This window comes from Melozone crissalis, unplaced genomic scaffold (assembly GCF_028551555.1).
Source record: "Melozone crissalis strain CALT ecotype California unplaced genomic scaffold, PUWL_Pcris_2 ptg000114l_1, whole genome shotgun sequence".
In the NCBI taxonomy this organism is placed as follows: domain Eukaryota; kingdom Metazoa; phylum Chordata; class Aves; order Passeriformes; family Passerellidae; genus Melozone; species Melozone crissalis.
In genome coordinates this window covers 5,213,537-5,501,279 of record NW_026535891.1, presented here as the reverse complement: position 1 = coordinate 5,501,279, position 287,743 = coordinate 5,213,537, and the positions used below count along the sequence as shown (strand labels likewise).

Sequence of the window (287,743 nt, the reverse complement as noted above, 5' to 3'; positions counted from 1 at the left end):
AACACTGGGGAAGGCTCTGTGCTTTCCTTCCTATAGGAAAGAATTGTCCTGCTTCCCCAAGCACTCATGGCCAAGATTGGGCTTCCACCTCCAAAATTCCCTATGTCCAAAGAATGCTCCCAGAAAAAATCTGCCCTTACGGACAAGTCTGGCTGGCCTTGACCTAGTGAGTCTCTCACCTGCCTTCCAAACACTGGGGCTCTGTGCTATGGAATAGAACTGTCCTTCTCGCCCAGGTGCCCATGGCCAAGATTGGGATTTCTACCTCCAACATTGTCTATTGTGAAAGACTGGAGTAGATTTTTGGCTGCAAACATTTCGTGTGAGGGGAGGAAGGGGCAGGTCCAGCCTTGCCCTGCCCTGGAAACCCAGCCCTGCCCTGCCCTGGAGCCCCAATCCCCCCAGAGCCTCTATCCCAGCCCAGCAGTGTCTGCCAGTCCCTGGCACAGCACAGGCAATGCTCCACAGCCACCTCTTCAGCCCCCAGCCCAGCTCCTGAAGGACCAAATGACCACAAGTCCCACCTGGGGGAAGGGGTCAGCAAGACCAAGGGGTATTGAAGGCTGATCACAAGGCAAGCACATATCGTGGCCCTACCTCCTATTAGAATTTCCATCTAAACACTGCTGGCATCCAGGAGTTCATAGCTCTGTGTGTGCTTCTCTAAATCTTTTATGTTTTTCTCTCTTTCTGTGTCTTCTTCTTCTGTTTCTGTGCTCCTGCAAATTTTGATTAACAATTAATTGAACAGGCTTAGAGTTTGTGAAGTTGAATGGGCCAAGTCAATGCCTTGAGAAGTGTTTTTTGTTGACTGAATATCTGTCATAGTCTGATGTGAGAAGAATTTTTAAAAGTAGTACAAAAGTTTTTGTGTAACTGACAACCTGTTAAACCACTAAGATACTGAACATACCTCTGTGAAACACAAATGTTAAAGACAAGAAAAAACCAGGAACCTCCTCTTTCTTTTCCAGTCAACAAAGAAGCAGTGGGCCCTGGCCCCGGCCCGCATCTCAACCAAACCAAACCAAACCAAACCAAACTAAACCAAACCTAACCAAACCAAGCAGCCCTGCCGTGGGCTCAGCCCCTTCTCCCCTCACCAGGCTGTCCCCTCCCCATTGACCCCATTCAAACCAAACTAAACCCCAACAACTATCAAACAGGAAAACAGAAGAGGCCACAAAACCCCAACCAGAACAAAGCTACCCACAGCTATTAAAATCTTACTGTCAAGTCCCTCCCCACCCCCCCAACGCAATTAAAACTAAAAACTCCTACAATCTTCAACCCCTACAAAATAACCCTACCACTAAAATCAAACACATGAAAACCAAAAAACCAACCATAAAACTAATCCTAACACAACTTCCACCACAAGTTACTGGCAGGTCAGGTGTTCATCCTTTCCATACTTCAATCCTCACTCAAGTAAGGAAAAAAACAATACAAACATTAAAAAAAAAGATAAAACCATCAAAGTCAGTAAAGAAGAAATTAAATCCCAAATAAAACAGAAAAAAAACCTTAAACCTAAAAGTAAAATCCACTTATAAACTATAAAGAAAAAAATCTTTTTCTTTATTACACATAAAACTATAAAAAAATGAAAATATTCAAAATAATATCAAACAAAAAACTCTATGTTTAAAAAAATGTTAAAATAAATGTAATTTCATAAAAAGTTAAAGCAGAAAAAAAATAGCAATCCAGTACCCCCAAGAGAAGATTTCTATTCCCAGAGATAAAAATAATTTTAAAAGTAAATAATAAAAACATTTACCTTTAAATAACTAATCTTTAAAACAAAACCCCATCGGTCTACATGGCCCATTAACAAGCTGTAAAAAAGCTTGAAGCAATAAAAAAAATAGATTCATAATAACAAATTTCCCCAGACAGCTGTTATGCATGAGATAATTAAGAACCACAAAAAACCTAATTTTACCCCTTATAAAAAAATCTTCATAAACTTAACAAGAAAAATTTCTCTCCCTAAGTAAACGAAAAAAAGACTATTCTAGAAATAGTAAACTAATTAGAAATTTTAAGTTTACTTTGTTTCCATTGTCAGTAAAAAGAAAAAGTTGTAAAGAAAAAAAAAATGTTCAGAAGAGTTTGTTTTAATTCTTAATACCTTTTTTCCTTAGACTGCATTTAATGAAATTTTCTTTATACACTTTTAAAAATTTTAAGCCTATTTTATGTTTCTCAGACACCTATTTCAGAATAAAACAAATACATAAATATTTAACTGACACTAAAACCCATCACAATCCCAGACTTAATCAATACATTAATTAAGAAATCTCGAATTTAAGAAAAATCCTAAATTGTCAAACAAAAACCAAGACAATGTCATAATAAACTTTTTGCCAAGTTTCTCTGCTTTTCTAAAGTACTCAGTGATAGCTGGTTTGTTGTTTTGAGCCCCTGAGAATCTCCTGTTGGTATTTCTCCAGTGTGTCAAACTCAGAGTACACAAACAATTCTAATTCTTTTTACATGTCTCATTGAGAGAGTTGTTTAGTGGATGGGAGTCAGAGTTTGTCTGTTTTGCTTGGCACAGCCCAGGCAGGGCTTTCCCAGCCACATTCCACACTCCATTTCCCAGCTGGAACCCCTGGTGCCTCTGAGTTGTGCTGCCCCAGCCCCAGGGACGCTCTCCTTGTCTGCCCATTCCCCCACGGTCTCTGGGCAGGGATGGCTTCAGTGTGGGCTGCTGACATCCTCAGCACCTTGGAGGCTGCTGCTGAATTTTCCTGCTCCAGAGGCTTGTTCAGCCTTCAGCTCTTGAGTGCAGGAATTCAGTGTCCCAGGGCTCATCAACATTCAGAACACCTTAAGAAGCCAAGCCTCTGGAAATAATTTGATTTTAATTTTCAAATCTTTTGTGGTTAATTAGATGAATTCCAGTAGTGTATTCAAGTTGAATAGATTCTATTTAAAGAGATAGTGAGAAAAGATTTCTTAGGTCCAATTTAGGTTTCTTTCCCTGTTAATTTATTGATACATGCAATCTCCAGCTGACACTGAATCCAAGTACCTCCTTGTGCAGTCTGAATAGATATGAAAATCAAGACCCTTCATGACTGACAATCAATCAGACTCTGTCCCTACCCTCACCCCACCATTTTCCCCATCCAAGCCCTGGCACTCAGAGCAGCGTTGTGCAAATCTGAGCTCCCTCCAGCCCAGGCTGCACCTGCAGCTTTAAGCTCCTTGGCTCCAACTCCCACCTGCTTTCCTTGGAGAAGGAGCTGCCTGAGACACAGAGGGATGTTCATTTCTTGTCAGCCAACAAAGCCAAGGGAAGGCACAGCTCCATCAAATGCAAAAGTCATTCCTCTGCTGGATATTGAATCCACTTTCCACAGCAGACAGCCTCAGAGCAATAGAAAACATCTTCTGTGCCTAGCAAAGATCCCAAGGTCTCCCTAAACCCTCCCTGCCCTGATTCTGCCCAGATTTGCTCTTTGCACACATGAGTCACAGGCTGAAGTGAGGAGCTCCCTCCATGCCCAGGGAGAGGAAAAGAGAGAAAGGGGATGAAGAGTTCGCCTGTGCAAGGCCCAGGCCCAAGTGCATCCCCTGCAGCGGGAACTACAACTCATCAGGTTTATGTCCTTTAGGCTCAGGTCCTGGTGACACTCAGAGGCACAGAAAGGTTTCTTGCCAACAAACACAAGTTGAATATTTGAACAGTTTAATAACCATCACAGCTCTTCCCTCAGCTCTCTGGCATGTCCCAGTGGCATCTGACAGATCCACCATCACCAAGGGATTTCTGTACAGGAACAGTTTTAGACAAAGATATTAGGTAATTCTGTGATAGATAAAAACACAATTAAGATTATATTTATCATATATTTATTTGAACTTCAGAAATATTGGGCAATTTCTTCCAGCTCAAAGCATGAAGCCAGTCAGTTTAGAGGCACTTGAATGACCAGACAGCATCTAGAAGAGGAAATCAGAGAGCAGTAGAAGTACATAGATCCACCTGCTGTAAAGGAAGAGATGTCCTTAGACATGGCCAGTTCAACAGAAGAGCTGAAAACACCTGAAGGAAAAGAGAGACGAAGTAATAAACAGAATATTGGTGACAACAGTAGAAGGCAAGATCAGTATTTCTTCTCCTGCCATCTGTACACCTCCAGGAAATTCCTGTTCCTGATGGGGAAACTGTGCCATTTCTTCACATTACTCAAATGACCCAGATAATAAAGATTTTTTTGTATATGATGAAAATAACAGGTATTAACACCGGTGCCCTTTCCAGGCAGACATCAGTTATGTGCCCATGAACAGGCAGTGCAATTAGTGCCCTGAGGTGCCCAGCTGGGATTGGATCTCTCCAAGAGCACCTGAGGGAGAGCAGAGCATCCTGCAAGAGGCAGGTCCCTGACAGCCCCACAGGGCTCCTGGCCCATCAACATCTGCTCTGCTCCAGTCTGAAACAGGGCCCAGCAAGGTGCCGGGATCACCAGAGAGCTGAGGTGTGTGCTGGAATTCCATCCCCTCCTATCCCACAGCAGCCCTGCATTTCCCTCCTGCAGCCTTGGTCTCCAGCAAAGCCATGGAGGCTTTTTGGGCTCTGGAATGTTGCTGCAGCCGCCAAGGGCAGCTGAGTTCTGCCTTTGGCACAGTCAGGTCTGGCCAGCGCAGGCCATTGCTGTGTGTGTGCCTGGCCTTGCTGTCAGCCCCGGCAGCAGCTGCGTGGCCCCTTTGTGGCCCTGTGCTGGCCCAGTCATGGGGGCCCAGCCCCTGTGCAGGCCCAGCCCAGGCCAGGAGCATTGCGGCTGGGAACAGCCCCTGTGCCGTGGGGCCCACAGCAGCCCTGGGGCTCTGTGCCCCATGGCCTCCCTGCTGGGCAGCTTCTGCCAGCTCCTGCAGAGCCCGTGGCACCTGTGGGGCTGCACAGACAGCCCTGCCCCGGGCTCTGCCACCCTCTGGGCCAGCAGAGAGGCAGCCAGGGCTGGCCATGGCCGGGAAAAGGCCCTGAGCCCCGCAGGAGGATGGAGCTGGGCCACAGACAAACTCAGCCCAGGCCAAAGCTGGGCTCAGCAGCCACAGCTGCCAAGGGCTGGGCACAGAGGCTGGCACTGACAAACGTCCTGAGCCCCCTCCCTGTTCTCCCCATGCCACCAAGGACACAGAGCAGCCTCCTCTCTGGGCCACTTGCCTGTTTGCAATGCCTTGCACAGGCGCTGGCCCTGTCCCACAAGGCCTGGCCTGAGTCCTGCCCCTGCACGCTCAGCCAGGCTGAGATGGACACTGATGGTTTCTGGGCCAGGCTCTTGGAGCCCAGCCCAGCTCCCTGCAAGCTCTGCCAGCTGCCCTGAGCTCTGGGCACCACCAAGGGCCTCTCCCCAGCCCAGACGGCTCTGGCCCCACAGCTCTGCTCAGGCCAGGCTGCTCTGGCCACTGCCCCATGGCCTCAGACCCTGGCAAGGGCACAGCAGCAGCTGCAGCTGCCATAGGACTCAGCCCCAGCCCTGGGGGAAGGATCTTGGCCAAGGCCAAAGGAGGCTCCCTGGCTGCCCTGCTCCCCTCTGCCTAAGATGCTGAGAGCTCTGCAGCCCCTGCTGCCATCCCATCTGCCCAGGGCAGCACAAGAGCTCCGGCCTTGGGGCCCTCAAGAGCTGCTCCTGCTCCAGGCCCAGGGCCCATGCCAAAGCTGGGGCAGCCGCAAATCTGTGCCCATTTCTGTTCATTGCTGCTCTGATGGGGATGGATCCTCAGCCACTTGGAGGTTGCTGATGAATTTTAATCCTCCAGAGGTCTCTTCTTTCTTGAGCTCTTCAGTTCATAAATTCAGAGAGAAAAGCTCATAAACATTTGTTCAAAGCACTCAAACAAGAAAAGGCTCTGGCAATTATGTAAATTTTCAATTCTTCTGTGGTTAATTGATTATTTCAGAAATGTATTCAAACTCAATGCACTGTACTGAAAACAGAGAAAACCAGAGAGAACTGTTTGATTCAGGTTTTTTTTCCTGTTTATAGTTTGATATCAACAATGTCCAATATATATTGACACCCAGCACCTTCTAATTCAGTCTCAATAGATATGAAAATCAAGTCTCTTTAAGGCTGACAATCAATAGTACTTTGTCCCCACCACCTCCTGACCATTTTCCTCATCCAACCCCCGGGACTCCTATGCATCAGGAACAAGGGAGTCGCTGTCCCTGGAAGTGTTTAAGCGAAGGCTGGATGTGGCACGCTGTGCCATGGTCTGGGTGACAAGGTGGTGTTGGGTCCCAGGTTGGATTTGATGCTCTCTAAGGTTTTTTCCAGCCTGATTGATTCTCTGATGCTTGTGACACTGCAGGACCCTGGGGATGCAAGGGGCCATTGTGACACTGCAGGCCCTGGTGGCAATAAGAGGACAAGGATGACACTGTGTACGACATGACAGCACAGAGCCAAAGGGCCATTGTGACACTGTGGGGCTGAAGGGAAGCAAGGAGTCCATGGTGACAGTCTGGGTCCTCCTGGAACCACAGAGGCCACTGTGATCCTGTGGGGCCTTGTGGAACCAAGGGGCTATTGTGCCACTGCAGAACCAAGAAGACCCTTGGGACAGCCTGGGGACAATGGAATCAAGGGGACATTGCTCCATTGCAAGGAGTTTGGGAACTGAGGGCACAATTGTGACACTGTGATACCCCAAGGAACCAAGGGTCCCTGGTGACACTGCAGGATCTTATGTCATCAGGGCTCTGTGACAATTGTGACAATTGTGAGACTGCAGCACCAAGGAATTCATTGTGGCACTCTGAGGCCTCATGGAAACAAGAGGACACTATGACTCTGCAGGGCCTTGTGGGACCATGCAGAGCATTGTGACAGAGCAGGACCTGGTGTCATGATGGGGCCACAGTGCCACTGCAGGGCCCCATGGAAGCAAGGGGCCAGTGCAGCTCCTCAGGCACTCATGGAATGAAAGAAACATGTTTGACACTGTGGTGGCCCTTGGGACCAAGAGGCCAATGTGACATTGTGGAACCAAGGAGAACATTGCTGCACTGCCAGACCTCATGGAACCAAGGATCCATTGGGACAATGCAGGGCCTTGGGGGACCGTGGTGCCATTGTGACCCTGCAGGGCCCAAGGATCCAAGGGACTTTGTGACACCAAGGGGTACCATGGAACCAAAGGGACATTGTGACACTGGGAGGCCTCATGGAATCATGGAGCCATTGGGAAACTCTGGGGCCTCATGGAACGGTGGTGACACCAATTTGGCTGGGAGTGTTGATCTGCTGGATGGTAGGAGGGCTCTGCACAGGGCCCTGGACAGGCTGCATCCAGGCACCAAATCCAAAAAGGTGCAGCTTAACAAGTCCAAGTGCCAGGTCCGGCACTTTGGCCGCAACAACCCCTACAGAGTTAGAGGCTGGAGACAGAGTGGCTGGAGAGCAGCCAGGCAGAAAGGGACCCGCAAGGACTGATGGAACGCAGGCTGGACATGAGGCAGCAGTGTGCCCAGGTGGCCAAGAAGGCCAATGGCTCCTGGCCTGGATCAGGAATGGTATGACCAGCAGGAGCAGGGCAGTGATTCTTCCCCTGTGCTTGGGGGCACAGCTTGGGCAGCACCTCAAGGGCTGTGTGCAGTTCTTGGCCCCCTGGGGTGCGTAAGAGGAACAAATTTGTAGCAGGAGGAGAGAAGAAAGTAAAGGTGAAGCAGAGGAAATGCTCAGGGCAGTTGGGCAGTTTGGGGGTGGCTGCCAGGCAGCCCTGGCTCTGAGCAACAGCGTCTGCACTGGGACAGGAAACTCCCAGCTGATGAGAACAAACTTTCTGGCTGAGTGCAGAGGCCAGGACAAAGCTGAGTGATTTCCCTGGAGTCCCCAAGCCCTTGCTGGCCCCAGGGGCTGATGGCATTTGTGCTCCCTCAGGTTCATGTCCCCACAACAACAGCATGGGGGTGCTCCCCCTGCTATGTGCAATGCAAACAGGGGCTGCTGAGCCAGTGCTGCCGTGTCTGTGCCTGCAAGGATGGGGCACCTGTGTGAGCTGGGGGAGAGGCCAGGGCTGCAGATGGGGGGATGTTGTTGGCAGCTCCATGAGGATGCTCTGGGACACTGCCCTGGGCTGTCCAGTGCACTGGGGATGGATCAGCCCCTGCTCTGCTGCTCATTCCCGTCTGCCCCAGGGCCCTTGCAGAGCCCCAGCCATGCTGTTTGCCCCCAGCCTGCCCACGGCCAGCCTGGGGCTGCTCACAGGGGTTTCTGTGCTGAGCATTGGCCTGGGTGTGTTCTTGAGAGAGCCTGGGTAAGGAGCCTGGAGCCCCCAGGCCCTGGGCTGAGGCATCAGCGCTGCCCCAGCAGTGCCCCTGGCCTGTCCCTGCTGCAGCCCAGGCACTGCCACCCCCAGGGCTGTGCCCGGCCCCGAGAGCACTCAGGACCTGCAGCAACACCAGGGCCACTAGGGCAGCGAGGCAGGGCCTTGGCAGCAGCACTGGCAACACCAAGTGCTGCTGCAGCTGGGCACAGCTGCTGTGCCAGCACCGATCTGCCCCAGCTCTGCACACAGACATTGCTGCTGCACCTCCAGAGAAGGCAACAAAAGGGCATCTCTGCAGAAAACTCTGCTCGCAGATCCTTTACTTCATTTAAAGGCACTGAGAGCACAGCCCCTCATTGACACAGTCTGTGGTCACAGGGAGGGTGCAAAGAAAAAAAAAAGAGAAATTGCAGAAACAATAACATTTATTTGTGGACAATACTTAAAAAGGAAAACAAAGAAAAACAATCCTCAAAATGATACCAAGAAGAACTATCAAAGATAAATTGTATTACAAATGGTTTGCAAAAATTGGTTAGCAGTTTAATGTTCCTGAAACCATCTAGTTATCAGACTCCACATTGCAGCTTTGAGCTCCTGGTTCCTCAGGCTGTAGATGAGGGGGTTCAGGGCTGGAGACACCACCGAGTACAGAACTGACAGTGCCAAATCCAGGGATGGCGACAAGATGGATGAGGACTTTATGTTGGCAAATATGCCAGTGCTGATGAACAGGGAGACCACGGCAAGGTGATGGAGGCAGGTGGAAAAGGCTTTGTGCCGTCCCTGCTCAGAGGGGATCCTCAGCACAGCCCTGAAGATCTGCACATAGGAAAAAACAATGAACACAAAACAGCCAAATCCTAAACAAGCACTAACAGCAATGAGCCCAACTTCCCTAAAGTAGGAATTGGAGCAGGAGAGCTTGAGGATCTGTGGGATTTCACAGAAGAACTGGCCCAGGGCATTGCCATGGCACAGGGGCAGGGAAAATATATTGGCTGTGTGCATGAGAGCATTGAGAAAGGCACTGGCCCAGGCAGCTGCTGCCATGTGGGCACAAGCTCTGCTACCCAAGAGGGTCCCGTAGTGCAGGGGTTTACAGATGGACACATAGCGTTCGTAACACATGATGGTCAGGAGAAAATACTCTGATCCAAGAAAGAAGAAAATCAGAAAGGCCTGTGCTGCACATGAAGAGTTTTTGGACCCAGTCTTTGTTTTTGACTTGAAGCTCCTTGAACCCTTCCTTCAGTACCTAAATGCTCTTGAGGATTGATTCTCTGTGGCCGGAGAGGTTCATGCAACACATGCCCTCAGAGTCTACACTGCCATGCCCATGTGCCCAGAGCAAAATGCTATCACTGTTCTGCACGGTGGCATGTCTGATGGTCTCTATGTCTGAGAGCAGGCCACTTAATGTGAGGGAGATAGCATTGGCTTGCTTACTTAACAGGTACCCAAGATGGTCTAATTGTCCTAAAGCTTTAGCTGCAGCCACGCAGGGTAGTCCAAATTGGGAATGCTACCATCCGATTCCTGGATTAAAGCTTGCAAAGCCATCTCTTTGATATCATCCAATACTTCTCTGGGGATACCTGCCGCTTGATCATCTGGTAGGCTGTGTTGTCCTTCTCCAGCTAGATGGTTGATTGTCAATTCTGCCCTTGCCTCATTATTAGCATAGTCTGCTATTAATTGATTTAGTAAACACTTCCATCCCCCTTCCCACAGGGTGTATCCTGTAGGTGACAACAACATGGTCATAATATATTTTAAATCATAGGAGTTTAAGACATGTGCTGTAAACATGGCCCTCATTAGACCATTAAAACAAGATAAGTCTTTCCTATGGTCTTTAGCTGCCCTACACAGCTCCTTGATTTCCCCATAAACCAATGGCTGATACCTAGGATTCTGCACCCTTCTTTGAAAACATACCAGGGAAACGAGGAGTTACAAGACTATTTGCCAGTCTCCTTCCTTAACTGCTTCTTTCAGGATCCTTTCTTAGGGATCTTCTGGGGTTCTGAGGGGCGAGGTGGCTCTGGGGAATCCAAACTGTCTTCCAGGGAGGAAGAATAACTTGGAGCAGAAACATTTGGATAAGAAATAGAGCGGTATTGGGACTTAGTATCTTGGACGATGTGGGTTATATTGTTGCCGGAGGGTGAGGTAAAGGGCACTGCCATTTTGTCAGGTGTTGGGGAGGAAGCGCCTTGATTTAGGATGGTGGACTTCCAGAGTGGTCTTCTGGAGGTGTGGCCCAGGGTGGAGGTGGAATGATTGGAAGTGGGGGCGTGACCCACAGTCATGGAGGTGCAGTCTGGAGGTTCATTCAGGGTGGAAGAGAAGGTTGTCGTAGCAGGAAGTGGTGGACCCAAGATGGAGAGACGACGGTCAGGCTAAGGGGTATTTGGAAAATTTTTAATGATCCACTTCACGATTGATTTCAATTTGTTCTTTGAAGATATTTGGTCATGATCAGTGAGAATTAACTTAAAGCATCCATATACACACTCTTCTACTTTGGACATCCAGCAGCCCATTTTTCTCTTTCTCCACCTTAGGTGGAACAGCCACTGGAACACCCCAATCAGTTATGGGATATGGATGCATATTGTAAAAACGCAGTTGCAAAATGGGCAATAATTGTTCTGCCTTTCCCCAAACCCACCTGCAATCCTAGGCAGGTGAAACTGTCGTTGTTCCCTGTGAATCCTGGCAAAGGTCCCTCGAAATAATGGTGAATCTGCTGGCGCGGCAGAACCCAAAATCCCAGGGAGCGCTGGCCTATCCATCAGCTACCCCCAGCTGATATGATTCCATGTCAGGGTCCCTGTTCAGGTGCCAAAAGTCACAATGAGGGTGGCTGTAGCAAACCTTTCTGGTTCCCCAACTTCAGGGCAAGCATGGTTAAAATGAAAAGGATCAGATGCTGGAGAAGATGAAACAGGAAAGCCTTAAAAATATGATTGCCTGGCAATACATTTTGAGAATATGGAAACTATAAGTGAGATTGAAATGAAAGCAAACTTTGAGATACCAAGCCTTAGTTACTGAACAACTGGGAAACAATGGTATGGCTGGCTGAAGGTAATTTCCTTTTGATGAAACAATACCCTCTGCTTGCAGACAGGTCCAAGGGTCAGAGCAGACCCTAGAAGCTTGGCAGAAGGGGCCCAAAGAGTAGTTTTCAGGGTTTAAAATATAACACAGTATGGTAATGTAATCATTCTTATAGGCTGTATATAAATGCTATAAGATTTGTATCTTGTACCAGATTGGTTAGTGAAAATTAGAATATACAGCACAGAAGAAGATTTATTGTATAGTAATGGGAACTCCCCTCCTCTTTCGGGCATCCATTTTGGGTGTCTCTTTCGATCTCCTCTTTTGGGCCTGCTGTGAGCTGTGGCTGGCAGCTCCAAACAAGGTCCCTGCACCCACACCCTTTGCAATAAACCACAAGTTCCAAGACCTGGCTTCAGAGATCTCTTGTCTCTGTCCGTCCCAACTGTCCTAGCCCCCGATGATCCTACAAGCAGGATCAATGGAGTTGCCAAAAAAAAAACTTTAATAGCAGGGTGAAAAACAATAAACATGGAGAAGTCGAGCACAGTACAAGGGGTGGGATTCAAAGACCTAAGATAAAGGTGAAGCAACAATATATACACTTGAGGGTAGAACACTCTAGAACAATAACCATATAGGGCACACAAGTAACCAGAAGGGGAGGAGAACTTTGACAACTTAGCATAACAACACTAAAGGCTTATGGGGGAACTCTCAAACTCACCCTAAGTTAAACAAATGATTCCCAGGGCTTGAAACTCGCGCCCAATACTTCTGGGGTAAAATCTGTCTGACTCTGAGTTACAGCTGGGCCAACTCCCACACCGCTGCTTTACTCTGGCCCCTTGGGACCATGTGGCCCAACAGAGCCAAAAAGATGTCCTTGGTTCCACGAGGCTCCACAGCATCACAATGGTCCCTTGGATCCATGGTGCTCTGCAGTGTCACAATGGCTCCTTCATTTCACAAGGCTCCCAAATGTCACAATGGTCTCCATGGGATGGAAACCATGGAGCCCTGTGTTTCAGGAGCTGATGAACTGCAATCACCAGAGGCCAAGGCAAGTCTGACCTGTCTGTCCTGGCAGGTTTGCTTGGAGCAACCCTTGGATATTTGAAAATTATGAATGTGGAGTCGTAATTTAAAACATTTGTGCCTGGAGAAGAATGATGGGGTTTTTTTTCATAAAAAGAAAATCACAGAGCCCTTTCCAGTGTTAGGAAAAATAGGTGAGTGCTGCCCCTCAGGAGTCAAAGACCAGCCAGACCTGTCTCTCCTGGCAGCTTTTGTCTGGCAGCAATCCTTGCATACACAGAAATTTGGAGGTGGAATCCAAATTTTGGCCATGGATACCTGGAAAAAAATGGACAGTTCTTTTCCATAAAAAGAAGAGCCCAGAGCCCCAATGTTTCAGGGGCAGATGGGAGTGGCCTTCCACATTCCAAGGTCAGCCAGACCTGTCAGGTGACCCCTGGGAGACCAAGGCAGCTACACCTATTTCATGTTGCCTTGGTTCCACAGGGCCCTGCAGTGTCACAATGGCTCCTTGCTTGTATGAGGCCTTGCAGTGCCGCAATGATTCTCTGCTTCCATGATGCCTGAGGCGTCATAATGGCCCCTTGGTTAGTCAAGTTCTTAAGGATCTTAATGGTCTCCATTGTTCCACAAGGCCCCACAGTGTCACAATGGTCTATTGGTTCCATGAAGCCTTGCTGTGTCCAATGGCCCCACCAAATGTTTCCACAAGTTCCCATAGTGTCACAATGGTCCATTCCTTCCATGAGACCCTGCAGTGTCACAATGATCTCCATGATTCCATGGGGCCTTGCAATGCCACAATCGTTCCCATGGATACACAGTTCCTCACAGGATCACAATGGCCTTTTGGCTCCACAAGGCCCTGAAATGCAGCAATGGCCTCTTGGGTCCACAAAGCCCTGCTGCTTCACACTGGCCCCTTGGGACCATGCAGCCACGGAGAGACACAAAGATGTCCTTGGTTCCATGAGGTCCCAAGTGTCACAGTGGCCCCTGGATCCATGGTACCCTGCAGTGTCACAATGTTCTCCTTGGTTCCACAAGTTCCTACAGTGTACCAGGTTCCACAAGGGCCTGCAGTGTCACCATGGCCCATTCGTTCCACAATGCTCCCCAATGTCACAATGGTCTCCATAGGAAGGAAACAAGTGAGCCCCAGTGGTGCAGGGGTGTAGGTGGCATTTGAGTCATAGTAAAATATATCAATTTTATAGGTGGCCTTGCCCTGATAAGTCCCGGATATTCTGATTGGGCTACCTCCGAGGTGCCCATGGCGCTCCACTTCAGCACGGCGGCTCTGTGGGACCAGAGCTGTACGTCAGTACCGTGCCCCGTGCAGCTGCAGCAGGCTCAGGAAACAGAGGGGCCCGAGGGTGCCGGTGCTCTCTGCCTGTCTGGCAGAGTCCGCTGGACAGGCTGTACAGGGCGAGGGGCCATATGTGCCAGTGGGCACGAAGCTCTAGAGGCAGTTGTGCCCTGTACCTGTCACACGTTGGGGCACAGCGCAGGAGGCTCATCACCACGTGGGCCGGGTGTTCCTCAGTCAGGCTGACAATGGCCATTTGCAGCCTGGCATCCACAGACTCACAGGACATGAGTCTCTGCAGCATGGCAGTCACCATGGCTTGCTCCTGGAGGAAGTGGCATGGGGAAGACTTGGAGTGCTGTCCAAGGGAGCAACTTGCCCAGCTTCCCCCAAGAAGTGCTTGCCTTCCCAGCCCACTGTGATGGGGCTGAGGGGGGCCAGCGGACATGGCTTGAGGGGCTGCGTCATCCTGGGAGGCCTTCAGCCCTGGCCCCAGGCTGCTGCAGAGAATCAAAATCCTTCTGGAAAAACTCCAGTGTAGGTCTAGGACTCACAGTGAGCGTGGGCATGGCCTCAGTCTCTGGGATGCCCTGTGGGATGGTGTTGGTGGTGGCCATGCCCTCTGTCAGGGCCATGTCAGCCTCCTCCCAGTCCTCATCCGTTTCCCAGTCAGAGCTGGCGGCCAGGTCAGAGGACCCTGTGCTGGCAGCAGCCTCAGCCCACAGCTCGCTGGGCCTGGATTCGGGCTCAGCCATGCCTTTGGGTGCAGGGCTGCTGGTCTTTTTGCGCTGAAGGTGCAGGAACCTCCGCAGTGTCTGCAGCAGAAGGACGAGCGGGAAGAGAGGGAAGTTCCATGGTCTGCTCCAAGCGCGGGGCCCGGCCAAGCAGTGCCAGCAGACCTGGCCTAGGTGGGGATGGCCGCAGGTACCTGCACTGCTCGATGGAAGTGGCCACGGGTGGGATCCTGCTCTTGAGTCCGATCCTTGGCCGCATCTGGCAAAGAGCGAGCGCAGCCAGAGCTGAGGGGCTGTGGGAGAGGCCAGAGAACACAGCCCAGCCCTGTGCTCTCCAGGCAGTGACAGCCCCCCAGGAGCCCAGGGGATGGAGCACGGCCAGCGGGGGGGCAGCCCCAGCCCCTGTCCCATCCCGTCCATGGGCGTGTCCACAGGGATGGGATGGGATGGGATGGGATGGGATAGGATGGGATGGGGCCAGGACAGCTGCAGGCACCGGCCCTGTGGCCCACCTCCACCACTCAGTGTCCTGCAGTGGTTGCAACTGCTGCGGCTCTGCAGGTTGCTGTGCTGGGGCAACTGTAGGGCCTTTGCTTTTCTTGCCCCGAAGCCCCTTGAACAGGCTGAGCACTCTGCCTGCCATCCCGCTGTCTGACCTCAAGGGCACCTTCGAGACAAATGCCTCGGCAAAGGCCCGAGTCAGCGAGTGCTGCAGTCCTGCCTTGCAGGCACCTGCAACAGAGGAGCCTCAAAGGAAGGCTATAGGACAGCAAGTCCTGCACTCGAGGGCTCCTGCCACAATGACAGGGGACTCCTGATGAACGATGGAGGTTCCCACGGCCTGGCCATGAGGGCACCGGCCGCAGGGATGGAAGATGCCTCGGAAAAGCTCCGAGTCACCAAATCCTGAGGTCTGTCCATGAGGCCAGTCGCAGGAGGAATGCCTCGAAAAGCTCCAGGTCAGCAACCAATGAGCTGGCTGTGCGGGGACACCTCACAGCACCGCTCTGTCACCTCCTGTCCCATCGCGTGCACCAAGCACAGTAGCGTGGCCACGTCGACACCAGCCACTATGTCAGCGCATGTCACAAAGGGCTGCTCAGACACGCTGTCCCTTTCAGTTCCATGGGGAACCTGCTGCACCCTGTCACAAAGGGACACTGCTGCCACGTGCCCCGGGGCCAACCCCTCCCCACCCAAGGTGCCCCCGGTTGGAAGGAATCAATTGCCCCGAGTGTCTAACACAGCCCTGGACACACCAAGAGCCGCCAAGTGCTCGGGGAAGGACTCTCCACAGTGCCCGCCCGCACAGCCCAGCTCGCTGCCGGCCCTGGAGCAGAGCAGCTTCCAGCAAGCTAAGGGCAAATGCATCTTGCCAAGAGTTAAAACACCGCAGATAGGGAAGATGGCAAGAATGTGTGCATAAAGGCCTTTGAATTCACAGCTCTCTGAGAGGCATTTAGGGCTCTTGGCTGGAGAGAGATGATCCTCCTCTGTCCTGTGTTCAATGGGGAGGAACACACCCTGCTGCTGATACTTGGCTTGGGCTCTGCAGGCCCAGGCAGATGCCAAAGCTGCTCTTCACAGCCTTCTCCCTTGCCCTGCCCCTCTGCCAAGTGCAATGGGCCTCAAGGACTGAAAGGAGCACAGAGAGCCAAAGGGGGACACTTGCACCTACCTCACTGGTAGCTCCCTGGGAAGCACTTTCCTTGAGAAGCAGGCCCCTTTCCTCCAAAGGAATTTCCCCAAATGAGTAGCATTCCTGGGAAACACCAACACACTCTTAAGAAAAGCTGGCAAGGCTGAATGACTCCAGGTCCTTTCAGGAGAGGCACTCCAGCTCTAGCTCGTATTCCCCCAAGTGTGTTTCCAGGTGGAAGTTCAGATGTGCAGCCCCAGGCCCTCTACAAACACAAGCTGCCCGCTGCCTCTTCACCTGCCTCAACTCCTGCCTGCGCTCACAGCACCAAAACCAGGCTGTTCCCAGCCAGAGCCCAGAGCCCTGTCTTCACAGGATGCTCTTGCCAGCGCCTTCGAGGACTCTCTGCTGTGCACTCAGAGCTTTTCATTCCCACTCCAAACAGGCTTTGGAATGCAGAGCACAACCTGGCTGGCTCTGCCACCAGCACAGCCCAAACACAGGCAGAGGAAGAAGCAGCAGGGGCTGTTTTGCAGCCATGCCCGAGAGAAACTGGAGGGGTGCCCTCCCTCTGGTCTCACTTGGTTGGCTTTCTGGCTAGGTCTGAGGCTGGGGCTGCCATTCCTCACTTGTGGGGACCAGAAGCACAGCCGGGATCCCAGCATTGCCTTACAGCGCTCTGGGCACCGGCATGGTCACGCGTCCGAGTCTCAGGCACTGTGCTGCTGCTTCATTTGCTCTTAGGCACAGCCAAAGCTCTCTGTTAAACCCAAATGGTCTCTGGTTCTGCGCTCTTCCTCATCCTGTGCAGGGATGGAGCACTGCTGTGCTTTCAGGACACTGTTCTTGAAATCTTCCAGCATTTCAAGCTCCTTTGCCCTACATGGATGCTTGCCATGGAATCCCTCACAGCTGGGTTCAGAGCATCCATTCTCAGCTTGGCTCTTCCAATGTCCAGGGGCTCCAGAGTGCTCAGCAAGATCTGTAACTGCACAGTGTTATGGAACTGCACCTTTAGCACAGGGACCTTTCCAGCCTCATATGCCCTCGTTCCTCTGTGTCTGTGCACAAAACGTGGCGTGGAAGAGAACATCAGGAGGAACCTGAGTGTTCCAGGGCTGCGGATTTGCATCGCTCCAGCTCCACAGAGATGCAGATAAAGTGAAGAAGCCAAACTGTTTATTAATGGAAGGCAAAGCAAAGGGATAAGCTGGAAGGGAAGAAAGGGGATGGGCAGGTGTGGAAATGCTCTGCAGCCACAGGATGGAGTTTCTCTGGCTGGCACACCCTTGGTGGCCAAGGGCACACACGAAAGTGGCCGCCCCCTGATCTCTGCCGAGACCATCTAGGGTGGCGGCAATCGCTACGGCGTGGGTGACACAGCAGGAGCATGGCACGAGAAATCAGAGGTGAAGGAAACAAGGAAGGATCACTTGTCTGAATTTCCAAGGAGTCTTTGTCTGAGTTTCCCAGGAGGGTTTATTCCTGAAAGGGGTCAGGTGCAAGTCACAAAGAAAATGGGTCTGACTAGCATTTTTAAAGACGGGATGGTGCAAGGGGTGGATACAACTCTCACCCAATGAGGGGATCTTAGGGGAGGAACACATCACTTAGCAACTCCAATAAGGATCATTCAGGGGAGGGAAGAAGCCTCACAAATCAATGAACCATCGAGACATATCTAACTGACACAGAACATTCGAGAATACAAGGGGAGTGACTACAGAGACTGACAAGAGTAAGGGGTAGTACAACTGAGATTGACAAGGCTTATAAGGGAATGAGGGGAGGAGCAGGGAGACTGACACACTGATGGGCAGACAAGTGGTGGGAAAATTTTGTGGTAAACAATTTAGGACTTAACCATTAGGGGGAACAAAATGGGGTACATGGGAGAAACCATTGGGGTACATGGGAGAAACCATTATAACTGACTAACATAGGAAATCTAACTTTTATGTTAAAACACCTGTAAAACACCAACTACCACAGGTAGGGTCTGAGGGCTGGAGGGAGGGAGCTGTCAACAGGGAGAGAGAAGGCAGGAGCTATGGGAGCTTCCCACAGACTCAGCTGTGCCAATCATCAGCTGTGCCTGGAGATCCAGCTGGTCTCCTCTGGTCTCCAGATGGTCTCACCTTCCAAGGGATCTGGAGAGATCTCTGAAGCCAGGCTGTGGAACTTGCAGTTTATTGCAAAGGGTGTGGGTGCTGGGCCCTGCTCAGAGCTGCCAGATGCAGCTGGAGCAGGCCTGAGAGAAGTAAAGAGAGTGGTAAAGAGAGAAGGCAAGAGCGTGGTAAAGAGATGAGACACAGAGAGAGAGAGAGGATGAGAGAGTGAGGTTCTCATTACAATACAATAAGTCGTCTTCTGTGTTGAATATTCTAATTCTCACTAACCAATCTAGTACAAGATACAAATCCTATAGCATTTGCATACAGCCTATAAGAATCATTACATCACCATACTGTGTTACATTTTAAACCCTAAAAACTCCTCTTTGGACCCCTTCTGCCAAGCTAGTGGGTTCTGCTCTGACCCTTGGAGCTGTCTGCAAGCAGAGGGAATTGTTTTATCAAAAGGGGATTACCTTCAGTTGACCATACCATTGTTTTTCAATTGTTCAGTAACTGAGGTATCTCAAAGCTTGCTTTCATTTCAGTCTTGCTTATAGTTTCTATATCCTCAAAATCTTTTGAAAGACAATCATATTTAAAAGGCTTTCCTGTTTCATCTTCCCCACCAATCCAGTTTGTTTTAGGGCTTAATAATGTTATAAGTAATAAATGATAAAGCCAATCAATAATCAATAAAAAGTTGGTTTTTTTTTTTTTATTTCGCAACCAAGATTCGGTCTCTGATCACCACAATCAAAGGGACAGCTTCGAGCACCGGGATCGGCGCTGGGTGAACACTGATCTAAACTCTTATCGCTTTGGATCCCCTCTGCTCACAAATGTTGTCTCCTTCGTGTTGGTTTTATACAGCTTTTTCCACCTGGGGCAGAGTTTCTCCTATTCTTCTTGTCGCTTCACATATTTATGTAGTTTCCTCTTCTCGATGCTGGGCTGGACAGAACTGTTTCTGGGAAGTGATGAATGCTGATCATCGAGTTACAGGAATGGAGCATTGGGATTCACACCCTTGAAGACTCTGACTATCTTGATCATATATACTTACTGAGTATTCATCGCTTGGGTGTCTCTAGACTGTCCTGGGAAAGGGCCCATCTCTGCACAGAGCCATGTCTTTTGGTTTGCTAATTAGTTTTTTCTCTCCACTGCTGTCTGTGATTTCTCAATTTGTGAAACAATCTTGTCCCCGGCTGCAGCTTGTGGTTTTGAATCTTTAAGAATTTTTTTGTACAAGCATTTCATGTTATTTTACACAGGCACGAATTATTCCATAACATATATCAAAATAAGGTGAGGAATTCATGGATCTTTAACTTCCGTTAGAAGGCAGGCACATGGATTCAGAGCTATCACACACTACCTGTGTGTTTTTGGGCTTACTTTAATAATGGTACTTGCTGTGAGGAAATGACACTGGGGAACTTTTCACCCAACCCTTCAGCCAGCTCTTTGGGTCTGCCCCACCAGTTTTCAAAGGGTTCAGATCCACTCTAAATGCCAATGATATCATACAGTGGTTGGTGTTGCTGATAGGACTGTTCTATTTAGCATTCAGAGATAAGGGAAGATTAACCTGGATAAAACCACGCTGACACCAACCCCAGAGACAAGAGATGCTGCTGCCCCAGAGCCTGACCCTGCCCCACAGCCCACCTCAGAAATTAACCACCCAGACTGGGTGGGGGTTCTGGTGAAGGAGATGGGCCAGATGCTGAAGGACCACATTTCCCCAGATGGTGAGAAACCCTCCCCCTGCCTCAAAGAGGGAGAGTCTGATGGTGCAGCAGTGGAACCCACAGATGTTACAACCATCCAGGTTCCAGCTGAACTGCAAGGGCAGTCACAGCCAGCAGCAGTCACCCCTGTGGAAACAAGGAGGTCTAAGATGAAATCAGAGCACCCAGATAAAGATAAGAGTAGAGGGCCCTCACAACCCACAGGGGAGCGAATGGTTGAGATCATCACCGAGTCCCTGATGTAAAAAAATCTCTGTAATCTGTGCAAAGACATTGTATGATGGGGACGTGAATCTTGTACAACCTGGTTACTCTGGGTCTGGGACCTTATGGGTACAGGCGTGCAACTGGATGGTGGTGAGGCAAGGAATTTGGGGCCCTTGACCCAGGATTCAGGTGGGAATCAGATTTATGTAAGTGAGTCAGGGTCCCTTTCTCTCTGGGAGCAGCTTTTAATGAGTGTCAGAGAGAGGTTTGTCCACAGGGAGAGAATGCAGGAGCACCACCATAGAATGTGCTGGAAGACCCTGGAGGAAGGAATCCAAGAGCTGAGAGAAGTGGCAGTATTGGAGGTACTCTTTGGGAGGGATGGACAGCATAATAATGACCCCGACAAGGTCAGGTACACAGGGCAAATGTTGTGGAGTCTGGCAAATCTGGGGCCATCCCAATACACTCCCTTCATTGCAAAAATTAATGCTGATAACAAACGCGAGACAGCGGGTTCTGTCACCAACAAGCTTAGATATTGTGAGAGTATGATCCACGGACCCATGCAGGCTCATGTCTCTGCTGTGATCAAGGACCTCAAAGAGGAGATAAAGGAGATGAAGGAGGAGGTGAGGAAGATCCATGTGGCACCTGGGCGAGTCACAGGCCCCAAAGTCACAGCCCAACATCCCCCAGCCAGAGAGAGAGGGTACACCCCATGGGCTGACCTGTGGTTCTTCCTGCATGACCATGGGGAAGACATGGGAAGGTGGGCTGAGAAACCCACTTCTGTCCTGGCAGCACGGGTCCATTCAACTCAAGGAGGGAAACACTAACTGAGGGAGTTCCACCCAAATGAAAGTAGCCTCAGCCTCCCATGATTGAGCTTGTGGACACTACAGAAGGGAGGACGATCTGTCGGATTACCTTGAAGGAAACTCTACCATGTATGCCCAGGAAAGAAATAATAGCCAGGGCTAGAGGAGACCTGCCTCTAGTCAGGAAGAGGCATGGGACAGTGTGGATCTGATGGCCTGGCACATCAGAACCACAAAAATATGAAGCCTTAGTTGATACTGGTGCGCAGTGTACCCTGCAACCATCGGGACATGTGGGGGCAGAACCTGTTTCCATTGCTGGGGTGATGGGGGGATCGCAGCAATTGACCCTGTTGGGAGCCCAGGTGAGCCTGACTGGGAAGGAGTGGCAGAAACATCCTATTGTGACTGGCCCAGAGGCCCCATGGATTCTGGGCATAGACTTCCTCTGGAACAGCTTTACAAAGACCCATAGGGACTCAGGTGGGCTTTTGGAACAGCTGCTGTAGAGGCAGAGAACATTAGGCAGTTGAACACCTTGCCTGGACTATCAGAAAGCCCATCTGCAGTACGACTCCTGAGGGTGGAAGAGCAGGAAGTGCCAATTGTCACCTCGACTGTGCACCGCTGGCGATATTGAACAAATTGAGGTGCCATGATCCCCATCCACAAAATGATCCATGAGCTGGAGAGCCAAGGGATTGTCAGCAAAACCCACTCACCCTTCAACATCCCCATCTGGCCTGTGCACAAGTCTGACAGAGAATGGAGATTGACTGTGGACTATTGTGGCTTGAATGAAGTGACTCCACCGCGCTGCTGTGCCAGACATGCTGGAACTCCAGTACAAGCTGGAGTCCAAGGCAGCAAAGAGGTACGCCACTATAGACATTGCCAATGCATTTTTCTCCATTCCTCTGGAAGCAGAATGCAGGCTTTGGTTTGCTTTCACCTGGAGAGGCGTGCAGTACACCTGGAACCGACTGCCCCAGGGGTGGAAGCACAGCCCCACCATCTGCCATGGACTGATCCAGGCTGCACTGGAAAAGGGTGAAGCTCCAGAACATCTGCAGTACATCGAGGACATAATTGTGTGGGGGAACACGGCAATCAAAGTGTTTGAGAAAGGAGAGAGGATCATCAGGATTCTGCTGGAAACCCACCTCACCATCAAGAAGAGCAAAATGAAAGGACCTGCCCGAGAGATCCAGTTCCTGGGAGTGAAGTGGCAAGATGGATGGTGTCAGATTCCCACTGAGGTCATCAACAAGATCACCACGATGTCTCCATCAACCAGCAAAAAGAAAACACAAGCTTTCTTAGGTGCCATAGGCTTTTGGAGAATGCACATTCCCGAGTACAGCCAGATTGTGAACCCTCTATACCTGATCACCCGCAAGAAGAACAATTTCCACTGGGGCCATGAACAGCAAGAAGCCTTTGCCCAGATCAAGCAGGAGATCACTCATGCAGTAGCCCTAGGCCCAGTCAGGACAGGACCAGAGGTGAAGAACATGCTCTACTCTGCAGCCGGGAACTACGGCTTGTCCTGGAGCCTTTGGCAGAAGGTGCCTGGGGAGACTCGGGGTCGACCACTGGGATTCTGTAGCCAAAGCTACAGAGGCTCTGAAGCCAACTACACTCCCACAGAGAAGGAAATCTTGGCCACCTATGAAGTAGTTCAAGGGGCCTTAGAGTTGACTGGTACAGAAGCACAACTCCTCCCTGGCACCCTGAATACCAATGCTGGGGTGGATGTTTAAAGGAAAGGTTCCTACTACCAACCACGCCACTGACCCCACATGGAGCAAATGGATTGCCCTCATCACACAGCACACCTGTATTGGGAACCTGAATCACCCTGGGGTTTTAGAGATAATTACAAACTGGCCAGAAGGTGAGAACTTTGGTCTCACTGATGAAGAGAAACAAGTGACAAGGCTAAAGAAGCTCCACCATACAATTAGCTACCAGCAGAGGAAGTGCACCATGCTCTTTTCACTGACGGTTCCTGTCACATTGTAGGGATGAGCCAGGAGTGAAAAGCAGCCGTATGGAGCCCCACACAACATTTGCACAAGCTACTGAAGGAGAAGGTGGATCAAGTCAACTTACTGAACTCAAGGCCATTCAGCTGCCCCTGGACATTGCTAAAAGAGAGAAGTGGCCAAAGCTCTACCTTTATACTGATTTGTGGATGGTAGCCAATGCTCTGTCAGGTTGGCTGGAAAGGTGGAAAAAGGCCAACTGGCAGAGTAGAGGAAAACCAATCTGGGCTGCTGATGAGTGAAAAGACATTGCCTCTTGGGTAGAAAATCTAGCTGTGAATGTCCACCATGTAGATGCCCATGTCCCCAAGAGTAGAGCCAATGAGGAGCACCAAAACAATGAGCAGGTAGGTCAGGCTGTAAAGACAGAGGTGCCAAATACAGACCTAGACTGGGAACATTAGGGGGGAGTTGTTCCTAGCTCAATGGGCCCATCATGCCTCAGTCATCAAGGCAGAGATGCCACCTATAAGTGGGCACGAGACAAGGGGTGGTTTTAACCATGGACAGTATTTCTCAGGTTATCCATGACTGTGAGACGTGTGCTGCCATCAAGCAGGCCAAGTGAGTGAAGCCCCTGTGGTACGGTGGGCGATGGTCCAAGTACAAGTATGGGGAGGCCTGGCAGATTGACTCCATCACACTGCCCCAGACACGCCAAGGCAAGCGCTACGTGCTGACCATGGTGGAAGCCACCACTGGATGGCTGGAGACCCACCCTGTGCCTCACACCACTTCCTGTAACACCATCCTGGGCCTGGAAAAGCAAATCCTGTAGTGACATGGTGTGGGAGGATTGTCGTCCATTTGTCCCAGGTGTCCATGGGGTTGGGTTTCTTACCTAGGTATGGGCGGTCATTTGGTGACAGGGGGACTCCCACCAGGCATGTTGAGAGCAGATCATCTATGCTTCCCATGGCCATACAAAGATTGTCTGGCTTTAATGACTTCACCAAAGTGACCCAGATGTTTTGTTTTGGCTGAGGGACGATCCAGCTGGTGATCATTTGGATACAGATGAGGGCGCTGATAAAGACAATGGCAACGATGGCATTGCTGCAGGGTGCCCTGGAAGGTATCGCAGAAAGAATCATACTTCTTTCCCACTGGGTAGTTTTCACTTGTGGATGGTAAAAACACACATTAGTTGACTTATTTTAAGTCCTTCCTAAATATTCTTAAGTTCTCCCTATAGTTCTTACCAACTCCTCCCAATTATTCCCTTCTCTTTTTTGAGGGAAGTTTGAGGCAGGGAAAAAGGAGTAGTTTCAAGAGGGGAAAGAGGGAGGGAGTAGGGATAAAGGGTCACTGGTAGAGAGATGGTGGAAAAGGTAGGAGTATGTCTGCATTTCAGATTGACATAGACGTTATCAGTGGGATATATCTACGTGTGATGAGTGTCCTTGCCACAATGTTTGGATATGTGAATTTCTTTTATCTTCATCTCCAAGAGAAAGCTGCTTCTGTGGCATGGTGGGAAAGGGAGCTGACTTTGTGTTCATTCGAGGGGTCATCTTCAGATCTGTGGCCTACGTAGGGGCTGATAAATCTTCTGGGAATCCACCAGGATCCTGTATCTGTAGAAACACAAGCATATTATGTCCCCCACATAATGAGAGCTATGGCCCTTCAACACTTTTAGATTCATGATTCTGGTCAAGTACTGGAGGTCTTTCTTTGAGGTGTGTGTACACGTTGTTCTGAAAGTGCCTTAAGACAGGGGGGTTTGGTTCATTTTTGAGAGCAATTCTTGAAATATATATGATATTAGAATTCATGAAATTCGAATAATGTAAAGTACTTTGCACAGTCTCTCTTGTATAGAGAAAGCCGGGGGCTGCGTACAAATCACAAACGGGAAGGAACTGCTGTGGAATGTGCCTTGAGCTGTTTTATTTTTCAGCATCAGTCTCATTACATGGTTGTGACAATGGGAAGATGCCAGCAGCTCATATCCCGAGTGGCAGACCAAGAACTTAATGCTACAACTTACTTTATAAGTTTTTTGACCAATCACACAAAGCAAAAGCATATTGACAGCAGTTCTATCCAACCACTATAAGCACAAGTACCTTTGGTAAAAACAATGCTTGCTTATTTCTTATACAGTACCTGCTTGTAAGCCTTAAAACACAATGCACAGAGCTCCATTATTAAGCTTCAAACTTCCTAATATCTTGCTAGAAAAACTTTTCTGTATCTTAGGGGGTTATTCTAGACAAGCGTTAATACACCAACCATTCTTTTATTTGTCCTTGCTTTTCTATTTTTAAAATAATTTTTCTGCTGACCTATCTCATGGCTGCTGCTTAGCTCTAATCACAGTTCTGCTGTCTCTGAGGCCTGCCTTTTGCAGCTTTCCCAAAACCCTCTGATTTTGTGGATTCCCTCACTGAACACAAGTTCAGCTATTTTAAATCAAATTCTCACTGCTGTAGATAGTATTCGACATTGCACACTGCAAAATGGATCTGCTATAGATTTTTTGCTGTTAGCACATGGGCACAAGTGTGAGAGTTCTGAAGGAATGTGTTTTATGAACCTCTCTTTCATTCACAGTAAACTGAAACAACTACAAGACAACATGAAGAAATTGACTGTGAACGATTTGGGCTTGGATTAATGGTTTGAGGGATGGGGAATACTTGGATGATTGAAAGATATCTTAAAGGGAGCTTTGTTATTACTAGTAGTTATTATTGTATTGCTTTGTGCTATTCCATGCATTGTGAAATTGGTGATCCGCTTGGTAGAAAATACAGTGAAAAGGGTTTGGCTGGTGCAAGAAGAAGAAGGGGGAATTGTAGCAATGTATCTGAACAACTTAGGCCACACTGTGCACCAGCCATATTGCTTGTAGTTGTTCCTATCAGATCCCTCTAGAATTCATCAAGGTTACTAAGACATAAACTGTGCTACATGAAGAAAGAAAAGGCTGAGAAACAGAATACCAAGACCACAAGAACTCGATAACAGAGGGCTGAGAACGACCTGAACTGTAACCAGTCACATACTCTGAGAAGTGCATGCAGAAAACAAGTACAAGAGAGAGGCATCAATGAAGAGATGTGTGATCAGTGTATGCAGTAGAGTTAGAATGTATAAATAAGTATATTTATGCAGATGTATATATATAAAAATGTATAAATAAGTGCATAATGTAAGCAATAAATGGCTTCTCCTTGATCATACTGGTTAGTTGTATGGGAGTCCTGCTTCCCACAATGGGTGCCTGGGAAAGAGGGATGGTTCTTTTCCATAAAAGGAAAGCACTGAGCCAGGAGCAGGAGACAAGTGACCCTTGCAGGGCTGGGGCCTCATCGCCTCCTTTTCCCTGCTCAGCAGCCTGGCAGGGGCCGCCCCATGCTCCTGCCCTTGCCATTGCACATCCCCACATGCCAGTGCCCATCCCGGCAAGAGCCCTGAGCAAGGAGGGAGGGACAGGATCTGCCTGGCCAGGGGCTGGGGATCAGGCCTTGGCCCTTGGCATTCCTCAAACACATCCAGCTTTGCTCAGCACCAGAGACACCTTTGCCTTCTTTGTCCCCAGCTGTCATCACTGCCTCCAGTGTTCTGCTCTAACTGGAAACTGGGGACACTTTCCCAGTTGTGTCCCTCAGTGGAACCCATTAAAACTTCAAGAAAGTTTAGAATTTAAATTTAATTTTGAGTTCTTGAGAAGTTTTTTCAAGACACTCTCAGGGACTGAGTCTGATGCAAACAACACCAAATCCCCTAGAGGCTCATTAAGGTCCTTGTGCTGTGTCTGTGCTTCTGAGCTTTAAAGGAACAGCTCTTGCCAGAGCCAGCTCCTCTCCCAGCCCAGCAGGGCTGAGGGCTCTGCCTGCAGGCACTGAGGGGACAGGAGCCAGGCAGAGACAGGCTGAAGGCAATCAGGATTGGGAAGACATTGAGCTGAGACTTCACTTGGGGAAAGATCTTCACAGCCCTGTGCATGGTGAGTGTGTGGGTTCAGGGCAATGTCCCCTGTGCTCCTGGAGGGATCTCCTGAAGCCAGCACACCCCACAGCCTGGGGGATGTGTCAGGAGGACTCTCCCAGGTTCTCTGTGGCACAGGAGGAGCAGGAGGAGGATGTGCTGCAGAGCAGGGCTGCCCTGGGCACCGTCAGAGGGACAGGGCACGATGGCTCCTGCTGCCAGGGAAGGCTGCAGGGGGTGAAGCTGGGGCTGCAGCCAGGGCTGCCCAGGGCTGTCCTGCAGAGCAGCTCCTGCAGCCCTCAGGGCTCTTGGCCAGCCCAGGGCATGTGCCACCTGCCAGGGGCAGCTCTCAGCCTGCCTGGCAGCTGCCCATGGATGCTGCAGGGGAGAAGTTGGAGGTGGAAGGGCAGATTCCTCCTGCTGTGGAGATGGTGCTGCAAGGCCAGGGCTGCTCTCAGCTTTCTCCTAAAGGGGAGGGAAAGGGGCTGTCAGCTTTGGCTGTGTCACTGAGACTTCTGCACTGTCACCCTGGGCATCAGCAGATGGGCCTCAGATCTCCCTCAGAAAGTGCCTCCTCAGCCTCCACTCCCTACAGACAGCAGCAGCAGCATCTTGGTTTGCAACATCTCTATTCTGGCCTGCCCTTAAGGCCCTGCTGGCAGGGAGATGCCCCTGGGCAGTGCCCAGTGCTGGGAGGGGTCTCCAGGGCAGAGCTGAGCCCCCAAGGCTGGGCTGGGCTCTGGCAGCAGTGGCAGGGAAAAGGCTTGGATAGATTGAAACAGCTCCCAGTAGGCACAACTCTGGGCAGCAGAGAGCCAGGCCAACCCTTTGCATCCCTCCACGTTAAGGTGCACAGGGAGAGAGCTAAGGGTTTCAAGAAAATATTTTTAAAACAGGAGCATTCCAAAAGTCCACTTTGTTTTCAAGCACATTTAAAGCGTGATTACCCTCAACTAGCCAGAGGTGTAATGATCAAAGGCCCCTCTGTGGGGACCTGCATGTCTGACCACACTGGGGCGCAGGGAGCCCTGTTCTCCCTGTTTTGTCCCCAATGTTCACCCAGGGAGCATAGCTGAAGAGGAATCAGTAACTCAGCCGCAAAAACACCCATTCAAAAAACTCTAGCAAAGTCCCCCCTCAGGAAGGCAAGTAATTTTTAGGAGATTCCATGCAAAATCCATAGGACTGACTCAAGAAGTTGGACCCAGCTTGTCAATGTCTTCTTTCAATAGTCCATGATGCCCAGAGTGAAGAAATGTCCAACAGCATCTCCATCAGCTACTTCCTCCTGCTGGCATTGGCAGACATGCGGCAGCTGCAGCTCCTGCACTTCTGCCTCTTGCTGGGCATCTCCCTGGCTGCCCTCCTGGGCAACGGCCTCATCATCAGCACAGTATCCTGCAACCACCACCTGCACACGCCCATGTTCTTCTTCCTGCTCAACCTGGCCCTCAGCGACCTGGGCTCCATCTGCACCACAGTCCCCAAAGCCATGCACAATTCCCTCTGGGACACCAGGGAGATCTCCTACTCAGGATGTGCTGCTCAGGTTTTCTTCTTTCTTTTCTTTATCACAACAGAGTTTTCCCTTCTCACAGTCATGTGCTACGACCGCTACGTGTCCATCTGCAAACCCCTGCACTACGGGACCCTTCTGGGCAGCAGAGCTTGTGCCCACATGGCAGCAGCTGCCTGGGCCAGTGGCTTTCTCAGTGCTCTGCTGCACACAGCCAATACATTTTCCTTGCCCCTGTGCCATGGCAATGCCCTGGGCCAGTTCTTCTGTGAAATCCCACAGATCCTCAAGCTCTCCTGCTCCCCCTCCAAACTCAGAGAAATTTGGCTCATTGTGCTAAGTGCTCTTCTATATTTTGGTTGTTTTGTGTTCATGGTTTTCTCCTATGTGCAGATCTTCAGGGCTGTGCTGAGGGTCCCCTTTGAGCAAGGATGGCAGAAAGCCTTTTCCACCTGCCTCCCTCACCTGGCTGTAGTCTCCCTGTTTATCAGCACTGGCACATTTTCCTACCTGAAGCCTCTCTCCATCTACCCCCATCCCTGGATCTGTCCCTTTCAGTTCTGTACTCAGTGGTGCCTCCAGCCCTGAACCCCCTCATCTACAGCCTGAGGAACCAGGAGCTGAAGGATGCTTTGGGAAAACTGGTGCCTGCATCTTCAGAAGGAATAAATTCTTTTTTCTGCTACAGAGCCTTCAGTATATAACTCTTTACAATCTCAGCCTTTTTTCTCTTATTTGTCTATTTTTTACTATGGTAACTTTTCCTATTGTTGCAGTGTTTCCTACAAAATATTGTAGTATTACTCTTAGCATTTCTACATGAATATCTACCTTTCTTTTGAAACAGAAAGACTTGCAAGAGGCTTCTTCCCTTGGCATTTAAATAAAAACAAGTGCCTGCCCTGACTTGTCTGTCCAAGACATTTCCTCACCCCTTCTCTGTCCCTGCAGGGGCAGTGCCTGTGAGCAGAGGTGGAGGGAAGAGACTTCCAGCACAGCAGCACAGCCAGGGACAATGGCCTTGGCTCTTCCCACATCTGCTGTGCCCAACTCCAGCCTGTCCTTCTCAGCCCTGCTGTGGCTGTAAGGCTGGAGTGCTCTGGCAGCTTGGTCACTGTCCTGCTGCGTGTCCCTGCTGTGGCCACAGGCTGGGCCAGGCCGTGGGCACTGCTGGGACACAGCTGGGCTCCAGCACAGCAGCACCAGCAGCAAAGGGCATCTCCTGAGGGCAGGGCAGGGAGGCTTTGCTCCCCTCCAGAGCTGCTGTCAGCAATGTGCTCCAGGAATGGCCTGGCACAGCAGAGCCCAGTGCCTGGGGCTGGGGGGGAGTGTGCAGGGGGGGCTCACAGCAGTGTCCTGGCACAGCCAGAGCTCCTGGCACGGACCTGAGGCAGCAGCAGAGCAGGGCCTGGGCTGTGTCTTTGTTCTGGGGCAGCCTGGGAAGGTGGCCCAGGGCAATTGTCCCACACCAGCCCCTGCAACCACCAGTGCCAGCACTGGCCTCTCCCCACCTGCAGGAGGTTGTTTGTCCCTGCACGGAGGGACACCAAGTGACCAGACCAGCAGGCCATGTTTGCTCTGTCCTGAGGAGATCTCAGCAGTGCATCGTGTGTGTGTGGGGAGATGAACCCCAGTGAGCACAAACACCATCAGCAGCACCCGGGGGTGGCACAATTCCAGTGGCACAAACAGGGCCTTGAGGCCACTTCACTCTGAGAGTAACGTCCTCTGGGAAAACACCTGAATTCTTTGCTGGGTTGTGGTTAGGACTGCACAGAGAGAAATATCCCAGGCAGGGAGGCTCCCGGGAAAAAATGCTCAGGGCAGCCATGGACTGAACAGAGAGACATTGGATAGAGTGAGGGTCTGTGGGGAGGAATCAGAGCTGCCTCCCTTCTGAACCAGCCTGAGGACCTGACAGGGCTGTGCTGTGTTATGGGCACTGACCTGGAACTGAGGGAGGTGGAAAAGGCCTTTGATGTCAGGGCTGTTGAGAAGGCTGGGCAGCGTCACTGTGGGACCTCTCTCAAACCCCTTGGAAAGGCCAGAGCCATCTCAGAGGGTCTTGGGCACTTGGGAGGGGCAGACATGGAACCAGTCTGCAAACAGGGCAGGGAGGGGGACTGGGAGAGTCACAGCCTGGTCAGGCTCAGCAGGGAAGGGGATGTGGCAAATCCTCCTGCAGCCATTCCAGGCACTGGCAGGACAGGGCAGGGACTGCAGAACCCACGTGGGAGGGAAAAGGAGGGGATGTTGTGTGCCCAGACTTCAGCCAGGCCTGGGACAGGGTCTGCATTGGTCTCCTCAGAGCCAGACTGGAGAGAGCTGGGCTGAAGGAGTGGAACATGGACTGGGTGGGAGTTTGGCTGAACAATGAGGGTCAAATGTCATCCATGGTACAGAGTCCTCTTGGCAGCCACACCCTTGTGACACCCCTCAGTGACCAGTCCCTGGCCACCACTGTGGAACATTTCTATTGTCTCTAAAATGGCATGAAATGTACTTTCAATTCTTTTGTGGATGCTGCCAAATTGCAGGGAGTCTGTGACTGAACTCATCTAGTTAATGGTGACTGCAAATGTAATTGGGCAAGATGACTGAGTTGGGTAAATTTATCTTGCCATCAGGTGCCAAGAAAGCCACAAGAAAGGGCAGAAAAAACTCATGCATCAGAAGAAAGGCAATTCAATAAGGAAAAACCCATATCCAAAACCCCCAAAAACTAATCCAAAACCCTCCAAAAACTAAAACCCCCAAATCTAATCTAAAAACCCAAAGCAAGATCCACCCACAACAACACAAAAACCTTACAAACAAACGAACCACAAAAAGAAAAAGGCCACAAAGAAAAGAAAAGCAAATTCACAGGAAATCTCCTATCAGCAGAAAATGTTTAACCACCTTGTGGAAAGACAGGGTTCTGTAAGTGTAGGTGCTGTTTTGAAAGAAAAATGTCTGAAAAAAAAAATTAATCCCCTATTTCCCTTGTCCCCCTACTTCTCTCAGTTGATTGCTGATCATGGTGTGACATGGAATGGAACATCCCTTGGGTCAGTCCAGCCCAGCTGTCCCATCCCTTTTCCCCGTAGGTTGGGGGAGTTGCAGACACCTCATGCGGGGTGAGCACTGAGACAGGGACAGGAAAACAAAACAACATTTACTCTTGTCAAGGACAGTAGAGCAGAACAGCCCAGCCTTGGAGAAACTAATTGAGGATGTACCTGTGGCAAACAGAAGTCCCAAGAAATGCAAGCAGGATGCCAGCTCAGCTCTGCAAGGCTGACAAAACAGAAGTTATGCAGAACAATAATATTGCCCTTACTCAAAAGGAGGGGTCAAGGAACAGCCACCTAAAAAGGACACTGGATGTTGAAGACAAAACCCAAAGAACCATGAAAGAATTTGTGATAAGGGGTGCAACTATGTCAAATAAACTCAGAGGAAGTGGCGATAGCTAATGGATACATAATCAGTGTGTGTGATAAAAACTCTTTTCATTTGATCCTCAGTGCACTCCAATGGAGGAAGGATGGCCCAAGTGACCACCATGCTGTAATAAAGAATACCTGCTTTCAAATACTCCAAACTGTTCAAAAGTTTCTATCCAGTGGATTTCAGTATCAGTGGTGTCCTTGACTCCATTATGCCCCACAGTTTCACAATGGCTCCTTGGTTCCATGAGGCCCTGCTGTAGAACAATGGACCCTTGGTTCCACTGGGTTCCGTACTGTCAAAATGGCCTCCTTGGTTCTGCACTGCCACAATGCTCTCCTTGGTTCCACCAGGGCTTGGTGTGTCACAACAGCCCCTTGGTTCCATCAACTGCCATAGTGTCACCCTGGTCTCTTGGATCTGCAGTGTCACAATGGACAATTGGTCAGAAGCAGCCCCGCTGTGTCACCATGAATATTTAGTTCCATGGGGCCCCACAGTGTCACAATGGCCCCTTGGATCCATGAAGTCCCACATTGTCACCATGGTGTCCTTGGATCCACAGTGCCATAATGGACCATTGTTGCAGGTGGAATAACTGCTAATAAAGCCCAGGGTAGGGAAGCAAAAAGGGCCTTTGCATGGTACCCACAGATGTTTAATTCAGCCGTGCAGTGAGATGTTCAGGGTCACAAGGCAGGACTCCTGGGGGGAGTCCAGGTTTCTGTATCTCCAAAGGAAGGGGCTGATCAGTGGCATGGGGGCAGTACAAAGATGGGGCCAATGGAGGAATGGGGAGAGAGTGGCTGAGGGACACAGAACAAGGGGAAGGAGCCAATGGGGTCGAACAGCTTTTGAGAGAAGCTTCTTGTGTCTCCCTAACCCAGGGAATGCCTCTCAGGGTCTCCACAGCTGCAGAGAGAAAAAATGGTCCCTTGGTTCTTTTGGGCTCTTCAGGATCCCAGTGGCCCCTAGGCTGCATGAGGCCCAGCTGTGTCACACTGGCCCCTTGCTTCCATGAGGCCCCCACAGCATCACAATTGTGCCCTCTTAGTTCCATGAGGCCCCTCAATTTCGAAATGGACCTTTGGTTCCATGAGCCCCACATTGTTCCAGGAATCCTCAGTTCCATGGGGCACTGTAGTGTCACAATGGCCCCTTGGTTCCATGAGGCCCCTCTGTATAACAATGGACTGTTGTTTCCATTGGGTTCCAAAATGTCAAAATGGCCTCCTTGGTTCTGCACTGCCACAATGCTGTCCTTGGTTCCACCAGGCCTTGGTGTGTCACAACAGCCCTTTGGTTCCATCAGCTGCCACAGTTTCACCCTGGTCTCTTGGATCTGCAGTGTCACAATGGACAATTGGTCAGAAGCAGCCCCGCTGTGTCACCATGAATATTTGGTTCCACGGGCCCCCCACAGTGTCACAATGGCCCCTTGGTTCCACGAGGTTCCCCTGCATCACCATGGTCCCCTTGGATCCACAGTATCTCCATGGACCATTGGTTCCATGTGGCCCTGCTGTATCACAGTGGTTCCTTGGTTCTACTGTGTAACAATGGAATCTTGGTCCCTTGAGGTTCTGTACTGTCACAATGGTCTCCTTGGTTCTGGACTGCAAAAATGGACCCTTGGTTCCTTGAGGTTCTGTACTGTCACAATGGTCTCCTTGGTTCTGGACTGTAACAATGGACCCTTGGTTCCATGAGTTTCCATGACGTCACAATAGTCTCCTTGGTTCCACGAGGCCTTGCTGTGTCACTATGGACCCATGACTCCATGAGCCGGTGTCAGAATGGCCCCTTTGTCCCATAGAGCCCCACAGTCACTGTTGTCTCCCCTTGGTTCATTGAGGCCTTGTTGTGTCACAATGCTCCTTTGTTTCCATGAGGCCCCATGTGTCATAATGATCTCTCATGGTTCCATGAGGCCCAGCTGTATCACAATGGCTCCTTTGTCCCATGGAGCCCCACAGTATCACAATTATCCTCCCTTAATTCCATGAGGCCCCACAAAGTCACAATGGACCTTTGATTCCATGAGTCCCACATTGTTCCAAGAATCCTTAGGTCCATGGGGGCCTGTAGTGTCACAATGGTCCCTTGGTTCCATGGTGCCACACACTGTGACAATTGCCCTTTGGCCCAACAGGGCCTCATAGTGTCACAACGGACTCCTTGGTTCCATGGAGACACAAAGTGCCACAATGGCCCTTTGGTTTCTCAAGGCCTCAAAGTGTGAAAACGGCCTCCATGGTTCCATGAAGTCCTCCTGTGTAAAAATGGCCTTTGGTTCCATGATGCCTCATAGTGTCACAATGGTCTCATTGATTCTGCACTTTAAGAATCCCCCCTTGGTCCCTTGGAGCCCCACAGTGTCACTATTGTGCCCTTGGTTCCATGAGGCTTTGCTGTGTCACAATGCTCCTTTGGTTCCATGAGGTCCCCTGTGTCACAATGGTCCCTGGTTTCCATGAGGCCTGGCAGTGTCACAGGGGTCTCCTTGGTGGTGCAGTATCACAATGGCCCCTTGGTTCCATGGGGATTCACAATGTCAGAAGGGTCTCCTTGGTTCCATGAGGCCCTGGAGAGCCCCTTGATTCAACAAGGCCTCCAAATGTCATCATGGCCTCCAGGATTCCATGAGGCTCCGCAATGTCCCAATGGACTTTGGTTCCATGGGGTCCTGCACTGTTCCATGAATTCTTCTTTCCATGGGGCCCTGGAGTGTCACAATGGCCTCCTTGGTTCCATGGTGCCACACAGTGTGACAACTGCCCCTTGGCCTGCCAAGACTCCACAGTGTCACAATGGTTCCTTGCTTCCATGAGGCCTTGTAGTGTCAGAATGGTCTCCATGATCCCATAAGGCCTTTCAGTGTCACCACAGACCTTTGGTTTCATGCAGCCCCACAGTGTCACTATAGTCCTCTTGGCTTCACAAGCCTCTGAAGTGCCACAATGGCCCTTTGGTTCCACAAGGCCTCCGAGTGTAAAAATGGCCTCCATGGTTCCATGAGGTCCTGCTGTGTCAAAATAGACCTTTGGTTCCATGATGCTCCAGAGTGTCACAATGGTATCCTTGGCTCCACGGTGTCAGAATGGACCCTTCATCCCATGGACACCCACAGTGTTCACTGCAGTCCCCTTGATTCCACCAGGCCCTGCCATGCTCTACAGGCCCCTTGGTTCCAGTGGGTCCCAAAGTGTCAGAACAGTCTCCATTATTCCATAAGGCCCCACAATGTCCCTGTGCTCCCCTTGGTTCCACAGGGCCCTACAGTGGAACAATGGATTCTTGGTTCCATGAGGTTCCTCAGTCCCAATGGTCTCCTTGGATCCGCAGTGTCACAGTCGCGCCTTGCCTCCATGTGGCCACACTGTGTCACAATGGCTCATGGTTCCATGAGGCCACACAGTTTAACAAGGGACCCTTGGCTCCATGAGGCCTTGCTGTGTCATAATGGACTTCTGGTTCCATGAGCTCTCACACTGCCAGCAGCAGTCTCCTTGGTTCTGCAGTGTCACCATGGACCCTTTGTTCCATGAGGTTCCGCAGTAGAACACGCTCACCTTGGTTCCGTGAGGTTCTGCAGTTTAACAACGGACCCATGGTTCCACCAGGCCGTGCTGTGTCACAATGCTCCCTTGGTCCAAGAGGTTTCTCAGGGTCACAATGGTCTCCTTGCATCCGCAGTATCACAATGGACCATTGCTTCCATGTGGCCCCAAGGTGCCAAAATGGATTTTGGTTCCATGGGTTCTGCTGTGTCACAATGGACACTTTGTTCCATGAGTTTGCACAGTGTCACAGTTGACTCCTTGTTCTGTGAGGCCTCGCCATCACCAAATCTCCAAAATATCAGAATAAGACCCGTTAACACTAATTTGCTTTTTAAGAGGGGATCATTTATTCAGGCCTGAGGTCTCGTGAGGGATAACTTCTGACCTTATGTGGACATATTATTCTACCAGCATCAGTAAGTGTTTATTACATCTTACTCATTTCAATAAAACCCACTCCAAGTTCCCAGATTCAGTCCTTTGATTTTCTGTTGCTACATTTTTGAGACAGATGTCTTCTCTTCCAACCATCCTTGCTGGGAAAGCAGCCCCTGCATGCCTTGTTCCTGTGCTAAAAGTTCACAGGCACAGTAAAAATTGAATTAATCCTTTTGATATCAAGGCCAAGGCTTTGTGTGGCGAGGCAGAGGCAGGCAGGAGGCAGAGCTGTCAGCAAAGGAAGGGGCCAGCCAGGTGGGGCAGCCGGGGGATGCCAACAGCCTGCAGGGACAGAGGCGCAAGGCAGGGACACCGTGGGACAGCCTGGGCTGCACAGGGCACAGGGATGGGAAGCAGCTGCAAGACAGCCCTGCCAGAGCCAACTTGGGCAGCACTTTGGCCATGGATGCTGGGCCTGGGCCTGAGGCAGGAGCAGGAGACAAGTGACCCTTGCAGGGCTGGGGCCTCATCGCCTCCTTGTCCCTGCTCAGCAGCCTGGCAGGGGCCGCCCCATGCTCCTGTCCTTGGCATTGCACATCCCCACATGCCAGTGCCCATCCCAGGAAGGGCCCTGAGCAAGGAGGGAGGGACAGGATCTGCCTGGCCAGGGGCTGGGGCTCAGGCCTTGGCCCCTTCGCATTCCTGAAACACATCCAGGTGTGCTCAGCACCAGAGACACCTTTGCCTTCTTTGTCCCCAGCTGCCATCACTGCCTCCAGTGTTCTGCTCTAACTGGAACCTGAGGACACTTTGTCAGTCTTGTGCCTCACAGGGATCTATTTAAAGCACAAGAATCTTCAGTGTTTCAATCTCACTTTGAGTTCTTGAAAAAATTTTTGAGCCCTCTCTGAGGGACTGGGTCTGATGCAAAGAGCACCAAAGCCCCAGAGGGTCATTGAAGTCCCTGTGCTGTGTCTGTGCTGCTGAGCTGGGCTGAGCTCCTGGCCCAGAGGCAGCTCCTGGCAAGGGCAGTGCTGCAGAGAGACAGCTCTGGCCAGGAGCAGCTCCTGTGCACAGCCCAGCAGGGCTGGGGCACTGCCAGGGCCCCTCAGGGACACCAGCAGGGCACAGACAGAGCTCACTGGGGCTCAGCACTGGCAGGGGCTGTGGCATGTCCCAGAGGGGGCTGTGTCACAGCAGCACCTCTGTGGCTGTGTCATAGAGGCACAGAGCAGCTGTGATGTCAGCAAAGGGCTGTGTGACAGCACAGAGTAGGCTGTGAGATCATGGTATGACTGTGTGACATTAAAGAGTGGGCTTTGAGGTCAAAGTGTGTGCTGTGACATTACAGAGTGGCAGTATGACATCACAGAGAGGCTTTTGTGGCATCACTGAGAGGGTTGTGACATGACAAAGTTGGCTGTGACATCATAGAGTAGGGTGTGAGGCCATAGAGCAGATCCTACCATTATGGAGGGTGTCTCTGTGACATCAGAGAGTGGGTAGCTGTGTAAAATCATAGAACAGGCTGTGACATCACAGAACACACAGTGACATCACATTGTGATTTTTTTGACATCATCTTCTGTGTCATCACAGGATGCTGTGTGACATCACAGGGGCTGTGTGACATCACAGGGGCTGTGTGAGGTCACTGGGGAGGTCACTCATCCCCGGCCCCCCTCACAGCTCCCCCCAGAGCAGTCCAACCCTGCTCGTGCACAGCGGGGTCCCCTGTCCCCCCAGGTCCCCCTGCCCCCAGCCCCGCAGCCTCCCTCAGAGGATGTTCCACGAGATCAACCCCAGAGCCTGACACAGGGACGGGGGGCCGGGCCCTGGGGGTGGCACAGGGGGACAGGGACCCCCCTGCAGTGTCCCCGTGTCCCCCAGTGCTAGAGCCTGGGCCAGGGCTCCTTCACCCTGGTACGAACGAGGGCTTGAGAGCGCTGAAAAAATTCCCAGCAAGGGATCAGGAAAAACCAGATTTAATATTAAGGGACAGCAGCACAAAGTTCCTTGGCAAGAGTCACACTGCTCCTCACTAGGCACTTCAGGCACAGCAAGGAAACAAGGCAACAACAAAACCAAACAAAATCCAGGCAATCAAACCAGAAATGAACCAAGAACTGTCCCTGTGTGTGTGTGTAACACAAAGACAGTGAGGGCAAGGATAAAAGGAATATGGCCTAAAAGCTTAACAGAGTTCAAACTTAACAGGACTTAACATAACCTTGACTGATACTTTAAACTTGACAATTTAACAAAAGAACAGCACTTAACACTATTTAACCTAACTTATAACCTATGACTTAGCAATTTAAGAGGAATTACATTTAACAATATTTAACTTAGATAATAATTTAAACTTAACAACTTAGCAAAAGAACAACTCTTAGCAGCATTTAACTTCACTTAGACCTTGTGACTTAATCTTACCTACAAGCCTGACTGACTCAGCTATCCAAGGCACTCAAGCCCCTCAGAGAGCAGCATTTCTGCCACGTTTTCCCAGCACAGGCACTCCTGTGTGCACACAGACAGAAAGAGTCAGTGCAAGGCACCTCTGAGAATTTCCCCTGAGGGCAGGGAAATGCTCCCTGTGGATCCTTTGGCATCTCCCCAGCAGGTGAAGGGCTGAGCCTGGAGGAGTGGGGGGATCGGCCCAGGCTCTGTGGTTGTTCAGGATCCCCGAGTGCAGAAAATGGGAGAGTTCCCAGCTGGGAGAGGCCCCACTCAGAGGGAGTTGCTGGCCCAGGAGTGTCACTCTAGGACACGAAAGAACACAAGCTCACATCGTTGTTCTCATGGTGAAGAAAAAAGGGGAATTCTATTTTCTGACTCCAACATTTACAGTTTTCCAAAAGTGACAGTGGATTGGAGGGTCACAGTCCCACCTCTCCAATGACACTGGACAAACCAACAGTCCATCAACTGTCTCCTCCTCCATAAAGGAATGCAAAACAATGAGTTATTTACAGAAAGTGTGTGAGAAAGTTCACTACAAGAATGTCAACATCAGAAGGCTTAGAAAATCTTAGAAAACCAGGGCGACACCTCACCCTTTTCCGTTTAAAAAAGTAAAAAAAAGTAAATGAACAATATGAAAAAAGGGAACATGAACATTGTTCAGCATCCACTTGCAGATGTATCATCAGAGTGATCACTCTTATCATCTGCATCCGAGTCATCACTCAATGATTCACCTGCTTGATGTCTTTCAGGTTGTTCACGATTTCCATCTTGCCCGTCGGCCGGATTCTGTCGCAGGTCAGGGCAAACACACTTCGAAGGTACCCAGCATACCCCAGTGTGTGTGGATACACAAGCATACCCACGCCCTGAAGCGATAAGGTCATAGGGACCTTCCCACTGTTTGGTGACTAAATTCTGTACCCAAACCTTCGCTCGAGGCTGATGTGCCTCGTCCGCAGCCTGCAACAAGAAATGGTGATTCAAAATGACAGGGTTATTTGAGTTCTGTGGCACAGTGAGATGACTGATTGTGCACAAGGTTTTTGCCAACCGACTGTGCGGGGTTTCACCCTGCATTCCCCATTTTTGTTTTTGAAGAACCCACTCCAGAGTACCGTGAGCACATTCTACAATATCTTGACCAGTCGGAGAATGAGGGATACCAAACTTGTACGAGACACCCCACAACTGCAGGAACTGCCACACCTTTTGCAATGTGTAAGCAGGACCATTGTCGGTTTTCACAGCAGAAGGTATGCCCAGAACGGCAAAGGCCTGCCTCCAGTGGGCAAGGACATCATGGGCCTTCTCCCCAGTGTGAGCCGAAGCCCACATCGCAGAGGAGAACGTGTCCACCGTGACATGCACATACTTGAGCCGGCCAAACTCGGCAATCTGGGTGACATCGGTCTGCCAAAGTTCCAAGGTCCGAAGGCCTCTGGGGTTTACCCCTGCCGGCAAAGGCGGAGCAAGTGCGTGGCAGTCATCACATGACTCAACAATGTCACGAGCCTCAGTTGGCGTCAGCTGAAACTGCTTCTGCAGGGCATGTGCGTTTTGGTGGAAAAACCCATGCAATGCCTCGGCCTGTGCGAGTGTATCAGGCTGAGGCGCTACCCACGCTGGGTTAGCCAACTTGTCAGCCCTCGCGTTACCTTCCACTATAAAGCCCGGCAAATTGGTGTGACTCCTCACATGCAGAACATAAAATGGATGAACCCGGGCCTGAATGGCACACCACAAGGTCTTCAGCAAATGAAACAAGGCAGGATTACTGACCTCCTTCAAAACTGAATGACTCAACCTCTGTGTGGTATTGGCCACATAGGCGGAATCCATGACCAAGTTGAAAGGTTCCTGGGAAAATTTCCCAAATGCCATGACAGCAGTCCTCAGTTACAACCAATTGGACTGACCCATCCTCATGAGCTTCCAGAACCTGCCACTCAGATCCGTCCCTCCAAGTAACAATGGCCTTCCCTGTTTTCCCCGAACCGTCAGTGAAGACGGTGGGTCCTTGCACAGGTTCCTGGGTATTTTTGGGCTGCAAAGGGATTTGTGTGAATTTTGCCATATGCAGTAACCTATGACTGGGCAGATGATAAATGATGTGCCCTGAAAAATTTTCCAGAGCACTCTGCAGGGGCACACTGTTTGCAAAGCTCCAGTCAAAATCCCCTGTTGCACCGGGAGTATGATCTTTGTGGGATCCACACCCATCAATTGCAAACACTGTTGCCGGCATTTGATTATCATGCGAGCAATCAGCTCAAACAATGCACTTGCCGTCTTCAGCGACTGATGGGGCAGGAAAACCCATTCCAACACATGCAAGGAATCGGACCACTTGTCACTCCATTGGCCAATGATGCCCGTGGGATACAAGTCTGGAGTGGTGATGAACACAGTGACATCAACGGAAGGATCAATGCGATAAACTTGGCAAGCCGAAACAGCTCGCTGAACCACCTCCAATGCCTTAAGCGCCTCAGGGGTCAGTGTGTGAGGTGACTTTAGATCAGTCTCCTTTCAACAAATCATACAGAGGAGAAAGCTGTGTGACGGTTAGCCCCAAGTACAGATGTAACCAAGTGATGACACCTACCAATTTCTGAGCATCATTCAGTGTCTTCACAGAATGCACAAATTGCACCTCCTGGTGACGGATCGTCCCTTCCAGAATTTTGACCCCCAAGTACTTCCAAGGTGGTTGTTGTTGAACCTTTTCTGGAGCCACCTGCAGTCCATGAGCATGCAAAGCATCGAGCAACCGAGGCTGAATCCTCAGCAGCTCATCCTGGGTGGGCATACCTACCAGAATGTTGTCCATATAATGATATAGACATGCATCAGGAAACTGCTTGTGAACTCCAGACAAGGCAGGAGAATTCTGCATGCCTTGGGCAATGTCCTCCATTGATATCTCTGTGCGGGCTCAGCCTCGAAAATCACTGGCACTGAGAAGGCAAACTTCGGTTTGTCATCGGGATGTAAAGGAATCGTAAAGAAACAATCCTTCAGATCCACAATGAGGACCGACCAGTCTGGGGGAAGCACGGTAGGCGATGGCATGCCCGCCTGCAATGTCCCCATGCTTTCCATCACGGCATTAACCTTTCGGAGGTCTTGCAACAACCTCCACTTCCCAGATTTCTTTTTGATGCAGAAGACAGGAGTGTTCCAGAGACTGGTAGAAGGCTCCAGATGACCCTGTGTGGGAATCCACAAAATTAGAGGATTTTGGGAAAGCTTCAAGATGCAGGCCTCAGACATAGCAGAACTGTGAGCAGAGCTATGCAGCAGCCATGAGATAGGTCAGCAGAAAAATTATTTAAACTGTAGAAAAGCAAGGGCAAATAGAACAATGGTCTGTGTATTAACACTTATCTAGAATAGCTCTGTAAGCTACAGAAAGTTTATCTAGCAAGATATTAGGAAGATTAAAGCTTAATAATGGAGCTCTGTGCATTGTGTTTTAAGGCTTACAAGCAGGTATTGTATTCAAAATAAGAAAGCATTGTTTTAACCAATGGAACATGTGCTTATGGTGATTGGCTAGAACTGCTGTCAATGTGTTTTTGCTTTGTGTGATTGGTCAAGAAACTTATAAAGTAAGTTGTAACATTAAGTTCCTGGTCTGCTGCCTGGAATGTGAGCTGCTGGCATCTTCCCATTGTCATAACCATGTAATGAGACTGATGCTGAAAATTAAAGCAGCTCGAGGCACATTCTACAGCAGCCCTGTCTGGTTCGTGGTTTGTACAAAGCCCCCCTGCCGGCTTCACCCTGGTCCAACTGCTCCTGCACCAGATTCTGAAGGGCGACCAATTTATCTTGAGGGAGGGGCCACTGCTTCTCCCAGACAGATTTGTCCACCAGACACCAAATAGGAGGCATAAGACACTCTGCGCCCTTCATCGCAGTGGCCCCCATCAAAAATTCATCCCGATGCACAACCCCCAGACAGAAGAAGATCCCTCCCCCAGAGGTTGGGAGGAGTTGAAGTAACATGAGGCCTGACCCAGGCCGTCTGTCCCTCTGGGTTCGCAACCAGCACAGGCCGCAGGCTCAAGTAGTATTGTGCCGTCCCTCCCATGCCCACGACAGATCTCCCCACCGGATCCAGGGGCCACTCTGGGGGCCAGGCTGAAAGGGAGAGAACCATGATGTCAGCACCGCTGTCAAGAAGCCCGCGGAGGTGGATTTCTGATGGCATTGCACCAGGAACAGGCAGGGTACACAGCATCTCAGGATGGTCCTTGGTCAGGACAGCAGTCCAGCGAACTTGAGGCAGCCCAGTGGATCCAAAGCCACCAGCTACACGGAACCGGTCAGCTGTCCTGCTAACAGAGGACTTAAAAGGCACAAGTTGAGCAAGTCGCGTCCCTTTCGGGATTGTGACAGGAGGGGGTGGGTGTGGAGACCATGGCACAAATCTGCCCTGTGAAATCTGCATCAATGAGCCCTAGGGGCACAATGATGCCCTGAAGGATGGCACTAGATCTTCCCATCAGGAGAGCACTCATGCCCTCACCCAAGGGATCAAAGGAATCCAGGGGAACCTTGTGTATTTTACAAGATTCTAAGACAACTGTTGCTGTGGTGCAGACATCCACACCTGCTGATCCACGGGTGCTGGCTGCAAGCCAGCAAAGGAGACCTCCATCCGCTCCAGGGTCTGGAGAGTAGCTTGTATCTGGGTGCGTCCCTCTGCGTGCTCTGCTTCATTTTTCCCGAGCCCAGTAAAGCCCGGCCATTAACATGAAGAGTCCCCTTGCAGACATTGGACATGTGATTCAGCCTACCACAGCGACCTCTTAAGAACATGGGGAATTTGACCTTCTGTGCTTTCTTCCCCCGCTTCTTGACAGCCTGCGCAGTCCCCTGCTGTGGCTGCCTGCCCTGCGGTGCTGCCCAGACTGGCTGCACAGTGGCAGCCACGGCAGCCAACTTCTGACCCAGGGGGATGATGTCCGCACAGGCCTCCACCATCTGGGAGGCAGTAGGAACACCAGGCACAGCTGCTATGACTCTCCTGCAAGCATCATTGCAATTACACCTCGCAAGGTTTGCAATCACAATCCTCTTTGCCACAGGATAAGACACCTACCTCTCCACAGACACAGTCAGCCTTGCCACAAATGCCATGAAAGGCTCATCAAATTAACCCCCTGGACAATGGTCGCAAACGGCTGCCTCAGAGCAGCCATTTCCAGGGTCTGAACAATCGCTGCCATGCCCAGCGTGTGGCACTGGTCAAGCATAAGGGGATTGAATCCAGCCTGCCCCTTAACATTAGCATAAAGCCCCGTGCCCAACAGCACGTCAGTGACAACCCCATGCCTGGGGTCCTGTGGCACCAATGCCGCATTCTGCACCACCACTTGGGCCACCAAACGAGCCCATTTGGTCTCAAAAACACCAAATTGCACACGGTCAAAAAGAGAATGTGCCACACGATCGAGGTCATGAGGCATCAGCACGTCCATAGCAACCCTCTGGAGAGTCTGCATAACCTCAGCAGACCCCAAACCATGCTGAGCAACCGCATCATGGACTTCCCTCTCCAGCTTATACAAAAGCGGTTCATGAGTGTTGTGAGTAACAGCCCTGAGCATAGGGAAATCCTGGGAACCCCCTGGCAAAGCCACAGCGCCTGCTGTGTCCCGGTACATGGGCCTCACAGGGACAAGAGGGGATGACTGACTGGGAGCCAGGTCAACACCACTCGCCCCCGCGCCCCCTGCAGCACCAGCAGAGCCAGAGGAGCCTGCTCCGCGACCCAGCAGATGCCGCGAGGAGGGAGGCTCAGACATCTCATTAGTCTTAATTTTGGCTTCTCACCAGAAACGCACGGGGTCCCTCGGACACACAGTCACCTGGCACGAGGGAAGCGTCCACAAATTCGACGAGGAGACGCCATGGCCCCGGGCACCCACCGGCCTCCCACCGGCCGTGTCAGCATTCGCACTAAAGGTAAATACCTCAGCGCCCTGTCGCATCGCAGCCCCGGCAGGGGACGCCTTGGCGGGCACGGGTGCCGGCATGGCCTGCAAACCCTATGTGGGCTGGCACATGTGACCGTGGTCACAGGGGTTTTCAGGATGAGAGAGAGACAAGAATGTTGACTCCATGATCAGAAGGCTTGATTTATTATTTTATTATATATACACTACATTGTAACTATACTAAAAAGAAATAGAAAGGAAAAGGTTTCTCAGGAGGCTAAACTAAAAATAGAATTGAAAAGAATGAATAACAAAGATCTGTGTCTCTGCAGAGAGCAAGAGCAGCGCTGCTGTGAGTGGTGAGTAAATCCAAACATCCACAGGAGACCAATCACGGATCCACCTGTTGCATTGCGCAGCAGCAGATAACCATTGTTTACACTTTGTTGCTGAAAGATCTCAGCTTCAGCAGGAAAAATCCTAATGAAAGGATTTTAATGAAAAGATGTCTGCAACAGGACGAGACCGGCGCGGGGCCCTGTCCCTGACATGGAGGAGGGGAAGGGTGCCGAGAGAGGTGCAGCCCGTGGATCCGCATCACTGCAGAGCGGAACAAGGGAGCCTGGCACAGCCAAATCCACCCCAGGGGAACCATCACCATCCCCCAGTTAGATCTGTCCCCCAGCACACCGTCCCAGGGCGGGGGAGAGAGCTCCACATCGCACAGAAACTCAAACTCCCCCTCATCCATGTCTGAGACAGAAGGGGTCCACTGGGAACTCCAAGGGGTACAAGAGCCAGACCCCTGCCAAAGCTCCTCACACTTTTTCCACTGCACCAGCAGCGATCCCATGTCCACAGTGCAATCATCAAAGAGGGCCTCCATGCGGCAGACCCCCACGAGAGACCACTCCTCCTTGGAGAACAGCTTTTCAGAGTCCGAAAAGAGCCCTCGCTCTCGGACCCACAGAAACAATCGCTCAAAATCATACCAGGAAATAGAAACCTGTTTCCACTCCAGGACCCCCTCCAGAGGTCCAAAATGAGTGAATCCTTCTCAAAACCCACAGAGGTTGCCATCACCACAAGAACAGCAGGCAAAGCACCAAAGAGGGGGGACAATACCGGCAATCCGGACTCTGTCTCAGCCTAGGCTGCAGTACACTTTGGAAGTCACCAGATGTCACTCGAGGACAGGAAAGAACAGAAGCGCACACCGCTGTTCTCAAGGTGAAAGAAAAAAGGGAAGATTATAATCTTACTCCAACATTTATAGTTTTCCAAAAGTGACAGTGGATTGGAAGGTGACAGTGCCACCTCTCCAATGATACTGGTCAAAGCAACAGCCCTTCAACTCTCTCCTCCTCCATAAAGGAATGCAAAACAATGAGTTATTTACAGAAAGTGTGTGAGAAAGTTCACTACAAGAATGTCAACATCAGAAGGCTTAGAAAATCTTAAAAAATCAGGATGACACAAGTCTGGCTAGGCTTGGCCTCTGGTGACTGCCTCTCTGGTGACTGCCCCTGCACCACTGGGGCTCACTTGTTTCCTTCCTATGGAGACCATTGTGACACTGCGGAGCATTCTGGAACCAATGGGCCATGGTGACACTGCAGGCCCCTGTGGAACCTGTTACACTGTAGGCCCTTAAGGAACCAAGAGGAACATTGTGACCCTGCAGGGTATCGTGGATCCCAGAGCCACGGTGACACTGTGGGGCCTTGTGGAACCAAGGACATCATTGTAGGTCTTTTGGGCTGCATGGTCCCAAGGGGCCAGTGTGAAGCAGAAGGGCTTTGTGGAACCAAGAAGCCATTGCTGCATTTCAGGGCCTCGTGGAGCCAAAGGGCCATTGTGATCCTGCAGGGCACCATGGATCCATGGAGAGCATTGTGGCATTGCAAGGCCCCGTGGAATCATGGAGACCATTCTGACCCTGCAGGGCCTTATGGAAGGAAGGGGCCATTGTGACACTATGGGAACTTGTGGAACCAAGGGAATCATTGTTCTACTGCTGGACCCCAATGGAACCAAGGGGCCATTGGACACGGCGAGGCTTCATGGAAACCAAAGTCCATTATGGCACTGTGGTGCCTTGTGCTTGTGGAACCATGAAGACCATAAGGATCCTTAAGGACTTGTGTAACCAAGGAGCTATTATGACACCTCAGGGCATCATGGAAGCAAGAGAATCATTGCGGCACTGCAAGGCCTCATAGAAGCAAGGAGCCATTGTGACACTGCCCTGTGGAACCAAGGCAACATGAAATAGGTGTGGCAGCCTTGGTCTCCCAGGGTTCACCTGACAGGTCTGGCTGACCTTGGAATGTGGAAGGCCACTCCCATCTGCCCCTGAAACACTGAGGCTCTGCACTTTCTTGCTTATGGAAAAGAACTGTCCATCTTTTCCTGGCATCCATGGCCAAAATTAGTATTCCACCTCCAAATTTCTGTGTATCCAAGAATGTCTCCCAGACAAAAGCTGCCAGGACAGACAGGTCTGGCTGGTCTTTGACTCCTGAGGGGCAGCACTCACCTGTTTTCCAAACACTGGAAAGGGCTCTGTGATTTTCTTTTTATGAAAAAACCCCATCCTTCTTCTCCAGGCACAAATGTTTTAAATTAGGATTCCACATTCATAATTTCAAAAATCCAAGAGTTGCTTCAAGCAAACCTGCCAGGACAGACAGGTCAGACTTGCCTTGTCCTCTGGTGATTGCTGTTCATCAGCTCCTGAAACATGAGGGCTCCGTGGTTTCCTTCCTATGGTGACCAATGTGATGCTTGGGAGCCTTGTAAAATGAAGGAGCCATTGTGACACTGCAGAGCACCATGGATCCAAGGGACCAATGTGACACTGTGGAACCAAGGACATCTTTGTGGCTCTGTTAGGCCAAATGGTCCCAAGGGACCAGAGCAAAGCAGCGGTGTGGGAGTTAGCCCAGCTGTAACTCAGTCAGACAGATTTTACCACGGCAGTACTGGGCTCGAGTTTCAAGCCCTGGAAATCATTTGTTTAACTTAAGGTGAGTTAGAGAGTTCCTCCATAAGCCTTTAGTGTTGTTATGCTAAGTTGTCAAAGTTCTCCTCCCCTACTGGTTACTTGTTTCCCCTATATGGTTATTGTTCTAGAGTGTTCTACCCTCAAGTGTATATATTGTTGCTTCGCCTTTATCTTAGATCTTTGAATCCCACCCCTTGCATTGCACTTGACTTCTCCATGTTTATTGTTTTTCACCCTGTTACTAAAGTTCTATTTGGGCAAACTCATTGATCCTGCTTGTAGGATCATTGGGGGCTAGGACGGTTGGGACGGACGGGGACCAGAGATCTCTGAAGCCAGTCTCGGAACTTGTGGTTTATTGCAAAGGGTGTGGGTGCAGGGACCTTGTTTGGAGCTGCCAGCCACACCTCAGAGCAGGCCCAAAAGAGGAGATCGAAAGAGACACCCAAAATGGATGCCCAAAAGAGGAGGGGAGTTCCCATTACTATACAATAAATCTTCTTCTGTGCTGCATATTCTAATTTTCACTAAGCAATATAGTGCAAGATACAAATCTTATAGCATTTACATACAGCCTATATACATTACCATACTGTGTTACATTCTAAACCCTAAAAACTACTCTTTGGGCCCCTTCTGCCAAGCTTCTAGGGTCTGCTCTGACCCTTGGACCTGTCTGCAAGCAGAGGGTATTGTTTCATCAAAGGAAGATTACCTTCAGCCTGCCATACTATTGTTTGCCTATTGTCCAGTAACTAAGGCTTGGTGTCTCAAAGCTTGCTTTCATTTCAATCTCACTTATAGTTTCCATATTCTCAAAATCTTTTGCCAGGCAATCATATTTTTAAGGCTTTCCTGTTTCATCTTCCCCAGCATCTGCTTCTTTTTGTTTTCACCACCCTTGCCCTGAAGCTGGGGAACCAGAAAGGTTTGTCACAGCCACCCTCATTGCGACCTTTGCCGCCTGAATAGGGACCATGACATTTAGTCACGTCAGAGTAGTTAGCTGGTGGATAGACCAGTGCTCCCCGGGATTTTGGATTATGTCAGGCTGGCAGATTCATCGTTGTTTTGAGGGACCTCAGCCAGGATCCCCAGGGGCAATGACGGTTTCACCTGCGTAGGATTGCAGGTGGGTTTAGGGAAACACAGGACAATTATTGCCCATTTTGCCACTGCGTTTTTACAATATGCACCCACATGCCATTATTGATTTGGGATGTTCCAGTGGCTGTTCCACCTAAGGCAGAGAAAGAGAAAAATGGGCAGCCAGAACTCCAAAGTAGAAAGGTGCATATATGGATGCTCTAAGTTAATTCTCACTGATCATGACCAAATATCTTCAAAGAACAAATAAAAATCAATTGTGAAGTGGATCATTAAAAATTTTCCAGATGCCCCTGAGCCTGACTGTCCTCCCTCCATCTTGGCTCCTCCACTTCCTACTACCACAACCTTCTCTTCCACCCTGAATGAACCTCCAGACTCCACCCGCAGAACTGCAGGTCACACCCCCACTTTCAATCATTCCACCTTCAGCCTGGGCCATGCCTCCAGAATGCCAGCCCAGGGGCGTGCCATCCTAAATCAAGACCCTTCCTCTCCCACACCTGACAAAATGGCAGTGCCCTTTTCCTCAACCTCCAGCAACAATATAACCCCATGGTCACAGATACTAAGGCCAACTGTCACACTATTTCTAATCCAAATGTTTCTCCTCCAAGTTATTCTTCCTCCTTAGAAAACAGTTTAGATTCCCCAGAGCCACCTTGCCCCTCTACCCCAGAAGGTCCCTAGGAAAGGATTCGGAAGGAAGCAGTTAAGGAAGGAGACTGGCAAATAGTCTCGAAACTCCTCGTTGCCCTGGTATGTTATGAAAGAAGGAGGCAGAATCCCAGCTATCAGCCATTGGTTTGAGGGGAAATCAAGGATCTGTGTAGGGCAGCTAAAGACCATAGGAGGGACTTCCCTTGTTTTAATGGCCTAATGAGGCCCATGTTTACAGCACATGTCTTAACTCCCTATGATTTCAAATATATTATGACCATGTTGTTGTCACCTACAGAATACAGAATACTGTGAAAAGCGGGATGGAAGTGTTTACTAAATCGATTAATAGGGACTATGCTAATAATGAGGCAAGAGCGGAATCAGCCATCTAGCTGGAGAAGGACAACACAGCCTACCAGATGGCCAAGCAGCAGGTATCCCTAGAGAAGTATTGGATGATATCAAAGAGACGGCTTTGCAAGCTTTAATCCAGGTATTGGATGGTAGCATCCCCAATGTGGACTACCTTGGGTGGCTGCAGCTAAAGCTTTAGGACAATCAGACCATCTTGGGTGCTGAAATAAACAGGGCCAGGAAACTTCTTCTCCTTTTTAATGCCTTTATTAAAAGTGATCAGCTCAGGATTGGGCGGCTCGACGGGTCTGCAGCATCCGTCGTCTCTCCCAAGGCAACTCAGAGGAGGAGGATATGCACAGCTCTGTCCACAAGGGGCAGAGCTGGGGGAATCCAGTCCTCGTGGGAGCCTTTAGGGCGTGATGTCCCCGTCAGATGTTGCCCCTCCCACTCAGTCGGCCTGGTCTCACTGCCAGGGTCGACTCCCGTGGTCAGGGCGAGAGGCTCCGAAGGTGTTCCGCATCTCTGAAGGCTCAGCACTTGGCTCCTCACGTCCAGACATCATTCCAGTCTCTCAACTCTTAGGTGGCTCGTTGTTTTTGGGGTTTCTCCGTGAGTTTGGAGTCGGGGGTCCCACAAAGCATTCTGGTCTTGGGAGTCACTTTGCATAACCCCCCCCCCCACCCTCTCAGGTGTCTTCCCTATTCTGAGAAAGGTAAAACTTAGTCTCAGGCAAGGCTGTGCCAATACAAAAGGAGCGATTAGCCTCAACGACCCGTGATTACAATAACAAAACACAAAGAACTTTGGCAGCTACAGTGCTCTGGCTGCCTTTTTGTAACTATTTCTCACAAAAAAAATATTAACTGAATTTTTGTTCATAACAGGTGCCTGTTAAGTAAGCAAACCAATGCTACGTCCCTCACATTGAGTGGCCTGCTCTCAGACATAGAGACCATAAAACATGCCACCTTGCAGAACAGCGATAGAGTTTTTACTCTGGGCACAGGGGCATGGCTGTGTAGACTCTGAGGGCATGTGTTGCATGAACCTCTCTGGCCACAAGGAGTCAATCCACAAGAGCATTCAGGTACTTGAAGGATTCAAGAAGCTTTAAGTGGAAAAAAAAGACTGGTTCAATAAACTCTTCCAGCCCAAGGGACTAAAGGGTTGGATGATGTCTAGCTAAAGCAGGACTATTCATTCTCTTAGTGGTTTTTGTTGTATTGTTAATTTTCCCATGATTGTTTGAATGCTTTTAGAAAGTCTTACAAAATTCTTTCAGTTCCATCTTTGTTGTAAAACAGAAAGGGGAAAGATACGCAACACAGGCTCCTCATGGACTCCTTGAAGGACAGAATTGGAGGCCAGGATGGCACAAAAAACTCTCAGAGACTCAGTGTGGGAAGGAAAATCCTTAAAAGTACCTAAAAGTATTCTTAAATCTATAAAGTACCTTAAAAACCTTGAGTATCTCAAAGCATTACTGAGCCCTGCTAAGTTTCAGTACAAAGCTCTCAAGGGACTCATTAAAGCAGATAATTGGGACCATGATTGCACAAACCTCTCACAGAGTCTGTATCAAAAGGGAAACATCAAGTACTTTGAAAAAACTGAAGTACCCTGAAGCATAAATGAGCCCCACTGAGTGTTGTTACTGACAAGGCCTCTCCAGGGACTAATTACAGCAGTAATTGGAGGCCATGATTGCACAAACCTCTCAGAGACTCCAAGACAAAAGCCAAACCAAAAGTCCTTTGAAAAACCTGCACAGAGGCTCCCAGCACAGAGGCAGCTCCTGGCAAGGGCAGCGCTGCAGAGAGACAGCTCTGACCAGGAGCAGCTCCTGTGCACAGCCCAGCAGGGCTGGGGCACTGCCTGCAGCCACCCCGGGCACAGCACAGGGGCACACAGGGGTTAAACTCAGCCTGGGCTGGGAGCACAGAGCAGAGCTCACTCAGGGCTCACTAGAGCAGAAATCATTGCAGGTTTGAAACAGTCATTCCCTGGCTGTGGGAAGAGAAGTTGCAGTTCCTGCCAGGATCTCCTGGAGCTGGCACATCCCACAGCTTTGAGGACCTTTCAGGAGGACTCTCAGAGCAGCTCCAGGGCAGGGCTGTGGCCCTAGGGCAGGGCTGGCTTTCCCTGCTGCCCCAGCCCAGGCACAGCCCAAGGCAGCTCCTGTTGCCAGGCTCTGCTGCAGGGCTGAGCAGCCAGGGCTGCAGCCAGGGGTGCCCAGGGCTGTCCTGCAGAGCAGGGTCCTGCAGCCCAGGGCACTGTGCTGGGGCAGGGACTCTGCTGCCTGCCTGCGACAGCTCTCAGCCGGCCTGGGGAGCTGCTCCCAGCGCTGGGGAGAAGCTCTGGAGGGAAGGAGCCACCCTGAGCAGGGCAGGGTCTACAGCTGAGAGGGGCTGGGTGGGGCAGGGCTGTTCCCAGCTCCAGACCAGCCTGGGCACAGCTCCGGAGGACACTTCCCAAAGAAGGTAAGCCAGGGATTGCTGTAAAGGTCAGGAGCTTTCCTGAGAGTGTTTCAATTTCCTACTTGGAGAAAGATGGGAATGTTGGGGTGGTGACAAAAAGTTTTTTGTACTTTTTACATTTTTTATATGTTCATAGCCCTCTAAATTACTATTATATAGTTACAATACTATAATCCTATTAAACTCTTAACTGTATTAAACCACTATTATATTCTTATATAGCTTTAATCCTGAATTAACTCTAGTATGTTTCCTTACCTTTCTCTTAATAACCTGACTGTCTAAATACATTCCTAAAATGCTGTAGAGTCCTATTCTTTTATATAGTCCTGAAATACTATATAGTCTTCTAGGAACTGGACATATAGGAGCATTTTGGGTTTTGAGAATGAGCAGAATATGAGCAGTCATTATAAAAAGTGAAGGCAAAGAAGCCTTTGGACCTACTCCAATGGGTTGACCCAGGGGTGTGTAACTAGGGAAACTGAATCTCCTTTTGGATGCTCCTGTTAAATATCCTAATTATCAACCTTAATAAATTGTTGAAATCAGGGCCCGGGTGTGCCCTTTCCCACTGGGACACCTGGAAGCTTCCAATAAGTGTCTGGTTTTTACTTTACTCTACTGTTCTAACACTGTTGCAAGCGGTTTTTTTTCTCTTTGGATTATAGACAACAGGGGGATGAGAGAAACAGAACAGGAATTGTAATCCCAGAATCAGAGAATATGCTGAGTTGAAAGGGACACAGAGAATCATCAAAGGAATGTTTGAACATTTACACAGACTCCAGAACTGTGACTTAAGCTGGTCAGTATCTCTGCTGGGAGCCTCCCAAAGGGCCCTCAGCCACTCCTCAGCCCTGGACAGCAGCAGCATCACCTCTGCAGGGCCCAGCAGGGCTCTCCTGAGCTGCCCTTGCCCAGCTGCACACAGAGCCTGCCCCAGCCAGGGCCCTGCACACAGGCAGGTTTCTGTAGGGCCCCGGCCAGGGCACACAGGCTGGGATGGGCTCTGGGAGCGCTGGCAGGGACAAGGCTCCTCTCAGGAGGGAATGTGCAGGCCCAGGGAGATGCTCAGGGAAGGAGAGGGGGCTGAAGAGAGCAGTGCTGGGGCAGGATGGGGGCACGGTTGGTGTGTGGGAGGTGCCAGGAACAGCTGGGCACGGGAACAGTGTCCTGAGTACCTGGCTGTCTCTGCCCTGCCCTCTCAGGCACAGCACCACAACATCTTCTCTTGGTTCTGCCCTGCCCTGATATTGTCACTGTTATCTGCTGCTCTCAGGGAGGCTCTGGCATTTGCAGCAGCTGAGTCAGGCACTGCCCTTGGCATTTCTGCCAGGCAGGGCTGTCCATGGGAATGGGGTGTCCAAGCTTCCCTGGCACCTGTGGGGCTGTGGGCAAAGCAGTCCATGGGAAAGGGGAATGAGCTGAGCCCCCTCCCTGAGATCCCATCAAGGGGACAGCCAGGGATCTCCTTGCTGTGCCCTTCCAAGCTCTGAGTTGCCCCCCTGGGTGCAAATCTGCGCCAGAGCCTCTGGGAGCTCCCTGAATGTCCCACGGGGAAGGGCAGAGCTGCCACAGCTGAGGAAATGCTGTTGGGTTTGCCAAGGGAGCCGTGAGTATCCTTGGCACAAGGAGGTGCAGACACCTTTCCCAGAGACCTTTAGAGAAGGTGAGGCATTCAGGCATTCCTCTGCTCTGGGCAGGGTCTGGTTTGTCCCAGGGTGACCCAGGAGTGTGATTGTGCTCTGATTGCAGCCAAAGGTGCAAAGACAGGGCAGCTGGGAAAAAGCCCATCCAGCCTCTCACCTTCCCTGAGCCACAGGGAACCCTTTGCCTCTCTCATCTCGCAGTGGCAAACTCTGAGTGCAGCAGAAATGCTGGGGATTTCTGACCTCAGAGAGCCAGGAATTATCTGTGGGTAGGAAAAAAGTCCTTAAAACAGCTCCTGTAATCCATGTCCTAAAAACCTAGGAGTGCAGATGCTACCAAGCCTATCTCCATTCTGAGTGATTCCTCTGAAAAATCCTGACTATCCAGGCTTGTCCCTCCACCACATGGCCACAAACCCAGGGCAGTAGTGCAGGGATGGCTCCTTGAGGGCCCCCATGCACAGGCCTGGCTGCTCCTGGCACACTCAGCCAGCACAACTGGAGCTCAGGCAGGGACCTGGGTGAAGGATTTCCCAGAGCAGGAACAAGGGTGGGGGAGTCCCAGTGGGACAGACTACAGGGAATGGCCCAGGTTTGGCTCAAAGCAGCTTCTCCTGACTTGTCACTGTCCTTTCTCCATGAACAGGTCCCCATGTGCAGCCCCAGCAAATGTCCAACAGCAGCTCCATCAGCCACTTCCTCCTGCTGGCACTGGCAGACATGCGGCAGCTGCAGCTCCTGCACTTCTGCCTCTTGCTGGGCATCTCCCTGGCTGCCCTCCTGGGCAACGGCCTCATCATCAGCGCCATAGCCTGCGGCCACCACCTGCACACACCCATGTTCTTCTTCCTGCTCAACCTGGCCCTCAGCGACCTGGGCTCCATCTGCACCACTGTCCCCAAAGGCATGCACAATTCCCTCTGGGACACCAGGAACATCTCCTACACTGCATGTGCTGCACAGCTCTTTTTCTTTATGTTCTTCATGTCAGCAGAGTATTTCCTCCTGACCGTCATGTGCTACGACCGCTACGTGTCCATCTGCAAACCCCTGCACTACAGGACCCTCCTGGGCAGCAGAGCTTGTGCCCACATGGCAGCAGCTGCCTGGGCCAGTGCTGTTCTCAATGCTCTCATGCACACAGCCAATACATTTTCCCTGCCCCTGTGCCATGGCAATGCCCTGGGACAGCTTTTCTGTGAAATCCCTCAGATCATCAAGCTCTCCTGCTCACACTCTAATCTCAGGGAACTTGGTCTTCTTGCTGTTACTGTCTTTTTGATATTTGGCTGTTTTGTGTTCATTGTTTTCTCCTATGTGCAGATCTTCAGGGCTGTGCTGAGGATCCCCTCTGAGCAGGGACGGCACAAAGCCTTTTCCACCTGCCTCCCTCATCTGGCCATGGTCTCCCTCTTTGTCAGCACTGGCATTTTTGCCTACCTGAAGCCCCCCTCCCTGTCCTCCCCATCCCTGGATGTGGCAGTGACAGTTCTGTACTCGGTGGTGCCTCCAGCACTGAACACTCTCATCTACAGCCTGAGGAACCAGGAACTCAAGGCTGCAGTCTGGAGACTGATGACTAGACAATGTAAGAAACATTAAACTGCTGGACAGTTTCTGAAAATAATTTGTAATAAAAGCTGTCTTTGATACTTCTTGTTGGTTTCATTTTGGAGCTTCATTTTCGTTGTTTACCTTTTTTAATGTTGTCCGTAAATGAAAGCAATCAATTTTGCCATATATCATTTTGTTTCTCCACACGTCCACTGTGACCTGTAGACTGTGTCAGTGAGGAGCTGTGCTCTTGATACCTTTAAATGAAATAAAGGATTTATTTCATATGAAGCTATCAAGAACATAGCTCCTCACTGCCACAGTACAGCAAAGTTTTCCCTGGAGATCCCCCTTTTGTTGCCTTCCCTGCACAGTACAGCAATGTCTGTGTGCAGAGCTGGGGGCAGATCAGGGCTGGCACAGCAGCTGGGCCCAGCAGCAGCAGCACTTGGTGTTGCCAGGGCTGCTGCCGTGGCCCTACCCCGCTGCCCTGGTGGCCCTGGTGTTGCTGCAGGGCCTGAGTGCTCTCGGGGCCGGGCACAGTCCTGGGGGTGGCACTGCCAGGGCTGCAGCAGGGACAGGCCATGGGCACTGCTGGGGCAGCGCTGACGCCTCAGGCCAGGGCCTGGGGGCTCCAGGCTCCTTGCCCAGGCTCTCTCAAGAACACACCCAGGCCAATGCTCAGCACAGAAAAGCCCCATGAGCAGCCCCACACTGTTGCTTTGGGGACATGATCGAGAGGCACAAATGCCATCAGCCCCTAGGGCCAGCAAGGGCTGGGGGGACACCAGGGAAACTACTCAGCTTTGTCCTGGCCTCGGCAGTCAGCCAGAAAGTTTGTTCCCATCAGCTGGGACTTTTCTGTCCCACTGCAGATGCTGTTGCTCAGAGCCAGGGCTGCCTGGCAGCCACCCCCAAACTGCCCTGAGAATTTACTTTGCTCCACCTTTGCTTTCTTTACTCTGTCTGGCACAAATTTCTTCCTGTTGCCCACCCCTGTTCCCTGCCCTGCAAACATCCCATCCCTGTTGGCCCTTCCCTCTCTGGCCCCACTCCCCATTGCAGTTCCTGACATGGCACCATGGAAACATCCCTTGGGCAGCAGGATCATCCTACAAGTGCTACAGGAATTGTCTGCGGGCTCCTGCAGTGCCTCCTGCTGCTCCCTTGCCAGAGGCAACCCCAGGCCAGGGGGGCACATCTGGGCTGCTGTGTCTGGCTCTGGGGCTCCCTGTTCTGGGCAGTGAGGAGGAGCTGCAGAGGCTCTACAGGACTGACAGGATGGGCTTTGGGCCTGGCAGGAGAAGCTGAGGGACATGGGCTGCTGGAGCTTCTGAACAGGAGGCCCAGGGCTCATCCTGCAACTGCTCCAAGGGTGGTTTCAGAGAATCCCAGAATCAGCAAGGTGGGAAAATACCTTGGAGATCATCAAGTCCAACCTGTGCCTTGACACCGCCTTGTCTCCCCTGAGCCTCCTCTTCTCCAGGATAAACAACCCCAGCTCCCTCAGCCACTCCTCAAAGCTCTTGTGTTCCAGACCCCTCCCCAACCTTGTTGCCCTTCTCTGGAAATGCTCCTGCCCCTCCATGTCCTTCCTAAATTGGGGAGCCCAGAACTGGACACAGCATTTAAGGAGCTGCCCAACCAGTGCTGAGCACAGGGGAAGAATCACTGCCCTGGTCCTGCTGGCCACACTATTCCTGATCCAGGCCAGGAACCATTGGCCTTCTTGCCCACCTGGGCACACTGCTGCCTCATGTCCAGCCTGCTGTCCATCAGTCCCTGCAGGTCCCTTTCTGCCTGGCTGCTGTCCAGCCACTCTGTCTCCAGCCTGTAGCGCTGCAGCCGTTGTTGTGGCCAAAGTGCAGGACCCAGCACTTGGACTTGTTCAACCTCACGTTGTTGGATTTGGGCCCTGGATCCAGCCTGTCCAGGGCCCTGTGCAGAGCCCTCCTACTCTCCAGCACATCAACACTCCCAGACAACTTGGTGTCACCACAGTTCCATGAGGCCCCAGAGTTCCCCAATGGTCTCCATGATTCCATGAGGCCTCCCAGTGTCACAATGTTCCTTTAGGTTCCCTGGCATCCCTTGGTGTCACAATCTCACTGTGTCCCCCAAAGCCCTGCAGTGTCACAATGGATCCTTGGTTCCACAAGGTCTGGCAGTGCAGCAATGCTCTCCTTGGTTCCACAATGTCACAATGGCCTCTTGGTCCCAAGGGCCACCACGGTGTCAAACATGTTTACTTCAATCCAGGAGTCCCTGAGGAGCAGCACTGGCCCCTTGGTTGCATGGGGCCCTGCAGTGTCACAATGGCCCCATCATGACACCAGGTCCTGCTCTGTCACAATGCTCTGCATGGTCCCACAAGGCCCTGCAGGGTCAGAGTGGCCTCTTGGTTCCATGAGGCCTCAGAGTGCCACAATGAATTCCTTGGTGCTGCAGTGTCGCAATGGAGCCCTGGTGACACAAGATCCTGCAGTATCACCAGGGACGCTTTTGTTCCACGGGGCACCACGGTGTCACAATTGTTCCCTCAGTTCCCAGAGTCCTTGCAATGCTGCAATGTCCACTTGATTCCATTGTCCCGACGCTCTACCAAGGGTCTCCTTGGTTCCATAGTGGCACAATGGCCCCTTGGTTCCACAAGGCCCTGCAGTGTCACTGTGGCCTCTGTGGTTCCAGCAGGACCCAGACTGTCACAATGGACTCCTTGCTTCCACTCAGCCCCACAGTGTCACAATGGCCCCTTGGCTCTGTGCTGCCGTGTCACACACAGTGTCACCATTGTTCCCTTAGTGCCACCAGGCCCCTTGCTTAGTGTCACAATGGCCCCTTGCTTCCCCAGGGCCTTGCATTGTCAAAATCATCAGAGAATCAACCAGGCTGCAAAAGACCTTGGAGAGCATCAAGTCCAACCTGGAACCCAACATCACCTTGTCACCCAGACCATGGCACTGAGTGCCACATCCAGTCTTTCCTTACACACTTCCAGGGATGGTATCTTACCTGTTCCTGATCCATAGGGTTCCCAGGGTTTGGATGAGGGAAATGGTGGGCAAGTGGTGGGGACAAAGCGTTACTGATTGTCTGCTTCAAAGCTCTTGATTTTAATATTTATTCAGACTGCATTAGAAGGTGCTGTGGTCAATATCAATTGGACATTGCTGATATCAGTCCATAAACAGGAAAAGAAAACTTAACAGGAGAAACCAATTCTCTCTTCATTGTTTCCAATACAGTATATTCAGTTTGAATACACTTCAGAAATGTGTCTAATTAACCACGAAAGAATTGAAAATCTAGAGTATTCCCTGTAGCTTTTCTTGTTCAGGCGTTGTGAACGAATGTTTATGAGCCTTTTCCCGTGAATTCATGAACTGAAGAGCTCAAGAAAGAAGAGGCCTCTGCAGTAGGAAAATTCATCATCAAACGCCAAGAAGCTTAGGATCCATCCCCATCAGAGCAGCAATGGACAGAAATGGGCACAGCTTTGTGGCTGCCCCAGCTTTGGCATGGGCCCTGGGCCTGGAGCAGGAGATGCTCTTGAGGGCCCCAAGTCCGCGGCTCTTGTGCTGCCCTGGGCAGATGGGATGGCAGCAGGGGCTGCAGAGCTCTCAGCACCTCAGGCAGAGGGGAGCAGGGCAGCCAGGGAGCCTCATTTGGCCTTGGGCAAGCACCTTCCCCCATGGCTGGGGCTGAGTCCTTTGGCAGCTGCAGCTGCTGCTGTGCCCTTGCCAGGGGCTGAGGCTGTGGGGCCAGTGGCCAGAGCAGCCTGGCCTGCGCAGAGCTGTGGGGCCAGAGATGGCTGGGCTGGGCTGGGGAGAGGCCCTTGGTGCTGCCCAGAGCTCAGGGCAGCTGGCAGAGCTTGCAGGGAGCTGGGCTGGGCTCAGAGAGCCTGGCCCAGAAACCATCAGTGTCCATCTCAGCCTGGCTGAGTGTGCAGGGGCAGGACTCAGGCCAGGCCTTGTGGGGCAGGATCAGCGCCTGTGCAAGGCATTGCAAACAGGCAAGTGGCCCAGAGAGGAGGCTGCTCTGTGTCCTTTGTGGCATGGACAGAGCAGGGAGGGGGCCCAGGACATTTGTCAGCACCAGCCTCTGTGCCCAGCCCTTGGCAGCCCTGGCTGCTGAGCCCAGCTTTGGCCTGGGCTGAGTTTGGCTGTGGTCCAGCTCCATCCTCCTGCGGGGCTCAGGGCCTGTTCCTGGCCATGGCCAGCCCTGGCTGCCTCTCTGCTGGCCCAGAGGCAGGCAGAGCCCTGGGCAGGGCTGTCTGTGCAGCCCCACAGGTGCCACGGGCTCTGCAGGAGCTGGCAGAAGCTGCCCAGCCGGGAGGCCATGGGGCACAGAGCCCCAGAGCTGCTGTGGGCACCACAGCACAGGGGCTGTTCCCGGTCACAATGCTTCTGGCCTGGGCTGGGCCGGCACAGGGGCTGGGCCACCATGGCTGGGCCAGCACAGGGCCACAAAGGGGCCACGCAGCTGCTGCTGGGGCTGACAGCAAGGCCAGGCACACACAAGCAATTGCTGAGCATGGCCTGCGCTGGCCAGGCCTGACTGTGCCAAAGGCAGAGCTCACCTGCCCTTGGGGGCTGCAGCAACAGTCCAGAGCCCAAAGAGCCTCCATGGCTGTGCTGGAGACCAAGGCTGCAGGAGGGAAATGCAGGGCTGCTGCGCGATGGGGAGGGCATTGAATTCCAGCACACACCTCAGCTCTCTGATGATCCCAGCACCATGCTGAGCCCTGTTTCAGACGGGAGCAAGAGTGACATAAAACTACAACTAAGTTGTCTTTGTCTAAAATCCTTCCTGTATGGAAATCCCTTGTGGATGGTGGACATGTCATATGTTTCTGGAATGTCACATGGAGAAGAGGGAAGAGTTTTGGTTTTTATTAAATTTTATCATATTCACATTTTTACGTGTGCCATGAAGAGAAACTTCGTGTGCCTCTGAGTCCCACCAGTTCCTGACTCCCAAAGGACACAAACCTGATGAGTTGTGGTTCCCACTCCAGTGGTGGCACTTGCACCTCCTTCCATAGCCAGAGCGGAGCTCCCTTGTCCCAGAAAGAGCCTGGCAAAGGAGGGATGAAGGAAACAGGACAGGCTGTGGGGATCAGGGGCAGGGTAGAGCCCAGCAGAGGAATGACTTTTGCATTGGATGGAGCTGTGCCTCCCCTTGGCTTTGTTGGCTGACAAGAAATGAACATCCCTCTGTGTCTCGGGCAGCTCCTTCTCCAAGGAAAGCAAGTGGGAGTTGGAGCCAAGGAGCTGAAAGCTGCAGGTGCAGCCTGGGCTGGAGGGAGCTCAGATTTGCACAAGGCTGCTCTGAGTGCCAGGGCTTGGATAGGGGAAATGGTGGGGTGGGGTTGGGACAGTGTCTGATTGATTGTCAGCCATGAAGGGTCTTGATTTTCATATCTATTCAAACTGCATGAGGAGGTACCTGGATTCAGTGTCAATTGGAGATTGCATATATAATTGAATTAACAGGAAAAAGAAATCTAAACAGGACCTAAAAAATCTTTTCTCACTCTCTTTTTAAATGGAATTCATTCGGTTTAAATACACTTCTGAAATCTGTCATATTAACAACAGATTATTTGGAAACTGAAATGAAATTATTCCCAGAGGCTTAGCTTGTTAAGGTGTTCTGGATGTTAATGAGCCCTGGGACACTGAACTCCTGCACTGAAGAGCTGAAGGCTGAGCAGGCCTCTGGAGCAGTAAAATACAACAGCAGCCTTCAAGCTTTTAGAGTGTGTGGAGGACAACTTTTTGTCACAGCTGGTGAGTGAGCCCAGAAGGGGAAGGACTATGTTGGACCTGTTGTTTGAGAATAGAGATAGGCTGGGTGGAGATGGGGTGGTTGGAGGCTGCTTGGGGAACAGTGATCATGAAATTATAGAATTCTCAATATTTGATGAAATCGGGATTCACATCAATAAGACTTTCACACTGTGCTTCCTGAGGGCAGACTTTGGCGTGTTTAGGAGAGTTATTCAGAGAGTTCCTTGGAGAGTTCCTTTAATAGTCCTTAAAAAGAAAGGAGTCCAGGAAAGGTGGATGTGCTTCAAAACCGAGATCTTGAGGGCACAGGAACCAACTGTCCCTGTGTGTCAAAAGATGAGTCAACAAGGCAAACATCCAGCCTGGATGGGCAACGAGGTTTTGAAGAGACTTGGGAATAAAAAGAGGATGTATCATCTTTGGAAGGAGGGTGAGGTCTCAGAAAATATTTAAGGGGGTTGCTAGGGCACATAAGAAAAAAATTAGGGAGGCCAAAACTCAGTTCAAACTTAATTTGGCAACTTCTGTAAAGGATAATAAAAACTGTTTTTTTAAATATTAACAGCAAAAATAAGAGTAAGACCAAACTTTGTTCTCTATTGAATGAGGGAGGAAACTTAGTAACTGCAGATGAGGAGAAGGCAGCGGTGCTTAACACCTTCTTTGTCTCAGTCTTTAGTGGGAAGAAGGCTTGTCCTCAGGACAGCTGTCTTCCTGGGCTGATAGATGGGGTCAGGGAGCAGAATGGGCCCCCTGTTATCCAGGAGGAGGCAGTCAGAGAACTGCTGAGCTGCTTGGATGTTCATAAATCCATGGGTCCAGATGGAATCCACCCCAGGGTGATGAGGGAGCTGGAAAATGAGCTTGCCAAGCTGCTCTCCATCATTTACCAGCAGTCCTGGCTCACTGGGGAGGTTCCAGATGACTGGAAGCTGCCCAATGTGACACCCATTCACAACAGGGGTGGGAAGGAGGATCCTGGTAATTATAGGCCAGTCAGTCTAACCTCAGTACCCGGTAAGGCAATGGAAGAGTTTATACTGAGTGCTATCACACAGCACTTACAGGATGGCAGAGGGTATCAGAGCCAGCCAGCAGGGGTTTAGGAGGGGAAGGTTGTGTTTGACCAACCTGGCCTCCTTTTATGACCAGGTGACCCTCCTGGTGGATTCAGGGAAGGCTGTGGATGTGTCTGTTTGGACTCCAGCAAGGCCTTTGGCATTCTGTCCCACAGCACACTCCTGGAAAAGCTGCAGCCCAGGGCTGGGACAGGAGCACTCTGAGCTGGGCTCAGAACTGGCTGGATGGGCCCAGAGAGTGGTGGAGAGCAGTGCTGCATCCAGCTGGCAGCCAGGCACCAGGAGTGTCCCCAGGGCTCTGGTCTGGGGCCAGCTCTGTTCAATATTTTTATTGACAACATGGAAAAGGGCATTGAGGCTTTCATTTGTAAATCTGCAGATGAGACTAAGCTAGGAGCATGTGTCCATCTGCTGGAAGATAGGAGGGCTCTGCAGGGAGACCTGGAACAGTTGGATGGATGGGCAGAGTCCAATAAGATGAAGTTAATCAGTCTAAGTGTCCAGTCCTGCATTTTGGCCACAATAACCCCCTGCAGAGCTATAGGCTGGGGGTGGTGTGGCTGGACATTGCCCAGGCAGAAAGGGACCTGGGGGTACTGGTCAACAGCAGCTGAACATAAGCCAGCAGTGTGCCCAGGTGGGCAAGAAGGCCAAGGGCTCCTGGCCTGGATCAGGAATGGTGTGGCCAGCAGGAACAGGGAGGTCATTCTTCCCTTGCACTTGGAACTGGTGTACCTGGCATTCTTCCCCTGTGCTTTATCTTGAGTGCTGTGTACAGTTCTGGGCCCCCCAATTTGAGAGGGACACTGAGGGGCTAGAGCATGGCCAGAGAAGGGCAACAAAGCTGGTAAGGGGTCTGGAGCACAAGTCCTGTGACTAGTGGCTGAGGGAGTTGGGGTTTATTAGCCTGGAGAAAAGCAGACTCAGAGTTGACCTTCCTGAAAGGTGGTTGTAGCCAGGTGGCGGTTGGTCTCTTTCTCCAAGTAACAACTGACAGAACCAGAGGACAGAGTTTTAAGTTATGCCAAAGGAAATTTAGGTTGGATATTAGGATTAAGTTTTCAACACAAAGGGTGATAAAGTAGCCAGCCTGGCACAGGCTGAGGCGGGGGCAGCCAGCCTGACAAAAGCATCCATCCATGTGGATGGGGGGCGGCAGAGGGGGACGGGTTCCGAAGCCATGCCCCAGCTGGTCTGCTCTGCAGGCTCTTGAGGAAGGGCTGCCTTTATGGGCAGGAAAGGTGGTGATTTTCCCCACCCGTGGGCAGGTTTAATTCTCCCATGGAGTGGTCAGACCCTCCACAGGCCTGTGAAACGGTGACAGGCTTTGTGCTTTTTTCTTGTTCCCAGGTCTCATTTTGAATTGACTTCCATGCAATTGTTCTTTGTTTTTCCCAGGAGGATTACACCTAGGGCCCGGACCAGACAGGAAAGCGCCTGCAGCGTCCATGGAGCACATGCAGGGCCAGCGCTACCCCAGGGGCCACGGTCTGCAGCGACAGCCCCTTCCAGAAGGACGAGGACCTGGTGCGGGAACGGCTCCTCTCCTGGCAGCAGCTCTCCAGAGGTGGGCACTCGGCTCCACAGCTGGGCTGGCAGAAGGGCTCCAGGCAGGCGGCAGCGGGCACACGGGCATCCCGCTCCTGCAGTTGCTGAGGAGGTTGCTGTGCCCTGATTAAGCAGAGAAGGTGGAACGTGGCCTGCCCTGCTGCCCTTCTCTAAAAACAGAGAATGGGTCAGGAGGTTTGGGCTCTGAGCACAGCCAGCAGCCTGGCCCGGGCACAGCCATCGCGGGACAGGGGGACAGGAGCCTGCTGCGACTGACCGTGGCTCTCTGGTTTCTCTCCACTGGCTGCCAGCGCCTCATGCCATGGGAACGGCACCGCTTGGCCTGCCAGGCTGGGAGGGCTGGAGGGCAGCCAGTGTTCATTTGCTGTCAAAAATAAATTGGGATTTTTTTGTCATAGTCATCATTGGAGCATTTCTTTCATCCTTTTCCAAGCTTTTGGCCTCTTGTGATAAATTGATGTGATTAGTTCTAACAAAATTGCAATTATTTCAGCATTTTTGGAAAATAATTGGAAAGGTATATGTGATTAATGTTATGAAACAAATGAGTTTCTTTGTAGATGATACCTGTGGGAAACAGGATACAGGAGATTGGAATGGCCTTGATGAACAAAATTTAGGAAGCCTCCCAAGTCAGAATTGGCATCAAGACAAAGTTAAGACAACTCCCAGGACAGGATCGGCCATGACATGAATAACACTGGGACAATTCCAGACAGAGAGTCTAAAATTGTGTTCTTATCTATAAAATAATAAGGCTTAATTGGAGCATAGTGCTCACTTACATAACACAGGACTTGGGGCACAGGCACAACCTGCCAGGTCATTCAGAGGACAGTGAGGAAGACTTTTGTCCTTCCTCCAAGAAGAGAAGCAAAGAGCCAGAAGCCCCCTTAGCCCCAGCGGGAGCATGCGCTGTGTGTGTGTGGTGATGCAGATTTCAGGAATCGGAAATAGGAGATTTACAGGAAAATATTGATGAATATGTATTGTCACACAGTATATAAGCTGTGTTTGGATCCTTTTGCCTTTTGCACGTGAGGCAGGGTGGGAAGCCCTCCCCATACCCCGATTGATCGGTTTTGCTTATGCTTTATCTGAACCACTGCCAAATTTCTTTTTGTAACTACTGGATTATATTTGATGGCATTATTTTATCTCAGTAAAACTGCTACTAAATTTTAAGTTTGTGGTTTATTAAATTAGACATATGGGACTTCATATATAACATCAGGAATATCACTTAATCATTTACAAAACCAAAATGAATATTATTCAGCTAAATTAACAAGGAATAGAAAAGCATTCCAGACTTTATCACAAAGGATAAAGTAACAGAAATTATGATACTTGATGAAATGAATACATTTTTGCTTAGTTAATAGCTCAGTCTCCTCTGGCTTTTGATCTCCTCCCCAGAAGGGGTGCAGTTCTTTGATCTCCCCTGCACAAGGGGCACAGTCCTTAGGGTTTGGTCTCGGCTTTGGCATGGGGTGCTGTGTTTTGGATGATGATGACTGCCGAAAACACCCCTCAAATCCCCCCCAAAACCCCCAAATCTCCTCAACTTCCCCCCCCCAAACCTCCCCCCAACCCCCTCAGGATGAATTTTTGGGTTAATTTCAGGTAATTTTGGGTCCATTCTGGGTGAAATTTGGGTGGTTTTGGTACCTCCTGGACAACAAATTTGACGTAGGATTCAAACCCAGCCAAAATCTCCCCAGATTCCCTCAAAACCCCCCTAAAATTCCCCCAGAGCTCCTCAGGATGGGTTCTGGGGTAATTTTGGGTGGATTTAGGGTTAATTTTGGGTCCCTTTGTGAAGTGGCGAGGGCCTCGGGTGCAGGGCTTGGAGCGGGGGTGAGCAGCAGGGCAGGAAGGGGGGGAGGGAGGTGTGAAACCCCCCCAAGGATCCCCTGATGGGGACACCCCTAAAAGTTCTGTGCCGGGACTGAGAAACGAACGGGACTTTTGGTTTTTTTGGTCTTTAGGTTGTTGTTTATTTTTTCTCTTATCAACAGTTCAGCACGCCGGCTGCACACCAGACTTAGTGTACAAAGAGAAGGCACCAAAAGTCACAGGACACAAGGTTCAAGGTATTTTAAAATGATTTTGTCCAATTAAATCTTAGAATGCATTTTATTTCTACCTTTATACCAGTAACTAATTCTTTGTTTGCTACTCAGCATCTGCATTGCAGCTCTTTCCAACCAATCACTCTGTGCTCCCAACACAGCAGAAAATGGAGTAGATGAAGGACAAGGAGATCAGACAATGCCCAGAATCCTCCATCCTGTCTTCTGTCCACCCTCATACTAAAATCCCAAAGCTCTCGGTTTTTCACCCTGTGATAAACTACACTACTATCTATTTCACACACTCGTAGATTCCAGTTCATCCCAAAGCCTCGGAAGCTTTCTCCATGGACAAAGGTCAAAAGCAGTGTTCTCCTGGGGATCAGGACTTCTCAGGACAGGCAGGGAGACACACATATTAACTTTTAGTGATTGGAGAATAGTGACACTAATATGGTGATTACAGGAGTTATGATAGGCTATAGGTAAAACTAAAGGTATAGATCAGTTCTTCTGTGTGAAGATGCTCAGCAAAGAAGAATATATAATGCACTGTAACCAAAGCTAAAGGGTCTGCAGGCCTGCCTGCAGCTGGAGCTGAAAGCTGTAGGCACAGGCTCTGCCACCCACGACCCTGGACTGCTGTAACATCTTGGACACAATAAACTGCATTTTGGAGAGCTGCCTGGAGTCCCACATCTCTCATTCAGGCTCTTACGGGAGAGGGACACGGGGTGATGGAGAGACAGCAGCAACTCCGTGCAGTGCTGGCAGTTGGCACTCCTTGCTGCACTCTTGGGAACAAAAGGGTAAGGAAAGATATGGGCAATGTTATGGATACATATTATAATATTGGCTTTTTGCAAATATTAAAATGGATTTTATATGTGTGGTGTTAAAGTAACTTTGTTGTAAAGATACAGTTTTTATTTCTGTTGTTAATTAAGCTCAGTGGAATAGCTGCTTGTGTTAAACTGCCTGCTTGGATGGGATAACATCCAATGCACACAAGATGAGGGCACCTGTACAGATCTGCCAACTATCAGCACTCCCCATCTGAAGGCAGAGTGGACCAAGGCCCAAAAACTGGAGGTGATAAAGAGAAGGAGCCAAAGCCACAGCCAAGAAACACACATGCTCTGAAAAGGCAGACCCAAGAGGGGCCATGTAAAATCGTTCCTGGAAAATGTAAAGTAGGTTATGGATATGCATGAGAGTCTATGAATATGCAACAGGCTGATGTAAGGGAAAGGTATTTCAGGGGGATCCCCGAAGGTAACAGGGTGCTCCTGGCTGAGTGCCAAGATGCACCTGGCCATAATAACCTTTGCTCCATGGTCCTAGTCTCCCATTGTCCATTATTAAACTTTGTACATTTTAACAGGAGAGTGAACATGGTTTTCACTGTGAAAAACGCCAATCACTTGTTTTTACAATTTTAAAAATTTAATAATAATAAAATGGTTACAAAAATAGAATCACAATTAGAGTAATAACAATTTGGACAAATTGAATTAGGACAATACGAGACAATAAAAACAAAGACTTACAGACGTCCAGGTACCTTTTTCTGGGCATCACGAGCCCAAAAAAAGGACACCCGTTAACAAAGGATTAACCGTTAAAAACAATAGCCCATTGCATATTCATACACTTCATACATGATGCATAAATTCTATTCAAACACAGGATTCTGTATGGTCAGTGTCAACTTCTTCCCTCTAATCCTAATAGTGCCTTCGAGGCGGGAAGAAGTTCGTTTCTTCTGATAAGAAGGCAATAAATTCTTTTTCTCTGAGAGATCTAGGTGTCCTGTGGCTGCTATCTCGCTGCAAGTCCTTTCTTTTAAACAAAGCATCTTACATAGCATAGTTTCTATTTTAACAATTTTTATAACCTAAAACTATATTTAACACAGTACTTAAGAAAATTAATACAGCATTGCTTTCTAACAAAACACGTATAATATTCATTTTAATATTTGCGAAAAGCCAATCATAAAATACATGCATTTTTCACACAGGGCATGACCCAATGAGACAGCCGGGGTGGGAGGGAGTTTGATATTGACATCCCGCCCCAGATGAGGGACTCCATTTTGTGAGCTATCTGAAGGGCATACAGTGAGGAGAGTTACTGGAGAATGGGTTAGGGTAGAATCCAGACCTGTGTGATCAGTACAGACGTGGGCAGGGGGTAGAGAAGGAGGGGAGATGGCAGACAGCAGGTAGCTCGTCTGTGCTTTAGAAAAGTTTTTGTCTCTCATCCTAATCTTGGTGTCAGTGGGTTCAGGAATGCTGGGGGCAGAGCACAAAATCTGGGTTGAGTATTAGAACTTTGAACCCTTGAGAAAACTCTAGAAGTCATGTGAAAAATTTGGTACAATTTTGTGACTCTTACCACTCACTTAGTTTGCAAAAGAAAGAGTCTTCCCCTAACTGAGTCCCAAAATGCTCCATGACGAACTGAATCAACAGAAATGTCTGGGAACTCCTTAAACAGCCAATCAACTAAAGGCCTCCAAGTTCCCTTAGTAAAAGTCTTCCCCTCTGAAAGGAGAACCTCCCTAACTGGAACATATATGCCCCTCTCAGCTTTGGATAATTTGTTACCCATAGCTGCTCCTGATGTAAAGGGTCGCCCACCCACAGGACTAAAATATCACCCAAGGATCCTGCACCGCAGGCAGTTGTCCCCCAACTCACTGCTCTGGCGGCTCTGGATGCAGGTGTTTCAAAATGTCCCATGGGCTTCACCAGCTGAGCAGGCCCTCCTGCCCTTTGAGGGTGCCGACGCTGCCTTCAGCAAGCCCTGATAAAACTCAGGTCCCACTCCAGGACGGAGGCTGACCCAAGGCGTTTTCTGTCCGGTGACAGTGGAATAGTCAGATCGTCACAGGAGTCGCTCTCAGGGAATTCTCAAAGAAGGTCCCTGTTTGGGCGCCACTTGTTGTGGTGTGTCCACAGCCAGCCTCTGTGAGAGACCTGCACTCCCAGAGGTGGGAGCAGGCTCATTTAAACTGCTGATGAATGAGGCAAGAGAGGGGTTTGTGTAGAACTCCAAACACTGTGGATTGTGCTGAAGAGGGTCCAGGGCCAGACACAAAATGGGGCAGGGAACACAGGGTTTATATGGGGGATAAAAGGATCTTACATGCAGCAACCCAGGACCAACAGGGGAAAAGAGAGGTGAGAACATCCTAGGTGGCATACATATAAGTGTGATAAATAGGTATGATTCATGCTGAGAAAAATTGAAACAGTAATCAATATTGATACAGTAATTAATATTTGAGAATAATAAAATAGTTAAAAAGTTTTAATACCAAAGAAGAGAGTGAGAGGAGGGGCTCCACCCCTCCTTCCTAGCAGATGGCAGATGTTCTCAAGGACTACAGGAAAGAAGCTGAAGATATAGTTGCTAAAAATGACCAAGAACCCTCTTTGGTCCCAGAAAATGCTAATTATAAGGGATTTATTGCTTTGATATGTAGATGCAGTGATACGTTAGTCTTGGCTTACATTGTACTGGCTTGGTGCGCATGTGTAACCCAAAGGTGAATTAAAGGACAACGAAGAAGACTACAGAGCCTTCATCAGTGACGACCCCCAAAGACTTGTGCGACCACCAAACCGAGTGGTGGCACATGCGTGATAAGGGTGGTAATGAGGGCGGAGACAGAAAAGTGACGAACTGAAAATAGGAGGAGATGGCATTGAGACATGGCATATAAGGGGTGATTTTTACTCGGCAAGCTTGTACGTGAAGTGGCAAGGGTCATTGAACTCTGCCCTCCGTACCCCGTGGTTGTTTTTGCTTATACGCTATTATTTGAACCAAATTATCTCTTATTTATACATTTTCTAAAGTATTCAATTAAAATTGCTGCTACCTTAAATATTGTTTGGGTTTTTTTGGATGGGATAATTGGGCAAACATAACAATTTTGGTGCCGATACCCGGGACTCTTTTAACTCCGGGGAGGTGGATAGCTTCTGGGAAGGAGCTCCCCACCAGACTTTTAAGTGGTCCCAAGGCTAGACCACTCTCCCTTGGGAAAAAGAGAGTCTTTTTACAATAACGCATAAGCAAATTAGTTTTTAAGAGCGCGCAAGAGAGGCTCCCATCAGAGTGCCAGCTTGTAGGAGAGAGAGTACCCATAGAAAACTGCTTTGTGCACAAAGACCCTCGTGAGAAAAGGAGGCTGTGAGTATCACGAGGTGTTGGGTCGGGGGGCAGCTGTATGCATGTGTGAGTGTGTGTGGAGTGTCTGAGACGGGGGCTGGGCAGTCCCGGACCCCCAAATCATGTGGGACCTCCCAGTACCGCGTTTTTGCGTTCTCCACGAGGAGATCGGCCAGAAAAGGAGGGAAGTGAAAGAAAAGTGAATGAGTGGGGACCCCGGGTGGGTTTGACCCAGGGGAAGGAGGGGATCCCTGGTCCAGGCACCTGTGGGAAGGTCCTTGGGCAGGAGGGATTGACTCAGTAGGGACACTGAGAAAGAGAGTGAATGAATAGGTTCAATTTCCTTGGAGGGGTTGGTAGCAGGCAATTTAGTATGTGATTAGATGGTGAGAGGACGGGGCTAATAGATTAAGAGGGAGAGAGAGGAGTGGAACAAGTAGATTGCAGAGGGAGACATAGGAGTGGAACAAGTAGATTGAAAAGGCAGTGTGACAGAGTAGTAGGTGAGGAAGTTGAGCCACGAGGTGAGTGTGGGAAACTAAGACTCTCCTGGTACCGGGGATTTCTTAGTTTGTTGCCGCCAGAAATGGGTCAGGGAAAAAGTAAGTTCCTTGACCCAGGGACTGCGGATTGTAGGAAAAATTCGCAGTGGTTTGAGGTATCTGGGAACCATGAGGGGGGTTCTCAGGGGGGGAGCATTCCTCAGGACAGCCCACTGGGGATGATAATACGGTTTTGGGATGAATGGGAATCCCGAAGGGAAGAAAATCAAGAAATTCAGAGGGCAGTGCCTAAAGGACATAATATAGGAAAAATTTTGAGTGAGCATCAGAAAAAATATGAGTCGCCGGCAGAATGGTTAAAAAGATTAAAAAGAGACTTGCAATTATATTCAAGTATAGAAATTATTACTCCAGTAGGGCAGGTTCTGTTAAAAATTCAGTTTGTGACCGGATCTTGCAGTGACATTCGGAAAAAGCTGGAAAAATTAGAGGATTGGCAGGACAGGGGACTGCAAGAGTTACTGAGAGAAGCACAAAGGGTCTTTGTAAAGAGAAATGAGAAAAAGCAGAAGGCAGATGCCAGAATTTTGGTGGCAGCAGTTCAAGAAATGCAGGCAGCTTTGAATACAGAAAAATCTGCAGGGAAAAACAAGCAGCGGATGTCAGGATCTATTTTTAGGAACACAAGACCTGTGCATTTTTCCCGCCACAAGAAAAGACACTTAAAAAATTCTTGCCCTACTTTGAAGGGTGCGGGACCCACCTGTTTTTATTGTCATGAAAAGGGCCACCTGCAAAAAAATTGCAGAAAAAAACAGCAAGATGAGAAAACTTCTCAGGAGAATCAGAGAGGGCAAGAGTTTTGTTTAACGAAGAGGACCGAATTACACCCAGAAGAGGCCTTGATAATAAAGCTAAGAGTAGGTCCTCAGAGCGAAGAAGTCGTATTTTTAGTCAATACAGGAGTTTCTCGGTCGACAGTGACAAAATTACCCCAGGGAAGTGAGATAAGTAGTGAGCAAGTTTCAGTAATCGGAATTACAGGAGAGGCTTTCCTTGTTCCTGTAATAAAAGGAGTGCAAACTGAAACAGATGACAAATTTGGAGTAAATGATTTATTGTTGATACCAGAGGCCAAGAATAATATCTTAGGCAGAGATCTAATAATAGCCTTAAATTTACAGATAAAACCCTGTGAAGGAAAACTTAAAATTTATTCTTTAACTGAAGAAGATAATCTAGAAATTAATGACACGGGTTGGCATTCAGGTGAAGTGGGAAAAAGTTTAGGGTGAAGGAGTCTGGTCCTCTTAGTCCCTCCTGGTCAGCACAAGCCTGTGAATTTTATATATTATTCCGTACATTATTAATACTAAAAAGGCAAGAAGGGACTATTTATACAGACTCCAAATATGCTTTTAGTGTAGTACATACTTTTAGAAAAATTTGGAAGGAAAGGGGACTTATAAACACTCAAAGGAAAGGGTTAATACACGGGGAATTGATAATTTAGATACTTGAAGCTTTAAAAGGCTCAAAGAAAATAGCAGTAGTTCATGTAAAGGAACACCAGAGAGGGAGGGATATTAGAGTCGGAGAAATAATTTGGCTGATGAAGAAGCAAAAAGAGCGACCTTAAAAAAAGGGAGATACTAAAATCATGACCTTATAAAAAAAAAATAATAGAAATTCAGCAGGAGACACTTTCCCTTCTGCTAGCAGAATTGGCAGCTATAAGGAAACTAAGAGCAACATTTAAGGAGGGAAAGTGAGTTTTTCCTGATGGCAGGATTATGATGCCGAAACCAGTGGCACATTAGATTTTAGATAACTTGTATAGACAGACACACTGGGAAACAAGGGCCTTTTGTGATCACTTTTTAAAATTTTATGGGTGTATAAGGATATTTGTAATTGGAAAGCAAATTACCCAGGGGTGTCTTACCTGTTAAAAAGTAAATAAAAAGGTGTTAAGAAGCCCTCCCTTTGGAGGATGCAAAACAGCCTACAGGCTGCTTGAAAAGATCCAGGTTGATTTTATAGAATTGCTTGAAGTGGGTTGGTGGAAATATTTGTTAGTTATAATAGATCAATTAACTCAGTGGGTTAAAGCATTTCCAGCAGCTTGGGCTACAGTTCAAACAGTAGCTAAAATATTGTTGGAACATGAAATTCCAAGAATGTGATAATCTGGTGGGATTTAAGTTGATTTATATTAACCCTGATTTATTAAGAGGGAACTAAGCATCCTGGAGTGGCTGCGGACCACAATTCCCTTGAGCTCGGAGGCGGAAGAACGCCGGTGGAAAAAGAATAAAAGACTTTCTGAATTGGTGGGAACAGGCTAAAAAGATCGAAGATCTCCTCCAGGGTCACCCACCAGCAACATTATTAGAACTAATTACAAAACTGCAATTCCAGAAACTGAGATTGATAACACCTGTTGTTAAAAGAGCTCAGAAACAAGTAAAATGTTGGGAGTGTGGTAAACATGGTTTAGGGTGTCATCCATGGTTATGTATTGTTTGCGCACTTTGCTTTAACTCATGGTGGAGAGTAACTAAGAGGGAAAAAAAAGAAAGACAATTGATTTGCTTGCTTTGCTATGGTTATGTATTTAGTCAGCTAATTTTAGAACACATTGCTAGTGATTTTTTTGGATACCTTTGAGATTGGGAGACAGGACCCTTCCAGCAGCAATTGGATTAATAGGGAACTTAGATCAATTGGTTCTTGCTATGTTGGCTATAGCACAAATAAGAGAAGGAGCAACTCGTAATGTTATAGACCAGTGTCTCAAAATTGGTAGTTGTTGTGGCGAAGAAGTCTATAGACCACATAATAGGCACATTGCAGGGGCATATTGGTGCTGTGAGTTTGCCTGTTGGAGGTGGCGACTTAATGAACTCCCCGCCCTTGAAGCAGAAAATAAATTAGAAAAATCCTATTGTGGTTGGCACATCCCTGAAATTTTGGAAAATACAGGTTTATGGTATTCCGGCTTCATCTTTTTCCCTGTTCTTTTCATTTAAATTATTTTTCATTTTAATTATTTCTTTTTAACCAGCTAGAACTGGGAAATGACATTTAATGGGAGACAAGCAAACTCTGTGGGGCTATGGGTACCAAGGAAACTAAAAGCACCGGTGACTAGATCCCAGGATATTACCTTTGCTACCGAGAAGACTGGCATCTTGGCCCTTGGTTGCAACCCAAGGGGCCTTGAGAAAGGTAGAAAGGTAGATTTCCTAAGGATTATTTTCACTGTGATCATTCTGGTACCCTTGGCTGTTGGCCAAAGCCAGAGAGCCACACTGGACAGAGTTTCGGCAATGAAAAAGCAATCAGAGCAAAAACCAAGTCCCAGCAATTTCAACATTTGTGATTATTACAATCACCCTGTGTGTATTAAGGACAAGATGGAATCTGTGTTAGTAACACACCCATATGTTAGTTCTGCCTGCTACAATTGCAGCAGTGTTATAGATGCTTGTATTAAGGAAGGAAAGATGTATTGGATAGAGAAAAATTTGGGATATAATGGGCAAGTTCCTTGTCCCCATGGTGATCAAATTTGTCCTCAATATGAAAGACTCATTTATTTTAAAAGAAATGATAATGGAAAAGATCCAAGTATAGGCATGGGAAACTGGGCACTGAGAGAAAAATGGAACGAAAAAATAAAAGAAGAAAAAGAAACAAAGGAAAATGGAGGAAAGAACAGGAGAAAAAAGTCAATAAAATTGGCTGAATTGTATAAACAGCTAAAACAGTATTACAAAGATTGGGATTTGCCAGCCTGGAATAAGAATCTGTTTGTGGGACTGATGCAAGAGATTGCTACGGAATTGGAATTATCCAAAAGGTGGATTTGTGGAGGTCTAAAAATGGCTGAAAAATGGCCATGGAAAGGTGAGAGCTTAGCTCCAGAGCAATTTTTAAAGTGGAACCACACGCAAATTCCTGGAACATTGAAGAGACCTGAAGGATGGATATTAAGCCATCAAGTAATTGGAATTATTTGTATAACTCGAGAAGGTAAGAAATTTAATAAAATAGTAGGGCAAACTCCTTGTAAATCCACACTGGTGGTTAATATGGATAATCGTTTAAAAATTTGGTGACCTGAAAACCCCACTGGATATTGGGGACCAATAAAAGAAATAAATTGTGAATGGGATGAACAGATTAATTTATGCTGGTAGAAAAGTCCTGGAGCTAACCCCTACCAATCCATCGACAGCCTGAGGTCTTATTGGGAACAACTGGAGAAAACTGGTAAGAAATGGAAAGCCTCAGATGGGATATATTGGATTTGTGGGCAACAAGCATACAGTGTGTTACCTCAAAAATGGGGAGGAACGTGTACTTTGGGGGGAATACAACCCTCCTTCTTTGTTTTACTAAGGTCTAGGAGCAATGTGCTAGGAACTCCACTGTATGAAACCCCCCAGTGGAATAAAAGAGATTTTAATTTAAATTTTCCAACAGCAGGAGGGAATCAAAAATGGGAGGAGGACGAATGGCTTGCAAAACAAATTATAGCACATTATGACCCAGCAATATGGGCTTAGGATGGGTCATGGGGATATAGGACCCCAATTCAACTGTTGAATAGATTAATAAGGCTCCAAGCTGTAGTGGAAGTGGTGTCAAATCACACCTCCGGTGCCTTAAAAATGTTGGCCAGGCAATATACACAAATGAGGGCGTTTGTGTATCAAAACAGGATAGCCCTAGACTATCTGTTAGCAGAAGAAGGAGGAGTTTGTGGGAGATTTAATGGATTTGAATGCTGTGTAGAAATTGATGATTATGGGGAAGCTATCACAGAACTTGCAGAGGAAATTAAAAGGGTGGCTCATGTGCCGGTACAGAAGTGGAATTCAATCTTGAAAGCAGTTTGGTGGGGTAACCTCTTGAGAAGTGTTTGGAGCAAAAAATTACAGTTCATGTTGTTATGCTCAATTCTGGGATTTCTGTTTCTGCCTTGTATGATTTTGTGTTTTATTAGGTTAATTAATTCAGTGATTCAGGGGATGCAGATTTCAACAATGTCTCTAGATTCAGAATCAGCAGAAAAAGGAAAACCAAGATCTATAATGGTATTAAAAGCTAAATTAACACCTGTTAAAGAACAAGGACCTAAAAAGATTGAAATAGACCAAAAAATGCTAACTAAATTTTAAAGACAGTGTGAAAGACTAGAAGCAGTAATAGAAATGCTAGAAAAGTTTGAAGCTGAAAAGAGACAACGAGAAAACTAAAATTCTGAAAAATATAAAAGATATCAAGGTACAGCTTTTTAAATACAGCACGAATCATAATGATCAAAAAGAGAAATGGGAGATTTGTGATAAATAGGTATGATTCGTGCTGATATAAATTGAAACAGTAATCAATATTGATACAGTAATTAATATATGAGAATAATAAAATAGTTAATAGCTAAAAGTTGTAATGCCAAAGAAGAGAGGGAAAGGAGGGGCTCCACCCACCCCTCCCTTCCCAGCAGATGTTTTCAAGGACCACAGGAAAGAAGCTGAAGATACAGTTGCTAAAAATGACCAAGAACCTGGTTGGGTCCAAGAAAATGCTAATTATAAGGGATTTATTGCTTTGATATGTAGATGCACTGATACGTTAGTCTTGGCTTACATTGTACTGGCTTGGTGCGCATGTGTAACCCAAAGGTGAATTAAAGGACAACGAAGAAGACCACAGAGCCTTCATCAGTGACGATCCCCAAAGACTTGTGCGACCACCAAACCAAGTGGTGGCGCATGCGAGATAAGGGTGGTAATGAAGGCGGAGACAGAAAAGTGACGAACCGAAAATAGGAGGAGATGGCATTGAGACATGGCATATAAGGGGTGATTTTCACTTGGCAAGGTTGAACGTGAAGTGGCAAGGGTCATTGAACCCTGCCCTCCGTACCCCGCAGTTGTTTTTGCTTATGCGCTATTATTGGAACCAAATTATCGTTTGTTCATATATTTTCTAAACTATTTAATTAAAATTGTTACTACTTTTAATATTGTTTGGCCTTTTTATGATGGGTAAGTGGGAAAACATAACACCAGGTTACGTTACACCCTAACCTAAGCAGAAGGGAAACCTCTACTTATGGGTGAAGTGTGTCACGTAATACACGGAAAAAGAAATGCCATAAGCAGCAAAAGCTGCTGTGGCCAGATGGTGAAACATTATCATTTTTGAAAGTTAGGTAAATAATAGAAGAAACAAGGCTCTTGTCAGTGGACAGCTACCCACTGAAAAATTCCCCAGCCAGGAAAGTTCTCCTGATCTGAGCAAGCTCTAGGGCTGCTGTGACACTCAGGCCTTCCGTGCACCAAGGCAACCTTCTGATGTCACTACGACAAGGTGGCAACCATGCCCTGACATCACAAAGCAAACGCTCCATGTTGGTCTGTGAATTTATGCAAAGCGATAACCAATCTTCCCTACAGCAAACACAAAAGAGCCTGAGAAGTTCTTCTCTGTCACAAAGCAGCACAAACTCCCCCCATGGGCCAAACCCTGTTGTTCAGGGATCCAAGAGGAACTCCAAGGGTGCCCCAAGCACCTACTGCCTGTACCCCAGCTGAGCAATCAGATGGGACACAAGCAAAGGGAACCAGATCAAGACAATGGCCCACAGCATTGCACATGTGAGAAATGACTCTCACTTTTAACATTTTAAAGGTTTAGTAAACCTTAACAAAGGTCTGAATAAGGAAAAATTGCGGCATTGGGAGCCTCTGTGACTAGCAGCCATGCGCTCATCTACAAAAAGGATGCTCTGCCTTTTATACCCTTAGCCCCTCTATAAGTTTTGTCAGTCAACTCTTTCTCTGCTGTCCATTGGTGGAGATTACTTTCTTGCATCCTGACTGGAGGTCACGTGTTGTTACACCCTGCCTGCTGGTCACAAGCCAGGCCTCCCCAAGAGCCCTGACTACCAAGGCTAATACAAGGGGGACGGGAAAGAGGACTATGGGAGGATATATTACAATACCATCACTACACATTTGAACATCCACATAACATCTGCTTCTTAATTGTCAGAGCAAACCATTGCATTACTCATCTAGAACACACAGAACCAGGACAGAGGCCACTGTTGGCATCACATATGAAATGTTTCCTAACAAATCTCCTCACATACTTGCACCTTTATTGGACATGCCCAGGGCTCCGGTGCATGTACATCTCTGCCTTTCTTCCCCTTTGGCAGCAGTCGAACCGGCACCATCTGCCCACCTGCAGCAGCTGCTCCAAGCTGGGAACGCCACCGGCGGTGCTGATTTCCAGAGCCTTCTGTGTGCCAGGGGAAGCCAAGGCAGGAGCGGTTGAACGTTGCTGGCACTGCTGCTGCTCTGTGCCAGAGAGCCCCGGCTGGGCAGGGCACGGTGTCCACTGCGCTGCGGGCTCCTTCTCCTGCCACAGCTGGGCACACCTGGCAACAAGGCATGACAACCTGTGGGCAAGCCAAGGGGTTTCTGGGGCTGCACTGCTCTGCACACACAGCACACCTGCAGCACAGAATTTTAACCCTCAAACAGGTAAACCAAAGGGAAACAGCTGGAAAAGATTTCACTTCAACCGTTCTTTATGCTTCAATAGAAATTACTAAAATGAAAGTTACCAAGCAGGGCCGATCCACACTGCCAGCTCAGTGTGAGAAAAGAGGCATTACTTTATTTCAGTGCTGGGTGCGTGAGGAATCACTTCCCTGAAACATGCACAGCCACGTGTTAGTATCCATGGAACTAAGACATTACTTTCATTACCTTTATTCATTACTTTGTTCAAACTCACAGGCTAAACATTCTCACAAAGTGTTTGACATGTTTAAATCACTTCCCAAAAATTACTGACATTTAGAGTAGGGGTCTCCTGAGGGTCTCTGATGGTCATGTGGTGAACATCCCATTCCTCAAATTCTCCTTCCATGGTTATGAGCCTTCTTCTCCTTGAATGCATTGCAGCTACTTCCTCAGTAGGCCCACTGTCTTTATTCTCAAGGCTAAGACATCCACTTGCACACATTAACCACTGCTGTGAGGGAAGGTACGACTAAGCACTGCCTGTTAAAGCTTAACAAATTCACAATTTGTTGCAGGTCAACACTTCCCCAGCATCTCTCGTTCCTTCTCTGGGAATCAAACACAAGCATTTTGTGATCACTGAGCCCAAGGCCGCCTCCAACCCTCCTGTCACCCAGCGGCCCTTCTCTCCTCACAAACAGCAGGGCCAGCAGTGCCTTCCCTCACTGGCTCAGTCACCAGCTGTGTCAGGAGTTCTCTGTCACACACTCCAGGACCATCCTGGACTGTTTGCTCTCCGCTGCACTCTGTTGCCAGCAGACATCCCCACCCTGTTCCATGCCCCTTGCAGAACCCTGCACCTGCTGTCCATGGGCACCTGGAAGGGGAGGCACTCACGGCAGAGATGCACCAGCTGCACTGGGCAGGAACCAAAACCCTCTGGCGGCACAGCTGCTGGCCTGGGTCTGGCACAGCTCTGCACGCCCCACTCCTCATGCGCTTTGGGCTGGAAATGCAATTGCACTTTCTGCCCCATGGAGAAATGCCAGGGCTGCACAAACAACGGCCAGCAGGCCACATCCCAAAGGCACTGCAGCATGGAGCTGAGAAGGAAGAAGACCCTTCCCCAATTCCTAACCATACCAAAACCACCATAATGGGGACTTTTAATCTTCTGAATGTAGAGTTGATTCACAGGGTGACAAGGGAATCTTCCAATGGAGTTGAAGTTTGGTAGAGTTTTTATTCTGAGTCCTACTCAGACTGGTGATTTGAAAATTTGTTTTAAAATATTTTTAAACGGTTGTGCAGTCATATGGTTTTGTTCTAATACCAAAATGGCTAGATGAAATGTACTGGCATTTTAATTACATCCAAACTGATTAGTCTGTAAAAGCTTTCCTGCAGAATAGCCACTAAATAAGAAATGAAAATCTGTGGACTGTTGACTTTGCAAATTTCTACTAAACTTATCAGACAATGAGGCATTTTTAGGTAGATCATAGAGCAAATTAATTCCTATGGATAACTTGATTTGGATAAACCTGTTGATTTCAAATTAAAACTGCCAGCACATACTAAGTGGAAATCTGAATACTCACTTCTATGAGCTCTGAATTATTACATAGTCATTGTTTGCCATATTAACAAAAATTTACATTATGGCTATTTTTTTACTTACAGTCAGCTCTTCAACACTCTTTGTAACACCAGAAAGACAGTTTGTAGCATGGTGAACCATTGGTTGGTGGAGCGTTTCAGAAGGCTCCTATGTCAGCACTAATCGTTCACATTTACCATGGCATCACATCTTGCCTTTAATTCCAAGCTACAGCTCAGTTCCTGCAGTACAGATTCACACTTGTAGTCTGTATTTGCAACTGGATTTTACTTTCCTGTCCAGAAAAAAAATAATAATGCTTGGATCTCAAATCAAAATAAAACGAGGAGAGAGTCAGGTTCTGGATAGGTATAGCAAGAACTAAGAGATTTATTTGCAAATATTTTGAAGAGTTGTTTGTACATGCTGCAAAACCAGCAGATTAAAGACTTGCACTCTAACTTGCAAGCTGAGGTTTGCCTGTTCTTTCTGGACTGATTTCTTGAGGCCAGACACTGAACCTAATCAGTAAGAAAATCTAAACCACAGGAGTAGTTTGGAGAATATTGAAAATTATTCTGTCATGATGTTTTTGCCTAAAAGTTCTGGCCATCATCCGATTGGAGTAATTAGAGGAGATCGAAGCCATCATACTGTGCCTGTGCACACAATTCCTTCCCAGGAGTAATCCATGAAGCAACGCTGACACATCCACACCAGCAGCTGCTGCCACACAGCCATGAAGCAGAGAATATGTATTTCTGCTACACTAGGACAGCTGAAGATGCCTCTGCTGAGCTAATTTTAGTGACTGCTCACCACAGATGAGACCTTGTGGTCAGTCTCCACAAAGTCAGGGCAGTTAATATTCTGCCTAAATGAAGTAAGTCTAGCAATACATAGACCATGGAGCCTGAGGAAAGACAGCAGCTGTGGGAAATTAAATTTGTTTCTGTATCTTTCTTTTTATTCATTATTACAATCAATTATTTAAAGAATGGAAACTTTTGGCATACCATTGGCTGGAAGGTTGGTCAGTCTTCCATTCATGACTCCTCTGAAAGCATCACCCCAGTGTTTTTATCAGTAGCTCTTCCATCATCATGGCTCACACAGCATTTCCTGCAGCTCTTGCTGGAGTCAGGGAAAGGCACCAGGAGAAGGGGGAGAAAGCTGCATGCAGAGGCTGTGTCAGCTGAAGAGACATTTGTTTCCTCTGATTTGGCTGAATGGCTGCAGGAACCTTGCTAGCACTGCTGGCGGGGTGGCCTTTTGCAGGGCTGGGCAGAGTTTGGGGCCCAGGATCCCTCCTCTCGGTGGGACACCAGGGTGAGCAGCCCCTGTCCCAGACAGGAGCAGAGGTTCTGTGGCTCTGCCCTGGGCACAGGGACCTGCCACTGCCATGAGCTCCTGCCACAGCTCCTCTGGGGCAGCTCCTGCTCTGCAGTGATGATGGGCGCAGCTGGGGGTGGCTGCAATGGAGGGTGGCTTCCAGTGGGCTCTGCTGGTCTGCCACACTGGAGCCAGCAGAGCTTCTGGAAGGAGTCTCCTCTTGTGAGCTGCTGGAGCTGGAGCTGGCACTGGCCACAGAGCTGCTGTGTTCATCCCTGACTGGACCAGAGCACAGCAGCCTCTGGGCCTCCTTGCTGCACGATGGCAGTGAGGAGGCCATGGACCAGAGGTTCAGTATGGATGACTCAGTTTCCTGATAAACTGTGCTAAGAAAAACCTGCATCCCTCCTGCCAGATCTAAGACACTCCAAGAAATCTGTTGGCACTTTGGGAACTCAGAATTGTTTGAATTTTGAACAATTGTCCTATGAGTGCTTTTGATGGTTTTTGTCATTTTGTGTTGATTCAGTTGATCCTTCAGAGAAGATTTCCTAATAATATAAAACACCGGGAATTGTTGAGACCCTGGCGGGGGGGCATTCCTTGGTCTAGGGAAACACACGAAGCTTCCCTCAATAAGCTGTTAGACCCCATTGGCTCCTTCCCCTGTTCCTGTGTCTGTTCCTGTGTTCCTGAGCCACACCTTCCCTGTTCCCTGATTGGCGCCCTTATCTTTGTACTGCCCCGAGGTCAGGGTCAGCCCCCAGGCCCCTGTGGAGATAAAGTGAGACCCTCTGTGTGTGGGTGCTGGGACCTGAACATCTCCCTGCACAGCTGAATAAAACATCTGTGGAGATTATGCAAAGGTCCTTTTTGCTTCTTTACCCTGGACTATGCTAGCAGCAATTCAGACTGCTACAGAGGAGAAGCTGCAGTACTGGCACCAAGATTTGGGCAACTTGACCATAGGCACAGAGGGCGTGCAGGATGCTGCTCTAGGAATTCCTTAACCAGCCATCTCTGGTGCTGGCATATTCCCTCCAGCTTCTGCTGCAGCCAGGGCCACCTTTGGTCCAGTAGATGACATTGTTATTTGAAAAATTTGGCCCACACCTTGGGCAGGAGGCCATCCACAGGCTCTGGTCCTGCAGCCCCCTGCTCAGCTGGGGACAGTGTTCCTTGTGGGGAAGATGGTGCAGCCATCACAGGGTCTTGGGGGCTGCTTTCAGCAAGGTGGCCAGGCTCTCTCCCTGCTGGACTCTAGCAATTGTTTGGGGGAGCTGATGGCAAATTGTATGTAGTCCTGTTCATCCTACTCAGAAAACCTGACAGCTTCTATCATTCTTCTGCAGAGTGGGCACGCTGGATTTCTCTTTGCCCACTGCAGGATGCAGCCCAGGCAGAACTGGTGGTGACAGGGCAGAGAAAAACTCACATCCTTCTTACTGACCTGGCAGATGGGGCAGCTCCGTTCTGTCCCCATGGCCATGTCTGTCTGTCCCAGCAGCAGGGAAGAGCTGAGGACCATGAGCTGCTCTCATTTGCAATCTTGCTTGGCCAGAGCCCAAGCTTGAGGCAGAGTGGTCCAGGCTCTGTCAGTGCCCAAACATAAGCAGAAAGGGATGTTGTATCACAATCCATTCCTTGGTGAAGGAGGTCCATAGCAGCCTCAAGAGGCACCTCAGACACTCAACAGTCAAGGCAGTAACATATGGACAGGACACAGATGGCAGTTCATGGCTGGGAGAGCATTCATAGACATATCCAAGGACAAATTTCCCAGGAACTCTCCACAGCTCTGGGATCTGCCCATCAGCTCTGTCAGAAGCATCAGCAGAACAACCAAAGTCCTAAAAAGCAGCTCCCAGACACTTTTCCTACCATCCTGCCTGAGTAGCCAGGTTGCTTGCTGCAAAACACTCTTTTTCTCCTCTTCCCCAATGCCCTGTGGACACTTGCAGCCAAAATAAAAAGCTCCTGGCCCTCTGTGTGATGTGATAATATAGTTTTTATATTTCCATGCTGGGATGAAAGAAAGCTGTGCTGTGGGTCAGGAGAGGCCAGGACCCACTTGGCCTTCCTGCAGGCTGAGGGGGTCCCAGCAGACATCCTGCTGCTTTTTGGGGAATGTGTGAGGGGGAGTGGAGGGGGAGACAGAGACCGAGATCATAGAGTGAAAACTCAGCTCCAGAGTGGCAGTGCAGACTCTCCCTGCTGAATGCCTGCTGGGGCTGACAAAGAAGGAAAACGCCCCAAGAACAGCCAGTGGCACTGTGTCTCAGGGACAGGTACAGGGAGGTGACAACAAACAGCAGCATGGCCCGGTCTCACAGCTCCTAGGAAGCAGTGACAGAGGGGCCTCATGTGCCAGAGGTTTCAGAAAGGCTGTCTTCTCAAATGGCCACTCTAAAACTCCTCTCTTTGCCTCTTGGGTTTGTGAATGCTTTTGACAGCCACAGCATCCTGGGGCAATGCATTCCATGATTTCATTAAGCACTCCTTGAAAAGCTCCTCCCATTGTTCAACTGAGCTGCCAGCCTGGTCGTTTCAGAGGGTGCTGCCTTGGTGGAGAGAAAAATCAATCTTCTGCCTTTCAGGGAGCTGAAGGAGAAGGGACTCTTCACCATCCAACACCTGGCTGGGTCCCATTCAGAGGTCCTGCTTTGTAGACTTGGTGAGGTTTGCTTGGCAGTTACCAGCGAGGTGAGAACATTGTTCTGAATTGTCCCCCATACTTCATACACAGTGTGTAGAGTAGGTATGTGCTTGTTCATCTCCATGTGAGCTCAGGGTCTGCTGTCATTTCTGGTTTTAGACCTGATATTTCTAGTGTCTGTCAGCTGTCTGTAGGATCTGTGGGTACATGCAGCTGTATTTACTGGCAGGTCGGGTATCTGACACTCATCTTTGAGTGTGGAGCCTTTCTAATGCAATGTGCAAATGCAGAAACTGAGACACTAATGACGTTATTTGCCAGAGTCCCAGTCTCTGCCCAAGCTATAATTCAACGCTGCAAATTATTCTGTAGACCCGAGCCTGTGTTTTCTGTTTCCTGGCTGAGTGCTTCAGCTGCTGGTGTTGCTTTTTTGAACAGGAGCACCTGACTCTTTTATCTTTATGACTTTTGCCTTCATGATTTGAAAGCAGCGCTTTATTTATTTTCTAGTAACAGGGCCTAAAATCAAAGCTGTGGACATTTTAGAAGGCTTAAGTAGAACACTTAATGAAATTTTTTTTACGCCTGCAGTAAGCAGGTCTCAGGCCAGAAATTGGTGCCAGAGTAAGTGCCTTTCTGTGCTTGTGCTCTCCTGCTCTTCCTGTCCTTGTATGCTCCTCTGGACACAGTGGGATGTGTTGTCATTTCCTGGGACTTCTGTTGAAGGCAACTGGTTTTCTTTCCAAGGTGATTCTTATGTTTCCCCTCATGGCTTCCCAGGTGACCAACCTCCGTTCCAAGGTGTCCTGCTCTGCCATTGTCGCTCTGGGAGAGCTCTCTGTGACCTTGAAGAAGGACATGGACTCTGAGGTGGATGAGGATGCTCGGCTCCTTCTCCAGATGGTGTCCAGCTCCCCAGAATTTGTTCAGAAAGCAGCCAGTCAGAGCCTGGGGATCATGGTGGAGAATGTGACTCCTGCACAAGCAATGACTGCTCTCATGGACATGGGAGCCAAGTAGGTTCTTCTTCTTTTAGTGATGTTCTTTACCTTTGTGTGTGTGGGAGGGAGAAGGGATGAGACAGAGAATGGGAATCCTGGGAGGGAAGGGTCCTGTATCCTGCATCTTCTGTGGACTCAGTGACTTGATTCTCCAACCAACCTCATTTCTTCCCTCTTGTCACCTATTTCTGCCCTCCTGCAGCCCATTAGTTCTCAGAATCACAGAAGTGTAGAATATGGGGAGTTGGAAGGGGCCCATCAGGACCATCGAGTCCAGCTCCTGGCCTTGCCCAGAGCAGCCCAAGGGTCACACCAAGTGCCTGAGATTGTTGTCCAAATGCTCCTTCAACCCTGTCAGGCTTGGTGCTGTGACCACTGCCCTGCGGAGCCTGTTCCAGTGCCCAGCCACCCTCTGGGTGAAAAACCCTTTTTCCTGATATCCAAACTAAAGCTCCTCTGACTCAGCTTCCTGCTGCTTCCTGGAGTTCTCCCAGTCTGTCAGATTTTCCTAGATGTGGTGACTGATGGGGAAGGGAAAGTGCCTGCAAAGGCCAAGGATAGAGCCTTGTGCTTTTGTGGGAAGAGGGACAATTGCAATTGCAGCTGTGAGCAGTGTTTGGTATTTCACAGTGCTAACCACAGAGGCCCTGGGAAAACCATGTCTCCTCATGATACCATTAACTAGAGAAATGAGGAGGGTCCTTGCCCCCATGGAGCACATGGGGGACAATCTGCTGGGTGTGGCACAGCCTGCACAGCAGGTGCAGCTCTGCCAAAGGAGTCTTGTATGACTGTCATGGCCTTAAAGCTCTACTTTCTATTGAAAGTGATGTTTCATGTCAGCCTTGAGATGATGAATCACTTTACAGGCACCTCCACAAGCTGACTGCCATGGGACAGTTGAAGCAAAGGCTACCTTAAATGTTTTGGTGCTGGGCCTGATAGCTCCCAAGAGACAGTCTCTAGAACAGGACAGCCCAGCTAAACTGCCTGCCACCCTTTCCTCAGCTTTGCAATAGGGTAAAACATTCAGATGGATCCATTGCCAAGCCCCACAGAAGAAATAGGCTGCATTGCTGGATATTCTGCAACTTCATAGCCCACAACGTGTTTTCTCTGCATTTGTTGTTTCCCAAAGTTCTGTACATTTGGGGATACATGGGCGAAAAGAGCCTCAGTCCTGCTGCAGGTCTCTGTGGTGTGCATCTGCCCCTGCTCTCTCCATTGCCCTTCCTAGTCATGGCATGGGGGGCCTGAAGCAGCTCCAGATGGAGGACAAGGTGAAGGCAATCATGGCTCAGCCTCACACAGAGCTGAGGGGGGAGCTGGGACAATCTCTGCTGGGAGGAAGGGTCTTGTGGCAGCCCAGAGAGGCTGCGTACATTACCAGGGAACAGCTGTGCCCTGCATGTGCCCCTGCAAGGAGCTGTGCTGCTGCCAGTGCCCCTGGAGCTGTAGGGCTGCTGAGCTGTGGGGCAGGCAGAGGAGCAGGAGGGTGCATGTGCAGCTGAGCCATTCCTGGAGAGCACAGGGCTCTGGGCTCCCTGCTGTCCCAGGGCAGCCCAGAGGCCAGGCTGTGACTGTGCCAGCTCTGGGCAAGCGGCTCAGGGTTTTGCCCTGGCCTGCCTCAGTGTCTACCAGCAGGAGCATGTTTCCCTGTGCAGCTGTTTGGACATTTCCAGGAAATGTGTCCCATGAAATATGGAGCTTCAGCTGCTTTAGGTTTGCATGGTGGCCTCTGTTAAACTTTGTGTCTCCATTTTGCAGATCTGACTGGTTACAGTCTTACCGAGAAGTTTTCTCGGGACACTTCCGATGTTCTCTCACCCACAAAGTCCTCGCCTCCCGTCCAGAAGAGCTCTCTTTCCTCCAAGCTCAGGAAGAAGCTGCCGCCTGTATGGAGAGCGTTTGAAGAATAGGATTGATGCGTTAGGCTTGATAGTTACAGATGTATATATGTTCTGATCTTTAGATGTAGTTTTGAATTAATGTGTTTTGATTCTATCTTTAAGTTTTGATGACATATTTTTAATTCTATATATTTTATTTTGATGATGAAAAAATATATAAATAAATAAACCAAGAGGAGAATGTGAGACCAGGACCTGCCAGCCTGGAGATTATGGGAGTGCAGCTCACTCAATGTGCCAGTGTCTCACCACATCCTTTCCTCATTGGGCCTCTCCTCTTCCTCTTTGGCCATCTTTTCTTTGTGCCATTTGTACTGCTGTGTTCAACTTATCATTGTAACAGGGCCACACATTGACATGTTTGGGGGACAATGGATCCAAAAGATCCTGTCTAGTCAAAGGTTTTCTACCTAGGTGTGTTCTGTGCTCACCAAAGGCCTGAGCAAAGAAACCAAGAGAAGTGTGCCCAAATCCCAAAGCTTTGCTCCTTTGCAATCTCCCACAGATCTGGCTTACAGGTGTCTTCAATCACAATTCCATAGGTAAGAAGAGGTCATGTATTTCACTGGGAAAAGATGCACTGCTTTGGCAAAGTCACCTGTATGTATATTTACCGGGGACAGCACTCCAGTTGTGTTGTTTGCACCTTGTTTGCAGAAGGATGAGTGCACTGGGAGGCCAATAACAAGTGACAAGGGTTCCTCAAATCTGCACTGCTGCCTGGGTGCCATTCAGCCCAGAGCTAGGGGATCATTTGTTCCCATGGACCAGTGCTTGCCAGTGGAATGAATTCCTGCACAGCTGGAAGAAGCAATTCTGGATTCAGCTCCAGCTGTTGGTGGGCCGCATGATCATTGACAATGCTGTCCTTCCAGAAATTATTCTGCAGTTTCCTTTCATAGTCATTTGAAGCTTTTAAACTTCACATTTCAATTTGCTTTGCCTTAGGGAAAAACACTTCTGGGCCCAGTGCAAACTGTAACCTTTTGGCAACAAAGTCCTCATGGTTGCCAGCTTCTGATGTTACACAATGTCACCTGGCTGCATGTGTTTGCTTAGCTCTGGGTCTAGTCCCGGCCTAGGAAAGCCCAGGCAGGGTGGCACGTTGCAGGGAAAATTGGTCAATGAGCTGATGGGGTTGCCATCAGCAGCAGAGTGAATGTGCCCTTTGGGGATTCCTCTGGAGACAAAATTAGGGACCTACCCCATGCCACAATATTCTCTTAGGTCTTTCTAAAATATCCTAGAAAAGGCTGTGAAACTTCATATCTCCTTGCACACCCACTGTTTTGAGAGGGGCATTTTTGTCCCTCCTCAAAGTCATTGCTCTTGCACACCAGAAACATGAACATCCACCAACAGGAATGATGCATGGTCCTGCTGCTGCTGCTGCAGAGCACTGGGCAGTGCAGACCTGGGTGTTACCAATATGAGCACCTAATTATCATTTCATGCTCCTTCAAGCTGTCCAGATCTCAGGGCTTTTTGTTTCAAAGCAGCCACTGCACCATCTCTAGGGAAGAACAGGAAATGGGAAACAGCGACTGCCAGCCTTGCAAGGGTGTAGGGGAAAACCTGAGGTGTCTGCATCAAAAGATGAATGGGAAGAGTGTAATTGCCAAAGCAAATGCTCTGTTAGGATAGCAGGAGCAGTTCTTTACTGCAGGCTTGCATGAAGATCATTTGGGATCTCCTTTTTGTATCTCATGCAGAAAAGGAGCTCTTAATAATACCACGCCACTTAAACCAGATTGGGATGCAGCTCTGTAGTGGTTCACAATGAAGCAGACTGCCTGCTTTGTCACTGCCAGCCTGGTGAGACTGCGAGGGACCATATTGTATCCCATGCCTGTTTTGCCTCCAAGCAGAGCTTGGTTTTCCACATTAGTGTGGAGTAAATACAAGAGTAATAAAATGGACAATTAGACTGGCCACTTTGGAGGATATGCTCATGCTTTCGCATGTCAGTCCTGTACCTCATGCTCCCAAGGCTTCTACTCATCAAGAAGTATTTTAACAAAAAAACCTCAGCTCTCATGTTACATCTGAATAAAATTGCACAAGATCATCAAAAATTCTGCTGTCAGGAACAAGACAAGAGCCTTCCGACACTCACTTGCAGCTGCCCTGGATTGCTGCAGCCCTTTGTGAAAAGCTGCTGCAGACAGAGTGTTTGTATTGAAGTGAAGGGAGAACGACCATCCTGGTAATGCATCGAACTCCAACTTTATTGATCAATCAATCACCTTAAATAACAGTACTAACGAACTTCATGAATATTCTGTAATCCAGATTTATGATAGGCTAACAAAGAAACTTCTAACCACTCCCTTTGTTTTAGAATACCTACAATTGTTTATCAAAAACAGAAACCAAAACAGAAGCCAGAAACCAAAACAGAAACCAGTGTTCCCAAAACTTCTACATCTGTTCTCAGGATGGCAGGCCTTCCCAGAGACGGTGTTCTGCTTGTTATGGGAAGACAGTCTGAGAACTCTATTGTTTATAAAGTGATACCTGAGAGAGTCTAATTGTTTATACAAATCAGAAGGCTGAGAACTGTTAGAAACTGCTTTACTTTTCCCTCTTACTTTTCTCTCAATTGTATGTCTCATGGCCTTTTTCTTTAAGTCATTCTCCGACATGTTTGGAGTTGGTTTGGGCCTTTATGAAAGATCTGTGGAGCAGTGTGCAGGGCTCTCCTGGCAGGAAACTGTTTGTCCAAGCCCAGGGACACGGTGCCGGCATGAGCGGAGCGGCCCCGCTCCCAGCCCGAGAGTCTGTGAGCTGAGCCACACCGGGGAGAAAAGGCAGCGAGGGGCTCCAGCCCAGCTGCTTCGCTGCCCTGCCCGCTCCATGCAGCTCTGCCATGGGAGAAAGCTGACGCTGGACGAGCCCTCGAGCTTCCATCAGCTGCTGGAACTGCTCCGTGACAGCTCCTGTTCTTCTGAGAGAGACCCCGGTGCCTTCTTGTAACGCGTGTCATGGGGGTATTCTGTTTGTTAATAAACAGTTGGGGGTTTTCCACTTTCATCTATCAGTTATAATTTCCTATTGCTGGAAAGGGATTGTTGGAACACTTCAGAGGAGACGACTTATTGCACAATATCCTGTTTGAAGTTGTCTCAAACTGTGTGAGACAGATGGCTTCACACAGGAGCATCCCCAAGGCTGCTGAGGGGAAGGCACAGAGGAGGACAAGCCCAGTATTTCTGAGGGAACTCCTTGACACCAACCCAACCTGAGTTGTCAAACAGCAGACCTGATGTTTCGAGACATGGGCCAAAGGGGAAACCTTTCAGTGTGTTTGGTCCAGGCTGGGTTATGCTCGAGGCAATGGTGTGTCAGTGTGTTGGATAATACTCTTTTCTTGACCTAGAGATGGGGACACTAAGAGGTGTTTTAAAAACTTTTATTCCATTTTCAGTCTCATGACAAGGGTGAGACAATACACATAATTCACGCCATCACAATCAGAAGCCAACTACTTCCTAATTACAGTATTTCTTGGTCTATCAGCCTTTTGCCATGCTATGTTGTAGATGCCTTAAAGCCAATTATTTAAAACTACCCCTTGGGGGTCCCACCACAATGCTTCTTTCATAGCTCTATTTTTCCAAAGTCTTATTTGCAAGGCCATCTTTTGAAACTTTTTTCTAGCTCCATTTCTCTCTCAACAATATCTGTCCTATTCCATGGAAATTTTTAAGTTACCATTTCTTGTCTCAAGATTTATATACATATTCATACTGTGTGAGCCTTCTATTAGGCTCTAAAAACTTTCTACAAAACCATTTCCCACATCAGTGCACTTGGCTCCTTCTCTCCTCATTGTGCCTAGCAAGCACAGAAGCCCAGAGCTCCTGCAGAACCCATCACAGCACTCAGTGGGAGCAAACTTGTGTCCAATCCTCACCTGGAGCTGTGGTGCCCAGCATTCCACCATACTGGAATGAGGAACTGTTCCTGCTCTTTCAGAAGGAGCTAAGGAGCTTTGGCCTTCAGATCAATTGTCTGCAGGCTCCTGCAGTGCCTGGTGCTGCTCCCTTGCCAGAGGCACCCCAGGCCAGGGGTCACATCTGGGCTGCTGTGTCTGGCTCTGGGGCTCCCTGTTCTGGGCAGTGAGGAGGAGCTGCAGAGGCTCTGCAGGACTGACAGGATGGGCTTTGGGGCTGGCAGGAGAAGCTGAGGGACCTGGGCTGCTGGAGCTCCTGAAGAGGAAGCCCAGGGCTCCTCCTGCAACTCCTCCAAGGATGGTTTCAGAGAATCCCAGAATCAGCAAGGGTGGAAGAGGCCATGGAGATCATCAAGTCCAACCTCTGCCCTGACACCGCCTTGTCTCCCCTGAGCTACCTCTCCTCCAGGATAAACAACCCCAGCTCTCTCAGCCACTCACCACATCTCTTGTGCTCCAGACCCCTCCCCAGCCTTGTTGCCCTTCTCTGGACACACTCCAGCCCCTCCATGTCCTTCCTAAATTGGGGGCACCAGAACTACAAACAGCACTTGAGGTGCTGCCCAAGCAGCGCCCAGCACAGGGAAAGAATCCCTGACCTTCTCCTGCTGGCCACACCATTCCTGAGCCAGGCCAGGAGCCATTGGCCTTCTTGGCCACCTGGGCACACTGCTGGCTCATGTCCAGCCTGCTGTCCATCACTCCCTGCAGGTCCCTTTCTGCCTGGCTGCTCTCCAGCCCCTCTGGCACCATTTGAGGGAGGGATGCAGGGAGGGAACGGGTCCAGATCCAGTCCTTCCTGAAATGTGGTGTTTGCTGGCACTGCCAGTTCCCAGATTTTGATATTTCCCTATTCTGGCACAGCCCAAGTGCAGCAACTTGCTGGCAAAGAAAGTCAAAACCAAGCAAAGACCTGGTACCTACAGCAACCCGATCTCGGGTTTGCTGACACCGCCAGTACCCAGATCGGGAATGTTTCAGATGCCTGCACAGCCTAATTCCAGCAGTTTGCTGGCACAGGAAATTAGCATCTGGCAATTTCTCAGTGCCAGCATAACCTGGCTGCAAAAAATGCAGCAATTTTCTGCAAAGAAAGCCAGAACCCAGCAGCTTCCCGGCACTGCCACCAGCACCGCCCAGGTCTGGTGTTTGCTGGGCAAGTGCCCAGATCTGGAAATTTCCCAGTGCTGGCACAGCCCAAGTCCAGCAATTTTCTGGCACAGAAAGCCAAAATCTGGCAATTTCCTGATGCCAATACATGTGCCCAGACCTGGTGTTTGCTGCCACTGCCAGTGCTCAAATCTGGAAATGTCCCTATTCTGACACAGCCCAAGTGCAGCAATTTGCTGGCACAGAAATCCAAAACCTGTGGCAGCTTCCTGCTACTGGGTCTGGCACCACCCCCACATCTTGTCTTTCATGTAACCAGAGCCCAGATTTGGAAATTTCTCAGTGCCAGCAGAGCCCAAATCTGGCAGATTTCTGTCGTTGACAATGACACCAACCAGATCTGGTGTTGGCTGGCAGTGCCAGCGCCCAGATCTGAAAACTTCCTGGTGCTGGCACAGCCCAAGTCCAGTGATTTGCTGGCACAGAAAGCCAAAATTTGGAAATCTGCAGATTCTGGCACCAGCATCATCCAGCTCTGGTGTTTGCTGGGACTGCCAGTGCCAAGATTTGGAAATTTTCCAATGCCTTCACAGCCCAGGTCTAGCAATTTGGTTTTAGGTAGCTTAGGAAGCGAAGTTCCTCAGACTGTGGCTTTCCTTTTTCTTTGAACTGTTTAAACCTGCTCTGGACTGAAAACCCAGACAAACACCGGCAGCAGCTCACACCTGTGGCCCACCAAGCTCAGGGATGCTGCATTCCAGCGCCAGAGGGACTTTGAAGAGACCAAGTGAGCCAACTACAACCCACAAAAAGGACTTTCTGAATTTGCCATCTCTTCACCATTGTCAGAGGTTTGATTTAATATTATTCATTTTTCATGCTTGTGAATACTTTACTTGTTAAATAAACTGGGGTTTTTTTCACTTTTCTCGAGGGAAGTCTTTTCCTGAACTAGTAGGGGGAGGGGCCATTTGAACTTGCTTTCTAGACGGATCCCTTTTGGAGATTTCCTCCCAAAATTTGCCCTAAGCCAGCACAAACAGTCATCATGAAAATTGCACCAATGGCATAATTTCCCGGTGGAAAATCTTGTGACAGAAGCTTGACCTTGTTCTCCATGAGAGATTCTTGGGAAAAGCAGACAGGAGGATTCCTGGAAAACTGAAACAGCTTTCCAGAAGTGAAATGAAAATGAAAGAAACAATCCAAGATGTTTTCTTCTATTTATTTCTATGCTCCCCTTTTCTATGTTGCATCCCAGTAATTCCAGATGCACCTCACCTCTAAGATTGGTGACTGAGTGATTTTTAGACACTAAAATACCATGAGCCACACAGAGTTTTCCTTCCCCTGTTTTTACAGGAAAGCAACACTGGAGATGTAAGTGCAGTGTCGGGTCAGGTAGGAATCTTACCCCAAGGGAAGGTGGCCCGACAGTGTTTGACCCTCAGCAAGGACAATGCACAGCAGCAGGCGAGGGGATCGCTGTGCCAGAGTGCAGGAGTCAGGGCTTTACATCTGGGCTCAGCACTGCAAAGTTCCCGTGTTTGGGCAGACGGAGGGGCTGTCCCCGGGGCGCGCGGGGCTCGAACGTGGGGCTCGTGGGGCGAGCGGGGAACGGACACGGGGACGAACGGCCCCGGTGCTTCAGTTGCAGCGGCGGCAGCGGCAGCTGCAGCGGTGGCAGCAGTAGCGGCGGCAGCAGAAGCGGCGGCAGCAAAGAGATATTTTGAATACTCTCTTTCTTTCTCTTCTCTCTTTCTTTCTCTCTCTCTCCCTTTCCGGCTGTCGGGCACCCTTCTCTCGGAGTCCCTTGCCCGACGCCCCTCTCCTCTCCCCGCCTCCCTCTCCCCTGCCGGGCTGGGCCATGCCCCCGGCCCGCCCCCGGCCCCGGGCGGGGCTGCCCCGTGCCCGGCCCCGGCCGTCCCGCCGCGGTCTCGCCTCCGCCCGGCTCTGGCTGTACTGGTGGTGGCGCTGCTGGGCGGGCATCAGTGCCTGGGGCGGGGGCGGCATCGCCGCCCTTTGCCTCCGCCTGGCCCGAGCCCGGCCCCAGACCCGACGCAGGGTCCAGTCCCGACCGCGGCCCCGGCCCCGGCCCCAGCCCCGGCCCCGGCCCCGGCCCCGGCCCCGGCCCCGGCTCCTTCCGGGGCCCGCGGAGGACACAGGCGGCGCGGCCGCTCCCGCCGCCTCCGCTGCAGCTTCCCCGGCCCGAGCTCCACCGCTCGGCAGCGCGGCCGCCGGCCCCGAGCCTCCCGTGCCGCGTTCCCGGGAGCGAACGCCTGGGCATGGCCGGCCCGGGGCGGGTGAGGGGCGCTCGGGAGCCGTTGCTGGCCCCGGGCCAAGCGCTGACAGCGGCGTCCCGCCCGCAGGTGAGGCGCATGAGGCCCTGCAGGAGCGGTACCGGCTGGGATCGCTGCTGGGGCGCGGCGGCTTCGGCAGCGTCTTCGCGGCCACGAGGCTCTCGGACGGCGCTCCGGTGAGCGGCGGGGCCGGCGGAGGAGGAGGAGGGCGGAGGGCGGAGGATGGGGCTCGCAGTGCGGGCGGCGAGCTCACCCCGCTGCTGCCCTTGGCTTGCAGGTGGCCATCAAAAGTGTGCCACGGAACCGCGTCCGGCACTGGGGCGAGCTGGTGAGTGAGCGGGGCCAGCAGCCGGGGCTGCCGGCCGGGGATGAGCCGGGGCCCGGCATGGTGGGAGCTGCCAGGACGCCCCGAGGGAGAGCGGCCGTGGGGCCAGCACAGGGCGCAGAGCATCCCGGGCTGGCTGAGGGCTTCCCCAGGCCTGGCACGGCATCGGCCCCACTGACGGCATCGTGCTCCTCCCGCAGCCTGACGGCACCAGTGCACCCCTGGAGATCGTGCTGCTGGCCAAGGTGTCCACTGGCTTCCCCGGTGTGGTCCAGCTGCTGGAGTGGCTCCAGCTCCCTAACTACATCGAGATGGTGCTGGAGCGGCCAGAGCAGTGTCAGGACCTGCAGCGTTTCATTCGGGCACGGCGGTTCCTGCCCGAGGCGAAGGCGCGGGAGCTGTTCCGCCAGGTGCTGGAGGCCGTGCGGCACTGCACCAGCTGCGGGGTCCTGCACCGTGACATCAAGCCAGAGAACATCCTGGTTGACCTGGACACTGGGCAGGCCAAACTGATTGACTTTGGCTGTGGCACCTACCTGCAAGACACAGTCTACACTCACTTTGCAGGTGAGCGAACACAGGGCTGTGCTCCCGCTGCTGACATCTCATGGCCCAACATCTCCCAGGCCAAGCTGGCTGTGGCAGCGGGGATTCTCCCTTTTGCTGCCAGTCAGGGCACTGAGTCTTCAGCTGAGTTACTTTAGAGCAGGGCTGAGTGGGCAGCCATCTTCCAGCCCTGCTGGCAGCCTTTGCCAGCCACTCTGCCCAGGACTGGGGCCAAAACCCCCGTGGGTGGGGTAGCAGAGAGGGGGGGCGGAACCTGTGCCCCAGCCACTTTGGTGTGCAGACGAGAGGAAGGGCTTGTACTGCTCCACTCGCCCTGTTTGCCTTGGCTTCATAATATTTTTGGGGCAATGCAGGCAGGGAGGATAAGGGCAGGATTTTTCCCCATCATGGAGTGGGTTTTTCCTTTGCATGTCATGGTCAGGCCTAGCCAGGGTTGCCCTCTTCCAGCACCAGAGGCTTCTTTTCCAACCCTAACTTTGTGCACAAGTCCCAGGTGCTGGCGAGAGGGCAGTGGTCACCCTGTGTGCCCCTGATGTAGCCCCCGCACACCCAGGGATGCTGGGGCCAGGCTCTGGGAGCAGCAGCATCCCCCTGATGAACTCCATCTGTATTCCATAGGAACACTGTCCTACACCCCCCCGGAATGGAACGACTTTGGCTGGTACCATGGCGAGGCAGCAACGGTCTGGTCCCTGGGCATCCTGCTGCACCAGATGGTCTGCGGGGAGCACCCTTTCAGGAGGGGCCAGAACCTCAGCTGGGGCCAGCTGTCAATGCCACAAAGGCTCTCTCAAGGTGGATCCTCTTCTCTGGGCACGGGGGGAATGCCAGTGCTGGGAGCCAGCAGCGGCGTCGTGAGCATCCCACTCTGGAGGCTGCTGAGGAGGTGGCACATGTCCTGCTCTCCTCCAAAACAGAGAATGGATGGGAAAGTTTAGGCCCAGCTCTGAGCACATCCAGCATGGCCTGGGCACGGGAATAGTGGGGTAAAGCAGACAGGAGCCTTCTCTGGCTGACTGGCAGTTTCTGCTTTCTCTCCCCAGAGTGCAAAGATCTGATCAGGTGGTGTTTATCTGTGAACTCCTTGGACAGACCCACACTGGAAGACCTGTTCTGTGATCCTTGGATGTGGGATATTCCTCTGCCATAGAAGAAGGGAGAGAGCCACAGGCACACTTTGATCCAGAGCCCTGGTAAGTTCCTGCTCCACATATGCCTTGGCAATGAGAAGCAAAGGAACCCAGAGCTTTTTGTGCTGCCAGTGTCACTGCACCGGGGTCATGGGATGGGAACACACAGCCCTTGTGCTGGAGCTGAGCTGCTTTGCCCAGCACTGGTGGCCGCCATACCAGCTGGTTTTGCTTGTCCGGGTTCCCTGACAGCTGGGGCCCTGGGCAGAGCCCTGAGAGCCTGGTCTGCCCCCAGGGAAGGAGAAGGAGCCCCTGGAGAAGCTGTACTGGGTGGGGCTGCTGCTGCTGCTTCTGCTGGAGACAGCGAGGGTGATATCAGGGATGATAAGCTCTTCCTCAGCCTGGCCACTGGAGGCTGAAGGTGATGCACTTTGATTCTGGCACCTTCTTCAAAGCCAAACTCCACAGGGAATTTGCAGATGAGTCCCTATCTGGGGAAATTCTGCCAGATTTGGGCATTGCCCAGCGTGGCAGGGAACCAAAGGCTCCACCTTTGCTGGGGCAGATGCAGCTCATTCTTCAGTCGCTGCCCAGCTGCTTTTGGCAGGGCTGGGAGGATGGGCTGGGGTGGGTACGAAATGGGAGTGGGCTCCTGGCTCTGCCAACAGCCCCCAGCACCCACCGTGCCCCAGGCTGGGGCTGGGGCTGGGGCAGCCAGCCCGACACAAACAAAGCCCCATGGCGGGAGCAGAGGTGGGGCTCCAGAACCTGTGCACAGCTGCTTTGCTGTGCAGGCAAGGAAGGGCTGGGCTGCTCCACTGCCCTTGTTTGCTTTGGGGTCACCGTGATTTTGGGGGGCAGTGCAGGGGGGAAGAGAGAAAGTGTGGGCTTCCCTCACCAGTGGGTGGGTTTTTCCTTGGCATGCAGGGGTTGGGCCTTCCTCAAGGCCCTGACAGAGATAAGAGTTTTTAGCATTTTTATTGTTTTCCCTTTTTGCATCTAATCTCTTTTCAATAATGTGTTGTTTGTTATTCCAGAGGAAGCGTTCCAGGTGGTCCAGTCTTGATGGGGAAGTGCTTGGGAGCAGCTGTGGCATGGATGGGCCGTGCCCTTGGAGAAGGCTGAGGCCATGGTTTGGGAGCAGCTTTTCTTGCAGCCGTGGCTGGCGTGAGGTGGGTCCCTGTGTGATTGGCAGGGTGGGATCAGAGCTTTTGGGAGCTGGCAGCGAGAAAAGGAGCATCCTGCTCTGGGCAGCTGCTGGGGGCTGGATGTGCCGTGGCTGGCTGCAGGCTGGGCACATGTGCTGCCCTCCTGCTCTGCTGCCAAAGGCAGCAGGGATGGGCAGCTCTGGGTACAGCTCTGGGCACAGCTAGCATGGCCTGGGCACCGCAGGCCTTGGCACAAGGGCACAGGAGCCGTCAGCTGACGGGCGGTTTCTGCTTTCTCTCCTTGCAGCCGGGCTCTGCGGGTGCTGAGGGGTCTCTGGGCTCTGCCGGGGCTCTGCTGGGCTCAGCCCTGGGCCCAGCTGGGCTGGCTCTGCCCTCACATTGCTCTGAAAGCTCTGCATCAGACGAGCCCGTTGCGAGCACAGCGCCTGAGCTTTCTGCTTTGGCAGGTGAGTGAGACTCTGCTGCAGGCCCAGAGATTGCAGCTGGGGACACACATCCAATTGGCAAGGACCCGAACTCTCCACAGTCCCGGCTGAACACCTGGATCTGCACAGGGTGTTTTGTCTGTCCCATTCTTCCTTCTTGATTGGCTGGAATTGTGCAATTGCACTTTCTTCCTCCTCTAGCAGTGCCACGAGTGCACCAAAGCTGGCGAGTGGGCCGTGTTCCTGAAGCAGTGCAGTCTGGAGCTAATGGATGGAGAATTGCCCTTCTGCACTGCCAAACCAGAGCAAAAAGTTGTCAGTGGGACTTTGTATCTCTAAGAAATCCCTGACAGTTTCAAAGGGAATGTGCAGCTCATTCCCAGGCTGAGAAGGAAGGTCATCTTCTAAAGGATTTGGGCTTTGACAGAGCTTCCATTCCCAGTCCTGCTTGGAGCTGGAAGGGCACAAAGCAATTTCCTCTTGCTTCGAGCACAATTTCAAATACCAATGTTGGAAACAAAGCCCAAAATCTTTTAAAAGGCTGCTGAGATCAGTAAGATGGATCCATGCCACCAGCACATTTACAATGTAAATGACTGAGTTCTCTTTTTAAAAAGATCATTTACCTCTTAATGCAAAGAATGTAACTTGGCATTTATGTTTTGGTTTTTTCACTGACATGTTATGTTTTTTCACTAACACTTGGATTTTATTCTTATCTTTTACAATTTACCTAGTTTGTTTTTTTTTTTTTTCATTTTCTTTTTTCTCCCTTTCAATAGAAAACATGTCCTACAAAAGGAATGTCCTTTGCTCCTGGTACCTGTGTGGAGCAGCTCCCTTCCTGCTGGCTGAGCTGCTCAGGCAGAGCCCGGCAGCTCCTGGCCCTGCAGGGCTGAGGCTTTTCCCCGTTGCTGGGCACAGACTGATGGAGCAGCACTGCTGAACACGGGCACACAGAGGGACCAGCAGCAGCTGCCTTTGGCCACCTGAGGCTCCAAGGCCCAAACTCTTAGCAGCCAGAGCTGGAAGAGACTGGCAGGATCTGATCCCTGACTCTGGGCCAGGGCTGCACAAATGACCCCACAGCAGCAGCAGCTGCAGCAGCAGCAGATGGAGCTGACTTTGAGCACAGCCCCTGCCCCTCTTCCCTGCCGTGTGCAGCGGTGTCACAGCAGCCTGAGGCACCTGGGAGCCCCCAGTGCCAGCAGGGACTGGAGATGGCAGCCCTGGGCTCCTGGAGGCTGTGCAGGGAACGGGGCTGGGAAATCCCTGTGCATGGGGAGCTTCCAGATGGAAAAGGCTGCTGTGCCCAGGCAGCTGCAAGGGCACAGAAAGGAGGCTCTGGAGCACTGGATCTGTGCCAGTGCCACAGTCCTGGGCAGCAGCCAGCGAGCCCTGGGGGAACAGAGGGCACAGTAAGAGGGACGGAAGCAGGCAAGGGCAGAGACTGGAGAGAGCCAGGCCTGGGAGCAGGAACAGCTGCTCCATTGCACTCTTGGAGAAAGCTCTTGGCTGGTTCAAAGTGCTGAAAGGCGTGAAGGGCAGAGAGGAGGCCACAGCAAAGAATGCTCCTGTTTGCACAGCCTCCCCTCTCCGTGTCCCAGAAGGAATTGCATGGACTGGATTCGTCTGTCCGAGTCATCTCGTTCAGCATGAACAGCTCAGCACCAGGAGCTGAAGCCTCAGGCCACAGGAGCTGGGCAAGAGGGAACTTTTGGAGCAAAGTAATGCTGCTAAAATAGCCCCAGCTGAATGCAGTGGATATAATCATGGAATCACAGAATCCTTTCTGTTGGAAAAGCCCTCTGAGCTCGCCCAGTGCAGCCGGGCACCCAGCAGTGCCAAGCCCAGCAGTAAACCACGTCCCTGAAGTGCCAAGGCCTGGACACCAGCCCTGAGTGAGGCCTGGACAGCAGGCCCTGAGCCAAAGGTGGCCTCTGGATGAACCTTCCAAGCAAAGGTTATCTTTGTATCTGCTCCCTGATGAAATATGCATAGTCATTAGCAATGTGATAGATGTAGCCACTCATTAGTGAAACATGTATTGACCTTTGTGTATTTAGAAGCCAGACAAGGCCATGAAATGTGACATCTGGCCTTGTTTGGGGCTGTATGGTCAAAGTCAGCTCCCTTGGTTCCTCCTTGAGCTTTGGCCAGCCTTTGGGAGGGACCCAAGAGGAGGATGGAAGCAGATGTTGCCACACTAGCAGTGCTATCAGTTTGTTCATTCAGCACTGTCAGAGCTGGGCCCTCTCCCAGCAGGGTTGGAGCCTCAGCTGGGGCTGGAGGCACCTGCAGGAATTCCCAGTTCCCAGGAGTGGCTCTGCAGCCCTTGCTGTGACAGCTTCCCCAGCTGCTGTGTGGGTCTGGGGGATGGTAAAGGCTGAGGGTAAATGCTGCTGGATCTTTCTTAATCACTGCAGGCAATCTTTGGTGGGGATGGTTGGGGGCATTGCTGAGCTGCTCCTTTTGTGATTCTTTGCTGCTCTGAACTGCAGGAAATGACACTGATTCCTTCAGTTGGAGTCTGTGTCTCTGGTGCTTACCCTGCCCACTGGTAAAACAAAACTGGTACAGTCTGGCCAGATCCCAACAAAATGTCACTTGTTCAGTGTCAGTGTGAGGAATCAGTCCCATCAGAAATTCCCAGCTGGGAAGCCCTTCCCTGGAGTTCCCTGGCTCTGGAGTGGGCTGAGGTCGGAGCCCCGTGTGGGCAGTGGGGCAGTTGGGTAAAAGAAGCTGCACCCCTGGATGGCTTCAAATGCATCCAAAAATTTCACATGGAAAAGGAAAAGACCTTGTGGGTTTGGGCAGACAAAGATGAATTTGTTGTCATTACATAGGAAACAGCACCTTCAGAAGAAACAATTATGGTTGGAATGTTCCCACATGGAGCAAGAAAAGAAGGTTTTAATCTTGAGCTCAGATGCATTTGTGCAAGTGAAATATCTATATACATAATATTTATATATGTATTTATAGTATAATAAGACCTCAATATATCTATTTATATATATTTATTTATGTCTGTATCTATCTATATTTCTATATCACTATCTATGTATAAAATTATATAATAATGTGAAATAGTGCTGACAATACTAATTTGGTAGCTTTGGCTGCTCAGGGATGTAACACTAAATACCCTACAGAACAGGATTGGCCAAGACCCTAATGTCAGTGGTCAACTTTGTGAGATTGTATACAATGAAAAAGGGAGAAAGGGAGGAAATTGGCTATTTTTGCAGGGTTTGCTGATACTGTGATGCAGAGTGCTTTGTCTGTTCCTGTGAAAAATACAGTGATTAAGCCTGCAGGGTTTTTCATGTAGCAGATTATGCACAAGCTGCAGGATTGGTTAAAAGGGTAAAGGGGTTGTTAAAAGAGCAGTTGGAAAAATGAGGAGATGGGAACCTTTGCCCATGGAGAACCCATCTCCCAGATGTGTTCCATGCCCTTCACAATGGCCCACTGGGGAAATGGAACCCCCTTGCTGTGCATGGCTGCCCCCAATTTGCAAATCCAACCATGGGCAGTGAGACTTGGGCTGCCTGGGAAATTGTTCTGGCTGTGATGGCCCCTGGCAGGGCCAGCCCAGAGGCTGCAGGGCTGGGCCTTCATGCATTGGAATTCATTAGGAAAAATTCAAAGCAAATGAGAGCTGTCAATTCTGAAACAGGAAATCAGATTCCTCCAGGACACTTTGCTTTGGTAACTGCTCCCTTGGAGCTTGGCCTTGCCAAGTGTTCATGTCATGGCAGGAGGAACTGATGCAGAATGTCAAGGAGAAATTACAGTAATTCTGTAAACAATAATGAACAAGATTGGATTATTCAACCCCATGACAGGGTAGCACAGATATTGATCTTGCAATTTTAAGAGCAATTGATAAAAAAGGAGATCCAGCTCCAGTCACCACCCTTTGTGGAGATAAAGGGATTGGATCCAGCAGCCCTAATAATGGAGCCAGAGTGTGGGTCCAAAGGCCAAATGGCCCTCCCAAGGCAGCTGAAGGAACAGCTCCTAGGAAAGACAACTCTGAGTCCTGAAACCTGGGCAGGAACAATGGGAATGTGTCCCTGGAGCCAAGGATTGTGTGTGAGAACAAGTAGATCTGCCAGGATATTGTTTTACACATCCTGCCAGACCAGATCTCCCTGTTTGCCCCAAGGGCCCCTTTGGGAAGTGCTCTGATCCACGGGGCTCCATGTGAAGGCTGCTGTGACACTGAGGGACTTGCACAGGAATTCCATCCAGGAGCCTGGGTGCCCCTCAGGGACTGGGACCCGGCCCCTTCCAGCCAGAGGGGAAAGGGCCCCCCCAAGCCTTGTTAGCCACACACAGCATGGTAAAGCTGAACAGCAAAGGGCCTGGGGGCATTATTCTGGAATTAAAAAGGTGCCAGTTCCATGCACAACAGAATTCTTGTTCCTAACTCGAATGAGATTGAGAAAAAAGAATGAAGAACAGTGTCACTAAAGTACTATTGATGTCTGTAAGGTGTACCTTGATAGTCAGCCAGAATCTTTGTCTGCCGCAAACACCTCTGGTGTTTCACCAAGGGATTGGTCATCAAAATGTAATGATGAGTTATGATGGATTGCTGAGCTTCTTTTGTAATTCTTTGCTAATGATGATGTGCTTTGCTGAGCTTATCCTTTTGTAAATCTCTGCAGCTTTGCATGATATAAATGACACAATTCCTTCAGTTGGTGTCTGTGTCTCTGGTCGCAACCCTGCCCAGTGGTGAAACAGGGCCCCCTCTTGCCTAAGTGTTCCCTGGGAAGGCAAAAGCCCTCCCTCCAAAATTCCCCCCTTCCTCCCTGTTCCCCCCCTTCATACCCTGAGCATGATGTGCTCTGGTCTGGGCTATGCCCGGGGTCAGTTGGGGTCCCCTGTCCTGGCTGTGTCCCCTGCCCAGCTCCTCCGCAGCCCCAGCCCCTCCCCAGCGTGGCTGGACGAGGGGCACGACAGGCCTTGGCTGTGCTGCAGCTCAGCAAGAACAAAACCATCTCTGCGTGCTCAGCGCTGTGCTCAGCACCCGACCCAGCAGTGTCTCAATGCCAGGGGCTGTGCCCTCAGTCCCTGCCAGGGGTTTCCATGGCAACTGCCAGGCCAGGTGACCCAGGTGTCCCCCCAGTGCCGGTTGCCATGGAAACAGTGCCCAGCCCCACCCTTTCTGTCTGGCTGACCTGGCCTTTGGCCCTGGCAGTGCCGGTGGCTGCTGGTTCCTGGTGCCTGAGCGGCCAGCGCGGCACAGGGCAGGTGGCCATGGCACAGCCCCCAGCAAGGGATCCCCTCTGGCTCTGGGCACTGACACCAGCCCTGAGCAAGGGGCCAGGGCAGCTTTCCATGGCCACCAAGCACCACAATGGCTCCGGGCATTGGTTGCCATGGCACCAAACCAAGGAATGCGTCACCCATGGCCATTGCCATGGCACCTGGTGGCACCAACGAGTGTCACTGCAATTGTACCTTGAGCAGCCCTGGCAGCGCTTTGTCCTGAGGGTTGCCATGGCAGCTGAGGACAGACACAGCTGGTGCTCTGCAAGGGCCCTGGGGCAGACGGGAAGGAGCAGCAGAGCAGGGGCTCATCCATCCCCAGTGCACTGGACAGCCCAGGGCAGCGTCCCAGAGCACCTCATGCAGCTGCCAACAACATCCCCCCTCTGCAGCCCTGGCCTCTCCCCCGGCTCACACAGGTGCCCCATCCTTGCAGGCACAGACACGGCAGCACTGGCTCAGTAGCCCCTGTTTGCATTGCACAGAGCAGGGGGAGCACCCCCATGCTGTTGGTGTGGGGACATGAACCTGACGGAGCACAAATGCCATCAGCCCCTGGGGCCAGCAAGGGCTTGGGGACTCCAGGGAAACCACTCAGCTTTTTCCTGGCCTCTGCAGTCAGCCAGAAAGTTTGTTCCCGTCAGCTGGGAGTTTCCTGTGCCACTCTAGACGCTGTTGCTCAGAGCCAGGGCTGCGTGGCAGCCACCCCCAAACTGCCCTGAGCATTTCCTCTGCTTTACCTTTGCTTTCTTTACTCTTCCTGATACAAATTTCTTCTATTTCCCCACCCCAGGGGACCCAGAACTGGACACAGCGCTCGAGGTGCTGCCCAAAAAGTGCCCAGCACAGGGGAAGAATCCCTGCCCTGCTCCTGCTGGCCACACCATTCCTGAGCCAGGCCAGGAGCCATTGGCCTTCTTGCCCACTTGGCCACACTGCTGGCTCATGTCCAGCCTGCTGTCCATCAGTCCCTGCAGGTCCCTTTCTGCCTGCCTGCTCTCCAGCCACTCTGTCCCCAGCCTGTACTGCTGCAGGGGTTGTTGTGGCCAAAGTGCAGGACCCGGCACCTGGAGTTGTTAAACCTCACCTTGTTGGATCACACATCCTTGTTAAACCACACCTGGATCCAGCCTGTCCAGGGCCCTATGCAGAGCCCTCCTACCTCCATCCTCCATCAGGTCCAAACTCACACCCAGTTTGGTGTCATCTGCAGATTTGCTGATGTTGGACACAATCCCCTCATCCAGACTATTCCATGCAGACATTGAAATCCACGCTGGCTGGCTCTGACCCCTCGGCCATCCTGTGGGTGCCCTGGGATGGCACTCAAGGTGATCTGTTCCATAACCTTGCCAGGCACCCAGGTCAGGCTGATAGGCCTGGAGTTCCCCAGATCCTCCTTCCAGCCCTTCTTGGGGATGGGCTCACACTGGCACCTCCAGTCCTCTGTGCCCTCCCTGCTGAGCCAGCACTGATGGTAAATGATGGAGAGCAGCTCTGGGAGCTCATCCACCAGCTCCCTCATCCCCCTGGGATGGATCCCATCTGATCCCACACACCTGTGAGCATCTGAGGGGCTCAGCAGCTCACCAACTACTTCCTCCTGGATTACAGGGCCTGTTCTGGTCCCTGTGCCCATCTACCAGCTCAGCAGAGCACTTGTCCTGAGGACAGCCTGTCCTAATATCAAAAATTGAGAGAAACAAGATGTTAAGTAGCTCTGCCTTCTCCTTATCTTTAGTTACTATATTCCCCACTGCATCCAATAAAGAGTAGAGGTTCTCCTTTTCCCATGTTTTGCTATTAATTTAATTGTGGAAACATTGTCTATTTTTTTTTCACGGAAGTGGTCAGGTTAAACTCTAATTGAGCTTTCACCTCTTGACTTTTTTTCTGCACGACTTCACAACATCCTTAAACATTTCCTAAGCTGCTTGACCTTCTCTCCAAAGTTGATGCACCTCTTGTTACCCTTGAGTTCCCACAAAATCTCCACGGCCAGCCAGGCCAGTCATTTTCCTCACTAGCTCACCTTTTGCCACACTGGGACAGGCTGCTCCTTCCCCCTTAAGATTACTTCCTTGAAATGTGTCCATCCTTCCTGGACCTCTTTGTTTTGAAGGGATGTTTTCCTTAAAAAAAAACAGTGCCTGATTCAGTACTCCCCAAATCTGCATCCTAAATAGGCCAAAGTCTGCCCTTCCTAATTACAGTGTAAAAGTTTTGTTGCTGTCCCTCCTTCTTTCACAGAACATTGAACACTTGATTATTTCATTGTCACTGTGCCCCAGGCAACCTCTGAGCCCCACATCTGCCACCAGCCCTTCTCTGTTTGTGAACAGCAGCAGACAGAGCTTTCCTTGGCAGTGGGAGTGTTACCAAAAATTCAGTAAAACAGAAAACTCCTTAACCCCAGTGTAGCATTAAGAAGCAGCATTCTTTATTCAGCTGGATGCACGGGGGATGGCTCCTCCCAAAGCCGTGCAGGCTGAGTACAGGAGAGTTTCTGTTTATTTTCTGTAATTTGCACACATATTCATTGATTGTCCTGGACTAAACACACATATGATAATAATTTCCCCAAAATCATTAACACATTTCCCCTCCCCTTTACCCATGCATCCTTCCAGACCCTGGGGGTCTCTCTGTTGGTCCCTGGTGGTCGTGGACCCCAATGTTCCAGTGGCCCTGGCTGAGCTAGCAGGACACTGAGGCTGGTGAGCTTCCAGTTCCCCTTCTCACGCAATGGGCATTGTGTGGTTTCCATAGGCCTGGGGTTGTGGAGAACAAGCTCCAGGTGTCAGCTCCCCTGGTGTAGACAATTTATCATCTCATAACATGAGGTCACAGAGTGGGCTGTGACATCACAGAGTGGGTTATGTGGGGTCATTGAGAGCTATGACATAATAGACTGCCTCTGTGACATCACAGAGCCAGCTGTGATATCACAGGGCAGATGTCGGACATCACACAGCAGACTATGACATCACAGATTTGGCTGTAACATCAGAGACCAGCTGTGTGACATTAGAGACTGGGCTGTGACATCACAGAGCAGGCTGTGATATCACAGAGGGGCTGTGTGACATCCCAGCAGGGCTGTGTCAGGTCACTGTGTTGGTCACTCTGCCCCAGCTCCCCCTCACAGTTTCTCCCAACAACTCCAATGCTGTTCATGCTCAGCAGGGTCCCTGTCCCCCGGGATCCCCCCGGCCCACCTGGAGCCATAGCCTCCACCAAAGAATGTTCCACAGGATCCACCCCAAAGTCTGACACGGGGACAAGGGGCCAGGGCTGTGTGACCAGGACATGAAGGATGGGGATTATCCAGGTGTCTGTGGCCTAGATTTGGTTCCCCAGGACAGGAAAGATGTCTGGCAGCTGGAGCAGGGTCTGGGAAGGGCCTCCAAGGTGGGGCTGGAGCCCTTGGGCTGTGAGCAGAGGCTGAGAGAACTGGGCTGGTCCAGCCTGGAGCAGGGAAGGCTGAGGGGCTCCTCATGCCAGCCTGGCAGTGCCAGCGAGGAGGGGATGGAGAACACAGAGCCAGGCTCTTCATAGTGGGCTGGTGGGAGACAAAAGCCAATGGGTGGAAGGGGAAAGAGGAGACGTCAGCCAGGGCATGAGGAGATGAAATGAGTCAGGCTGCTTTCAGCTTTTCCTCAACACCAAGAGCAGCCTGACCTCCCATCTCCGTCCACCACTGACAGCTTGGCAAATCAGGAATTGTTGGAGCTGTTTTGCACTCACTCCAGGACGAGCATCCTGATACAAGAACTTAATTGTTCTTTTGTCTGAAATTAATTTTAGTATGGAAATCACCTGTGAATGCTGGACTCATCAGATGCTGCTGGGACGTTGCACATATCTCAGGGAGGATTGTGATTGTTATGAAATGGTGTCCTGTTCAACTGGGGCCTGTTTGCCATGAAGAGAAATTTTCTGTGCCTCTGAGTGACACCAGTTCCACACCCCCCAAGAGACACAAACGTGATGAGTTGTGGTTCCCACTCCAGTGGTAGCACTTGGACGTCCCTCCATAGCCAGAGCAGAGCTCCCTTATCCCACAAAGTCCCTGGCAATGCAGGGATGAAAGAAACAGGACAGGCTGTGGGGATCAGGGGCAGGGTAGGGCCAGGGATTTGGGGTGGTTGTAAGCCCAGGGTAGGACCTGGCCCTTGGCTGTGGTGAACCTCATCCAATTGTCCTGGGCCCATGGCTCCATCCTGTCCAGATCTATCTGCAGAGCTTCCTGCCCTCCAGCACAGCCACACTCCCACCCAGCTTGGGCTCACCTGGGAACTAACTGAGGGTGCCCTTGATGGCCTCATCCAGATAAGCAATAAAGAGATTGAACTGACCTAGCCTCAGTTCTGAGCCCTGGGGACACCCCTGGATGTGACTCCATTCCTCAGCTGCTCTGAGTGCTAGGGGTTGGATGAGGGAAATGGTAGGGAGGAGATAGAGACAAAGTGTGATTGATTGTCAGCCATGAAGGGTCTGGATTTTCATATCTGTTCAAACTGCATGAATAGGTGCTGGGGGTCAATATCAATTGGACATTGCTGATATCAATCTATGAACAAAATAAGAAAACGGAAAAATCAATTCTCTCTGCATTGGTTTAAATACAGTATATTCACTTTAAATAGACTTCTGAAATCTGTCTAATTACCCAAAGAACATTTGAAAACTTAGATTATCCCCAAGGGCTTTTCTTGTTCAGGTGTGTTTGGAACAAATATTTATGAGCCTTTTACATTGAATTTCTGAACGGAAGACCTCAAGAAAAAAGAGGCCTCTGGAGAAATAAAATTCATCATCAACCTCCAAGTGGCTGAGAATCCATTGCCATCAGAGCAGCAATGAACAGAATAGGGAACAGCTATGTGGCTGCCCCAGCTTTGGCATGGGCCCTGGGCCTGCGGCAGGAGCAGCTCTTGAGGGCTCCAAGGCCACAGCTCTTGTGCTGCCCTGGGCACATGGGATGGCAGCAGGGGCTGCAGAGCTCTCAGCACCTCAGGCAGAGGGGAGCACGGCAGCCAGGGAGCCTCCTTTGGCCTTGGCCAAGCACCTTCCCCTATGGCTGGGGCTGAGTGCTGTGGCAGCTGCAGCTGCTGCTGTGCCCTTGCCAGAGGCTGAGGCCGTGGGGCCAGGGCCCAGAGCAACCTGGCCTGAGCAGAGCTATGGGGCCAGAGCTGGCTGGGCTGGGCTGGGGAGAGGCCCTTGGTGGTGCCCAGAGCTCAGGGCAGCTGGCAGAGCTTGCAGGGAGCTGGGTTGGGCTCAGAGAGCCTGGCCCAGAAACCATCAGTGTCCATCTCAGCCTGGCTGAGCGTGCAGGGGCAGGACTCAGGCCAGGCCTTGTGGGGCAGGGCCAGCACCTGTGCAAGGCACTGCAAACAGGCAAGTGGCCCAGAGAGGAGGCTGCTCTGTGTCCTTGGTGGCATGGACAGAGCAGGGAGGGGGCCCAGGACATTTGTCAGCACCAGCCTCTCTTCCCATGCATTGGCAGCCCTGGCTGCTGAGCCCAGCTTTGGCCTGGTCTGAGTTTGGCTGTGGCCCAGCTCCATCCTCCTGTGGGGCTCAGGGCCTGTTCCTGGCCATGGCCAGCCCTGGCTGCCTCTCTGCTGGCCCAGAGGCAGGCAGAGCCCTGGGCAGGGCTGTCTGTGCAGCCCCACAGGTGCCCTGGGCTCTGCAGGAGCTGGCAGAGGCTGCCCAGCAGGGAGGCCATGGGGCACAGAGCCCCAGGGCTGCCGTGGGCACCACGGCACAGGGGCCGTTCCCAGCTGCAATGCTCCTGGCCTGGGTTGGTCCTGCACAGGGGCTGGGCCCCCATGACTGGGCCAGCACAGGGCCACAAAGGGGCCATGCAGCCGCTGCTGGGGCTGACAGCAAGGCCAGGCACACACAAGCAATTGCTGAGCATGGCCTGCGCTGGCCAGGCCTGACTGTGCCAAAGGCAGAGCTCAGCTGCCCTGGGGGCTGCAGGAACAGTCCAAAGCCCAAAGAGCCTCCATGGCTGTGCTGGAGACCAAGGCTGTAGGAGGGAAATGCAGGGCTGCTGCGGGATGGGGAGGGCATTGAATTCCAGCACACACCTCAGCTCTCTGATGATCCCGGCACCATGCTGGGCCCTGTTTCAGACTGGAGCAGAGCAGATGTTGATGGGACAGGAGCCCTGCAGGGCTGTCAGGGACCTGCAGCCTGCAAGGTGCTCTGCTCTCCCTCAGGTGCTGTCTGAGAGATCCAATTCCAGCTGGGCACCTCAGGGCACAAGTGGCACTGCCTGTCCATGGGCACACAACTGATGTCGGCCTGGAAAGGAGCTCAGGTTTTAATACCTGTTAGTTCCATAATATACAAGCAAATATTGATTATCTGTGCAATTTGAGTACTCTTAAGGAATGGCAACCTTTTCCCACCAGAAACGGGGATTTCCTGGAAGCGTACTGATGGCAGGAGAAGAAATACTGATCTTCCCATCTACTTGTGTCACCAATAATTAGTCTATTATTTAATCCCTCTCTTTTCCATCAAGTGCTTCCATCTCTCTTGGTTAAATGGCCATGTCTAAGGACATCTCTTCACCAGACCAGCTGGACATTTCTTCTTCCCATTGGTCCCAGATTTCCTCCACCAGAGGCTCTGTGGTCATTCAAGTGCCTCATAACTGACTGGTTTCATGCTTTGAGCTTCAGGCATGGGCCCAAACTTTCTGAAATTTAAATATCACATAAGGCGACATCTTAATTGTCTTTATATCTATCACAGAATTACCTTTTCTTATATTTATGTCTAAAACTGTTCCTGCATAAAAATCTATTTGGGATGGTGGACATGTCAGATGCTGCTGGGACATGCTAGAGAGCTGAGAGAAGAGCTGTGATGGTTATTAAACTGTTCAAATATTCAGTTTGTGTTTGTTGGCAAGAAACCTTCCTGTGCCTCTGAGTGTCACCAGTCCCTGAGCCCAAAGGACACAAACCTGATGAGTTGTGGTTCCCACTGCAGGGGCACTTGGACCTTGGCTCTGCACAGGAGAGCTCTTCATCCCATTTCTCTCTTTTCCTCCCTCTGGGCATGGAGGGAGCTCCTGGCTTCAGCCTGTGAGTCGTGTGTGCAAAGAGCAAATCTGGGCAGAATTGGGGCAGGGAGGGTTTGGGGGGACCTTGGGATCTGTGCTGGGCACAGAAGGTGCTTTCCATTGTTCTGAGGCTTTCTGCTGTGCAAAATGGATTTAATATCCAGCAGATGAATGACTTTTGCATTTGACAGAGCCATGCCTTCCCTTGGCTTTGTTGGCTGACAATAAATGAACATCCCTCTGTGTCTTGGGCAGCTCCTTCTCCAAGGAAAGCAGGTGGGAGTTGGAGCCAAGGAGCTGAAAGCTGCAGGTGCAGCCCAGGCTGGAGGGAGCTCAGATTTGCACAAGGCTGCTCTGAGTGCCAGGGCTTGGATGGGGGAAATGGTGGGGTGGGGGTAGGGACAGAGTCTGATTGATTGTCAGTCATGAAGGGACATGATTTTCATCTCTATTCAAACTGCATGAGGAGGTGAGCAGGTACTTGGATTCAATGTCAATTGGAGATCACACATATTGATTTATGAACAGGAAAAAAACCTAAGCAGGACCTAAAAAACGTTTTCTCATTATCTTTGTAAATAGAATATGTTCTGTTTGAACACACTACTGAAATGAGTCAAACTAACCAAAGGTGATTTGGAAACTGAAATCAAATTATTCCCAGAGGCTTGGCTTGTAAGGTGTTCTGAGTGTCAATGAGCCCTGGGCCACTGAATTCCTGCACTCAAGAGCTGAAGGCTGAACAAGCCTCTGGAGCAGGAAAATTCAGCAGCAGCCTCCAAGTTTCCGAGGATGTCAGCAACCCCCACTGAGGCCATCCCTGCCCAGAGACCGTGGGGGAATATGCAGACAAGGAGAGCATCCCTGGGGCTGGGGCAGCACAACTCAGAGGCACCAGCGGCTCCACCTGGGCAATGGAGTGTGGAATGTGGCTGGGAAAGCCCTGCCTGGGCTGTGCCAAGCAGGACACACAAGCCCTGACTCCCATCCCCCAAACAACTCTCTCAAGGAGCAATTTAAAATTATTACAATTCTTTGTGTACTCTGAGTTGGACTCCCTGGAGAAATATCAACAAAAGATTCTTAGGAGCTCAAAACAACAAAACAGCTTTTACTGGAAACTTTAGAAAATCAGAGAAACGTTGGCAAAAGGTTTAATATGGCATTCAATCAACACAAAACACTTCTCAAAGCATTAACTTGGCCCCTTCACCTTCAGAAACTGTAAGCGTGTTCAATTTTAAGTTACTCAAAATTGGCAAGAAGAGGGAGTTAGAAGAAGGAAAAGAAAACACAGAAAGAGAGAAAGTAATAAAAGAAAATACGGAGGAGCACACACACAGCTACCAACTCCTGGATTCCAGCAGTATTCAGATGGAAATTCCAAGAGGAGGTAGGGTCAAGATGTGTGCATGCCTTGTGGTCAGCCTCAAATTCCCCTTGGTCTTCCTGGGTCCTTCCCCCAGGTGGGACTTGGGGTCATTTGGTCCCTCAGGAGCTGGGCTGGGGCTGCAGAGGTGGCTGTGGAGCATTGCCTGTGCTGTGCCAGGGACTGGCAGACACTGCTGGGCTGGGAGAGAGGCGCAGTTTTGCTCAGCACCAGAGACACCTTTCCCTTGCTTGTCCCCATCTCTCATCCCTACTACCAGTGTTCTGCTGTACCTGGAACCTGGGGACACTTTCCCAGGCCTGTCCCTCAGATGGATCTATTTAAAGTATGAGAAATGTAAGTTTCACTCCCTTTTGAGTCCCTGAGAAATTTTTGGCACACTCTGTGGGACTGAGTCTGATGCAAAGAGCACCAAATCCCCAGAGGGTCATTAAAGTCCCTGTGCTGCGTCTGTGCTGCTGAGCTGGGCCGGGCTCCTGGCCCAGAGGCAGCTCCTGGCAAGGGCAGCGCTGCAGAGAGACAGCTCTGGCCAGGAGCAGCTCCTGTGCACAGCCCAGCAGGGCTGGGGCACTGCCAGGGCCCTCAGGGACACCAGCAGGGCACAGACAGAGCTCACAGGGGCTCAGCACTGGCAGGGGCTGTGGGATGGCCCCGAGGGGGCTGTGTCACAGCAGCTCCTCTGGATCTGTGTCATAGAGGCACAGAGCAGCTGTGATGTCAGCAAGAAGCTGTGTGACAGCACAGAGTGGGTTGTGTGAGGTGACAGATTGGGCTGTGACACCACAGAGTTTGTTGTGTGAGGTCATTGAGCAGCTATGGCATCATAGAGGGAATTGTGTGACAGCACAGAGCAGGCTGTGAGATCATGGAATGCCTTTATGACATCACAGAGGGGGCTGTGAGGTCAGAGTGTGTGCTGTGACATTACAGAGTGGCAGTGTCACATCACAGACAGGGTTTGTGACATCACTGAGGGGATTGTGACAGCACAGAGCTGCCTGTGATGTCATAGAGTAGGGTATGAGGCCATAGAGCAAATTTTGCCACCATAGAGTGTGGAACTGGGGCATCAGAGAGTGGGTTGTGACATCACTGGGTGACTGAGTAACATCATAGAGCAGGCGGTGAAATCACAGTACAGATTGTGAAATCATAAGGTGACTTTGTGACATCACAGAGACTTCTGTGACATCACAGAGCAGCTGTATCAAATCAGAGGGTGGCATCTCAGAGTTGGCTCTGTGACATCACAGGGGGTGTGTGACATCACAGGAAGGCTGTGTGAAATCACAGGAGGCTGTGTGACATAACAGGATGCTCTGTGATATCACAGGGGCTGTGTGACATCACAGGGTCTGTGTGAGGTCCCTGGGGAGGTCACTCTGCCCCAGCCCCCCTCACAGCTCCCCCCAGAGCAGTCCAACCGTGCTCGTGCACAGCAGGGTCCCCTGTCCCCCCAGGTCCCCCCGCCCCCGGCCCCGCAGCCTCCCCCAGAGGATGTTCCACGAGATCGACCCCAAAGCCTTACATGGGCATGGGGGGCCGGGGCCCTGGGGGTGGGACAGCGGGACAGGGATCCCCCGGCAGCGTCCCCGTGTCCCCCAGGGCCAGAGCCTGGGCCAGGGCTCCTTCACCCTGTTACGAACGAGGCCTTGAGTGCGCTGAAAAACTCCCCAGCAAGGGATCAGCAAAAACCCAGATTGAATATTAAGGGACAGCAGCACAAAGTTCCTTGGCAAGAGTCACTCTGCTCCTGACTGGACACTTCAGGCACACCAAGGAAACAAAGCAACAACAAAGCCAAACAGAATCCTGGCAATCAAACCAGAAATTAACCCAGAACTGTCCCTGTGTGTGTGTGTGTGACACAAGGACAGTGAGGGCAAGGATAAAAGGAATACGGCCTAAAAGCTTAACAGAGCTCAAATTTAACAGGACTTAACTGATACCTTAACCTTAACTGATACTTTCAACTTGACAATTTAGCAAAAGAGCAGAGCGTAACAGCACTTAACCTAACTGAAACCTATGACTTTGCAATTTAAGAGAGGAATAACACTTTACAATACTTAACTTATAACTTATATTAAAGGTAACAACTCAGCAACTAAGAACAACTCTTAGCAGCATTTATCTTCACGTAGACCGTGTGATTTAACTTACCTAAAATCCTGACTGACTCAGCTATCCAAGGCACTCCAACCCCTCAGAGAACAGCATTTCTGCCACATTTTCCCAGCACAGGCACTCCTGTGTGCACACAGACACCAAGAGTCTGTGCAAGGCACCTGTGAGAAATTCCCCTGAGGGCAGGCAATGCTCCCTGTGGATCCTTTGCCATCTCCCCAGCGGGCAAAGAGTTGAGCCTGGAGGAGTGGGGGGATCAGCCCAGGCTCCGTCATTGTTGGGGATCCCCGAGTGCAGCAAACAGGAGAGTTCCCGGCTGGGAAATGCCCCACTCAGAGGGAGTCGCTGGCCCAGGAGAGCTCCAAGGGCTCCTTTTGGAGCGCTGTTTGCAGGGCCCCAAGAGAGGGGCTTCAGTCCCAGCAATGGCTCCTCCTGGCCGCACTTGGCACCAACAGCTTTCTTTGGCAGTGTGAGAACAGGGATGTTGTGCCACTGAGGGAACAAAAACAGTTCCCAGGGCTGCTCCTACAGAACCCAGGAGCTGGTTGGGCAGCAGCAGTGCCTGGAGCAGACAGTGTTTGTGATGAGCTGCAGAGGACCATGGAGACCATTGTGAAACTTTGGGGTGTCAGGGACCCAAGGGACCATTGTGACACTGTGAGACCCCATGGAGCCAAACATCCATAGTGACATTTCAAGGCCTCATGGAACCATGGACAGACTATTAAGATACATCACAGCCTCATGGAACCAAGGGGCCATTGTGACACTGAGGGGCACCATTGAATCATGGGGACCGTTGTGATACTATGAGGCCCCATGGAACAAGCAAAGCATTGTGACACTGTGAGGTCTCATGGAACCAGTGAGACCATTGTGACCCTGGAGGTCCCTACAGAACCAAGAGGACCATTGTGATACTGTGGGGCCTTGTGAAACCAAGAGGCCTTTGTGACACTGCAGGGCTGCCTGGAACCAAAGGTCCACTGTGACACAGAGGGGCTTCCTGTCATCAATGGTCCATTGTGAAACTGTGGCGCCAAAGGAGAACATTGTAACACTGCAAACCTCCAGGGTGCAAAGGTCCATTGTGACATTGCAGGCCCCATGTAACAGAGGAGCTGAATGACATTGTGGGGCCTGGGGAACAACAGAGACCATTGTGACACTGCAAGGCGTCATGGAACCAAGGTGTCATTGTGACACTATAGGGCACCATAAAACTAAGGGAACGTGGAACAGGTCTGGCTGGTTTGGCCTCCTGGGCCCCCTTACTGGTCCAGTTGACTATGGCATGTTGAGGGTCTCTTCTCATCTGCTGCTGAAACACTGAGGCTCTGTGCTTTCCTTGCTATGGAAAAGATCTGTCCTTCTCCTCCAGGCACCCATGGCCAGAATTGGGATTTCACCTCCAACATTGCCTTTTGTGAGAGACTGGAGGGGACTGTTGGCTTAAAACATTTCATGTGGGGGGGATGACAAGGCAGGTCCAGCCTTGCCCTGCCCTGTAGCCCCAATCCCCCCAGAGCCTCTATCCCAGCCCAGCAGTGTCTGCCAGTCCCTGGCACAGCACAGGCAATGCTCCACAGCCACCTCTGCAGCCCCCAGCCCAGCTCCTGAGGGACCAAATAAGCCCAAGTCCCACCTGGGGAAGGGTGCAGGGAGAGCAAGGGGTACTGAAGGCTTACCACAAGGCATGAACACATCTTCACCCTACCACGTCTTGGAATTTCCATCTGAATACTGCTGGAATGCAGGAGTTGGTAGCTGTGTGTGCTTCTCTGTATCTTTTTTGTCTTTCTTGCTTTCTATGTCTTTTTCTTCAGTTTCTGCGCTCCTGCAAATTTTGATTAACTTAAAATTGAACAGACTTAGAGTTTGTGAGGTTGAATGGGTCAAGTCAACACTTTGAGAAGTGTTTTTTGTTGACTGAATGTCTGTCATTGTTTGACATGAGAAGAATTTTAAAAAGTAATACAGAACTTTTTGTGTAACTGACAATCTGTTAAACCACTAAGATACTGAACACGCCTCTGTGAAACACAAACGTTAAAGATGAAAAAGCCCAGGAACCTCCTCTTTCTTCTCCAGTCAACAAAGAAGCAGCGAGCCCCAGCCTACATTTCAACCAAACCAAACCAAACGAAACCAAACCAAACCAAGCAACCCTGCCATGGGCTGAGCCCCTTCCCTCCTCCCCAGGCTGCCCCTCCCCATCAGCCCCACTCTAACCAAACCAAACCCCAACAACTACCAAACAGGAAAACGAAAGAGGCTACAAAACCCCAACCAGAACAAAGCCAGGCACAGCTATTAAAATCTTACCACCAAGTCCCCTCCCCCCAAAACAACTAAAACACAAACCGCTACAACCTTCAACCTGTAAAAAATAACCCTACAACTAAAATTAAACACAAAAAAACCCCAAAACTGTCAATAAAACTAATTCTAACACAACCCAACCACAATTTCCATCAGAAGTTACTGGCAGGTCAGGTGTTAACCCTTTCTATACTTCAGTACTCTCTCAAGTAAAAGGAAAACAAAATACAAGCATTTCAAAAAGCAACATAAAATCATGAAAGTCAATAAAGGAGAAATGAACTGCCCCCCCCAAAAAAAGAAGAAAAAATGCCCTAATCTTAAAACTAAAATCCTCTTATAAACTATAAAGAAAAAATTGTTTTTCATTATAACACATAAAACTATTAAGATATAAAAAAATTGAAATTAATATAATGCAAAAACCTCCATACTGAAATAAACAAATGTTAAAATAACTGTAATTTCATCGAAAGTTCATACAGAAATTAAAATGTAATCCAGTACCGCCAAGAGAAGATCTCTATTCCCAGAGATAAAAAAAAATTAAAATTATATAAAAAAGATTTTTACCTTTAAAGAATTAATCTTTAAAACAATACCCCATAAGTCAACATGGCCCATCAACAAGCTGTAAAAAAGCTTCTGGCAATAAAAACAACTTCACAATGTTTTGTTTGCCCAATTATCCCATCATAAAAAACGCAAACAATATTAACAGTAGTAGCAATTTTGATGGAATAGTTAAAATAAAAAAATATATAAAATTGGATACAATATAATTTGATTAAAATAAGGGGTAATTTTGTTCCAATAATAGTGTATAAGCAAAAGATAATCGCGGAGTACGGAGGGCAGGGTTTTGGGACCCTTGCCACTTCACGTACAAGCTTGCCAAGTGAAAATCACCCCTTATATGCCATGTGTCAATGCCATCTCCTCCTATTTTCGGTTCGTCATATCTTTATCTCCACCTTCATTACCACCTTTACCACGCATGCGCCGCCACTTGGTTTGGTGGTTGCACAAATCTTTGGGGGTCATCACTGATGAAGGCCCTTCAGTCTTCTTCATTGTCCTTTAATTCACCTTTGGGTTACACATGCGCATCAAGCCAGTACAATGTAAGCCAAGACTAACATATCACTGAATCTACATATCAAGGTGATAAATCCCTTATAATTAGCATTTTCTGGGACCCAACCAGATTTTGCTTCCTTTCCACTCATTTTTAGCAACTGTATCTTCAGCTTCTTTCCTCCTGTCCTTGTGAACATCTGCCGGGAGAGGGGAGTGGTGGGGCCCCTCCTCTCCCCCTCTTCTTTGGCATTACTACTTTTAACTGTTTTATTATTCCCAGATAATAATTAGTGTATCAATATTGATTACTGTTTCAATTTTTATCAGCACGAATCATACCTATTTATCACAACAATAACAAAGTCCGCCAGACCACTGTTATCCATGACAAAATTAATAACCACAAAACTGCTATTTTTTCCTCTTGTAAAAGAATCTCCATAACCTTAAAGAGAAAAACTTCTCGCCCAAAGTAAACTAAAACAAGACTATTTTAAAAATAGTAAATAACTAGAAATTTTAGGTTTCGTTTCCTTACATTGCCAGTAAAAATAACGTTGTAAGAAAAAGGTGTTCTAAAGAGTTTATTTTAATTCTTACTACCTTTTTCCTTTTAGTTACTTTTAATGAAATTTTCTTTCTACCCTTTAAATATTTTAAGCCTGCTTTACCTTTCTCGCACTCCTGTCTCACAACAAAATAAATACATAAATAATTAATTGACAATAAAACCCAGCACACTCATCAATACGTTAATTAAGAAATCTCCAGATTAGAAAAATCTTGAATTATCAAACCAAAACCACTACAGTGTCATAATAAACCTTTTGCCAAAGTTTCTCTGATTTTCTAAAATACCCAGTAAAGGCTGTTTTGTTGTTTTGAGCTCCTGAGAATCTCTTGCTCGTATTTCTCCAGTGAGTCCAACTCAGAGTACGCAAAGAATTGTAACTCCTTTTAAATATCTCCTTGGGAGAGTTGTTTGGGGGATGGGAGTCAGGGCTTGTGTGTCCTGCTTGGCACAGCCCAGGCAGGGCTTTCCCAGCCACATTCCACACTCCATTGCCCAGGTGGAGCCACTGGTGCCTCTGAGTTGTGCTGCCCCAGCCCCAGGGACGCTCTCCTTGTCTGCCCATTCCCCCACGGTCTCTGGGCAGGGATGGCCTCAGTGGGGGCTGCTGACATCCTCAGCACCTTGGAGGCTGCTGCTGAATTTTCCTGCTCCAGAGGCTTGTTCAGCCTTCAGCTCTTCAGTGCAGGAATTCAGTGTCCCAGGGCTCAATAACACTCAGAACACCTTACAAGCCAAGCCTCTGGGAATAATTTGATTTCAGTTTCCAAATAATTTGTAGTTACGTAGATCTCAGTAGTGTATTCAAAGTGAATACAGGATATTTAAAAAGACAGTGAGAAAACATTTTTAAAGTCCTGTTTAGTTTTGTTTTCCTGTTAATTCATTAATATATGCAATCTCCAATTGACATTGAATCCAAGTACCTCCTCATGCAGTTTGAATAGATATGAAAATCAAGACCCTTCATGGCTTACAATCAATCAGACTCTGTCCCTACCCCCACCCCACCATTTCCCCTATCCAAGCCCTGGCACTCAGAGCAGCCTTGTGCAAATCTGAGCTCCCTCCAGCCTGGGCTGCACCTGCAGCTTTCAGCTCTTTGGCTCCAGCTCCCACCTGCTTTCCTTGGAGAAGGAGCTGCCCAAGACACAGAGGGATGTTCATTTATTGTCAGCCAACAAAGCCAAGGGAAGGCACAGTTCCATCAATGCAAAAGTCATTCATCTGCTGGATATTGAATCCACTTTCCACAGCAGACAGTCTCACAGCAATGGAAAACGTTCTGAGCCCAGCACAGATCCCAAGGTCCCCCCAAACCCTCCCTGCCCCAATTCTGCCCAGATTTGCTCTTTGCACACACGAGTCACACACTGAAGCCAGGAGCTCCCTCCATGCCCAGAGGGAGGAAAAGAGAGAAAGGGGATGAAGAGCTCTCCTGTGCAGAGCCAAGGTCCACGTGCAGCCCCTGCAGTGGGAACCATAACTCATCAGGTTTGTGTCCTTTGGGCTCAGGGAGTGGTGACACTCAGAGGCACAGAAAAGTTTCTTGCCAACAAACACACGTTGAACGCAGTCTCACTTCCACAGCCACTGGAGCTGACCAGCTGGCTAGCCGCTCCTGGAGTGACTGGTGGAGACTACAAATCCCGCCACTCCCAGGTTCTTGGCAAGAACCCCTGAGTAGTGACTCCGTCTGTGGTGTGGTGATGCAGGCGAGAGCAGGACTGCAAAGAACTGAGCTAATGGAATGAAGGAGTGGACACGCATGTGGATGCCAAGGCGCTTTTTTAGCCCAGGCAGGGCCAGTGACGGTGTCAGGTAAAAACCATTAGGGAGGCACTTAAAAAGGGGATGGGGGCAACAGAAGAGACACGAGGACCAATGAGCAAAACCCAGGGGAGCAGCGAGGGACACGACTGAACCAATAGGAAGGGCCCAGGGGAGGGAAAAGGCTGAAGGGAAAAATCATATTCTAGGTGAGGGATGATTGACATAGAAGATTCTCGACATGAGAGGGGACGGTTACAATGATTGACAGGGAACAGGTGGGAGGAACAAACCATTAGGAGGGAGAACATGGAGGGAACAGAGGGTCAAACCAAATTCTTAACTTATAAAAACTAACCAACTTTACAATAAACCCATATAAAACACACACAATGCTACAGTTGAACATTTGAACAGTTTAATATCCCTCACAGCTCTTTCCTCAGCTCTCTGTGATGTACCAGCAGCATCTGAAATGTCCCCCATCCCCAAGGGATTTCTGTACATAACAGTTTTAGGCGAAGCCATAGGAAAAATTAAGTGATAGATATAAACACAATGAAGATGTTGACTAACATGATATTTATTTGAACTTCAGAAATATGGGGCAACTCTCTGCACCTCAAAGCATGAAACCAGTCATTTGACAAGCACTTGAAAGACCAGAGAGCATCTGGAGGAGGAAATCAAAAAACAGCAAGGTGGACATCGATCCAGCTGCTCTAGTGAAGGGGGGTCCTTAGACATGGCCATCTAACCAGGAGAGCTGGAAACACATGAAGGAAGATTGAGAGGAAGTAATACACTGGATATTGGTGACATAAGTCCACAGGAAGATCAGTATTTGTTCTTCTGCCATCATTACACTTCCAGAAAGTTCCTGTTCCTGGTGGGAAAAATTTGCCATGGCTTAAAAGTACTCAAATGACCCAGGTAACAAAGATCCATTTGTATATTAGGAAACTAACCAGTATTAAAACCTCTGCTCCTTTCCAGGCCGACATCAGTTGTGTGCCCATGGACAAGCAGTGCCACTTGTGCCCTGAGGTGCCCAGCTGGAATTGGATCTCTCAGACAGCACCTGAGGGAGAGCAGAGCACCTTGCAGGCTGCAGGTCCCTGACAGCCCTGCAGGGCTCCTGTCCTATCAACATCTGCTCTGCTCCAGTCTGAAACAGGGCCCAGCATGGTGCCGGGATCATCAGAGAGCTGAGGTGTGTGCTGGAATTCAATGCCCTCCCCATCCCGCAGCAGCCCTGCATTTCCCTCCTACAGCCTTGGTCTCCAGCACAGCCATGGAGGCTCTTTGGGCTCTGGACTGTTGCTGCAGCCCCCAAGGGCAGGTGAGCTCTGCCTTTGGCACAGTCAGGCCTGGCCAGCGCAGGCCATGCTCAGCAATTGCTTGTGTGTGCCTGGCCTTGCTGTCAGCCCCGGCAGCGGCGGCGTGGCTGCTTTGGGGCCCTGTGCTGGCCCAGCCATGGTGGCTCAGCCCCTGTGCAGGACCAGCCCAGGCCAGGAGCATTGCAGCTGGGAATGGCCCCTGTGCCGTGGTGCCCACAGCAGCCCTGGGGCTCTGTGCCCCATGGCCTCCCTGCTGGGCAGCCTCTGCCAGCTCCTGCAGAGCCCAGGGCACCTGTGGGGCTGCACAGACAGCCCTGCCCAGGGCTCTGCCTGCCTCTGGGCCAGCAGAGAGGCAGCCAGGGCTGGCCATGGCCAGGAACAGGCCCTGAGCCCCACAGGAGGATGGAGCTGGGCCACAGCCAAACTCAGCCCAGGCCAAAGCTGGGCTCAGCAGCCAGGGCTGCCAATGCATGGGAAGAGAGGCTGGTGCTGACAAATGTCCTTGGCCCCCTCCCTGCTCTGTCCATGCCACAAAGGACACAGAGCAGCCTCTTCTCTGGGCCACTTGCCTTTTTGCAATGCCTTGCACAGGCGCTGGCCCTGCCCCACAAGGCCTGGCCTGAGTCCTGCCCCTGCACGCTCAGCCAGGCTGAGATGGACACTGATGGTTTCTGGGCCAGGCTCTCTGAGCCCAACCCAGCTCCCTGCAAGCTCTGCCAGCTGCCCTGAGCTCTGGGCAGCACCAAGGGCCTCTCCCCAGCCCAGCCCAGCTGGCTCTGGCCCCACAGCTCTGCTCAGGCCAGGCTGCTCTGGCCACTGGCCCCACGGTCTCAGCCCCTGGCAAGGGCACAGCAGCAGCTGCAGCTGCCACAGCACTCAGCCCCAGCCATAGGGGAAGGTGCTTGGCCAAGGCCAAAGGAGGCTCCCTGGCTGCCCTGCTCCCCTTGGGCTGAGGTGCTGAGAGCTCTGCAGCCCCTGCTGCCATCCCATCTGCCCAGGGCAGCACAAGAGCCGTGGCCTTGGAGCCCTCAAGAGCTGCTCCTGCTCCAGGCCCAGGGCCCATGCCAAAGCTGGGGCAGCCACAAAGCTGTGCCCATTTCTGTTCATTGCTGCTCTGATGGGAATGGGTTCTCAGCCACTTGGAGTTAATAAGACACATTTCTGAAGTGTATTCAAACTGAATAAACTATATTGAAAACAATGAAGAGAGAATTGATTTATCCTGTTAAGTTTTCTTTTCCTGTTTATAGACCGATATCAGTAATGTCCAATTGATATTGACCACAGCACCTTCTAATGCAGTCTGAATAAATATTAAAATCAAGAGCTTTAAAGCAGACAATCAGTAACGCTTTGTCCCCCCCACTTACCCACCATTTCCCCCATCCAAACCCTGGGAATCCTATGGATCAGGAAAAAGTGAGTCACCATCCCTGGAGGTGTTTAAGGAAAGACTGGATGTGGCACCCGGTGCTACGGTCTGGGTGATAAGGTGATGTTACGTTCCAGGTTGGACTGGATGCTCTCCAAGGTCCTTTGCAGCCTGGTTGATTCTCTGATGATTGTGACACTGCAGGACCCTGGGGAAGCAAGGGGCCATTGTGACACTAAGCAAGGGGCCTGGTGGCACTAACGGGACAATGGTGACACTGTGTGTGACATGGCAGCACAGATCCAAGGGGCCATTGTGACACTGTGGGGCTGAATGGAAGCAAGGAATCCATTGTGACAGTCTGGGTCCTGCTGGAACCACAGAGGCCACTGTGACCCTGCATGGCCTTGTGGAACCAAGGGGCTATTGTGCCACTGTGGAACCAAGGAGAGTTTCCAGGGAGAGCCTGGAAACAATGGAATCGAGGGGCCATTGCACCATTGCAGGGACTCTGGGAACTGAGGGAACAATTGTGACACTGTGGTGCCCCGTGGACCCAAGGGTCTCTGGTGACACTGCAGGATCTTGTGTCATCAGGGCTTCCATTGTGGCACTGCAGCACCAAGGAACCAAGATGCCTCTGTGACCCTGCAGGGCCTTGTGGAACCATGCAGAGCTTTGTGACAGAGCAGGACATGGTGTCATGATGGGCCCATTGTGACACTGCAGGGCCCCATGGAACCAAGGGGTCAGTGCTGCTCCTCAGGGACTCCTGGAATGAAGGAAAGATGTTTGACACCATAGTGGCCCTTGGGACCAAGAGGCCATTGTGACACTGTGGAACCAAGGAGAGCATTGCTGCACTCAGACACCCCATGGAACCAAGGATCCATTGTGAAACTGCAGGACATTGGGGGCCATAGTGGCATTGTGACACTGCGGGGCCCAAGGATCCAAGGGAATTTGTGACACCAAGGAGTCCCATGGAACCAAAGGGACATTGTGAAACCGGGAGGCCTCATGGAATCATGGAGACCATTGGCATGCTTTGGGGCCTCATGGAACCCTGGTGACACCAATTTGGCTGGGAGCGTTAATCTGCTGCAGGGTAGGAGGGCTCTGCACAGGGCCCTGGACAGGCTGGATCCGGGCACCAAATCCAACAAGGTGAGGTTTAACAAGTCCAAGTGCAAGGTCCTGCACTTTGGCCACAACAACCCCTGCAGCACTACAGGCGGGGGACAGAGTGGCTGGAGAGCGGCCAGGCAGAAATGGACCTGCAGGGACAGATGGAGAGCAGGCTGGACATGAGGCAGCAGTGTGCCCAGGTGGGCAAGAAGGCCAATGGCTCCTGGCCTGGATCAGGAATGGTGTGGCCAGCAGGAACAGGGAAGGGATTCTTCCCCTGTGCTCAGCACTGGTGGGGCAGCACCCCGAGTGCTGTGTCCAGTTCTAAGGCCCCTGTGATGAGCAAAAAGAACAAATTTGTTGCAGGGAAAAGTAAAGAAAGCAAAGGTAATGAAAAGGAAATGCTCAGGGCAGTTTGAGGGTGGCTGCCAGGCAGCTCTGGCTCTGAGAAACAGCGTCTGCAGTGGGACAGGAAACTCCCAGCTGATGGGAACAAACTTTCTGGCTGACTGCAGAGGCCAGGACAAAGCTGAGTGGTTTCCCTGTTGTCCCCAAGCCCTTGCTGGCCCCAGGGGCTGATGGCATTTGTGCTCCGTCAGGTTCATGTCCCCACACCAACAGCATGGGGGTGCTCCCCCTGCTATGTGCAATGCAAACAGGGGCTGCTGAGCCAGTGCTGCTGTGTCTGTGCCTGCAAGGATGGGGCACCTGTGTGAGCCGGGGGAGAGGCCAGGGCTGCAGAGGGGGGATGTTGTTGGCAGCTCCATGAGGGCGCTCTGGGACGCTGCCCTGGGCTGTGCAGCGCACTGGGGATTGATCAGCCCCTGCTCTGCTGCTCCTTCCCGTCTGCCCCAGGGCCCTTGCAGAGCCCCAGCCATGCTGTTTGCCCCCAGCCTGCCCACGGCCAGCCTGGGGCTGCTCACGGGGGTTTTCTGTGCTGAGCATTGGCCTGGGTGTGTTCTTGAGAGAGCCTGGGCAAGGAGCCTGGAGCCCCCAGGCCCCGGGCTGAGGCGTCAGCGCTGCCCCACCAGTGCCCATGGCCTGTCCCTGCTGCAGCCCCGACACTGAGAGCACTCAGGCCCTGCAGCAACACCAGCGCCACCAGGGCAGCAGGGCAGGGCCACGGCAGCAACACTGGCAACACCAAGTGCTGATGCTGCTGCTGGGCACAGCTGCTGGGCCAGCACTGATCTGCCTCCAGCTCTGCACACAGACATTGCTGCTGCAGCCCCAGAGAAAGCAACAAATGAGCAAAAAGATTCTTCAGTTTTCTGTAGAAAACTTTGCTGGGAGTGATCATCATTTCATTTAAGGCACCAAGAGTGCAGCCCCTCATTGACACAGTCTGTGGCCAGAAGGAAGGTGGACAGAAAGAAAATGACCAATTGCCCAAACAATGAAATTTCTTTGTGATAATAAGAAAAAAGTAAAACAAAGGTAAAGAAACTCTGTAATGTAACCAAGAAGAAGTATCAAGTATTACTTTTAGTATAAATGAATTGCAAACACAGGCCAGCAGTTTAATGCTTCCAAAACCATCCAGTCATCAGTGTCCACACTGCAGCCTTGAGCTCCTGGTTCCTCAGGCTGTAGATGAGGGGGTTCAGTGCTGGGGGCACCACAGCGTACAGAACTGACAGGGCTAGGTCCAAGGATGGGGAGGACATGGAGGGAGGCTTCAGGTAAGAAACCATGGCAGTGCTAATGAACAGGGAGACCATGGCCAGGTGAGGGAGGCAGGTGGAAAAGGCTTTGTGCCATCCCTGCTCAGAGGGGATCCTCAGTACAGCCCTGAAGATCTGCACATAGGAGAAAACAATGAACACAAAACCGCACAATGATAAACTACCAGTAACTACAAGACCAAGTTCCCTGGGGTAGGATTTAGAGCAGGAGATCTTGAGGATCTGAGGCACCTCACAGAAGAACTGGCCCAGGGTATTTCCATGGCACAGGGGCAGAGCAAATGTATTGGCTGTGTGCAGCAGAGCATTGAGAAAGGCACTGGCCCAGGCAGCTGCTGCCATGTGGGCACAAGCTCTGCTGCCCAGGAGGGTCACGTAGAGCAGGGGTTTGCAGAGGGACACGTAGCGGTCGTAGTACATGACGGTCAGAAGGGAAAGCTCTGCTGACATGAAAAAGGCAAAGAAGAGAACCTGAGCAGCACATCCTATGTAGGAGATGTCCCTGGTGTCCCAGAGGGAATTGTGCATGGCTTTGGGGACAGTGGTGCAGATGGAGCCCAGGTCACTGAGGGCCAGGTTGAGCAGGAAGAAGAACATGGGCGTGTGCAGGTGGTGGCTGCAGGCTACGGCGTTGATGATGAGGCCGTTGCCCAGGAGGGCAGCCAGGGAGATGGCCAGCAAGAGGCAGAAGTGCAGGAGCTGCAGCTGCCGCGTCTGCCAATGCCAGCAGCAGGAAGTGCCTGATGGAGCTGCTGTTGGACATTGGCAGTGCCTTGGCACACAGATCTGTATAAAAAGTATCCATGGAATAGTTGGGTTTGGAGAGGACTTTAAATATCCTAACACAGCCAGGCAGCACTTACCCCCCACTGCCTGCCCAGGGTTCTGCTGCCTGGAGCTGTCCCTGCCAGCAGCTGCTTCCCTGTGCCCAGGGCTGGGCCCTGCAAGCGCTGCCAAAGCCCAGCCCAGCCCTGGGGGCTCAGCTCTGCCCTGCAGACCCCTCCCAGCTCTGGCATTGCCCAGGGGCCGCTTTGGCTCTGTAGGCTCTGATTGCAAAGTCAGAGCAACCACGAGGAGGCTGGAAAATTGCCACTGATGGCGCCTGTGAGGGGTCCTGTGCTGATTTGAGTCACTGCATGGTTTATTCAGATCTGAAAAAAAAGTGTTTTTTTTCTCAGCCTGAATTGAGAGATTAATATCTATGGGCAATTTCTCATCCACGCAACTGAGAGCAGTAGGTTAAAAAAGCAGGAATTCCTCTTTTATGCAGCCCCTGCCTTTCTGTGCTACCCGTATAATGTACTTGGAAATGTTCTGCAGTTAAATATCATGCAGGATCAATTCTGAACAATGCAGCATCCTCCCTACACAAGGAGAACACTTCCAAGCTTGACCAGGTGTCTCCGCCCACTCAGATCTTGTCCCCCAGTGCTGGGAGCAGCTGCCAGGGCTGGCTGAGAGCTGTCCCTGGCAGGCAGCAGAGTCCCTGCCCCAGTACAGTGCCCTGGGCTGCAGGACCCTGCTCTGCAGGACAGCCCTGGGCACCCCTGGCTGCTCTGCACAAGAGACAATCAGAGAATGTACTCACAGGGTCTGCAGGCATTGGGATGTTCTAGCTTTAGGAGATGGCTCCAGGAGGTGCAGCTGCATTGTCCTGCAGCCAGAGGTTCCTGTGCCAAGGGCTGGCAGTGATTCTGCCCCAGGCACTTCTCAGCACCTTCCCAGCCCTGACTGATTGAAGCTCTCTGTGCCTCTGTGCTGTGCCCAGGGTGGCTGCAGGCATTGCCCCAGCCCTGCTGGGCTGGAAGAAGAGCTGCTCATCAAGAGAAATGTGCTTTTGAAGCTCTGCTTGGTTACCAGGAGCTGCCTCTGTGCCACGAGCTCAGCCCAGCTCAGCAGCACAGACACAGCACCAGGACTTTAATGAGCATCTGGGGCTTTGTGCTGACACCCTGAACATCAGTCCCTGAGAGGGAGCTGAAGAAACCTCTCCAGAACTCCAAGTCAGAATCCAACTCCAAAGTTTCTTGGACATTTAATGGGTCCCACTGAGGGACACCACTGAGAAAGTGTCCCCAGGCCGCAGGCAGAGCAGAGAACTGTAGGCACTGATGACAGGTGGGGACAAAGAGAAGCCATGTCTTGGTGCCCTGGGGCACAGCAGGGTCTGTGCCACCAAGGGCTGTGAGGAGACACCTTGTCCTCAGTCACTGGGACCTCCTGGCACAGCCCCAGCCAGGCTGGGCACTGTCAGCCCCTTGTCCTGCCCTCAGCATCCCCCCCTAGTCCACATCCCAGTGGCCTCAAGCATCTGCTGGAAGGATTCCCTGGGGAGCCTTGCTCAGGAATGGCCCTGGGGGCTCCTTAATGCTCCCAAGGACTGCAGATTTTTGAAAGGACTTTGGGTTTGGCTTTTGCCTTGGAGTCTCTGAGAGTTTTGTGCAATCCTTGACCTCCAATTATCTGTTTTAATTAGTCCCTGGAGAGGCTTTGTCAGTAACAACACTCAGTGAGGCTCATTAATGCTTCAAGTTACTTCAGTTATTTTAAGGTACTTGGTGCTTCCCTTTTGATACAGACTCTGTGAGAGGTTTGTGCAATGACAGCCCCAATTATCTGCTTTAACATGTCCCTTGAGAGCTTTGTACTGACACTCAGTGGGGCTCATTAATGCCTTGAGATACTCAAGCTTTTTAAGGTAGTTTATGGATTTAGGAATACTTTTGGGTACTTTTAAGGATTTTCCTTCCCACACTGAGTCTCTAAGAGGTTTTTGTGCCTTCCTGGCCTCCGATTCTCTCTTCCAAGGAGTCCATGAGGAGCCTGTGTTGGGTATCATCTTCCCCCTTTCTGTTTTACAGTAAAGATGGAACTGAAAGAATTTTTTAAGACTTTCAAAAAGCATGCAAACAAAGATGGGAAAATTAACAATACAGGAACAACCACTAAGAGAGTTAAATGTCCTGTTTTAGCTAGACATCATCCAACCCTTTAGTCCCTTGCATTGGAAGAGGTTATTGAACGAGTCTTTGTTTTCCACTTGAAGCTTCTTGAACCCTTTCTTCAGTACCTGAATGCTCTTGTGGATTGACTCACTGTTGCTGGAGAGGTTCATGCAACACATGCCCTCAGAGTCTATACAGCCATACCCATGTGCTCAGAGTAAAAACTTTATCACTGTTCTTCAAAGTGGCATGTCTGATGGCCTCTATGTCTGAGAGCAGGCCACTCAGTGTGAGGGAGGTAGCATTGCTTTGCTTACTTAACAGGCACCCAAGATGGTCTAATTGTCCTAAAGCTTTAGCTGCAGCCACCCAAGGTAGTCTACACTGGGGATGCTACAATCCAATACCTGGATTAAAGCTTGCAAAGCCATCTCTTTGATATCATCCAATACTTCTCCGAGGATACTTGCTGCTTGATCATCTGGTAGGCTGTGTTATCCTTCTCCAACTAGATGGTTGATTGTCAATTCTGCCCTTGTCTCATTATTAGCATAGTCTGCTATTAATTGATTTAGTAAACACTTCCGTCTCCCTTCCCACAGGGTGTATTCTGTAGGTGACAAGAACATGGTCATATCATAACATATTTTAAATCATAGGGAGTTAAGATGTGCTGTAAACATGGCCCTCATTTGTCCATTAAAACAAGGTAAGTCTTTTCTATGGTCTTTAACTGCCCTACACAGATCCTTGATTTCCTTGTAAACCAATGGCTGACACCTGGGATTCTGGCCCCTACTTTCATAACATACCAGAGCAATGAGGAATTTCAGAATTTCAAGACTATTTGCCAGTCTTCTTCTTTTCCCAGGGATCTTCTGGGGTTGAGAAGTGAGGTGGCTCTGAAGAGTCCAAACTGTCCTCTGGGGAGGAAGATTAACTCAGAGCAGAAACATTCAGATTAGAAGTAGTGTGATAGTGGGGCTTAGTATCTTTGATCCTGGGGTTATGTTGTTGCTGGAGGCAGAGGCAAAGGGCACTGCCATTTTGTCAGGTGTTGGGGAGGAAGGGCCTTGATCTAGGATAGCAGACTTCCAGGCTGGCCTTCTGGAGGCATGGCCCAGGGTGGAGGTGGAATGATTGACAGTGGGGCATGACCCACAGTTCTGGGGGTGGAGTCTGGAGGTTCATTCAGGGCAGAAGAGAAGGTTGTGGTAGCAGGAAGTGGAGGACCCAAGATGGAGGGAGGATGATCAGGCTCAAGGGCATCTGGAAAAATGTTAATAATCCACTTCACCATTGATTTTAAGTTGTTCTTTGAATATATTTGGGCATGATCTGTGAGAATTAACTTAAAGCATCCCTGTATGCTCCTTTCTACTTTGGGAATCCGGCTGTCCATTTTTCTCTTTCTCTGCCTCAGGTGGAACAGCCACTGGAAGACTTCAAATCAATTATGGGATGGGGATGTGTATTGTAAAAACACAGGGGCAAAATGGGTGATAATTGTCCTGCATTTCCCCAAACCCACCTGCAATCCTACGCAGGTGAGACCGTCGTTGTCCCTGTGGATCCTGGCCAAGGTCCCTCGAAGCAATGATGAATCTTCGGGCCCAGTACAATCAAAAATCCCGGGGAGCGCTGGCCTATCCATCAGCTTACCTCAGCTGACATGACTGAATATCAGGGTCTCAAGATTCGGGCGCCAAGGGTCTCAATGAGGTTGGCTGTGACAAACCATTCTGGTTCCCCAACTTCAGGGCAAGGGTGGTGAAAATGAAAAGAAGCAGATGCTGCGGAAGAGGAAACAGGAAAGCCTTATAAATATGATTGCCTGGCAAAAGATTTTGAGAATATGGAAACTATAAGCGAGATTGAAATGAAAGCAAGCTTTGAGATACCAAGCCTTAGTTACTGAACAAATGGAAAACAATAGTATGGCTGGCTGAAGGTAATTTTCTTTTGATGAAACAATACCTCATCCTTGCAGACAGGTCCAAAGGTCAGAGCAGACCCTACTAGTTTGGCAGAAGATGTCCAAAGAGTAGTTTTTATGGTTTAAAATGTAACACAGTATGGTAATGTAATGATTCTAATAGGCTGTTTGTAAATGCTATAAGATTTGTATCTTGTATTATATTGTTTAGTGAAAATTAGAATATGCAGCACAGAAGAAGATTTATTGTATTGTAACAGGAACTCTCCTCCTCTTTTGGGCATCCATTTTGGGCGCCTCTTTTGAGCTTCTTTTTCGGGCCTGCTCTGAGCTGTGGCTCACAGTTCCAAACAAGGCTCCTGCTGCCACACCCATTGCAACAAACCCCAAGTTCCAAGACCTAGCTTCAGAGATCTCTCATCCCCGTCCATCCCAACCGTCCTACCCCCAATGCTACAACAAGCAGGATCAATGGAGTTGCTCAAAAAGAACTTTAGTAACAGGGTGAAAAACAATTAACATGGAAAAGTTGAACACAGTATGAGGGGTGGGATTCAAAGACCTGAGGTAAAGGCAAAGCAACAGTATATACACTTGAGGGTAGAACACTCTAGAACAATAACCATATAGGGGACACAAGTAACCAGTAGGGGAGGAGAACTTGGACAACTTAGCATAACAACACTAAAGGCTTATGGGGGAACTCTCAAACTCACCCTAAGTTAAAGAAATGATTCCCAGGGCTTGAAACTCGCGCCAGTTCTACCAGGGTAAAATCTGGCTGACTCTGAGTTACAGCCGGGCCAACTCCCACAGTGCTGGTTTGCTCTGGTCCTTTGGGACTATGTGGCCCAAGAGAGCCACAAAGATGTCCTTGGTTCCACGAGGCTCCACAGTGTCACAATGGTGCCTTGAATCCATGGTGCTCTGCAGTGTCACAATGGCCCCTTCATTTCACAAGGCTCTCAAATGTCCCATTGGTCTCCATAGGAAGGAAACCACAGAGCCCCCATGTTTCAGGAGCTGATGAACAGCAATCACCAGAGGCCAAGGCAAGACCTGTCTGTCCTGGCAGGTTTGCTTGGAGCAACTCTTGGATTTTTGAAATTATGAATGTGGAGTCCTAATTTAAAACATTTGTGTCTGGAGAAGAGGGATGGGGGTTTCTTCATAAAAAGAAAAGCAGAGAGCCCTTTCCAGTGTTTGGAAAACAGGTGAGTGCTGCCCCTCAGGAGTCAAAGACCAGCCAGACTTGTCTGTCCTGGCAACTTGTCTGGCAGGAATACTTGGATACACAGAAATTTGGAGGTGGAATACTAATTTTGGCCATGGATACCTGGGAAAATGGACAGTTCTTTTCCATAAAAAGAAGAGCCCAGAGCCCCAGTGTTTCAGGGGCAGATGGGAGTGGCCTTCCACATTCCAAGGTCAGCCAAACCTGTCAGGTGACCCCAGGGAAACCAAGGCAGCCACACCTATTTCATGTTCCCTTGGGTCCACAGGGCCCTGCAGTGTCACAATGGTTTTCTTGCTTCCATGATGCCCTAAGGTGTCATAATGGCCCCTTGGTTAGTCAAGTCCTTAAGGATCTTAATGGTCTCCATAGTTCCACAAGGCCCCACAGTGTCCTAATGGCCTTCGGGTTCCATGAAGCCTTGCTGTGTCACCATTGCCCCTTGGTTCAATGGGGGTCAGTAGTACAACAATGATTCCCTTGATTCCACAACTTCCCATAGTGTGAGAATAGCCTCATGGAAGCATGGGACCCTGCAGGGTCATAATGTTCCTTTGGTTCCATGGGGCCCCACAGTGTCACAATGGTCTCCATGATTCCATGGGGCCTTGCAATGCCACAATGCTCTCCATGGATCCACAGCGCCCCACAGGATCACAAGAGCCCTTTGGCTCCACGAGGCCCTGAAATGCAGCAATGGCCTCTTGGTTCCACAAAGCCCTGCTGCTTCACACTGGGCCCTTGGGACCATGTAGCCCAAGAGAGACACAAAGATGTCCTTGGTTCCATGAGGCCCCACAGTGTCGCAGTGGTCCCTTGGCTCCATGGTGCTCTGCAGTGTCACAATGATCCCCATGGTTCCAAAAGTTCCTACGGTGTAACAATGCCCTTTTGCTCAAAAATGCCCCACAGTGTCAAAGTGGTCTCCATTGGAAGGAAAGAACCGAGCCCCAGGTCAGATGAGAGGCAGTCCCGAGAGGCCGAGGCTAGCCAGAATTGATTGTATTGGCAGATTTTGTTTGGGAGCAACCCTTGGATATAGGGAATTTTAGAGGTCGAATCCTAATTTTGGCCATTGGAGCCTAGACAAGAAAGACTGTTCTTTTCCATAGAAAGGAAAACCCAGAGCCCCAGTGCTTCACAGTGAGATGAGAAGTGGCCCTTGACATGTCAAATTCAGGGGGACCGCTCAGACAGTCCCCAGGAGGCCAAAGCAGGCAGACCTGTTCCATGCTCCCTTGATTTCATGGGTCCCCATACTGCCACCCCATATTGTATTCTCCTTGATTGCCTGAAGTCTTGCAATGTCACAATGGCTTCTTGGTTTCATGAGCCCCAACAGAGTCACAAGGGTCTATTGGTCCCATGCAGACCTGCTGTGAAACAATGGCTCCTTTTTTCTATTTTAAATCAATTACAGTCAAACCTCAGTTTGATCATTGATCCTTGCTTCCACAGGGCCCATGATTTGCACAATGGTTTCCTTGATTCCATGATTCCTGGATTCCACAGTCTCACCATAGTTTCCTTGGATCTCCATTGTCACAACTGACCTATGGTTCCATGAGGTTCTGTAATGTCACCGTGGTCACTGTCAGAGGCTGGATGAGATCAATGTCCCCAGACACCTTGGGATGCTCGGAATGCCCGTGTGGGGCCAGGGCTGGGGCGGGCCTTGGTTTGTGGTGGGACAGAGCCCCGCCCCCAGGCCAGCCCTGGCAGAGCTGTCAATCACACAGCAGGAGGAGTGGTAACTTTCACAGACTTGCTTCTGTGGCCACTGGAGCTGACAGGTCGTTTAGCCACTCTTGGAGTGACCGGTGGAGACTACGAGTCCTGCCGCTCCCAGGTTCTCTATGAGAATCCCGAGTAGTGGCTCCGTCTGCAGCATGGTGATGCAGGCGAGAGCAGGACTGCGAAGAACTGTGGTAAAGGAATGAAGGAGCGGACATGTATGTGGATGCCATGGCGCTTTATTTGACCCAGGCGGGGACAGTGACGGTGTCAGGGAAAAGCCGTTAGGGAGGCATTTAAAAAGGGGAAGGGGGTAATGGAAGGAGACACAAGGGACCAATGAACAAAGCCCAGGGGAGGAGCGAGAGACACAACTAAACCAATAGTAAGGGCCAAGGGGAGGGAAGAGGCTGGGGAGAAAAATCATATGCTAGGTGAGGAATGATTGACATAAAAGATTCTCGACATAGAGGGGATGGTTACAATGACTGACAGGTAACAGGTGGGAGGAACAAACCATTAGGAGGAAGAACGTGGGGGGAACTGAAGGTCAAACCAAATTCTTAACTTTTAAAAACTAACCAACTTTACAATAAACCCATATAAAACACACACAATGCTACAACTTTCTGCTAAATGGCAGAGCTGCCAATCAATAATACAACAGGCAGAGCTGGTGCTACTCTGACTCTGACTGGGCAAGTGACTGGCAGTCCCACCCCAGGGGCAGGCCCATGAAGGCCCAGGTGGTTAAAAGCCGGAGCACGAGGCCAACCTGTGGTCTGGATCCTGCCTTCTAATAGGGTTCCTCTGTTGGCAATGCTGGAACCCCAGCAGTTGGCACCTATGTGCATGTCTTTCTGTAGATCTTCTGTCTTTCTGTTCTCTATTTCTTCTTCTAATCCTACTTACCTGGAATATTTTTGGGTAACTTAACATCTTAAGGGTAAATGTTTTTAGGTTAAATGGGCTAAGTAAATGAAGGTAATGCTTTGATAAGAGTTTATGTTGAAGTGGATGTTGTATTAAATGCTTTGCCCAAGATCCTTGATTGTCTCTATTTTGCCAGTAAAATTTTGTGTAATTTTGACCTCTTAGCTCAGTTGGTTAGGGCATGGTGCTGGTATCACTGAGGCTGTGGGTTCAATTCCTGAGTGGGCCATTCACAAGAGCTGGACTTGATGATCCTTGTGGGTCCCTTGCTATTAAGAGTATTCTTTAGCATCTGTCCGTGTTGAGAATATCTGGTTGGTGTTTCTCCTGTGCACCAAACTGAAGTCAAGGAACCTTTGGTTACCCCCATCATTTCAGTGTTCTGGGGTGTTCCAGCCCTGCAGGCTCACAATGGCCTCTTGTTTCCATGAGGTCCCACAGTGTCCCACTGGCCCCTTGGTTCCATGGGCCCCAACAGTGCCACAATGATCCCCTTGGTTCCACAACTTCCCACTGTGTCCCACTGGCCCATTGGTTCCATGGGGATCTGCAGTGTCACACAGGTTTATGACATTTGTCCTTGCTGCCCCTCACATCCACCTGCCCCACAAACAGCCCCAAGCCACCCGTGAGGGACAGTCCCTGCTGTCCCAGGCTGGGCTCAGGGCTTGGCCTTTCTGCTTCCCCCAACCAGCCCAGGCCTTGCTCAGCATTGCAGTTCCCTGCTCAGAGCCTTGGGCTCCCTGCAATCCTGGCCTCAAGGATCTGCTCTCACCAGGCCCTGGGGAGCTTTTGGCACTCCCTGCCCTTACTGGGGCCCAGTGATGCTCCAAGGGACTTGGACTTTTGCTGCTGATTCCTTGAGCAGCTTCTTCAGCCTCCTGTCAGTGCCTGAGGGTGCTGGACTCAGCCCCAAACCCACCCTGGGGCTCAGTAAAATACAGAAAGCCCTTGGGGGCTCTTTCTCTTCCTTCAATTGTCTTGAACTCTCCAGTACTTGAACAGCTGATTGGAGTCAGTTTGGAGTTCTGTTAAGGAGGAAGACTTCCAAGTGCACCTCATGACTTTTTTTGTTTACTAAATGAATCGTTTTTATTTTCCATTTCAGAGAAGAGCCAATAGAAACATTCCCTAGATGATCTTGATGCTGAATGTCTCCTTAGGAGGTCTGTGCATGGAAAAGAATGAGCTCCTTGAGGGCTGACCCTGTTTGGACAAGCTGTTCCTCACCCCCAGCCTCACCATATCAGACATGGCCCCCCTGGCACTGACATCCCTGTGCCCTGCAGCAGAACCTTGTCCCCTTAGCTCTGCAGCTCCATGTCCCAGCCCATTGCACTATGTCCCACCTGCTCTCATCAGGGCTCTGCCTGCACACAGGCCCAGGAGAAGTTTTCCTGTTGGGAAGGAAAGAATGGCGAAGGTTTCCTGAACAACAAACCCCACTCAGGAACCACCTGCTCAGTACAGGCTGCCTGGAAAGGTGTCACCTTTCTCCAAGGGACAGTGTGAGCAGAAATGATCTCTGGAAGCAGAATTCTCTGAGTGTTCCAGCTGAATTCTCTATCCCTGTCCTTTCCCTGGATCTCTGTTGCAGATGGAAACTGCTGGTGCCATCCTCACCTTTAACCTCTCTCTTGAATGCAAACAGATGTTCCCAGGTGTGTTCAGCAGGATTTGCTCAATGTTTCTACAAAACATTTGTGTTCCTCATGGAACGAAGGGGCCATTTTGACACTGAGGGGGTGACGTGGAAGCAAGGAGTCAGTTGTGACCATGGAGTGCCATGGAACCAAGGGGCCATGGTGACACAGCAGCACCATGTGGATCCAGTTGTCCATTGTGACACTGTGGATCCAAGGATACCATGGAGACACCCCCAGAACTTCATGGAACCAAGGAGTCCATGGTGACCCAGAGGTGCTGCATGGAGCCAATGGTCCATGGTGACACTGCCCATCCAAGGAGGCCATTTGGACACTGCGGAAGTTCATGGAGCGAGGGAGGCCATTGTGATACTGGAGAACTTCTTGGCACCAAATATCCATGGTGACACAGCAGGGCATCATGGGAACCAAGGAACCACTGTTGGCAGTAGGAAAACTCATGGAACCAGGGGCCGTTGTGGCACTGCAGAACAACAGAGCTGCTGGACCTTGTCCCCTGGCCCTGCACAGCTCTTTGGGAGGCACAGCAGGAGCAGCTCCTGAGAGCCTCGGGAATGCCCCTCTGGGATCCATGGCACCCACTCCCAGGGGCTGGAATGGCAGTTCCCAGCCAGGAAAAGATTTTCCTCCCCTGGGAGGCAAAGCTCTTAATAAGGAGCCAAAGGCCAAGTGGAGCAAGATCTTACAGTGACATTTCACTGCCAGCCTTCATAACTTCATCCATGGCTGTTGTAGCTCGTGGATTGGGAATTAAATCAGGGCAGGGTCTTTGGTGGGATCTGCCCTGGGTCAAGAGAGTCACTGAAAGAGAAACAGAGCAGGCAAAGAGAGGCAGGAGAGAAAGGAGGACACAAACACAATAAGCTGAGAAGATGGCACTCTGAAAAACAGACCAGAATTGACTGAAAAGGAATGGGACAGAAATCAATAGTTCTGAAAGTTTTATTTACTATCAAAATAGATCACATGCACCCAGACCTACACAATCTCGATCCCACACCCTCAAATTTGGATCTCACTTCTCCTAGTCTCCTTCCAATCCCATTTCACCCTGGAGATTGTGGAATCAAGTAAATTTGGCATGGGACTGAGTTTTTCTTAGGTGGGAATAAGGCATTTTGACATGGATTGAGCAATTTTGGGGCAAAATTGAGGTGTTTCCAATGGGATTGAATCATTTTGAGGTGACATATCAATCTGTCTTGAATTCTGGAGTGCAAGGATATGGAGAACACTTGCTGAAATCCCCTAAGAACCCACAAATCTTCCAGAATATGTCCCAAACCCATAAATTCCTGCTTAAGTAACTGCTAACTGATGGAACTTTAGACATCTTTGATAAATTTCTTTCTTTTTAGTCCTATTTCAGGTGTTTTTAAGTGATAAAGAAAAATCAAGAGGAAACTGGGGCCAAACCAAAAGGATAACCAGCCAGGTGTCCTCCCAGCACAGATCACTGAATGTAGGTGACGAGGGCTCTGCCCAACATGGATCCTCCCATGGGTGATGAAGCTGGAGTGGTGCATGATGCTCTCCCTGCAATTGGAGCATTTCCAGGGCTTCCCTTACTGGTGCCTCTGTTGGTGTTTGGTCAATTGAGGGTCATGGAGAAGCTCTTCCCACACTGGGGACGCTCGTAGGGCCTCTCCCCAGTGTGGATACGCCGGTGGGTGACGAGGGTGGAGTTGTGCTTGAACCCCTTCCCACAGTCGGAGCATTGGAAGGACCTCTCATCAGTGTGAATCAGCTGGTGCTGGTGGAGATGGGAGCAGGTCTGAAACCTCTTCCCACACTGGGTGCACTCACAGGGCCTCTTCCCAGTGTGGATGCACTGGTGGCTGATCAGCTGGCACCTCCGACTTAAGTTCATCTCACATTCCCCACACTTGTATGGCCTTTCCCCAGTGTGGATCCTCTGGTGGTGGATCAAGTGGGACTTCTGCCTGAAACTCTTCTCACATTCCCCACACTCATAGGGTCATTCCCTGGTGTGGATCATCTCATGGCTGATCAGGGTGTTAGTCTGCTGAAGCTCTTCCCACACTCCAAGCACTTGTAGGGCTTCTCCCTATCATGAAGCTGCTCATGGATCACCAGCTTCGAGATATGACTGAAGCTCTGTCCACCTTCCTGGCTCAGGGTGGGTCTTTCCTCCTCAGAGCACCCTGGGCTGGTTTTGCAAGATCTCCCAGGCTTTTCTTCCCCATTGGATTCCGATGCCCTGGAGCTGCTCAAAACGGCCTCTTCCATGAGGTTCTGCCGTGGGGATTTGTCCTCCCTGGTCTCCATCCTCAGCTCCTGCTCTGGGGGGGAAGGACAAGGAGAGGACGGGATTTGCCTCTGTGCCAGAGGGAAGGGGAAGGAGATCCCCCCAGTGCATCACCGGCAGGACAGCGTTGGCAGCAGGGTTGTCCTGCAGCCAGGGGCCATGCAGAGCTGGGAGATGGAGCAGGAGAGAGGGGGAAAGGGGCACTGACTTCCTCCTCACCTGCCTGAGTTTTCCAGGGCATTGTCTCAGTTTGAAAGACAGATGTCTGCTAAGGAAGGCAGGAGACTCCCTTGAAATGGAAAATGTAAACCCTCTCCCTCTGAATTATTATACTTTTGAAATTAGGGTGTTTTTAGACAAAGACATGGCAATTGGAATAACAGTTCTAAACAAGGAAAATTAAAAATACAAATGCAATAGTACAAAAAAAAAGCCACTGACAGGGCCAGAATATAACCTGACACTGTTGGTCAGGGTGTTGGTAGCAGTCCCATTGAGTGATGGCTGCAGTGCTCCTGCAGTGACAGATGTGGTTCTGTTGAAGCAGGGATCCTGTAGAAGGGTGGAGTTTCCCTCTGAAGGTCCAGTGGTGGTGTAGATGGGCCTGGTCTTCCTGGTCTTGGAAACCAGTGGATAAGGAAGCTGCTCCTCTGGGAATCCAGTAAGAAAAGGCTCCCTGTGGTGTTCGAAATCTCAGATTATATCCAGTTAGGAATCCTTGGCTCCTCCCAGAGGGAGGAGCCTCTCACAATGGGATGATGTAATTTTATCAGTCATGCAGTGACACTCAATGGCCCACTCACTCCCCAGATGGAAGATTGGTTGTGGAAGAGATAAAGAAAACTGCCCAATTAACAGAAGAGAACTACTCCACAGATAGGAATAGAACACATACACTCATTTCCAGTCTAAGACAGTGGCTGAAGGGTTGGTGTCATGGACAGAATTTTGAATTCATTGATCACAGGGCAACTTTTACAGCTCCTGGCCTGCTGGAACCTGATGGACTCCATCTCTCTGTTAAGGACAGAAGGTTTTTAGCTTGTGAACTGGCAGAACTTGTTGAGAGAGCTTTAAACTAAGTTTGAAGGGGGAAGGGATGTGACTGGGCTGTCTGGAAGCAGGCCCAAGGGTAGTAAGCCTGAGTTAGGGGTGAAATCAGCAGCCCAGCTGAGGTGCACGTACACCAGTGCATGCAGCATGGGTAACAAACGAGAAGAGCTGGAGGCCATGGTCCAGCAGCAGAGCTGTGATGTAATTGCCATCAGGGAAACATGGTGAGATGACTCACATGGCTGGAACGCTGCACTGGATGGCTACAAGCTCTTAAGGAGAGACAGGAAAGGGAGAAGAGGTGGAGGGATGGCCCTTTATATTAGGGAGGCTTTGGACACCATAGGCATTGAAACTAATGATGATGAAGTTGAATTCCTATGGGTGAGAATTAGGGGGAAGGCCAACAAGGCTGACACCCTACTGGGAGTCTGTTATTGTCCACCCAACCAGGAAGAAGAGGTGGACAACTCATTCTATAAGCAGCTACAGAATGTTTCAGGTTCATCAGCTCTTGTTCTTGTAGGTGATTTCAACCTGCTGGACATCTGCTGGGAACTCAATACAGCTGAAAAAAGGCAGTCCAGGAAATTTTTAGAGTTTGTGGAGGATAACCTTTTTTCATAGCTGATGAGTGAGCCCAGCAGGGGAGGGACAGTGTTAGATCTGTTATTTGTAAATAGAGATGGGCTGGTGGGAGATGTGGTGGTTGGAGGCCACCTGGGGAACAGTGATCATGAAATTAGAGAGTTCTCAATATTTGGTGAAATCAAGAGGAACATTAAGAAGACTTTTACATTGGACTTCTATAGGGCAGACTTTGGCCTGTTTAGGAGACATATTCAGAGAGTTCCTTGGGAAGTAGTCCTTAAAAACAAAGGAGTTCAGGAAAAGTGGACATGCTACAAAACAGAGGTCTTGAGGGCACAGGAACTGACTGTCCCTGTGTGCTAAAAGGTGAATCAACAAGACAAACATCCAGCCTGGATGGGCAAGGAAGTTTTGGAGGAACTCGGGAATAAAAAAAGGATGTGTCATCTTTGGAAGGAGGGTCAGATCTCTCAGGAAGTATTTAAGAGGGCTGCTAAAGTATGTAGGAAAAAAATTAGGGTGGCTAAAGCTCAGTTTGAACTTAGAATGGTGACTTTTATAAGGTATAATAAAAAATGTTTTTATAAATATACTACTGGTAAAAGGAAGAGTAAGGCCAGCCTTTGTTCTCTGTTGGATGAGGGAGGGAACTTAGTAACTGCAGATGAGGAGAAGGCAGCGGTGCTTAACACCTTCTTTGTCTCAGTCTTTAGTGGGAAGATGGCTCAGGACAGCTGTGCTCCTGGGCTGATAGATGGGGTCAGGGAGCAGAATGGGCCCCCTGTTATCCAGGAGGAGGCCGCCAGAGAACTGCTGAGCTGCTTGGATATTCATAAATCTATGTGACCAGATGGAATCCACCCCAGAGTGATGAGGGAGCTGGAAAATGAGCTTGCCAAGCTGCTCTCCATCACTTATCAGCAGTCCTGGCTCACTGGGGAGGTTCCAGATGCGTGGAAGCTGCCCAATGTGACACCCATTCACAACAGGGGTGGGAAGGAGGATCCTGGTAATTATAGACCAGTCAGTCTAACCTCAGTACCCGGTAAGGCAATGGAAGAGTTTCTACTGAGTGCTATCACACAGCACTTACAGGATGGCAGAGGGTATCAGAGCCAGCCAGCAGGGGTTTAGGAGGGGAAGGTTGTGTTTGACCAACCTGGCCTCCTTTTATGACCAGGTGACCCTCCTGGTGGATTCAGGGAAGGCTGTGGATGTGTCTGTTTGGACTCCAGCAAGGCCTTTGGCATTCTGTCCCACAGCACACTCCTGGAAAAGCTGCAGCCCAGGGCTGGGACAGGAGCACTCTGAGCTGGGCTCAGAACTGGCTGGATGGGCCCAGAGAGTGGTGGAGAGCAGTGCTGCATCCAACTGGCAGTCAGGCACCAGGGGTGTCCCCAGGGCTCTGGTCTGGGGCCAGCTCTGTTCAATATTTTAATTGACAACATGGATGAGGGGATTGAGGCTTTCATTTATAAATTTGCAGATGAGACTAAACTAGGAGCATGTGTCCATCTGCTGGAAGATAGGAGGGCTCTGCAGGGAGATCTGGAACGGTTGGATGGATGGGCAGAGTCCAATAAGATGAAGTTTAATCAGTCTAAGTGTCCAGTCCTGCATTTTGGCCACAATAACCCCCTGCAGAGCTATAGGCTGGGGGCGGTGTGGCTGGACATTGCCCAGGCAGAAAGGGACCTGGGGGTACTGGTCAACAGCAGCTGAACATAAGCCAGCAGTGTGCCCAGGTGGGCAAGAAGGCCAAGGGCTCCTGGCCTGGATCAGGAATGGTGTGGCCAGCAGGAACAGGGAGGTCATTCTTCCCTTGCACTTGGAACTGGTGTACCTGGCATTCTTCCCCTGTGCTTTATCTTGAGTACTGTGTACAGTTCTGGGCCCCCCAATTTGGGAGGGACACTGAGGGGCTGGAGCATGTCGAGAGAAGGGCAACAAAGCTGGTGAGGGGTCTGGAGCACAAGTCCTGTGAGGAGTGGCTGAGGGAGCTGGGGTTTATTAGCCAGGAGAAAAGCAGACTCAGAGATGACCTTATCCCTCCTGACAACTTCCTGAAAGGTGGTTGTAGCCAGGTGGCGGTCGGTCTCTTTCTCCAGGTAACAACTGACAGAACCAGAGGACAGAGTTTTAAGTTGTGCCAAAGGAAATTTAGGTTGGATATTAGGATAAAGTTTTCAACACAAAGGGTGATAAAGTATTAGATTGGTTTGCCTGGGGAGATGGTAGAGTCACCATCCCTGGATGTGTTTAAAAAAGATTGGATGTGGCACTGGGTGCCATGGTCCACTTGAGCTGGTGTTGGGGCTGGGTTGGACTCGATGATCTTGATGGTCTCTTCCAACCCTATAATTCTGTGATTCTGTGACTCAATTATCGCTATGGGTGCCTCCCAGCTCAGCCCCTCCTGCAATTCTCACCCTTTGGCTCAGCCTTTGTGTCCCCTCGAGGTGGTGGCAGAGCTGTTGGGGACAGAGCAGGAGCAGGGCAGCCCCAGCATTGCCCTGTGTGTGACACCCCAGCAGTGACAGCCCCAGTGTCCCTGTGTGTGTCACCCCAGCGGTGACAGCCCCAGCATTGCCCTGTGTGTGACACCCCAGTGGTGACAGCCCAGCGTTCCTGTGTGTGACACCCCAGCGGTGACAGCCCCAGCATTCCCCTGTGTGACACTCCAGTGGTGACAGCCCCAGTGTTCCCTGTGTGTGACACCCGAGTGGTGACAGCCCCACTGTCCCCTGTGTGTGACACCCCAGTGGTGACAGCCCCAGTGTCCCCTGTGTGTGACACCCGAGTGGTGACAGCCCCAGCAGTGCCCTGTGTGTGACACCCCAGCAGTCACAGCCCCAGCATTGCCCTGTCTGTGTGTGACACCCCAGCGGTGACTGCCCCAGTGTCTCCTGTGTGTGACACCCCAGTGGTGACAGCCCCAGGGTTCCCTCCCTGCAGTTGCTCCAAGGGAAGCGTCCAGAGCTGCGTTCAGTCCCTGGAACTGAGCGGCCACTGCCCACCCTGCCTGGGCTGATGTGGATTCTGTTATAAATGAGAAGCTTGACTAGGCCAATATCCAAGCAGCAATCAATGTATTAATCAATATGGTAAAGTAAGAGCAATACAGCGCTGGGTACAGTGGGGGAAGTTTTCCCTCCAACTGCACACTGATAGTTGAGGCTTACAGGTATTTATAGGGGTACTCATCAGCTTTCTCAGCAGTCTCTATTCCAAATTTTTGCTCATCAGCAGTTTCTATTCCCAATTTTTATGTCACAATTCCATACCTATTGTGATTTAGTTTTTCTCAGGATGTATCCCAGAAAGGAGTATCTCCAGATGGTGGTGGTTCAGTTTCCGAAAGAAGGAACAAGTCTCCCAGATGGTGTGGTCCAGTTCCCTAAATGTGGGTCCACCTTTTGATTGCAAGGACTATAAATCTCATAACAGTGATGTCCAGCTTCCCTTTGTCAAAACTATAAATCCTTGAGTTGATGTTCATCTTCCTTTCTCAAGCTCCTTTTCCCAGTTTTGTTAAAGTGTGAGATAAGCATGTTTCCTTTCATATATTCTAAATGTAGAGTTTCAAAGATCCTTACTACAAGCAATATTCTAAAATTATACTTCAAAAGGTTATTATTGCAAAACTCTTAAAGGCTTAGCTACCAGCATAAAGTTCCTGTCAAAAAGCAACATCCTTAAAGCTTTAATTCAAATGCTCCTAAATCAACTTAACACTTATAAACGTTAATTTCGAATAAAAGATAGGTTCAAAGGCCTTCTTCCATGCTTTACTTTCCTCAGTAATTACTAGAATTCGTCTTTATACCTGTCCCATGGTTGGTTTCCACACATATTACAATCACAAATACACACGTTCTCAGTATGTACCTGACACGAAACACAGCTCTGTAATTCACAGGGGGGCACAGGGACGGCTCCTGTGAGAAGCTACTGGAAGCTTCCACCGTGTCTGGCACAGCTAATTCCTGGTGGCTTCAAGGATGGACCTGCTGCTGGCAAAGGCTGGGCCAGTTACAAATGGTGGCAATGCCTCTGTGATATCAGATTTAAAAAGAAATCAAAATAGAGATTGTGGCGCGGTTTTAACTCCAGCCAGAGGAGAGCAGAGGGAGAACATGTGAGAAGAACAACTCTGCAGACATCAAGGTCAGTGCAGAAGGAGGGGCAGGAGGTGCTCCAGGCCCTGAAGACCCAGGCACCCTGTAGGACAGCCATGGAGAGAGGGGCCCTGCTCCCAGGCTGGAGCAGCCTGTCCCTGGAGGAATGCACCCCCTGGAAGAGTGACCCATGCAGCAGCAGTTTGGGAAGGACTTTTGTCCCTGGCATGGACTCACACTGCAGCAGTTTGCAGAGGGCTGCTGCCCCTGAAATGGACTCATATGGGAGAAGCTCCTGCAGAACTGTCTCCCTTGGGAGGGACCCAAGGTGCAGCAGGGGAACCACTCCTCTCCCTGAGCAGGGGCAGAAGCCATGAGTGATGAAATGACCATAACCCCCATTCCCTGTCTCCCTGCACTGCTGGGGTAGGAGGCAGAGCTGGAGGGAGGTGAGTGGCTTATTTTATTTCTCCTTTTCCTGCTCTGACTTTGTTAGTAATAAATGAATTTCACATTTCTAAGCTAAGCCTGTTTTTCCCAGGACAGTATTTGATGAGTGATCTCGCCCAGTCCTTATCTTAACCCACAAACCCTTTATTAAATTTTCTTTGTCCAGCTGCAGAGGGGAGTGAGTGAGCAGCCCACATGGATGCCTGGCATTTGGCCTGGGTCAACTTACGACACCTTGGTACCACAGGGTCACAATGGATCCTTGGTTCTATGGGATCTCATTGGTTCCATCAGGCCCTGCAGGGCCACTTCATTTAACAAGGCCCCAAAGTTTCACAGTGGTCTCCAGGATTCCATGAGGCTCTGAAATGTCAAAATGGACCTTTGGAACCATGGGGGCCCACAGTGTCACAATGGGCTCTTTTGGTTCCACAGCTTCACAACGGCCCCTCGTTTCCATGTGTCCTGCACTGTTCCATGAATCCTTAGTTCCATGGGGTCCTGTAGGGTCACAATGGTCTCCTTGGTTTCATGGTGCCACAGTTGCCATAATTCTCATGGTATCCCAAGTGCCCTTGGATCCCAAGAGGCCCCAGAGTGTGACAATGGCCCCTTGCTTCCATGTCGCCCTGTAGTGTCACAATGGTGTCCATGATTCCATCAGGCCCTGCAGTGTCACCATGGGCAGTTGGTTCAGTGACACTCCACAATGTCACCACGGCCCCTTGGTTCCACAGAGCCCCACTGTGTCACTGTGGTCCCTTTGCTTCCAAGGCTCAGAAGTACCACAATGACCCTTTGGTTCCATCAGGCCTTGAAGTTTCAAAATGGTCTCCATGGTTTCATGAGTACCCCCTGTGTCACAAGAGACTCTTGGTTCCCTGAAGTTCTTCAGTGTCACAATGGGCCCTTGGTTCCATGAGGTTTGGTAGAATCCCAATTGACTCCTTGGCTCCCTGAAGCCCTGCTGTGTCACAATGCCCAGGGTTCCATGAGTGTCCATGGTGTCACCACGGTCTCCTTGGATCCCCAGTATCACCATGGTCTCCTTGGTACCACCCAGGCCTTGTAACAAGAGACAGTGAGCCATTTTGGGCCTTAGATGAAAGGCTGCAGAACTCATGGATGTGAGGCTGTGTCACTGATAAGAAACAAAAACTACCTGAAACTGAACACTAAATATCATCACAAGTACCTTCAATCCCTGCCTCGACAGAGGTAGAAAATTCAAACAGGGATTCCACAGTAAATCAAATCCAGGGACCATATTTGGAATGCAGGCAAAATGCATTCAAGTGCATTCGAATGCACTCGCTATGATGGGGAGGTGATAATCCCCTATTCCAAGAATGAATTTAGGAAGGGCTGACTATTGAAGGAATTACAGAGAACCACAATATAAGAAAGGCAGGTGACACAGGTAATTCTGGGATAGGGAGACCAGAAAGCAAGAGCAGATGAAGCAGTGCAGTCGCCACCAAGAAGATCACGTTCACATGCTGTGGGCAGCAACCCCATCAGGCCGTGTCACCATCCCCTGGTACAAGGGGGGTCATGATGGTTCGTTTCACTGATCTCAGGGTGCAAAGACACACAGCTGGGGACTTTCAGTATTGACCAAAACAAATGCACCTTTTATTGAGTGCCCACAGCAGATGAAACAGAAAAATTAGAAAGGAGATAAAGGACAGAGAGACAGAGAAAAGGAGGGAGGGAATAGCTACCAACAGAGAGATGAAATCTTCGTGGTCCGGCCAATAGATCTGTCTGGTCACGTCGGGGAGAGTCTCAAAGTCTTTGGTTAACTCAGGGCTCTTTTATAATCTACTGCTGGGAGGGGAGCAGGACGGCACACGGAGGGAACAGTGGAGAATAAATCCATTGGGAACAGGCACAGACAGTCCAGTTCTGAACAGCACAAACCGGTGCCAGCAGTGAGCGGGGCCCATTGTTTCAGGACTGGTTCCTATGGGAAACATCCCACTTCCTATGGCAGACATCCTGCTCCAGTCAGGCAAGCACCCCTGGGTTAGAATTTTAAGGGTCTCATCTCAGTCCCTGGAGAGGGCTTCAATCTCTGTCCTTGACTGTGGTCGTGAGGCAGATGAGGGATCTTTGGACCGTGTCCTACAGAATGACATCCCAAAGCATAAAAAATTTATGCATTTTCCCATAAAATTAAATGTAGTGAATTAATAAATTATAACTATTTTTTCTTTTTTATAATAGTATTATTCTATATTACCAAATTTTAATTTTTATATTAAAAAATCCATACTTTTTTAGCAAGCAAAAAATTTATTGGTCATTGGTTCTAAGTAACACAATTCCCTACATCAATTCATTAACCAGTGTGCTATTGATTTCTCTATCTTTATGGTAATTAGTCCTATTTTCAATCCTTTTGTCATCTTTTTTTCATTTTCACAGAAAGGGTAAAAGGGGCCACTTCGGGGTCCATGGAGAACTTTCTGGGGCACGTTTGTGGCAGTTTTGTGTCTGGGGAGGGAATTCAGAGAGAACTTGAGGGTCTGGAGGACACTTGGGGGATCCGAGTGGGCACTCGGAGGGGCATTCAGGGATTCCGAGAGACAGTTCGGGGTCCAGGGCAGCACTTGGGTGGTGCAGGGGGCCCTTGGAGGTCAGGGAGGAGAATTTGGGGCCCTTCGGGGTCCGGGCGGGCCCTTGGGGGGGGGGGGGGGGGGGAGGGGGGGGCTCGAACAAGGCGCGGTGGGTGATGGGAGTTGTAGGCGCGGGGATCATACGATTTAAAGGGGCCGTGGAGTTCGAGACGCAGCTGCGATGGCTCTCAGTGAAGGCGCGGGGCATGACGGGAGATGAAGTCCCGGCTGGAATAGCGCTGGACGTTCGCCGCGGAGCATGATGGGAGCTGTGGTCCCGGAAGTGGTTTGAACGCGATGTTTGGAGGTTAGGGGAGGCACTTGGGAGATACTTTTGCGTCCGAGCCGCGACTTAAAGCCCTCAGGGGGAACGTAAACGGTTTGGGAGCCCTTGGGAGGAGGTCTGGGAGCTCTAACCGGGCTCTTTAGGGCGCGGGTCACGGCAGGAGTTTTAGGCACGGGACTGTATTCTGAGGGGTTCTGGGGCCGCGGGGATGAGAGGAGATGAATTCCCAGAAGTGGCTGTACCGGGCATCTGTGGGTTTGGGAGCACTCAGGGTATCCGGGGACGCTTTTGGGGGCTCCCGAATGCGCGCTAAGGGGGCACTGAGGGATACTGGAGGGTCTGGGGGACACTTATGGGACAAGGGGGGTGGCGGATCCCGGGGTTCTGTGGAGCGCGGGGCATGACGGGCGTTATAGTCCCGACTCCAATAGGGCTCAGTCGAGCCGCAGGGCATGATGGGAGTTGTAAGCAAAAAAAGTTTCCCATTCTAGGCACCGCCCCCGTATCCCTGATCTCCGGTGCTGATTGACTGCGGGCGGTGATGGGCAGGAGTCTCGGCAAATGAGATGCAGCGGAGGCAGGAACAGCCTATTCAAACTTCTACAGTCCCGCCCCGTTCATTCACAATACAGACCAGTATAATCCCAGTACAGCCCAGTTCATCCAAAGTAGAGCCCAGTTCAACTCTGGTGCCCCTTCAGTCCCTCCCAGTAGAGCTCAGTCCCTCCCAATACACCTGAATTTATTCCCAGTCCCTTCCAGTTTCCCCCTATTGTCATCCACAGGATGCCCCAGTGTCCCCAGTCTTCTCCGCAATGTCCCCACTGTTACCCAGGTTGTCCCAGTCCTCCCCAGTGTCACTCCCAGTATGTCCCAGTGTCTCCCACAGCGTTCCCAGTGTTCCCCAGTATGTCCCAGTCCTCCCCAGTGTTTCCAAGGACAGTTGCATTTCTCACGGTGGCCGTGGCAGCCAAACCCAGCAGTGGGGTCAGTGCAGTGCCTATGGCCACAGCCCCTTGCAGGGGCCCAGTGCAGCTTGGGCTGATGATGCACCCTCACAGCTAGCCCAGGGCAGCTCTGCAGTGGCTTTGGTGGCACCTGGGGCTGGCACACACCTGAGCAGTGTGTCTGTTTGCAGTGGGGAAACTCAGGAGATTCAGATTGATTCAAAAAGTACAAAAAGGGAAAACCCCTCTTAGGCTGGGTGCAGCCAGCTCTGCAAGCACAGCAGGGCCCAGGGCAGTGAGGACAGACAGGATGGGGCTGGGCAATGTGGAGCAAGGTTGGCCACACTGGGTCAGAGCTCAAGGCACAGCTTTGGTGAGCAGGCCGGAGCTGCTGGGGAGAGACCCTGGGTCAATGTCAATCACAGAATGCTGCAACAGCATCTACTTTAAAGAGAAATAAAATAAAATACTTCATATAAAATAGGAGTATGTATTTCTTAGAAGTTCTTTGAAATATTTCTCCATAAGTGGACAAGGAAAAATTAAATGACTCTCACAGGGCTTTGATGTTGTTTACATCAGACTCAGTCCCTGAGAGTGTCTTCAAAAAACTTGTCAAGAACTAAAAGTTAAAATTAAACTCTGAACTTTCTTGAAGTTTTAATAGGTCTCACTGAGGAACACGACTGGGAAAGTGTCCCCAGGTTCCAGTTAGAGCAAAACACTGGAGGCAGTGATGACAGCTGGGGACAAAGAAGGCAAAGGTGTCTCTGGTGCTGAGCAAAGCTGGATGTGTTTGAGGAATGCCAAGGGCCAAGGCCTGAGCCCCAGCCCCTGGCCAGGCAGATGCTGTCCCTCCCTCCTTGCTCAGGGCTCTTCCCGGGATGGGCACTGGCATGTGGGGATGTGCAATGGCAAGGGCAGGAGCATGGGGCGGCCCCTGCCAGGCTGCTGAGCAGGGACAAGGAGGCAATGAGGCCCCAGGCCTGCAAGGGTCACTTGTCTACTGCTCCTGCCTCAGGCCCAGGCCCAGCATCCATGGCCAAAGTGCTGCCCAGGTTGGCTCTGGCAGGGCTGTCTTGCAGCTGCTGCCCATCCCTGTTCCCTGTGCAGCCCAGGCTGTCCCACGGTGTCCCTGCCCTGCGCCTCTGTCCCTGCAGGCTGTCGGCATCCCCCGGCTGCCCCATCTGGCTGGGCCCTTCTTTTGCTGACAGCTCTGCATCCTGCCTGCCTCTGCCTGCCCACAAAAAGCCTGGGGCTGATACCAAAAGGGTTCATTCAATTTTTACTGTGCCTGTGAACTTTCATCACAGGAACAAGACATGCAGGGGCTGCTTTCCCAGCAGGAATGGTTGGAAGAGAAGATGAAGACATCTGGCTCAAGGGTGCAGGGATAGAGAAAACAAGGACTGAATCTGGGAACTTGGAGTGGGTTTTATGGAAATGGGTACATTTTAATATACACATAGTGATTGTATATAAGCGATACACTAGTAGAATCATGTGTCCACCCACTGGAGTGGAGTTATCACCCGCTGGACCTTAGGCCTGAATAAATTATGCTCTCTTAGACACCAAATGAGTGTTAAGGAGTCTTATTCTGGTATTTTGGCCATTTGGTGACAGCAGAGGCTGACAGAACTGTGACAAATATGATGATTCGTGCTGATAAAAATTGAAACAGTAATCAATATTGATACAGTAATTAATATTTTAGAATAATATAATAGTTAATAGTTAAAAGTTGTAATGCCAAAGAAGAGAGGGAAAGGAGGGGCTCCACCCACCTCCCCCTTCTCAGCATATGTTTTCAAGGACCACAGGAAAGAAGCTGAAGATACAGTTGCTAAAAATGACCAAAGAACCTGGTTGGGTCCAAGAAAATGCTAATTATAAGGGACTTATTGCCTTGATATGTAGATGCAGTGATACGTTAGTCTTGGCTTACATTGTACTGGCTTGGTGCGCATGTGTAACCCAAAGGTGAATTAAAGGACAACGAAGAAGACTACAGGGCCTTCATCAGTGACAACCCCCAAAGATTTGTGCAACCACCAAACCGAGTGGTGACGCATGCGTGATAAGGGTGGTAATGAGGGCGGAGACAGAAAAGTGACGAACCGAAAACAGGAGGAGATGGATTTGACACATGGCATATAAGGGGTGACTTTCACTTGGCAAGCTTGTACGTGAAGTGGCAAGGGTCAAGAATCCTGCCCTCCGTACCCCGCAGTATCTTTTGCTTATGCGCTATTATTGGAACTAAATTATCCCTTATTTATATATTTTCTAAAGTATTCAATTAAAATTGTTGCTACCTTAAATATTGTTTGGTTTTTTTTTTTGATGGGATAATTGGGCAAACATAACACCCGCATTTCTAAAAAGCATTTAAAAGGATTATATTCCACTTGTCTCTGTATTACCTTTTAACCTGTCATTCATTCAGCGCGCTGCAGCCTTTCCAGGACGTCGACGGCATTCAGTCAGCTGGACTCTCCTGTGAGGTCGCCAGGGCACCGCAGCCCGCCCTTTCACCTTTTTCCAGGACTCCCATATGGGGTTGCCTGAAGGCAGGGCCCACTTTTTGTGCCTCCCGGGCTGCGTCGGGACTGACACCCAAATACTGCACCGAATGTGGCTTGCAAGCTCAAATCTTCTGTAAAGTCTGTAGGGTTTGTAGAGTCTGTAGGGTCTGTAGAGTCCATAGGGTCGCTGTTCGGGCATCATCTGTTGCAGAATGGCTCTCAAGTTCAAACTTCCTTTAGGTCCCTGTTCGGGCAGCCATTTGTTGCAGAAGGAGGCCTTTGTCGGGGATGAGCCATTTGCCGGTGAGTGTCAATATGCATGATAAGCAAGTTCCACTTATTGAAGAGACCATCAGACACTTATACAGCAAGTAATAAGCTTATGAATATTCTGTAAGCCAAGCGATCTATTGGTTAAACTATACCATCAACTCTTCCTCATTCTTTTGGGCCTACATTCCCTATTTCCCATGTCTCTCTGTCTACTTGTCATCATACCCAGCTAGGCCCAAGGACACGCTATCTTGCAGGTGCAGGACTTGGAATTAGCCACGGCCTTGTACTTTTCCAATCTCTAGTTAGCTAAAATCCCAACACACACGGGCATCTTACCAGAGAAGGTTTGGAAAGGAACCAGAGAGCTTGTTCATAGATACAGACTCCTCATGAAGAACATTGAAGAATCAGACTCTATTCAACAAGAAGAGAATATAGCAAGAGCATCCTGCTGCTGCAGTTATTCTCTAAGGAGAATCCTCATCTGATGGAATGCAAGTGTCTTTCATTTCCTTCTTTCTTTGAACAAGAAAGGCAAAAGTTGTAGAAAGGGTACATAAAATAGCTAAATTGGAACATTTGTCATGCTCTGGTCAGACATCCTGGAGAGCTGACAAAGAAATTCTGACAAATTAACTCACACAGGTATGAAGGTATGGTGGAAATAACTAACTTAGAAAACAGAAAAAAAAAAAAAAGTCTCCCAGCATCAATATTGTGCCCAGAAATGTGAATATTCATTATTTTCCTGTAACAAATAGTCTCAAAACAATGGAATGACACTATGTAAATAACTGAAGGATATGGCTTGTGATATTTCCAAAACATTTTGTACAGGGAAATGTTTACAGCGTATTACAGTGGCCAGTGCAGGTCTTCATGGTGAGAGAGAAGGATGAGAATCTTGTTTGATGATCAGAAGGCTGGATTTATTGATATATGATGTATAATACATTATAACCATACTAATAGGAATAAGAAGAAAAGTTGCAGAGGCTTGCTAAGATAAGAATAGAATAGAAAAGAATCCATAACAAAGTTCTGAGTCCAGGGAATCTGTCCCCGAGCTTGCTCCTGTGATTGGCCCTTAATTATAAACACGGGACATGAGCCAATCACAAGTGCATCCTATTGCATGTCACAGCAGCTGATAACAATTGTTTACATTCTTCTTCTGGGGCCTTTGCTTCCCAGAAGATGCACAAATCCCAAAGAAAGGATTTCTGTGAAAAAATGTCTGCAACAACAGGGGACTACTTCAATGGCAAAAACTGAAGGATAAACTCAACAGATTTGCATGTGAAAATTCCCAGTGCCACCTATTGTCAGAGACAACAGAGTCAGGAGGGGAGTCAGTGTGGTGCTGCATGTCCTCAAATACACTTTCCCTTTGAAAAATGGGGAGAATAAATATTTGTATTTCACATTTAAAGCTCTTTTTCAGATTAGAATTAAACTCTGGAGAGGCACACACATAAATGTTTGTTCCTGATTGATGCCTTTATTTCTCAAGTCCTTCTGCTATCTGTGACCCCGAGGCAGTGATAGATAATGGTGCTCACAACCTCCTTAAAATGAGCTGCCCAATGCCCTGTGAGGGCTTCTGAGGCTTTTGTCTCATTTTATAGCATACGTAGCATCCTTTGCTTTTTCCTGAAAATTCATAAATGGAAGGCTTTAATGAAGCCTTGAACAGTGCACATTCCTTGCCAGAAACTAATCTGCACTGAACCTTTTAAAGAACTCTGTTGATTGTTTGCCTTTTTATGGCAATGTATTTAAGTAATCATAATGCCTGAGTGAAAGTCTATTACTATCTGTTTACCTCAGTACTTTGACATTTCAATAGGAATTATCCTTTTTCATTTTTTATGCATCAGAACACAACAAAAAACAACAAAAAGCCCATCTAAACAAAAGAAAAAACCCCAAACTAAACCACTCAAAAAAAAAAAAAAGGATAGAGTGGTACCTTGTTAGTAGTGTTTCTCTACTTATGAAAAGATTTTAGAAAAATTAATTATGGAAAGTAAAAGCTCTTAAGTTATTTCTTGTCTAAGTCCTAAGTCCTAAGTCTTACCTTGACTTCTGCTGATAGGTAACGGGGAGGCCACAGAGCTAGAGGTGGGAAAATTGCCCTTCTGAAGATGTTAGGAGTCCTTGCCATGGCAAAGGAGAGTGTAGAAGCAAATGGTCACAGTGCACTTGGGTTGCAGAGCCTGGTGAGAGTTGTTCACACCATCTGCAACAAATACACTGCACTCAAAATAATTCAGCAGCAGCTCAGCACCTGCAAACATGAGGACTGAATGTTTTTGTGGGTGTGTATTCCAGAAAAGCAAGGAATGACACCAAAGTTGTGGGTTTGATCTCCATACAGGCCATTCACTTAAGAGTTGGGCTCAATGATCCCTGTGGGTCTCTTCCAGCCCAGAATACTCTGTTGAAATTTCAACGAACTGGAGCAGCATGGAGAGAGGTTGATTAGCAGAAAGGGTCTGGCAAGGCACGGGGACTTGCTAAAGCAGCTGTGCCCCAGATTGGCTGTCAGGGAGTGAGTGTATCTGAGATCCTGGGGTAAATGGAGACACTTACAGACAAAAGTTTGCTTTGAAAATAGTGGCAGTATTTTCATAAAATCACTTTTTAAATGTCTATCTTACTAATTTCCAGTTGAGGTTTTACTAAACTTGATAACATTTTCTCATGGAAAATGAAATAAACACCATGACTGTGATGGTAAAGTCAGAAAGCTTTTGCAGATATCTCAATCAGCAAATTCTATTTTTCAGGTAAACCAGGAGTAAATATAGTCAATTCTAGGTATTATACAATTTAGCTGCAATTCAGGACTTGTATTTAACAGTTAATAAACTAAAGAACTCAATTAACTGTGGGGAAATGTGTTGAAATTGAATTTTAAAGACAAGTACCAGACAGCATATTTTAAGATATATGAGAACAAAATCTTACACTGTTGTTAGGAAACCAACCTTTTTTGTGACAGGGAAAGGAATGTTAGTTCTAGAAAAACTTCAGAAAATAATAGATAACTCCAATGGTCATAAGAATACAAAAACTTTTCAATAGCATCAATGAGTTCAATACAGACTCTTAAAGCCTTAACACTGGCAGAAGCATTGGAGTAACATAAAATATGTATTAATAAATATTTTCATGATGATTCATTCTATTTGTAAAATATAATAGCTAGGAAAGCATATATCTTTAAAACAGATTTCTCAAAATGAAGCCTTTACTATCAAACTCATTAGTGTGTGCTTCCTCTGCATTTAACTTTTTTTGATAGCTGAAAAGCATTTCAATACAGCCCTAAGGTTAATGTGAATACAACTTTTTTTCCAAATTGGATTTTAATAAGTATCAAATTAGAAATATATTTAGTATTTTTCTAGGTTTTCATTAGTTTCCATATCCAACTTAAAGGAAACATGAGAAATTCAAGACTTTTGAAGCCTGAAGAACAAAGATGAAAGATGAATTATAAAGATAAGCTCTATTTAACCTATGGCACAAATATTCAAATAGTGAACACACACAAAGGAAATCCACCTCCACTGAAAATCTGTGTGCTGTTTCTTTCTTAAATAAATTTATTGTGAATGCAATGTGAAGTAGCTATGACTGTACATTTTTGAGATGCACAGGTATTGAGTAACCACACAGCAGCCTCATGAGCCATACAGATACAGCAGTCTCAAGGTATTAACAAAGGATTAATGTCTCTGTGTGAGCGCTATCCCTTGTTTTTATCAGCATCCTCAGAGATGATGACATTTTCAAGGCTCTGGTGCTGATACTTGTTATCTGTTGATGCTAAAATGAAAAACTAATTATTCATTTATTTCTCATCACTTAATATAACTGTAATGTAATTATAAACAGTGATTAAAAGTCTGGTTGCAATCTTTGCTGCTCATCTTACTTCAATACCATCAAAGAAGAAATATGAAGAAATCTATCCATTGCTATATGAAAACTGTAACTTGCAGGGATAACAGTAAGTATTGCTATATTTGTCCTGACAACTGCTTAAACATCCCTGCAATCATGACAATTTTTTTGTTTTCTTGAAGTCTGCTTTCCCAGGAACATAGGAACTACTCCCACTGTTAAAATCCACCATATTTTAAAATATTTTTCACCATCTGCTGAAGAAACACCCTGGACACCTGTCCCCCCAGGTCCCCCCGCCCCCGGCCCCCCAGCCTCCCCCTGGGGATGTTCCACGAGATCGACCCCAGAGCCTGACACGGGGACGGGGGGCTGGGGCCCTGGGGGTGGCACAGGGGGACAGGGACCCCCTGGCAGCGTTCCCGTGTCCCCCAGGGCCAGAGCCTGGGCCAGGGCTCCTTCATCCTGATACCAACGAGGCCTTGAGAGTGCTGAAAAAATCCCAAGCAAGGGAGCAGCAAAACCCAGATTGAATATTAAGGGACAGCAGCACAAAGTTCCTTGGCAAGAGTCACTCTGCTCCTGACTGGACACTTCAGGCACACCAAGGAAACAAAGCAACAACAAAACCAAACAAAATCCAGGCAATCAAACCAGATATGAACTGAGAACTGTCCCTGTGTGTGTGTGAGACACAAGGGCAGTTAGGGCAAGGATACAATGAATACGGCCTAAAGTTGAACTGAGCTCAAATGTACAGGACTGAACTTATATCTTAACCTTAACTTTGCTGGAATTCATAAAGTTAGAGGGTTTTAATGAAATGGTTAAAAAAGAGTAGGCCTCAGACAGAAGTTTTGTTAGCATTGCAAATACAGCAAAAAGTTTTCTAAGCAGTAGAGCATACGTGACAAATAACAATAGACCTCTGTAGAACTGGTTTATGGATTGCAACAAGGTTATTTAATGTATATCTTTAGAAGGTTAGCATGAATGGAGCTCTGTTCTTTGTCTCAGATGAACAAGTCTTTGTTTTACCTACCATTACATATGTTTCATATGATTGGATAGAATTCTTGTCAATATGTGTTTCTCTAGGTGTGATTGGCTGAAATTTAGGCTGAGATGGTTTTATGCTATGCTGTAATGCCACACCTCCTTGGCATTCCCTGTGGATCAGCGAGCTGTTAACATCCTGTCTCCATTGTCTAACAATGTGCTGAGACTGATGTGCTGAAATAAAAAGCTCATGTCACTGGTCCAGGTGTCCGGAACCTGTTCGTGATTGTATATAGGTGCCACGGCAAGTGGGTTCCTCGTTGGGCGTGGCAACTTCTCTCTTAAACATCTCTGTTTAGCAAAAGAACAGCACTTAACAGTATTTGACCTATATTATAACCTATGACTTAGCAATTTTAAAGAGGAATACCATTTAACAATACTTAACACAGCTTATAATTTATATTAAACTTACAACTTAGCAAAAGAACAACTCTTAGCAGCATTTAACTTCACTTAGACCTTGTGATTTAACCTCACTTACAGGCCTGACTGACTCACCTATCCAAGGCACTCCAACCCCTCAGAGAGCAGCATTTTTGCCACATTTCGCCAGCACAGGCCATCCTGTGTGCACACAGACACAGAGTCAGTGCAAGACACCTGTGAGAAATTCCCCTGAGGGCAGGAAATGCTCCTTGTGGATCCTTTGGCATCTCCCCAGCAGGAGGAGGGCTGAGCCTGGAGGAGTGGGGGATCGGCCCAGGCTCCGTCGTTGTTGGGGATCCCCGAGTGCAGCAAACGGGAGAGTTCCCAGCTGGGAGAGGCCCCACTCAGAGGGAGTCGCTGGCCCAGGAGAGCTCCAAGGGCTCCTTTTGGAGCGCTGTTTGTAGGGCCCCAAGAGAGGGGCTTCAGTCCCAGCAATGGTTCATCCTGGCCACACTTGGCATCAACAGCTTTCTTTGGCAGTGTGAGAAGAGGGATGTTGTGCCATGGAGGGAACAAAAGCAGTTCCCAGGGCTGCTGGTAAAGGAACCAGGAGCTGGTTGGGCAGCAGCAGTGCCTGGAGCAGACAGTGTTTGTGATGAGCTGCAGAGGAGCTGAGCCCAGGGGCTGTTGGCCAAGGCCGAGGCCCAAGGAGCATTTCTCGGCTGGCAGGGTGGCCTGAGAAGGGGAGGGGGGAATGCAGCAGCACAGGGCCCATGGAACCAAGGGACCATTGTGACACTGTGAGGCCCTGTGAGACCAAGGGACCATAGTGACGCTGTTGGGCCCTGTGAGCCAGGGGACCATTGTGACACTGTGGGGCCCTGTGACACCGAGGGACCATTGTAACACTCTGGGGGTTTCATGGAATCATGGAGACCACTGTGACATTTCTGAGCCTTATGGAATCGTGGAGACCATTGTGACACTTTGGGGTTTCATGGAACCAAGGGGCCATTGTGACACTGAGGGGACTCATGGAATCAGTGAGACCATTGTGACATTGTGAGGCCCCATGGAATAAGCAAAACATTGTGACAGTGTGAAGCCTCATGGAACCAGGGAAACCATTGTGACTCTGGGGGTCCCCACAGAACCAAGAGGACCATTGTGATACTGTGGTGCCTCGTATAACTAAGAGGCCTTTGTGACACTGCAGTGCTGCATGAAACCAAAGGTCCATTGTGACATTGCAGGGTCTCGTTTCATCAGTGGTCCATTGTGACACCATGGAGCCAAAACAGACCATTGTGACACTGCAAACCCCCAGGGTCCAAAGGTCAATTGTGACATTGCAGGGCTCATGGAACAGATGAGTCACGTGACATTGTGGGACCTAGGGAACCACGGAGACCACTGTGACACTGCAAGGCCTCATGGAATTGTTGGGACCATTGTGACACTGCAGAGCTGTATGGAACCATGGGCCACTGTGACACTGTGGAACCCCATCAAACCAAGGGGCCAGTGCGACACTGCAGGTCTTCTTGTAATCAAGGGGCGATTGTGACACTGTGGGCCCCTGCAAAACCAAGGGAACACAGAACAGATCTGGCTGGTTTGGCCTCCCAGGGGTCACCTGATTGGTCCAACTGACCTTGGCGTGGTAAGCGTCTCTTCTCATCTGCTACTGAAACACTGGGACTTCATGCTTTTCTTGCCATGAAAAAGAACTCTCCTTCTCCTCCAGGCAGTCATGGTCAGAATTGGGATTTCACCTCCAAATTTCCTTATATCCAGGGTTTGTTCCCATAGGAATATTGCCAGGACAAGTCTGGCTGGCAATGGTTCCACAAGGGTTAGCTCTCATCTGTCCCTAAAACCCTGGGGAAGGCACTGTGCTTTCCTTCCTATGAGAAAGAATTGTCCTGCTTCTCCAGGTGCCCATGGCAAGATTGGGCTTCCACCTCCAAAATCCCCTGGATACAAAGACTGCTCCCAGACAAAATTTGCCATTCCTCAGCAGTCTGGCTGGCCTTGGCCTAGTGAGGCTCTCACCTGCCTTCTAAACACAGGGGCTCTGAACTTTCCTTCCTATGGAAAAGAATTTTCCATCTCATCCAGATGCCCATGGCCTGACTTGGGATTTCCACTCCAACATTGCCTTACTCTGAGAGACTGGAGGAGATTCTTTGCCTGAAACATTTCATGTTGGGGGCAGGAAGGGGAAGGTCCAGCCTTGCCCTGCCCTGGAACTCCAGCCCTGCCCTGCCCTGGAACCACAATCCCCCCTGAGCCTCTATCCCAGCCCAGCAGTGTCTGCCAGTCCCTGGCACAGCACAGGCAATGCTCCACAGCCACCTCTGCAGCCCCAGCCCAGCTCCTGAGGGACCAAATGACCCCAAGGCCCACCTGGGGGAAGGGCCCAGGAAGACCAGGGATATTTAGACAGGCCACAAGGCAAGCACACATCTTGACCCTGCCTCCTCTTGGAATTTCTAGCTGTTCAGTGCTGGAATCCAGGAGTTGGTATCTGTGTTTGTGCTTCTCTGGATCTTTTTTTCTTTCTCTCCTTCTGTGTCTTCTTCTTCTGTTTCTGTACACCTGCAAATTTTGATTAACATTAATTTGGACGGGCTTAGAGTTTGTGAAGCTGAATGGCCCAAGTCAATGCTTTGAGAAGTGCTTTTTGTTCATTGAATATCTGTTGTAATTTGACATGAGAAGAATTTTAAAAAGTAATATAAAACTTGTTGTGTAACTGACAATCTGTTAAACCATTAAGATACTGAACATTCCTCTGTGAAACACATATGTTAAAGGTGAAAAAACTCAGGAACCTCCTCTTTCTTTTCCAATCAATAAAGAAGTAGCGGGCCCTAGGCCAGGCCCCCATCTCAACCAAACCAAACCAAACCAAACCAAACCAAACCAAGCAACCCTGCTGTGGCCTGAGCCCCTTCCCCCCTCCCCAGGCTCCCCCCTCCCCCTGCCATTGGCGCCATTCTAACCAAACCAAACCCCAACAGCTACCAAAAAGGAAAACAAAAGTGGCTACAAAACCCTAACCAGAGCAAAGCTAGCCACAGCTATTAAAATCTTACCATCAAGTACCCTCCCCACAAGACAATTAAAATAAAAAACCCCCAGAACCTACAACCCACACAAAATAACCCTACAAGTAAAATTAAAACCAAAACCCCACAAAAACCAACCATAACCATAAAACAAACCCTATCACAACCCAACCACAACTTCAACCACAAGCTACTGATAGGTCAGGTGTTAATCCTTTTACTACTTGAATCCTACCTTTAGTAAAAGAAAAACAAAATAAAAGCATATAAAAAACAATTAAAAACCATCAACGTCAGTAAAGAAGAAATTAAATCCAAAATAAAAAAAAAAAGAAAAAATACTTTATCCTTAAAACAAAAATCCTCTTATAAACTATAAGGAAAAAACTCTTTTCATTAAAAAAAACAAAACTATAAAAAATTCAAATTCATATCAAAGAAAAACCTCCATGCTAAAATAAAACAGCTGTTTAAATAATTGTACTTTCATAAAAATTTAAACAGGGGAGAAAATGTAATCCAGTACCCCCAAGAGAAGATCGCTATTCCCAGAGAAAAAAATATTTTTTAAAAGGAAATAATAAAAACATTTACTTTTAAACAACTCATATTTAAAACTATACCTCATAAGCCAACATGGCCCATCAACAAGTTGTAAAACAGCTTGTAGCTAAAAAACAACTTTACAGTAGTGAAGTTCCCCAGACAACTGTTATCCATGACAAAATTAAGGACCACCAAAAAAAAATTTCATCTTGTAAAAAAACTTCATTAACTTAACAAGAAAACCATCTCTCCCTAAAACTAAAAAAAGACAAATCTAAAAATAGTAAACTATTAGAAATTTTCAGTTTAGTTTCTTTATATTGTCAGGTTCAAAAAGAAAGAGAAATTGTAAAGAAAAAACTGTGTTCTAAAGAATTTATTTTAATTCTTACTTACCTTTTCTTCTTTTATCTGCTTTTAATAAAATTTTCTTTATACCCTTTTGAATTTTCGGCATACTTTATCTTTCTCTTAATCCAATCTCACAACAAAATAAATAACTAAATAAATAATTACCCGATACTAAAACCCACCACACTCATCAATACAATAATTAAGAAATCTCAAGATTAGAAAAATCTTAAATTATCAAACCAAAATCACTACGATGTCATAGTAAACCTTTTGCCAAAGTTTCTTTGATTTTCTAAAATACCCAGTAAAGGCTGTTTCGATGCTTTGAGCTCCTGAGAATCTCTTGTTGTTATTTCTCCACGGAGTCCAACTCAGAGGACAAACAAATGCAACTCCTTTGAAATGTCACCTTGAAAAAATTGTCTGGGGGATGAGGGTCAGGGCTTGTGTGTCCTGCTTGGCACAGCCCAGGCAGGGCTTTCCCAGCCACATTCCACACTCCATTTCCCAGCTGGAGCCGCTGCTGCCTCTGAGTTGCGCTGCCCCAGCCCCAGGGACGCTCTCCTTGTCTGCCCATTCCCCCACGGTCTCTGGGCAGGGATGGCCTCAGTGGGGGCTGCTGACATCCTCAGCACCTTGGAGGCTGCTGCTGAATTTTCCTGCTCCAGAGGCTTGTTCAGCCTTCAGCTCTTCAGAGCAGGAATTCAGTGTCCCAGGGCCCATTAACATTCAGAACACCTAAACCAGCCAAGCCTCTGGGAATAATTTGATTTCAGTTTCCAAGTAATTTGTAGTTAAGTAGATCTTGGTAGTGTATTCAAAGTGAATACATGATATTTAAAAAGACAGTGAGAAAAGATTGTTTAGGTCCTGTTTAGGTTTGTTTTCCTGTTAATTATTGATATGTGCAATCTCCAATTGACACTGAATCCAAATACCTCTTCACACAGTTTGAATAGATATGAAAATCAAGACCCTTCATGGCTGACAATCAATCAGACTCTGTCCCTACCCCCACCCCACCATTTCCCCGATCCAAGCCCTGGCACTCAGAGCAGCCTTGTGCAAATCTGAGCTCCCTCCAGCCCAGGCTGCACCTGCAGCTTTCAGCTCCTTGACTCCAGCTCCCACCTGCTTTCCTTGGAGAAGGAGCTGCCCGAGACACAGAGGGATGTTCATTTATTGTCAGCCAACAAAGCCAAGGCAAGGCACAACTCCATCAAATGAAAAAGTCATTCTTCTCCCTGGCCCTACACCGCACCTGATCCCCACAGCCTGTCCTGTTTCCTCCGTCCCTGCATTGCCAATGACTTTCTGGGACAAGGGACCTCTGCTCTGCCTATGGAGGGATTTGCAAGTGCCACGACTGGAGAGGGAACCACAACTCATGAGGTTTGTGTCCTTTGGGGGTCAGGAACTGGTGAGACTCAGAGGCACAGGAAGTTTCTCTTCATGACCAACAGGCCACAGTTGAACAGGACACAATTTAATAACAATCGCACTCTTCCTTGAGCCATGTGCTATGTCCCAGCAGCACCCGATGAATCCACCATCCACAAGTGATTTCCATACTAAAATTACTTTCAGACAAACATGGTTCTGTGATAGATATAAACATAATTAAGTTCTTGTATCAGGATGCTCAACCTGGAGTGGGGGCAAAACAGCTCAAACAATTCCTGATTTGCAAAGCTGTCAGTGGTGGATGAAGAAGGGAGGTCAGGCTGCTTTTGCTGTTGAGGAAATGCTGAAACCAGCCTGACTCATTTCATCTCCTCATGCCCTGGCTGATCTCCCCTCTTTCCCCTTCCACCCATTGGCTTTTGTCTCCCCCCAGGCCCCCTGTGAAGAGCCTGGCTCTGTGTTCTCCATCCCCTCCTCGCTGGCACTGCCAGGCTGGGATGAGGAGCCCCTCAGCCTTCCCTGCTCTGGGCTGGACAAGCCCAGCTCCCTCAGCCTCTGCTCACAGCCCAAGGGCTCCAGCCCCACATTGGAGGCCCTCCCAGGCCCTGCTCCAGCTGCCAGACATCTTTCCTGCCCTGGGGAACCCAACCCAAGCCACAGTGACCTGGTGTCATGATCCATGCTTATGAACGGGTTTCGTGATGGTTCGTGATCTCAGAGTGCAAAAGAACCGACATGATACAAGGGGTTTGCAGTGATAATCAAAACAAATGCACCTCTATTGAAATAACCCCAGCAAAAATGTGTTGGGGAGGAATAGGGGAAAAAAGGAAAAAATAAGGGAAAAGAGGGAGGAAAAAGAATGGGTATATGGCTACCAAACGCAGAATGGCCAAGTCCCTCGATGTCCCACCAATGGAGTTCACCAGGTCATGTCCAGGGAGATCTCAGAGGTGCAGTCCATTTGGACTCTAGTTACACTCTTTTTTGATGGGGGAAGGGGAAAAGATCTTTGAACCGAATCAAAGGTAGTCTATTGTATCTTTGGGGGAAAGAATGGTATTTAGAGAAAGGTACACACAGTCCATGTTCTCAGCAGTGGGCGAGAGCCACTGTCTTTGTGGTCCAGTGCTCACACCTGCAACATCCATTTTGCTTTGGTTAGCTTGCCTCCTCCACACACCTCCCCCGGGTTGGGGGTTTCAGTCCCAGTCCTTGGAAAGTGTGAGAGGGGCCTTCTCACATAGGCATTTCATGTCTTGGTTTTTCTCTGGTGAAGAGGCTTCTTAAATCTCAGTTTGTCTGTCATGGTGATTGCAAACAAGCGAGAGGGGTCTTCTTTGGAGGACCACCCAAAACCCAGGAGAAGTCTAGCCAGGCCGAGAGGTGGGGGAAAAATCCCAGCGGTATTGTTGCATAAAGGGCAGAATGTCTTTCTCTTCTTTTCATTGAGCTCAGTCTAGCATACAGTAAACACACCTGTGAAACAATAGCTTAGCAATGCTCTCAGGTCTCCGGGCCCTTAGCATGTGACTTTCTCCTACAGGGCCAGAGATTTAAGACAGGGGGGTCTTTTCTTCAGTGGTCCCCAATGACAATCGTGAGGCAGATGAGGGAAATTTTGGACAGAGTCTCACACCCAGTTGCACCAGTTGTGTCCTTAGTCCCCTTAGCATTGTTCCAGTACCTTCCAGTTGATCCCAGTTGCTCCCAATGTGCCACATTTTCTTCTCAACATGGGCCCAGTAGCTTCCAGTACCCCCTAATCAGGATCCATTCACACCCATTGCAATCCCAGTGGCTCCCAGGATGATTCCAGTTGCACCCAGTCCACACCAGTATGGTTACAACCACCCCCAGTATGATCCCAGTCACTCCCAGATCCTCCCAGTATGATTCCAGTCATGCTCAGAGTGACTCCCTGTCACTCCCAGTGCGGGCCCAGTTGCTCCCAGTCACCTCCAGCATGGTTCCAGTCATAGCTACCACCTTTCCAGTCACTCCCAGTCTAGTTCCAGTAGGATCCCAGTCACTCTCAGATACTCCTAATGCTTTTCGAGTCACTGCCAGTATGATGCCTGTCAGTTCCAGAATGACCCCAGCATGGGCACAGCTGCTCCCATTATCATCCAGTGGGGTTCCAGTTGCTCCCATTTACCCCCACTGTGGTTTCAATCGTTCCTAGCATATTCCAGTTACTCCCATCAGGTTCCTAGTTAGTCCCAATTGTCCTCAGTTGCTTCCAGCCTGATCCCAGTTGCTCACAGCCACTCCCAGTCACCCTCAGTGCAGTCCAAGTATGACCCAGTATGATCCCAGTTGCCCCCAGCATGGTTCCAGTTGCTCCCTGTTCCTCCCAGTGTGATCCCAGTTGAACCCTGTTGTCCCTTCTATAGTCCCAGTCACTCCCCATGTGATCCCAGTCCCTGCCAGCATGATCCCAGTCATGCCCAGTTGCCCCCAGTGTAGACCCAGTCACTCTCACTCACTCCCAGTTGCCCCTACCATGGTTCCAGTTCTCCCCAGCATGGTCCCTCTTGTTCCCAGTCATTCCCAGTATGATTACAAACACTCCCAGTACATCCCAGTTTCCCTCAGCATGTCCATGGTTCTTCCCAGACTCACAGTGATCCCAGGAATGTGCTTGTTATCCCAGTATGTTCTCAGTCATGCCCAGCATATCCCAGTTGCCTCCATCATGCATCCAGTAATTCCCAGTTCCTCCAGTTTGCTTGCAGCATGATTCCAGTTTCTCTCAGTTGCTCCCAGTGGCCCAAAGTGTGATCCCAGTTGCTCCCTTTCAATACCAATAAGAGCCTAGGAAGCTCCAGTATGATCCTTGTCACATGTCAGCACTCCCAGTATGGTCCCAGTATAATCCCAGTAACTTCCAATCACTCCCAGTATGGTCCCAGTTGCCTCCAGCTAGATCAACCCAGTCACTCCCAGTATGATGCCACTTGCTCCCAGTTGCTCCCAGACCCCCCCAGTATGGGGAATGATTTGCAGGGTGTGTTCCCGTCACTCTCAGACACTCCCAGTGTTAGTCCAGTCCCTCCCAGTATGATCCAGAGATGATCCCAGTGTGCTCCCAGTCACTGCCAGCGTGAAACAGTCATGTCCCACATGGTTCCAGTTGTTCCCTTTCACCCTCACTTTTGTTCCAGTCATTCCCAGTCTCTCTCAGTGTACCCCAGTTCCTTCCAGCACATTCCCAGTCACTCCCAGTTCCTTCCAGCATGATCCCATTTGCTCACAACCACTCCCAGTCAGCCTCAGTGTAGTGGCACTCACTGCCAGTATGATCCCAGTCACCTCCAGCATGACCCCAGTTCATCCCAGTATAAACCCAGTGGCTTCCAATCACCCCAGCACGCACCCAGTCACTACCAGTTCCTCCCAGTTGCTCCTTGCATGATCCCAGTTGCTCAGAGCTGCTCCTGGTCACCCTCAGAATGATCCCAGTCACTCCCAGTATATCCCATCTGTCCCCAGTACGGTCTCAATTGCCCCCTGCAGGCTCCAACTCCATCCCAGTATGATGCCAGTATCATCCCAGTATGATCCCAGTCTCCCTCAGTGTGATCGCAGTCTACCCCGGCATGGGCCCAGCTGCTCCCAGTATGATCTCCGTAGTACCCCAGTACAATCCCAGTCACTGAAGGTATTGATGTTTGACATCCCTGAATGATCCCTTTTGGTCCTGAAACAGACTTGCAGAATCCTGAAACAAAACTGCTGAAGAAAAATCACTAATAACTATTAAAAGAAATCCATTGATATTTATCAAACAATATTGAGAAAATTTCTGGAATGCCTTGGCTACTGTCCTTAATTGAATCACTTGGGCTGAGTCTGACTTGTGGCTTTCCAGTATTTTGAGCTGGTAGCTCTGTCCACCTTCCACAGAACAGTGCCCTGGGTCCAGGTAGGGGGATCACAGCCCCCAAACCCAACAGTGGGCAGGCCAAACAGCCCAGACCTGGCCTGCAGGGCGGGGTCTTTGTTCTCACAGCCCACCCCCACCGTGCTGCAAGTGCCTTGGCAGCAGGAGTGACCGAACGCTTTTTCCCTCTCCCCCCAGAACCACCAGTGCACACTGGCGGCGGGGAAGGAGAAGCTTTCCCTGGGATCTCCATCCTGGATCTGCAGGCCTTCTTTCCCCAGAAAAAGTGAGCGATGCTCGCTGTCCACCCCTCTACCGAACCCCACGATTCAAATTCCAGTGTTCCCGCTTTCTGCTCCTCGGCACTACCCTCACCCCCTCCGGGCTTGTGGCCAGAGGCAGCGCCTCTGGGAGCCACATCCCCCACGCTGCTCGTGCCCATGAGGGGAGTCAGGCACCCCAAATCCCAGCGGGAAGCACCTGACCAAATGCAAATCAGCCTGTGAAAAATGTTGTGTCCCAGAAAAACACTGAGTTTGAAAGTTTTCATCTGGGAGGCCCCAGCTGTCAGCAAATGAGCCACGCCTCCCCTGAGGGACAGGCCAGTGTCCCCTTCTTCTCTCCCAGCTCCCACCACAGGGGTGTTATAAATGAGAAGCTTGACTAGGCCAATATTCAAGCAGCAATCAAGTTATTAATTAATATGGTAAAGTATGAGCAATACAGTGCTGGGTACAGAGGGGGAAGTTTTCCCTCCAACTGCACACCGATAGTTGAGGCTTACAGGTATTTATAGGGGTACTCATCAGCTTTCTCAGCAGTTTCTATTCCCAATTTTTATGTCACAATTCCATACCTATTGTGATTTAGTTTTTCTCAGGATGTATCCCAGAAAGGAATATCCCCAGATGGTGGTGGTTCGATTTCTGAAAGAAGGAAGAAATCTCCCAGATGGTGTGGTCCAGATTCCAGATGTGGGTCCACCTTTTGATTGCAAGGACTATAAATCTCATAACAGTGATGTCCAGCTTCCCTTTGTCAAAACTATAAATCCTTGAGTTGATGTTCACCTTCCTTTCTCATGCTGATTTTCACAGTTTTGTTAAGGTGTGAGATAAGCATGTTTCCTTTTATATATTCTAAAGCTATAGTTTCAAAGACCCTTACTACAAGCAATATTCTAAAATTATACTTCAAAAGGTTATTGCAAAACTCTTTAAGGCTTAGCTACAAGCAGAAAGTTCCTGTCAAAAAGCAGCATCCTTAACGCTTTAATTCAAATGCTCCTAAATCAACTTAACATTTATAAAGGTTAATTAAGAACAAAAGATAGGTTCAAAGGCCTTCTTCCATGCTTTACTTTCCTCAGTAATTATTAGAATTTGTCTTTATAACTGTCCCATCGTGGGTTTCCACCCATATTACAATCACAAATACACACGTTCTCAGTATGTACCTGACACGAAACACAGCTCTGTAATTCACAGGGGGGCACAGGGACGGCTCCTGTGAGAAGCTGCTGGAAGCTTCCACCGTGTCTGGCACAGCCAATTCCTGGTGGCTTCAAGGATGGACCTGCTGCTGGCAAAGGCTGGGCCAGTTACAGATGGTGGCAATGCCTCTGTGATATCAGATTTAAAAAGAAATCAAAATAGAGATTGTGGCGCGGTTTTAACTCCAGCCAGAGGAGAGCAGAGGGAGAACATGTGAGAAGAACAGCTCTGCAGACATCAAGGTCAGTGCAGAAGGAGGGGCAGGAGGTGCTCCAGGCCCTGAAGACCCAGGCACCCTGTAGGACAGCCATGGAGAGAGGGGCCCTGCTCCCAGGCTGGAGCAGCCTGTCCCTGGAGGAATGCACCCCCTGGAAGAGTGACCCATGCAGCAGCAGTTTGGGAAGGACTTTTGTCCCTGGCATGGACTCACACTGCAGCAGTTTGCAGAGGGCTGCTGCCCCTGAAATGGACTCACATGGGAGAAGCTCCTGCAGAACTGTCTCCCTTGGGAGGGACCCAAGGTGCAGCAGGGGAACCACTCCTCTCCCTGAGCAGGGGCAGAAGCCATGAGTGATGAAATGACCATAACCCCCATTCCCTGTCTCCCTGCACTGCTGGGGTAGGAGGCAGAGCTGGAGGGAGGTGAGTGGCTTATTTTATTTCTCCTTTTCCTGCTCTGACTTTGTTAGTAATAAATGAATTTCACATTTCTAAGCTAAGCCTGTTTTTCCCAGGACAGTATTTGATGAGTGATCTCGCCCAGTCCTTATCTTAACCCACAAACCCTTTATTAAATTTTCTTTGTCCAGCTGCAGAGGGGAGTGAGTGAGCAGCCCACATGGATGCCTGGCATTTGGCCTGGGTCAACTTACGACACCTTGGTACCACAGGGTCACAATGGATCCTTGGTTCTATGGGATCTCATTGGTTCCATCAGGCCCTGCAGGGCCACTTCATTCAACAAGGCCCCAAAGTTTCACAGTGGTCTCCAGGATTCCATGGGGCCCTGAAATGTCAAAATGGACCTTTGGAACCATGGGGGCCCACAGTGTCACAATGGGCTCTTTTGGTTCTCCAGCTTGACAATGGCCCGTCAGTTCCATGTGTCCTGCACTGTTCCATGAATCCTTAGTTCCATGGGCTCTGTAGGGTCACAATGGTCTCCTTGGTTTCATGGTGCCATAGTTGCCATAATTCTCATGGTATCCCAAGTGCCCTTGGATCCCAAGAGGCCCCAGAGTATGACAATGGCCCCTTGCTTCCATGATGCCCTGTACTGTCACAATGGTGTCCATGATTCCATCAGGCCCTGCAGAGTCACCATGGGCAGTTGGTTCAGTGACACTCCACAATGTCACCACGGCCCCTTGGTTCCACAGAGCCCCACTGTGTCACTGTGATCCCTTTGCTTCCAAGACTCAGAAGCGCCAGAATGACCCTTTGGTTCCATCAGGCCTTGAAGTTTCAAAATGATCTCCATGGTTTCATGAGTACCCCCCATGTCACAAGAGACTCTTGGTTCCCTGAAGTTCTCCAGTGTCACAATGGGCCCTTGCTTCCATGAGGTTTGGCCAGAGTACTGGCCTACCAGGAAGGTCAGGATTACAACTTTATGAGAGTGCAGAACAAGTAGCTATAGCATATATTAGGTGGAAGTTGCAGCAAGTACTTAGAGAGTTTGAAATTACTAGAGCCTCACGCATCATAGCAGCTCGCTGTAAAGCTAATTTGCCTTTAAACCCACCTGACGCTATACCTGTAAGCAAGGATGCTGCTTTGGAATTAGATCAGTGTATTCAAAGACTGACTCAGGACCGCATTAGCCGTTCTAGCAAACCAGGTAAAAGACAGCGAAGAAAGGAAAAACAGGGAAAGAAGAGAGAAAAACGAGGTTTGTTTTTATTATACTCCTCAATGCTGTAGCAAGTGAAGCAGTAGGAATAACACATTTTAGTCAGCCAAGAGAAAATCTTTGGGTAACACTTGCTAATCAAATTAACCAATCATCGCTTTGTCTTAGTCTTGGAGGGGTTACTAACCCATTTCGAACATGCCTGGTGGGACTTCTGGTGTGGTCTCCTGGAGAATTTTGCAGTTTAATAAATAATCGAACTTTATGCATGCATAACATGTCAAACATCAAATTGCCAGCACAACAAGGGTATACTGCAAGTCAGAGTGATGGCTATCGCCAATGCTTACTAATCCAATCACTTAACACTTCTTTGCATTCTCCTCCTGAGGAATTGGATCTTTTTGGAAGTACAAACGCCAGTATGTCTAACACTACAGCTGCCGGATGGTTTAGTTTCGAACCTCTCCCCCTACCCAAAAATCTTGGGGGAAGGCACTTGAAACCAGCACAGGACTGTGAGAAGGGCAGTAGGAGATTCCTTGTGATCCCTGCTTGGAGTCATCTTGGGGGATGCTCTGACCCAAAATGGATTTCAGGCACACACCGTGATATCTTTCTGCTTTTGTTCAGAGTCCTGTTGGATGCTCTTGGCAGCAAAGGGGAGTTTCTCATAGTCTCTTTGAATGTCCAAAATCTTGGCTTCCATGTCCTGTCTCAGCTCCTGATCCTGCTCCCGGGATGAAAGAACATACGGTGCTGACCAAAGGGAGTCTGGCTGCTCCAGAGGGGCAGACCCACATTACTCAGCCATTGGCCATGAGCCCACCATGTCAAGAGGACGTTTGCATCAAGGCTGTAATTTCCCTCCATGCTGCTGGCGGATCCAGGCCAATTTGGGCAGTTTGGGTCTCCCATAGGATTACAGCAAAGCACAACACAGCATGAGGATGTGGCATGGACCTCCAACAGGACTGAGCACTGGTGGGACTGCTCCCCCAGGACCTCACCTGCTCGCTCAGCTGGTTGGCTGTCTCAGTCACCAGATCCTCCAGCATGGCATACTTCATCTCCTGATACTCTCCCATCTTCTTCAGCTGTGACTTTGTCTCCTGCCGCAAAGCCCTGGCCAGAGAGATGGGGGCAAGGCCGGGGTTACCCCTGCAGGGCTGCTGGGCATCCCATGCCCACAAACCAGGATGCTGCCAGACCATCTGGGCTCCTGTGTAGCCCCCCAGGGTATGAACCCACTCCTGTCCCCTTACTCAATTTGCTGACAGATCTCCTTCCTGTTCTCTTCTTTCCACATGGCTAAATCCTCCTTCAGCTTTTTAACCTCTGCCTCCAGCTTCTTCATCTGGAAAGGCCAGTGATGGTAGAGTCAGGGCACAGACATCATGTTGTTCCAGCGTGGGGGCCCTTTAGCTGCATGGACCGCCCCAGAGTCCTCCACCTGGTTCTGAGAGCCTGACCCCAAAACCCGCTCTTGAAATCACATTGAAGTTCCCCATGAGAGCCCAAAGATTACAGAACCGAACAACTCACTAAGGCAAGAGACTCTTTAAGCTTCTTTATGTCGTCTTCCATGAGGACCTGGTTTGTCTTTAACTGCTCAACCTCTTCACGGAGATGCTGGGTGAGAATCATGTCCTAGTAGAGAGCAGTGGTGGCAGTGAGCCTCTGGCAGGGTCAGTGGGGACCCACAAGCCCTTGGCCCCTGCTGTGGTTTGTGGAGCACTGGGGACAGGGCAGGGCCGGGCTCAGCCAGGCTGGCAGGGCTCTGCAGGCAGCACGGTCCCTGCATCGAGCAGGGCCAAGGGTGCTGAGCCTCCAGCCAGCAGAGCAGAGGGCACGGGCTGCGATCTCAGACCCAGAACTCGCTCCCAGCAGCAGCTCACCTGGTCCCGCGACATCTGGACATTGTTCATTTCCCCTGTTAAATTGCGCTGGCTAGCCTTTAACTTTTCAATCTCATCAAGATGCTGGGAACTCTCCGCAGTCTAGGAGAAAGATGTGTCAGACAGAAGTGTCTGGTGAGGGTGTTTAGGAAACGTGACCTTAGAACCACAGTGGTCTGCACACACCTGGGCCTCCTGGAACTTCTTAAAGTCCTCTGACATGCGGGAAGCTTCTGCCTTTATGGCACCAAACTCATCGCAAATAAGCTGTGAAACAGGCCCAGAAACAGGGATGTCAGAGGTGATGGCCAGGGCAGCAACACCCCAAAGAGCCCCACCCTGGCACGGGCAGCCCTTGGCACAGCCAGGTGAGCAGGGAGAGTCCCGGTGCCACCTGCCCCAGCAGGGCTCAGTGCCAGAGCACTGAAGCCCCTCCAGAGAGCAAAGAGCCCCTGCCAGCGGCTCTGCCAGGGCAGTGAGGGCAGAACCAAGCACTGCTGTCTGAGGAAGTGGGGAGGGGCTGTCTGCTGGGGGAGTGCCCGGGGGCCTGGGGAGAGCCTCTACCTTGGACATGTGTTTCTTGAACTCGTCATTATCTTTCTTCATCTTTTTCATGTTAGCGGCCACATCAGCAAGTGAGGGGCCACTGTGCTGGCCTGGCCACGGCTCCTCACTGCTCAGGTACTGCACGTCCAAGTGCTCCAGCACAGCCTGCAGCAGTTTTCTCATGGCTGCAAAATGGACGGCGCCATTGTTGGGCATCCCGATGGCGAGATCCAGCATCTGGGAGAGGCTGAGTGTGTCCAGGGATGCTGCCATGTCTGCACACTCTCAGTCCCTGTTTTGTCACAAGCCTTCTGCCCAGTTGGGTCTGTCAGGGATGAGCAAAATGGATGACAAAAGAGATGAACAAAAGGGTTGATGGAAGCAATGAACAAATTCGATATTTAAAAGGACGAGTAGCCAGCAGGCTCCTTCCTCATCCCTTGCAGGACTGGAGACTCCCCTGCTGATGCCCCTCCTCAACACAACTCCCATTGCCAGGCAATGCTTCCTAATCCACACCTGGGAACCAGTGGGTCCCAGACTCATGAAGTCATAGATTAATGGAGTCTTGGAATTATGTGATTTAGAATGGATGACCATTGATTCCTTTGTTTGCTAAAAACAGACAACTAAGTCAAAAGTTTTGTGTGTGTGAGTGGCTGAAACTATCCCCTCCACACGCCCTGACCAGAATAAAATAATGCCTAACTCGCTAATACTAAAATGGCAGTGCTTGAGGATTTCATTTATCCTAGTTTTGGTGACAGTTTCTAATGACCCAGATGGAACTTTCCTCCTTCTTTAGCTCCATGGATTTACAGGATCAAGAGGACTCCAGTGCCCTCCAGAGATTTTTCAGGGAGATCCTCTGATGCTCCCATCCACTGAGCTCGTGGCAAAGAGCCCTGGGATTTTAGTAAGGGAGTTTCAGACACACTGCTATCTCCAGGTGGAGGAATTGTGGAAATGGCAAAAGTGGGGGAAGAGGCTCAGAGAGGGCAATGTCAGCAGGGAATGCTGGATCAATCTTTCCCTCCTGCACATCCCTGGTGGGAGGAGGTGGAAAACACTGTCACTGTGTTGGTGTGGACCAATGGAATTCCAGGGAAATCAAAAGCAGTGGAACCAGTAAGGATTCAGTTAGAGCCTGACGGAGGACTGGTTAGGCAGAAAAAATATTCCTTGAAGTCAGAAGCTGGAAGAAGGTCAGAAGAATGAATTGCTAAAGTTTGCAAGATGGATCACTAAGGGAATGTGAGTCACAATATAGGACTCCTCTCCTGCTGGTAAAGGAAGCACATACTAAGGAACACAGGCCAGTACAAGATGTCAGAGCTGTCAATGAAATAGTGTGAGACTCAGACCCAGTGGTAGCAAGTCCTTATACAAGTCCTTTTTACCCCAATTAAGGAATCTGATGAATGAGTCCTGATGTGTTTACTGTTGTGGATGTTAAGGATCCTTTTTTCTGCATTGTCCTTGAAACTGAAAGTCAGCTCTTGCTTCTTGAATGGAAAGTTCCTTGATAGGCCATGAAACCCAATTGAAGCGGAATGTTCTTCCTCCAGGGTCCAACAATCACCCCACATTGTTTGAGAAATGTCTGGATTGGAGACAAGTTAGGAGGAAACATCCCCTCTAAAGGAAACAGGTTTGGGCACTCCCTGCCACCCACAGCAAGGAATTTTTTGGAGGAAAGTGAAAAAGGCTGTTTATTTAACATACAGAGTGCAGGCAGGCATGGGAAAAAGAACGAATAATGTTAGATCTTCAAACCTTCTGCAGACAAAGCTGGAGGATTCAGAGCTCTTTCTGTCGGTGTGGCTCGGCTCCACCAGCCCAGGGCCGGGATGGGCATCCCAGGGCCTCCCCTGCGGCCGTGGCACAGGGCTCCCGGAGATGTTCTGGTGTTTTGGGCTGGGACAAAGCCAAACAGTTCCAGGAGAAACTGCCACAGTGCTGGAAAAAATTCTTGCATTATCAAAGAACAAGAAGCCAGCAAAAAGCCGAGATGTCCTCCCTCTGTCTGTGCTGCACAACACAGCTGAGTGAGCCTGGGGAGGATGGGTGAACACCACACCAAAAGAATTCCACCGGCTTTCCACCCCTCTCTCAGACCTAGCTTAAAGTTACAGGACCCATGTCTGGGCATAAAGCACACAATAGGGGACACAGTCTCATACAGTCACCCCAAGACAAGAACCAATTGGCAAAAGATTTGGAGTTATGGTGTTGTGGTTCAAATTTATTTTACTGATTCCTTGTTACATGGTTCGTCCTTTTTACCCCCATGTTCTCCCCGAGCTGGTTTACCCCTGGGTTTTACCCTCCCTCAAAGCTGTCCCTCATGCCATTCCCCACCCCTTGTTCCAGCTCTTTCCCTGCCTGTCAAGGTAACCCAGCCCTTGATTCCTGAACCTTCTCTGCCACTCAACCCTCGGGCCAATCCCAGTCTGCAACACCCCTTTGAAATTCCCCTACTCCTCGAAGCCCCATTGGCCTATGTGGCCCATCCTCCCCACCCTCCCACCCCAATTGGCCCCAGACACTTGATGGAATCCCCTCACTCCTCCCCTGAGAATTCCCTGTTGGTTAGCTGTTTGTATCCACCTCCTGATTTGTATCTGTATAAAAATCCTTACTCAGGACTGCCCAGTGCTCTTTGCTTCAGCTCTTTTCGCCTGGAATAAACTGTTTCTTATGGAACATCAAGACAGAAAATCCTCCTATCTTCTCTGCCTGGTCCCTGTTGTGCCTTGTATCTGGCACCTTAGAGCAAGGGGCTGTAAAGGATCTGCCTCTTGTAAATCCCCATACTGGGGCAGCTCCCCAGTCCTGGAGAGGCTCTGGAGTTTAAAGAGCTGGCCAGGGCTGCAGCAGCCAATTCAGTATGGGAAAAAGAGATTGAGAATATGGCTTTGCTAGAGTATGTAGGTGATCTTTTACTTGATACAGGAACTCAAGCAGGATGCATGGAAATAATTCTAAGCTTACTGACCTTTTTGGGGCAAGCCAGTTACAGGGTATCCAAGAAGAGGGCCCAGAGTGCAAAAGAGAGCATGTTACCTATCTAAAGTTCACCATTTCCCAGGGACAGCAAAACCCTGGAACCGAAAGGACAGAGCCGAACTCCAGAGCCAAGATCTGTTTGCAAGTCAAGAACATTTCTAGGAATGGGTGGTCTGGGCTCTGATTCCTAATTCTGGCCTATGGTAAGACCTTTATATGAAGCCCTGAGAATTGCCCAAGGAGGAGCTACACCAAGGAGGTGCTAGAGTGGACTCCAGAATGGCAGAGGCTTTCAGAGAGCCCAAGAGAGCTCTACTGTCAGCCCTGCAGGGGCATTGCCTGACTTGACCAAGCCTCTTGAGCAGTTTGTTCAGGAACACTGACGTGTTGTGCTATGGGTGTTAGCTCAGAGGTTATGGACATGGAAAAGGGCCATAGGATATTTTTCCAAACAAGTGGGCAGTGTCAGTTAAGGGATGTCCCTTAACTGCCTTTGACTTGTAGCAGCAACTGCCTTTTAATACAAGAAGTCCAGAATGGACCATGGGCCAAAAGATGACTGTTGATGTTCCACCCTTGGTCCTCTCAGCTCTAGGACAAAAAGGAGGCCACTGGTTACCCCCAGGTCGAATGCTTAAGTATCAAGTTGTCCTGTTGGACCAGGATGATGTGGAACTGCAGACACCTCTGCCTTGCAGCCAGCCACGTTCCTGGGATCTGTACCAGAAAGAAGCCTCACAACATGACTGTGTTCATCAGCTTCACTGCAGCAGAGGAGATCCTCTGGGAGAAGATCCAGACTGGGAATTATCCACAGGCGGGAGCAATTTTGTGAGCAAAGGAGAGCAGAAGTTTGGGTGTGCAGTAGGGCCCAATCCAAGCCATTCCAGTACCTCTTACCACCTGTGCACACAAGGCTGAGCTGCTCCATCTATGGCAGCCTGGAATTGTCACAGGGAAGAAGGGGAGCATATGGGCTAATTCTAAGTGTGCATTTGGAGCAGTACATGGCCCTGGAGCTCTCTGGAACAAAGGAGGGCTCCATTCAGCACAAGGATCTCCTGTCAAAGGTGGAGACATTATCAGACACCTTCTAGAAAGTGTTCAGGTACCAGCCAAAGTGGCTGTCGTGCATTGCAAAACTTCCATTTGGAAATACATCAATTAGTGTGGGAAACGGACTGGCAGATAAAGCTGCTAAAGGAGTGGCAGAGAAAAGCATCCTAATAGTTGCTGCACCAAAATGTGTGACCTTTCAAATGTAACCCAGAATAACAAGCCCAAGATAAAATGCTGGCAAAATCAAATGGCCCTAGATTTCAAATATGATAAGTTTAGCCAAAAAGTTTTATTAAGTAGTTTACTAGCAATTATTTCATTTTAGTGTCTTAAGTCTTTCTGAACATTCAATGATAAGTAGACAATGATAGGTAAACATTCAATGGTAAGTAGAAGTAATCCTAAAAGAAATAGTTAAGATCACTTTTAAAAGTGGGGATTGTTAGAAATCATATAACTTTCTAATTGGCTATTCCAATTATTTGTTTTTATAAAGTCTGTTAATAATAGATTTACTTAATTAGAAGCAGTGTAGTCTTTCCCTGGAGCATGCAGCATGGTTTTCCATAAACTATTAGTGGAACACCATTTGGAAAAATCCCTAAACTTTTAAGTTTTGCTAAACAACCTTGACATTTTGAGTTATCTCAATGTTTTCACTGACAGTGGGAACAGGCTCTGCCTCTCTTTCAGAAGGTTTTTATTCACCTAATGCAAGAAAAAAGGGACGAGGTACCCCTCACATTCTCCTCCATGAGGCCGAGCTGCTGCTGCGTATTGTTCCAGTACTGCTCCTGGCCTGAAATCTGGCTCTGCAACTCCTGCATCCTCTCATCCAGACGCTCCATATTTACATCAAACTGGCTGTGATTGACTTTGCCAGCAGGACGTTTGCATCAAGGCTTTAATTTCTGTCCATGCTGCTGACTGGTCCAGGCCACTTTGGGGCAGTTTGGGTCTACCCCAGGGGATGTCCTCAGTCTCCCATGCTGCCTGCTGCCTACCTGGCCCCAGTTCCTCATCATCTTCTCAAACTTGCCCATAGCCATCTGCCGGGACTCCAGGGATTCCATCTGCTCCTCGAGTTTCTCGCAGCGCTTGAGGAGCTCCCCCAAATGCTCGTTGAGGTCAAAGGTGCAGTTGGAGCACTCTGCCTTTACTCTCTCCGCCTCCTCCTGCACACTGTCCACCATCTCCTCTATCTCAGCCAGCTGCAGGAAGGGCAGGGAGAATTGGCTCCAGAGATGGGATGAATGGAACCATCAGTCCTGCGTGCTGTGGGCCTCAGTGGCCCCAGCCGGTTGGGGAATATGGCTGGGAACCCCACTAGGACTACTGCACCAAGCCAGGAGTGGTGGGACTGCTCCCCCAGGACCTCATCGGCTCGTTCACCTTGTTGGCTGTCTCAGCCACCAGCTGCTCCAGCATGGCCTTCCTCATCTCCTGCTCCTCTTCCATCTTCTGCAGCTCACGCCTTGTCTCCTCCAGCAAAGCCCTGGCCAGAGAGATGGGGGCAAGGGCAGGGTTACCCCTGCAGGGCTGCTGGGCATCCCATGCCCACAAACCAGGACGCAGCCAGACCCCCTGGGCTCCCTTGCAGCCCCCCAGGGTATGAAACCCCCTCCTGTCCCCTTACTCAATTTGCTGAGAGATCTCGTTGCTGCTCTCTTCTCTCCACCTAGCTGCATCCTCCCTCAGCTTGTTAAGGTCCTCTCCCATCTGCTTAATCTGGGAAGGTCAGTGATGGTAGAGTCAGGGCACAGACATCATGGTGTCTCAGCATGGGGGCCCTTCAGATACACAGAAAGCCCCAGGGCCCCCAACTCTGACCCCATAGCTTACTGCTCTTGGAGTCACATTGAAGTTCCCTATGAGACCCCAAAGCTGACATCACCCTATAGATTACGAGGCAGCCAACTCCTTAATCTTCTGTGCCATGTGGATCTGTGTTGTCTTTATCCTGTCAATCTCCTCAGTGAGATTCTTGGAAAGAGATGTGACCCAGGAGGGAGAGGTGGTGTCAGTCAGCCCCTGGGATGGGTCTGTGGGCACCAGCAGGGCATTGAGCTCTGCCATGGTGTGCTCAGCATGGGGGGACAGCTCAGGGACCAGCGCAGCCAGCCTGGCAGGGCTCCTTTCTTGTCCAACAAAGGACTGGAGCCTGCTCTGCTCCTGCCCCTTTTCATCACAACTCCCCTTGCCAGGCAGGACACGTCATCCCTGCCAGACATTGGCTCACAGACTCATGGAGTCAAGGAATGGCTTGGGCTGGAAGGGACCTCAAAGATCCTCTCATTCCAATCCCCTGCCATAGGCAGGAACACCTCCCACTAGACCAGGTTGCTCCAAGTCCCATCCAGCCTGGCCCCGGACACTTTCAGGAATGGGCTGACACAATTTCTTTGGGCAACCTGTGCCAAGGCATCACAACCCTCTCAGGAAGATTTTCTTCCCAATACCCAGTCTAACCCTGCTGTCTCACAGTGTGAAGCCATTGCCTCTTGTCCTGTCATTCAAGGCCCCTGTGCCAAGTCCCTCTCCAGCCCATTTGGAGCCCTTTAATGACTGAAAGGTGCTTGAAAGTCTCGCAGGACAGGAGAGGCCTCACTACTTTTCTTTTAATCCGTTTAAGACTTGAGTTAGAGCTAAACCACTTGTCCAGCTGCTGTGTCAGAGTCCTGTTCTGTGGCATTTCATGTTCTCAGTTTCTTCTTGCATTGTGGAGCGGGCAGCAAGCCTGGTTTTGCCGTGCAGTGAACTGTCAGTGTGTGTCACCACGGGCAGGGCACTGCAACAACCACAAAGCCCCAGATGGAGGCCAAGGGTACCTTTGTGTTTGTTTCCTCACCAAGAGAGGGATCCCCCAAGCAGCTCCTGGGCAGAGGCTGCAGGTGGGGCCAGCAGCCCCACAAGAGCTCAGTCTCTGTGAGAGAATCACCAATCTGCTGCTTTCCCCGGGGTTTGAGACATGGCTACTTGGTGGTTTGGCACAGCAAACCCAAGGCCTGGTTTGGAGCATCCATTGGGATCAGCCTTTGCCAGGGAAGCAGTGGGGTGCTGTGCATGAGCCCCTGGCTGAGCTATGGGGTTGTTGGGGCACAGACTCCTTTGTCCTCAGCAGTTCAGGGCAAAAAGTCTGTGGGTGAAACCCTTGGACATTTTCCTCCAAGTCAGGTTTTATGTCAGCTTGACAGTCCATAAAGAACACAGTGAAATAATTTCTTCTGCCAATATCCCCAAGACTGTTGGGAAAGATAAAACAAGTTCTTCCCTTAAACAGCAGCCATCCACCCCCACCTGCCCCTTTCCAAAGCCTGCTCTGTTCACCCCTAGTCCTTCCTGCTTCAAAGCTTTTACTGCAGCCACGTTTGGGTGAGGGGATACAGAGCTGACTTATCAGTCAGAGGAGGAAATAAACCATTGAGGACTCTCAAATCTGCTTTCAAGCATTGGGAAACCTGACAACATGGATAGGGAATATATTTCCTGCACCCTGACCTTGTCAGCCACCTTCTGCTGTTTCTTTGTCAGACATGTGAATATGGGAGACTCCAGCAAATCCTCTCTGGAACATCTTCTTAGCTTTAATATCTCTAATCATTATTGCCTTGGTTTGGTTTTTTTTCACCTTTCAAGGTCTTTTCTTATCCCTATTTTCTTGAGTTTTTTATTGCATACAGTATGAGAAAGAAAACCAGCATCAAAGGCAGCTGTCTGCAGTACTGACCCATCAAGTTACTTTCCAGTGACATGAAAAGGCTTGTAATAAGGAGCACATCTAGGGAAAAGTATAGCAAAGTAAGTTCCTTTCAATGCTATTCTCTTTATTGTCCAAATATATCTTGCAAGAGACAAAGAGAGATTAAATAAGAACAGTGAAGAATTACAAGAACAATGAATGAGCAATGAATTATGAACATGAAATAAGAACAGTGAATAAAGAACAATGAAATAAGAATAGGAAGTTAGAACAAGAAACTATTTAGAACATTAATACGGAACATGAATGAAGTATGAAGAACATTAATTAAACTGTCTTGTCTGCCTTCTTGAATTTTTTCATTGGAGGCTCCATTCCAGCTGGAGACCTTGGCTGTGTTCTGTATGGGTGAAAGAAGAACATGATGAAGTTAATTCAAAACAGTTCCTCTCCCCACTTGTTTTCCTGTGAAATTTGCTTTATGTGTTTTCTTTCCTCTCCATATGCTCATGTGAAAGCATCTCTCAGCTGCTGCCCATGGAAGAACTTGGTACCATGGAGAAGTTCCTGCTGCCAGGGCAGAAGAGCAGCTGCTGTGTGAGTGCAAAAGCATCCAGGAGGGTCCATCTCTCTCCACTCTCCTGTGCCCAATGAACTCCCAGAGCTATGAATGGATTTTGGAGACCCTGCATTGCTGCCTCAGGACAATGGATTTGTGCTGTTATTGTCCTGCAGTTGTTATTTCCTTGCTTACATAATCTGAGGTTTTTGGGTGACCTCTGGGATGGATCAGCTACAGAGGCAACACTCCCTGCCCCAAAGGACAGGTGGTGGCCAGAGTGGTGGCTTTGCCACTCAGACATTTCCCCATGGCTTCTTTGGTCACTTTTGGTCAGTGCAATTAAATCCATACTTACAAATTAATAATTGGGATGGCATATTTCCCAGTGGGAGTAAGCATTGCTCCCTTTGTGTTGGAGTCCTTCACCTCCACCATAAAACTCATGGGAATTCCTGAGCTCCTTTTAAGCCTGGGAACAGGGCTGGTAGATGATGATGGAACAGGACCCAAGGGTGGCTTCAGGTCACTGCAAGGTTTTGGGGGTAAAAAAAGAGGAAGGTAGGAATGTGTGTCCCTTGTCAGAACAGATCCCTTGTCAGAGATAAATGTGATTATTCCATGTTCTTCCAAGACCAGCTCTGACCTTGCCAACACTTACTTGAGGGGCTCATAGTAACGGCAGGACTGGATCATCATGGCTTTGATCTTGTCCTCCTCTGCAGCATTGGCCTCAGCCAGATTTGGGGTCTGTGTGACAGGGGAGGGTTGGACACACACGTGAAGAACACGTTTGAGCCTCCACAGCCAAACAGCCTCCACGCAGCCTAGGAGAGATCAGCCTCTGGAGGTTTTGCTTTCACAGATATTCCTTCACAAAAGCAGCCAAGTCAGAGATTTAATAAATGGGTGTTCCATTGGCACAGTGTTTTTCTGTGCAGGAACATGATCCAGATCCACCTCTCTGGAATCATTTCCATCAACATTTACAGAGAAATTTACAGACACTTCACCAATGTATTTGAACCCAAATGGTTTACAAAACACAACCAAACCCCACCAAAACATGCCTGGGAATAGACCCAGATTCAAATATGGCACTTTTTACAAAGTAATGATGATACCAAAATAATTTACATTGTCTGCAATCAAACAAAGGAGATTGTGTTATCCACTGTCCCCAGACCCCAATTTGTGAACAAGTGCAGCAATCAAAGAATAGATCTGTAGCTGTCATGGACAAAAATTCAAAACTCAAGCCTCACAAGTGTTCTTGTTCCAGAAATGTTTGTTTTGGCTGCTGCAAATCTCCCTGAAATGTCCACAACTTACAGGCAGTTCAGTTCTTCTGTACACATTTGTACAACACAAACTGTAAGTTTCCAGTGCAAAACTGATGATACAAATGGGAAACAGGTGCTGAAGTGCTGCTGCTTTGGCTCTTGAAAAGAAATAATGCTGCAAGATTATGTTGGGGCTGATAAGGTGCTCTCCTTTCCTCTTCCCAACCTGGGAACTTCTCTTTCTGGGATAGCATCACAACATACATGCATTTTAAACTTACAATAAACACCTTAAGTTACTACAAATACAGTTTTGATCACATTACCACAATTATCCAGCTGTAGGTCACAGTATAAGATTATAAATCCTATAAAATGATTTTTTGTCAAGTATTTGACAAACAATGTCTCTATACCTTAATGAGCTGGGCCAGAGTAAGAGGGGCAGAAGAGTCAGAAATCTGTTCACAAAATAATTAAACCATATTCAGGTTCAATCTCCAGAAAATTAATGCAAGGCTGCACTGTTTAGCATGGAGTGCAGTGTGTAGGAAGTGTGAGGCTGGGGTTTTACGTACTGCCTTGGATGTTCCCCTCACTGGCTCCTTTTGGTTCCTGGCAGAAGAAACAGAGGTGATCAGAACTCAAAATGAAGCATTTGGACCCAGAATCAAGCAGTGAAAACCAACAAGAACACCTGAACCTCAGATCATTATGTTCTCATAGTTGAGTGAATGTGGGAGTTTATTTATCTTCATAAACTCTTCTCTCTTGGCACCTCCAATGCCACTAAAGCCCCCAAAATCTCATTTCTGTTGCCACCAGTTACACAGGAGTGTAGTTTCTTAGCCAGAACAGTGACAGTGTCAATGCTCAGGAGTGCAGGTTTCTTTCTGTGAAAAATGATCCCTCCTGTGCCAAAGCAATACCAGAACTGCCAGCAGCTCCATCTCCAGATTGATGTTTCTCTGTGGGAGCCCTGCTCACATCTCTGCCATCCTTAAAGGCCAGAGTGCCCAGTGTGTTACAGATGCTACAGTGCCTACAAATGCTGGTAGAAAGGTCACCTGGAAGCCTTTCCTAGGGGTTGGTGCAATTTAGGAGCTCTGTAGGGGGAAAAAAAAGAGTCTTAATTGGCAGAATTTCCTTTCGGGTGATCTTGAAAATGCAACAATATTTTGGGAGCTGTTTATTACACTTGCAGACTTGCTGGGATTCCACACACTCAGTGATCTGTGTCTGATTCAGGTGCTGAGGAATCAGACATACAACCCCTGTGAGAGCAGATCCTCATCCCTCCCACTCATCAGCCTCTCTGCCAGGTATTTCTGCTGTGTTTCCAGCTGCAGGGACAGAAAGCTCCTCTGCCTGGGAGCTGCCATCCCTGCAGCTGCACAGCCATTGCCATCTCACACAGGAGCTGATGGGATCTGAGCACTGCCAGCATCCACCCTCCCCCTGCAGGCAGCACCACACCAGGGGAGAGCCATGCAGCCCAAAGGGAGGATGCTGTGGCAGGCCAGCATGAACCATCCATATTTGCATTAACCCCAAACCAAAGCCAACACTGAGGCATCCAGAATTCTTCATCTCTCCTCTACAGACATTGTGTAAAAGCCCCAAATTTGGGGTGCAAGATACCTTCCAGATACCCCACAGTCCCCAAACCCACTTTCCCCAGTGCAAGAAATAGTCAAAGACTGACAAACAGACTCTTCTCTGATGGGAGCACATTAAAAGTTTATTTCTAATAATATGTAGTTGTTACAGTGTGTAGCTGTCATTACTACAAAGCCACTAAAAGCAAACACAATCTGAAATCTCCTCATGCAGAGGAAACAGGATCTGTGACTTGGCTCTCAGCCCAATCATCCCAAGAACAAAACCAAGAATCACCATAGGATTTACCAGTGTTGGAGTTTGAACCCCACATCCCCACAAACCTAACAGTGGGAGTCTGCTTTTGAGCAGATAAATTTAAATCTACCCCATGAAAAAGGAAATTAACATTAGCTTTGACCAGATGCAGTCCAAGTGCCTCTGCCAACCCATATCCAGAAAAGAAAAGAAGTTCACACCCTGACATCCCTCCCAGGGAATCCAGAGCTTCATGGATACTCACGTGGCTCGAGCTGGGACCCTCTTCACAATCACTGAGATGTTCTTTGGGATCTGTGCATCATCAGAGTATTCTGAGAACAGCACAAATGCAGAACAAGTGTGAGTTAGTTGGGAGGAATGGATATGGACATGGAATTAGATGGCACATCACAGAATCCCTTCAGAGCTGTAAAAGCCAGTGTTATAAGCACCACTGTGCTTTCCCAGCCTGGCTTTTGTCCCCTGGGCAGAGCAGGGCTCCCACAGCCTGTGGCACTGCTGATCTGTGCCAGTGCCCCTGGGTGTGGTGGTGTTTGAGGGTCCCCAGGGTGAGAGAACAGATGGGAATCTTGACTCCATGCTTCAGAAGGGTGATTTATTATTTTATGATCTATATTATATTAAAATAAAATTATATACTAAAACTATACTAAAGAATAGAAAGTATTTCACCAGAAGGCTAGAAAAGGAATGAATAATAAAATCTTGTGACTGACCAGAGTCCCAGCACAGCTGGACCTGTGATTGGCCATCAAGCAGAAACAATTCACATGGAACCAATCAATGATGCACCTGTTGGTAAGCAACCTCCAAACCACATTTCAAGCAATCAGATAATCAATGTTTACATTTCATTTCTGAGGCCCCTCAGCTTCTCAGGAGAACAATCCTAGCGAAAGGATTTTCATAGAATATATCAGTGACACCTGGGTGGCCCCAGGCCCCACTCACCCTCACTGGTCTCAGCTTTGAGGATCTGTCACAGTTGGCCACCTTGAGCCTCTCTCGGGCCATGATCTGGCGCTTGAGGTCAGCCAGGGAGATGCTGTGGCCATGAAACGTGACCACATCATAGCCCAGCTTGGAGAACTTGTAGTGCACACCCGACATGGCCCCGAGCCCGCCCTGGCTCAGCACTCGCTGCTCCCAGCCTGAGCTGCCCAGGGGGGCTTGGGCACCTCTGCTGGGCACTGCCAGGGCAGCCAGGACAGACACACAGTCCTGGGCACCACCCAGAGCATTGTGACCTCGTGGCGTGCTGCTGAGGAGCCATGGAACCCCAGAGCTCTGCTCAAAGGACCCTCATTGTCCTCAGCACACAGAGAGCAGCACAGAGCACCAGGGTGGAGGCACTGAGGAAGGCTCCACGTCTTCCTCTGTCACCCTGTCCTTCTAAGCCTTCTGATGCTTACATTTTTGTGATGGTATTTTGTGATGGTGTTTGAGGGTCCCCAGGAAGAGGGAAGAGATGGGAATCTTGCCCCCATGTTTCAGAAGGCTGATTTATTATTGTTTGATCTATATTATATTAAAAGAAAATTATATACTAAAACTATACTAAGGAAAAGAGAAAGGAGACATCAGAAAGCTAGAAAAGAATGAATAATAAAATCCCGTGACTGGACCGTGATTGGTCATCAAGTAAAAACAATCCGTGTGAGACCAATGCACCTGTTGGGAAACCATCTCCAGACCACATTCACAGCCATCAGATAGTTATTGTTTACATTTCTTTTCTGAGGCTTCTCAGCTTCTCGGGAGAAAAATCCTAGCAAAAGGATTTTCATAAAATATGTCAGTGACAGTGTTTCTCACACACATTTCATGTAAATAATGATTGTTTTACCTTCCTTTCTGGAGGAGGAGAGAATTGACAAACTGTTATTTTAACTAGTGTGGTTGGAGAGGTGGCAATTTCATCCTCCAATCCATGGTCACTTTTAGAATTCCATAAATATCAAAATCCAGAAATAAACGCACCTTTTTTGCCTTGGACATCTCAGTGTGTATCGTTCATTTTCTGTTTTATTGTGACATTCCTCAATGGTTCTGTCTGATGAAGGCTGGACGTCTTCATCACTGTGCCCTTTTCACCTCTCTCCTCCAGGCATGTACAGCCTCTTGTTGGCTCTTTCAGTGATTTTCTCACTGGTTTCAGCAAACTTTGTTCTTCATTTCTGCAAGTTCTGCTCCTTATTTCTTGCCAAGTTTCATCCTGGGTCTCTAGCTTGTGACTGAAATTTGGTAGCTCCTGTATTGGTTACCAGGTATCTTTTGGTTTCCTAAGTATGCTTTGTGCTAAAGTTTGGTAGCTCCTCTATTTGTTACCAGGTATTTTATGTTTTCCTCAGTATGCCTAGGCACAGTGCTTTTAACCCTTTTGATGCCAAGACCCTGAACAGGGTCAGGGAGCTGCTGGAGACACAAGAGTGTCTTACCCACCTTGAAAAGAAAAATAAAAATTGGGGATATCAGGGATATCTGCACAGCCTCTGTGACAGCTCTGGGATAAGGCTGCATGGACAGGATTCATGGTATTGTAATCAGGCACCTCTAATTTTCTTGGGGCTTTGCTCTGGAATAAAACCAGCACTGCAAACTTCAGCTGCTCTTGAAAATAATTTAAAACTTTCTGGTAATCTTATTAGGGGAGAATTTTAAATCCAGGAAAAGCAGGAGCCAGGGAGCAAGGGGAAAATCATTCCAGTTTTCCCTGTATCTTAAGCACTTTTCTATAAAGGAACTACAGCTCCTGCATGCAGGAAAACATGGCAGGAGGAGATGGATGTTCCCTTGCTGTATGGGCAGTGCTGAGCCAGGGCCACAGGCAGTTAAGGAAATTCCTAATTGAGATATTCTACCATGAAAAAAACACCAGGCCCTGGCATAAATTCACCCAGTCCTGCCTCAGGGGGACTCTGTGATGCTCAGAGCATCCACATGGACATGGTGGGAACAAGGGATAAGAGAGGCAGGGGTGTGGCTGCTCCTCCTGGAGTGATTCAGTGCCATCCCCATCTCCATGTGCTCTGGAGGGCTGTGGGGGATGGCCTGGAAGGAATGAGGATGACCCAGTCACAATCTGTGCTCAAACACTCACGGATCAGTGCTGGGGTGCAGGGAGGTGGGTCTGGCACAGCACCCTGCAACACTCCTCACCCCAGGGCATTGTGGAAATGTCAGTGAGGGGCTAGGGAGACAATCAGATGGAAAATAACCATGGATTGATAAACAGCACAACCACTCTGAGGCTTGGGAGACACTCGATGGCAGGAGCTGCCAGCCAGGGGATGGTGCTGGGCCTCCTGTCCCCACCTCAGGCATGAGCAAACACTGCTCTGCTCCAGCTCAGCTCCTCCCCACACAGCTCTGCAGCCTCCCAGCCACTGCAGAGCCCCAACACAGACGGCTCCAGGTCACTGCTGGGGCCCAGGGCAGGGGGAGCAGTGCCACAGCCCCGTGGCCCCAGCCCCTTCCAGCTCAGGACCCTTTGTGCCCTGCAGAACACCCTGAACACACCCCAGGATGCCCAAGTTCAGCCACAGAGTTTATTGTTCAGTAGGAGCTCACCACACCAGCAGGCCAGGACAAGGGGGATGGTACATGAATACAGATGTGGAGGAGTTACACAGACAGATTTGTACAGCTTTTGTACAGAGGAAGAAAATGAATCAAATAACAAAATAGACATTAGCAGTCAAACATTTTTTTGTCTTTTTTTTTTTGTATCATACTAACAAAATCTGATAGCCAAAAAATGACTAAGCTACAAAATTGTAATACATACTGTATGGGTAAAAGGTTATCATCCATTTATACATCTAGTATCATCTTTTTTCTGGTAACTTACAGGAGGCCTATAGGATCTTAGTGTATTAATAACTCCCTACAGACAGTGCTGAGCTGTTAAAGCTGCTGAATAACGGAGTATTGGAATTTTCATTAAGACTTTTACAGTGCCATTTGCATTGTTCTGTTTAATGAAACCCTTATGCATCTCTACTCCAAGTCAGAGGAGCTGCTGGTGGCTGGGGGGAGGCAGGAGCTGTAAGGCCTTGGCTGGCAGCTTGGCACCTGGCATTGCAGAGCTGCAACACCCAGGCACTTTGGTACCATCACTGCAGAGCTGTGACACCCAGCTGGCACTTTGGTACCATCACTGCAGAGCTGTGACACCCAGGCAGTTTGGTGCCATAATTCCACAGGACACAGCACGGTGCTGCTCCAGCTCTCTGGATGCTGCAGGGGGGAAAAAGCTGACATTCCCAAGCAAGACTCATTCTTTTCCCCTTTGGTCTTGAGAAATAGAGAAGAAATCACTCCATACTAAGTAGTCTCCACCCAAAGGCTGTTTTTGCAGTGGATGAGGGCTCAGCTCCCAGCAGAACAGCATCACTGACTGTCAGGGCTGCTCCTTCCCTTGGAGCCCAGCTGTGTCACCCCCTGCTCCCCACGCTGCACCCCTGCTCAGGACCCACCTGCAGCTGGAGAACCAGCATGGCACTCTCAGGCTGGGAGAAAGGCTGGGGAGAGCACAGCCCTCCCTCAGCAGCTCCCAGGGAGCGAGGTAAGAGCAAGGCTGAAGCCAGAGGGAGAGTGAAGGCACAAACAGGAACCAGCCCGGATCAACAACAGGACAAGGGGACATCACCACTGCTCCAGGGCCCCAGACTCTCCCAAAGAACCAAGCCAGCAGGACCAAGGATTGTGAAGCACTTTATACACCACCACATAGGTAAAAATAGCACTTAAACTTACAAATAAATAGAGGGGATGGGGACTCTCCCCCTTGTCCTTTCCAAGTTTGTCCCCAGTGTGGTCTCTCACCACCTCAGGGGGGCAGCCAGAGGCTGGTGCCCTGGGGAAGCCTGTGCTAAATTTGGAGAGGGAGGAAGTGAGTGAGTGCAATTCCTCCTTACACAGGGCTGAGCTGAAGCCCACATGAGCACACAAATATCTGTTGGCATTGTGGATGGTCCTGTTTGGGAGCAGCTCCCATGGACCTGCACCCCAGAGGAGCTTCAACCTTCAGCCCTGCCACACAGTGACCACAGAGCCTGCACAGAGAGCCCAGCAGTGCCAGCAGCTCCTGGCTGATCCTCAGGGACCAGCACAGTCATTTACAGCCAGAGGACACCATCAGCACTAATCCTGAACCTGCTCTGACCCCTCTGCTCCTGTGCTGCATTGTCTCCTGAGCTGAACAGGGAAAACCCCAGGTCTGAGCTGCTCTCAGGGGATGGTCCCTGGGCAGAGGCAGGAGCCAGAGACTATTCCAGCCTGGCAGCTTTGGATCTGATCAACAGAACCAAAAACATGGGGACTGACTCCCAGGGGATCCCACTCTGTGCAGAGCCAAAGGGAGGTGGAAACAGAGATGTCTCTGCTGCAGGTGAAGGCAGCTGGCCACGAGTCACTAGGAGACCCAAACAGGAAAATAAATTACAAACCAGCATGGGCCCTCCCTCTTGCAGGTGCCCAGGGAAGCCCACAGGGTCTGCAGACATGACTTCAGAGACCATCCAGCCAACAGGAGCATTTTGGGAAACACCAGCCCCAAATTCTTCAAACCAGCAGTGAGGTACTCACTATTGAGGGCTGTAACAAACAAAAACTCCCTCTGGGACTTTCCAAAATCACTTAGAAGATGAATACTCAGCCAGGAGGGTTTTGGAGACCACTCCTACAACCCCTTGGGAAACTCCCAGAGCTAGGCAGAGATGTGCCAATCTTCCTGGTGATTTGTAAGAGCTGAAGAAACACTTCTACAAGGCAGGATGGAATTCTACATGAATTACTTCCAGCCAGTTCCATGCTATGCCCTGCCTCCTGCTGGGCAGGAGGGACACCAGATGGAGAAGCTCATGGAAGCCATGAGGCTCTCCTCTGAGAAAACACAGGTACCTCAGCAAACAGGGCAGCTTAGCCCTCATCTGTGGCATTCACAATCCCTGAATGTGATTCCTTCACCCAGAAGCCAGGATCAAGTGTCACACTTGAGCCTCTTGCTGAACTCTTCATTCTTTGGCAGGCATGCAAAAACTCTGATGGATGGAGAGTCCAGAAAGCTCTCCTGTCTCAGAATGCAGATTTGTTCAGCTAATGCTGCTAAAATCAATAATGCTTTGAGGAAGGCAGTCAGCAGGTTGTGCCTGTGTGTGGCATTCACATTCTCTGGAAAAATTCCTTCACCCAGGGTTTTCCTCTGGGAAGCTGAGAAGCCTCAGAGAAAAGAAAAACAATTCTTCTCTCATTTGCTTCTCCTGTGTTGTGCTCATGCTCATGTGGAATGTGTTTGAAGATTGTTTACCCACAGGTGATTGTTCCATTGGATTCTGCTGTGAGTTGTTTTCACTCTTTGGACAATCAGGGCCAAGCTGTGTCAGGACTATGGAAAGAGTCAGGAGTTTTCATTATTATCTTTTTAGCATTCAGTAATTCATTATTCTTTAGTATAGTATAGCATTATTTAATATAATGTAGTATAATAAAGTAATAAATTAGTCCTCCTCATCATTCTTCCCTCCTTTCCTTGTGTGGAGTGGGCAGCTAAGGAAAGACAGGGCAGCCTTGCCAGATTTCAGTGCTTGTAAAGAAAAAACACCAGGATCTGTGTTGTCTTCAGTAAGTGTTGTTTGTTTTCCATTGCAGACTGTTGGAAATTCTGGGTCTGCTAATGGGATTCACCAGCAGGATAAATCCCACAAGCAAGAGGTAAGTTTTGAGCAGAATGTTATTTAAAACAATATCTGCTTTGTGTGGCTTCTTGCTTGCTGTAGTGGGGACAGCACTTCGCACAACTCCAGTTCCCAGGTGTGATGGGAACCTCACTAGAAACCCCCTGAAGCCATGGGCAGGGTGGTGAGGGGCACACAGAGAGAGGGGCAGGGCAAAGGGACCTTCCCCACAGCCTCCTGAGTCAGGGCTGTGTCACATCTCCCCTGGCAGCCCCTGCTGGAGCCTGCTCAGCCTCAGCTCTGCTGTCCCCTTTGCATGGGTGACATTTGTGGGACATGCTGTGCTGGCCTCCCACAGCAGACTTCATCCACACATACTGGGCAGAGCAGTGGGCAATCGACTCCATGCCTCTTCCAAAAAATCCTCTGTGCTTTCCAAAAAAGTCTCTGTGCTTTCAAAATAAAGCCTCTGTGCTTTTGCCTAACAAGTTCTGTTTTTTTCCAGGAGAAGCTCTGATAGAGAAGAGGTGGAAAGGATCATTTCACGCCAGTATCAGCTCCTCTGCACAATCAGGAAAAGCAACACCACATCTGGCTTTAGCACCTCCAAAAGACCACACACAGTATTTTCACTTTAAAGCAGGACAATGTTTATAATGTACTAACTGATGTAATCAGGACAATCCAGAGTCCAGCTTTCCAAGACAGCCATTGTTCCAGGAGGGAGCAGAAGGACCTCTCTGGGTTTGGTTTCTTACTTGTATTGGTTTTGACTGTGGAATTTGTATTGTTTGAGCTGCCCTTGTCCCACCAGCTGACATGGTTTGGATGACAGCTGCCCTGACCTCTGGCTCAAGTGTCAGTGGGACTCCACAGGAGCTGCAGAGGGATTTGCCTGTGGTGTTCAAAGCATGTGCCCACAGGCCGCACCCTTTGCACGGGGTCTGGCCCTTCCCTCCCACACTCCCTGGTGTCCTGAGGACCTGCCAAGTGAGTGAGACCTGCTGGGCTGATGATGTGAGGTTTGGGGACGTGTTCCCCTCCTCCCTTTTGGAAGACATCACTGTTGTAGAGCAGAACCTGCACTTAGTTCTTGTATTATAGTATGTCGTGGGAAATAATCCAGTTTCAGAGGGGTATTTATTTTGTTTCTTCTCTCCTGGCATTTGGGGAAGAGGCTGTGGTGGCTGCTATGGGTTTCGGGTCAGGCACACCTTGCCTGGGTGCATTGGCCCTTTTTCCTGCAGTGGGATGTCTGAGCAGGCTGCTGGAGCCCTGTGCCATAGCCATCTGTCCAGCTGGGTCCCCCTCACTCCTGGGGAGTTCCTGGGCTCTGTTTTGAGCTCAGGACTCCACAGGTGCTGGATCCCAGCATTGCTGGCCTTGGAGCTCCATGCTGGGGGCACTCAGTGTGGGACAGACACACTGAACAAAAGGTTCCCTCCTTGCCTGTGCAATTGAACAGCTCACTGTGATTGCCTGGAGCTTTCCAGAGCTGTCCTGGGCTCTCCAGTGTGATGCCCATCCCCTGCTGCCCGAGGTGGAGGAGGTGGAGGGGCTGCTGTGAGCCTCTGATGGCTTCAGCAATCCTCTGTCATGACCTGGGTGTGTTTGGAGCAGAGGCAATCCAAGAGCAGAGCCCACACAGCTCCTGTGTCTGCACCAGCAGAGGATCTTGTTCCTTCTTCCCAAGGCTTTACTCCCACTTTGCACCACAGCTCCCAGGTGATAACAGGGCAGAGGAAGGTGACAACATGCTCTTAAAGGTGTGAAAGAGCCAGCTCAGGGTCACTCTTCAGCAGCACAGGGAACAGTCACAGCAATATTTCTCCAGGCTTCTCCCAGTTAGTGCCACCTCCTCCAGCCTTCTGCTATGATGGGACATCTGTGACAGGACAAGATGGGAGAGGAGATCTGAGCCAGACCCCCAGCAGGTGAACATGAGGGCACATCAGCTCTGTTGCTTTTTGCCCTGATTTCCCACAAAGTTGTATCACTTCTTCTTAGTGGGTTGCCAGACTCCTGCTTCTCTGAAGGATGGGCAGCCAGAAGCAGCCTGGGAAAGACCTGAGCTTCAGGACTGTGATTTTGCCATGAGGAGGTGACATTGAACACCTGACCCTTCTCACCTGATGCAGAATTGGTGATCTCTTGTCCTTCAAGGAGGATGGGAGAGGAAGGAGAAGTAAAACAGGTCAGAAATCACAGCAGAAATCTCCAGGGCGTTGCGCAGCATGTCCTCGGTGCTGACGAGCCGGTGCTGCAGCCGGATCACCTCCGACTCCGAGGAGGGGTCGATCAGCGAGAACCGCCGCTGGTCCGGCGCCGCCTTCTCCTTGTCCTGGGGCAGCAGAGGCAAAATGGGAAAGTGTAAGAGCCTGAGTGAGGGATGGGGAACTCCAGGCAGTCTCCAAAATGCAGTTTATTCCATCCAAAACGTTACAGCAGTCCAGGGTCATGGGTGACAGAGCTGTGCCCACAGCTGTCAGCTCCAGCTGCAGGCAGGCCTGGAGACCCTGAGTTTAGGTTACAATGCATTCTGTACTTTTCTTTTGGTTACAATGCATTATATACTTTTCTTTGCTAAGCATCTTCATACAGCAGAACCAATCTATACCTTAACCTTTATCTCTAGCCTGTCATAACTACTATAATTACCATATTCATGTTACTGTTCTCCAATCACTAAAAGTCAGTACATTACAGTTTAAGCTAGAAGTTGTTTTTCAGTTTTTCTTGCAGTGGAAAATTCTGAGACCTTTTTTCTACTTGTAATTTTGCTGACTTTTTGCCTGTGCTATCTTTCTGCTTGGTAAAAACATCATCTTGTTTGGGGTGGGTTTATCCTTTACTCTAGGGCATAAAACCCCTTCTAACTAACACACCCTTTGCCTCCTTGGTTATCCTGCAAGACTGGCTCAGCAATTCTTTTTTTCTATATCAAAACTTGCTTCCATCTCTATTCCTTCATCAGACTCTACATTCAAAAATCTTTCTGCTAAGCACACATATCTGTGAGACTTTCTTGTCAAACTTTCATCCTTCCCAACAGGAGGTGTTACAGCAAAACCAAGTATTGCCAGCTGGGGGCTCTGTACAAACCACAAACGGGACGGGACTGCTGGGGAAGGCATCTCAAGCTGTTCTATTTTCCAGCATCACTCTCACTACATGGTTATGACAATGGGAAGATGCCATCAGCTCACATCCCAGGCAGGAGACCAACAGCTCAGTTTTACAACTCACTTTAAAAGTTTTTTGACCAACTGTGGAAACCCAGAGCACACAGGAGCTCACCTGAGACAGACAGGAATTTGCCTTTTCTTTAAGATTTTTCTTTTCTTTTTTCGATTTTTTATCTCTATTGTAAATAAATAAATTACAGCGTATACATAATTCTATCTATTATTATATGTTGTAGATTACTGTAAATAAATAAATTCTAGAATGCGTTATGATACACAGACTGCCAGCAGCTTTCCTTTGCTGCCCAGGGTCTGCAGGGCAAGAGGCAGGAAAGGGTGAAAAGGGAGCTTGTGCTCTGCAGCACAGCAGGCTGAGAGGCGGTGAGGCCCTGAATGGGGAGAAGGGTGCTTGTGCTCAGCCAGCTGCCCAGGAAATGGCCAGAAGCCCCTTGGCCTCTGGTGGTTCTGCTGAAGCCTTTGTGCTGATGACAGAGCGAGTGGGCAGGGGCCGGGGCTGTGGGGATCCCTGCCGGAGCGGTGCCTGGAGATGGCCACAAGCCCTGTGCCAGGTAGGAAGCACCATCCGTGTCCTCCTGCCCGTGTGCTGCTGGCTGGATTGCTGAGGGCTCCCAGGTGCCTCTGGATGGGGCTGCTCTAGAGCTGCTGTGGGGCTGCGGCGCTGCTGCCGGGCAGCTTGGCCGGGCTGGGGCAGCCCCTGAGGGGCTGGGGCACTGGCAAGCCCTGAGCAATGGGCTGTCAGAGGCCACAGGCAGGGCCCCGGCAGCCGCCTTGTTCCTGCCAGAGTTGACTTGCAAGACGGACCCTGGGCACTGTGGAACTAACAGCATCGGTGTTGTTGGGAACCCAAATGCAGGGAAATCTCAGACCTTTGGTCTTGTCAGCAAAGCTTAGAATTAAACACAGGATTTGATTGGAGACCTTGGAAAGGGCTTCCAAACTTAGGTGCTAGAAACGAGAATGTGCATTTCTAGTTTATTATAGCAGAGACACGGGGAGGAAAGTTGAAGTGGAGGAAAGTTTAGAGTTTTAGGGCTGAAGATCTAGAAAATATAAAAGTAGTTACAATGGTAAACAAGAAGCTTAGGATGCAGTGCTGTAAGTTTGTGCATCATAACATGATTGGCTAAGGAAGCGTACACTCTAGCATGAGTCCATAAGACAAAATATTGAAGGACTGGCTGCAAAACATAAATATCCTTGTTGGCAGTGTCTTCTTGGCCAAGAAATCCTTCAAAACTCTTCTAACTACAAGTCTTGTGGCCTTGTGAGCCATGCAGTGGAGATGCGAGCCAAACTCACCCTTCCTGTCTATGTAGAAGAGAAGAAAAAGCAATGGCATCATCTAAAACACTCAGAGGTCTTCTCTCTAGCTCTTTCCAAACTTCCTCAATTCCCCCAAAGTGGGATTTAGCTACAAAGAGATGACAAGGACTCTTAGTGCTGGCTCTTTGACTCCACAGCAGCTGCTTTAGAATCTTTCACATAAGCCTGTATCATTAGAAGAAATGTATCATTAGAAGAAGCTTTCCCAAGTGACTTGCATGGAGGTCTGCTTGAAGGGTATTTGAGGAGAAAGGCTCCCAGCAGAGGTCTGGGCTTTGGCCTGGCTGTGTCCCCTGCTGATTGTGAAGTGTGCCATCAGCTGCAGGGCTTTCTGGGCCAAAAAATATCATCAAGTCCCTTGGACTTGCTCTTTTAGGCCTCTAAGAGCTGGGCCACATTTCGGGGCACATTTGGAGACCTCATCTGTGGGTGGATGGACAACCCGGCATTTTCCCAATTGCTGGGAATGGTTCTCCAGGTCCCTGGTGCAAAACGGGGCTCCCCAGCAAATGCAGATCTGCCAGATGATAAACAATTGTCTTGGCTTGCAGAGAGAAGTGTCTGCTAATGAAGGCAGAAGGCTTCTCTGAAATGGAAAATGTAAATCCCCTCCCTTCAAATGATTCTAATTTAGAAATTCAAATGCTCTCAGGGAAATTTATAGGGATAGGACTGTGCCCGCAGAGCCGGGCAGCGTTTGCTGATGGTCTGAGCCCTTCCTAAAGATCCTGTGTGGGCTGTCTTAGACACCCGGGGCCAGGGATTCCTTCCAAGCTTTGGGCCACTTTGGCTGGGCTGAGGGCGGCCCCAGGGCAGAAGGCAGTGTGTGCAAGGGCCTTGGGTGGCACGCTGCAGCACGGTCTCTGTGCCATGGAACGGAACCCGGTGACCAAGGGCCCTTTGTGACACGTGGGAAATAGAAGTTTGCCCAGCTGCTGGGAACACACAACGGGGCAGAACGGGACAGAGCGGTGCCGTGAGGATCCCCCGCACAGCACACTCGGTCCTGTATGACCCGGAGCCTTTCTGAGGCGTTATTCCTGCAGCTGACCTCGAGGCCAGACCACAGGACTTGGTGACCCGTGGCCTTCCCGAGGCTTCTCTTCTGCAGGTGCCCGCACAAATCCAGTCATTATCATGGAGCAGAGACCCCTGAAAGCGCCCAAGGTGGCCTGGGGGGAAGAGGAGGAAGAAGGCCCTGGAGCTGCCTCAGCACATGAAACCAAAGAGATGGTGCCGTTTGAGCTGCCACAGGAGGGTGAGTGGCAGAGCTGGGCCACAGGGTTGGTGCCTGCAGCCAACTTGGCACCATTCCATCCCACCCCATTTTATCCCATCCCACCCAATCCCATCCCATTCCCACGGACAGGACGGAAGAGGGGCCAGGCAGACACCCCGCAGGGGCCCTGCTCCATCCCCTGCGGCATCCCGGGGCTGTCCCTGCCTGGGGAGCGCAGGGCTGGGCTGTGTTCTCCGTCCTCTCCCACAGCCCCTCAGCTCTGGCTGCGCTCGCTCTTTGCCAGGTGCAGCCCTGCAGCGCACACAAGAGCAGGACCCCGCCCGTGGCCTCTTCCGCAGCACAGCCCAGGTACCTGCAGCCATCCCCACCTGGGCTGGGCCTGCTGGCACCACGCTTGGAGCATTCCCTGCAACATCCCTGGCTTCTTGCCCTTCTCCTACAGGCGGTCTGCCAATTCATCAAGAAAATTCGGCAGGAAGAGACCAGCACCATGGGCACTGGGCTCAGAGCATATTCCTTGCTTTCTTGGATTACAAAGAAACTCGCCACGGTCGAGGAAGTTGGGTGAGGGTCCTTGCAGCCAGGACGGTGCGGCGTTTGAAAGCACCCTTGAGGATCACAACGGTGACTCAAGTCTCTATGTGCCGCCGGAGCCTGGAGAGCTGCAACAGCGCGCGCTGATATATAGGTATGGATAGGCAAGCGACATACGATCTCTTCTCCTCATATTTAGAAAGGCGAGGAGTAAAAGGGATAGATTTAAAAAAGGAATTACCAGGGTTATTAGCTTATGGTCATTCTAAAGGAATTTTTGCTAACCCACATACAGTTCATGAGATAGCAGAGTGGAAAAAGTTTGGGGATATCCTGTGGGATACAGTGTTAGATGATGATAAGTCAGCAAAGAAATTTGGTAAGTTATGGCGGGTGGTATATAACACGTTGCTTCAGCAGGTTTCTGAGAGAAAGGCAGCAGAAAGGGCAACAGAAGCTTATAAGAAGAATATAGGGTATGGTCGTGAAGATGATCCCCTGGCACCTTCTGTAACTTAGATACTTATGCCTAGGAGTCCCCAGCAGAGTGGTGTGCAGGATTTTCCTATAGATAGTGTGGAACCGTCTGCACCCTTACTGTTGGGGGAGGAGGGCAAGTTGGATGGTGGAGGTAAGAGCTCGCCTCCGCCGCCAGCTTCAGGCAGGTTGGATGGTGGAGGTGGGAGCAAGCCAGCTTCACCTCCGCCTCCAGCTTTGCCTCCGCCGCTTCCCTCACGTGAGTCGGCTTCGGTGGGGGGGTCGCTTCCCTCGCACAAGCTGGCTCCGGTTTCATCGACTCCGGTTTCACCAGCCTTGCCTCCACCACTTTCCCAGAATGAGGCAGCTCCAGCGGGGGGGCCGCTTCCCCCACAGGAAGCCTCAGTGTCTGTATCAAAGTGCCAGCAGCATAGCACCCTTAAAGGGCCAGATCCTATCCCGAGGGCACACAGTGACCTATGGGGGGAGATGGCTAAACAGAGAAGGGAAGCTTGGGCTGCTGTGGCAAAAGAAGTAATGCAAATGGGGGATGGTGAGGCGATGGAAGTAGCTTCTAGCCTTGCATGTCCGGTTACTTATACACCACAGTATGATGCTCAGGGGAACCTTATACATAATTTGGCAGCATATGAGCCTTTAGACTGGAAGTTGTTAGCTCAGTTACGTTCTACAGTTAGTCAGTTTGGAGTAAAAAGTGAACCTGTTAGGCAAATGCTAGATTATCTTTTTAATACTCAGATTTTATGTCCGAATGATTTAAGAGGAATAGTTCGGTTGATATTTACTCAGCATCAGCAGTTATTGTTTAATGCACATTGGCAGGCGTTGGTCAATGAGTCAGTTGCTGTACAGCGAGCTCAAGGAGATCCATTACGTGGAGTGACAATGGATGAGCTTATGGGCTTAGGAGCATATTTGCATACAGAGGCGCAGATGATATCAGGAGCAGATAAGCTTAGAGAGTCTATGCGATTAGTGCGTGCAGCAATAGATATGGTTTAAGAACCAGGAGGGTTACCGGCTTATATGGGCATTAAACAAGGTAGAGAAGAATCATTTGGGAATTTTATAGATAGGGCAACTGCTGCTATAGATCGGACTGGTGTTGCAGACTTCATGAAGGGGGCGCTATTGAAGCAGTGTGCCTTACAAAATAGCAATCCAGCAACACAAAGAGTGTTAGCTACTTTAGGGGCAAATTGGACCATTGAGGAAGCGTTAGAGCGAATGGCATTAATGCCAACAGCTTCACAGGCATTTGTAATAGATGCACTAAAGGAGCTAGGGTTAGGATTACAAAAGCAAGCAGAGTCTACTCAAAGTCAAGGGTTAGCTGCTCTTGCTCCTCTCCGAAGTGGCTCACTGGCGGTTACGCAGGGCTCGAGACCATTCCTCAAGTGCTACAGATGCGACAGTGAGGGACATACACGACGAACATGTCGAGCAACCGGGATATGGTGTCACAACTGCCGATCCGGTTCCCACAACTCTGCAGCTTGTAAGCGCCGGTCGGGAAACTATTCCAGGAGCGCGCAGTAGGCGAGCTTCGCCCAGACACAAGTAGCCACCGTGACATCGGAGACACCAGCTGCCGACGCAACATCGCTGCCAACTCCTGTCTGCAACCAGCCACAGCAGGGAGCCTCGGCTTGGACTTATCAGCAGCAGTAGACGTCACATTAATGACAAATCGGCCTGAAAGGATACCAACTGGAGTAAAGGGTCCTCTCATTTTAAATGAACAAAAATGTGGAGCATTGTTATTAGGACGTTCTTCAATAACTATGCTTGGATTATTTGTATTACCTGGTGTTATCGATGCGGATTATACAGGGGAAATACAAATTATGGTTTACACCCTTTATCCTCCTATTAAAATAACAAAAGGACAACACATTGCACAATTAATACCATTATCACAAATGACATCTGGTATACCATCATTTACTGGACAAACGCTGGATGAAAAGGGTTTTGGCTCTACTGGTCTTACACTTTTGACTGTGGATTTACAAAACAGACCAAAACAAAAGGTGGAAATTACCCATGGACATCAAAGCATAACCCTTTATGGATTATTGGATACAGGAGCAGATACCAGCATTATTTCTCCAGAAGCATGGCCACAACATTGGCCTCTATTCCCATCATCAAATATGCTCACCGGAGTAGGAGGATTTACATTAGCAAGTAGATCACCACTTTTGTTAGTGTGTATTGATGATCAACAAGTATCTGCTGTGTTTTCAGTTGTTCAATTACCTCCTACAGTTTCTTGTTTAATTGGAAGGGACATTTTAACACAATTGGGAGTGGTGTTAACTAATCATCACCCTTTGGGGTGATTGCCATTGCTTGGACTTTCCCCATTCCATTCACCTGGAAAACAGATACACCGGTGATGGTTAAGCAATGGCCATTAAAAGGGGAGAGTCTTATGCATGCCCATGAATTGGTAAAGGAACAATATTCACAGGGACACTTACAACTTTCTACGAGCCCTTGGAATACACCTATTTTTGTTATCAAGAAGAAATCAGGGAAATATCGTTTGTTACATGATTTACGAGCTGTAAATGAACAAATGGAACCTATGGGAGTTTTACAGCCTGGTCTTCCAAATCCAGCTATGATCCCAGAACATTGGCCGCTTTTAATTATTGATCTAAAGGATTGTTTTTTCACTATTGGGTTACACCCTGATGATATGAAAAGATTTGCTTTTACTTTACCAGCAATAAATCGGGGAGAACCGGATAAAAGATTTGAATGGACGGTACTTCCACAATGGATGCGCAACTCGCCCACATTATGTCAGCTTTATGTTGATGCTGCATTACAGCCATTACGTCGCAAATGGCCAGCAACTATAATATATCATTACATGGATGATATTTTGTTTGCACAGCAACAACCATTTTCCTCTTTGCAGATTAACACCATTAGGGACACTCTTGCAGCATATTCACTTGTTATTGCTACAGAAAAATTTCAAACTACAAAGCCATGGAAATACTTGGGGTGGACTTTAACAGATCAAAAAGTAATACCACAAAAATTGGAATTACAATTGGATATTAAGACTTTGCATGATGCACAGAAATTGTTGGGAGACTTACAGTGGTTAAAACCTATTGTGGGAATACCAAATCATTTGTTAGAAACCCTACGACCTTTGTTAAAGGGTATTGACCCTACTACTCCTGTACATCTGACAAAGGAGCACCATCTTACCTTGCAGCAAATTAGTAACTGTGTACAACAAGGGTATGTGTCTCGTTGACAACTCGACTGCCCTATTGACCTTACTATCTGGAATAGTCCTTGCCATTTGCTTGGTGCTCTCTCTCAACAACAGGAGAAAACGGGGGAGATACGAGTTTTGGAATGGTTATCACCACCATTACAACATAAGAAAACAATATTCTCAAAAATTGAACAATTGGCTGTGTTAGTCAAAAAAGGGCGTCTCAGAATTATTGAAGGGGATGGTCGAGAACCTGCTACCATTAGATTACCTATGGAGAAAGAAACTTTGGACTGGTACTTGATTAATTCAAAGAATTTGCAGGAAGCATTATTAGCATCATCTGCTAAAGTAGAAACCAGTAAATTAGTGCCTAAAGTTTTGCAATGGATGACAGAATGGAACTGGATTACTCGACCATTGAGAGAAGAACGCCCTATAGAAGGAGCTATTACAGCTTTTACAGATGCGGGAAAGAAATCAAGGCGTGCTGCTGTCACCTGGCAAGAAAAAGGACAATGGAAGCATCGACTCCTTACAGCAGATCCTGCAGATAGCTTACAAACCTTGGAATTGTTAGCAGTAGTATGGGCAGTGTCTAATTTACAGGAGCCTTTAAATGTGGTCACAGACTCTATGTATGTTGCAGGAGTAGCCAGACGAATAGAGGAAGAAGCAATTAAGGAAGTGAATAATAAATGATTGTATGAGTTATTGATACAATTGAGGAAAGCTTTACGAGAGAGAAATGCAGCGTATTCTGTGATTCATATTAGGAGTCATAAATGGTCTGAAGGTTTAGGAGAAGGAAATGAACGTGCAGACAAATTGGTTACCTTACCCATTGATAACTCTTGTCCTATTGACAAGCATACTTTGGCCAGAGAGGCACATAGTAGATATCATTAAAATGCAAAAGGATTAGCAAAACACTTTGAGCTGAGTTTGTCAGAAGCTAAGGCCATTGTTAGAGCATGTCCAATATGTAGTTATCATAATGGGGGAATAGGTTTAGGCATGGGAGTTAATCCTCGAGGTTTAGAAATAAATGAGAAATGGCAAATGGATGTTACACATGTTCCTAGATTTGGTAAAGTTAAGTGTGTGCATGTCACTATAGATACATATAGTCACTACATATGGGCTATGGCTCAGGCAGGACAGAAAGCTACACATGCTATTAGGCACCTGATAAGTTGCTTTGCTGTTATGGGAGTTCCAAAGAGTATCAAAACGGATAATGGTCGAACTTATGTATGTGCTAGGGTCCAGAAATTCTTAAATCGGTGGACCATTAAGCATGTGACAGGTATTCCACGCTCTTCTACCGGACAGGCAATAGTAGAAAGAGCAAACGGCACCCTTAAATGGTATATTGAGAAGCATCAAGATTTAACAGACCCACAATCATGCTTGGCTAAGGTTCTATATGTGATCAATCATTTATGTATTTTTGGGGAAGATGATACCCCTCCTGCAATTAAACATCATCCGAGGTCAGGTCAGAAAAATACTGAGGAGACAGAGGTCTGGGTTAAGTATAAGAACCCAAGTACAGGATTATGGGAAAAACCTGCAAAAGTATTATATTGGGGTCGGGGGTATCTTTGTGTTTCCTTACCTACAGGACCTTTGTGGGTGCCTGCTAAGTGGACTAAACCTGTTTTTGATGCAGCCTCTGGTGGACCGCCTCACGGAGGAGGACAAGGAGTGACTGAGGAAGAAACTGCCCCTAGTCCTACAACCGCTACTGCTACAATTGAAGGGACACTCGGAAGTGTTGGACAGAGCACTGACACGCCACTATCGGACGGCCCAGGAGTTGATTGGTTTTATTGACTCATTATCAACTTTTCATTTAACAAATCCAGCAAAGGCACTTTGCCTTGACTGTTATGATCCACATTGTGCTGCCTGGATAGCCCTACGCTGCGGGGGTTGTGATAATACTTTTTGGATAGAACAATCATTATTATGGGATTTATGGTGTCACACTTGTGAGCACGAGCACATGTGGGGTAAAAACTGGCAAGATGAATTAAGGAGGCAGACGGGGCAAAATGCATATGTAACTTTAAATCTTTAGGAGTCTCCTGAACAGAAAATTCTTGCTTATTATCGTTGGGAAGTACAATGTGTTGTGAACAGAATTAAGGTTCAAAGTAAATCACGTATAGTCTCTGCAAGGTGTAGAAAATTATTACCTTTAACGCAACATTCTATTGTAGGGCCCTTCAGGGGGAATCCTGAAAGAGCATTAGATCATTGCATTGAAAAATTGCAAAAATTGAGTTTGCAAGTGACAGGACCAGTGAAATTAGGAGCAGCAAAACTGAAAACTGATAAGAAAAAGAAGGCTAGAAAGGGAACGACCTCTTCTAAATAAGGCTAATTAGTTTCTATGAATAGAACACTTTTATATTTATGGGACCCTCAAGAGGGTATAGTTGATGAAGAAGACAACGAGCAATACAAACAACGATTACAAAATAAAATACACCTTGCGCTAAAGAAAGAGCTTGAACTATTAGCCTTATATAGTAAGAAAGGTGAAGAGGCTTTGCAAACACCACCATTAAACTGGTTGCATTGGATCGAAGAGACAGACTTTTATACTGGTCCTTACTTACATTCACTTCCTTGTTATGTTTGTAAAAGAGATTCTGATACGTGCTATGCATGGATAGCTTTGCATTGTGCAGGTTGTAATAAGGTTTATTGGTACTCACAAAGATCAATAGGAAATTTATGGTGTAGACCTTGTTTTGGGAAGTGGATTCAAGATTTCGTCTGGGTTAGAGCTCTTGAGCAAAGTACTGGCCTGCCAGGAAGGTCAGGATTACAACTTTATGAGAGTGCAGAACAAGTGGCTATAGCATATATTAGATGGAAGTTGCAGCAAGTACTTAGAGAGTTTGAAATTACTGGTGCCTCACGCATCATAGCAGCTCACTGTAAAGCTGATTTGCCTTTAAATCTACCACACGTTATACCTGTAAGCAAGGATGCTGATTTGGAATTAGACCAGTGTATTCAAAAACTAACTTAGGTCTACATTAACCGTTCTAACAAGCCAGATAAAAGACAGAAAAGAAAGGGAGAAAAATGAAGCTTGTTCTTATTGTACTGCTCAATGCTGTAGCGAGTGAAGCAATAGGGATAACACGTTTCAGTCAGCAGAGAGAAAATCTATGGGTAACATTTGCTAATCAAATTAATCAATCATCGCTTTGTCTTAGTCTTGGAGGAGTTACTAATCCATTTTGAACATGCCTGGTGGGACTTCCAGTGTGGTCTCCTGGAGAATTTTGCGGTTTGATAAATAATCGAACCTTATGTATGTCTAACATGTCAAACATCACATTGCCAGTGCAACAAGGGTACACTGCGGGTCAGAGTGATGGCTATCGCCAATGCTTACTAATCCAATCACTTAACACTTCTTTGCATTCTCCTCCTGAGGAATTGGATCTTTTTGGAAGTGCAAATGCCAGTATGCCTAACACTACAGCTGGAGGATGGTTCAGTTTCAAACCCTTAGATGCCCAGAATTTAAATCAACCTGAAGACACATGGGCCACCTTAGATTCATCCCTGAATTTGAGTGAATTCTCTCCACAGCATTATAATCAATGTAACGGCACAAACATCACGGCACCTATGAAATTACCCACAGGAATATTTTTGATCTGTGGAGATAGAGCATGGAATGGTGTACCAGCTAAACCACAAGGTGGACCCTGTTATCTGGGAAAATTGTCCTTATTTCACCCTAATGTGTCCTTGCTAATGCGGTTGAGTCAAAATTCAAATAGAAAGAGGCATAGCATACATGACTTAGACTGCAGCCAGATAGGAGATCCACAGTTTTGGGGTACATTCAGACAAGTAGTAGTTTCAATATTTTGCCAGAAGGATCTGCCAATAAGGCTATGAATTTAGCAAAGCAATTAGGGTGCTGGGCAAAAAATGCGCTGAACAAGACATCCCAAATTCTAGACATGTTAACTGCAGATGTGCAGAGTGTTAACCATGCAGTTTTGCAAAATAGGGCTGCTGTAGATTTTTTGCTCTTAGCACAAGGACATGGTTGTGAAGAGTTTGAGGGAATGTGTTGCATGAATTTGTCTGATCATTCGGTGTCTATTCACACTAAGATAAAAGAATTACAACAAGGACTTCACAATCTCAAAGAAGAAGAAGGTTTAGGAATTGACGAGTGGCTTAAAAACTTAGGACTTGGGCCATGGCTGCGAAACTTTGTGATCTATGCTATAGGACTACTGGGTGTAGTTTTACTGTTTTTGCTTATTTTGCCTTGTGTCTTTACTTGTATTCAAAACATGGTTGGCCGTATGATAGCTAAAACTTGGCACACTAATCTCCTTGCTCAAGAAGAAAACGGGGGAAATGTGGAGAATATTGTTAATAAATGGTTAAGTGAGAAAGGCCATCCTGACATAATGCCGCTGGTTAAGCTCGAAAGGGAGGACAGCAGTCTCTGATTCAGTGACTGCTGACAGGCAAGAATGCCGGATGACCTTGCTGCAACATGAGGAAAGGGAGGTGAGATTAGTCGTGAATATCTGCAGAATGTAACAAAAGAATAAGCACAAGAATGTAGAAGTAGGTGTAGTTGCTGATATGTAACTAACCAATCCTGAGCTCAACTTTTGCAATATGTATGAAGCTTATTAGGAACTGTATTTAACCCGCCGTATTCGATCAATAAATGGGACTTGGATGAACCAATTGGTGTCTGGGTCTCCTTGCTCCGACATTCCCACATCTTCAAAACCAAGACCTCTGCTTGAGGTGTCACTGGGCCTCATGAAAACAAAGATCTTTTTTGATACTATGGGGGCTTATGGAACCAAGGGACAATTGTGGTGCTGCAGGGCCCCAAGCAGGTCTGGTTGGCTTGGCCTGACTGGTCCAGCCGATCTTGCATGTTGAAGGTTGCTTCTCATCTGTCCCTAAAACTCTGGAGTTCTGTGCTTTCCTTCCTGTGGGAAAGAACTCTCCGTTTCCTCCAGGTGTTCATGGCCAAAATTAGGATTTTACCTCCATATTTGATTAAATCCGAAGATTCTTTCTATCTAAAACCTGCTAGAACAGACTCCTCTGGATGGCCTTGGCATCTTGGGGACCACCTCTCATCTGCCTTCAGAACACTGGAGGGATGTGCTTTTCTTTCCATTGAAAAAAACATTTTCCATGCAGGCGTCTCTGGCCAAAATTGGGAATCTTCCTCCAAAATTCCTTATATCCAAGGATAGCTCCCAGACAAAAGCTGCCAGGACTGTCTAGGTTCCCTTGGCTTTATGAGGGCCAGCTCTCACCTGCCTGTGAAATACTTGGGCTCTGTACTTTCCTTCCTATGGAAAAGAACTGTCCTTCTTGTCCAGGTGCTCATGGAAAAACTAGGATTTGGCGTCCCAAACTCTGTCTATCCAAGGATTGCTCCCAGACAAAAGCTCTGAAGACAAACAGGTCTGGCTGGCCTTGGCCTCCTTGAGGCTGCCTCTGATCGGCCTTCAGAACTCCGGGGCTCTGTGGTCTCCTTCCTGTAGAAAAGAACCATCCTTCTTGTCCAGGCACCCTGGCCTCAAGCACACGAGCACTGTACAGGGACAGAGGAGCTCTGTGCTCAGTGGGGTGGGGACTGAGGACAGCAGAGGAGAGCCCTGGGAGGGACTGAAGGGAGGTTTCAGAGATGGTAGGTCCTTTTAATATAATAGTAAACAGGGAGAAAAATGGAAAAAATTAATGTAAATTGCCACTGAGGAGATCAAGACTGGACAGAAGGACAAAGGAATTTCCCTTGCAGGGCAGGGCTGTGGTGCAACACAGCCCCCAGAAGGAGTCTGGGTCAGCCCCGGGCTTTGTGTGGACAGGCAGAGGCAGGCAGGAGGCAGAGCTGTCAGCAAAGGAAGGGCCCAGCCAGCTGGGGCAGCCGGGGGATGCCGACAGCCTGCAGGGACAGAGGCGCAGGGCAGGGACACCGTGGGACAGCCTGGGCTGCACAGGGCACAGGGATGGGCAACAGCTGCAAGACAGCCCTGCCAGAGCCAACTTGGGCAGCACTTTGGCCATGGCTACTGGCCTTGGGCCTGAGGCAGGAGCAGGAGACAAGTGACCCTTGCAGGGCTGGGGCCTCATTGCCTCCTTGTCCCTGCTCAGCAGCCTGGCAGGGGCTGCCCCATGCTCCTGCCCTTGCCATTGCACATCCCCACATGCCAGTGCCCATCCCGGGAAGAGCCCTGAGCAAGGAGGGAGGGACAGCATCTGCCTGGCCAGGGGCTGGGACTCAGGCCTTGGCCCTTTGCATTCCTCAAACACATCCAGGTGTGCTCAGCACCAGAGACACCTTTGCCTTCTTTGTCCCCAGCTGTCATCACTGCCTCCAGTGCTCTGCTCAAACTGGAACCTGGGGACACTTTCTCAGTCGTGTTCCTCAGTGGGAACCATTAAAACTTCAGGAAACTTCAGACTTTCAATTTAAGTTTGAGTTCTTGAGTTTTTTGAGGACACTCTCAGGGACTGAGTCTGATGTAAACAACACCAAATCCCCGAGAGGGTCCTTAAAATCCTTGTGCTGTGTCTGTGCTGCTGAGCTTTAAAGGAACAGCTCTTCCCAGGACCAGCTCCTCTCCCAGCCCAGCAGGGCTGAGGGCTCTGCCTGCAGGCACTGAGGGGACAGGAGCCAGGCAGAGACAGGCTGAAGGCAATCAGGATTGGGAAGAGATTGAGCTGAGACTTCACTTGGGGAAACATCTACATAGCCCTGTGCATGATGAGTGTGTGGGTGCAGGGCAATATCCCCTGTGCTCCTGGAGGGATCTCCTGAAGCCAGCACACTCCACAGCCTGGGATAGGGCACGACGGCTCCTGTTGCCAGGGACACCTGCAGGGGGTGAAGCTGGGGCTGCAGCCAGGGCTGCCCAAGGTTGTCCTGCAGAGCAGCTCCTGCAGCCCTCAGGGCTCTTGGCCAGCCCAGGGCATGTGCCACCTGCCAGGGGCAGCTCTCAGCCTGCCTGGCAGCTCCCCATGGACACTGCAGGGGAGAAGTTGGAGCTGCAATGGTGCCACCCCCATCAGGGCAGATTCCTCCTGCTGTGGAGATGGTGCTGCAAGGCCAGGGCTGCTCTCAGCTTTCTCCTGAAGGGAAGGGAAAGGGGCTGTAAGCTTTGGCTGTGTCACATACTCCTGCACTGTCACCCTGGGCATCAGCAGATGGGCCTCAGATCTCCCTCAGAAAGTGCCTCCTCAGCCTCCTCTCCCTACAGACAGCAGCAGCAGCTCCTTGGCTTGCAGCATTTCTGTCTGGCCTGCCCTTAAGGCCCTGCTGCCAGGGAGATGCCCCTGAGCAGTGCCCTGTGCTGGGAGGGGTCTGCAGGGCAGAGCTGAGCCCTCAGGGCTGGGCTGGGCTCTGGCAGCCCTGGCAGGGACAGTACTTGGATATAGAGGAACTGCTCCCAGCAGGCACAACTCCAGGCAGCAGAGAGCCAACCCTTGGTAACCCTCCCTGTCCAGCTTCAAAGGGAAAGAGAGAAAAGTTGGGAGAAAATTATTTTTAAACTGGAGAATTCACAAAGTCCATTTTGTTTTCAAGCTCTGTTTTAGGTGTGATCACGCTTAAATCAAAAGAGGTGTAATGAACAAAGGGCATCTGTGTGGCGACTAGCACTGACTGCACTGGGGCACAGGGAGCCCTGTTTTCCTTCTGGGCTCCAGAGTGTTCAGGCTGAGAGCAGTGCTGAAGATGAGGCAGAAACTCAGCAGACAAACCTGAACTCAAATAAAGTTTAGCAAAGTTCCCTCACAGGAAGAGAATTAATTTTGAAGGGAATTCTGACTAAAATACATAGGATAGATTTAAAGACTTGGTCCAGCTATTCAAGTCTTCTTTCAACAGTCCACGATCCCCAGAGTGAAGAAATGTCCAATCTGGCACAGCCATTTCTTTCCCAGGCAGGTGTTAATGCTGTATAAATACATGTACCAAAAGGCACCAAATGTCCAACAGCAGCTCCATCAGCTACTTCCTCCTGCTGGCATTGGCAGACACACGGCAGCTGCAGCTCCTGCACTTCTGCCTCTTGCTGGGCATCTCCCTGGCTGCCCTCCTGGGCAACAGCCTCATCATCAGCACAGTAGCCTGCGGCCACCACCTGCACACGCCCATGTTCTTCTTCCTGCTCAACCTGGCCCTCACTGACCTGGGCTCCATCTGCACCACTGTCCCCAAAGCCATGCACAATTCCCTCTGGGACACCAGGGACATCTCCTACTCAGGATGTGCTGCTCAGGTCTTTTTCTTTATCTTCTTCATCTCAGCAGAGTATTTTCTCTTGACCGTCATGTGCTACGATCGCTATGTGTCCATCTGCAAACCCCTGCACTACGAGATCCTCCTGGGCAGCAGAGCTTGTGCCCACATGGCAGCAGCTGCATGGGCCAGTGGCTTTCTCAATGCTCTCATGCACACAGCCAATACATTTTCCCTGCCCCTGTGCCATGGCAATGCCCTGGGCCAGTTCTTCTGTGAAATCCCACAGATCCTCAAGCTCTCCTGCACAAAATCCTTCCTCAGGGAACTTGGAGTTTCTGTTTTCAACACCTTCTTAGCATTTGGTTGTTTTGTGTTCACTGTTTTCTCATATGTGCAGATCTTCAGGGCTGTGCTGAGGATCCCCTCTGCGCAGGGACGGCACAAAGCTTTTTCCACCTGCCTCCCCCACCTCACCGTGATCTCCCTGTTTGTCAGCACCTCATTTTTTGCCTACCTGAAGCCCCCCTCCATGTCCTCCCCATCCCTGGATGTGGCAGTGTCAGTTCTGTACTCGGTGGTGCCTCCAGCCCTCAACCCCCTCATTTACAGCCTGAAGAACCAGAAGCTCAAGGATGCCCTGAGGAAAATGATGACTAGCTGCTTTTGAGAAGCAAAAATTGCCTGTTTTCTTTTGCATAGCTTTTGGAATGGAACTCATGACAGGCCCGACAGGCCTTCCTGGGTCTTTGGTAGGGGTCAGTGGGATTTTTAGTCATAATGTTGTACTTGATGAAGTTATTTAATCACCATCTAATTCACCGTCTTTCTCTTGAATTTGACCCACAAGCTCTGTAAACCAGGCATTGGGCTATTGCTACATTTGAAGAAAAGAAGCTACCTTGCAGTGCCTGTTTTATCTGGAATTCCAACTCTGAGCTCTGCGTGAAGTTAGGGGGAAGAAGGGGAAAAGAGTCCCAGCAGAGCAGCACGGCCAGGGAGCAGCAGGGATTGGTCCTTTCAGAGCTGCTTTGCCCAACTCCAGCCTGTCCTTCCCAGCCCTGCTGTGGCTGTAAGGCCGGAGTGCTCTGACAGCTTGGTCACTGTCCTGATGCGTGTCCCTGCTGTGGCCACAGGCTGGGCCAGGCCGTGGGCACTGCTGGGACACAGCTGGGCTCCAGCACAGCAGCTCCAGCAGCAAAGGGCATCTCCTGAGGGCAGGGCAGGGAGGCTTTGCTCCCCTCCAGAGCTGCTGTCAGCAATGTGCTCCAGGAATGGCCTGGCACAGCAGAGCCCAGTGCCTGGGGCTGGGGGGGAGTGTGCAGGGGGGGCTCACAGCAGTGTCCTGGCACAGCCAGAGCTCCTGGCATGGACCTGGGGCAGCAGCAGAGCAGGGCCTGGGCTGTGTCTCTGTTCTGGGGCAGCCTAGGAAGGTGCCCCAGGGCAATTGTCCCACACCAGCCCCTGCAACCACCATTGCCAGCACTGGCCTCTCCCCACCTGCAGGAGGTTGTTTGTCCCTGCACGGAGGGACACCAAGTGACCAGACCAGCAGGCCATGTTTGCTCTGTGCTGAGGAGATCTCAGCAGGGCATCGTGTGTGTGAGGGGAGATGAACCCCAGTGAGCACAAACACCATCAGCAGCACCCGGGGGTGGCACAATTCCAGTGGCACAAACAGGGCCTTGAGGCCACTTCACTCTGAGAGTAACGTCCTCTGGGAAAACACCTGAATTCTTTGCTGGGTTGTGGTTAAGACTGCACAGAGAGAAATATCCCAGGCAGGGAGGCTCCCGGGAAAAAATGCTCAGGGCAGCCATGGAGTGCACAAAGGGACATTGGATAGAGTGAGGGTCTGTGGGGAGGAATCAGAGCTGCCTCCCTTCTGAACCAACACTAGGACCTGACAGGGCTGTGCTGTGTTATGGGCACTGAGCTGGCACTGAGGGATGTGGAAAAGGCCTTTGGTGTCAGGGCTGTTGAGAAGGCTGGGCAGCGTCACTGTGGGACCTCTCTCAAACCACTTGGAAAGGCCAGAGCCATCCCAGAGGGTCCTGGGCACTTGGGAAGGGCAGACATGGAACCAGTCTGCACACAGGGCAGGGAGGGGGACTGGGAGAGTCACAGCCTGGTCAGGCTCAGCAGGGAAGGGGATGTGGCAAATCCTCCTGCAGCCATTCCAGGCACTGGCAGGACAGGGCAGGGACTGCAGAACCCACGTGGGAGGGAAAAGGAGGGGATGTTGTGTGCCCAGACTTCAGCCAGGCCTGGGACAGGGTCTGCTGTGGTTTCCTCAGAGCCAGACTGGAGAGAGCTGGGCTGAAAGAGTGGAACATGGGCTGGGTGGGAGTTTGGCTGAACAATGAGGGTCAAATGTCATCCATGGTACAGAGTCCTCTTGGCAGCCATGCCCTGGTGACATCCCTCAGTGACCAACCCTTGGCCACCACTGTGGAATATTTCTGTCATCTCTAAAAGGGCATGAAATGTACTCTCAATTCCTTTGTGGAGGCTGTCAAATTGCAGGGAGTCTGTAACTGAACTCATCTCATTAATGGTGACTGCAAAATGTAATTGGGCAAGGTGACTGATTTGGGTAAATTTATCTTGCCATCAGGTGCCAAGCAAGCCACAAGAAAGCGCAGAAAATACGTATGCTTCAAAAGAAAGTCATTTCAATAGGGTAAAACCCCAACCCAATGAAAAAATGAAAAACTCAAACCAAATCAAAAAACCCAAAGCAAGACCCACCCACAACAACACAAAAACCCCACAAACAAACCAACCACAAAAAGAAAAAGCCACAGAAGAAAAGCAAATCCACAGGAAATCTCCTACTGGCAGAAAATGTTTAACCACCTTGTGGCGTGTGAGGATTCTGCATGTGTAGGTGCTGTTTTGAAAGAAAAACTTCTTAAAAAAGAAATTATTCCCTACCTCCCATGTCCCCCCGCTTCTCTCAGATGATTTCTGATCATGGTGTGACATGGAATGGAACATCCCTTGGGTCAGTCCAGCCCAGCTGTCCCATCCCTGTTCCCCAAGAACACTTGCCCACCCCAGGCCCATAGGTTGGGGGGTTGCAGACGCCTCATGCGGGGGAGCACTGAGACAGGGACAGGAGAACAGAACAACATTTACTCTTGTCAAGGACAGTAGAACAGAACAGCCTTGGAGAAACGGATTAAGGATGTACCTCTGGCAAACAGAAGTCCCACAAAATGCAAGCACAATGCCAGCTCAGCTCTGCAAGGCTGACAAAACAGAAGGTAGGCAAAACAATAATATTGCCCTTACTCAAAAGGGGATCAAGGAACAGCCATCTAAAAACTACTCTAGATGTTGAAGACAAAACCCAAAGAACCATGAAAGGATTTGTGATAAGGGGTGCAACTATGTCAAATAAACACAAAGGAAGTGGGGATAGCTAATGAATACATAATCAGTGTGTGTGATAAAAACTCTTTTCATTCAATGCTTAATGCACTCCAATGGAGGAAGGATGGCCCAAGTGATCACCATGCTGTAATAAAGAATACCTGCTTTCAAATACTCCAAACTGTGTTCAGAAGTGTCTATCCTGTGGATTTCAGTATCAGTGGTGTCCTTGACTCCATTATGCCCCACACAATTGTCCCTTGGTTCCATGAGGCCCTGCTGTAGAAGAATGGACCCTTAGTTCCATTGGGTTTCAAACTGTCAAAATGGCCTCCTTGGTTCTGCACTGCCACAATGCTCTCCTTGGTTCCACCAGGCCTTGGTGTGTCACAACAGCCCCTTGGTTCCATCAACTGCCAGAGTGTCACCCTGGTCTCTTGGATCTGCAGTGTCACAATGGACAATTGGTCACAAGCAGCTCAGCTGTGTCACCATGAATATTTGGCTCCATGGGGTCCCAGAATGTCACAATGGCCCCTTGGTTCCATGAGGTTCCACAGCATCACCATGGTCTCCTTGGATCCACTATATCTCTATGGACCATTGGTTCCATGTGGCCCTGCTGTGTCACAGTGGTTCCTTGGTTCCATGAAGCCCCACAGCATAACAATGGAATCTTGTTCCCGTGAGGTTCTGTACTGTCACAATGGTCTCCTTGCTTCTGGACTGTAAAAATGGGCCCTTGGTTCCATGAGGTTCCATAATGTCACAATGGTCTCCTTGGTTCCACGAGTTTCCCTGATGTCACAATGGTCTCCTTGGTTCCACGAGTTTCCCTGATGTCACAATGGTCTCCTTGGTTCCACAAGGCCTTGTTTTGTCACAAAGGACCCATTGTTCCCTGAGCTTCCATGGTGTCACCATGGTCTCCTCAGATCCACATTGTCACAATGGACAATTGGCTCCATGGCCCCTGCTGTGTCACAATAAACCCTCAGCGCCATGAGGTTCTATGGTGTCACAATGGTCTGCCAGGTTCAACAAGGCCCTGGAGTGTCACAATGGTTGCTTAGTTCCAGGACCTTCCACAGCATCAACAATGGTCTCCTTGTTTCTGCAGTGTCATAATGGACCCTGGTTCCATGAGGTCCCTAAATGTCACTGGTCTCCTGGGTTCCATGTGGCCCTGCTGTGTCACCACAGCCCCTTGTTTCCATGAGTTTCTGTACTGTCTGCAATGGTTCCTTTGTTCCAACGAGGCCCTGCTGTGTCACAATGGACCCTGGGTTCCATGAAGTTCTTCAGTGTCACAATGGCCCCTTGGATCCATGAGATGCCACAGTGTCACCATGGTGTCCTTGGATCCGCACAGCAATAATGGACCATTGTTTCAGCTGGAATAGCTGCTAATAAAGCCCAGGGTAGGGAAGCAAAAAGGGCATTTGCATGGTATCCACAGATGTTTAATTCAGCTGTGTGGTGAGATATTCAGGGTCACAAGGCAGAACTCCTGGGGTGAGTCCAGGTTTCTGTATCTCCAGAGGAAGGGGCTGATGAGTGCCACGGGGGCAGTACAAAGGTGGGGCCAGTGGGAAAATAGGGAGGGAGTGGCTGAGGGACAGAGAACAAGGTGAAGGAGCCAATGGGGTCGAACAGCTTTTGAGGGAAGCTTCTTGTGTCTCCCTAACCCAGGGAATGCTTCTCAGGGTCTCCACAGCTGCAGAGTGTCAAAACGGCCCCTTGGTTCTTTTGGATTCCTCAGGATCCCAGTGGCCCCTTGGCTGCATGAGGCCCAACTGTGTCACACTGGCCCCTTGCTTCCATTGGGCCCCACAGGGTAACAGTTGTCCCCCCCCTTAGTTCCATGAGGCACTGCAAAGTCACAATGGACCTCTGGTTCCATGAGTCCCACATTGTCCCATGAATCCTTAGTTCCATGGGGACGTAACATCCTTAGTTCCTGTAGTGTCACAATGGTCCCTTGGTTCCATGGAGACACAAAGTGCCACAATGGCCCTTTGGTTTCACAAGGCCTCAAGGTCTAGAAATGGCCTCCATGGTTTCCTGCAGCCATGCTGTGTCACAATGTATTACAGCGACCTGAGTGGGTCGCTGGGGTGGTGAGAGAAAGACGAGAATCTTGTTTCTTGATCAGAAGGCTGGATTTATTGATATATGATATATTATACATTATAACTATACTAAATAGAATAAAGAGAGAAGTTGCAGAGACTGCTAAGCTAACCTAAGAATAGAAAGAAATAAAGAATCTATAACAAAGTTGTGTCCAGGGGCTCTGTCCCCAGCTTGCTCCTGTGATTGGCCCTTAATTATAAACATGGGAACATGAACCAATCACAGGTGCATCCTATTGCATTTCACAGCAGCTGATAATCATTGTTTACATTCTTCTTCTGGAGCCCTTTGCTTCTCAGAAGATACACAACCCCAAAGAAAGGATTTCTGTGAAAAAATGTCTGCGACAACAATGGACCTGTGGTTCCATGATGCCCCAGAGTGTCACAATGGTCTCCTTGATTCTGCACTTTAAGAATCTCCCCTTGGTCACACGGACCCCCACAGTGTCACTATTGTGTCCTTGGTTCAATTAGGCCTTGATGTGTCACAATGCTCCCTTGGTTCCATGAGGCCCCATGCATCATAATGGTCTCCATGGTTCCATGAGGCATTCCTGTGTCACACTGGCCTCTTGTTTCCATGGGGCTCCCAAGAGTCACAATGGTCCCTTGCTTCCATGAGGCCTTGAAGAGTCACAGGAGTCTCCTTGGTGCTACAGTGTCACAATGGACCCTTGGTTCCATGGGGACTCACAATGTCAGAAGGGTCTCCTTGGTTCCATGAGGCCCTGGAGAGCCCCTTGATTCAACGAGGCCTCCAAGTGTCATCATGGCCTCCAGGATTCCATGAGGCCCCGCAATGTCCCAATGGACCTTTAATTCCATGGGGTCCTGCACTGTTCCATGAATCCTTAGTTCCATGGGGCCCTGGAGTGTCACAATGGCCTCCTTGGTTCCACGGTGCCACACAGTGTGACAACTGCCCCTTGGCCTGCCAAGACTCCACAGTGTCACAATGGTTCCATGCTTCCATGAGGCCTTGTAGTGTCAGAATGGTCTCCATGATCCCATGAGGCCTTGCAGTGTCACCACAGACCATTGGTTTCATGGAGCCCCACAGTGTCACTATAGTCCCCTTGGCTCCACAAGGCCCTGAAGTGCCACAATGGCCCTTTGGTTCCACAAGGCCTCCAAGTGTAAAAATGGCCTCCATGGTTCCATGAGGCCCTGCTGTGTCACAATGGGACCCTTGGTTCCATGATGCCCAGAGTGTCACAATGGTATCCTTGGCTCCACGGTGTCAGAATGGACCCTTCTTCCCATGGACACCCACAGCGTTCACTGCAGTGCCCTTGATTCCATCAGGCCCTGCCATACTCCAATGGCCCCTTGGTTCCAGTGGGTCCAAAGTGTCAGAACAGTCTCCATTGTTCCATGAGGCCCCACAATGTCCCTGTGCTCTCCTTGGTTCCTCAGGGCCCCACAGTGGAACAATGGACTCTTGGTTCCATGATGTTCCTCAGTCCCAATGGTCTCCTTGGATCCGCAGTGTCCCAGTGGCCCCTTGGCTCTGTGTGGCCACGCTGTGTCACAATGGCTTATGGTTCCATGAGGCCACACAGTTTAACAAGGGACCCTTGGTTCCATCAGGCCTTGCTGTGTCACAATGGACTTCTGGTTCCATGAGCTTTCACACTGCCAGCAGCAGTCTCCTTGATTCTGCAGTGTCACCATGGACCCTTTGTTCCATGAGGTTCCGCAGTAGAACACGGCCACCTTGGTTTCGTGAGGTTCTGCAGTGTCACAATGGACCCATGGTTCCACGAGGCCTTGCTGTGTCACAATGGCCCCTTGGTTCCAAGAGGTTTCTCAGGGTCACAATGGTCTCCTTCGATCCGCAATATCACAATGGAGCATTGGGTCAATGTGGCCCCAATGTGCCAAAAATAGATTTTGTTTCCATGGGGTTCTGCTGTGCCAGAATGGACCCTTTGTTCCATGAGTTTGAACAGTGTCACATCTGACTCCTTGGTTCTGTGAGGAACCACTGTCACCAAATCTCTGAAATATCAGAATAAGGCTCCAAATATTATTTTGGTGTTTAAGAGGGCATCATTTATTCAGGCCTGAGATCTGGTGAGAGATAATCCTAACCTCACATGGACATGTAATTCTATCAGTGTCTTCCTTATATACAGTCAGAATGTACCCATTTCCAAAAAACCCAAAACCCACTCCAAGTTCCCAGATTCACTCCTCGTTTTCTCAATTCCTGCACCCTTGAGCCAGATGTCTTCTTCTCCTCTTCCAACCGTCCTTGCTGGGAAAGCAGCCCTTGCATGCCTTGTTCCTGTGCTGAAAGTTCACAGGCACAGTAAAAATTGAATTAACCCTTTTGGTATCAGCCCCAGGCTTTGTGTGGACAGGCAGAGGCAGGGAGGACGCAGAGCTGTCAGCAAAGGAAGGGCCCAGCCAGCTGGGGCAGCCGGGGGATGCCGACAGCCTGCAGGGACAGAGGCGCAGGGCAGGGACACCGTGGGACAGCCTGGGCTGCACAGGGATGGGCAGCAGCTGCAAGACAGCCCTGCCAGAGCCAACTTGGGCAGCACTTTGGCCATGGCTGCTGGGCCTGGGCCTGAGGACACGAGGAGACAAGTGACCCTTGCAGGGCCGGGGCCTCATTGCCTCCTTGTGCCTGCTCAGCAGCCTGGCAGGGGCAACTCCATACTCCTGCCCTTGCCATTGCACATTCCCGCATGCCAGTGCCCATCCCGGGAAGAGCCCTGAGCAAGGAGGGAGGGACAGCATCTGCCTGGCCAGAGGCTGGGGCTCAGTCCTTGGCCCTTTGCATTCCTCAAACACATCCAGGTGTGCTCAGCACCAGAGACACCTTTGCCTTGCTTGTCCCCAGCTGTCATCACTGCCTGCAGTGTTCTGCTCTACCTGGTACCTGGGGACAATTTCTCAGTTGTGTCCCTGACAGGGATCTCTTCAAAGTACAAGAAACCTCAGTGTTTCAATGTAACTGAGTTGTTGAGGGTTCTGTGACATCACTGAGTGGGTTGTGACATCACAGAACTGGCTGGGGCATCACAAAGTAGGATATGAGTCCATAGAGCAGACTCTGCCACCATAGGGTGTGGGTCTGTGACATCAGAAAGTGGGTTGTGACATCACCATGTGGCTGTGTAACATCATAGAGCAGGCTGTGACATCACAGAACAGACTGTGACATCACAATGTGACTTTGTGACATCACAGTCTTCTGTAACATCACAGAACTGCTGTATGACATTACAGAGTGACATAATAGAGTTAGTTCTGTGACATCACGGGGACTGTGTGACATCACAGGGGCTGTGTGAGATCACTGAGAAGGTCAATCCTCCCCAGCCCCCCCTCACAGTTTACCCCAGAGAAGTCCAACACTGCTCAAGCACGGTGGGGTCCTCTGTCCCCCTGGGTCCCCCCGCCAGTGTCACAATGGTCCCTACATTCCATGGAGCCACACAGTCCCATACCATGTGTGGCTCCATGGAATGTAGGGACCATTGTGACACTGAGAGGCCCCATAAAACCAAAGGGTCCATTGGAGCCTCATGGAACTGTGGAACCATTATGACACTTTGGGGTGTCATGGAAGCAAGGGACCATTGTGACACTGCAAGATACCATAGAGCCAAAGGTTCATTGTGACATTGCAAGACCTCATGGAACCATGGAGACACCATTAAGAGACTTCACAGCCTCATGGAACCAAGGGGCCATTATGACACTGAGGGTACTCATGGAATCATGGAGACCATTGTGGCACTATGAGGCCTCATGGAATAAGCAAAGCATTGTGACACTGTGAGGCGTCATGGAACCAGTGAGACCATTGGGACGCTGTGGGTCCCCACAGAACCAAGAGGACCATTGTGATACTATGGGGACTCGTGAAACCAAGAGGCCTTTGTGACACTGCAGGGCTGCATGGAACCAAAGTTCCATTGTGACATTGCAGGGCCTGATGTCATCAGTGGTCCATTGTGACACTGGGAAACCAAAAGAGACCATTGTGACACTGCAGGGCTGCATGGAACCTTGGGGCCATGGTGACATTGTGGAACACCATTGAACCAAGGGTTCATTGTGACACTGCAGGGCTGCATGGAACCAAAGCTCCAGGGTGGCACAGAGGGGCCTTCTGTCATCAATAGTCCATTGTGACACGGTGGAGCCAAAGGAGACCATTGTGACACTGCAAACCCCCAGGGCCCGAAGGTCCATTGTGACATTGCAGGGCTCATGAAACAGAGGAGTCAGGTGACATTTGGGGCCCGGGGAACCACAGAGACCACTGTGACACTGCAAGGCCTCATGGAATCATTGGGACCATTGTGACACTGCTGAACTCCATGGAATGGGATGCCCCTTGGTGCCAAGACCCTCAAGAACTCAGTTGTCTGTGCTAATGAAATACTGGGGCTCCATGCTTTCCTTCCTATAGAAAAAGATCTCTCCTTCTTCTCCAAGCCTCCGTGGCCAAAACTGGGATTTCACCTCCAAATTTCTTTATATCCAGGGATTGTTCCCATCGGATATTGCCAGGACAAGTCTGGCTGGCAGTGGTTTCACAAGGGTCAGCTCTCATCTGTCCCCAAAACACTGGGGAAGGCTCCAGGCTCTTCTTCCTATGGGAAAAAACTGCTGCTTCTCCAGGCGCCCATGGATGAGATTGAGCTTCCACCTCCAAAATTCCCTATATCCAAAGATTGCTCCCATATAAAATCTGCCATTACTGACAAGCCTGGCTGGCCTTGGGCTAGTGAGGCTCTCATGGGCCTTCTAAACACTGGAGCTTTATGCCTTCTTCCCGATGGAAAAGAACTGTCTTTCTCGTCCAGGTGCCCATGGCCAGAATTGGGATTTCACCTCCAACATTCCCTGTTGTGACAGACTGGAAGAGATTGTTGGCTGGAAATATTTTGTGTGTGAGGGGTGAAGGGGCAGGTCCACCCCTGCCCTGCCCTGGAACCCCAATCCCCCCAGAGCCTCTATCCCAGCCCAGCAGTGGCTGCCAGTCCCTGGCACAGCACAGGCAATGCTCCACAGCCACCTCTGCAGCCCCCAGCCCAGCTCCTGAGGGACCAAATGAGCCCAAGGCCCACCTGGGGGAAGGGTGCAGGGAGAGCAAGGGGTATTGAAGGCTGACCACAAGGCAAGCACACATCTTGACCCTACCTCCTCTTGGAATTTCAATCTTTTCAGTGCTGGAATCCAGGACTTGGTAGCTGTGTGTGTGCTTCTCTGTATCTTTTTTGTCTTTCTTTCTGTCTGTGTCTTCTTCTGTTTCTTTGCTCCTGCAAATTTTGATTAACATGAAATTGAACAGGCTTAGCACTTGTGAAGTTGAATGGGTCAAGTCAATGCTTTGAGAAGTGTTTTTTGTTGATTGAATGTCATAGAAAACCTTTTTTCAAAGTTTCTCTGATTTTCTAAAATTACCAGTAAAGACTGGTTTGCTCTTTTGAGCTCCTGAGAATCTCTTGTTGGTATTTCTCCAGTGCATCCAACTCAGAGAACACAAAGAATTGTAATTCCTTTTAAATGTCTCATTGAGAGAGTTGTTTGGGGCTTGGGGGTCAGAGCTTGTGTGTCCTGCTTGGCACAGCCCAGGCAGGGCTTTCCCAGCCACATTCCACACTCCATTGCCCAGCTGGAGCCGCTGGTGCCTCTTAGTTGTGCTGCCCCAGCCCCAGGGACGCTCTCCTTGTCTGCACATTCCCCCACGGTCTCTGGGCAGGGATGGCCTCAGTGGGGGCTGCTGACATCCTCAGCGCCTTGGAGGCTGCTGCTGAATTTTCCTGCTCCAGAGGCTTGTTCAGCCTTCAGCTCTTCAGAGCAGGAATTCAGTGTCCCAGGGCTCATTAACATTCAGAACACCTTAACCAGCCAAGCCTCTGGGGATAATTTGATTTCAGTTTTCAAATCTTTTGTGGTTAATTCAACAGATTTCAGAAGTCTATTTAAAGTGAATACACTATATTTAAAAATACAGGATGAGAAAATATTTTTTTAGGTCCTGTAATATTTTTTTTTAACTGGTAATTCACTGACACGTGCAATCTCCAATTGACACCGAATCCAAGTACCTCCTCATGCAGTTTGAATGGATTTGAAAATCAAGACCCTTTATGGCTGACAATCAATCAGACTCTGTCCCTACTCCCACACCACCCTTTCCCCCATTCCAGCCCTGGCACTCAGAGCAGCCCTGTGCAAATCTGAGCTCCCTCCAGCCCAGGCTGCACCTGCAGCTTTCAGCTCCTTGGTTCCAACTCCCACCTGCTTTCCTTGGAGAAGGAGCTGCCTGAGACACAGAGGGATGTTCATTTCTTGTCAGCCAACAAAGCCAAGGCAAGTCACAGCTCCATCAAATGCAAAAGTCATTCTTCTCCCTGGCTCTGCCCTGCCTCTGATTCCCACAGCCTGTCCTGTTTCCTTCATCCCTGCATTGCCAGGGACTTTCTGGGACAAGGGAGCTCTGCTCTGGATATGGAGGGAGGTTGAAGTGCATACACTGGAGTGGGAACCACAACTCATCAGGTTTGTTTCCTTTGAGGGATCAGGAACTGGTGAGACTCAGAGGCACAGAAAGGTTTCTCTTCGTGGCCAACATAAAAAATATGAACATGATAAAATTTAAGAAACATCAAAACCCTTCCCTCTTCTCCTTGTGACATCCCAGCGATATCTGACATGTCCACCATCCACAAGGGATTCTCATACAGGAAGAATTTCAGACAAAGGCATAAGAATAGGTGATATTAAAAAAAAAAAAAACAAAACCAACCTACAACTAAGATGCAGGCTAAGGAGTTATTTAAACTTCTGAAAGATTGGACAACTCCCTGATGCTCAAAGCATGAAACCTGTTAAAGGAGATGCATTGGAATGATCAGAGAATAGTTGCAGGAGGAAATCTGGGAGCAGCAGGAAGGACATAGATAGAGCTTCTCTAAATGAAGAGACATCCTTTGACATGGCCATTTAACAGGAGAACTAGAAACACCTGAAGGAAGAGAGTCATGAAATATTAGACTGAATGTTGATGGCAAAGGAAGAGGGAAATATCAGTATTTCGTCTTCTGCCATCAGTAGAAGAATCAAGTAGATCTCCAGGAAATCCCCATTCCAGGTGAGAAAATTTTGCCATTTCTTAAAAGTACTCAAATGATCCAGATAATAAAGATTTTCTAGTATATTATGAAACTAACAGATACTAAAACCTGTGCCCCTTTCCAGGCAGACATCAGTTCTGTGCCTATGAACCGACAGTGCCACTTGGGCCCAAAGGTGCCCAGCTGGGATTGGATCTCTCTGAGAGCACCTGAGGGAGAGCAGAGCACCTTGCAAGCTGCAGGTCCCTGACAGCCCTGCAGGGCTTATGTCTCATCAACATCTGCTCTGCTCCAGTCTGAAACAGGGTCAAACATGGTGGCAGGATCATCAGAGAGCCGAGGTGTGGGCTGGAATTCAATGTCCTCCCCATCCCCCAGCAGCCCTGCATTTCCCTCCTGCAGCCTTGGTCTCCAGCACAGCCATGGAGGCTCTTTGGGATCTGGACTGTTCCTGCAGCCCCCAAGGGCAGCTGAGCTCTGCCTTTGGCACAGTCAGGCCTGGCCAGCACAGACCATGCTCAGCAATTCCCTGTGTGTGCCTGGCCTTGCTGTCAGCCCCGGCAGCGGCTGCGTGGCCCCTTTGTGGCCCTGTGCTGGCCCAGCCATGGTGGCCCAGCCCCTGTGCAGGCCCAGCCCAGGCCAGGAGCATTGTGGCTGGGAACGGCCCCTGTGCTGTGGTGCCCACGGCAGCCTTGGGGCTCTGTGCCCCATGGCCTCCCTGCTGGGCAGCCTCTGCCAGCTCCTGCAGAGCCCGTGGCACCTGTGGGGCTGCACAGACTGCCCTGCCCTAGGCTCTGCTGGCCTCTGGGCCAGCAGAGAGGCAGCCAGGGCTGGCCATGGCCGGGAACAGGCCCTGAGCCCCGCAGGAGGATGGAGCTGGGCCACAGCCAAACTCAGCCCAGGCCAAAGCTCGGCTCAGCAGCCAGGGCTGCCAAGGCAAGGGCACAGAGGCTGGTGCTGACAAATGTCCTGGGCCCCCTCCTTGCTCTGTCCATGCCACCCATGGCACAGAACAACCTCTTCTCTGGGCCACTTGCCTCTTTGCAATGCCTTGCACAGGCGCTGGCCCTGCCCCACAAGGCCTGGCCTGAGTCCTGCCCCTGCACGCTCAGCCAGGCTGAGATGGACACTGATGGTTTTTGGGCCAGGCTCTCTGAGCCCAGCCCAGCTCCCTGCAAGCTCTGCCAGCTGCCCTGAGCTCTGGGCAGCACCAAGGGCCTCTCCCCAGCCCAGCCCAGCCATCTCTGGCCCCACAGCTCTGCTCAGGCCAGGCTGCTCTGGGCACTGCCCCATGGCCTCAGCCCCTGGCAAGGGCACAGCAGCAGCTGCAGCTGCCACAGCACTCAGCCCCACCATGGGGGAAGGTGCTTGGCCAAGGCCAAAGGAGGCTCCCTGGCTGCCCTGCTCTCCTCTGCAGGAGATGCTGAGAGCTCTGCAGCCCCTGCTGCCATCCCATCTGCCCAGGGCAGCACAAGGGCCGTGGCTTTGGGGCCCTCAAGTGCTGCTCCTGCTGCAGGCCCAGGGCCCATCCCAGAGCTAGGGCAGCCACGAAGCTGTGCCCATTTCTGTTCATTGCTGCTCTAATGGGGATGGATCCAAGCCACTTGGAGGTTGCTCATGAATTTTATTCCTCCAGCAGCCTCATCTTTCTTGAACTCCTCAGTTCAGGAATTCAGTGAGAAAAGCTCATAAACATTTGTTCAAAACACCTGAACAAAAAAAATCTTCTGGGAACATTTAGATTCTCAATTCTTCTGTGATTAATTCAATTTCAGAAGTGTATTCAAAGTGAATATCCTATATTGAAAACAATGCAGATAGAATTGGTCTCTCCTGTTAAGTTTTCATTTCTTGTTTATACTTTGGTATCAGCAATCCCCATATCAGCAATATCCTCCAGCACCTTCTAATGCGGTCTGCATAGATATGAAAATCAAGACCCTTCATGGCTGACAATCAGGAACACTTTGCCTTCACCCCCTCCCCACCATTTCCCTCATCATACACCTGGCACTCCTATGGATCAGGAATGGTGTGGCCAGCAGGACCAGGGCAGTGATTCTTCCCCTGTCCTCAGTGCTGGTTTGGTAGCACCTCGAGTGCTGTGTCCAGTTCTGGGTCTCCAAGTTAACGAAAGACATGGAGGAGCTGGAGCATGTCCAGAGAAGGGTAACAAGGCTCGTGAGGGGTCTGGAGCTCAAGTCCAGTGAGGAGCGGCTGAGGGAGCTGGGGTTGTTTATCCTGGAGAAGAGGAGGCTCAGGGGAGACCTCATCACTCTCTACAACTCCCTGACAGGAGGGTGCAGCCAGGTCGGGGTTGGGCTTTTTTCCCAGAGAACAGCGACAAGAGGACACAGCCTTCAGCTGCCCCAGGGGACGTTTAGACTGGACATTAAGAAATATTCTTCACACAAAAGGTGATTGGGCATTGGAATGGGCTGCCCAGGGAGGTGAGTGAGTCACTGTCCCTAGAAGTGCATAAGGAAAGACTGGATGTGGCATTCAGCGCCATGGCCTGGGTGACAAGGTGGTGTTGGGTCCCAGGTTGGACTTGAAGCTCTCCAAGGCCTTTTGCAGCCTGGTTGATTCTCTGATGATTGTGACACTGCAGGGCCCTGGGGAAGCAAGGGGCCATTGTGACATTGCGGGGCATGGTGGCATTAAGGGGACAATGGTGACACTGTGTATGACATGGCAGCACAGAGCCAAGGGGCCATTGTGACACTGTGGGGCTGAATGGAAGCAAGGAGTCCATTGTGACAGTCTGGGTCCTGCTGGAACCACAGAGGCCACTGTGACCCTGCCGGGCCTTGTGGAACCTAAGGGCCATTGTGACACTGAGGAACCAAGGAGACCCTTGGAGAGCCTGGAAACAATGGAATCGAGGGGCCATTGCACCACTGCAGGGACTCTGGGAACTGAGGGAACGATTGTGACACTGTGATGCCCCATGGAACCAAGGGTCCCTGGTGACACTGCAGTATCTTCTGTCACCAGGGCTCCATTGCGACACTGTAGCACCAAGGAATTCATTGTGGCACTCTGAGGCCTCATGGAACCGAAAGGCCACTGTGACCCTGCAGGGCCTTGTGGAACCATGCAGAGCTTTGTGACAGAGCAGGACATGGTGTCATGATGGAGCCATTGTGACACTGCAGGGCCCCATGGGACCAAGGGGTCAGTGTTGCTCCTCAGGGACTCCTGGAATGAAGGAAACATGTTGGACACCATGGTTGTGCTTGGGACCAAGAGGCCATTGTGACACTGTGGAACCAAGGAGAGCATTGCTGCACTGCCAGACCTCGTGGAACCAAGGATCCATTGTGACACTGCAGGGCCTTGGGGGACACGGTGAGACTGTGACACCAAGGGATGCCAGGGAACCAAAAGGAACATTGTGACACTGGGAGGCCTCATGGAATCATGGAGACCATTGGGACACTCTGAGGCCTCATAGAACCATGGTGACACCAAGTTATCTGTGAGTGTTGATCTGCTGGAGGGTAGGAGGGCTCTGCACAGGGCCCTGGACAGGCTAGATCCAGGGCCCAAATCCAACAACGTGAGGTTGAACAAGTCCAAGTGCTGGGTCCTGTACTTTGGCCACAACAACACCTGCAGCACTACAGGCTGGGGACAGAGTGGCTGGAGAGCAGCCAGGCAGAAAGGGACCTGCAGGGACTGATGGACAGCAGGCTGGACATGAGACAGCAGTGTGCCCAGGTGGGCAAGAAGGCCAAGGCTCCTGGCCTGGATCAGGAATGGTGTGGCCAGCAGGACCAGGGCAGTGATTCTTCCCCGGTGCTCAGCACTGGTTGAGCAGCCCCTTAAATGCTGTGTCCAGTTCTGGGCCCCCCAATTTAGGAAGGACATGGAGAGGCTGGAGCATTTCCAGAGAAGAGCAACAAGGTTGGGGAGGGGTCTGGAACACAAGAGCTTTGAGGAGTGGCTGAGGGAGCTGGGGTTGTTTATCCTGGAGAAGAGGAGGCTCAGGGGAGACAAGGCAGTGTCAAGGCACAGGTTGGACTCGATGATCTCCAAGGTCTTTTCCCACCTTGCTGACTCTGGGATTTTCTGAAACCACCCTTGGAGCAGTTGCAGGATGAGCCCTGGGCCTCCTCTTCAGAAGCTCCAGCAGCCCAGGCCCCTCAGCTTCTCCTGCCAGCCCCAAAGCCCATCCTGTCAGTCCTGCAGAGCCTCTGCAGCTCCTCCTCACTGCCCAGAATAGGGAGCCCCAGAGCCAGACACAGCAGCCCAGATGTGCCCCCCTGGCCTGGGGTGCCTCTGGCAAGGGAGCAGCACGAGGCACTGCAGGAGCCTGCAGGCAATTCCTGTAGCACTTGTAGGATGATCCTGCTGCCCAAGGGACGTTCCCATGGGGCCAAGTCAGGAACTGCAATGGGGAGTGGAGCAAGAGAGGAAAGGGCAAACAGGGATGGGCTGTTTGCAGGGCAGAGAACAGGGGTGGGCAATGGGAAGAAATTTGTATCAGGAAGAGTAAAGAAAGCAAAGGTGAAGCCCAGAAAATGCTCATGGCAGTTTGGGTGTGGCTGCCAGGCAGCCCTGGCTCTGAGCAACAGCGTCTGCAGTGGGACACGAAACTCCCAGCTGATGGGAACAAACTTTCTGGCTGACTGCAGAGGCCAGGAAAAAGCTGAGTGGTTTCCCTGGTGTCCCCCAGCCCTTGCTGGCCCCAGGGGCTGATGGCATTTGTGTTCCGTCAGGTTCATGTCCCCACACCAACAGCATGGGGGTGCTCCCCCTGCTCTGTGCAATGCAAACAGGGGCTGCTGAGCCAGGGCTGCCGTGTCTGTGCCTGCAAGGATGGGGCACCTGTGTGAGCCGGGGGAGAGGCCAGGGCTGCAGAGGGGGGATGTTGTTGGCAGCTGCATGAGGATGGTCTGGGACGCTGCCCTGGGCTGTCCAGCGCACTGGGGATGGATCAGCCCCTTCTCTGCTGCTCCTTCCCATCTGCCCCACGGCCCTTGCAGAGCACCAGCTGCTGCCCTCCGCTGCCATGGCAACCCTCAGGACAAAGCAGTGCCAGGGCTGTTCCAGGTACAATTGCAGTGACACTTGTTGGTGCCACCAGGTGCCATGGGAATGGCCACGGGGCCCAGTCCTTGGTTTGGTGCCATGGCAACCAATGCCCGGATCCGTTGTGATGGTTGGTGGTCATGGGAAGCTGCCCTGGCCCCTTGCTCAGGGCTGGTGTCAGTGCCCAGAGCCAGAGGGTATCCCTTGCTGGGGGCTGTGCCATGGCCACCTGCCCTGTGCCGTGCTGGCCGCTCAGGCACCAGGAACCAGCAGCCACCGGCACTGCCAGGGCCAAAGGCCAGGTCAGCCAGACAGAAAGGGGCAGGGCTGGGCACTGTTTCCATGGCAACCGGCACTGGGGGGACACCTGGGTCCCCTGGCCTGGCAGTTGCCATGGAAACCCCTGACAGGGACTGAGGGCACAGCCCCTGGCATTGAGACACTGCTGGGCCGGGTGCTGAGCACAGCGCTGAGCACGCAGAGATGGTTTTGTTCTTGCTGAGCTGCAGCACAGCCAAGGCCTGTCCTGCCTCTCATCCAGCCACGCTGGGGAGGGGCTGGGGCTGCGGAGGAGCCGGGCAGGGGACACAGCCAGGACAGGGGACCCCAACTGACCCCGGGCATACCCCAGACCAGAGCACATCATGCTCAGGGTATGAAGGGGGGGAACAGGGAGGAAGGGGGGAATTTTGGAGGGAGGGCTTTTGCCTTCCCAGGGAACACTTAGGCAAGAGGGGGCCCTGTTTCACCACTGGGCAGGGTTGCGACCAGAGACACAGACACCAACTGAAGGAATTGTGTCATTTATATCATGCAAAGCTGCAGAGATTTACAAAAGGATAAGCTCAGCAAAGCACATCATCATTAGCAAAGAATTACAAAAGAAGCTCAGCAATCCATCATAACCCATCATTACATTTTGATGACCAATCCTTTGGTGAAACACTAGAGGTGTTTGCGGCAGACAAAGATTCTGGCTATCAAGGTACACCTTACAGACATCAGTAGTACTTTAGTGACACTGTTCTTCATTCTTTTTTTTTTCAATCTCATTCGAGTTAGGAACAAGAATTCTGTTGTGCATGGAACTGGTACCTTTTTAATTCCAGAATAATGCCCCCAGGCCCTTTGCTGTTCAGCTTTACCATGCTGTCTGTGGCTAACAAGGCCTGGGGGGCCCTTTCCCCTCTGGCTGGAAGGGGCCGGGTCCCAGTCCCTGAGGGGCACCCAGGCTCCTGGATGGAATTCCTGTGCAAGTCCCTCAGTGTCACAGCAGCCTTCACATGGAGCCCCGTGGATCAGAGCATTTTCCACAGAGGCCCTTGGGGCAAACAGGGAGATCTGATCTGGCAGGATGTGTAAAACAATATCCTGGCAGATCTACTGGTTCTCACACAGAATCCTTGGCTGCAGGGACACATTCCCATTGTTCCTGCCCAGGTTTCAGGACTCAGAGTTGTCTTTCCCAGGAGCTGCTCCTTCAGCTGCCTTGGGAGGGCCATTTGGCCTCGGGACCCACATTCTGGCTCCATTATTAGGGCTGCTGGATCCAAACCCTTTATCTCCAAAAATGGTGGTGACTGGAGCTGGATCTCCTTTTTTCACAATCTTTCTTAAAATTGCAAGATCAATATTTGTGCTACCCTGTCATGGGGTTGAATAATCCAATCTTGTTTGTTATTGTTTACAGAATTACTGTAATTTCTCCTTGATATTCTGCATCATTTCCTCCTGCCATGACAGGAACACTTGGCAAGGCCAAGCTCCAAGGGAGCAGTTACCAAAGCAAAGTGTCCTGGAGGAATCTGATTTCCTGTTTCAGAATTGACAGCTCTCATTTGCTTTGAATTTTTCCTAATGAATTCCAATGCATGAAGGCCCAGCCCTGCAGCCTCTGGGCTGGCCCTGCCAGGGGCCATCACAGCCAGAACAATTTCCCAGGCAGCCCAAGTCTCACTGCCCGTGGTTGGATTTGCAAACTGGGGGCAGCCGTGCACAGCCAGGACGTTTCATTTCCCCAGTGGGCCATAGTGAAGGGCATGGAGCACATCTGGGAGATGGGTTCTCCATGGACAAAGGTTCCCATCTCCTCACTTTTCCAACTGCTCTTTTAAAAACCTCTTCACCATTTTAACCAATCCTGCAGTTTGTGCATAATCTGGTACATGAAAAACCCTGCAGGCAAAATCACTGTATTTTTCACAGGAACAGACAAAGAACTCTGCATCACAGTATCAGCAAACCCTGCAAAAATAGCCAATTTCCTCCCTTTCTCCCTTTTTCATTGAATACAATCTCAAAAAGTTGACCACTGACATGAGGGTCCTGGCCAATCCTGTTCTGCAGGGTATTTAGTGTTACATCCCTGAGCAGCCAAAGCTACCAAATAAGCATTGTCAGCACTATTTCACATCATTATATAATTTTATATATAGATAGTGATATAGAAATATAGATAGATACAGACATAAATAAATATATATAAATAGATATATTGAAGTCTTATTATACTATAAATACATATATAAATATTATGTATATAGATATTTCACTTGCACAAATGCATCTGAGCTCAAGATTAAAACCTTCTTCTCTTGCTCCATGTGGGAGCATTCCAACCATAATTGTTTCTTCTGAAGGTGCTGTTTCCTATGTACTCACAACAAATTCATCTTTGTCTGCCCAAACCCACAAGGTCTTTTCCTTTTCCATGTGCAATTTTTGGATGCATTTGAAGCCATCCAGGGGTGCAGCTTCTTTTACCCGACTGCCCCACTGCCCACACAGGGATCCAACCTCAGCCCACTCCAGAGCCAGGGAACTCCAGGGAAGGGCTTCCCAGCTGGGAATTTCTGATGGGACTGATTCCTCACACTGACACTGAACAAGTGACATTTTGTTGGCATCTGGCCAGACTGTGCCAGTTTTGTTTTACCAGTGGGCAGGGTCAGCACCAAAGTCACAGACTCCAACTGAAGGAATCAGTGTCATTTCCTGCAGTTCAGAGCAGCAAAGAATCACAAAAGGAGCAGCTCAGCAATGCACCCAACCATCCCCACCAAAGATTGCCTGCAGTGATTAAGAAAGATCCAGCAGCATTTACCCTCAGCCTTTACCATCCCCCAGACCCACACAGCAGCTGGGGAAGCTGTCACAGCCAAGGGCTGCAGAGCCACTCCTGGGCACTGGGAATTCCTGCAGGTGCCTCCAGCTCCAGCTGAGGCTCCAACCCTGCTGGGAGAGGGCCCAGCTCTGACAGTGCGGAATGAACAAACTGACAGCACTGCTAGTGTGGCAACATCTGCTTTCATCCTCCTCTTGGGTCCCTCCCAAAGCCTGGCCAGGGCTCAAGGAGGAACCAAGGGAGGTGACTTTGACCATACAGCCCCAAACAAGGCCAGATGTCAGATTTCATGGCCTTGTCTGGCTTCTAAATACACAAAGGTCAATACATTCCAATAAGGGGTGGCTGCATCTATCACAGTGCTAATGACCATGTATATTTCATTAGGGAGCAGATACAAAGACAACCTTTGCTTGGAAGGTTCATCCAGAGGCCACCTTTGGCTCAGGGCCTGCTGTCCAGGCCTCACTCAGGGCTGCTGTCCAGGCCTTGGCACTTCAGGGACGTGGTTTACTGCTGGGCTTGGCACTGCTGGGTGCCCGGCTGCACTGGGTGAGCTCAGAGGGCTTTTCCAACAGAAAGGATTCTGTGATTCCATGATTCTATCCACTGCATTCCGCTGGGGCTATTTTAGCAGCATTACTTTGCTCCAAAAGTCTCCTCTTGCCCAGCTCCTGTGGCCTGAGGCTGCAGCTCCTGGTGCTGAGCTGCTCATGCTGAAAGAGACGACTCAGAGAGAAGAACACAGTCCATGCAGTTCCTTCTGGGACACGGAGAGGGGAGGCTGTGCAAACAGGAGCATTGTTTGCTGTGGCCTCCTCTCTGCCCTTCATGCCTTTCAGCGCTTTGTACCAGCCAAGAGCTTTCTCCAAGAGCGCAATGGAGCAGCTGTCCCTGCTCCTGGGCCTGGCTCTTCCCAGTCTCTGCCCTTGCCTGGTTCTGTCCCTCTTGCTGTGCCCTCTGTTCCCCCAGGGCTCGCTGGCTGCTGCCCAGGACTGTGGCACTGGCACAGATCCAGTACTCCAGAGCCTCCTTTCTGTGCTGGCACTGGGGGCTCCCAGGTGCCTCAGGCTGCTGTGACACCGCTGTACACGGGAGGGAAGAGGAGCAGGGGCTACGCTCAAAGTCAGCTCCATCTGCTGCTGCTGCTGCTGCTGTGGGGTCATTTGTGCAGCCCTGTCTGCCCAGAGTCAGGGATCAGATCCTGCCAGTCTCTTCCAGCCCTGGCTGCTCAGAGTTTGGGCCTTGGAGCCTCAGGTGGCCAAAGGCAGCTGCTGCTGGTCCCTCTGTGTGCCCGTGTTCAGCAGTGCTGCTCCATCAGTCTGTGCCCAGCAACAGGAAAAAGCCTCAGCCCTGCAGGGCCAGGAGCTGCCGGGCTCTGCCTGAGCAGCTCAGCCAGCAGGAAGGGAGCTGCTCCACACAGGTACCAGGAGCAAAGGACATTCCTTTTATAGGACATGTTTTCTACTGAAAGGGAAAAAAAAGAAAAAGAAAAAAAAACTAGGTAAATTGTAAAAGATAAGAATAAAATCCAAGTGTTAGTGAAAAAACATAACATGTCAGTGAAAAAACCAAAACATAAATGCAAAGTTACATTCTTCGCATTAAGAGGTAAATCATCTTTTTAAAAAGAGAACTCAGCCATTTACATTGTAAATGTGCTGGTGGCATGGATCCATCTTACTGATCTCAGCAGCCTTTTAAAAGATTTTGGGCTTTGTTTCCAACATTGGTATTTAAAATTGTGGTCAAAGCAAGAGGAAATTGCTTTGTCCCCTTCCAGCTCCAAGCAGGACTGGGAATGGAAACTCTGTCAAAGCCCAAATCCTTTAGAAGATGACCTTCCTTCTCAGCCTGGGAATGAGCTGCACATTCCCTTTGAAACTGTCAGGGATTTCTTAGAGATACAAAGTCTCAGTGACAACTTTTTGCTCTGGTTTGGCAGTGCAGAAGGGCAATTCTCCATCCATTAGCTCCAGACTGCACTGCCTCAGGAACACGGCCCACTTGCCATTGGTGCACTTGTGGCACTGCTAGAGGAGGAACAAAGTGCAATTGCACAATTCCAGCCAATCAAGAAGGAAGAATGGGACAGACAAAACACCCTGTGCAGATCCAGGTGTTCAGCTGGGACTGTGGAGAGTTCGGGTCCTTGCCAGTTGGATGTGTGTCCCCAGCTGCAATCTCTGGGCCTGCAGCGGAGTCTCACTCACCTGCCAAAGCAGAAAGCTCAGGCGCAGTGCTTGCAACGGGCTCGTCTGATGCAAAGCTGTCAGAGCAATGTGAGGGCAGAGCCAGCCCAGCTGGGCCCAGAGCAGCCTCAGCACCCGCAGAGCCCGGCTGCAAGGAGAGAAAGCAGAAACCGCTCGTCAGCTGAGGGTTCCTGTGCCCTTGTGCCAAGGCCTGCGGTGCCCAGGCCATGCTGGCTGTGCCCAGAGCTGTACCCAGAGCTGCCCATCCCTGCTGCCTTTGGCAGCAGAGCAGGAGGGCAGGACATGTGCCCAGCCTGCAGCCAGCCACGGCACATCCAGCCCTCAGCAGCTGCCCAGAGCAGGATGCTCCTGTGCTCGCTGCCAGCTCCCAAAAGCTCTGATCCCACCCTGCCAAGCACACAGGGACCCACCTCATGCCACCCACGGCTGCAAGAAGAGCTGCTCCCAAACCATGGCCTCAGCCTTCTCCAAGGGCACGGCCCATCCACACCACAGTGGCTCCCAAGCACGTCCCCATCCAGACTGGACCACCTTGAATGCTTCCTCTGGAATAACAAACAACACATTATTGAAAAGAGTTAAGAGACAAAAAGGGGAAAAAAAAGAAAAACAGTAAAAACTCTTATCTCTGTCAGGGCCTTGAGGAAGGCCCAACCCCTGCATGCAGAGGAAAAACCCACCCACTGGTGAGGGAAGCCCACACTTTCTCTCTTCCCCCCTGCACTGCCCCCCAAAATCACGGTGATCCCAAAGCAAACAAGGGCAGTGGAGCAGCCCAGCCCTTCCTTGCCTGCACAGCAAAACAGCTGTGCACAGGTTCTGGAATCCCACCTCTGCTCCCACCATGGGGCTTTGTTTGTGTCGGGCTGGCTGCCCCAGCCCCAGCCCCAGCCCGGGGCACGGTGGGTGCTGGGGGCTGTTGGCAGAGCCAGGAGCCCACTCCCATTTCGTACCCACCCCAGCCCATCCTCCCAGCCCTGCCAAAAGCAGCTGGGCAGCGACTGAAGAATGAGTTGCATCTGCCCCAGCAAAGGGGGAGCCTTTGGCTCCCCGCCATGCTGGGTCATGCCCAAATTTGGCAGAATTTCCCCGGGTGGGGACTCATCTGCAAATTCCCTGTGGAGTTTGGCTTTGAAGAAGGTGCCAGAATCAAAGTGCATCACCTTCAGCCTCCAGTGGCCAGGCTGAGGAAGAGCTTGTCATCCCTGATGTCACCCTCGCTGTCTCCAGCAGCAGCAGCAGCAGCAGCAGCAGCAGAATCCCCACCCGGTACAGCTTCTCCAGGGGTTCCTTCTCCTTCCCTGGGGGCAGACCAGGCTCTCAGGGTTCTGCCCAGGGCCCCACCTGTCAGGGAACCAGGACAAGCAAAACCAGCTGGGATGGCGGCCACCAGTGCTGGGCAGAGCAGCTCAGCTCCAGCACAAGGGCTGTGTGTTCCCATCCCATGACCCCGGTGCAGTGACACTGGCAGCACAAAAAGCTCTGGGTTCCTTTGCTTCTCATTGCCAAGGCATGTGTGGAGCAGGAACTTACCAGGGCTCTGGATCAAAGTGTGCCTGTGGCTCTCTCCCTTCTTCTATGGCAGAGGAATATCCCACATCCAAGGATCACAGAACAGGTCTTCCAGTGCGGGTCTGTCCAAGGAGTTCACGGATAAACACCACCTGATCAGGTCTTTACACTCTTGGGAGAGAAAGCAGAAACTGACGGTCAGCCAGAGAAGGCTCCTGTCTGCTTTACCCCACTATTCCCGTGCCCAGGCCATGCTGGATGCACTCAGAGCTGGGCCTAAACTTTCCCATGAATTCTCTGTTTTGGAGGAGAGCAGGACATGTGCCACCTCCTCAGCAGCTGCCAGAGCGGGATGCTCATGACCCCGCTGCTGGCTCCCAGCACTGGGATTCCCCCCGTGCCCAGAGAAGAGGATCCACCTTGAGAGAGCCTTTGTGGCATTGACAGCTGGCCCCAGCTGAGGTTCTGGCCCCTCCTGAAAGGGTGCTCCCCGCAGACCATCTGGTGCAGCAGGATGCCCAGGGACCAGACCGTTGCTGCCTCGCCATGGTACCAGCCAAAGTCGTTCCATTCCGGGGGGCTGTAGGACAGTGTTCCTATGGAATACAGATGGAGTTCATCAGGGGGATGCTGCTGCTCCCAGAGCCTGGCCCCAGCATCCCTGGGTGTGCGGGGGCTACATCAGGGGCACACAGGGTGACCGCTGCCCTCTCGCCAGCACCTGGGACTTGTGCACAAAGTTAGGGTTGGAAAAGAAGCCTCTGGTGCTGGAAGAGGGCAGCCCTGGCTAGGCCTGACCATGACATGCAAAGGAAAAACCCACTCCATGCTGGGGAAAAAACCTGCCCTTATCCTCCCTGCCTGCATTGCCCCAAAAATATTATGAAGCCAAGGCAAACAGGGCGAGTGAAGCAGTCCAAGCCCTTCCTCTCGTCTGCACACCAAAGTGGCTGGGGCACAGGTTCCGCCCTCCCTCTCTGCTACCCCCACCTACAGGGGTTTTGGTCGGGCTGGCTGCCCCAGCCCAGTCCTAGTCCTGGGCAGAGTGGCTGGCAAATGCTTCCAGCAGGGCTGGAAGATGGCTGCCAACCCAGCCCCGCTCTAAAGCAACTCAGCTGAAGACTCAGTGCCCTGACTGGCAGCAAAAGGGAGAATCCCCGCTGCCACAGCCAGCTTGGCCTGGGAGATGTTGGGCCATGAGATGTCAGCAGCGGGAGCACAGCCCTGTGTAGGCTCACCTGCAAAGTGAGTGTAGACTGTGTCCTGCAGGTAGGTGCCACAGCCAAAGTCAATCAGTTTGGCCTGCCCGGTGTCCAGGTCAACCAGGATGTTCTCTGGCTTGATGTCCCTGTGCAGGACCGCGCAGCTGGTGCAGTGCCGCACGGCCTCCAGCACCTGGCGGAACAGCTTCCGCGCCTCCTCCTCGGGCAGGAACCGCCGTGCCCGAATGAAACGCTGCAGGTCCTGACACTGCTCTGGCCGCTCCAGCACCATCACGATGCAGTTGGGGAGCTCGAGCCACTCCAGCAGCTGGACCACACCGGGGAAGCCAGTGGACACCTTGGCCAGCAGCATGATCTCCAGGGGTGCGCTGGTGCCGTCAGGCTGCGGGAGAAGCACGATGCCGTCAGTGGGGCCGATGCCGTGCCAGGCCTGGGGAAGCCCTCAGCCAGCCCGGGGTGCTCTGCGCCCTGTGCTGGCCCAACGGCCGCTCTCCCTCGGGGCGTCCTGGCAGCTCCCACCATGCCGGGCCCCGCCTCATCCCTGGCCGGCAGCCCCGGCTGCTGGCCCCGCTCACTCACCAGCTCGCCCCAGTGCCAGACGCGGTTCCGTGGCACACTTTTGATGGCCACCTGCAAGCCAAGGGCAGCAGCGGGCTCAGCTCGCCGCCCGCACTGCGAGCCCCATCCTCCACCCTCCGCCCTCCTCCTCCTCCATCCCCTCATCCTGCGCCCGCCGCCGGCCCCGCCGCTCACCGTGGCGCCGTCCGAGAGCCTCGTGGCCGCGAAGACTCTGCCAAAGCCGCCGCGCCCCAGCAGCGATCCCAGCCGGTACCGCTCCTGCAGGGCCTCATGCGCCGTCCCTGCGGGGGGGACGCGGCACTCAGCGCTCGGCCCGGGGCCAGCAACGGCCCCCGAGCGCCCCTCACCCGCCCCGGGCCGGCCATGCCCAGGCGTTCGCTCCCGGGAACGCGGCACGGGAGGCTCGGGGCCGGCGGCCGCGCTGCCGAGCGGCGGAGCTCGGGCCGGGGAAGCCGCAGCGGAGGCGGCGGGAGCGGCTGCGCCGCCTGTGTCCTCTGCGGGCCCCGGGAGGAGCCGAGGCCGGGGCCGGAGTCGGGGCTGGGGCCGGGGTCGGGACTGGACCCTGCGTCGGGTCCGGGGCCGGGCTCGGGCCAGGCGGAGGCAAAGGGCGGCGATGCCGCCCCCGCCCCAGGCACTGATGCCCGCCCAGCAGCGCCATCGCCAGTACGGCCAGAGCCGGGCGGAGGCGAGACCGCGGCGGGACGGCCGGGGCCGGGCACAGGGCAGCCCCGCCCGGGGCCGGGGGCGGGCCGGGGGCATGGCCCGGCCCTGCAGGGGAGAGGGAGGCGGGGAGAGGAGAGGGACGCCGGGCAAGGGACCCTGAGAGAAGGGTGCCCGTTAGAGGGAAAGGGAGAGAGAGAGAAAGAAAGAGAGAAGAGAAAGAAATAGAGTATTCAAAATATCTCTTTGCTGCCGCTGCTTCTGCTGCCGCCGCTGCTGCTGCTGCCGCCGCTGCCGCCGCTGCAACTGAAGCACCGGGGCCGTTCGTCCCCGTGTCCGTTCCCCGCTCGCCCCACGAGCCCCACGTTCGAGCCCCGCGCGCCCCGGGGACAGCCCCTCCGTCTGCCCAAACACGGGAACTTTGCAGTGCTGAGCCCAGATGCAGAGCCCTGACTCCTGCACTCTGGCACAGCAATACCCTCGCTTGCTGCCGTGCATTGTCCCTGCTGAGCGTCAAACACTGTTGGGGCACCTTCCCTTGGGGTAGGATTCCTACCTCTGCCCAGCACTGCACTTACATCTCCAGTGTTGCTTTCCAGTAAAAACAGGGGAAGGAAAACTGTGTGTGGCTCATGGTATTTTAGAGTGTCTAAAAATCACTAAGTCATCAATCCTAGAGGTGAGGTGCATCTGGAATTACTGGGATGCCACATGGAAAAGGAGAGCATAGAAACAAATAGAGGGAAATATCTTGGATTGTTTCTTTCATTTTCATTTCACATCTGGAAAGCTGTTTGAGTTTTCCAGGAATCTTCTCTTGTCTGTGCTTCCCAAAAATCTCTCATGGAGAACGAGGTCAAGCTTCTGTCACAAGATTGGCCACCAGGAAATTATGCCACTGGTGCAATTTTCATGATGACTGTTAGTGCTGGCTTAGGGCAAATTTGGGGAGGAAACCTCCTAAAGGGGTCTGTCTAGAAAGCAAGTTCAAGCAGCTCCTCCCCCTACTAGTTCAGGAAAAGACTTCCCTCGAGAAAAGTGAAAAAAATCCCAATTTATTTAACAAGTAAAGTATTCACAAGCATGAAAAATGAATAATATTAAATCAAACCTCTGACAGTGGTGAAGAGATGGCAAATTCAGAAGGTCCTTTTTTTGGGTTGTAGTTGGCTCACTCGGTCTCTTCAAAGTCCCTCTGGTGCTGGAATGCAGCGTCCCAGAGCTTGGTGGGCCACAGGTGTGAGTTGCTGCCAGTGTTTGTCTGGGTTTTCAGTCCAGAGCAGGTTTAAACAGTTCCAAGAAAAAGGAAAGCCACAGTCTGAGGAACTTCTCTTCTTAAGCTCACTAAAACCAAATTGCTAGACCTGGGCTGTGAAGGCATCAGGAAATTTCCAAATCTGGGCACTGGCACTGCCAGCAAACACCAGAGCTGGATGACGCTGGTGCCAGAATCTGCAGATTTCCAAATTTTGGCTTTCTGTGCTAGCAAATCACTGGACTTGGGCTGTGCCAGCACCAGGAAGTTTTCACATCTGGGCGCTGGCACTGCCAGCAAACACCAGATCTGGGTGGTGTCATTGCCAGCGACAGAAATCTGCCAGATTTGGGCTCTGCTGGCACTGAGAAATTTCCAAATCTGGGCTCTATTTACATGAAAGAAAAGATGTGGGGGTGATGCCAGACCCAGTAGCAGGAAGCTGCCACGGGTTTTGGATTTCTGTGCCAGCAAATTGCTGCACTTGGGCTGTGTCAGAATAGGGAAATTTCCAAATCTGGGCACTGGCAGTGGCAGCAAACACCAGGTCTGGGCACCTGTATTGGCATCAGGAAATTGCCAGATTTTGGCTTTCTGTGCCAGCAAATTGCTGGACTTGGGCTGTGCCAGCACTGGGAAATTTCCAGATCTGGGCACTTGTCGGATTTTGGGCTGTTTAGATGGTCTGGAAAAAGCCCAAAGATGGCCTTGGGCCGCCCGGGTTTGAAAGGACGAGAAGAAACTTCAGATCTGTTCTCGGTCTCGGTGTTTATTAATTGCTTATCTAAAAGATTTTCTCTTGGCCTGACAGAGTTCTGCTCAGCAGTCAGCCATGGGCACACACTGAGAGCCCCTGGGGCGGCCACCTATCTTTATACTCGGAGTTACGTATACAATATTTATCATTTTTCTCCAATACCTTTCACCCTTATTAACAGGTGTTCCCCTAGTAAGGTCCAATCCCAGAGTGCCAACATCACCACAGAAGATGGAGGCCTAGAGGAAGAAGAAGAAGGAGAAGGGCACGCCCCAATTCCTCCATCTTACTTCTCTAGACCCCCCTGTACAGAAATCTTAAACCCTTTATCTCACACTCCAATTAACTTATCCCTTCACCATTCACCCCAGTGAAATCCTCCTATCCTCATACTGATGTCATCTCCCCTGTGGGATCAAAGTCCAGCCACCAGACATTTCTGGCAACATTCCAGGACTCCCGAGCCCCCCAGGGGTGGTCTCGGTCACTCTGTCCCTCAGCCCTGAGAGGCTGAGATCCCACAGGCACTTGCCCAGCAAACACCAGACCTGGGCGGTGCTGGTGGCAGTGCCGGGAAGCTGCTGGGTTCTGGCTTTCTTTGCAGAAAATTGCTGCATTTTTTGCAGCCAGGTTATGCTGGCACTGAGAAATTGCCAGATGCTAATTTTCTGTGCCAGCAAACTGCTGGAATTAGGCTGTGATGGCATCGGAAACATTCCCGATCTGGGTACTGGCGGTGTCAGCAAACACGAGATTGGGTTGCTGTACGTACCTTGTATTTGCTTGGTTTTGACTTTCTTTGCCAACAAGTTGCTGCACTTGGGGTGTGCCAGAATAGGGAAATACCAAAATCTGGGAACTGGCAGTGCCAGCAAACATCACATTTCAGGAAGGACTGGATCTGGACCCGTTCCCTCCCTGCCTCCCTCCCTCAGCAAGGTGCCAGAGGGGCTGGAGAGCGGCCAGGCAGAAAGGGACCTGCAGGGAATGATGGACAGCAGGCTGGACATGAGCCAACAGTGTGCCCAGGTGGGCAAGAAGGCCAATGGCTCCTGGCCTGGATCAGGAATGGTGTGGCCAGCAGGAGAAGGTCAGGGATTCTTTCCCTGTGCTGGGCGCTGCTTGGGCAGCACCTCAAGTGCTGTTTGTAGTTCTGGTGCCCCCAATTTAGGAAGGACATGGAGGGGCTGGAGTGTGTCCAGAGAAGGGCAACAAGGCTGGGGAGGGGTCTGGAGCACAAGAGCTTTGGGGAGTGACTGAGGGAGCTGCATTTGTTTATGCTGGAGGAGGCTCAGGGGACACAAGGCGGTGTCAGGGCACAGGGTGGACTTGATGATCTCCATGGCCTGTTCCACCCTTGCTGATTCTGGGATTCTCTGAAAGAACCCTTGGAGCAGTTGCAGGATGAGCCCTGGGCCTCCTCTTCAGGAGCTCCAGCAGCCCAGGTCCCTCAGCTTCTCCTGCCAGCCCCAAAGCCCATCCTGTCAGTCCTGCAGAGCCTCTGCAGCTCCTCCTCACTGCCCAGAATAAGGAGCCCCAGAGCCAGACACAGCCGCCCAGATGTGCCCCCCTGGCCTGGGGTGCCTCTGGCAAGGGAGCAGCACCAGGCACTGCAGGAGCCTGCAGACAATTGATCTGAAGGCCAAACCTCCTTAGCTCCTTCTGAAAGAGCAGGAACAGTTCCTCATTCCAATGTGGTGGAATGCTGGGCACCACAGCTCCAGGTGAGGACTGGACGCAAATTTGCTCCCACTGAGTGCTGTGATGGGTTCTGCAGGAGCTCTGGGCTCCTGTGCTTGCCAGGCACAATGAGGAGAGAAGGAGCCAAGTGCACTGATGTGGGAAATGGGTATGTAGAAAGTTTTTAGGGCCTAATAGAAGGCCCACACAGTATGAATCTGTATATAAATCTTGAGACAAGAAATGCTAACGTAAAAATTTCCATGGAATAGGACAGATATTGTTGAGAGAGAAATGGAGCTAGAAAAAAGTTTCTAAAGATGGCCTTGCAAATAAGATTTTGGAAAAACAGAGCTATGAAAGATGCATTGGAGTGGGACCCACGAGGAGTAGTTTCAAATAATTGGCTTTAAGGCATCTACAACATGGCATGGCAAAAAGGCTGATAGACCAAGAAATGCTTTTAATGTATTATAATTAGGAAGTAGTTGGCTTCTGATTGTGATGGCGTGAATGATAAAATCTGTATTGTCTCACCCTTGTCATGAGACTGAAAATGGAATACAAGTTTTTAAAACACCTCTCAGTGTCCCCTTCTCTAGGTCAAGAAAAGAGTATTATGCTACACACTGACACACCTTTACCTCGAGCATAACCCAGCCTGGACCAAACACACTGAAAGGTTTCCCCTTTGGCCCATGTCTCGAAACATCAGGTCTGCTGTTTGACAGCTCAGGTTGATTTGGTGTCAAGGTGTTTCCCTCAGAAATACTGGGTTTGTCCTCCGCTGTGCCTTCTCCTCAGCAGCCTTGGGGATGCTCTTCTGTGAAGCCATCTGTCTCACACAGTTTGAGACAACTTCAAACAGGATATTGTGCAATAAGTCGTCTCCTCTAAAGTGTTCCAACAACCCCTTTCCAGCAATAGGAAATTATTACTGATAGATGAAAGTGGAAAACCCCCAACAGTTTATTAACAAACAGAATCCCCCCATGACACGCGTTACAAGAAGGCGCCGGGGTCTCTCTCGGAAGAACAGGAGCTGTCACGGAGCAGTTCCAGCAGCTGATGGAAGCTCGGGGGCTCGTCCAGCGTCGGCTTTCTCCCATGGCAGAGCTGCATGGAGCGGGCAGGGCAGTGAAGCAGCTGGGCTGGAGCCCCTCGCTGCCTTTTCTCCCCGGCGTGGCTCAGCTCACAGACTCTCGGGCTGGGAGCGGGGCCGCTCCGCTCATGCCGGCACCGTGTCCCTGGGCTTGGACAAACAGTTTCCTGCCAGGAGAGCCCTGCACACTGCTCCACAGATCTTTCATAAAGGCCCAAACCAACTCCAAACACTCTGTCTGCAGCAGCTTTTCACAAAGGGCTGCAGCAATCCAGGGCAGCTGCAAGTGCGGGTCGGAAGGCTCTTGTCTTGTTCCTGACAGCAGAATTCTTGATGATCTTGTGCAGTTTTATTCAGATGTAACATGAGAGCTGAGGTTTTTTGTTAAAATATTTGATGATGAGTAACAAGCCTTGGGAGCATGAGGTACAGGACTGATGTGTGAAAGCAGGAGCATATGCTCCAAAGTGGCCAGTTTAATTGTCCATTTTATTACTCTTGTATTTACTCCACACTAATGAGGAAAACCAAGCTCTGCTTGGAGGCAAAACAGGCATGGGATACACTATGGTCCCTCGCAGTCTCACCAGGCTGGCAGTGGCACAGCAGGCAGTCTGCTCCATTGTGAACCACTACAGAACTGAATCCCAATCTGTTTTAAGTGGCGTGGTATTATTAATAGCTCCTTTTCTGCATGAGACACAAAAAGGAGATCGCAAAAGATCTTCATGCAAGCATGCAGTAAAGAACTGCTCCTGCTATCCTAACAAAGCATTTGCTTTGGCAATTACACTCTTCCCGTACATCTTTTGATGCAGACACTTCAGGTTTTCCCCCACACCCCTGCAAGGCTGGATGTCACTGTTTCCCATTTCCTGTTCTTCCCTAGAGATGGTGCAGTGGCTGCTTTGAAACAAAGAGCCCTGGGATCTGAACAGCTTGAAGGAGCATGAAATGCTGATTAAGTGCTCATATTGGTAATACCCAGGTCTGCACTGCCCAGTCCTCTGCAGCAGCAGCAGCAGGACCATGCATCATTCCCGTTGGTGGATATTCATGTTTCTCATGTGCAAGAGCAATGACTTTGAGGAGGGACAAAAATGCCCCTCTCAAACAGTGGGTGTGCAAGGAGATGTGAAGTTTCACGGCCTTTTCTAGGATATTTTAGAAAAATCTAGGAGAATATTGTGGCATGGGGTAGGTCCCTAATTTTGTCTCCAGAGGAATCCCCAGAGGGCACATTCACTCTGCTGCTGATGGCAACCATATAACCTCATGGACCAATTTTCCCTGCAACGTGCCACCCTGCCTGGGCTTTACTAGGCTGGGACTAGACCCAGAGCTTAGCAAGCACATGCAGACAGGTGACATTGTGTAACATCAGAAGCTGGCAACCATGAGGACTTTGCTGTCAAAAGGTTACAGTTTGCACCGGGCCCAGAAGTGTTTTTCCCTAAGGCAAAGCAAATTGAAATGTGAAGTTTAAAAGCTTCAAATGACTATGAAAGGAAACTGCAGAATAATTTCTGGAAGGACAGCATTGTCAATGATCATGCGGCCCACCAACAGCTGGAGCTGAATCCAGAATTGCTTCTTCCAGCTGTGCAGGAATTCATTCCACTGGCAAGCACTGGTCCATGGGAACAAATGATCCCCTAGCTCTGTGCTGAATGGCACCCAGGCTGCAGTGCAGATTTGAGGAACCCTTGTCACTTGTTATTGGCCTCCCAGTGCACTCATCCTTCTGCATACAACACAGCTGGAGTGCTGTCCTGGGTAAATATACATACAGGTGACTTTGCCAAAGCAGTGCATCTTTTCCCACTGAAATACACAACCTCTTCTTACCTATGGAATTGTGATTGAAGACACCTGTGAGCCAGATCTGTGGGGGATTGTAAAGGAGCAAAGCTTTGGGATTTGGGCACACTTCTCTTGGTTTCTTTGCTCAGGCCTTTGGTGAGCACAGAACACACCTAGGTAGAAAACCTTTGACTAGACAGGATCTTTTGGATCCATTGTCCCTCAAACAGGTCAACAGGTGACTCTGTTGTAATGCTAAGTAACAAAGAGCAGCACAAATGACACAAAGAAAACATGGCCAAAGAGGAAGAGGAGAGGCTCAATGAGGAAAGGATGTGGTGAGACACTGGCACATTGAGTGAGCTGCACTCCCATAATCTCTAGGCTGGCAGGTCCTGGTCTCACATTCTCCTTTTGGTTTTTTCAATTTTGTTTATTTATTTACTTTTTTTCGTCATCAAAATAAAATATATAGAATTAAAAATATGTCATCAAAACATAAAGACAGAATCAAACCACATTAATTCAAAACTACATCTAAAGATCCGAATCTATGTACAGCTGTAACTATGAAGCCTAACGCATCAATCCGATTCTTCAAACACTCTCCATACAGGCGGCAGCTTCTTCCTGAGCTTGGAGGAAAGAGAGCTCTTCTGGATGGGAGGCGAGGACTTTTTGGGTGAGGGAACATCGGAAGTGTCCGAGAAAACTTCTCAGTAAGACTGTAACCAGTCAGATCTGCAAAATGGACACAAAGTTTAACAGAGGCCACCATGCAAACCTAAAGCAGCTGAAGCTCCATATTTCCTGGGACACATTTCCTGGAAATGTCCAAACAGCTGCACAGGGACACATGCTCCTGCTGGCAGACACTGGGGCAGGCCAGGTCAAACCCTGAGCCACTTGCCCAGAGCTAGCACAGGCACAGCCTGGCCTCTGGGCTGCCCTGGGACAGCAGGGAGCCCAGAGCCCTGTGCTCTCCAGGAATGGCTCAGCTGCACATGCACCCTCCTGCTCCTCTCCCTGCCCCACAGCTCAGCAGCCCTACAGCTCCAGGGGCACTGGCAGCAGCACAGCTCATTGCAGGGGCACATGCAGGGCACAGCTGGTCCCTGGCAATGTGCACAGCCTCTCTGGGCTGCCACAAGACCCTTCCTCCCAGCAGAGATTGGCCCAGCTCCCCCCTCACCTCTGTGTGAGGCTGAGCCATGATTGCCTTCACCTTGTCCTCAATCTGGAGCTGCTTCAGGCTCCCCATGCCATGACTAGGAAATGTGATGGAGAGAGCAGGGGCAGATGAACACCCTTCCTTAGGATTTTGTCATTTTTGGCACAGCTCAAAAGGCAAATCCAGAGGTGTCCAATTCAGCACTTCCTCAGCTTTCTGGAGAACATCTCGCCTTCACCAGCCCAGCATTTTGGAGAGGTTTTCCCGCACGTGTGGAGGCTTGCTGGCAGCACATTTCTTCAGCTGGGTGCCCATCACCTTGCAGAGGGCAGAGGCGAGCTTGGTGGCCACGGTGCAGACGTTGGCGCTCCCCACAGGCAGTGCCTTGTTCTCCAGGCAGGACCAGAGCACGGGCAGGGCGTCGCGCTGGACGACTTCAGGGCTCCTGGCATGAACCCCCTGCACAAGCACTGCCGGGACAGAGACACAGCTCCTTACCCACCAGCCTCACTGCAAACAAGGATCTGCCTCTGCTTCTGCTTCTTGCCAGCCTCTCTGGCCAAGAGCAGCAAAACAGCACCCAGAGCCCCTTGGTCCAGAACGGGCAAAGCAGCTGATCATCCTGGAAACAGAACCACCAACCCCTCAGCACTAATTGCTCCAACCAGAGCCTTGGCCCTGTGGCAGACTTCCTACCTTTACTAAATTATTTCACAATCTCTGCATGAACAATGAATGAAATGTCCAATTGCCTTTGATTTCCATTAAGAAGTTGTCTAAACTCACACTGAAGATTTGGAAATGCACCATAGAGAGGAAATGGAGAGATTTCTAATAAAAGGGATGATTCCATTTTTGTAACTTGGATGCCAAGTGCCAAATGTCTAATCTGGCTCTTCCCTGTGCCCAGTGGCACACAGCAAAGGGCAGGATTAGAACACACCTCAAAACTCCAGCCCACCAGAGATGGCTGCTGCCTGACAGCTGGATGAGAAACATCAGTGACCAGCTGGTGTCTTTGGCAGAATGCTTTTGGGGCTTCCAACAAAGAGCTGTTTCAAACCTCAGGGTGTCTTAGATAATTACCCAGACCCCATTGCCCTGGCTTTTCGGCATCTCCACATTTTAATGCCATTTCGCCTCCCAATGTTAATGGCATTTTTTCTTATGATATCCACTTGAATAGGGGCATAGAGAAAGAAAAATGCTACACAGGGGACTGAAATGTAACCAAAACATGAGTGTTTTCTCATATTGTCTCAAATCTCTCTTCCCATTTTCTGAACTGAACTGTATCAAACACAGATAAGAACTTACTACCAACAGGCTTCTTGCATGACAGATTTGGCTAAGAGATGAAAACCTGAAATGCTCTAGAGACCATTCTTATTTTTTGATCAGACAAAATGTTATCTAGTAGGCATTTAATATTCTGTGGTGGAAGAGACTTCATTTTTTCTATGCTCTTAATCCACCAGCAGTCATCAACATTCAAAGAGCTCCTGCAAGTACCCAAAACCAATTCTGCTAAGCAGGAAAAGAGTTATGGTACCCATTTTAAAATGGGAATTCATTTGAATTTAAATGCAGTTAAAGACATTGGTGACTACTGAATGTGAGGAACAGCTGTGTGTTCCTCCTAAATCTCAGAGAGAACATCTGCTCTTTCTAAAGTACTCATAATTTATGGTTAATTCCTTTTTTTGAAAAATAGATCAAAAGAACTGCTAAACTAAATTCCCTATTGCTGGAGATCTACTTTATTCAAATACTCTTTAATAGGGCCTTTGACATTCCCAATCACTGAACATGCCCTTTAGCGATTCCTAATGAAGACATAAAGTGTATTAAACCTTGCATTCAAAGATGTTGGCATAATTAGCAGTGGATTTAGCCCCAGTTGAAGCATGGCTATCAATCATCTTCTCTACTATATATTGAGATTATCCTTTTTCCATTCCTTGGCTCTTGCTGACATAGCAAGCTCCTCTGAGGAATCAATTATCAGCTGCATTTGCAGCATTTTGGACAGCGCTGACACAGGCAGACACTGTTTGCACACCCTGAAAGGCTCAGTCCAAGGCCACTGTGACAGCACAGGCAGGGAGCCTCAGCACTCTGCTTCTGTCCCTGTGCCCCAGAGGCTGCCTTGCACTAAACCCGTGCCTCTGATACCTCTGTTGAGTTCCGACCTAAGCTGTGACCCCCAGGCTCTGCACGGTTCAGCCTCAAAACTTTCCAAGAGAAAAACAAGAAATCTGTGAGGACAAAACAAACTGATGCCCTGAAACAGCATTGGCCACCATTTCCCCTCAAAGATCACAGATGTCCCTGGGCTCCCCAGAGAGGAGCCAGCTGGGGCATTTTTAGCCCTCCCTTTGCTGGAGGTGGTTCTGAGATGCCCCAGTGAGAGCTCAGCCCCAGGTCGAGCGCTGCCCCCATCTCAGATGCTGCCCAGCTCTGCAGCAGCCAGGGAAAACCTGCCAAACCCACCTGCCTTGGCTATGGGGCAGCAGGGACAAGCTCAGCACCTCCTGGTTTGGAGGAGCTGCTCTGCTGTCTGCTCACAGGCATTCCCTGTAAATGCTCCCTGGGAAGAGCTCTTGGCTCAGAAGGCGAGGCCATACCTGTGATACGCTCAGTGACATCCAGCAGGGCTTGGCCACTCAGGTGATTCCATTGGTAGCTGAACTCTTTCAGCAGTGACACTTTACAAGGGAAACACACGTTTCTGCTCACTTTTCTCAGGTCATAGGAGAAAGGACAGTGGGGAGGGAAAGGGCAGGGCCAACCCCATTTTATAAAATTAAGTACATTTCTGTAGATATTTGAATCCTTTTCTTCTTTCTTTCTAGCCTGCTTGGAAGGGTTTTAAATTCCAAAAGAAAAGCTCTCCTTTAATATTTGTAAATCCAAACTTGTCTGCTGTAGCAGGAGCTGTGTTAAAACATTCCACATCAGGGACCTCAAGATTTCAGTCACATGGAAGCAGTGAAAAGGTTTTGCATCCCAGAGCAAAAAGGAAGAGCCCCACACTTGGGACACAGAAAGGCACTGAGTCAGGCAGTTCCTCACAGAGCAGCTGGGGAGGAGAAAGTGGAAACTCCTCTTGAAGACCTGCCTCTTCAACACTCCTTTTTTCAGGCATATTCCCCCAGTGCAGCATTCTCAGAGCTGACATAAATGTGTGTGGCAAAGGAATTTAGAGCAGCCCTTGCCTATGTAATTAATTGCTGTGGCCATCTTGCCCCATGCAAAACAACATGTGGAACAAGGCATCATTGACAGCTGGTTTATACCTCTTTGTTCTAAAGAAATGAACTTGGTGAATCATCAGTTCCCCTTTGAAAACAGAAGACAAAGAAGAAAAGTGGAAAATAGGCAGCTAATGCCCCTAATGTAGAGCCTTCCAGGTGGCTGCTCTGCAGAAGCTCTGATGGGTCAGTGTCCCTTCATGCCAACAGCAAAGCTGTTCATTTGGGAAGTCAGACGGGGCCCAAGCAAACTCCAAACCCCCTTTGCCTCTGAACTGTAGCAGAGCTGTAGCCCAGGACTTGCTCTGCAGACAAGCAGCACAGAGCCAAGGGCTCCTGGGACTGTTGGGAAATGCTGATCCCATTCCAGCCTGTTGGGGATGGTGCATAGGGACTGCACCTGCACAGCCTCTGGTGGGTGTCAGCTGCAGTGTTCCACAGACAAGAGCAGCTGTCAAGGCACTCAGAGCTGTCTTGTGCAGGAGAGACAGGATGAAGTTGGGGAGAGTCCCTGCCAGGGCTCAGCCTTACCCAAATGAGCAATGGATTCTTCCAGTGCTTTCACAGCTGCCCCACGAACCCTGGGATCCTTTGAGTTCAGGTTCTTTGGTATTCCTTCCACCAAACCAATGATCACCGGGTTCAAGGCATCTTTCAGGGCTCCTGTGATTTCAGCCAGCACATCCAGCGCCCTCTGCTTCACTTCCTTGTGGCTGTCAGATATTCTCAGGACAAAATAATCAAAAATCTGTGAAGAGAACAAGCAACGTGAAAGGTGGATTCAAATGTCCTTGTTTGAAGAGTGGCTGTAGCAGTCAGCAATGTCAAAGATGAAAGGGATCCTTTCTGTAAGGTCAGCACTCGCTTGCACAATTTCACTGTTTTCCTGTGGCCCCTCACTGGAATGGTGCTGCAACCTCATGCTGGTTGAAAGATTTTCTTCTGTTTTGAAGAGGTTTGGCTGGGGACAGAATAGTTCCTATGGTATTTCTCTCCATCTATAAATCATTGAATCAATTCCATTTATTAATGCTAAAGAGTACCTTTGCTTTGAATGGAAGCAGATGTTTACAATGCCTGGTTTTCTATGCAGTTGCCTCAAGTACTGAGGGCAGTTATGATTTTGCCAAAACTATGGCTGGAGGAGATCTAAGTTTTCTTTTTTTTGTCTCAGAGCCAGTGTCTGGAGAAGTGCAGGGCTCTGATCAACTCTTCCAGGATCCGGACCATTTCTCTAAGTAACAGGTGGACTTCTGAAATGTAATGTATTGTACAGCTCTCATTAGAGCAGGTTCAGTCCCTTGACAGCCACATTATCAGGCACCTTTTCCTGGAAAAAGGGAAAAAGCAGCTACTGGGAGGAGAAGGCATAGATGAGTGCTTAGCTGTTTTCCTCCTTTTCCAAAGAGAAAGAAAGACCCCCATGAAGGGAGAGCACTGTCTTTACCAAGACGAATAGGAACAAGGGTGGAAATGAGTAGCCAGAGCTCTGCCTGTGTAAGACAAGATGGAGTATATAGAAGTATTCTTAAAAAAAACAACTGGATGTAAACCAACCCAGCCTGATAATTCTCTTCCCTATGCAAACCCATTTTTGGTCTAGAGAACAATTGCCATGCTTTCAGGGGCTGGATTCCCTTCACTTCACCCAGCTGGGAGTAGGAGAGAGCAGCAGTTACACCAGCAGAAAATTCTGCCATCATCTGATGAACAGCATCAATAGGCACCTGCCAGACAAATACAGCTGGACTGAAACAACTTGTCCTGAAGCCTGGACCTGAATTACATTTGTCTGGGTAAGAGGGACCAGCGTGTCCCAAACAGCCAGGACAGATTGCCAAGACACACTGAATTAACTTTGCTGCTACAGGCTCAGGAAAGGAGCTAAAGGAAAGGAGCAATGGAGATACCCTACATACTTGGGCAATGTTAGTGGAGATGAGCTGGGGGCTGTTTTTGCACAGGGCTTGGAGGAGTTCCACTCCCTCCATCCTTGTCTGAAACCCCTTGGCTTCCAGGAGATGGTAAAGCTTCTGGAGCAGCTCTGTTTCTTCCACAGCTGGAGGTGACGTGACCTGGGCTTTTGCACAGTGTAGGAGGTGTCCATCAGAGGGAGATTTCACCCTGGAAAATAAAACCAAATGAGGACCTGGTGGTGATAATTAGAGGACCTGGTGGTGATAATTATCATAGCATGGCATCCCCATAGTGGAAATAATTAGCATTGACTCCATGATTCCAGAAGTTTGATCAATCACTTTATTATACTATACTATACTATACTATACTATACTATACTATACTATACTATACTATACTATACTATACTATACTATACAGAAACTCATCGCCCTTACAGACAGTCTGATACAGACAGACCAGATTGGTGAATTGAATCCAAAACACCATCACCAGTGGCCAATTAAGAAATTACCCTTTGGTCAACAAATCTCCATAATACATTCCACATGTTCACAACAACAGGTGCAGCAAGTGAAGATAAGAATTGTTTCTCACTCTTTTCTCTGATCTTCTCACAGCCTTCCCCAAGACAATGCCTGGGAAAGTTGTGCCTGCTGGTCTCTATGGAGAGAGCTGCAGCCACAGACAATACCTGCAGTTAATTGTGAGCAAAACATCTTGAGCAGCTTTCCCAATTATGTGATTTCAAGCTGGAAAATCATGAAGGTCTGAAGAACAATGTGGACCTCATGACAATCATTACAGGAGACAATCTGCTGGTAACAATCTTGCCAGTGCTCACTCAGGAAAACCAAGGATGAGATGCATCTGATCTATCTTCAGATGGCTGCCAGGGCACACAGGTCACATTGCTTTGTGGAGAAAGAGAGACACTACTGCCAAGTTGAAATGCCTCCTCATATGGGATGTGTGTGTCTTAGAATAAGGGAACTCATCACTCTGGAGAAGTGTCTCTACAACCAGGCATGACAATCTGGAAAAGTAGCTCAGATGCATCTGAACAGATGAACAGGGCCAAACTTGAAGGATTCAGAAAATCAGTAAGAGAGATAAAAACAGAAGCCAGACATCCCAGAACTACACTCACATTTCATTTGATTCCCTAGAGACCAGATGCAAAGCTTAACAACCCCATTGGGAACAACTCTCCTGGATCAACCTGTCTCTTCCATGAGCATGGGAAGATGCCAGCTGTGCTACTGAGGCATGTGGTCACTTTCCTGCCACTGCTGAGCAGGACAGAACTAAATAAATCCCCTCTGCTATCAGAGGAGAACAGGTACAAGCAGCTGAAGAGCTGCCATGAAGGGACAGCAAGGAGGAATTCCTGTCTTAAATGCGGATTGCAGCACAGGGGGCAATAAACCAAACATGCTGTCCATCGAGCAAATTACATGAAGGACAGGAATATCAAGACAAAAAGTCCACATTCAGACTCCTATTGACTGAAGTTGTTCAGGAATTGTCTTGCTACTTACTACTCAAACTTGGTAGTGTTTGAAGGTAAGAAAACCATGATTCAACCAGGCCAAACCACACGGATGAGAACTGCATCTTTGTGGAATGGCATCTTGCTTCCAGACTGAGATTTTTCATCAAAACACCCATCTGAAAATGACTCCACTCAGATGAAAAAAAAGCCCTGTTTGAATTTACTTGTCCCCAGTCAGGCAGCAGAAACTTGGCCCTCTCCCAGCCTCCACAACACTGCCCTTGCCGCTGCACTGGATCGTCTGAGCTGCAACCAATGGGTGTCTGTTTGTCTCTCCTTTTTTGTGGAAACCCCTCCAGAGAAGTTGTGTTCAGCACAATGCAGAAGTAGACATTTTTTATCCCAGAGCATTTGTAGGGAAAGGAAACAATCTGTGGCATTGGTCATCTCTGCCAGAAAGTTTTTCCTGAGGAAGAGGCATGTAAAGCTTGCCATGTGCTTTGTCGCATCTGACAAAAGTGCTCAGTACCGTTTGCTAGCAGACAATGTGGCCTGGGGCTCCTTTGAGCCATCGTTCCTCTCCTTCACCGGCTCCTTGACAGATGGGCCTTCAGCCTTCTGGTTTTCCATCCCCTACAAAGACACAGAGAAACCCCATCAATCTTTAGAGTATAAAACAGGAAATTCCCTGTTTAAAACACAAGGTAGAACCAGGATCACTGCTACCAAGGCTTAGGGAAACATTTCCTAATTTATAGATGGAAACAGACCAGAGATTCAGTGATGCCAACTCTTTGTTTTCAATAGCCCAAGACAGGTTATGGGTCTTGAGTCAAGACAGGTTATGAGCAGCAGTCTAAAATCCCAAATTCCTTAGTCTTGAGCAGAAATGTGAATAATGCAAACTGGCAGGAAACGAGCGTTTGTGAAGGAAGCAGCAGAACAAACTGAACTCTTTAGGGGTTGGCCCATTGTGTTGGAAGTTGATTTGGTTCAACACTCACTCTCCCTGTGCCTGCACAAAGGCAGGCTCCCTTCTGTAATGTTGATTAGAAAAATAAAATCATCCCCCAAACAAACAAAGGATTTTCCACTGGATGCTGCTGAATTCACCAAGCTTCTTCCAGCTCCACATGGCTGGACAGCAGGGCAGCATTCCCAAAAGACAGACAGTAATTGTAGTAACTAGGATTGACTTGGACATCTTTTGCAAATTTGGGAATTTTCTTGGCACTCCTACTTCCAGTGTCCTTTGCAAAGACTCTGTTATCTTCAGAAGCACAATTCTCACTTAATTGCTTTACAGGGGGCAGAGTAGGGAGAGCATGGTGGGGGCTTACACTTAAATGTAAACCCATTTTCTCCTCTTACCCTTTCCTCTTTGTCACCGATATTGAAAATATTCAAAACCCCACTTTTTCCCTAATAACATCAGTTCCTTTGTGGTCTACAGATGAATAGGCTGAGGATTAACAGCTCATTCCCAGGAGCAAAATGATTCAGCAGAAGAGGAATGAGCTCAAGACAGATTGGGTGTGTTTGATCTCATATTAGCAGTGGCAATACTTGCCCAAAGGAGACATTTCTTCTGCCAAGCACTTACTTTCTTCTTAATTCTTGTCAAAATTTCTTCCAGGTCATGGGTGGAAATAGATTGTTCCAAAAGCATTTTAAATTGTTGATGATTGAGCAACATCTTCACCATCTCCTGTACATAATGCCGAAGGAAGGGAGGCAGGCAGGCAGGCAGGCAGGAAGGAAGAAGGAAGGAAGGAAGGAAGGAAGGAAGGAAGGAAGGAAGGAAGGAAGGAAGGAAGGAAGGAAGGAAGGAAGGAAGGAAGGAAGGAAAACAAAAGTGAACAAACACAGGAAGAGTGTTAACAGAAGAGACTGATACCTTAAACTCATCAGGGGCAATCCTTGCAGAGAAGGCATTACCTACCCAAAAGAGGGAGATTTGCCTCACTTGACACTGCACAGTGCTGTCAGCTGAACACAAGAGGCAAGAGGACAATGTGGGGCAACAGAAAAATACCAATTCACTCTGACACTGGGGATGTGCTTCTGTGTCACATCTGCTTTGTTGTCAGAGCCTGTTAGCAGTGTCCTGCTGCCATTGCACAACAATTTGCCTTTCTTTAACTGGCAGGGAAGCCAGGACAAAACACCTCATGCATCCTCTTGCATGACAAAACACCTCATGCATCCTTATTCTATGCTATGTGTATGCACAGGGGCAGCTAGTTGCTCTGGTGTTCTTGGCAGCTATTAATGGCAATTTCATCATCAAGGAAGGGGATTTTGGTGGTTTGAGTTGATTTTGCCAGTAGGAAACCAGAGTTTTCTTCAAGAAGAAATGTGGAGCTCACTGAGCCACAGATAACAGCATTCTAGAAATCTTCAGAACAAGTTTAGAAAGTCTGAAAAGATTGGCTAAAGACCCCTGAAATATTTCTAGGATAGTGTGAAGTTAATGAGAAATGGATGTTTGGGATCCTTCAGTGATGAACTTTAGCCACCACTTTGGCTTTGTGCACCTAAGGCCAAACAAAAGTGTTGGACTGGCTGATCTGAGCTTTTTTGATCTCAGTACAGAATCCTTCAAGCCACAGGAAAAAGTTGGCAATGTTCCTTTTTGCTGGCCAACCTCAGGTTTCCCAGTACAGCCATTTGCCCAGGCAGCCCAGAGCAGTGGTCACAGTGCCAAGGCTGACAGAGCTCAAGAAGAGTTTGGACAATGCTCTCAAGCACATGGAGTGACTCTTGGGGTGTCCTGCACATCGCCAGGAGATGGACTCGATGATCCTGATGGGCCCTTCCAACTCAGCATATTCCATGATTCTATGACCTTTATTCACACCATGAGGTAACTTCATATTCCCTGTAGTTTCCACTCTTGTGTGGTTTCACTTTTATAGCCAGACACAAAGCGGTTTTCCTGTTTTGGGAGGTGAAATGAAGATCATTACCTTGTGTCCTTGTGACAGTCCCAAGCAAGCTTCCCTGCCACGTGTGGCAGCCTCTCAGCCCTGGGGGTGCCTGGGAGCTGGGTGACTCCAATTCTCTCCATCAGGGACAGGAGCAGTTGGGCCGCACACTCGCGCACCGGGGCGGGGCGGCTGCTGGGGAGGAGAGAGCAAACCCTGGGCACAGGGACAAGGAGCAGCAGCAGCGCCGGCCTTGGCCAGAGCCTGCTCCCTGCCCTTGCTGGGGGAAGGAGCCTGGGCTCTCCCTGCACCTTCAGACACCTGCAGAAGGTTCTGGCCTCAGGGAAACACAAAGTTAGCATTGCACACAAGGCCTTCCTGCATGGAAGAGGGAGGAATTCAGTCTCCCTGCACTCTCTGATACTCAGTTTCTTTCACAGTATTTATTCTGAGAAAGATTAAAGAAATAGATGACATATGAATAATTTAGAAATTAAGGACAATTCATGCTGACCCATCAGAGGGCACCCAGTACACAGACCTGCAGCAGGATTGAGGCTCTTTCCACCCATTTATCCCCAAATCTGCAGACCTTTGGGAAACAACAAATGCAGAGAAAACACGTTGTGGGCCATGAAGTTGCAGAATATCCAGCAATGCAGCCTATTTCTTCTGTGGGGCTTGGCAATGGATCCATCTGAATGTTTTACCCTATTGCAAAGCTGAGGAAAGCGTGGCAGGCAGTTTAGCCAGGCTGTCCTGCTCTAGAGAGTGTCTCTTGGGAACTAGCAGGCCCAGCACCAACATTTAAGGCAGCATTTGCTCCAACCGTCCCATGGCAGTCAGCCTGTGAAGGTGCCTGTAAAGTGATTCATCATCTCAAGGCTAACATGAAACATCACTTTGAATAGAAAGTACAGCTCTAAGGCCAGCACAGTCATACAAGAGTCCTTTGGCAGAGCTGCACCTGCTGTGCAGGCTGTGCCACACCCAGCAGATTGTCCCCCATGTGCTCCACGCCCCAGCAAGGACCCTCCTCATTTCTCAAGTTAATGGCATCATGAGGAGACATGGTTTTCCCAGGGCCTCTGTGGTTAGCACTGTGAAATACCAAACACTGCTCAGAGCTGCAATTGCAATTGTCCCTTTTCCCACAAAAGCACAAGGCTCTATCCTTGGCCTTCGCAGGCACTTTCCCTTCCCCATCAGTCACCACATCTAGGAAAATCTGCCAGACTGGGAGAACTCCAGGGAGCAGCAGGAAGCTGAGTCAGAGGAGCTTTAGTTTGGATATCAGGAAAAAGGGTTTTTCACCCAGAGGGTGGCTGGGCACTGGAACAGGCTCCCCAGGGCAGTGGTCACAGCACCAAGCCTGACAGGGTTGAAGGAGCATTTGGACAACAATTTCAGGCACTTGGTGTGACCCTTGGGCTGTTCTGGGCTAGGCCAGGAGCTGGACTCGATGGTCCTGATGGGCCCCTTCCAACTCCCCATATTCTACACTTCTGTGATTCTGAGAACTAATGGGCTGCAGGAGGGCAGAAATAGGTGGCAAGAGGAAAGAAGTGAGGTTGGTCAAAAGAATCAAGTCACTGAGTTCACAGAAGATGCAGGATACAGGACCCTTCCCTCCCAGGATTCCCATTCTCTGTCTCATCCCTTCTCCCTCCCACACATACAAAGGTGAAGAACATCACTAAAAGAAGAAGAACCTACTTGGCTCCCATGTCCATGAGAGCAGTCATTGCTCGTGCAGGAGTCCTATTCTCCACCATGATCCCCAGGCTCTGACTGGCTGCTTTCTGAACAAATTCTGGGGAGCTGGACACCATCTGGAGAAGGACCTGAGCAACCTCATCCACCTCAGAGTCCATGTCCTTCTTCAAGATCACAAAGAGCTCTCCCAGAGTGACAATGGCAGAGCAGGACACCTTGGAACCCAGGTTGGTCACCTGGGGAAGCCATGGGGGGAAACATAAGAATCACCTTGGAAAGAAAACCAGTTGCCTTCAACAGAAGTCCCAGGAAAAGACAACACATCCCACTGTGTCCAGGGAAACATACAAGTACAGGAAGAGCAAGAGAGCACAAGCACAGATAGGCACTTAGTCTGGCACCAATTTCCGGCTTCAGACCTGCTCACTGCAGGCGTAAATAAAAATTTCATTAGGTGTTCTACTTAACCCTTCTAAAATGTCCACTGCTTTGATTTTAGGCCCTTTTACTAGAAAATAAATAAAGAGCTGCTTTCAAATCATGAAGGCAAAAGTCATGAAGATAAAAGAGTCAGGTGCTCCTGTTCAAAAAACCAACACCAGCAGCTGAAGCACTCAGCCAGGATACAGAAAACACAGGCTCAGGTCTACAGAATCATTTGCAGGGTTGAATTACAGCTTGGGCAGAGACTGGGACTCTGGCAAATAACGTCATTAGTGTCTCAGTTTCTGCATTTGCACATTGCATTAGAAAGGCTCCACACTCAAAGATGAGTGTCAGATACCCGACCTGCCAGTAAATACAGCTGCATGTACCCACAGATCCTACAGACAGCTGACAGACATTAGAAATATCAGGTCTAAAACCAGAAATGATGGCAGACCCTGAGCACACCTGGAGAAGAACAAGCACATACCTACTCTACACACTGTGTATGAAGTATGGGGGACAATTCAGAACAATGTTCTCACCTCGCTGGTAACTGCCAAACAATCCTCACCAAGTCTACAAAGCAGGACCTCTGAATGGGACCCAGCCAGGTGTTGGATGGTGAAGAGTCCCTTCTCCTTCAGCTCCCTGAAAGGCAGAAGATTGATTTTTCTCTCCACCAAGGCAGCACCCTCTGAAATGACCAGGCTGGCAGCTCAGTTGAACAATGGGAGGTGCTTTTCAAGGAGTGCTTAATGAAATCGTGGAACGCGTTGCCCCAGGATGCTGTGGCTGTCAAAAGCATTCACAAACCCAAGAGGCAAAGAGAGGGGTTTTAGAGTGGCCATTTGAGAAGACAGCCTTTCTGAAATCTCTGGCACATTAGGCCCCTCTGTCACTGCTTCCTAGGAGCTGTGAGACCGGGCCATGCTGCTGTTTGTTGTCACCTCCCTGTACCTGTCCCTGAGACACAGTGCCACCGGGTTGTTATTGGGGCATTTTCCTTCTTTGCCAGCCCCAGCAGGCATTCAGCAGGGAGAGTCTGCACTGCCACTCTGGAGCTGAGTTTCCACTCTATGATCTCGGCCTCTCTGTCACCCCCTCCACTCCCCCTCACACATTCCCTAAAAAAGCAGCAGGATGTCTGCTGGGACCCCCTCAGCCTGCAGGAAGGCCAAGTGGGTCCTGGCCTCTCCTGACCCACAGCACAGCTTTCTTTCATCCCAGCATGGAAATATAAAAACTATATTATCACATCACACAGAGGGCCAGGAGCTTTTTATTTTGGCTGCAAGTGTCCACAGCGCATTGGGGAAAAGGAGAAAAAGAGTGTTTTGCAGTAAGCAACCTGGCTACTCAGGCAGGATGGTAGGAAAAATGTCTGGAAGCTGCTTTTTAGGACTTTGGTTGTTCTGCTGAAGCTTCTGACGGAGCTGATGGGCAGATCCCAGAGCTGTGGAGAGTTCCTGGGAAATTTGTCTTTGGATCAGTCTATGAATGCTCTCCCAGCCATGAACTGCCATCTGTGTCCTGTCCATATGTTACTGCCTTGACTGTTGAGTGTCTGAGGTGCCTCTTGAGGCTGCTATGGACCTCCTTCACCAAGGAATGGATTGTGATACAACATCCCTTTCTGCTTCTATTTGGGCACTGACAGAGCCTGGACCACTCTGCCTCAAGCTTGGGCTCTGGCCAAGCAAGATTGCAAATGAGAGCAGCTCATGGTCCTCAGCTCTTCCCTGCTGCTGGGACAGACAGACATGGCCATGGGGACAGAATGGAGCTGCCCCATCTGCCAGGTCAGTAAGAAGGATGTGAGTTTTTCTCTGCCCTGTCACCACCAGTTCTGCCTGGGCTGCATCCTGCAGTGGGCAAAGAGAAATCCAGCGTGCCCACTCTGCAGAAGAATGATAGAAGCTGTCAGGTTTTCTGAGTAGGATGAACAGGACTACATACAATTTGCCATCAGCTCCCCCAAACAATTGCTAGAGTCCAGCAGGGAGAGAGCCTGGCCACCTTGCTGAAAGCAGGCCCCCAGACCCTGTGATGGCTGCACCATCTTCCCCACAGGGAACACTGTCCCCAGCTAAGCAGGGGGCTGCAAGACCAGAGCCTGTGGATGGTCTCCTGCCCAAGGAGTGGGCCGAATTTTTCAAATGACAATGTCATCTGCTGGACCAAAGGTGGCCCTGGCTGCAGCAGAAGCTGGAGGGAATATGCCAGCACCAGAGATGGCTGGTTAAGGAATTCATAGAGCAGCATCCTGCACGCCCTCTGTGCCTATGGTCAAGTTGCCAAAATCTTGGTGCCAGTACTGCACCTTCTCCTCTGTAGCAGTCTGAATTGCTGCTAGCATAGTCCAGGGTAAAGAAGCAAAAAGGACCTTTGCATAATCTCCACAGATGTTTTATTCAGCTGTGCAGGGAGATGTTCAGGTCCCAGCACCCACATACAGAGGGTCTCACTTTGTCTCCACAGGGGCCTGGGGGCTGACCCTGATCTCGGGGCAGTACAAAGATAAGGGGGCAATCAGGGAATAGGGAAGGTGTGGCTCAGGAATGCAGGAACAGGCACAGGAACAGGGGAAGGAGCCAATGGGGTCTAACAGCTTTTTGAGGGAAGCTTTTTGTGTCTCCCTAGACCAGGGAATGTCCCCCCAGGGTCTCCACAATTCCCCGTGTTTTATATTATAAGGAAAGCTTCTCTGAAGGATCAGCTGGATCAAAAGAAAATGACAAAAACAATCAAAAGCACTCATAAGACAATTGTTCAAAATTCAAACAATTCTGAATTCCCAATGTGCCAACAGATTTCGTGGAGTGTCTTAGATCTGGCAGGAGGGATGCAGGGTTTTCTTAGCACAGTTTATCAGGAAACTGAGTCACACCTACTGAACCTCTGGTCCATGGCCTCCTCACTGCCATCGTGCAGCAAGGAGGCCCAGAGGCTGCTGCACTCTGGTCCTGTCAGGGATGAACACAGCGGCTCTGTGGCCAGTGCCAGCTCCAGCAGCTCACAAGAGGAGACTCCTTCCAGAAGCTCTGCTGGCTCCAGTGTGGCAGACCAACAGAGCCCACTGGAAGCCACCTCCATTGCAGCCACCCCCAGCTGCGCCCATCATCACTGCAGAGCAGGAGCTGCCCCAGAGGAGCTGTGGCAGGAGCTCATGGCAGTGGCAGGTCCCTGTGCCCAGGGCAGAGCCACAGAACCTCTGCTCCTGTCTGGGACAGGGGCTGCTCACCCTGGTGTCCCACCGAGAGGAGGGATCCTGGCCCCCAAACTCTGCCCAGCCCTGCAAAAGGCCACCCCGCCAGCAGTGCTAGCAAGGTTCCTGCAGCCATTCAGCCAAATCAGAGGAAACAAATGTCTCTTTATCTGACACAGCCTCTGCACACAGCTTTCTCCCCCTTCTCCTGGTGCCTTTCCCTGACTCCAGGAAGGGCTGCAGGAAATGCTGTGTGAGCCATGATGATGGAAGAGCTACTGATAAAAACACTGGGGTGATGCTTTCAGAGGAGTCATGAATGGAAGATTGACCAACCCTCCAGCCAATGGTATGCCAAAAGTTTCCATTCTTTAAATAATTGACTGCAATAAATTAGCAAAAAGAAAGATACGGAAACAAATTAAATCTCCCACAGTTTCTGGCTTTCCTCAGGCTCCATGGTCTATGTATTGCTAGACTTACTTCATTTAGGCAGAATATTAACTGCCCTGACTTTGTGGAGACTGACCACAAGGTCTCATCTGTGGCGAGCAGTCACTAAAATTAGCTCAGCAGAGGCATCTTCAGCTGTCCAAGTGTAGCAGAAATACATATTCTCTGCTTCATGGCTGTGTGGCAGCAGCTGCTGGTGTGGATGTGTCAGCGTTGCTTCATGGATTACTCCTGGGAAGGAATTGTGTGCACAGGCACAGTATGATGGCTTCGATCTCCTCTAATTACTCCAATCGGATGATGGCCAGAACTTTTAGGCAAAAGGCATCATGACAGAATAATTTACAATATTCTCCAAACTACTCCTGTGGTTTTGATTTTCTTACTGATTAGGTTCAGTGTCTGGCCTCAAGAAATCAGTCCAGAAAGAACAGGCAAACCTCAGCTTGCAAGTTAGAGTGCAAGTCTTTAATTTGCCATTTTTGCAGCATCTACAAACAACTTTTCAACATATTTGCAAAAAAATCTCTTAATTCTTGCTATACCTATCCAGAGCCTTACTGTCTCCTTGTTTTATTTTGATTTGAGATCCAAGCATGATTTTTTTTCTGGACAGGGAAGTAAGAACCAGCTGCAAATACAGACTACAAGTGTGCATCTGTACTGCAGGAACTGAGCTGTAGCTTGGAATTAAAGGCAAGATGTGATGCCATGGTAAATGTGAACGTTTAGTGCTGGCATAGGAGCCTTCTGCAATGCTCCACCAACCCATGGTTCGCATTGCTACAAACTCTCATTCTGGTGTTACAAAGAGTGTTAAAGAGCTGACTGTAAGTAAAAAAACTAGCCAGAATGTTATTTTTTGTTAATATGGCAAACAATGACTATGTAATAATTCAGAGCTCATAGAAGTGAGTATTCAGATTTCCACTTAGTATGTGCTGGCAGTTTTAATTTGAAATCAACAGGTTTATCCAAATCAAGTTATCCATAGGAATTAATTTGCTCTATGATCTGACTAAAAATGCCTCATTGTCTGATAAGTTTAGTAGAAATTTGCAAAGTCAGCAGTCCACAGATTTTCATTTCTTATTTAGTGGCTATTCTGCAGGAAAGCTTTTACAGACTAATCAGTTTGGATTTAATTAAAATGCCAGTACATTTCATCTAGCCATTTTGGTATTAGAACAAAACCATATGACTGCACAGCCTTTTAAAAAATATTTTAAAATAAATTTTCAAATCAACAGTCTGAGTAGGACTCAGAATAAAAACTCTACCAAACTTCAACTCCATTGGAAGATTCCTTTGTCACCCTGTGTATCAACTCTACATTCAGAAGATTAAAAGTCTCAATTATGGTGGTTTTGGTATGGTTAGGAATTGGGGAAGGGTCTTCTTCCTTCTCAGCTCCATGCTGCAGTGCCTTTGGGATGTGGCCTGCTGGCCGTTGTTTGTGCAGCCCTGGCATTTCTCCATGAGGCAGAAAGTGCAATTGCATTTCCAGCCCAAAGCGCATGAGGAGTGGGGCGTGCAGAGCTGTGCCAGACCCAGGCCAGCAGCTGTGCCGCCAGAGGGTTTTGGTTCCTGCCCAGTGCAGCTGGTGCATCTCTGCCGTGAGTGCCTCCCCTTCCAGGTGCCCATGGACAGCAGGTGCAGGGTTCTGCAAGGGGCATGGAACAGGGTGGGGATGTCTGCTGGCAACAGAGTGCAGCGGAGAGCAAACAGTCCAGGATGGTCCTGGAGTGTGTGACAGAGAACTCCTGACACAGCTGGTGGCTGAGCCAGTGAGGGAAGGCACTGCTGGGCCTGCTGTTTGTGAGGAGAGAAGGGCTGCTGGGTGACAGGAGGGTTGGAGGCGGCCTTGGGCTCAGTGATCACAAAATGCTTGTGTTTGATTCCCAGAGAAGGAAAGAGAGACGTTGGGGAAGTGTTGACCTGCAACAAATTGTGAATTTGTTAAGCTTTAACAGGCAGTGCTTAGTCGTACCTTCCCTCACACCAGTGGTTAATGTGTGCAAGTGGATGTCTTAGCCTTGAGAATAAAGACAGTGGGCCTACTGAGGAGGTAGCTGCAATGCATTCAAGGAGAAGAAGGCTCTTAACCATGGGAGGAGAATTTGAGGAATGGGATGTTCACCACATGACCACCAGAGACCCTCAAGGGACCCCTACTCTAAATGTCAGTAATTTTGGGGAAGTGATTCAAACATGTCAAATACTTTGTGACAATGTTTAGCCTGTGAGTTTGAGCAAAGTAATGAATAAAAATAATGAATGTAATGTCTTAGTTCCATGGATACTAACACATGGATGTGCATGTTTCCGGGGAGTGATTCCTCACACACCCAGCACTGAAATAAAGTAATGCCTCTTTTCTCACACTGAGCTGGCAGTGTGGATCGGGCCCTGCTCAGTAACTTTCATTTTGGCCATTTCTATTGAAGCCTAAAGAATGATTGAAATGAAATCTTTTCCAGCTGTTTCCCTTTGGTTTACCTGTTTGAGGGTTAAAATTCTGTGCTGCAGGTGTGCTGGGTGTGTGCAGAGCAGTGCAGCCCCAGAAACCCCTTGGCTTGCCCACAAGTTGTCATGCCTTGTGGCCAGGTGTGCCCAGCTGTGGCAGGAGAAGGAGCCCGCAGCGCAGTGGGCACCGTGCCCTGCCCAGCCGGGGCTCTCTGGCACAGAGCAGCAGCAGCGCCAGCACCGTTCAACCGCTCCTGCCTTGGCTTCCCCTGGCACACAGAAGGCTCTGGAAATCAGCACCGCCAGTGGCGTTCCCAGCTTGGAGCAGCTGCTGCTGGCGGGCAGATGCTGCCAGTTCGACTGCTGCCAAAGGGGAAGAATGAGCAGAGGAAGAGATGTACATACACAGCAGCCATGGAAACATCCTACAAACATGCAGATATATGGGGTGATTTGTTAGGAATTACTTCAGCTGCTATGCCAATAGTGCTTTCTCTCCTGGTTCTGGACAATGCTGTGGGCCATTGTCTTGGTCTGGTTTCCTTTGTTTGTGTCCCATCTGAGTGCTCAATTGGGGTACAGGCAGTAGGTGCTTGGGGCACTCTTGGAGTTCCTCTTGGATCCCTGAACAACAGGGTTTGGCCCATGGGGGGAGTTTGTGCTGCTTTGTGTCAGAGGAGAACTTCCGAGGCCATTTTGTGTTTGCTGTAGGAAAGGCTGGTTATTGCTTTGCATAAATTCACAGACTAACATGCTTTGTCATGTTTGCTTTGTCATACTTTGCTTTGTGATATCAGGGCATGGTTGCCACATCGTCGTGGTGACATCAGAAGGTTGCCTTGGTGCACGGAAGGCCTCAGTGCCAGAGCAGTCCTAGGGATTGCTCAGATCAGGAGCATCCTCCTGATTGTGGCATTTGTCAGCGTGTAGCTGCACACTGACAGGAGTCTTGGTTGGAGTACACTTGAAGCACAGTGCTACAATGATTGAGCAACTTGCTGCTGCAGTTTGCACCATGTATGGCACTGTTTATTCTGCCTATTTCATTACCAGCCTGGCAAGTAAGTAGAGGTTTCAACTCTATTTAGGCTAAGGTGTAACCTAACCTGGCTTTTGCATGTCTTCCTGCTCTTTCTTAGTGACTGAGTTGATTTTGAAAGAGAAAGAGCATTAGGATGCCAGTGGTTTGGTAAAGCTCCAGTCAAGAGGTTCAGCTAAAAGGGGGTGTCTGTAGCCACAGGGGCAGCATTTGTAGGGGAACCTGCAGGGCTTCCATTCCCTCCATGGGAGAGTCTGTGGCAGCAGAGTCTGTCATTTCCTCAGGTTGCTGGGACAAGCAGGACAACTTCCAAAATGCAGACTGGGAGCCTTCTCAGAAGGCCTCCTAAAGACTTTGTAGTTCTCCCCAGAACTCAGGGAAAGCTTCTTTTATTCTAAATTTTGTAATGAAAGGATTTGACTTTCCGTTTTGACCCTTGACTGAGTGCTAAAAGAGTGATTCCCTTTGCAGTGAAGTGCAACCGCCAAAGTAGTGAGTGTCTGCTCCTGAGCCCTGGAGCTGCTGCTGTGCTGTTTCACAATAGAACTGCCACAGCTCAGGGGGATTTGGGGCAAGCTTTTCTGGGTGACTGTTTTCAGCAACTTAATGGGAATTAGTGCGTGCAACTTCTTTTTTGAAAAAAGTACCTGAAAGACAAGAGAACAAAAGCTGCTTTATCTGTTGGACAGAACAGAAGCATTGAGTGCTGAAGAAGAATTTGCATTTTGTTGATCATGTTTGTATTCATTTACTGACTAGACAGGCCAAAGTGTAGGCACAACCAAGATTATTGTCCTGATCTCTTGCTGGCTGTGTGAAAGAACTATGTCATGTGGAGGGATGTTGATAAAGAAAAATACTCTCTGTTTGGGTTGACTTCTTCTCTTCTGTGGGATTCAGCAGCCCAGGCAGTTTTCTCACATCACTTGTTCATTTTCCCTTGCCCACTCCAGGTCACCTGAAGCATGTATTCAGAGGTGCTGATCCTGAGGTGAGTGAGAAAGGAACATTTCATGTTCCTGGTGCTTAGGAATGGTAGAGCAAGCTGTGAGCTTGGTCTGTGGCAGTAGAGTGTAGAGGGCCAGCTGGGTAGGGTGAAAGAAAATCCATTTCCATGTCTGCAGCAGCAATAACAAAGGCATCGCTGGCTATTTCCTAATTTCCCATTTCAGAACTTTCAAGGAATGAAAAGCTCATTTTGCAGAGAGAATCTTGCTTCTTGATAGTAGCCAGGGCGGAATGTCTAATTCAGAACTATTAGCAATTCTGTTGAATTAGCCCATTTAAATTTAGTCGCAGTGACTTAGAATCCCATTGTTACCAAAGTTTCTGATTTGTCCTTAGCAGAGCTGGTTGTAGAAATAGAGCTGAATAGAATAAAATGCTGAATAGAAATAAGGTTATCAATTATAGGTAACTTTCTGTCCCTCACACTGCTGTCTGTCCACAGATCCCAGAACCAACAGCAGTCTCTCCTCTGGCTCCCTCTGCTCATGGAGAGGAGGCCGAAGAGGAGGCAAATGAGGTGGATGAGCGCCAGCCTCCAGCTGTGCTCACAGCACAGCCTGAACATTCTGAGCCAGTAAGTGCCAGCTGTGTGTGCTGCTGTCTTTAGTGCAGGGCAGGGCTGCAAGTTTCTGACCAGCCAGCACTTGCTGTTGCTGGCTGAGGATGCTGAGTGCTGGAGTCCTGCCAGGGCCTGGTGATTGCCCCCAGCCTGTGACAGCTGGACAATGGGCTTTGGTCTGTCACGTTTAGGCATCAGCTTCCTGGCATTTTGATAGGGGCCAGCCTGAAGCACGAAGGCTCCCTGTTCCCAGAGCAGGGAGCATGTCACAGACACTGTGCTCAGCCTTGTTGGATACACAGGGGACACTGTGGCGTGGAGAGACCTGTCCCCCTGCACAGACTGGTCAAGTTGCTGCAGGCACTAAAAAATGTTGATCTGACCACAAAAGCTCTTGGTGGTGCTTTGTCCCCACAAACTTCTTGGATGTGCTTACTTGGGAGTATTTCAGAGACACACTGGGGATGTAGAGTTGATGCTTGAAGTCAGGGATTTTGGTGCCTTTGTTGCCAGGTTGCTCTTTTCCCCTTCAGGCAGAGCAGCCGGTAGCAGAGCAGATAGGTGCTCTGAGTCTGCCTGTTTCTTGGTCTTTGATAAGCTGCAAGGAGATGACTGTGTTGTCCATGAAGCTGTGGGGATCCATTCTTGCCTAGTGTGGCAAAAGAAACAAAGGGAGTAGTTCTGAACCTTTCTTCTGAGGCAAAAACCAGACACTTCATGTGTCTGTTGATACCTTCTATTGTGTAGTTTGCTTTGAAAATTGCATTGGAGCCTAGAATGGGAGCAAAGCTGCAAGTCCTTGACTGCTTTCTTGTAAAGCTAAACCCAGGATGTACACCTTGCAATAGTGCCTGCTGTATCTGAAGTGCAATGGGCACCTTTGTGTCTGGGGAGCTGCGTGGGCCCAAAGGATGCAGGGCTGGCGGCCATGAGCAGATGAAGATGAGGCAGCGTGGGGCCAGGGGGCCAAGAAGGCCAAGGGCACGGTGGCTGTGCCAGCAGCAGTGGGGCAGCAGGAGCAGGGCAGTGAGCGTGGCCTGTGCTGGGCAGCGCTGCGGCCACAGCTGGAGTGCTGTGTGCAGCTGTGGGCCCTGGGAAGCAGAAAGTCATGGAGGGGCTGCAGCATGTGCACAGAAGGACAGGGGAGCTGGGCAAGGGGGGGCAGCACAAGGCCAGGGAGGAGGGGCTGAGGGAGCTTTGGCCTGGACAATGGGGGCTCATGAGGGAACTTCAGGCAGACTTCCATAGATCCCTGCCTTAGACCCATAGAGCCAATGCTCAGCACAAGAGCTGTTTCCCTGCCAAACATCCCTTCACTGCATCCAAGTGCTTTAGACACTGGAGTGGGTAACACTTTCATATTTTGTTGGTTAATTGTTTGTTTGCTAGAAGGAGAAGCCTTGTGTAATTTCTCCTTCTTCAGGGAGCAAGGGAGCTTTTTCTCAATCTTTCCTGCCCTTTTCTAGCACTGGCAGAAACACATCACTTTCAGGGTAATGCCTCCTGTGTCTTTTGGCAGCCCAGGGAATCAGTGTGTGTTGTGTTTGGGAATTGAGCAGGAAATCAATGCCCTTGCATTCCAGCTGGTGCTCAGAGATTAGAGTCGCTGGGAGGGGCTGGGCTGCATTTCTGACTCCAGCCACTTTAGCCCCATCAGTGTGGTCGAGTCCAAGAGAAGAACTTGCCCGAGCACAGATGCACAAAGAGAGCAGTTCCCAGTGCAATGCTCTGGGTCTGGTTGCATTCCATAGGGACCCACACGCTCCAGATTCCCCAAGAGTGTGGGTTACTGAAGCAACAGGAGAGCAAGTTCAGGATGGCTGCTGATCGGGGCACTGCTACCGAGTGCTGATGTGTGTAGCGACAGAAAGGACAGAATTGATTCAGGGTGACCCCCCCCGTGGGGAATAATGTGCTTTGGCTCTATGATTTAGAAGGTTAAAGAAATGCTTTCTTAAGCTATGTTATATTACACTAGTACTATATTAAAACTATAGTATAGAGGTACTATACTAAAAAGCTACTAAAGAAAAACTCATGACTGTCTCCAGACAGTCACAACACAGCTTTTATCTAATTAGCTAATCAAGCTAAACAACTATCACTAAAATCCAATTAACAAATCACTTTCAGTAAACAATCACTATAACACATTCTACATCTACTAAACAACAAGACCAGCAAGTAGAGATAACAATTGTTTTCTCTTCTTCTCTAAGTTTCTCATTACCTTCCCTTAAAAAAAACCTAGGAGAGAGAATTATATCTCTCTCTGTTCAAAGAATTTAAATCCCACAGCACAGTAAAGAGAGATATAAAAGTGAGATCTGTCTATCTGTCTATTTGAATCTTCCTGGCTCTGCTCCAAAGCAGTGGAAGATGCCAAGCTCACCTAAAGGCATCCCTTCAGGAGAGCAGTAGAGACAAGTTCCACTGATTGATCCTGAGCAGGCAGAGATGTTTCCCCCTCCAGAGATGGTTGTTTTTTCCACTCATGTTTTCCTGCTCCAGCCTTTTCTGACCTGAAGCCTTCATTTGTCCTTTAAATTTTTGCATGTCCTAAGGGAGTGGAACTACCCCATGCTGTAGCTGGGGTCTGGTGACTTTGCTCATACATGCCATACATGACACATGGTTTCCTTCACTGGCATCCCCAGACCTGTGTAAATGCATTCGTTAATGGGGCCTTATGAGAAACTCTGTTACTGCTGGTCAGAATTCTCAGTTGACAAAAGAGGGAGAAGAAACACCTTGGTCCTCCTCCATATACTGAGGTGGCCATAGAGGTTCTCTGACTTCCATCAGAGATCTTTGCATGCATCCTCCTCTCCTGAATGAGCCGGTTTTCTAACAAGAGTGTGGATATCAGGAAGGAGGAATGCTGGTGCAGGCCTGAAGAGAAGGTGAACTCCAGAAGTGTCTCTCACAAGGAGTGAGCTCACCCAGGAAGCCCCTGCAGAGCCAGGATGGAGCTGTGGGACAGGGCAGGGTGTCAGTCACTACTGAAAGAGAAACAGGACATGGCAGAAGCAGAGGGAGGCCCTCACCAGACCCTTGAGAAATGCCACCCCTTCCCTGTCAGCTGCCTGAGAGGCTGTTGGAGCTTCAGTCCCAGTGGCCCCTGATGGTAGGGCCAGGGTCACTTTGGAATCTGTGCCTCCCCTCGGGCAGAGAACGACCCAGGAGAGCAGCAGCACAGTGCTTTGGGAACGTGTGAGCCCAGCAGTCTGTGAGTCTTGGCCCACAAAGGGCGTATGGGAAGTTGAAACCCATCTTCTCTTGCTTTCTGTGCAGGTGCTTCTAGGAAAAGAGCAGGAGCACACTGCCTTATCTGAGATGCCATGCCAGACTCAGGGAGAGCTGTTCCCTGCCCGAGGGCAGGAAGAGCAGCTCAGGCAGCAGGTGGAAGAGCCACAGGAGAATGGCCAGGTGAGCCTGACTGGCCAGGGGACAGAGGGAAGGGCAGGAAGAGGGGAATAAACCAGAGCTCCTGGGACTGAGGAGGCCAGGAGTCCCACAGGCAATGGAAGCACAGAGCCTTGCAATCTGCAGAGATCAGCACCAGGACAGGATTGTTACAGTGGAAGCAGAGCTGGGTAGGGAAGCAGAAAGAAGGGGCTGAATAAATGTGATTTTGAGGCTAAAAGAGGGAAAAGCTGAGCCTGATGGCAGCTCTCAGTCACTTGCTCTGCTTTTGTGTGTACAGAACATCAAGGCAGAGCCACAAGCAGAGCTGCCTGAAGCTCAGAGTGCCATCATGGCAGCGAAGAAGAGGAATGAAGACATCCAAGAGGAGAAGAATCTCCCTCTACAGAGGGGCAACCAACAAAAACAGGTGAATGAAGGAATGGCAGCCACTCCACTCATGAAAGAAAGTCCTTTCCGTTGTTGTTTACAGAAAATTGACGAACAGCTGGAGGCACAGCTGCAGGAAACTGAGGCTAGGATCAAGGTAAGGAAGAAGAGGCTAGACGAAAAAATTAAAATCATCAAAGAGAAAATGAATTGCCTCCTTCAGGAGCAAAAGGCTCTAGAAAAGCAAGTGAGTGAAATAGCAATAGGCAGTGCAGTCACCCAAGGGGTGGTTTCTGCCCTCCATTGCCTTTCCAGTGCAGAGCAGCAGGGGTGGGTGATGCCTCTGAGTGCCATCCTGATGAGGCCTCTGTCAGAGCTGCTCTCAAGGACACTTCCTGCTCTGCTGGATCTCAGCTGATGCTCTAGACAGTGGCATTACTCCTCTGGCCATTTAGCCAGCAGTCATCTGAATGAACTCCTGCTGGCTTCTTCCAGGTGGCCTTGTTTCTTGAGGTGTTTTTGCACGGGAACATGGTCACTCACATAGATTTGGAATACGAGCTACAAGTTTCATCCCAGTCAATGACTCCTGGCTGACGGGGACAAGCTGTAGTCTCTGACTGCTTTGTTCTGTTTGACTTGAGGTGGAAGTGTCGCCATCCTACCTGGCAGCCTGCAGAGAGTTCCAGCAAATGACGGGCAACCAAGAGCCCCGAGGCTGGCATGAGGCCCAGGCACTGAACCATCCAGAGGTGCTGCAGGATAAGCACGTCCCGAGGAAGGTGCAGAAAAAGAGAATTTCATGGCAGGAGGTAGAACATTAGAATGAGGATCTGAAAATGTATCTGCAGACCTAGGAGGGGCAAAGGAGTCTTTGGGAGGAAGTGGAGCAGTCATTGCTGCAGTCATCCTTTAGAACAAGAAACTGGCTATGAACTCGAGTAAAAGCAGCCTTTGGTTTTGACCATTTGGTTTCACAAGTGGACATCCAAAGCAATCCAGTTGAGGAGCTCTGCATGTGGCTGACAGCAGCTTCCTAAGGGCTTGCATTTCAAATGGCAATCTCTCTTGCATTTCAGGGCGATCTCTGCCACACCTTCCTGACATCAACTCATTTCTTGTCCCAGATCTACACTGACTCTGAAGTTGGTGCAGAAGCAGCAGTGCCATCCCAAGGAGCCTTTGCTCTCCAGCTGAAGAAGTGGAGCCTGAGCCCTTGGTTCACCTCCCGTGCTGACCCAGCTGCTGCTCAGCAACAGGAGATGGCGGGTGACTCCCTGGAGCAGCAGAGTACGTCTGGTATCTTTCTTATCTGAGGGACAGTGTGTTGTGTGCACGTGTCAGCATAGCTGTACCAAAGGGTTCTGCTCAGTTTAGTGTCACAGAAGTGCTGGCATTGCTCCCAGACAGCAAGAGAGAGCTCTGGGTGTTCCTGCTGCCTCTGAGGGCAGCTTAGACTGGCTGGAGCTTGCCTGGGCTTCCCTCTCTGCCGAAGGCAGAAGCAGGGATTGTTCCTGGATCAGCAGAAGGCTGTGACTGCTTGAGTCCTAGCCACTGCCAGAAGCCCTGCTGAGATCAGTCTCTAGGAGAACACATCAAGCCCTTTGTGATTCTGCAGCACAACCCAATGAATCTGCTTCTTGCCCATAACAGCTGCCAGTGCTGTGCTCTCAGATAAGATCTGGTAGGGTTGAGAAGAGAGCCCAGTGGATTCTGTGTCTACCATCACCTGTTGGGACAAAAAGGGCACTGATCTGCGCCTCGGTGTGGCTGATCTCAAAGCCCATCCTGTTGTGTTCTGAATTGGGGCAGCAGCTTGTCCGGGGCTCAGGCTGACTCTGGCTTCTTCCCATCAGTGCCTGTCAGTGCTCATGCTTGGGCTTTGCCAGCCTTGTTGTGGTCACTGCCCTGCCCCTGAGGGCTGCGGGAATGCAGAGGCTGGAGCCTTCCTTAGCTGGGAGGGTCCCGCTGCTGCCCGGCTGCTGCAGCGCGGAGCTGCCTGAGGCCGCAGCCCCTTCTCTGGGCCGGCTTCTGCCTCGCACGGCCTGGACTCACAGGAGGGTCAGCATCTCCTCTGGGCAGCTCTCTGTGTCACAGGGACGCCTGAGGAGCACTGCTGTCCTCTGTGCCCGTGCCCGCCGTGCCGAGTTGGGAAGATGGGGACGTGTGCGGTGCCGAGAGGGCGAGTGCAATGGGAGCGACTGATCCGCACGGTCAGGGTGAAGAGAAGCGGCGCAGTTCTTCATGCGGAGCACGGGCAAGGGCGTCTTTGGGCTCAGCCTGTTCATAAAGGGTGAGGGTCCTGATGCTGAAAGCCCCGTGGGGATTGGTTCTAGCATGAGCTGCTCTGGTTTACAAACACAGAGGCATTCTTCTGGCAAACTGCTGCAAGGTGGAAAAGATGGGAACACTTGGCAATATTCCTCCTGTTCTGAACTTGGCTTCTGTTCAGAGGAATTGATTCCAGATGTCCAGGTGCATTTAATCTTAGCAAGTAGGAAACCTTTTCTAAATCTCACAGTGTTTCTTCCCAAGAAAACAAAGGCACTGTTAGTTCAGCTCTCCTTAATGTTTCTAGATGACAAACTTACTTGCCTTTCTAGGTATTCTCTTCTGCTCTCAGTCTCCTCTGAATGTATCTCCCTGTGCTTCCCTGTGTGCCTGCTGTCAAGAGGACTCTCACTTCAAAGGATGCTAGAAATCAGTCTCTGTGCCAGCCACTTGTGCTGTGGGCCTGCTGTTCTTTTCTTGTTGTTCCAGTTGCTGTTCCTGTTGTTGTTAGCCAGCTGTCCACCAAGGGAGGGCTCAGAGCCCCAGACAGTGGGGCTGCCTTTTGTATCTCCTAGAAGGTGGGATCTCTGCTTTAAAGTGAACATCTTGCATTTTGTTTCCCTCTGGGAGAATGGTGAAGATGGAAAATCCTATTCTAAAAGACATTGAACTGGAAAATATTGGCAGTGGGTGATTGTTAATTGTACAAAACTATGCATCAGGCGTTTTGCTGGTGGAATAGGTATCAAGTGTGAAGTCAGACAAGCTGCAAATGTGTTCAGGCACTGGGCTTAGATTGTCAGTGCTGGTCAGAATTTCTAAGTGTGCTCAGAAGGCATTGTCAAAGACATCTCCATGCTTCCAGTGTCGTGCAGGTCTTAGGCATTTCCAGCACAGATCTCCTGTGTGGGCTGGCTTTCACTGCAAGATCTAAACAGCTTCTCCTTTCTCTGCTTCTGTTTTGTTTCTAGGACTTTTGGAGATGTTTATAGAGCACTCGACACTGCCACAGGAGGAGAGGTAAATGTCAACAGCCCCTGCAGACTCTGCTGCACTCGAGGGCTTTCCCCTCTGGTGTGAGCTGTGGCTGGAGCTTTGGGCAGAGCTGTGCTGAAAAGGCGCAAGCAGCACAGACTGGTGCCAGCCCACAAAACACATTTGGGACTTTGTCCTCCTCAGCTGCCGGAAGGAAGGCACGGAGGGCAGCGATTCCTTTCAGAGAAGGACGCGCTCACTCGCTCTCCACTGCTAAAACAATGGTGGTGCCTTCGAGCACCTCACTGCTCTTTGGGGCTACAGCTTCAGAGTCCCAAATTCTCATTTCTGGCTGCCGGCAAATCCATCTGAAAGTTACTGGTAGTTCCTTGGCCACCTGCAGTGCTGCACTTGGGAACTGCACATGGGGAGAGATCTGCAAGGTGTCCCTGAAAGCCCTAAGCTCTGCCCATATCACAAGATGTATCCACAGAGCATTAAGGCATGGATTACTTCTTCTGAGTCCCAAACAAAGCAGCAGAGAGTGTGGTCAGAGGCTTGTGGGTGTGGGTGATTGTTGAGACATCGCTGTTACCAAGTGGTCAAGGCAAAATGTCAGTGGCCCCACGTGTCCTATAACTGGCTCCCAAGGGAGCAGAGAAATGGGCTGTTGGAATGTCAGTTCCTAATGACTGCAGTGCCTAATCACAAGGCAGTTTGGCACAGCTCAGCTGTGTCATTGCAAAATCACTCGCTCCATGTGCCTTGTGGTCTCGTGCCACCAACCTCTCATGTTACTGATTTTCTATGTCATTTTAGGTGGCAATAAAAAAAATACATCTTCAAGGACTGAGGAAGAAGGAACTAAAAGTCAATGAACTCATGGTCATGAAGATGAATAGAAATCCTAACCTGGTCAACTGTTTTGACAGGTGAGTTGTGCTTTTGTCCCATGAATGTTTTTTCACATATCGCAAACATGCAAGGTAAAATCCCGCTTTGGTCACTGGCAGAAAATAGAGCTGTAATTATTGGGTAATTATTATTGCTCTTTTCATCCCCAGTGGATGGGAAGAGATTGCATTTTGTCTGCATGAGTCTTCGCTGGCACATGGTATCTGAAAATTGTTCAAAAACTCAGATGAGTTGTGTCTTACTAAATCAATGATCTCTATATTCACAGCCATCACTTCGTTTTGGAGCTTGATTTTTTTCAAGTGTCTTCTTACATCCAGGTAAACTAACAAGGATTTCCCTTGGATTGTTGTCACTGTTTTCAATTGCTATGCATGCCAGGAAGACTAGGTGATTTTTTCCAGAAACACCATGCATGACAGGTTTTTTATCTGGGCTGTTATTTAATTGCACATCATCTCAGTGAAGAGGAGGATGGAGAAGCAAACCGTGCTATAATCATATCAGGACCATTTTCTCCATAGCCATCTCAGAGTAGGATTGTAGAGTAGGACTGTAGAGTAGGATTTAGAGTAGGACTATGTGGAGAAAAGACAAAAGACTCTGCACAATTCCATGTGAATCAAGGAGAAGCCATTTATTGTGTTTCTAAACATAGTTTATAATTAGTTCCTATCCTGTAGGTCTATGTAGTCATGCATTGTTTGGTTGGCTGCTACACTTTGTCCATGCATCTCTTGACTGGTAGCTCTATTTTGTCCTGAGGCAAGCACGCATATTTTTCTTCATTTAAATTGTAGATGCTTTAAGGGTCATTTTATTTGGGTTGCTACCCCTTTGTCTGTCAGCAACTCTTCTACTTCTTCTTTCTGCTCGCAACATCACCTTTTTATCCACAAAGTTGAATGCAGGTTTATTAAAAACCTGACCTAGTCCTAGAAGGTTAGTTAGTTTAGTTAGCTCCAGAAGGTTAGGCTGGTTCATTTAGTGCCTGTCCATTTTTCTGTAAACACCATCCTACAGGATTATAGAGTAGGATTGTAAATAAATAAAGTTTCTGAAACTTTAATTCATCTGGAGTAATCCTTTCTTTCTCACCATGTGAACAAGCTGAGCACTTCCTTCTGAGTTGTCAGCTGTCTCTTAAAGGTGCAAATGGCTTCTTTGGTGTTGTGAAAAGTACATATTACAGGATAGGCTATTCACAGATATTAAAATGAATATATATATCTATATATGTATAAAGATTAATATACTATGTGTGTTATGTTGACTTAGTAGTACTGTATTTTTTTAAGTAGTGTGGTATGTTGCGGTGTGATGTTGTGGTTTGCCTCAGATACCCCAGGGTCCTCCTGTGTCAATCATCCCTCCTTTCCACACCCTGACCCCTGCTGAGCGCTGTCTCTCAATCCTGGCATTCCAGAAGGGCGTCGAGTGATTGGCAGAATTCAAAAGATGCCCTCCCCTCCTGGAAGGACATTGGGCCATCCAGGTGTCCTCTGTCACTTGAGACTTCCCCACCCCGTGCCTGGTTGGTGCTCCCCGTGTTCCTTCCCTGCCCCTCTGCCCCGGGTAAAAGGGCGAGCAAACCACGTGGCTGGGAGTTCTCCGGGAGCCATTGCTGGATCCAGAGGCCTGTGGGCCAGGAATAAAGCTCTAGATCGAAACCCTCCATCAGAACCGACTCCTTTCCTTCACCTCGCCTTAAAGCTTCTCCACCAAAGGTAAACCTGAGCTCCTGCATGCCTGGACTTGCCTCCAAGCGCCCAGCTGCAGCATCCAGCTAGCCAAAAGTGTCTCTGGGGTAAAATTCCACAGTTGCTGCTATTTGGTCAAGCAGCAAAGGCCAGACAAGCTCATGTACGTCTCGTCCGGCTATATTGGTAATTATTTCAGTGGTAAATATAGTTTTAGGTTATAACATTATGTAAAGTAGAAACTGAAATAAACAGGGCCAGGAGACTTCTTCTCCTTTTTAATGCCTTTATTGAAAGTGATCAGCTCAGGATTGGGTGGCTCGGCAGGTCTGCAGGTCCCATTGTCTCCCAGGGCAACTCAGAGGAGGAGGATATGTGCAGCTCTGTCCACAAGGGGCAGAGCTGGGGAAATCCAGTCCTCGTGGGAGCCTTTAGGGTGTGATTCCCCGTCAGATGTTGCCCCTCCCACTCAGTCGGCCTGGTCTCACCGCCGGGGTCATCTCTCATGGTCAGGGCGAGAGGGTCCGAAGGTGTTCCGCGTCTCTGCAGGCTCAGCATTCGGCTCCTCACGTCCAGACATCACTCCAGTCTCTCAATTCTTAGGTGGCTCGTTGTTTTGGGGTTTTCTCCGTACAGCGGGGGACCCATGCTGCATTGTGGTCTTGGAGTCACTTTGCATAGCCCCCCTCACCTTCTCAGGTCTCTTCACCCTTCTGGGAAAAGAACACCTTAGCCTTGGGCGAGGCTCTGCTGATACAAAAGGAGCGATTAGCCTCAACGACCTGTGATTACAATAACAAAACACGAAGAACTTGGGCAGCTAGTGCTCTGGCTGCCTTTTTGTAACTTTTTCTCACAAAAAAAATATTACCCGAATTTTGTTCATAACAGAAACTATGTGATATAAGATAGTTTTTAACCTATCTCAAGAAAGGGATGGAATAATCAAGAAATTCTTTGCCCAGAGATAACAGCAACAGGACACCTAAAGCCCCAAGAGAAGAATTCTTGTATCCTTATTGGAAAAGACCAACTTTCTTCCACTTCCTTCCCAACTTTGAAGAGCCAACAGGATTAAGGGGAGAACTTGACAATAACCAGAGAACACCCTTTGTTTGAAAAGAATTTATGGATCATGCATGAGATATATGAATATGCAAGAGGCTACTGCTTTTAAGGGCTCATCCTTTGTTAGCCTGTGTGCTTTTGGGGTATAATTGCCCAGGAGGCACAAGGACTGTGCGTATGTCTTTGTTTTTATTGTCCTTTACTGTTGTAACTCTGATTGTCCAAATTCTTATTATTCTAACTGCTATTACTATCTTAATAACCATTTTATTGCTGCAAAACTTTTAAAATTTTTATAAAAGGGATTGGTGTTTTTCGCAGTATGCTTTGAAAGTTGGGAAGACTCTTCATTCATCATTTCCAGAGCACGCTGCCTTTGGCCAGCACACTGGCCTGTTTTGGTACATCTGTGACACTTCTAGTTGAGGCAGAAAAGGCAATGGCATTCGATGGCAAAAACAAAGGAGGAGTGGGGCAGCCAAGACATCCTGTGCCCATGCAGGCCTTCAGCTGTGACTGGAGAGCATTGGGGTTCCTGCCACTTGGATTTGTATCCCTAAATGCAGTAATCTCTTTGGCTGGAGGAGAGCCTTGCTCAAGTGAGAAAGCAGAAAGATCAGAGAAGGTGCTCGGGAAGGTCTCCTGTGGTGCAGAGCTGTCAGCGCCTGTGAGGTGAGAGCGGGCCCGGCCTTGCCCGGGCAGGAGCCCCAGCAGAGCCCCGGCAGAGGCTGGAGCAGCCTGAGCCCCGGCAGAGGCAGGCTGGAAGGAGGCCCTTGCAGCTGCAAGATGCAGCAGCCGGGCCCTGGGTGCCTCTTGCTGGGAGCGGGCGAATCCTCCGCTCTCAGAGCCCAGGTGGCAGCTGGCTGCTGCTGAGGGGAAGCGCAGCCATGCTGGGCACAGCCCAGCCTGGAGGCATTGGCCGTCTGGAGTGTGCCCAGGAGCAGAGAAAGGCCAAGGGCAGCTGTGGGCCGCTGGGCTGGCTGAGGATTCCTCCTCTTCTGGCAAAGGTCAGCAGTGTGTGCAGCACTCTGGGCACCCGGGGCAGGGAGTCGGGCTGCTCGGCAGGCTGGAGCACAGGGCAGCTCCTTCAGGCCCAGCACTTGTGCCAGGGGAAGCGAGGCCAGCGTGAGGCAGGGACAGCTTGGCAGGGCACATATGCAGGAGCCAGCTCCTCACGCAGCTCTGGGAGGAAGCGCCTGCAACCCTGCAGTTCTGCACTGAGCCAGAGAAAAGGTGTGAGATGCAGAGTGTTTGGCAGAAATATTCAGGCCCACCAGGCAGCCTGCTTTGTGCTCTATGGCGCTCAGCAAGCGCTGTGCAATGCAGCTCTGAGCTGCTGGGAGAGAGGCAGTCGGGGATGTGCCTGAGGTGAGTCAAAAGGTTTGCTGAAAATGTAATCAGGATAATTGAAAACTACATATGACTCGAGGGGCCTGCTGGGAATACAATCGGGATAGTAGAAGATTGCATGTTTTAGTTAAGATTTTAAAATGAGGTAAGAAGCTAAGTTAGTAATACAGCTAGCAGAAATCACGTACCTTAGTTAAAGAGTACCAAATATATTAGGAACATAAAGCTAGGAGTGACAGGGATAGAGGAAGCAATTGTGAAGAAGCAGAGACCATAGAAATACCTTGCCTTAAGAAAATTGAACAGTTAGGAGAGGCTTGGACCATGAGCAGCTGGTCCAATGGTCTTGCCAACCGGCCATGGGAGAAGAGTTCACCATGAGGAAGACGGCTTTCTTCCTCCCATACAACCACTCCCTCATTTAAAAATCCCACCAACCCAGTTAAGGGAGTACAATTGTGCAGCTGTAATAGATATTCAGCTGATAAAAATGCGAAGCAGGCAGGTAATAATTATGTATTATGGGTCCTTAGAAACCTAATGTAAAAGTTTTTCTGTAGAAATAGAGAGCAGGAGTCTGCAACTCCTTGCACATGTCTTTGGAAACTAGTTCACATGTGTCCAGCGCTGCAATAAATACCCTTCTTTTCCACTATAATTAGTTGAAGATTCATCTGTCCATGCTTCAAGGGTTATGCTGGAGTAGTGAACTGATTTGGAAGGGAGCAGAAGAGTTTCAGCAGGCAATTTTTGGAAGAGATAGAAGGCTCTTGTGACTGAAGGGAAAGCCATTTGGAATGGAGTAATGATTCCAAAGTCCATACAATTGTATCTTTGTGTCTGAATTTAAATCAGAATTATTATAGATAGCTTCATGCAATTTGTCTACAAATTTATCAAAGTCTTCATTCTTTCTTTGAAAAATCTGTGTAAAAGACATGGTGTGTAACTTATCTGGAAGTGCAAGGATAGCACTCTATGCTAGTTGTTGGCTCATCTGTAAGACTTGATCAATGCTCTTAGCCTGGGCAGTGGCAGTAGCCCAGGGCCCCTTGCCAAGTACTGTTGTGCTGTTAAACCAAACAGAGGATCACCCTGCACTCTACGTCTTGCTGCTTCTTGAGCACACTTTTCCTCCCAGCTTTTATGAAACATCCCCTGCTGATAGGGTGGCATTCTAAGTCTTGTTAGGGTATGCACATCAGCTGGAATTAATGTGTTAGATGGAAAAATATACCACAGAACTGACTGTGCAAGTTGGGATTTTCAACCAAATTGGGAAAATGCAGCTCTCAACTTTTCTAAAATCTTCCAATTGAAAGGTTTTCAAGCTCTACTTGCAGCATTAGTTACTACAGGAAAAGCATCCACATCATTGGAGAGAATAGTCCCTTCTACAATAGCTTCTGGAACAACTTTTTTCTACTTTTGTTTCTCTTTTGTGGAGATAAAGCTTGGCCTGCAGTTCCTCAGAAAGCATTAGGAGGACCATGCTATTTTGGGAAATTGACACTGTTTGCCCCTAGATGCTTGACATCAGGCACAAATTCCAACGTCCAAAATGTAGTGAGCATCTATTTGGCTCAGACTGCAAGGATAATGTAGAATTGTGGAATTGGCTTTCAGTTAAATTGGCATCACTTTTTACACCCGGATTAGCTTCATCAAAGGCCCTTACATAATTCAAACGATTGGCTTGTTGGACAGGAAAACAAACTAACATTACATCTGCAATACTGAATGAGCTAGCTTACCACTGATGTAGGTAGCATACGCCACGCTGTGTTACAGGAATAGGCTGCTATAGATTTTTTGTTGCTAGCACAAGGAGACGGGTGTGAAGATTTTGAAGGGATGTGTTGCATGAATCTCTCTGACCACTCTGAATCTATTGACAAGAAAATGTCTTTGCTAAAGGAGAATATGAAAAAGCTGACAGTTGTTGAGGATTCTTTTCATGAGTGGCTAAAATCCTGGGTTGGCAAAAAACAGGTTGGCTCAAGGATTTAGTACCCTTTGGCATTATGATACTTTGTCTTCTTTTTTCAATTCTGCTTGTAGTGCCTTGCTGTGCAGAAAATAATTGAGCGTGCTTTTAAATCGGTCTGGCTTGTGCAAAAACAAAAGCGGGGAACTGTTGAGAGTTTTTTGCAGATTGAGGAGTTTTTGTTAGACAATGGCCATATTCAGCCGATGCAAAATCCAACCTGCTTGTACTAATGGACAATGGACACATTCACAAACAATGGATAATGGACATATTCAGAAATGGGATCGGTATATCCTTGAGAAAGATACAAGAAGAGTCATCAGGACTCAGCAAGTTTGACAGCAAGCTTGGGAAAGACGGAAAAAATTGAGCCATGAGTGAGCCAGAAGACCACAGCAAGATGCGTGAAAAATTAGGTGATCCAATCAGCATTATAATTTAGATGTGTGAACAGCTAGGATTAACCAATCATGTATTAGCTAGAGACACGTGGACAGTAGAGATTTATTATAAATATAGTCTTTTTAGGGATAATAAATTTGGCTTCACTGGATCATATTGGTTATGGTGTGATATCCCTGAACCTCCGCGCCCCCCACAAGGGCAGCTGAGGAGGCCCAGGCTGGGCAGCAGCAGAAAGGAATTTCCCTGGCAGTGCAGGGCTGTGGTGCAGCACGTCCCCAGAAGGAGCCTGGAGCAGCCCAAGGCTTTGTGTGGGCAGGCAGAGGCAGGCAGGAGGCAGAGCTGTCAGCAAAGGAAGGGCCCAGCCAGGTGGGGCAGCCAGGGGATGCCGACAGCCTGCAGGGGCAGAGGCGCAGGGCAGTGTCAGGGTCCGTCCTAGTGGACAGATGACCTGACGGTTCGTAGGAATGATCTCAGAGTGCAAAAACCAACACAGTGCAAGGGGGTTTGCAGTGATAATCAAATCAAATGCAGTTTTATTGAAATAACCACAGCAAAAATGCAATAGAGGGATTAAGGGAGAAAAAAAGATAGACAGAGAGAGAGAGAGAGAGAGAGGGGATATAACTACCAACGCAGAGACAAAGTCTATTGGTCCAGTCCAGCCGAGGGTCCGCCTGCTACGCTGGGGAGATCTCAAAGGCTCTAGCTAACTCAGAGGCTTTTATTACTGAAAATTGTGGGGGGGGGGGGGGGAACAGATACAATAGGGACCAGATGTAACAGGTAGTCTATGTTCTCAGCAGTAAGTGAGAGCCATTGTTTTCTTGGTTCAGTGGTCACAATCTGCAGGCAAACATCTCGCTTTGGTCAGCTTGCCTCCCCCACACACCTCCCCCGGGCTGGGGGTTTCAGTCCCAGTCCTTGGAAGGAGCAGAAGGGCCTTTTAGGAGTTTCATGTCTCAGTCCTTGATGGAGAAACTTCTTACATCTCAGTCTGTCTGTCACGCTGGTTGTAAAACAGGTGAGGGTCTTCTGTTGGAGACTATTTGAAACTCAGGAGAAGTCCAGCCAGGCCGAGAGCTGAGACAGCTTCCAGAGCTGCTATTGTTGCAAACGGGGCATGGTGCCCTCTTCCTAGCATACAGCAAACGCACCTGTGAAAACAATAGCTTAACATTGAGCTTTCAGGTCTCAGGGCTCATGGCGTGTGACTTTTCTCCTTCAGAGCCAGATATAGACAGGGGGGGTCTTCTCTTCAGTGGTCTCCCAAGGACGATCGTGAGGCAGATGAGGGAAAATTTGGACAGACTCTCACAGGCAGGGACACCGTGGGACAGCCTGGGCTGCACAGGGCACAGGGATGAGCAGCAGCTGCCAGACAGCCCTGCCAGAGCCTGCCAGGGCCTGCTGGCCCTGGGCCTGAGGCCACGAGGGGACAAGTGACCCTTGCAGGCCTGGGGCCTCATTGCCTCCTTGCCCCTGCTCAGCAGCCTGGCAGGGGCTGCCCCATGCTCCTGCCCTTGCCATTGCACATCCCCACATGCCAGTGCCCATCCCGGGAAGAGCCCTGAGCAAGGAGGGAGGGACAGGATCTGCCTGGCCAGGGGCTGGGGCTCAGGCCTTGGCCCTTTGCATTCCTGACACACATCCAGGTGTGCTCAGCACAGGACACCTTTGCCTTGCTTGTCCCCAGCTGTCATCACTGCCTCCAGTGTTCTGCTCTGACTGGAACCTGGGGACTTTCTCAGTCCTGTCCCTCAGAGGGATCTCTTTAAAGTACAAGAAACTTCAGTTGCAATCTCACTTTGAGCTCTTGAGAAGTTCTTTGAGCCCACTCTGTGGGACTGAGTCTGATGCAAAGAGCACCAAAGCCCCAGAGGGTCATTAAAGTCCCTGTGCTGCGTCTGTGCTGCTGAGCTGGGCCGGACTCCTGGCCCAGAGGCAGCTCCTGGCAAGGGCAGGGCTGCTGAGAGACAGCTCTGGCCAGGAGCAGCTCCTGTGCACAGCCCAGCAGGGTTGGGGCACTGCCAGGCCCCGCAGGGACACCAGCAGGGCACAGACCGAGCTCACAGGGGCTCAGCACTGGCAGGGGCTGTGGGATGGCCCAGAGGGGGCTGTGTAACAGCAGCACCTCTGTGGCTGTGTCACAGAGGCACAGAGCAGCTGTGATGTCAGCAAGGGGCTGTGTGACAGCAGAGTTGGCTGTGTTACATCTCTGAGGGGGGAGTGACATCACAGAGCTAGCTGTGACATCATAGATTGTGGTTCTGTGGCATCACAATGTGGGTTGTGACATAGAGTATGATATCATAGGGCAGCTGTGTGATGTCACAAAGAAGGCTGTGACATCACAGACAAGACTGTGACATCACAGGGTAACTGTGACATCACAAATCTGATCTGTGACATCACATATCAGCTGAATGGCATCATATGGAAGATGTGTGACATAACAGAGTGGTTGTGTGACATCATAGGAGGCTGTGTGACATCACTGGTAGCCTGTGACATCACAGGGCCTGTGTGACCTCATAAGGATGCTGTGTGGCATCACAGGGGCTATGTGAGGTCACAGGGGAGGTCACTCTGCCCAGCCCCCCTAACAGCTCCCCCCAGAGCAGTCCAACCCTGCTCATGCCCAGTGGGGTCCCCTGTCCCCCTGGGTCCCCCCGCCCCCGGTCCCACAGCCTCCCCCACAGGATGTTCCACGAGATGGACCCCAGAGCCTGACACGGGGACGGGGGGCCGGGGCCCTGGGGGGTGGGACAGGGGGACAGGGACCCCGCAGCAGCGTCCCTGTGTTCCCCAGGGCCAGAGCCTGGGCCAGGGCTCCTTCACCCTGTTACAAATGAGGCCTTGAGAGCGCTGAAAAAATCCCCAGCAAGGGATCAGCAAAAAACAGATTTAATATTAAGGGACAGCAGCACAAAGTTCCTTGGCAAGAGTCACTCTGCTCCTGACTGGACACTTCAGGCACACCAAGGAAACAAAGCAACAACAAAACAAAACTAAATTCAGGCAGTGAAACCAGAAATTAACCATGAACTGTCCGTGTGTGTGTGCGTGCATGTGTGTGTGACTAAAGGACAGTGTGGGCAAGGATAAAAAGAATGCAGCCGAAAAGCTAAGCAGAGCTCAAACTTAACAGACCTTGATTGATACCTTAGACTTCAGCATTTAGCAAAAGAACAGAACTTGACAGTATTTAACCTTACTTAGAACCTAGGACTTAATGATTTCACAGTTGGATAACACTTAACAATATTCAACTTACCTTATAACTTATACTAAACTTTGTTGCTTAGTAAAAGAACAACCCTTAGGAGCATGTAACATAGTTTACAGCTTGTGACTCACCCTTACTTGCAGGCCTGACTGACTCAGCTATCCAAGGCACTCAAGCCCCTCAGAGTGCAGCATTTCTGCCACATTTCCCCAGCACAGGCACTCCTGTGTACACACAGACACAATGAGTCAGTGCAAGGCACCTGTGAGTAATTCCCCTGAGGGCAGGACATGCTCACTGTGGATCCTTTGGCATCTCCCCAGTGGGTGAAGGGTTGAGCCTGGAGGAGTGGGGGATCGGCCCAGGCTCCGTCGTTGTTGATCCCCGAGTGCAGCAAACGGGAGAGTTCCCGGCTGGGAGAGGCCCCACTCAGAGGGAGTCGTTGGCCCAGGAGAGCTCCAAGGGCTCATTTTGGAGCACTGTTTGTAGGGCCCCAAGAGAGGGGCTTCAGTCCCAGCAATGGTTCATCCTGGCCGCACTTGGCATCAACAGCTTTCTTTGTCAGTGTGAGAACAGGGATGTTGTGCCACTGAGGGAATAAAAACAGTTCCCAGGGCTGCTCCTACAGAAAGCAGGAGCTGGTTGGGCAGCAGCAGTGCCTGGAGCAGACAGTGTTTGTGATGAGCTGCAGAGGAGCTGAGCCCAGGGGCTGTTGACCAAGGCCGAGGCCCAAGGAGCATTTCTCAGCTGGCAGGGCAGCCTGAGAAGGGGAGGGGGAAATGCAGCAGCACAGGGCCATGGAACCAAGGGACCATTGTGACACTGTGAGATTCCATGGAACCAAAGGTCCAGTGTGCCATTGCAAGGCCGCATGGAACCACGGAAAGACCATTAACTCACTTCACAGCCTCATGGAACCAGGCAGCCATTTTGACACTGAGGGGACTCATGGAATCATGGAGACCATTGTGACACTGTGAGATTCCATGGAACCAAGGAGACCATTGTGACACTGTGGGGCCTTGTGAGACCAAGGGACCATTGTGACACTGCAGGGCTGCATGGAACCAAGGGGCCTTTGTGACATTGTGAGGCCTTCTGTCCTCAGTGGTCCATTGTGGCACTAAGAAACCAAGCAGGACCATTGTGACATGGCAGGGCTGCATGGAACCAAAGCTCCAGAGTGACACAGAGTGGCCTCCTGTCATCAATGGTCCATTGTGACACTGTGGAGCCAAAGGAGACCATTGTGACACCACAAACCCCCATGGTCCCAAGGTCCATTGTGACATTGCAGGGCTCACGGAACAGAGGAGTGATGTGACATTGTGGGGCCTGTGGAACCACGGAGACCATTGTGACACTGCAAGGCCTCATGGAATCCTTGGAACCATTGAGACACTGCAGGACCTTCAGGAACCTGGGGGCCATTGTGACACTGTAGGACCCCATGCAACCAAGACACCCTTGTGACACCTCAGGGCCCCACAAAACCAAGGGAACAGAGAACAGGTCTGGCTGGTTTGGCCTCCCGTGGGCCACCTGACTGGTCCAGATGACCTTGGCATGTTGAGGGTCACTTCTCATCTGCTGCTGAAACACTGGGGCTCTGTGCTTTCCTTCCTATGGGAAAGAACTGTCCTTCTCCTCCAGGCGCTCATGGCCAGAACTGGGATTTCACTTCCAAATTTCCTTATATCCAGGGATTGTTCCCACAGCAATATTGCCTGGACAAATCTGTCTGGCAGTGGTTTCACAAGGGTCACCTCTCATCTGTCCCCAAAACCCTGGGGAAGGCTCTGTGCTTTCCTTCCTATGGAAAGGAACTGTCCTTCTCGGCCAGGTGCCCATGGCCAAATTTGGCTTCCATCTCCAACACTGCCTATTGTGACAAACTGGAGGAGATTGTTGGCTTGAATCATTTCATATGTGGGGAGGAAGAGGAAGGTCCAGCCTTGCCCTGTAAGCCCAGCCCTGCCCTGCCCTGGAACCCCAATCCCCCCAGAGCCTCTATCCCAGCCCAGCAGTGTCTGCCAGTCCCTGGCACAGCACAGGCAATGCTCCACAACCACCTCTGCAGCCCCCAGCCCAGCTCCTGAGGAACCAAATGACCCCAAGGCCCAGCTGGGGGAAGGGCCCAGGAAGACCAAGGGGTATTTAAGGCTGACCACAAGGCAAGCACACATCTTGATCCTACCTCCCCCTGGAATTTCCATCTGAACAACACTGGAATCCGTGTGTGGGTGCTTCTTTATATCTTATTTTTCCTTCTCTCTTTCTGTGTCTACTTCTATTTCTTTCCCCTTGCAAATTTTGATTAACTTAAAATTGAAAAGGCTTGGATTCCTGAAGTTGAATGGGCCAAGTTAATGCTTTGAGAAGTGTTTGTTGTTGATTGACTGTCATATTAAATCTTTCGCCAAAGTTTCAATGATTTTCTAAATTTCTCAGTAAAGGCTTTTTGGTTGTTTTGAGCTCCTGAGAATGTCTTGTTGGTATTTCTGCAGTACATCCAACTCAGAGGACACAACAGGTAATAAAACCTGTGCTCCTTTCCAGGCAGACATCAGTTGTTCTGATGTTCTGTCCATCTAGGCAGTTCTACTTGTATGGCCGATGTGCTTTGAGGTGCCAAGCTAAGGTTGGCCCCTTGCAAGCTGATGAGTCAGCTGGAATTCCATCCCGTCCCATCCCTCAGCATCCCTGCATTTCCCACCTGCAGCCCTGGTCTCCAGCACAGCCATGGAGGCTCTTTAGGCTTTGGACTGTTCCTGCAGCCCCCAAGGACAGCTGAGCTCTGCCTTTGGCACAGTCAGGCCTGGCCAGTGCAGATCATGCTGAGCAATTGCTTGTGTGTGCCTGGCCTTGCTGTCGGCCCTGGCAGCGGCTGCGTGGCCCCTTTGTGGCCCTGTGCTGGCCCAGCCATGGTGGCCCAGCCCCTGTGCAGGACCAGCCCAGGCCAGGAGCATTGCGGCTGGGAACGGCCCCTGTGCCGTGGTGCCCACAGCAGCCTTGGGGCTCAGTGCCCCATGGCCTCCCTGCTGGGCAGCCTCTGCCAGCTCCTTCAGATCCCATGGCACCTGTGGGGCTGCACAGACAGCCCTGCCTCGGGCTCTGCCGGCCTCTGGGCCAGCAGAGAGGCAGCCAGGGCTGGCCATGGCCAGGAACAGGACCTGAGCCCCACAGGAGGATGGAGCTGGGCCACAGCCAAACTCAGCCCAGGCCAAAGCTCGGCTCAGCAGCCAGGGCTGCCAAGGGCTGGGCACAGAGGCTGGTGCTGACAAATGTCCTGGGCCCCCTCCCTGCTCTGTCCATGCCACCAAGGGCACAGAGCAGCCTCCTCTCTGGGCCACTTGCCTGTTTGCAATGCCTTGCACAGGTGCTGGCCCTGCCCCACAAGGCCTGGCCTGAGTCCTGCCCCTGCACGCTGAGCCAGGCTGAGATGGACACTGATGGTTTCTGGGCCAGGCTCTCTGAGCCAAGCCCAGCTCCCTGCAAGCTCTGCCAGCTGCCCTGAGCTCTGGGCAGCACCAAGGGCCTCTCCCCAGCCCAGCCCAGCCGGCTCTGGCCCCACAGCTCTGCTCAGGCCAGGCTGCTCTGGCCACTGCCCCACGGCCTCAGCCCCTGGCAAGGGCACAGCAGCAGCTGCAGTTGCCACAGGACTCAGCCCCAGTCATGGCGGAAGGAGCTTGGCCAAGGCCAAAGGAGGCTCCCTGGCTGCCCTGCTCCCCTTGGGCTGAGGTGCTGAGAACTCTGTAGCCCCTGCTGCCATCCCACCTGCCCAGGGCAGCACAAGAGCCCCGGCCTTGGGGCCTTTAAGAGCTGCTCCCGCTCCAGGCCCAGGGCCCATGCCAAAGCTGGGGCAGCCACAAAGCTGCCCATTTCTGTTCATTGCTGCTCTGATGGGCATGGATCCTAAGCCACTTGGAGGCTGATGATGAATTTTACTGCTCCAGAGGCCTCTTCTTTCTTGAGCTTTTCAGTTCAGGAATTCAGTTAGAAAAGCTCATAAATATTTGTTCAGAATACCCAAACAAGACAAGTCTCTGGGAATCATTCAAGTTTTTAATTCATCTGTGGTTAATTAGTCACATTGCAGAAGTGTATTCAAAATGATTATACTATATTGAAAACAATGAAGAGAGAACTGTTTTGTCATGTTCAGTTGTCTTTTCCAGTTTAGTTTTATATCAGCAATGTCCAATTTATATTGGCCTCCAACACCTTCTAATGCATTTTGAACAGATATGAAAATCAAAACTCCTCATCGCTGACAATCAATGACACTTTGTCCCTACCCCCTCCCCAAAACTTCCGTCATCCAACCCTTCCACCCATTGTCTCCCACCAGGCCCCCTGGTGAAGAGCCTGGCTCTGTGTTCTCCATCCCCTCCTCGCTGGCACTGCCAGGCTGGGATGAGGAGCCCCTCAGCCTTCCCTGCTCCAGGCTGGACAAGCCCAGCTCCCTCAGCCTCTGCTCACAGCCCAAGGGCTGCAGCCCTACCATGGAGGCCCTTCCCAGACACTGCTCCAGCTGCCAGACATCTTTCCTGCCCTGGAGAACCCAAACCAGGCCACAGTGACCTGGATAATCCACGTCCTTGATGTCCTGGTCACACAGCCCTGGCCCCTTGTCCCCCTGTCAGGCTCTGGGGTGGATCCTGTGGAACATCCTTTGATGGAGGCTGTGGCTCCAGGTGGGCCGGGGGGATCCCAAGGGACAGGGACCCTGCTGAGCATGAACAGCATTGGAGTTGTTGGGAGAAACTGTGAGGGGGAGCTGGGGCAGAGTGACCAACCCAGTGACCTGACACAGCCCTGCTGGGATGTCACACAGCCCCTCTGGGATGTCACAGCTTGCTTTGTGAGGTCACAGCCCATTCTCTAATGTCACACAGCTGGTCTCTGATGTCACAGCCAACTCTGTGATATAATATTCTGCTCTGTGATGTCAGATCTCTGCTCTGTGATGTCACAGAGGCAGACTATGATGTCATAGTTCTCGATAACCTCACATAACCCACTCTGTGATGTCACAGCCCACTCTGTGACCTCATGTTACCAGATGATCAATTGTCCACACCAGTGGAACTGACATCTGGAGCTTGTTCTCCACAACCCCAGGCCTATGGAAACCTCAGAATGCCCATTGTGTGAGAAGGGGAACTGGAAGTTCACCAGCCTCAGTGTCCTGCCAGCTCAGCCAGGTCCACTGGATCATTGGGGTCCACAACCACCAGAGACCACCAGAGAGACCCCAGGACAGAAGAGTACATGGGTAAAGGGTTAAGGGGAAATGTGTTAATGATTTTGGGGAAATGATTATCATATGTGTGTTTAGTCCAGGACAATCAATGAATATGTGAGCAAAATACAGAAAATAAACAGAAACTTTCATGTACTCAGCATGCATGGCTTTGGGAGGAGCTCTGCCCCGTGCATCCCACTGAATAAAGAATGATGCTTCTAAGTGCTACACTCGGGTTAAGGAGTTTTCTGTTTTACTGAATTTTTGGTAACACTCCCACTGCCAAGGAAAGCTCTGTCTGCTGCTGTTCACAAACAGAGAAGGGCTGGTGGCAGACGTGGGGCTCGGAGGCTGCCTGGGGCACAGTGACCATGAAATAATCAAGTGTTCAATGTTCTGTGAAAGAAGGAGGGGCAGCTACGAAACTTCAACACTGGAATTAGGAAGGGCAGACTTTGGCCTGTTTAGGATGCAGATTTGGGGAGTACCAAATAAGTACTGATTTTTTTTAAAGAGAAACAGCCCTTAAAAACAAAGGGCACTGGGAAAGATGGACGCATGTCAAGAAAGTAATCTTAAGGGGGAAGGAGCAGCCTGTTCCAGTGTGGCAGAAGATGAGCTGGTGAGGAGAATGACTGGCCTGGCTGCCCATGGAGCTTTTGTAGGAACTCAGGGAAAAAGGGCCAGCAACTCAGGAAGTGCTTAAGGATATTGTTAGGTTATGCAGAAACAAAAGTTGAGAGGTGAAAGCTCAATTAGAACTTAACCTGGCAGCTTCTGTAAGAAGAATAAAAAATGTTTTTATAAAATGTTTATAGCAAAAGGAGGGAGAAGGAGAACCACAACTCTTTATTGATTGCAGCTGAGAACAGAGTAACAGAAGATAAGTAACAGACTAAGCTACTTAATATCTTCTGTCAATTTTCAATATTAGGACAGGCTGTCCTCAGGACAAGTGTTCTCCTCAGCTGGTGGATGGGCACAGGAAGCAGAACAACCCCCCTGTAATCCAGGAGGAAGCAGTTGGTGACCTGCTGAGCCACTCAGATGCTCACAGGTGTATGGGTCAGATGGGATCCATCCTAGGGGGATGAATGAGCTGGTGGATGAGCTCCCCAAGCTGCTCTCCACCATTTACCATCAGTCCTGGCTCAGCGGGGAGATCCCAGAGAACTGGAGGTGCCAGTGTGAGCCCATCCCCAAGAAGGGCTGGAAGGAGGAGCTGGGCAACTCCAGGCCTGTCAGCCTGACCTGGGTGCCTGGCAAGGTTATGGAACAGATCACCCTGAGTGCCATCACAAGGCACCGACAGGATGGCTGAGGGGTCAGAGCCAGCCAGCGTGGATTTAGGGGTGGCAGGTCCTGCCTGACCAACCTGGTCTCCTTTTATGACCAGGTGACCCACCTGTAGATGCAGGAAATGCTGTGGATGTTGTGTGCCTGGACTTCAAAGCCTTTAAAACCATGAGCCACAGAATTCCCTGGAAAAACTGCAGCCCATGGCTTGGACATGTTCACCCTTCCCAGGGTAAAGAGCTGGTTGGAGGCTGGGCCCAGAGAGTGGTGGGGATGGTGCTGCACCCAACTGATGTTCAGGCACTGGTGGTTTCCCCCAGGGATCTGTGTTGGGCCCAGTCCTGTTTAATATCTTTACTGATGATCTGGGTGAGAGGATAGAGTCCACCGTTCACAAATTGCAGATGGCACCAAGCTGGGTGTGAGTGTGGATCTGCTGGAGGGCAGGACAAGAAGACACAGCCTTAAGCTGCACCAGGGGAGGTTTAGCTGGACAATAGGAAAAAGTTCTTCACAGAAAGGGCGAGTCGGCATTGGAATGGGCTGGCCAGGGGGGAGCTAGCAGAGTCACTGTCCCTCTCCAGTTGCAATTAGTGGCATGGTCTGGGTGACAAGGCAGTATTAGGGCATTGGTTGGACTTGATGATCCCAAAGGTCTTTTCCAGCCTATTTGATTCTGTCATTCTGTGATGATTGGAAAACTCTGGGGCCATTGTGACACTGCAGGGCCTTGTGGAAATAAGAAGACCATGGTGACACCATGCAGCCCCACAGAACCAGGGGTCCAGTGTGGTGCTGTGGGGCCAAATGGAGCCAGGGAGTGCACCGTGACACTCTTGGGTCCTTGTGGAACCACAGAGGCCATTGTGACACTGCAGGGCCTTGTGTAACCAAGGGGTTTCACCATTTTGGCACTGCAACACCAAGGAAACAATTGGGACACTCCACGGCCCAGTGGAACAAAGGGGCCGTTCTGACACTGCGGGGCTTCATGGAACCAAGGGGCCCCTGTGAAACTGCAGCACCAATGAGAACATTGTGACAATGTGTAGCCCCATGGAACCAAGGAGATCATTGTCAGCTTTTGGGGCCCCATGGAACCAAGGAGACCATTGTCACATTTTGGACCCACATGGAACCAAGGACACCATTTGCTCTGCATGGTCACATGGATCCAACGAGACCAGTGTGACAGTGCAGGGCCTGGTGTGACCAAGAGGCCTTTGTGACACTGAGGGGCCCCATGGAAAAAAGGACATCTTGGCAGATGTCACCAAACTGGGTGTGAGTGTTGATCTGCTGGTGGGTAGGAGGGCTCTGCACAGTGCCCGGGACAGGC

At 49.8% G+C, this 287,743-nt stretch overlaps 2 protein-coding genes, 1 long non-coding RNA gene and 1 pseudogene across 3 annotated transcripts; 3 read left to right on the top strand and 1 right to left on the bottom strand.

The window, feature by feature from the left end:
• Positions 1–51,838: 51,838 nt before the first annotated feature.
• On the top strand, positions 51,839–284,981 carry LOC128948180 (olfactory receptor 14J1-like; the record flags this gene model as incomplete). Its single annotated transcript, XM_054292788.1, has 3 exons — positions 51,839–51,896; positions 54,192–55,133; positions 284,947–284,981. Coding segments are annotated over exons 2-3 (954 nt in total), but the record flags the coding sequence as incomplete, so codon positions are not given.
• LOC128948182 (E3 ubiquitin-protein ligase RBBP6-like) lies at positions 182,150–183,069 on the bottom strand (annotated as a pseudogene).
• On the top strand, positions 187,801–189,308 carry LOC128948183 (uncharacterized). The gene is made up of 3 exons (XR_008484094.1): positions 187,801–187,859; positions 188,611–188,673; positions 189,142–189,308. It is a non-coding gene; the product is annotated as an uncharacterized LOC128948183 (long non-coding RNA).
• On the top strand, positions 206,703–207,626 carry LOC128948181 (olfactory receptor 14J1-like). The gene has a single exon (XM_054292790.1). The coding sequence runs from the start codon at positions 206,703–206,705 to the stop codon at positions 207,624–207,626; it is 924 nt and encodes a 307-aa protein (XP_054148765.1).
• Positions 284,982–287,743: the final 2,762 nt, after the last annotated feature.

What these genes read in the sequence shown, in the direction of transcription:
- LOC128948181 (XM_054292790.1), top strand. Translation starts at nt 206,703, where the DNA reads ATGTCCAACAGCAGCTCCATCAGCTACTTCCTCCTGCTGGCATTGGCA.